Source organism: Misgurnus anguillicaudatus, chromosome 4, assembly GCF_027580225.2.
Source record: "Misgurnus anguillicaudatus chromosome 4, ASM2758022v2, whole genome shotgun sequence".
Classification (NCBI taxonomy): domain Eukaryota; kingdom Metazoa; phylum Chordata; class Actinopteri; order Cypriniformes; family Cobitidae; genus Misgurnus; species Misgurnus anguillicaudatus.
The window spans coordinates 20,518,953-20,763,344 of NC_073340.2; the positions used below are offsets into that span (position 1 = coordinate 20,518,953).

At 37.6% G+C, this 244,392-nt stretch overlaps 7 protein-coding genes and 2 long non-coding RNA genes across 44 annotated transcripts; 4 read left to right on the top strand and 5 right to left on the bottom strand.

The window, feature by feature from the left end:
• Positions 1–5,989: 5,989 nt before the first annotated feature.
• Positions 5,990–10,840, top strand: LOC129421433 (uncharacterized). Its single transcript, XR_008637098.2, has 3 exons — positions 5,990–6,152; positions 6,246–6,370; positions 6,965–10,840. It is a non-coding gene; the product is annotated as an uncharacterized lncRNA (long non-coding RNA).
• Positions 10,841–10,877: 37 nt separating this feature from the next.
• Positions 10,878–23,119, bottom strand: LOC129421143 (uncharacterized). Of its 2 annotated transcripts, XM_073866921.1 has the most exons (14): positions 22,767–23,119; positions 21,092–21,277; positions 20,298–20,483; positions 19,935–20,117; positions 18,773–18,925; positions 18,315–18,452; positions 15,564–16,151; positions 13,330–13,734; positions 12,796–12,890; positions 12,626–12,676; positions 12,072–12,456; positions 11,817–11,987; positions 11,504–11,644; positions 10,878–11,361 (listed from the first exon to the last, which is right to left on the bottom strand). In XM_073866921.1, the coding sequence occupies exons 1-13, from the start codon at positions 22,804–22,806 to the stop codon at positions 11,547–11,549; spliced, it is 2,679 nt and encodes an 892-aa protein (XP_073723022.1). In that variant the 5' UTR covers positions 22,807–23,119; the 3' UTR covers positions 10,878–11,361; positions 11,504–11,546. The 2 variants fall into 2 exon arrangements, with proteins under 2 accessions (XP_073723022.1, XP_073723023.1); XM_073866922.1 differs by lacking the exon at positions 11,504–11,644.
• A 12,323-nt stretch (positions 23,120–35,442) lies between these two features.
• On the bottom strand, positions 35,443–47,354 carry LOC129420642 (uncharacterized). Of its 2 annotated transcripts, XM_073866923.1 has the most exons (15): positions 46,711–47,354; positions 45,061–45,246; positions 44,262–44,447; positions 43,899–44,081; positions 42,738–42,890; positions 42,280–42,417; positions 40,415–40,996; positions 40,112–40,282; positions 38,383–38,775; positions 37,849–37,943; positions 37,680–37,730; positions 37,126–37,510; positions 36,871–37,041; positions 36,558–36,698; positions 35,443–36,416 (listed from the first exon to the last, which is right to left on the bottom strand). In XM_073866923.1, the coding sequence occupies exons 1-14, from the start codon at positions 46,748–46,750 to the stop codon at positions 36,601–36,603; spliced, it is 2,832 nt and encodes a 943-aa protein (XP_073723024.1). In that variant the 5' UTR covers positions 46,751–47,354; the 3' UTR covers positions 35,443–36,416; positions 36,558–36,600. The 2 variants fall into 2 exon arrangements, with proteins under 2 accessions (XP_073723024.1, XP_073723025.1); XM_073866924.1 differs by lacking the exon at positions 36,558–36,698.
• A 14,429-nt stretch (positions 47,355–61,783) lies between these two features.
• On the bottom strand, positions 61,784–70,883 carry LOC129420997 (uncharacterized). The gene is made up of 12 exons (XM_073866925.1): positions 70,750–70,883; positions 70,387–70,569; positions 69,231–69,383; positions 68,774–68,911; positions 66,756–67,337; positions 66,453–66,623; positions 64,727–65,116; positions 64,193–64,287; positions 64,023–64,073; positions 63,469–63,853; positions 63,214–63,384; positions 61,784–62,757 (listed from the first exon to the last, which is right to left on the bottom strand). The coding sequence occupies exons 1-12, from the start codon at positions 70,790–70,792 to the stop codon at positions 62,747–62,749; spliced, it is 2,373 nt and encodes a 790-aa protein (XP_073723026.1). The 5' UTR covers positions 70,793–70,883; the 3' UTR covers positions 61,784–62,746.
• A 6,201-nt stretch (positions 70,884–77,084) lies between these two features.
• Positions 77,085–80,253, bottom strand: LOC141363641 (uncharacterized). The gene is made up of 3 exons (XR_012369121.1): positions 80,160–80,253; positions 79,731–79,772; positions 77,085–77,144 (listed from the first exon to the last, which is right to left on the bottom strand). It is a non-coding gene; the product is annotated as an uncharacterized lncRNA (long non-coding RNA).
• A 7,521-nt stretch (positions 80,254–87,774) lies between these two features.
• Positions 87,775–178,361, top strand: svila (supervillin a). 27 transcript variants are annotated; one of them, XM_073866946.1, is made up of 44 exons: positions 87,775–87,963; positions 120,406–120,457; positions 120,962–121,053; positions 125,647–125,707; positions 125,795–125,943; positions 126,058–126,733; positions 127,476–127,559; positions 138,100–138,909; positions 139,377–139,544; positions 140,005–140,039; positions 144,244–144,303; positions 144,655–144,796; positions 145,899–145,994; positions 147,291–147,576; positions 148,006–148,068; positions 150,124–150,523; positions 152,540–152,774; positions 153,731–153,863; positions 156,005–156,052; positions 156,874–156,942; positions 158,814–158,864; positions 159,351–159,507; positions 160,404–160,499; positions 161,457–161,543; positions 162,287–162,464; positions 162,580–162,752; positions 164,193–164,348; positions 164,975–165,111; positions 165,848–165,995; positions 168,332–168,477; positions 169,665–169,840; positions 170,142–170,289; positions 170,379–170,572; positions 170,710–170,792; positions 171,384–171,532; positions 173,046–173,151; positions 173,295–173,502; positions 173,668–173,795; positions 173,873–174,034; positions 174,246–174,389; positions 176,174–176,295; positions 176,642–176,797; positions 177,126–177,146; positions 177,518–178,361. In XM_073866946.1, exons 4-44 carry the CDS (start codon positions 125,700–125,702, stop codon positions 177,602–177,604), a joined length of 6,675 nt encoding a protein of 2,224 aa, XP_073723047.1. In that variant the 5' UTR covers positions 87,775–87,963; positions 120,406–120,457; positions 120,962–121,053; positions 125,647–125,699; the 3' UTR covers positions 177,605–178,361. The 27 variants fall into 27 exon arrangements, 26 of the variants coding, with proteins under 26 accessions (XP_073723047.1, XP_073723049.1, XP_073723031.1 ...); XM_073866948.1 differs by lacking the exon at positions 87,775–87,963 and adding an exon at positions 95,527–95,635; XM_073866930.1 differs by lacking the exon at positions 87,775–87,963 and adding an exon at positions 102,013–102,083.
• Positions 178,362–183,684: 5,323 nt separating this feature from the next.
• Positions 183,685–217,272, top strand: psme4b (proteasome activator subunit 4b). Of its 4 annotated transcripts, XM_055175291.2 has the most exons (47): positions 183,686–184,182; positions 185,445–185,585; positions 185,717–185,833; positions 187,900–187,953; positions 191,027–191,071; positions 191,412–191,561; positions 191,682–191,745; positions 191,875–191,949; positions 192,039–192,161; positions 192,252–192,344; positions 192,617–192,882; positions 193,404–193,590; positions 193,703–193,792; positions 193,871–193,935; positions 194,034–194,184; positions 195,182–195,280; positions 196,568–196,637; positions 196,730–196,797; positions 197,158–197,373; positions 197,455–197,612; positions 203,744–203,839; positions 203,927–203,982; positions 204,126–204,182; positions 204,279–204,334; positions 204,633–204,731; positions 204,807–204,869; positions 204,957–205,052; positions 205,509–205,640; positions 205,721–205,930; positions 206,077–206,213; positions 206,378–206,431; positions 206,515–206,644; positions 207,991–208,072; positions 208,196–208,349; positions 208,523–208,589; positions 208,691–208,816; positions 210,466–210,618; positions 210,777–210,881; positions 211,030–211,121; positions 211,205–211,336; positions 211,425–211,719; positions 211,801–211,929; positions 212,144–212,299; positions 212,381–212,543; positions 215,190–215,323; positions 215,421–215,559; positions 215,698–217,272. In XM_055175291.2, the coding sequence occupies exons 1-46, from the start codon at positions 183,986–183,988 to the stop codon at positions 215,553–215,555; spliced, it is 5,538 nt and encodes a 1,845-aa protein (XP_055031266.2). In that variant the 5' UTR covers positions 183,686–183,985; the 3' UTR covers positions 215,556–215,559; positions 215,698–217,272. The 4 variants fall into 4 exon arrangements, with proteins under 4 accessions (XP_055031264.2, XP_055031265.2, XP_055031266.2 ...); XM_055175289.2 differs by having other exon boundaries at positions 183,685–184,182; positions 192,039–192,344; XM_055175292.2 differs by lacking the exon at positions 187,900–187,953.
• A 2,548-nt stretch (positions 217,273–219,820) lies between these two features.
• chac2 (ChaC, cation transport regulator homolog 2 (E. coli)) lies at positions 219,821–223,000 on the bottom strand. 5 transcript variants are annotated; one of them, XM_055175298.2, is made up of 4 exons: positions 222,862–223,000; positions 221,384–221,581; positions 221,212–221,247; positions 219,821–220,570 (listed from the first exon to the last, which is right to left on the bottom strand). In XM_055175298.2, the coding sequence occupies exons 2-4, from the start codon at positions 221,516–221,518 to the stop codon at positions 220,196–220,198; spliced, it is 546 nt and encodes a 181-aa protein (XP_055031273.1). In that variant the 5' UTR covers positions 221,519–221,581; positions 222,862–223,000; the 3' UTR covers positions 219,821–220,195. The 5 variants fall into 5 exon arrangements, with proteins under 5 accessions (XP_055031273.1, XP_055031272.1, XP_055031271.1 ...); XM_055175297.2 differs by lacking the exon at positions 222,862–223,000 and adding an exon at positions 221,728–222,095; XM_055175296.2 differs by lacking the exon at positions 222,862–223,000 and adding an exon at positions 221,728–222,095 and having other exon boundaries at positions 221,384–221,590.
• asb3 (ankyrin repeat and SOCS box containing 3) lies at positions 222,303–228,488 on the top strand. Its single transcript, XM_055175293.2, has 9 exons — positions 222,303–223,031; positions 223,190–223,348; positions 223,433–223,545; positions 223,725–223,857; positions 223,954–224,131; positions 224,266–224,457; positions 224,550–224,819; positions 224,977–225,110; positions 228,249–228,488. The coding sequence occupies exons 1-9, from the start codon at positions 222,833–222,835 to the stop codon at positions 228,419–228,421; spliced, it is 1,551 nt and encodes a 516-aa protein (XP_055031268.2). The 5' UTR covers positions 222,303–222,832; the 3' UTR covers positions 228,422–228,488.
• Positions 228,489–244,392: the final 15,904 nt, after the last annotated feature.

Sequence of the window (244,392 nt, forward strand, 5' to 3'; positions counted from 1 at the left end):
GCAATAGGACAATAAACTGAAAGGATGTTGTGAGATATAAATAAACAAACATTAGCTTAGCATTTTTGCTGTTTTCTCTAAATAAATTTACATGACATGGGTCTAAAAAACATTTAATAAAATACAGAGTTTTAGAGGTATCATCTTCAGATTTAAAACAGAACATGGTCAGACCTGTGGCTTTATCTGCAGAGCATTTCTAGATTGCTCCAAGGCCATTTTCATTTAGTTTTTCATAACAATATTTCATATATGTTTGGTGGAGTTAATAAACAAGTATAATTTAAGCTCTCTATAACAACTTTTTTCATTATGACAGTAACTAATGTTCACCTCTTAATAAACTTCCAAGTGTCTGCTTTCAAATGAGACCAAACTTATGCTTTTAGTGCAAAGACTTCATAAACTGTATCTATTTTAGTTTGGCTATGACAGTTTTTGTGGGGGGGTTCGGAAAATGGAATGAGGGCTAACAGGTTAACCTTATATTCACAAATTGTTCTTAAAAATTAAATCTGTTTAATAAATATATCAAATAAATAAACAAACAAATGTGCCCTCATTTCTAAAACTCTCTTCACTTGTTTGTCTTTCATTACCTTAGATTGTGATGTTTGTTTTTGTCCCGAGTATTCATAATATAATTTAAATCTAATTTACATTTTGCATTTAAGATTATTGCAAAACATGGAATGCAGGGGTCAGGGTGTTTTTGTTTAGACTGAGCAATCCCCTTATTTGTTAGGGGACATGTGATGTTACAGTATACGTTTTTTAATCATAACTGTATGAAAGTACATAGGCAGAATGAAGTTAAAACAGCTTGGATTTGCAATTCAATTCAACCTACTTATTTTAAATTTTCCATTGTGATAAGTTGACATACCTTATAAAAACAAGTCAAAATTGATTTGTGTTGGGACAACATTGAGCTGAAACTATGAAGAAGACTGAGTTCCCAGCATGCTTTGCTCTCATGACAAATGAAGACAGTAAATGTTAAAATGAAGTTCTAAACTGTGTGTTTTTAAACAAGATTAAAGTTATGAGGACATGTTATTGTTTGTTGTTCTTCAGTGTTGAAATCCAGAAGTTTTTTGTTATATAAGTTTTTGAGGTTACCATAGTGGTGAAGTGTGAGTGTTTCACTTACTGTAGGTTCAGGATGAGCATGTTAATACCATGTATTCAGTGGTGTAGTGGTGTCTGGAGAAGTGGGTATACTCTTAGTTTATGCCCCCAGTAGTAGAAGTGGGTATACTCTTAATGTATGCCCCCAGTAGAAGTGGGTATACCCCATGCCATCAAATAAAGAGGTGGGTATACTCCGTATACCTGCGTATACCCTGCACTACACCACTGCATGTATCATGTGCAAATAATCATGCAGTAAACTTATTTGTGCTTCCTGTTAGCACCATTCATTACATATTGTAAAAAAAGAAATGTTCATTTTTTGCTAAACTCACATAAACACATACTCATTCTCAAAACACATTGTGCACTCTATGCACATGTCATCCTTACTGGTAAACACAAGCGGCAACAATCAAACACAAATAGAGCACACATGTCATTGATTAAACACAACCACTCAAAATAAATTTAACCTGTTTCAAATGATGTGACACAACCAACATAAGCCAGTTCACTGTTGTAAACTGTACAGTGCACTGCAGGCTCTATATTGTACAGTGAATAATTTGTATTGCCGCATTGTGCTTTGCTTTTGTTAAAAGTACTGACTGCTAAATAGATTTTGTCTGGTTGCAGGTTCATATCAAAAAAAGAACAAGAATTACAGTATCAGAGACAAAGGACAAGTTTGTGAGATGCAGGGTACATTACTGTAAAAAAGGCGTACAAGGAGGAGGAAGAGCAAAAAGTTGCAAAAGCAAAGCAGAGTAATTTCTGATAAATGTTGAGCTACTATGATCGAACATGTTTTTATTCATCAAAAAACAATGACGGAAAAAAAATGACATTTGTTTTGAGATCACAATTTTTCTCAGCATTTCTCAAAACGTTCTTAAAATTTGCTAAATGTGTGCATTTCTCAGAACAATTCGTACAAACTGCACCACATCGTGGATGTCCTGCAAAAACGTGTAACTTCAAAATCCTTAGTTCATCTTTCAAAAGTAAATTTTTACGTCAGTAAACACGTCAGTACCATCAAAATGACAAACCCGTGTGTCATTGTTCATGAACAAGACAGTCAAAATGTTTAGCCATGTTGTCAGTATAAAAGACCTTAGAAAGACCCACATTTACAAAAAAAAACCATAGAAAACATGCTTCATGCTTACGGTAACAGATTATGACACAAAGGTCAACCATTTTGCATGACATGCCTTGCATGATGAACTAATTCTTAAATGTTTTGAGGTGTAAGACTATTCAACAGAAACCTGTATAATGTATTTTGATGAAAATTAAATTGAAAATGAAAATGTAGGAAACAGCAGACAATTGTAGATAATAATTTGCTTGATTGGATCAAAGCATGTGCAATTTAGTCCAAAACAATGAGAATTTGCTTTTATGTCGTGCACAACTGATTTGATGATGTGGATGTTGAAGAAGGGTTTTGAAACATTTATTTCTGATCTAATAAATGCTGCAGGGCATCTGAGAAAAATGTACTTCTCCCTGAAAACTATGTTTTGAACAATGTGTTTTCTTTGGTGTATTGTTTACTCACTGTTTTTGAGTGTATCATATTGATCACTTTGTTTATGTTTTGAGACCAGTGTTTGATTTCGATTTTGTGTTCAATGTTTTCAGAAAATAGAAAGTTGCAATCCATATCATGTCTCTGTTTAAATCTAATCTTAGCACGTTTCTGTATAGGAGTTTTCACACTGCGCTTAACCCTGGGTTATCTTCATTCTAAACCCCGCTTTTAACCCTGGGTTAAGGAGCGTTTCACACCTGTAATTTGAAAGCGGTGTTAGCACCGCTTTTTACCCAGGGTTATGAAACCCTGCTCTGGAGCAGGGTTAGCACCGCATTTGTGGTGTTAACCCTGCATTGTGGTGCCAAACGCATGCAGTGTGAAACGAAGCAGGGTTAGAATGTTATGATTCGAATTAAACACAGTTGAAGTAGCTAATCAAGGCTTGATAATTACAGACAGGTGTGTTGAAACTGGGTTGGAGACTCCTGACCCAGGGTTTAGGAATGCACAGTGTGAAACGTCAAATTATGAATACCCAGGGTTATCTCTTAACCCCTGGTTAAGTTTGAACAGTGTGAAACATGAAAAAAATAACCCAGGATTCCGTTAACCCTAGGTTTAGAATAACCCAGGGTTAACAATTTCAGGTGTGAAAAGCCCTTTTGAGTGTTATGTTTTAGGCAATATCAAATCTGAATCAGAAACGTGATATATAAACTGGATGTTTACAAGATGTCCTTACCGTAGTGAATTAAATGTGTGTTTCAATTAGGCAAATTATATAAAACACATAAAATAGATCTATTGTATATTTGCTTTTTTTGTTTAACCTTAAATGTATAGTGGAAGATAATCGTGGATATCAAGACTATTGGTCATCCCAGTTGTCAATCATTCTGTTAACGTTTTGCAGACGTCGTATGTGCTCATCCCTATACTTTTAATACAAATGTGTACAAAAATTACACAAATTAGGCTATGTGTAGCACTTAACTATACACATTTGTGTCAATATTATTTAAAATTGTGTTGAAAGGATATGTTTTACACAGCAGTTATGTGTAGGTTACAATTTACACATCTTATTAATTTGTCAAAGCATTCAACACAATTTGTGTAGACTGATCTGCTTACACATTCAGTGTAGCTTTTTCTTTCCTGAACAGCAGCACTCTCATACTGTATATTCATATCATATTCAAACTGTAATAAATCAAAGGATTTTTTTGTGAATCGTTAACTAAATGCGTAGACGCGTCCCCTTTAAATCGCTGGTGCTCGTGCTCGTCAAAAACCGCCTTTTGCCAGCGAGAACACGGTCACTTCCCGCTGGTGACAAGAAATTCTCAGGTAAATTAAACTTGAAACGTTTTTGAACTTATATTTACATAGAAAAGACAACGTTCTGTGCAGGGGCGCGGGAAGTGGGGGTGCTGGGGGTGCTGCAGCACCCCCTGGTGGCAGAGATTTAAAACTGCGATGACAATAAAATTGTATCTTATAAATATCTCTTGATTTTGGTGTGTTTCTGTACAAAGACATTTTTGTTTTGGGTGTGTGATGAAGAGAGGGATAATTTTAGTAATTTTAAAATGATTAAATTTATTTAAGTGTGTATTAGCCATATTCTATCAGATTCTGTCTTGACGACGTGATTGAATTCAGCCGATGCTGTAATAGGCATTAGCATAACACACAAGCACGCACACTCACAGCCACATACTGAACGCCGAATGAGTTTATCTATCAGCTTTGCAATGTCCCAAAAGAGAAATTTGGATTTTTTTCAATCACAGAACGCAAAATTCCCGAGGACTAGTTATTAAGGCATGTATTGCTAATACATTTTTGCAATGATTCGCATTGATTTACAATGGTCGCACTATATAAATAACATTTTAGTTTGCATGCGTAAAAAGTGCATGCAACAATGAAACACATATTAAACGAACAAGAATGAACTGTGGAGTGTGGTTGGCCTATATGAGAAGGTCTACTACTCTTAAAATAATTTAGCATGGTTTTAGAATATATTTTAATCAAAATATGCTGGCCCATTTTGATATTTTAAACATATTCCAATGGAAGAATGCGTCCAAGCTAAGCTAGATTCAGTAAACGATTTTCTAGTTCTTCATCTTTTCAAAAATATTTAAAAATATAGCCAAATTGTTTTGCGGTGTTTAACGCACTTGTAAATGTTACAGAACATCTGCTTTATTGAATGAAAGTATAAAAGGTTGAATTAAATTATTAAAACGACGTAAAATGAACTAAATCATATATGTAGCCTACAATAAGGAACATGCATGCGACATTTAAAAGGTATTTCATAAAAATTATATAAATTATTCCCATGCATCGATTTTAATGTTAAACGTCTATAAATTCAAATGAATCCATTTGGAATATATTCCGACAATTTAGGACATGATTTTGGAATTTTAAAGTCGAAAATATCTTATTTTTACACCGCAGGAGGCATGGCATAGTGAAACAAAACTTAAAGACACAAATATTACATTTACGTGTAAAAATAGAATTAAATGAAACCCGTGAATTGAAAGGTCCACTATAATCGCGTATATTAACTCGAGTAATGTCAATAAAGTTATTATGTTAGAGTTTAGAAATATTAAAAACTTAACCAAAGGACAACAAAAAGGCGTAGGCTACTACTGGGACCAGTGAGAATGCATATGTGTAGATAAACTGGTTCCATACCTCCGACTTTCCTCCAAACTTAATTCTCCTGTTTTTCTTTTTTTCTGTACATCTTCAAACTCCGTGTTGCACTTAAGCTCCACCATACCGCACAGCATGCCCGGTGCGTGATGCGTGCCAGAGGAGACTCCGCACCTGACTCGCGTTGCATTTTGTAACTTATACAAATCATTTTGTAATTTGTAATGTGTAACTTTTTGGAGACATTTGTTACTTTGGCCTAAATATAGTCTATATATAATATTTCTGATTATAGCTTTATCCCCAATTGGGCTAATAATGATTAAAAATATGCTTATATCGGCCCGGCCCGAGGATAGTAGCGGAAAATAACGTCCTGGGCAGAGAATCTCTATGTTGCAATAGGCTATATAGTTTGTATGCCCCGTCAGCTCAGCTGTAGGCTACTTCATGGATGGGAGGGGCGAGTTATTTTTTTAAAACAAAACTTTGGTTGAGTGGTCTGCAGAATACAGAGCTTGTGAACAAAATTAGAATTCTATAACTCTATTATATAACCCCCCCCCCCCCCGCCGCCGCCGCCGCACCCCCTACCGAAAATATCTTCCCGCGCCTCTGGTTCTGTGAGAGAAATTTATTGTCTTCATTAAATTTAGACGCTTTCTGAACGATAAAATGATGTAACTTAGTACAACGGAATGCATGTCGTCTTCAAATCGCTCACGCTCGTCAAATAACCGCAATTTGCCTGAGAGAAGACGGTTACTTCCCGCTGGTGACAAGTAACGTTAGTAATTCTAAGGTTGAAACGTTTTTAAACTTATATTTACACCAGACATGCAACGTTTTGTGACAAATGTATTTTACTCATTAACTTTAGACGCTTTCTGAACGATGAAGTGATGTAGGACAACGGAAATGCATGTTGCCTTCAAATCGTTTGTGCTCGTCAAATTTTGCATGGAAAAAGACGGTCACTTCTCGCCAGTGACAAATAATTCTGAGGTAAGTTACACTTGAAACATTTCTAAACTTATATTTAAACAAGAGAGGCAACATTTCGTTACTGTTTGATATTTTACTCAATATTAACTTCAGACGCTTAATTTAGCTCATTGTTGCAGGCTATATAATGTCATCCTAATGTTTTTAACGGCATAAACGTCTAATTTATGCGAGGCTCTTCCCGCGATTGCTAACGATGAAAGGCACCGACTATATAACGTGGGCTGCTTTCACCGTACAGATGCAACCGGTTCCCCTGCAGATAAATTACGTTAATTTGCCTGGAGTGATTTCTTGCCACCACACAGCGTGCCATAATCCTATTTTCCATGCTCCCAAATTTTTAACACCTACTTAATTTGCTAGTAGACATGCAAGGCATTAATGTAATAAAATGTTGAAATCTGTAAGAAAGTGAATGCTGGTGTATGTGTACTGTAGTTGCATGTTACCATACATGTGCATGCATTTATATTATAAAAAGAAAATGAGTTGTGATATCTGATGTGTTGTGTAATGATGTTTTGTGTAATGTTGTGTTATGTCTAAATGTTAATATTTATTTATTTATTCATTCATTTATTTATTACACAGGTAATGAAACCATTTGATAATAATCTTGGACCTGTGACTTCTGGGTCATTGGCCACTGGACTGACTAAAGCTGTACTCTACAAAGACAAGAAAAAAAATACAAGAAGATTTTCCACATCAGTGATGCCTCACAGCTTTTGCACTGCAGCTTCTTCCGGTGGAACACGGTTTATAAAGTGGGAGTAGTTGGATCTGGGTCCATCCTCGCCCCCTGGATGTTGTGTTCTGCAGTGAGGACCTTCTCGAGTGTTGCGCATGAGAATTTTTTTTAAAAAGTGGAGGGGAGGTTCTTTTCTAAAATTCGGGAAAATCTTCCGCTATACCTTTTAAAGTCGGCATGAAACGGAAGTAGCGATAGCCTTATTTTCCCCGTGGTGACGTATATCCGAACGAAACGGCTTCTGAAATGAAATAAGGCAGGGCTGGATTTGAATTTGTCCATAGAGATCTAATTGGATTGTTGAAGTTGGGTCGTGTTGCTAATTGCTAATCGCTGCGATCTTCTCCCGGACCCCGCCCCCCTGCCATACCATATGACCGGAAGTGAAGAGAGATAATTTTGAGGAGGGGAGGAGATTTGCATTTTTGATTAAAGAATATGGGCACACACTAATTTTTAAAAAAATAATGAAGCTCACAGATAAGTCATTTGTTAATAATACCACAATATATAAAATATATATTAGTTTCTCTCTCTCTCTCTGCTGCAGTATCTTCTTCTGTTTCTCTCTTATCTTTCTTTTTGAGGCTAGAAAAAGGGACATTGTGTAGCAGCTTTTGCCATTAACGGCCATCAAGGTCTCAATCTTCTCCAGAAAGTTTGCTCACCTGCTCAGAGTTTTCCACATCGTTGTTATTGAAGACCACAAGTCCACCACTGCATTTACGAACAAAGTCCCTGAGGTCTTTGTCTGAGCTGGCGATGACATCATTTGGAGATTTCCCCTCCAGAGGATCCCCATGTGTGAACAAAATAACTGTGTACTTCCAAACGTCTTTCCCAAACATGTTCTCAATCAACTTATGCATGTTCTTCTCCGCACTGGTTAAGTTCCCTACAGTTAGGACATGCAGAAACACATGGGGTCCTGGATTATAGAGCGAGACAGATTTTATTTTATTGAAGACCACAAATCCACCACTGCAATTACGAACAAAGTCCCTGAGGTCTTTGTCTGAGCTGGCGATGACATCATTTGGAGATTTGTTTGTTTGTTTATTTATCAGGTCAATGTGCAGATACAGATTTTAAGATCTCCCTGATCACAGCCTTTTCCATTCGGTTGATCTTAACCATTCCTGGAGTGTCGATTATTGCCACAGATCGGCCACTGATGTTTCCAGAAGCCCTTTCACAGATCGGTGTGACTCTGCTCAGCAGCATGTCTGTGTTGAAAGCGTTACACTTGAGGATGGTGTTTCTAGAAGAGCTTTTACCCGATTCTCTCAAACCTAGTAACAGGACGCGCAATTCTTCTCTCTCACCTCAGATTAGTTCAGTTCAAGTTTATTGTCATATGCATATTAGCACAGTGTACCACAGCAATGAAATACAATGTGCCTTAGCACCCTCTCAACATCAATCAATAAATAGATTAATTAATGTAAATAAATAAATAACATTAAAAAACATTCAAACAAACAAACAGGATAGCTATGCTCAAACCTCAGCCCTCCCTCCTCTATCATTAAGTAACCTTATAACCTGTGGGTAGAAACTTTCCCTAAAACGTGATGTGCGCGTAGGGATGCTCTGCAAACGTCTCCCTGATAAAAGTCGGGAGAAGAGATTATGTGCCGGGTGACTAACGTCCTGTAATGTGGGCCGTTCAGCTGGATCAAGGGCTACACACTGTCTAATAATGCTACGACACGCTGAAGAATTTTCAAGGTGAAAGCTGGTTAGTCGTGACACAATACTTATACATGACAAATAATATTGCTACTATAAGATTAAACCTCCGATGTCTTATATTCGGCTTCTGTTACTCCATGTGACACTCTCAGAGATTTATGTGTGCGTTTCTCTCACTAATTCCTTACTCACCTTCCGATAAGCTGGTATTCCAAAAATGGACTTCCTCTGATTGGACATATGGCATCCATATACACCCATTGACCATTTTATACAGAACCAAACCTAAACACCAGACGTTTGTAGGGAGGGCGTGATATCTGGAGTTGCATAAGACCTCGGGTGGGCAGTAACTTTGTACTCCTGTAAGCAAGACATGTTCAGAGTTGAATCAACCTGTACAAACGTCATGTGGTCAAAAGGTTTCAACAAAAAGTCAGCTCACCTCGATACTTTTTGGTCTTGTAGCCAGCAGGAGAGAACAACTGACCACAACCGAAGTCAATCAACTTGAGCTCTAATGTGCTCGTGTTGACCAGCATGTTGCCTAGATGGATGTCATTGTGAAAGACGCCGTGGTCAATGCAGTCGATTACCCCCTGTACTGCTTGACGCATTAAAACACGTGCTGTGTCTTCACTCAGTGGACATGAGTGTTCTATGACAAAATCCAACAAGCTTTTGCAGGGCTTAGGGTACTCCATAATCACGATCACATCCTTGGGATCATCGAACCACTCGTACATTCTGATCGCATTTGGGCTTAAGGGGCCTTCGCATAAAACGTGATGTGCGCGTAGGGATGCTCTGCAAACGTCTCCCTGATAAAAGTCGGGAGAAGAGATTATGTGCCGGGTGACTAACGTCCTGTATCATACTTCTTAGTACTGCGTAAATTTTTTGGAGCGATTCTAGTGGAACCCCAATAATCTTAGATGCAGTTTTAACCACCTTTGTCAAACGATTCAGATCATATTAAGTTGCCCTGCAAAACCACACTGTAATGTTGCCTGTCAATATACTCTCAATTGTACAGCGATAAAAAGTTTGTAAAATATTAAATGACATACCATATTTCTTGAGACACCTCAAAACATAAAGTCTCTGATGTGCCTTGTTAAAAGCACAATTGATATGTAAGGACCATAAAAGGGAGTCTGAAATGTGGATGCCTAAAAACTTAAAATCATTTACAATTTCAACGGCAGAGTTGTTAATGTAGACAGGTGAATGCGTGTGGTTTTTTTTCTTCTAAAGTCTATGATGACCTCCTTAGTTTTCCCCACATTAAGGGACAGATTATTTCTCTCGCACCACATGATCAAATTATTCACCTCGTCCCTATAGGCACTTTCATTATTGCTGTCAATGAGTCCTACCACAGTACTATCGTCTGCAAATTTCACAATACTTTTTGTTGGATGTTTTGCAATACAATCATAGGTGTACAGTACAGGCTAATAAAGGACTAAGACAGCAACCTTGAGATGCTCCGGTATTTAACACTATGGAGGCTGAGTATGTATTGCCAACTCCAACTGTCTGAGGATGTGCAAATATTGTATTGTTACAGTAGTATTCCTATTGCTATTTGCCACTGCTGGTATTACAATAACTGCAAGTTCATGTATATAGATAAATTCAACAAGTTGTTTAATAATATTGCATTCTTCACATTTTGTAAGTTAGCATTGCAGTATTGTAAGTATGATTGTTTCTACCACTTTGTACAATTTTCTTTTCAAAATGAATTATTATATTGATGCATAATATTTATATGGCAATTCATATCTTTTTCTATTTTCATAAACTGTACATGAATATTTTGTATGGGTTGGAGTTGATTTGCCTTCTCTGCATGAGATAGGAGATGTAAACTTGATTATTTTAAAATATACTGCTTAAATGTAATAATTGTTTGTTAAAAATAAATCTTAAAATAAATGTAATGTGGGTAATACCGGTGTTACAGCCATTTTTATTGTACTTGCACTCAAATAAACAATCTGTTTTTGAAAAAATACTCGATTTATTTAAACAATGAGACATTCAAGAAAAAACATTTCATTAATATGACTGTTTTGGATTGGGTGAATGTAATATTTAGGGGCAGTTTCCCAGACAGTGTTTACATTCATTCAGGACTAGGACATTTAAGTAGTTTATACAAACATAATTTACTAAAAAACTGGTGTGCATCTTAAGACAAAACAAAGGCACTGATGCATGATATGTCAGTTCAAGGTATTTTTAAATTAAAGCAGCTCAAACATGCATTTAAATCTGAGGCTAAGATAAACCCGGTCTGGGAAACAACACCATGGTGTATTAAGTTTGACTTAGGAAAAAAAACATTGGTTTAAATAATAAACATATGTATGATTTTAATTTTATTTACAATACATTAGTGTAATAAAGCTTTAATCAAATTATTACAATAATAAATACAATTTAACATAACTAAAAAATAAAAAAAAACGTTAACAGTAGGTTAATGAGGTCTGGTCAGTCCTGTGTGATGTCCAGTCCATTTACGTGTAGCCTTGAGGAAGAAAAAAACAAGAGAATTATTCATTCAGTCTTTGATTGATCTATTCATTATACATATATGATATGATCAGACTCTCAAACCGAATCTCTGATCCCTTCAACACCTGCTGTGACTACTCTGTCTGTAATGCTACCTCATGTCTGACAGCAGTGATGAACAGAAGACCCTGCCTGCCTTCATTCTGTATTAAACCAGCTGTGTCTCAAGATCTGCTGTAATGTGGGCCGTTCAGCTGGATCAAGGGCTACACACTGTCTAATAATGCTACGACACTCTGAAGAAATTTCAAGATGATAGCTGGTTAGTCGTGACACAATACTTATACATGACAAATAATATTGCTACTATAAGATTAAACCTCCGATGTCTTATATTCAACTTCTGTTACTCCATGTGACACTCTCAGAGATTTATGTGTGCGTTTCTCTCACTAATTCCTTACTCACCTTCCGATAAGCTGGTATTCCAAAATTGGACTTCCTCTGATTGGACATATGGCATCCATATACACCCATTGACCATTTTATACAGGACCAAACCTAAACACCAGACGTTTGTAGGGATGGCGTGATATCTGGAGTTGCATAAGACCTCGGGTGGGCAGTAACTTGGTACTCCTGTAAGCAAGACATGTTCAGAGTTGAACCAACCTGTACAAGCGTCATGTGGTCAAAAGGTTTCAACACAAAAAGTCAGCTCACCTCGATACTTTTTAGTCTTGTAGCCAGCAGGAGAGAACAACTGACCACAACCGAAGTCAATCAACTTGAGCTCTAATGTGCTCGTGTTGACCAGCATGTTGCCTAGATGGATGTCATTGTGAAAGACACCGTGATCAATGCAGTCGATTACCCCCTGTACTGCTTGACGCATTAAAACACGTGCTGTGTCTTCACTCAGTGGAGATGAGTGTTCTATGACGAAATCCAACAAGCTTTTGCAGGGCTGAGGGTACTCCATAATCACGATAACATCCTTGGGATCATCGAACCACTCGTACATTCTGATGGCATTTGGGCTTAAGGGAGCTTCGCTCATCTTAAGTAACAGAGCCACCTCGGTAAGCAGACGTTTGCGATGGCCAGGCTAGAGAAAACAGAGAAAATATACACTTGCATATCTATAAATACAATAAAAGACCTAATGCTCCAGTATATGTAGACTTTACTGTTTATTTTAGTCGAGTGGTATATTAGTTATACTGTATCCTAAGGAATTACGTAACTAAATATATTCATTAAGTTTTGACACTTACAATCGAAAGAGTACGCGTATCTTCCAACTTGGACATGAATTTGACGGCGACCTGCAAAAGATTCATAAAGTTACAAAAATGAAGTCTCCGTCCTTGTACATGATCTAAAGAAATACACGTTTTGGACATAAAGAATAAAATGTTTGTTAAATTTGGTAAGAGCACACTACCTCTTGACCATCAGAAATACGGGTTGCCCGACGGACCATCCCAAATCCTCCTTTTCCCAGGATATCACCCAATTTATAGTAAGACTGAACATCTCCTGAAACACACAAACGCAAAGGACATGACGATACCGTATATGAGTTTGCAAGATTCAATAATTGTCAGGCATGAAGCATCATTTCAATGCTGGTAGTTACAAAGACAGAATTTAGTTGTTTAGTCGTAACTCTTTTGGGCTTAGATCACAGACAAGGCTTAGCTAAAGCCAAAACCAGGCCTTAGTTAAGTTAATAAACATGCTGCAGTTACTGGTCAGTGCAAGTTATTTGAGACACCTCAAACGTGTGTCTAAGAATATTTATGAAACCAGACATTAATGTTTAATCCAATACAACACAAATCAGCTAATAGCAGACAAGAGGGTTGTCGTTGAGATGAAATCAAAATGTAGACTTCTTCATGCTATAGTAAATAGACATCAAATAAAACTTGAGAAGTGGACAGAAGTAATAATGTAATAATAACTACAGACTCACCATCAGTGGGCTTAAACAGTTTTTGATAAGATGGAGATCTTTCCATTGTATTGCTGCTTAGGCAGGAGAAGGTTTGCTTCGTAGCCAACCAGGTTCTCCTAAAGAACCCACGGATTCCTGTCGCCATTTGATCGGGCACTGAGCAAACGTCGGCTGCATTTTCCTCATCAACCGGACACGCGTCAGGTCTATCCTCGAGCGAGTGGGAACCTGAACTTTGCTCGAGACCGGACACAACTGGGACAGACAGCCCTGCATCAGATCGAGGTTTGTCCGGCTGCAGTGAGGGAACAATAGGCTCCACTTCAGTACTGCGGCTGGGGAGAAAGAGACGGTTCACAGCCTTACGAGTTCCCTTAAAGAACCCACGGAATCCTGCCTTCTTTCTCCCTTCGCCATTTTGTTCTGAAACAAGAGAACCACACAGTAAACTGTTAAAAACATCTCTGACCGCACATTAAATATCATCACAGTTTATCGAATTTATAAGAATGAAAGCTGACAACACTGTTATTATTGTGCATTTGGCTCTTAAAGGCGGGGTGAATGATTTTTGAAAAACACTTTGGAAAAGGGAGTCGGCCTGACTACCAAAACACACTTGTAGCCAATCAGCAGTGAGGGGCGTGTCTACTAACCAACATTGTTGCCTGGGTTGCGGCCGGTCTATCAAAAGTAGGCCCAGTTTCTTTTGGGGTATGGGAGTGTTTGTTTAGGTGATTTAAAATTTCAACATTGGCTTTCAGAGATCATGCACCCCACCTTTAAGACTGTGGCACAAGAAACCTTTGGCAGTGATGTCAAAGCTAAAAAACACATCTGAAAAACAGTGGAGCCTACAGACTGCATTAAAACCATTCTCCAACATAGTAAACTCTTATTTTTATCTTAAATCGATCCTTGTTATTTTTTGATGCCAAAGCTTATTTCACGAGTTTGCATTAACATGTAATCACTAGTGTAACAAGATAATAAAGCATATTTGGCGTACCGTCCGAGGGGAGGGCTTTAAGCTTTGAATTTTAGTACTCCCCCTCTTTTACTGGGATAGATGTATTAACTGAGAGTGACGTGATGCTGCAAAAAACTGTCAAGAGACGGAGGTGAGGGGTGGCTTTTTACATGACCATGCTCCTACCAACCTTAGTTAAATAAACTTCATTTAATTGTAATTTGAAACATAAAATATATTAAAAAGTGTTGATTCTTTATTATTAAACACTAAGATATTATCTTAAACTAATCCTGGGGGCTCATTTATCAACAGTGCGTAGAAAATGTTCTATGTTTTGTTCTACGAATGATACTTAGTTTGTGCGCAAGTCCAAAAAACCCTGTATTTATCAAACGTGCGCACATCAGTAAGTAATCCTTGTTGAAAAAATCCCACGCGATCTTAAGCACCATGCTCGTTCACGGTCATTTGCATTCGGAAACGCCTCCAATGAACCATATATGGTAACAACACCTCCCTTTATAAGTCACATGATTGTGCTTTATCCATCACCGTAATAATTGCAAAAAAAGCGGAAAAGGAGGAACTTTACAAACACAGAAATGCGTTACTGGTGGATGAGTTTGGATTAAAGTAACACATACTGTTTGGTTCAGTTAAGGGCTTTTCACACCTGAAATTGTTAACCCTGGGTTATTCTAAACCCAGGGTTAACGGAATCCTGGGTTATTTTTTTCATGTTTCACACTGTTCAAACTTAACCAGGGGTTAAGAGATAACCCTGGGTATTCATAATTTGACGTTTCACACTGTGCATTCCTAAACCCTGGGTCAGGAGTCTCCAACCCAGTTTCAACACACCTGTCTGTAATTATCAAGCCTTGATTAGCTACTTCAACTGTGTTTAATTCGAATCATAACATTCTAACCCTGCTTCGTTTCACACTGCATGCGTTTGGCACCACAATGCAGGGTTAACACCACAAATGCGGTGCTAACCCTGCTCCGGAGCAGGGTTTCATAACCCTGCGTAAAAAGCGGTGCTAACACCGCTTTCAAATTACAGGTGTGAAACGCTCCTTAACCCAGGGTTAAAAGCGGGGTTTAGAATGAAGATAACCCAGGGTTAAGCGCAGTGTGAAAACCCCTATAGTGTGGATGAAATCGGCCAATATATATCGTTATCTTTCTTTCTTTTAACTCCCTATCTGTATCACCACCCCTCCAAAAAAAAACTCATATCGGTGAGGCTTTAGTTTACAAATTGATTTCCTCTTACCTTCTGGGCTGTCGTCCACAGTGTGTGACACATCCATTGGCATGTTAACAGGAGTGAGTGACAAATCCCGTGAACAGATGTCAATCGGATCAGGGAAACTGTCACTACAAATGTCAACTTCCAATCCATTGACTCCAATGTCGGATGGCAGAAAAGAGTCTAGCACTGCTAGCATTTGTTCTCTCAGTGATTCAGCGCCATTCCTCTGAAGGACACCTTCATCAGCATTGTGCACAGAGGACGCAGACATTATGTCTGATGTATCCAATACATGCGCTTTTCTATGAAAATCTGAATCCGTGTTTAAAGTTTGATCGGGCATTGAGCAAACTTCGGCTGCATTTTCCTCATCAACCGGACACGCATCAGGTCTATCCTCGAGCGAGTGGGAACCTGAACTTTGCTCGAGACCGGACACAACTGGGACAGACAGCCCTCCATCAGATTGAGGTTTGTCCGGCTGCAGTGAGGGAACAATAGGCTCCACTTTAGTACTGCGGCTGGGGAGAAAGAGACGTTTCACAGCCTCACAAGTTCCCTTAAAGAACCCACGGATTCCTGCCTTCTTTCTTCCTTCGCCATTTTGTTCTGAAACCAAGAGAACCACACAGTAAACTGTTAAAAACATCTTTGACCGCACATTAAATATCATCACAGTTAATTGAATTCATAAGGAGGAAAGCTGACAACACAGTGCTGTGACGGACCACAGTTGATCCGTGATTCATACAGATCAAGACCCACGGTTCGGCTCGCATGCAATTCACAGATTAATGCGCAAATTTAAATAGGGAAAGTTTATCAGTTGCACGTGTTTCAAGGCTTGCAAATGATAACATTCAAGTGATTTTAAACAATTTAACCCCAAAAAGGCGTTAAAGTGAGCAGCTTTCTGTATGCACAGATGCACATGAGGTTGAATGCGTCCATTCCAGATCCAGTCAGACGTGATCATCACTATTTCCCTTTAAAGATCAGAAGAGAGATGCGCTACTGTGTCTCATACTATAGTCCAATAAAATAAATTTGGTGAATAGAGCAATGAAAAACAACATAATGTTTTATGCTGTGCCTCCGTCTGTCTGTGTGTGCGCAAGTTTAAGTGTACTCAGTAGTGCATACACGTAGAGACGCGTTTCAAAAAGCAAGCGAACATAAAATCTTTCTGTTCTTGACAGCGCATATACAAACAAAATGATCTAAACAGTATAAAAAAACATTTATGTCTTAAAGGAAGAGTCTACTCATTTTCAATATTAAAATATGTTATTACCTTAACTAAGAACTGTTGAATCATCCCTCTATCATCTGTGTGCGTGCACGTAAGCGCTGGAGCGCGCTGCGACACTTCGATAGCATTTAGCTTAGCCCCATTCATTCAATGCTACCATTTAGAGATAAAGTTAGAAGTGACCAAACACATCAACGTTTTTCCTATTTAAGACGAGTAGTTATACGAGCAAGTTTGGTGGTACAAAATAAAACGTAGCGCTTTTCTAAGCGGATTTAAAAGAGGAACTATATTTTATGGCGTAATAGCACTTTTGGGAGTACTTCGACTTGCCTGAAAAGTCCGCTCCCTTTCTGACTCTCATAATGGGAGAGGGAGGGTGTTACTGCGCCGAGTCGAAGTACTCCCAAAAGTGCTATTACACCATAAAATATAGTTCCTCTTTTAAATCCGCTTAGAAAAGCGCTACGTTTTATTTTGTACCACCAAACTTGCTCGTATAACTACTCGTCTTAAATAGGAAAAACGTTGATGTGTTTGGTCACTTCTAACTTTATCTCTAAATGGTACCATTGAATGAATGGGGCTAAGCTAAATGCTATCGAAGCGTCGCAGCGCGCTCCAGCGCTTACGTGCACGCACACAGATGATAGAGGGATGTATCAACAATTCTTAGTTAAGATAATAACATATTTTAATATTGAAAATGAGTAGACTATTCCTTTAAGTGTATCTATAGATTACAGGCAGAAACCAGGTTCGTTCTTCTCTTAAAGCGACAGTAACCTCAATTAACCTACTTAACTCTGTGTCATTAATGTTAATCAAACAACCCAAGACAAAGAGAAAATCACTTCTGTAGCTCTAAAAGAATTATAATTATATTTAATTTAGACAATAAATACAGTGTTATTATCAGTGGTTATTATTCATTTGATTCCATTTCTGAACCTAATGCTAATTTCAGACCTTACTTAATGTGCAACTTTGTTTTTTTTTATAAATGTTTGTAATTTCTTTATTTGTTTTTAGATTTTTCCCACCCCCCTTTCTTTGCTGATCCGAAAAGTTATCCGATCCGTGCCTCAAAAACCATAATGTGATCCGAATTGTGAGTTTTGTGATCCGTCACACCCCTACTTATTTTTATATTAAATAAATGTCTTTCAATAACGCAAGATAAGCCATTGCACTGGGTCAAGGATAGACACCAATTTGACGACAATTCACAATAAATTATTAACGTCAACACTGATTGGCTGTTATAAACACTAATAATTTTAACACCTGGGTGTGGTTAATATATAGACAAAGTGTTGTTTTAACACTGGGGACAGTCCGGAGTAGTATCGCTATTCTACCGCTAGATCCTCTACGTAAGCATCCTCAGAGTTGTGTGGATACTTACACACATTTATACGTACTTATAAGTGCAAGTTGGTAAATAAGACACTTTGCAAAAAACTGTTAAGCACGCATCTGTCTGTAAGCACGGTTGATAAATGGAGCCTTCCTCTTACCTTCTGGGCTGTCGTCCACAGTGTGTGACACATCCCGTGAACAGATCTCAATCGGATCAGGGAAACTGTCACTACAAATGTCAACTTCCAATCCATTGACTCCAATGTCAACCTCGATGTCAGTGAGGGACAAACATACTGTGGACAGGGTGTTAAAAAAAAGAGGTTAAATGAGACAACACGTGTGTTTATACACTTGTGCATTTCTGTGTTTTCACACTATCACTCTTTTTCTCTCTGATCCTTCAAATTTAAAAATTAATAAAGTTAAACTACAAGAAAACTTTAGTTGGGTGGCTTTTTTCAAATGTAAGTCATATGTACAGTAGACACCCGCACATACGACGTACTTTACGTTTTGTTACGACACTTGGCCATAAAAACAGGCATCTACTAATATTACAGATCTTCTATCTAACGTCAGCATAAATGTAGGTTACATGTTCAATTCATCTCACCTTTTGGACTCAGAGAGTACTCAGGGAGTGACGAATCCTGTGACTGATGGATAGTCAAATCAAGGAATCGGTCACTACAACCGGCGACTTCCGGTCCATCGACTCCTCTCCTCTCAAAGATGTTGCCATCGGTGAGGATGTCGGACAAACATGCTGAGGATATGATGAGAAATCAAAGGTTAACACTTGTGTTTGTACACCTGCTTTTGCACTTCTACTATTGCTCCAAAGAAATGTACTATTGCTCCGGGCCATCTTTTCAAATGTAAGTGATGTAAGTACCAGGAAACATATTCCATATGGCACCCAATCACACTACATAGAAAGTATGGCAGGGCCTATTTTTGTTCAGGACATTTATTTGGCTTAAAGGATTAGTCTATTTTCTTTAAAAAAAAATCCAGATAATTTACTCACCACCATGTCATCCAAAATGTTGATGTCTTTTTTAGTTCAGTCGAGAAGAAATTATGCTTTTTGAGGAAAACATTCCAGGATTTTTCTCATTTTAATGGACTTTAATGGACCCCAACACGTAACAGTTTTAAGGCAGTTTAAAATTGCAGTTTCAAAGGACTCTAAACGATCTCAAACGAGTCATTAGGGCTTAACTAGGGAAACGATAGTCGTTTTTGGCAAGAAAAATAAAAAATATGCACTTTTAAACCACAACTTCTCGTCTTCCTCGAGTCCTGTGGCGCGCCATCGCGACCTCACGTAAAGCATCAATACGTCAAGGGGTCACGGATGACGTATGCGAAACTACATTTATTAGTAATGGTTGGGTCACTGGTTAGTCCCTGATCAACCAATCATAATGAAGACCTGATCTCCAACTCAATTTGCACTGTAATATATTTTCCCAGACTGAAGTATTAACCCCCGATTTATTTACAGTGAAACTTGCTCTCCTTACTTGTTGTACTTTAACATTGCAGTAAACTGGACCATCTACTGTTATAATTGCAAATTACTACTATTATTCTTATGAAAATAACATTAATAAAATTATTTAAGTGGTCAACACTGACATTTAATGTACCCAATAAAAATATACTATTGTCCAATAACCATCTTAAGTTGGGTTATATAACAGATGTCTTTGTGTGCTATTCTACTAAGAGTAAAGATTTAGTTTGCACATTCGTTAATTTCATCTTACCTTTTGGACGGCTGTCCTCAGCATGTGTAGTTAAAGGCTCCATGGACATTTGGTCAGCGGAGAACAACAAATCCCATCCCTGAATGTTTTTCAGATCAGAGAAAAGTTCACTTGAAACGCTGGCGTCTTGTCCATGGGCTCCTCTACACTTGCCACCCTCGGTGTTGGTGAGGGGCAAACACACTGTAGTTAAAGAAGAAGTTTAATGAGAAATGCACATATACGTCATATACTGATACGTCATATTGCCTGATAACCGCGTTCAGTTAGGCCATAAAACAAACGTTGTCTGCTAATCTACTCATATTATAGAATCCAATAAGCGCATAAATGTAGTTTGCACTTAAATTCACTTGATCTCACCTTTTGGACTGTCGTCCTCAGTGCGTAAAAGTGACGTCTCCATGAACTTTCCGTCTGCGATGTGCGACGAATCCCGTGACTGATAGATGATCAGATCAGAGAAACTGTCACTACAAACGCTGACTTCAAGCCTGTCAACGCCTCTCTTAGTAATGCCACCCTCGGTGTTAGTGAGGGGCAAACACACTGTAGTTAAAGAAAAAGTTCAATGAGAAAACGCTTGTTTCTACGTCTGTTTCTGTACTTTTAAACTATTGCTCTGTTATCTTTAAAACATGAACATACATATATATAAACTGGCATCATTTACTAATTTTCTCATCAATATAACAAACAAAGTATTGTGTGACCCTTACAAAAATGTACCATATTTTATTTGTGGTAAAAGTGTAGTGACTGCTGGAAAAACCAGCATACCAGCATATGTTGTGTTTTGGTGCTGGTGACCACCAGCTAAACCAGTAACAAACCAGCATGAAAATGATGCTGGTCTATGCTGTTTTTTTAGCAGGGAATGTTTTTTGTTTTGGTGTATTGATTACTATTAGCAAAACCGTTGTTTAACTACAGTAAGCATGTTTTTTGTTTTTTTGGTGTAAACTTTAGTAAAACCATGGTTCATTTTTGTAAGGGGATATTTACTCAATACTTTCGACATTTTTATTAATATACTCATTGCCTGATAAGCGTGTTCAGTTAGGCCATAAAACAAACAGTGTCTGCTAATCTACTCATATTAAAGAATCCAATGCGCATAAATGTAGTTTGCACTTAAACTATTGACTTGAACTTACCTTTTGGACTGTCGTCCTCAGTGCGTAAAAGTGGCGTCTCCATGAACTTTCCGTCTGCGAAGTGCGACGAATCCCGTGACTGATAGATGATCAGATCAGGGAAACTGTCACTCCAAACGCTGACTTCAAGCCTGTCAACGCCTCTCTTAGTAATGCCACCCTCGGTGTTAGTGAGGGGCAAACACACTGTAGTTAAAGAAGAAGTTCAATGAGAAAACGCTTGTGTTTCTACGCCTGTTTCTGTACTTTTAAACTATTGCTCTGTTATCTTTAAAACATGAACATACATATATATATATATATATATATATATATATATATATATATATATATATATACTGGCATCATTTACTAATTTTCTCATCAATATAACACACATAGTAATGTGTGACCCTTACAAAAATTAAGTTTTTTGTGGTAAAAGTGTAGTGTCTGCTGAAAAAACAGCATACCAGCAACCAGCAAGACCAGCATATGTTTTGTTTTGGTGCTGGTATGCTGGTGACTAGGGATGCCCCGATCCGATATGCTGGATCGGTATCTCGGTATCGGGCCGATCCGGGGTTTTGGGCTGGATCGGATATTGGATCGAGGACCGACCCAATTCAGATATGTGTGCGTTCGCCGTGGTTGTTACTGACAAGCTATTAAAACGACAAAGTATTATAAAAGCATTCAGAATCGATTTCAGACAGGTCTTTTTAATGGGAACGCGATGCACCGATGCACATCCCTTGAAGCGGACGGATGAAACATCATTCACACACGCACACACAAGATAACTGTTGGCTATTTTAAACATCTGATTTTATAAAGTCTCAGGAAGCCATTGGATGGATGCAATTCACTATATGCTGAGAACATGACACATCTCTCTGTGTTTTAACAGTTATGAACTTTTCATTGCAGTACGAGGATTCTCATGAGACGATGATCCAGGCGAATCAATTCTGCGCCCAGAAAGCCCATAAACGTAACATACAGGATGATTTAAGCGCATCAATTCGCACCCGGAATGTGCAGAAAAAGTCCGGTCAAGCGCATAATTCCCAAAATGACCATCTGCACACTAAAGCTTTACTACAGTTTTACGCAATTAAGATTTTTTTAGCATACTTAATTGATCAAACTTTTCTTTTTTTATTATTAATCAAACGTACCTATTATATGTTCTCCTAAACACTCATGACTAATAATTACTAATGTTTCCTTAAACTTGTAAATCATTTTCAATTATTGATTTTTACATTTAAAATTATACTAGATGTAGCAGAAAGCACTATACACATTTAATTACAGTAGGATTAATATCGGTTGATATTCGGAATTCTGGTATCATAATCGGAAATGGAAAAAGTGGTATCAGGACATCCCTATGGGTGACCACCAGCTAAACCAGCAACAAACCACCATGGGAATGATGGTGGTCTATAATGTTTTTAGCAGGGCATGGTCTATTTGTGTGTATTGATTACAATTATTAGCAAAACCGTGGTTAATTTTTGTAAACGGATATTTAAGTGCTCAATACTTTAGACATGTTCATTAATATACTCATTGCCTGATAACCGTGTTCAGTTAGGCCATAAAACAAACAGTGTGTGCTAATCTACTCATATTAAAGAATCCAATACGCGCACAAATGTAGTTTGCACTTAAATTCACGTGAACTTACCTTTTGGACTGTCGTCCTCAGTGCGTAAAATCGTCTCCATGAACTTTCCGTCTGCGAAGTGCGACGAATCCCGTGACTGATAGATGATCAGATCAGAGAAACTGTCACTCCAAACGCTGACTTCCAGTCTGTCGACGCCTCTCAACGGTGATGCCCTCGGTGTTAGTGAGGGACAAACAAACCGGAGAAGTGATGAGCGATCAAGTGGTCGAAAACACTCGTGAACACACACCAATACTATACGTATAAGTGGTAGTAAACTTGAGTATTTCTGCACTCTCACACTCGATGTAGCTTTTTATCGCTTTGTAAAGTTTAGGTCTCTTTCTATGATTTTCTTCGCTTTCGCTCAGAACGATCACTGAATGAGTGTGGTGACGCGGTCCCGTCAGCGGCCTTTTATACCCGTCTGTGGAACGCGCGAGCATTATGATGTCACTTACCATTATTATGATGTAGAACGCTTGTCACGCATCAGTGCACTCATTTTTTTTAAAGAGTGTGTACGTAATGCAATCTCTCTTTTTTTCTTAGAAACTTTATTTAGGAAAAATAACTGTGGTTGTTTGATTAATTTACTTTTAATTACAACTAGATATTTTTGTAATGTACACAACACAATATAAAGTATATTAAATTGTGATTCAAAATCTGTGTATCTGTCTTAATATTTAATGATTTTGCATATTTTAATATAACGTTTTTAACATAAAAAGCTTTATAATAAAATAGTAGTGTAATATATTTCTATTAATGTAATGCTAATAAATTTCTCTTAGTGTAATGCTAGCATATTTCTAATATGCTAAAGTACTATTGAAGTGTACTTGAAGCACAGTTAAAATAAGCTTTAATTATATTCTTACTGTATTTCAAGTGTATGAGAAGTGCATTTCAAATGAATTTTAAAGTAGTACACTTAAATTGCACTAAATGTATTTAAAGTTGTTCCAATTTAACACAATTTTCACAGTATTCTTTTTCTAATAAAAACATTTGTTTATGTTGTTTGCCAATAAACGACATTGTCCTTGTCTTAATTCATGCATAATGCTGAAACAAATGTAGGCATGTCAGAATTACAGTTATGCCGCTAATGTAGCCTTTTTTAATGTTTGATGAAATTATGTAGACTAATAATTTAGGTTTAATGTCCTAATGATCAGCCTACTTATTTGTATGTCCCACAGCTGACATGGAACGTTATTAACCGGTTCAGGTAATTTTTATTTTTTGTCTAACCGGTTCAGGAACAACAATTTTAGGGTTAAACGAACACCGGAAACGTTAAAATACTGCTTCTGTTCGGAAAGAACCAATTGGGAAAAAATCTGGTTCAAAGCCCTGCAATTAAGCCTCAGGTTGATAATGAAATGAAAACAATGTAAATACTATATCAATATCAGGGAAAATAACTGACAATTATGATTTTTTGTCTTAACTCTTCCCGCCATTGACGAGTTATCTTGAAAGAAAACCGTTTCCCTGCCAATGTTGCTTCCCCCTTCCCTTGAGTTTTTACAGTAATCTATAATTCCGCTACTATCCACCAGGTGGCGCTCTTACCCAACTTATAAAAAACTGATAACTAATTTAAAAACAGTTAAAACTCTGTGTATGTTTTGATCGTCGTTCTGAATTTGATCTCTAACAAGTTTTTTTTAAAAAAAATGCAATTATTTCAGCCCTTTGTTAAAAAATATTTTTGAAGAAACCTACCCATATTTGAGAGGAGACAAAAGAGAACAAATGAAGATAGGATGTCCTTTCATTTTAGATATTGTATGTTTATATATTTATAGAAGAGAACTCTGTGTGAAATATTTATGTAAATCACAAAAAATTGTGGACAGGCAACTTTTTTAATAAAATGCTGGCGGGGAATGTGTTAATTGTGCAGCCCTTTCAAAAAAATCTATTTATATGCATTGATGCATAATACAAGGATGGTTAGATGAAGGATCATAGATGGGTGAATCTACAATATTATAGGCAGAAATATTAACAATATCCACCTTTCTGAATTGTATTGAATTATTTGTGTTTAAACAGCATTTTCCAGCAGGTGTTACATCGAACCTTCTGTTTATTACAATTAAGCCCACCTATGGGGTAAGTTGTAACATTTGCACTCCTGTTACTGTTTATGTAAATGTGTAATAATGGTATAGGTCCAACAAACAAACTTTAAGTGTTCATTTGTAGTAGAGATGTGCATGTTGCTTGTTTAAAAAATATGAATCTAACTTAATTTTTTTTTGAATGAAAGAGCCAAAGCCAAAAAGCGTTATTTTGTGCCCCACTTTCCACTGCTGTTTTCTATACATAACATAATGTAAAGAACATTCTGTGAAAATATAACCTTGATATTTTTAATACTGCCTTAATAAGGCCAAGTCAAATTTTGAAATCAATGTAAATTCAATGATAATCAAAAACTTCTCATAGGATTTCACAAACAAGGTCACAAAAATGTCTTAGCTGTTTTGACATTATTGTTTCCTTACACTTAACTCTTTCCCCGCCAGCGTTTAAAAAAAAGTTGCCAGCCTTTTTCATGATTTTCACAAAAGTTTAATACCTTCCAGAAAATGGTTTTCTTTAAATATATAAACAAACAATATATCAAATGAAAGCTTTCAATCACAATATCTTCTTTCAAACAAAAAAAGTTTCATCCTACCTTCAGTAGTTCTCTTTTTATCACCTCTCAAATATGGGTAGGTTTCTTAAAAAACACCCAATTTTGAGCAAAAAGCTGAGATGATTCCATTTTTGTGAAGGACCTTTGATAGAGTTTAGATGCAGAGCGATCTTTAAAACATACATGAAGTTCTTTCTACTTCCGGGTTGTATAAGTTGCAGAAGTGTGCCACCTTGTGGATAATAGCGGTATTGCGGAAAGCAATTCTCGTCATTGGCAGGGAAGTGTTTTCTCTTAATTAACGAGTTAAGGGGGGGGGGGGGGGGAGTCGGGCTGACTACCAAAACACAGATGTAGCCAATTAGCAGTGTAAGGGGCGTGTCTACTAACCAACATTGTTGCCTGGGTTGTGTATGTGTGGGGCGGGTCTATCAAAAGAAAGTTCAGATTCTATTGGGGTAGTGGCGTATTTGTTTAGGTAATTTCAAATGTCAACATTGGCTTTCAGAAATCATGCACCCCGCCTTTAACAGGTTTGATAGTTTAATGTCTGTATACAGCAGACTACAACTGGATGCCTTTCTCTCTTATCAACATTAAGAGCTCAATGGTTCATTATAAATCTTTACTTTTCTCTGTTTCAGTCCATCTGCCCCATCACCTGCCTTTCTTTGTTGTTTCAAAAGGTCTTAACATAAATTGCCAGCCAATTGTCCTTGAAATCCTTGATAGGTTGTGAATCTGGGGGAAAAGTTAAAGGCCCTGAGAAGTTTTTGAAAATATACATACATAGATACAGGTCATTGAAAGTGCTTGAATCTTTTTCATGCAAGAAGTTTTCTGGGGGGGAAAATCCATTCCCTGTGTAGTGTAGGATAATATCATAAAAATTCTAGACTTTTTAAGCACACATGCTAAACTGTTCACTTTAAATGCTTATATATTCTGTATGTGAATGATGATTAATTTACATTTATTCATTTAGCTGACACTTTTATCCAAAGCGACTTAAAATTGCTGTATATGTCAGAGGTCGCACGCCTCTGGAGCAACTAGGGGTTAAGTGTCTTGCTCAGGGACACAATGGTCAGGGCCGCATTAACAATAGGGCTAGGCGGGGCTAAAGCCCCGGGGCCCGAACAAGTAGGGGGCCCGTGATTGGCTGTGAAGCAGATTGACTCCTACTAGCTATCTGATAGAGACAGAGCGCAGCGCGTCACAACCTGAAAACCACGCCCACCGGGGGGAAAGCAATCCAACAGTCTCCATTGACTTTGTGTTGCGAGGGGCCGCCTCCTTGTCATTTCTGGCTTGTAACAGGGAGCTGAGTGATGCCTGGGGGCTGCTTTGGGACAATGTGTGCAGCTAGCAAGCCAGGGAACACAGAAGTGGGTTTTTGTGGGCTGTCGAGCCGTGGAACCCAGTCTTTGGGGAGAATGAAGTGGATCGCCGATTACGTTTCCCCCTGTTGGACGCAGTTTTACTAATAGGAGTACCGGTACTATGAAAAGTTGCCTGTTTCCATTTCTGTGTCTAAACGCTCGTTTTTTGAAGTCGACAGCTTATAAAAATTTTTTTTTTTTTTTTTTTTTGGCGTGTTAGATGTACACCTTGTCACACAGCAGCTTTTAGGTATTATTCTGTTTTTAAGTTTAATCTGTAAATAAGTTTTTATAAGCTGTCGACCCACAAAAATGGATACAGGCAACTTTTCATAGTACTTCTATTAGTAGAACTGCGTCCACTAGGGGGAAACGTAGTCGGCGATCCACTTTATTCTCCTTAAAGACTGGGTTTTACGGCTCGACAGCTTATAAAAACTTATTTCTGGGTTCTTTGGCTTGTTAGCTGTACATATTGTCACACAGCAGCTTTTAGGCATTATTCAGTTTTTTGTTATAAGCCAGAAATGACAAGGAGGCGGCTTCTCGCAATACAAAGTCAATGGAGACGGTTGGATTGATTTCCCCCCGGTGGGCGTGGTTTTCAAATTTGCATAACGGCGCTCTGTCTCTATTGCCAAAGCCTTACCACGCCCCCTACAAATTAGGTTTTTGCCGCCAGCCGCAGCACGCGCCTTTGAAGAATTTTTTTTTTTTTTTTTCCAAAAATTTTATTTCAGAAATTCAAAAAGTATACAAGGAGTTATAACAAAAAATATACAACTCGCAACAATTGAAGATCAAGTAAACATAAATTATAAAGTAGTTAAAAAATAAATAATAAGTAAAAAAAAAGATAAAAATAAAATGCCAGTGGTAAGTTACAACAATTTAAAATAACAAAGAATTTCATGGGTTTTTCTTGCCTTTTTGTTTTTGATCTTGTCCAGTGTAATTCCATATTGTTTAATTTCTCTTAAAAATTGTTCAAAGTTTGGCTTAGCTTTTGTCCATCTTTTAACATGAATATGATATTTTCCAAGTAAAATAATAAGTTGAATAAGGAAAAACATCTTACTTTTGGAATCAACAATGTCCTGTACAAAGAAAAAAACTACATCATATAGATCAATTTGTATACATATTTCACACATCCTAGAAATGAAGTTAGATACATCTACCCAAAACATTTTTGAGTATACACAATCAAAAAACAGATGAGTGATAGACTCTTTGGCAACACCACAAAATTCACACAAGTTTTCAATGTTCAAATGGAAACGTTCAATCACCTTTTTGACAGGGTAAATTCTATGTAAAATTTTATAAGAAACTTCTTTAATTTTATTACTAATAAAAAATTTATTTGTTATTGACCATACTTTTTTCCAATTAATATCTTTAAATTTTGTGGACCAAAACACTGTTGAGGATGGTAAATAATTTGTTTTTAAAATATTTCTTATATATTTATTATTACATTTATCTTTCAGTATATCAATATCCCCAATAAACATTGTATCACTACAAAAACTGGTTTGAAAATCAACATTTACAGGATAGAATCCAGGACTTCGTAATAGTAGTACAATTTTATCAGAGATTGCATCAAAGATAATAGCATATTCTTTTGGTCTCACAGGAATCATAAATTTGTTGAGAAATTCAGAATATGTTAAGAGTAAACCTTGTTCATTAAGCAATTGATTAACAGTAAGAATTCCATTGTCGTACCAAGTCTGATTAAATATAGATTTTTTTTTTGTACAAGATATCTTTGTTATTCCATATAAAGTATCGATGCGGAGAAAAGTTATGTTTATAAATTAATTGCCAAGCCAGCAATGCCTGCTTATGAAAGTTTGCCAATTTAACTGGGATTTTGTCAACCGAAAAGTTACATTTTAAAAGAAAATTAATGCCACCCAAAGAATTAAATATGTAATTAGGGAAAATATTCCAAATACTGTCTTTATTTTTAATAAATTCAATTATCCATTTTATCTTAAACACGTTATTAAGATCTGTAAAACTTAAGACTTCAAGGCCACCAAAAGCTCTATTATTATTTAAAAAATCTTTCCGTAAATAGTGTATTTTCTTCCTCCAAATAAAATCATAAAGAATCTTATCCAAATCTTTGACAACAATGTTTGGAACATCTGCTGACATTGATATATAAACAGACCTTGAAATCCCTTCTGCTTTTGAAAGCAGAACACGTCCATTTAGGGACAGATCTCGCATAAGCCACATATTAAATCGATTCTTAATTTTCTCTATAATAGGCTCAAAGTTTAACTTGCTTCTTTGATTCAAGTCTTTACATACCATTATCCCAAGGTATTTGAGATTATCTTTAATTGGTATTCCACAAATTTCCTTCAAGACACATTCTTTAAGAGAAAATAAAATGGACTTATTCTTATTCATCACTAATCCAGAGATACCAGAAAATGTTTCAATACAATTAATAACTTCACCCACATCATCACTGTTTTTGATAAAAATTGTGGTATCATCTGCTAATTGACTAAGTTTAATCTCTTTCCCAAACACTGATATTCCTTGAAAACTTGCTTTTTTGATATGTGCAGCCATGACCTGAGTAACCAAAATAAAGAGAAAAGGTGATATAGGACATCCTTGTCTTATCCCACGGCCTATATCAAATCTCTGACAAGTACCGTGGGACAGCTGGACTGAACTATTACATCCATTATAAAGTGTACGAATTGCTTTTTGAAAAAAAAATCCAAAACCAAAAAAATCGATAACTTTGAACATAAACGAATGTTCAATAGTATCGAACGCTTTATAGAAATCAATGAATAATATAAAGGAATCATCTGGAATAAGGAATCTATAATCAATTAAATCTAAAATTAATCTAATATTATTTCCAATAAAACGTCCTTTCAGAAAACCCGACTGCTCTTCGTCAATTATTGTATTCAAATATTTCTTGAGACGTTTTGCAAAGATTAAAGAAAAAATTTTTGTATCATTGTTTAACACACTAATAGGTCTCCAATTGTCTAAGACTAATTTATCTTTGTTAGGCTTTGGTATAAGTGTAATTACCCCTTGTTTTAATGATGCAGGCATTTCTCCCAAATCAATTGCTTCTTTAAAAACAGCAAGTAAAAAAGGTGCAAGGTCATCACAAAACTTTTTAAAAAATTCCCCTGTCAATCCATCATATCCAGGAGCCTTGTTGTCTTTAAGATTATTTATACAATTGGTAATTTCTTATATATTTAATTCTTTATCACATAACAGTTTGTAATCTGAGGAAATTTTATTAATGCTGTTGGACACATTATCAAGAAAAAAATCTGCATCATTTAGTTGATTATTTGAACTATACAATTTACTATAAAATTGATGAACAAAACAAGAAATATCCCTGGGATTATCATTAGTAAATCCATTAATTGTTAATTTATTTACAGATGTTATTTCTCCATTTCTTTTTTCTAAACCAAAAAAGTATTTTGTGTTTTTTTCTCCTGCTTCCATCCATTTTCTTCTAGACCTAACAAATGCACCCCTCGCTTTCTCTTCATAAATCTTATCCAGATCATTCTGCAATGTAGCAAGTTTTAATAATTCAGTGCTTGTCATATTTTGGTTCTTTTTACAAGTGATGGATATTATTTCATTAATTATTTTATTTTCATTTTCTTTTTTCTTTTTCTTAATTGATTTTCCATATGATATTGCAAATCTCCTTATTTCAAATTTAGTTTGTTCCCATAATTCCCCATAAGTTTGAATCAAAGAAGCCTGTTGCCAATATTTAACTATTAACTTCTTAATTTGGTCACAAAAATCATTGTAATCCAGTAAACTATTATTTAACTTCCAATATCCTCGCTTAATTCTGCTTGACTGACATACTAACACATTTATTTTAATTGATAAGCCTTTGTGATCACGCGCCTTTGAAGAAGCGCTGAGGGCGGAGAAGCGCCCGACGTCATTCGCTTCGGGCGCATTGTCCAATCGAATGAGGGGAGAGGCGGGCCTTACGTTGTGGTAAGGGAAGTTTACAGGGGCTTTGAAGAACCGGACTCCACTCGCTCACTTTCTCCTGCGTGTTTGTGCACCTCTCACCCTCAAACAAGGTCAGAGCAAGCGTCCTCTTTTTAAAGTTTCTGCTAATATGACAGTTAACAGCAAAAGAGCGCTCACGCGTCAATATTTGATTGACAAGACAGCTGACTCGGTGGTTGCTTAGCAATATAAAAAGCTGTGCCGCACTGTATAGTCGCAAAACGTAGAACAACATTTGGTCAGACATCACTTTTAGTATAAGAGGCATAAAATGGTGGAATGCTTTACCATCAGAAATTAAAACACTGAAAGGACTCAAGGTTTTTAATACACATTTAAAGCAATGGCTAAAACTGAAACAACTTTGTGAACGCTGATTATACAGGCTACAACTCAATGTATAAATTTGTTTAGATTCTGTTTTATAGTGACTACTACATCTATTTAAGCCCACATCTTATTTTATGTATTTGATGTATTTATTATGTATATTTTAATAGCTATACATTTGTGCTTTAATACTCTGTAATCTCTGTTTTAACCTTACAAGCCTAACCAGGGACAGGGGTTGCAAATTAGTCTTGGCTATAAACCTGTATGCATGGAATCTACTTTGTATTTTTTATAAAGCAATGTTTTATGCATTTGTCCCTGTCAAATAAACATTAAATAAATATAAATAAATAAATCAAACATCAGAAATAAAGTAATTTACTGCCCTTGACTGAATCACTTCTGTAAAAAAAATAAGAATGTTGAATTTATAGTGAAAGATATGTACTGTATATTTGATTACTCTACACAATATAATATTATTCAGTGCTTTAAGTTTTTCAAGCAGGTCGATTTCTTGTGTGCCTTTGTTCTATTGTTATTTGTAAGTCTTGTCATCAGTAAGCTTGAGATTCTTTTCTTAAGTGACTATTATTTTTTTGTGATATGGAAATTGGTCAAAAGAATTCTGAAATTTTAGTGGCATTAAATTTCCATATGATAAAATTCTTATTAAAAGTAATATAACTTGACTGTGAAGTATATCATTATTGTTATATATGGTTCCCAGATGGCTGTATGTTGCAGTATTCGCAGCAGCTACAGTTTGCTGCACAGGCAAACTGGTAATACCTCGTTTGATTGACCGGGCATGACGGTTTCATTAACCCTTCGATAAATGTAAGTTCCGTTTCGGATGAGACTACATTGCTGCTTTGCCTGGAGTTCGTTTCTTTCGTTTGTGTGTGTGGATTCGTCTGGTGGCACAACCTCACCATTTATTGGACTGCATCCATTCAGGGGTTTGGGCTTGGAGGTGTATAACCTGAATTCAGCTGTGCCCATAACGTTTATTGGCATGCAGGAGTGGTTGTCGGTGTGACGTATCGACCAGTGTTTATTTTTTTGTTAATGTTTTGATTTGTTTAATTTAGTGTTGTATTTATTCACTTCTATAAAGTGGGAGCTTGCGCCGGAATGTGTGTAGTTTACACTATTTGCTGTGAGAATTTTTGTGGTGTTTTCACGAGTGTATTTTTATATAGTGTGGGGTGACCTCTTGACTTCCTGAAGGCGAGCTCCCCTTATTGATGTGATTTTGTTTCTTTTGTTTATTGTCATACATGTTTTCTATTTATTATTATAATAAAGAAATTATATTTTTCATAATTCATTGTTTGTATCTTTCTCACCCCACCCACGACTATTGGACCTGTGTGTCTTAGTTAAAGATTTCCCGGGTTTCCCGGGTGGCGTAGTCGGAACATTGGTATCTCAAAATTAGCAATTTACCGCTCTGCTACATATAGTTGTGTTTGACAAATGTAAACGTCTCGGGTTACGTATTTAACTGTTGTTCCCTGTGAAGGGAACGAGGCACTGCGTCTCCCTTGCCATACTTCCTGCGTCCCCGTAGCGCCGTCTTTGGCAATATTTCAGATAGCGATATAATTCCTGGCTCCCACGCCACCCTGTCTTTGTCGTCATGCCTCACCATTGGTTGAATTTGATATAAACATTCAGACTTACCCTTGGAGGCATCCCCAAAGTCTCACCGCAGTGACGCAGTGCGAGTTCCCTCGAAAGGGTACTGTAACAATGTTTCTTTAAAGGAAAGGAAACACAATGTAACCTTGCTCTCACTGGGAATGTGTCCCCACATTTAGTCCTTGAATTTGAGGGTATTGGACCTGGAAAGTCCTTGAATGGTCCTTGAATTTGATGTTAACTAAAGTGTGGGAACCCTTTTTTTATGTGTGCTTCACGCAGCACTCTGTTCTGATGATGCAAGAGTTGCAACCATGGTATCTAAGAAGGACTTTCTATGTGTTCTTTTTGAAATGTTTTCAGATAGTTATAAATACATTTAATACATACACTTGATGTTACAGTCACTGAGCTTGCAATCCAGAAAGAAAGCGAACATCTTCAGTTCTGAAACACCCACCAAACAAGAAAAAAATCGGTACCATTCCAGGAAACATGTCATTCAACCTGGAAACCATAGCAAAATTTTGCGCACCCGCTTGAACGTGCCCCATGTAATCTGGAATATACGGGAATTGGTTACTTCTGGTTAAGTTAGTAACCTAGGAAATGCACTCCTAAATTAGTTTTTTAGCAGAAAATTAGTCGCCTGTGTGTGTGCAGAAACATCCTGTAATAGTAAATCCATCTCTTCTTCTTTGTGTAATCTCCTTTAAACCACAACAGTCCCATAAAACAGGCTGTTGGGGATCACATTGATTACGCCCCTTATGAGCGCGTGGTTCAACCTTCTGCCAGAGACACGTTTTGATGTATGTTCAAATGCACATGTGTGAGCGCTCTACTGAACAGAAACAGGGGAACAGAAGCTTTTTTGGGAAATTTTGCATTTAAAGAAACACACAAAAAAAGCATGTTTTTCATTGCAGCCACACATGGCCATGTTCAACACCGCATAATGAAAGATCTGTGGTGTATTTTGAGCTGAAACTTTATACCATATTTTTATATTGCTGAAAACACCTATAGTTAGGGGAATTTACCCAAATTCGTTTTAAATTATTGATTTAGTCAAAAACTCTCCAGCAGCTTTGCAACCAGAAGTTTTAGCCAGAGGCTTTGTGAAATGAATGAAAGGAGTATGTATTACATTATTATTATTGCCCTATCAAGGCATCAAATGTTCTGCAATACTGTATGTGTACAATATATCCAGGTGAATAAATTACACTTTAATAATGTACTTAATATAGACCACTAAAAAGTATTCCTAAGTACTTATCTTAAGAATATCAAAGTTTACTTATCTCTGCTATTTTGAGATTTTATGATCATGAATATGAACTAAAATGTGCTAAAAATGTATGTATTTAAGTACCACTTGTAGTAAATTTGAATCTTTGTATGAACAATGGGTTCAAGTTGACTACAAGTGGTAACTAAATAGGTTTAATACAGAGATAGTATATGCTTAAAGCACATTTAATTCATATTCATGGTGTCTTAAAATAGCACAGATAGGCTAAGTACACTTAGATGTTTTAAGATCATCTTAAGAAGTACTAAAGAAAACTTCTAAGAATAATATGTACAAAATTAGTCAGCGAAAATGGAGCACTTCGTTTATTTTTTACCTGGGTGTACATTGAGCACCACCAGGGCTGTTTGGGGCCAGATTTTAATACATGTATGTCTTTTATCAAACTTACCAATTGTGATTATTTCTATGTGTGCTAGTAAATTATAAACGATAAGTCAAATTTGTGAGGGATTGCAGGACAGATGAACCCAAACGCAAACGATGTCGGGGAGAACAAAACCACTTTATTGTACTGACAAGAAACAAAAACCCACGAGGGGGTACACAACATGAAACACCAAACAGATATACTAAACTTGACGAGACATATGACTAGACTTTCACACGAAACACGGGAACAGAACAAAATTAACCTGCACAGAACTAAAGATACACTGACATTAAATAGGAGAAACCAAACAAGATAACGAGCGGGAACAGGTGATGGGAGAAAACCAATGATTACTAATAAGCAGGAGAACGAGGGGGCGGGGTCACAAGACAAGACACCGGAGGCACATGCCACACAAAAACAAGGCATGAGCCTCCACACAAGGCTTGGGACTGCCAGAACTCTGCCACCATGACAAAAGACAAATCTAACAAGACTTCAAGGCAGAGTCCTGACAAAATTAAACTGCTAGCAAAAACTTGAGAGAAATGTTTGGGGTCAAGTGTCTGCTGCACCTGCCCCTCCCCTAACAGACGAAATCTTACTCCAAACTTTTGGAAAAACTTTTGGAGAGCCCTGTCGTGTTTGGTCAGAAGTAACAGAAGTTTAGAGTATTTGTGCTATGTACGATATGAAGTTGCCTCCACTAAAAGCATCCATCATTGCACATGAAAACTTTTTATTATAAATTATTATTTTTTTTTTCTTCTGTTTTTATCAGGTTGGAAGTTTGGGACGAACATGTTTGAACTGCAGACTGAGGTCACTAAACAAATGTTTGTACTGTCAGCCTTTGTTATTGTGTCTCTTTATGTTGGAGCAAGAACTGTAGGTATCCAAACATGAGTTGAGGCAGGATCTGAGTGCAGAAAAGACTTTAATAAAAGAAAACATGAAGTGTAATCTGTGGCATGAAACAAGGAGCAAGATCCATAACATAAACATGAAACAAATCTTACAACAAATAATAACCAACAAAGAACAATGGTAACAAGATGACTTATATACGGACAAAGAATCAGAACATGCCACAAAAGGGAACAGGGAAACAAGAGACAAACATGGCAGTGAACACTTTCAAAATAAAAGACATGAACAAGACAAAACCCTGACAGTTTGCCTTTTTTTGTAATATTTTGAAACACATCTATTGTTGTAATTTGAAAAAATGCTGTTTTATTGGTTATTTTAAAATATACTGCTTAAATGTAATAATTGTTTGTTAAAAATAAATCTTAAAATAAACTTAATGTGGGTAATACCGGTGTTACAGCCATTTTTATTGTACTTGCACTCAAATAAACAATCTGTTTTTGAAAAAATACTCAATTTATTTAAACAATGAGACATTCAAGAAAATACATTTCAGTTTTTTCAGTAATATTTAGGGTCAGTTTCCTAGACAGTGTTTACATTCATTCAGGACTAGGACATTCAAGTAATTTATACAAACAAAATTTACAAAAAAAAAAAAAAAAAAAAACTGGTGTGCATCTTAAGACAAAACAAATGCACTGATGCAAGATATGTCAGTTCAAGGTATTTTTAAATTAAAGCAGCTCAAACATGCATTTAAGTCTGAGGCTAATATAAACCCGGTCTGGGAAACAACACCATGGTGTATTAAGTTTGACTTAGGAAAAAAACATTGGTTTAAATAATAAACATATGTATGATTTTAATTTTATTTACAATACATCAGTGTAATAAAGCTTAAATCAAATTATTACAATAATAAATACAATTTAACATAACTAAAAAATAAAAAAACGTTAACAGTAGGTTAATGAGGTCTGGTCAGTCCTGTGTGATGTCCAGTCCATTTACGTGTAGCCTTGAGGAAGAAAAAACAAGAGAATTATTCATTCAGTCTTTGATTGATCTATTCATTATACATATATGATATGATCAGACTCTCAAACCGAATCTCTGATCCCTTCAACACCTGCTGTGACTACTCTGTCTGTAATGCTACCTCATGTCTGACAGCAGTGATGAACAGAAGACCCTGCCTGCCTTCATTCTGTATTAAACCAGCTGTGTCTCAAGATCTGCTGTAATGTGGGCCGTTCAGCTGGATCAAGGGCTACACACTGTCTAATAATGCTACGACACTCTGAAGAAATTTCAAGATGATAGCTGGTTAGTCGTGACACAATACTTATACATGACAAATAATATTGCTACTATAAGATTAAACCTCCGATGTCTTATATTCAACTTCTGTTACTCCATGTGACACTCTCAGAGATTTATGTGTGCGTTTCTCTCACTAATTCCTTACTCACCTTCCGATAAGCTGGTATTCCAAAATTGGACTTCCTCTGATTGGACATATGGCATCCATATACACCCATTGACCATTTTATACAGGACCAAACCTAAACACCAGACGTTTGTAGGGATGGCGTGATATCTGGAGTTGCATAAGACCTCGGGTGGGCAGTAACTTGGTACTCCTGTAAGCAAGACATGTTCAGAGTTGAACCAACCTGTACAAGCGTCATGTGGTCAAAAGGTTTCAACACAAAAAGTCAGCTCACCTCGATACTTTTTAGTCTTGTAGCCAGCAGGAGAGAACAACTGACCACAACCGAAGTCAATCAACTTGAGCTCTAATGTGCTCGTGTTGACCAGCATGTTGCCTAGATGGATGTCATTGTGAAAGACGCCGTGATCAATGCAGTCGATTACCCCCTGTACTGCTTGACGCATTAAAACACGTGCTGTGTCTTCACTCAGTGGACATGAGTGTTCTATGACGAAATCCAACAAGCTTTTGCAGGGCTTAGGGTACTCCATAATCACGATCACATCCTTGGGATCATCAAACCACTCGTACATTCTGATGGCATTTGGGCTTAGGGGTGCTTCGCTCATCTTAAGTAACAGAGCCACCTCGGTAAGCAGACGTTTGCGATGGCCAGGCTAGAGAAAACAGAGAAAATATACACTTGCATATCTATAAATACAATAAAAGACCTAATGCTCCAGTATATGTAGACTTTACTGTTTATTTTAGTCGAGTGGTATATTAGTTATACTGTATCCTAAGGAATTACGTAACTAAATATATTCATTAAGTTTAGACACTTACAATCGAAAGAGTACGCGTATCTTCCAACTTGGACATGAATTTGACGGCGACCTGCAAAAGATTCATAAAGTTACAAAAATGAAGTCTCCGTCCTTGTACATGATCTAAAGAAATACACGTTTTGGACATAAAGAATAAAATTTTGTTAAATTTGGTAAGAGCACACTACCTCTTGACCATCAGAAATACGGGTTGCCCGACGGACCATCCCAAATCCTCCTTTTCCCAGGATATCACCCAATTTATAGTAAGACTGAACATCTCCTGAAACACACAAACGCAAAGGACATGACGATACCGTATATGAGTTTGCAAGATTCAATAATTGTCAGGCATGAAGCATCATTTCAATGCTGGTAGTTACAAAGACAGAATTTAGTTGTTTAGTCGTAACTCTTTTGGGCTTAGATCACAGACAAGGCTTAGCTAAAGCCAAAACCAGGCCTTAGTTAAGTTAATAAACATGCTGCAGTTACTGGTCAGTGCAAGTTATTTGAGACACCTCAAACGTGTGTCTAAGAATATTTATGAAACCAGACATTAATGTTTAATCCAATACAACACAAATCAGCTAATAGCAGACAAGAGGGTTGTCGTTGAGATGAAATCAAAATGTAGACTTCTTCATGCTATAGTAAATAGACATCAAATAAAACTTGAGAAGTGGACAGAAGTAATAATGTAATAATAACTACAGACTCACCATCAGTGGGCTTAAACAGTTTTTGATAAGATGGAGATCTTTCCATTGTATTGCTGCTTAGGCAGGAGAAGGTTTGCTTCGTAGCCAACCAGGTTCTCCTAAAGAACCCACGGATTCCTGTCGCCGTTTGATCGGGCACTGAGCAAACGTCGGCTGCATTTTCCTCATCAACCGGACACGCGTCAGGTCTATCCTCGAGCGAGTGGGGACCTGAACTTTGCACGAGACCGGACACAACTGGGACAGACAGCCCTGCATCAGATCGAGGTTTGTCCGGCTGCAGTGAGGGAACAATAGGCTCCACTTCAGTACTGCGGCTGGGGAGAAAGAGACGGTTCACAGCCTTACAGAACCCACGGAATCCTGCCTTCTTTCTCCCTTCGCCATTTTGTTCTGAAACAAGAGAACCACACAGTAAACTGTTAAAAACATCTCTGACCGCACATTAAATATCATCACAGTTTATCGAATTTATAAGGATGAAAGCTGACAACACTGTTATTATTGTGCATTTGGCTCTTAAAGGCGGGGTGAATGATTTTTGAAAAACACTTTGGAAAAGGGAGTCGGCCTGACTACCAAAACACACTTGTAGCCAATCAGCAGTGAGGGGCGTGTCTACTAACCAACATTGTTGCCTGGGTTGCGGCCGGTCTATCAAAAGAAGGCCCAGTTTCTTTTGGGGTATGGGAGTGTTTGTTTAGGTGATTTAAAATTTCAACATTGGCTTTCAGAGATCATGCACCCCACCTTTAAGACTGTGGCACAAGAAACCTTTGGCAGTGATGTCAAAGCTAAAAAACACATCTGAAAAACAGTGGAGCCTACAGACTGCATTAAAACCATTCTCCAACATAGTAAACTCTTATTTTTATCTTAAATCGATCCTTGTTAGTTTTTGATGCCAAAGCTTATTTCACGAGTTTGCATTAACATGTAATCGCTAGTGTAACAAGATAATAAAGCATATTTGGCGTACCGTCCGAGGGGAGGGCTTTAAGCTTTGAATTTTAGTACTCCCCCTCTTTTACTGGGATAGATGTATTAACTGAGAGTGACGTGATGCTGCAAAAAACTGTCAAGAGACGGAGGTGAGGGGTGGCTTTTTACATGACCATGCTCCTACCAACCTTAGTTAAATAAACTTCATTTAATTGTAATTTGAAACATAAAATATATTAAAAAGTGTTGATTCTTTATTATTAAACACTAAGATATTATCTTAAACTAATCCTGGGGGCTCATTTATCAACAGTGCGTAGAAAATGTTCTATGTTTTGTTCTACGAATGATACTTAGTTTGTGCGCAAGTCCAAAAAAAAACTGTATTTATCAAACGTGCGCACATCAGTAAGTAATCCTTGTTGATAAATCCCACGCGATCTTAAGCACCATGCTCGTTCACGTTTATTTGCATTCGGAAACGCCTCCAATGAACCATATATGGTAACAACACCTCCCTTTATAAGTCACATGATTGTGCTTTATCCATCACCGTAATAATTGCAAAAAAAGCGGAAAAGGAGGAACTTTACAGACACAGAAATGCGTTACTGGTGGATGAGTTTGGATTCAAGTAACACATACTGTTTGGTTCAGTTAGTGTGGATGAAATCGGCCAATATATATCATTATCTTTCTTTCTTTTAACTCCCTATCTGTATCACCACCCCTCCAAAAAAAACCTCATATCGGTGAGGCTTTAGTTTACACATTGATTTCCTCTTACCTTCTGGGCTGTCGTCCACAGTGTGTGACACATCCATTGGCATGTTAACAGGAGTGAGTGACAAATCCCGTGAACAGATGCCAATCGGATCAGGGAAACTGTCACTACAAATGTCAACTTCCAATCCATTGACTCCAATGTCAACCTCTGTGTCAGTGAGGGACAAACATACTGTGGAGAGGGAGTTAAAAAAAAGAGGTTCAATGAGACAACGCTTGCGTTTGTGCACTTGTGCATGCAAATCAAAACTATCATCACTGTATGATGCTCTTAGCTTTGTATATTTGTCTTATTTCCTCTTACCATTTGGGTTGATCCCATTAAAGGTTCCATTAGTTTCATTTGACAACACAGTGTCAGATACCAGGTGTCCCTTTACCACAGTGTTCATGTCTATATCATCTGATGAAGTATCCTCCATCTTTATAGACTGTATATCAGATTTCAGAAAAGAGTCTAGCACTGCTAGCATTTGTTCTGTCAGTGATTCAGCGCCATTCCTCTGAAGGACACCTTCATCAGCATTGTGCACAGAGGACGCAGACATTATGTCCGATGTATCCAATACATGCGCTTTTCTATGAAAATCTGAATCCGTGTTTAAAGTTTGATCGGGCACTGAGCAAACTTCGGCTGCATTTTCCTCATCAACCGGACATGCATCAGGTCTATCCTCGAGCGAGTGGGAACCTGAACTTTGCTCGAGACCAGACACAACTGGGACAGACAGCCCTCCATCAGATTGAGGTTTGTCCGGCTGCAGTGAGGGAACAATAGGCTCCACTTTAGTACTGCGGCTGGGGAGAAAGAGACGTTTCACAGCCTCACAAGTTCCCTTAAAGAACCCACGGATTCCTGCCTTCTTTCTCCCTGCGCCATTTTGATCTGAAACCAAGAGAACCACACAGTAAACTGTTAAAAACATCTTTGACCGCACATTAAATTATCAGTTGCACGTGTTTCAAGGCTTGCAAATGATAACATTCAAGTGATTTTAAACAATTTAACCCCAAAAAGGCGTTAAAGTGAGCAGCTTTCTGTATGCACAGATGCACATGAGGTTGAATGCGTCCATTCCAGATCCAGTCAGACGTGATCATCACTATTTCCCTTTAAAGATCAGAAGAGAGATGCGCTACTGTGTCTCATACTATAGTCCAATAAAATAAATTTGGTGAATAGAGCAATGAAAAACAACATAATGTTTTATGCTGTGCCTCCGTCTGTCTGTGTGTGCGCAAGTTTAAGTGTACTCAGTAGTGCATACACGTAGAGACGCGTTTCAAAAAGCAAGCGAACATAAAATCTTTCTGTTCTTGACAGCGCATATACAAACAAAATGATCTAAACAGTATAAAAAAACATTTATCTCTTAAGTGTATCTATAGATTACAGGCAGAAACCAGGTTCGTTCTTCTCTTAAAGCGACAGTAACCTCAATTAACCTACTTAACTCTGTGTCATTAATGTTAATCAAACAACCCAAGACAAAGAGAAAATCACTTCTGTAGCTCTAAAAGAATTATAATTATATTTAATTTAGACAATAAATACAGTGTTATTATCAGTGGTTATTATTCATTTGATTCCATTTCTGAACCTAATGCTAATTTCAGACCTTACTTAATGTGCAACTTTGTTTTTTTTTATAAATGTTTGTAATTTCTTTATTTGTTTTTAGATTTTCCCACCCCCCTTTATTTGCTGATCCGAAAAGTTATCCGATCCGTGCCTCAAAAACCACAATGTGATCCGAATTGTGAGTTTTGTGATCCGTCACACCCCTACTTATTTTTATATTAAATAAATGTCTTTCAATAACGCAAGATAAGCCATTGCACTGGGTCAAGGATAGACACCAATTTGACGACAATTCACAATAAATTATTAACGTCAACACTGATTGGCTGTTATAAACACTAATAATTTTAACACCTGGGTGTGGTTAATATATAGACAAAGTGTTGTTTTAACACTGGGGACAGTCCGGAGTAGTATCGCTATTCTACCGCTAGATCCTCTACGTAAGCATCCTCAGAGTTGTGTGGATACTTACACACATTTATACGTACTTATAAGTGCAAGTTGGTAAATAAGACACTTTGCAAAAAACTGTTAAGCACGCATCTGTCTGTAAGCACGGTTGATAAATGGAGCCCTCCTCTTACCTTCTGGGCTGTCGTCCACAGTGTGTGACACATCCCGTGAACAGATCTCAATCGGATCAGGGAAACTGTCACTACAAATGTCAACTTCCAATCCATTGACTCCAATGTCAACCTCGATGTCAGTGAGGGACAAACATACTGTGGACAGGGTGTTAAAAAAAAGAGGTTAAATGAGACAACACGTGTGTTTATACACTTGTGCATTTCTGTGTTTTCACACTATCACTCTTTTTCTCTCTGATCCTTCAAATTTAAAAATTAATAAAGTTAAACTACAAGAAAACTTTAGTTGGGTGGCTTTTTTCAAATGTAAGTCATATGTACAGTAGACACCCGCACATACGACGTACTTTACGTTTTGTTACGACACTTGGCCATAAAAACAGGCATCTACTAATATTACAGATCTTCTATCTAACGTCAGCATAAATGTAGGTTACATGTTCAATTCATCTCACCTTTTGGACTCAGAGAGTACTCAGGGAGTGACGAATCCTGTGACTGATGGATAGTCAAATCAAGGAATCGGTCACTACAACCGGCGACTTCCGGTCCATCGACTCCTCTCCTCTCAAAGATGTTGCCATCGGTGAGGATGTCGGACAAACATGCTGAGGATATGATGAGAAATCAAAGGTTAACACTTGTGTTTGTACACCTGCTTTTGCACTTCTACTATTGCTCCAAAGAAATGTACTATTGCTCCGGGCCATCTTTTCAAATGTAAGTGATGTAAGTACCAGGAAACATATTCCATATGGCACCCAATCACACTACATAGAAAGTATGGCAGGGCCTATTTTTGTTCAGGACATTTATTTGGCTTAAAGGAGTCTATTTTCTTTAAAAAAAAAATCCAGATAATTTACTCACCACCATGTCATCCAAAATGTTGATGTCTTTTTTAGTTCAGTCGAGAAGAAATTATGCTTTTTGAGGAAAACATTCCAGGATTTTTCTCATTTTAATGGACTTTAATGGACCCCAACACGTAACAGTTTTAAGGCAGTTTAAAATTGCAGTTTCAAAGGACTCTAAACGATCTCAAACGAGTCATTAGGGCCTCAACTAGCGAAACGATAGTCGTTTTTGGCAAGAAAAATAAAAAATATGCACTTTTAAACCACAACTTCTCGTCTTCCTCGGGTCCTGTGGCGCGCCATCGCGACCTCACGTAATGCATCAATACGTCAAGGGGTCACGGATGACGTATGCGAAACTACATTTATTAGTAATGGTTGGGTCACTGGTTAGTCCCTGATCAACCAATCATAATGAAGACCTGATCTCCAACTCAATTTGCACTGTAATATATTTTCCCAGACTGAAGTATTAACCCCCGATTTATTTACAGTGAAATTTGCTCTCCTTACTTGTTGTACTTTAACATTGCAGTAAACTGGACCATCTACTGTTATAACTGCAAATTACTACTATTATTCTTATGAAAATAACATTAATAAAATTATTTAAGTGGTCAACACTGACATTTAATGTACCCAATAAAAATATACTATTGTCCAATAACCATCTTAAGTTGGGTTATATAACAGATGTCTTTGTGTGCTATTCTACTAAGAGTAAAGATTTAGTTTGCACATTCGTTAATTTCATCTTACCTTTTGGACGGCTGTCCTCAGCATGTGTAGTTAAAGGCTCCATGGACATTTGGTCAGCGGAGAACAACAAATCCCATCCCTGAATGTTTTTCAGATCAGAGAAAAGTTCACTTGAAACGCTGGCGTCCTGTCCATGGGCTCCTCTACACTTGCCACCCTCGGTGTTGGTGAGGGGCAAACACACTGTAGTTAAAGAAGTTGTTTAATGAGAAATGCACATATACGTCATATACTGATACGTCATATTGCCTGATAACCGCGTTCAGTTAGGCCATAAAACAAACGTTGTCTGCTTATCTACTCATATTAAAGAATCCAATAAGCGCATAAATGTAGTTTGCACTTAAATTCACTTGATCTCACCTTTTGGACTGTCGTCCTCAGTGCGAAAAAGTGACGTCTCCATGAACTTTCCGTCTGCGAAGTGCGACGAATCCCGTGACTGATAGATGATCAGATCAGAGAAACTGTCACTACAAACGCTGACTTCAAGCCTGTCAACGCCTCTCTTAGTAATGCCACCCTCGGTGTTAGTGAGGGGCAAACACACTGTAGTTAAAGAAGAAGTTCAATGAGAAAACGCTTGTGTTTCTACGCCTGTTTCTGTACTTTTAAACTATTGCTCTGTTATCTTTAAAACATGAACATACATATATATAAACTGGCATCATTTACTAATTTTCTCATCAATATAACAAACAAAGTAATGTGTGACCCTTACAAAAATGAACCATATTTTATTTGTTGTAAAAGTGTAGTGACTGCTGGAAAAACCAGCATACCAGCATATGTTGTGTTTTGGTGCTGGTGACCACCAGCTAAACCAGTAACAAACCAGCATGAAAATGATGCTGGTCTATGCTGTTTTTTTTTAGCAGGGAATGTTTTTTGTTTTGGTGTATTGATTACTATTAGCAAAACCGTTGTTTAACTACAGTAAGCATGTTTTTTGTTTTTTTTGGTGTAAACTTTAGTAAAACCATGGTTCATTTTTGTAAGGGGATATTTACTCAATACTTTCGACATTTTTATTAATATACTCATTGCCTGATAAGCGTGTTCAGTTAGGCCATAAAACAAACAGTGTCTGCTAATCTACTCATATTAAAGAATCCAATGCGCATAAATGTAGTTTGCACTTAAACTATTGACTTGAACTTACCTTTTGGACTGTCGTCCTCAGTGCGTAAAAGTGGCGTCTCCATGAACTTTCCGTCTGCGAAGTGCGACGAATCCCGTGACTGATAGATGATCAGATCAGGGAAACTGTCACTCCAAACGCTGACTTCAAGCCTGTCAACGCCTCTCTTAGTAATGCCACCCTCGGTGTTAGTGAGGGGCAAACACACTGTAGTTAAAGAAGAAGTTCAATGAGAAAACGCTTGTGTTTCTACGCCTGTTTCTGTACTTTTAAACTATTGCTCTGTTATCTTTAAAACATGAACATACATATATATATATATATATATATATATACTGGCATCATTTACTAATTTTCTCATCAATATAACACACATAGTAATGTGTGACCCTTACAAAAATTAAGTTTTTTGTGGTAAAAGTGTAGTGTCTGCTGAAAAAACAGCATACCAGCAACCAGCAAGACCAGCATATGTTTTGTTTTGGTGCTGGTATGCTGGTGACTAGGGATGCCCCGATCCGATATGCTGGATCGGTATCTCGGTATCGGGCCGATCCGGGGTTTTGGGCTGGATCGGATATTGGATCGAGGACCGACCCAATTCAGATATGTGTGCGTTCGCCGTGGTTGTTACTGACAAGCTATTAAAACGACAAAGTATTATAAAAGCATTCAGAATCGATTTCAGACAGGTCTTTTTAATGGGAACGCGATGCACCGATGCACATCCCTTGAAGCGGACGGATGAAACATCATTCACACACGCACACACAAGATAACTGTTGGCTATTTTAAAGATCTGATTTTATAAAGTCTCAGGAAGCCGTTGGATGGATGCAATTCACTATATGCTGAGAACATGACACATCTCTCTGTGTTTTAACAGTTATGAACTTTTCATTGCAGTACGAGGATTCTCATGAGACGATGATCCAGGCGAATCAATTCTGCGCCCAGGAAGCCGAAACGTAGCATACAGGATGATTTAAGCGCATCAATTCGCACCCGGAATGTGCATAAAAAGTCCGGTCAAGCGCATAATTCCCAAAATGACCATCTGCACACTAAAGCTTTACTACAGTTTTACGCAATTAAGAATTTTTTTAAGCATACTTAATTGATCAAACTTTTCTTTTTTTATTATTAATCAAACGTACCTATTATATGTTCTCCTAAACACTCATGACTAATAATTACTAATGTTTCCTTAAACTTGTAAATCATTTTCAATTATTGATTTTTACATTTAAAATTATACTAGATGTAGCAGAAAGCACTATACACATTTAATTACAGTAGGATTAATATCGGTTGATATTCGGAATTCTGGTATCATAATCGGAAATGGAAAAAGTGGTATCAGGACATCCCTATGGGTGACCACCAGCTAAACCAGCAACAAACCACCATGGGAATGATGGTGGTCTATAATGTTTTTAGCAGGGCATGGTCTTTTTGTGTGTATTGATTACAATTATTAGCAAAACCGTGGTTAATTTTTGTAAACGGATATTTAAGTGCTCAATACTTTAGACATGTTCATTAATATACTCATTGCCTGATAACCGTGTTCAGTTAGGCCATAAAACAAACAGTGTGTGCTAATCTACTCATATTAAAGAATCCAATATGCGCACAAATGTAGTTTGCACTTAATTCACGTGAACTTACCTTTTGGACTGTCGTCCTCAGTGCGTAAAATCGTCTCCATGAACTTTCCGTCTGCGAAGTGCGACGAATCCCGTGACTGATAGATGATCAGATCAGAGAAACTGTCACTCCAAACGCTGACTTCCAGTCTGTCGACGCCTCTCAACGGTGATGCCCTCGGTGTTAGTGAGGGACAAACAAACCGGAGAAGTGATGAGCGATCAAGTGGTCGAAAACACTCGTGAACACACACCAATACTCTACGTATAAGTGGTTGTAAACTTGAGTATTTCTGCACTCTCACACTCGATGCAGCTTTTTATCGCTTTGTAAAGTTTAGGTCTCTTTCTATGATTTTCTTCGCTTTCGCTCAGAACGATCACTGAATGAGTGTGGTGACGCGGTCCCGTCAGCGGCCTTTTATACCCGTCTGTGGAACGCGCGAGCATTATGATGTCACTTACCATTATTATGATGTAGAACGCTTGTCACGCATCAGTGCACTCATTTTTTTTAAAGAGTGTGTACGTAATGCAATCTCTCTTTTTTTCTTAGAAACTTTATTTAGGAAAAATAACTGTGGTTGTTTGATTAATTTACTTTTAATTACAACTAGATATTTTTGTAATGTACACAACACAATATAAAGTATATTAAATTGTGATTCAAAATCTGTGTATCTGTCTTAATATTTAATGATTTTGCATATTTTAATATAACGTTTTTAACATAAAAAGCTTTATAATAAAATAGTAGTGTAATATATTTCTATTAATGTAATGCTAATAAATTTCTCTTAGTGTAATGCTAGCATATTTCTAATATGCTAAAGTACTATTGAAGTGTACTTGAAGCACAGTTAAAATAAGCTTTAATTATATTCTTACTGTATTTCAAGTGTATGAGAAGTGCATTTCAAATGAATTTTAAAGTAGTACACTTAAATTGCACTAAATGTATTTAAAGTTGTTCCAATTTAACACAATTTTCACAGTATTCTTTTTCTAATAAAAACATTTGTTTATGTTGTTTGCCAATAAACGACATTGTCCTTGTCTTAATTCATGTATAATGCTGAAACAAATGTAGGCATGTCAGAATTACAGTTATGCCGCTAATGTAGCCTTTTTTAATGTTTGATGAAATTATGTAGACTAATAATTTAGGTTTAATGTCCTAATGATCAGCCTACTTATTTGTATGTCCCACAGCTGACATGGAACGTTATTAACCGGTTCAGGTAATTTTTATTTTTTGTCTAACCGGTTCAGGAACAACAATTTTAGGGTTAAACGAACACCGGAAACGTTAAAATACTGTTTCTGTTCGGAAAGAACCAATTGGGAAAAAATCTGGTTAAAAAAATTAAGCCTCAGGTTGATAATGAAATGAAAACAATGTAAATACTATATCAATATCAGGGAAAATAAATGACAATTATGATTTTTTTGTCTTAACTCTTTCCCCGCCATTGACGAGTTATCTTGAAAGAAAAACGTTTCCCTGCCAATGATGCTTCCCTTTCCCTTACAGTAATCTATAATTCCGCTACTATCCACCAGGTGGCGCTCTTACCCAACTTATAAAAAACTGATAACTAATTTAAAAACAGTTAAAACTCTGTGTATGTTTTGATCGTCGTTCTGAATTTGATCTCTAACAAAAGTTGTTTTTTTTTTTTTAAAAAAAATGCAATTATTTCAGCCCTTTGTTAAAAAATATTTTTGAAGAAACCTACCCATATTTGAGAGGAGACAAAAGAGAACAAATGAAGATAGGATGTCCTTTCATTTTAGATATTGTATGTTTATATATTTATAGAAGAGAACTCTGTGTGAAATATTTATGTAAATCACAAAAAATTGTGGACAGGCAACTTTTTTAATAAAATGCTGGCGGGGAATGTGTTAATTGTGCAGCCCTTTCAAAAAAATCTATTTATATGCATTGATGCATAATACAAGGATGGTTAGATGAAGGATCATAGATGGGTGAATATGTGGATATCTATCTACAATATTATAGGCAGAAATATTAACAATATCCACCTTTAGTATATAGATTGAATTGTATTGAATTATTTGTGTTTAAACAGCATTTTCCAGCAGGTGTTACATCGAACCTTCTGTTTATTACAATTAAGCCCACCTATGGGGTAAGTTGTAACATTTGCACTCCTGTTACTGTTTATGTAAATGTGTAATAATGGTATAGGTCCCACAAACAAACTTTAAGTGTTCATTTGTAGTAGAGATGTGCATGTTGCTTGTTTAAAAAATATGAATCTAACTTAAATATTTTTTGAATGAAAGAGCCAAAGCCAAAAAGCATTATTTTGTGCCCCACTTTCCACTGCATGATTTTTGAAAAACACTTTGGTAAAGGGAGTCGGGCTGACTACCAAAACACAGATGTAGCCAATTAGCAGTGTAAGGGGCGTGTCTACTAACCAACATTGTTGCCTGGGTTGTGTATGTGTGGGGCGGGTCTATCAAAAGAAAGTTCAGATTCTATTGGGGTAGTGGCGTATTTGTTTAGGTAATTTCAAATGTCAACATTGGCTTTCAGAAATCATGCACCCCGCCTTTAACAGGTTTGATAGTTTAATGTCTGTATACAGCAGACTACAACTGGATGCCTTTCTCTCTTATCAACATTAAGAGCTCAATGGTTCATTATAAATCTTTACTTTTCTCTGTTTCAGTCCATCTGCCCCATCACCTGCCTTTCTTTGTTGTTTCAAAAGGTCTTAACATAAATTGCCAGCCAATTGTCCTTGAAATCCTTGATAGGTTGTGAATCTGGGGGAAAAGTTAAAGGCCCTGAGAAGTTTTTGAAAATATACATACATAGATACAGGTCATTGAAAGTGCTTGAATCTTTTTCATGCAAGAAGTTTTCTGGGGGGGAAAATCCATTCCCTGTGTAGTGTAGGATAATATCATAAAAATTCTAGACTTTTTAAGCACACATGCTAAACTGTTCACTTTAAATGCTTATATATTCTGTATGTGAATGATGATTAATTTACATTTATTCATTTAGCTGACACTTTTATCCAAAGCGACTTAAAATTGCTGTATATGTCAGAGGTCGCACGCCTCTGGAGCAACTAGGGGTTAAGTGTCTTGCTCAGGGACACAATGGTCAGGGCCGCATTAACAATAGGGCTAGGCGGGGCTAAAGCCCCGGGGCCCGAACAAGTAGGGGGCCCGTGATTGGCTGTGAAGCAGATTGACTCCTACTAGCTATCTGATAGAGACAGAGCGCAGCGCGTCACAACCTGAAAACCACGCCCACCGGGGGGAAAGCAATCCTTCTCCATTGACTTTGTATTGCGAAAGGCCGCCTCCTTGTCATTTCTGGCTTATAACAAAAAACTGAATAATGCCTAAAAGCTGCTTTGGGACAATGTGTACAGCTGGCAAGCCAAGGAACACAGAGGTAAGTTTTTGTGGGCTGTCGAGCCGTGGGGCCCAGTCTTTGAGGAGAGTGGAGTGGGTCGCCGATTGCGTTTCCCCCTATTGGACGCAGTTTTGCTGGTGGGAGTGCTGTGGGGGGTTGCCTGTTTCCATTTCTGTGTCTAAACGCTCGTTTCTTGAAGTCGACAGCTTATAAAAAATGATTTTTTTTTTTTTTTTTGGTGTGTTAGATGTACACCTTGTCACACAGCAGCTTTTAGGTATTATTCTGTTTTTAAGTTTAATCTGTAAATAAGTTTTTATAAGCTGTCGACCCACAAAAATGGATACAGGCAACTTTTCATAGTACTTCTATTAGTAGAACTGCGTCCACTAGGGGGAAACGTAGTCGGCGATCCACTTTATTCTCCTTAAAGGCTGGGTTTTACGGCTCGACAGCTTATAAAAACTTATTTCTGGGTTCTTTGGCTTGTTAGCTGTACATATTGTCACACAGCAGCTTTTAGGCATTATTCAGTTTTTTGTTATAAGCCAGAAATGACAAGGAGGCGGCTTCTCGCAATACAAAGTCTATAGGTGTGTTCGACATCGGCTGTGGCTGGATGTAACCGATCTGCGAGATTAGCCGCATGCAGGCGGAGAGGAGCTGAAAACGGAGACGTGAAGTCGGACGCGCTGTGGTTCCCGTAGTTTGCTGCATTTACGTCAGGCATGGCTGATCACGTGCCGTTTGCTTGCTTAATCGCATTTAACATGATTTGTAAGACGTAAACTACATAAAAAGTGAATTATACTGTTTTGAATGTCCGTGTACGAGCATGAGTGGAACTGAAGAGGCTTACAGCATCTGTTTTTACAAGAATAAAGTTCAACATAAGCATATATTATTTAAATATCAATGTAGTGGGGTCTACGTTTTTAATCAATTTTATTTTGATGAAGATGACACAATATAACATCGCGACTACATGAAAATAGCTTTAACTGTTATAAAAATACAGAGCATTTGTGAGCATTTGTGAAACTGAGGGCGTGAAAATAAACACGAAATACACGTGATGGTTGTCATGTGGTGAATCCGACCAATCGTGAAAGAGCTGTGTCGTCATTACAGCCCGTGCAGCTCCTCTTCGCGAACTGCGCTGGCTAACTCAGGCGGCTGATCTCGAACCGCTCTCGCGGTACTTAAAAACCATATGACACAGTCACGTGCCTGCAGCGCCAGCTGAAGTCGGACAAAAGTACTAACCGGAATGCAATGCTTCAAGTCAGCCGCCGATCGGTCTGCGCAGCGCTGCATGAAGTCGAACACACCTAATAGGTGTGTTCGAGATCATCCGGCGCTGCGCAGACCGATCGGCGAGGTTTGCCGCTTGCAGTCGAGGGAGGAACTGAAGACGGAGCCGTCAAGCCGGACACCTGCTGCTTGCCGTAGTGACGTGTGCGCCGTGTTTCCTTGTTTTTAATCGCAAATGAAGTGAATTGGATGCTGAATTTGATAAAAACAAACCTTTTAACAAAAAGTTACCAGAAACATTTTATATCTAATATTTTAATTGCTGCTTTTACTGTATACCCGAAAATAACGGGAAACAAGTCTATATTATTAAAATACCAATATAGTTTGGAATTTTCCTTTTTATTTTATTACACGACACAATATAACATATTTAAGCATATTAAAGTGTTTTTTCCTGTTTTAAAACATGAATTTAGAATGTTTATTAGTGGAACTAAAGGTTGGATTAAACTTGAAACGCACGTGATCGTTGTCATCAGTGAGGCAGCCAATCACGTAAAGCTGTTACGTCATCACAACTCCGTGCAGCCGCTCTGGAGAAGCTGCACCGGCTGAGCTAGCCGGCTACTCTCGAAACCCTCTCACGGTACTTAAAAACCATATGAGACAGTCACGTGCCCGCAGCGCCCGCTGAAGTCGGACAAACTTACTAACCAAAATGCACTGCTTCAAGTCAGCCGCCGATCGGTCTGCGCAGCGCCGCATGAAGTCGAACACACCTCATGGAGACGGTTGGATTGATTTCCCCCGGTGGGCGTGGTTTTCAAATTTGCATAACGGCTACCACGCCCCCTACAAATTAGGTTTTTGCCGCCAGCCGCAGCACGTGCCTTTGAAGAAGCGCTGAGGGCGGAGAAGCGCCCGACGTCATTCGCTTCGGGCGCATTGTCCAATCGAATGAGGGGAGAGGCGGGCCTTACGTTGTGGTAAGGGAAGTTTACAGGGGCTTTGAAGAACCGGACTCCACTCGCTCACTTTCTCCTGCGTGTTTGTGCACCTCTCACCCTCAAACAAGGTCAGAGCAAGCGTCCTCTTTTTAAAGTTTCTGCTAATATGACAGTTAACAGCAAAAGAGCGCTCACGCGTCAATATTTGATTGACAAGACAGCTGACTCGGTGGTTGCTTAGCAATATAAAAAGCTGTGCCGCACTGTATAGTCGCAAAACGTAGAACAACATTTGGTCAGACATCACTTTTAGTATAAGAGGCATAAAATGGTGGAATGCTTTACCATCAGAAATTAAAACACTGAAAGGACTCAAGGTTTTTAATACACATTTAAAGCAATGGCTAAAACTGAAACAACTTTGTGAACGCTGATTATACAGGCTACAACTCAATGTATAAATTTGTTTAGATTCTGTTTTATAGTGACTACTACATCTATTTAAGCCCACATCTTATTTTATGTATTTGATGTATTTATTATGTATATTTTAATAGCTATACATTTGTGCTTTAATACTCTGTAATCTCTGTTTTAACCTTACAAGCCTAACCAGGGACAGGGGTTGCAAATTAGTCTTGGCTATAAACCTGTATGCATGGAATCTACTTTGTATTTTTTATAAAGCAATGTTTTATGCATTTGTCCCTGTCAAATAAACATTAAATAAATATAAATAAATAAATCAAACATCAGAAATAAAGTAATTTACTGCCCTTGACTGAATCACTTCTGTAAAAAAAATAAGAATGTTGAATTTATAGTGAAAGATATGTACTGTATATTTGATTACTCTACACAATATAATATTATTCAGTGCTTTAAGTTTTTCAAGCAGGTCGATTTCTTGTGTGCCTTTGTTCTATTGTTATTTGTAAGTCTTGTCATCAGTAAGCTTGAGATTCTTTTCTTAAGTGACTATTATTTTTTTGTGATATGGAAATTGGTCAAAAGAATTCTGAAATTTTAGTGGCATTAAATTTCCATATGATAAAATTCTTATTAAAAGTAATATAACTTGACTGTGAAGTATATCATTATTGTTAGATAAAATGACTTGTATAATGATATAACATTTAGCTCATCGCCCACCCTTATATTCGCTATTAGCAAGGTTAGTGTTAATCTAACAGCTTTTTTCGTGCAACTGTCATTCTGAATTATTCTAAATTATATTTATGTAAAACAACTTCAGCAGTGTTTTAGAAAAATGTTTTCTCTCTGTAGTTGGTGACCTAAAGTGGTGGTGGTGGGGGGGCTGCAGTAACTCATAGCCCCGGGGCCCAGGGAGCTCTTAATGCGGCCCTGACAATGGTGTGTCACAGTGGATTTGAACCCGGGTCTCTCACACCAAAGGCATGTGTCATATCCACTGCGCAATCACCATTATACCAAATGTTATTTTGTATAGTTGTGTTTGACAAATGTAAACGTCTTGGGTTACGTATTTAACTGTTGTTCCCTGTGAAGGGAACGAGGCACTGCGTCTCCCTTGCCATACTTCCTGCGTCCCCGTAGCGCCGTCTTTGGCAATATTTCAGATAGCGATATAATTCCTGGCTCCCACGCCACCCTGTCTTTGTCGTCATGCCTCACCATTGGTTGAATTTGATATAAACATTCAGACGCACTTACCCTTGGAGGCATCCCCAAAGTCTCACCGCAGTGACGCAGTGCGAGTTCCCTCGAAAGGGTACTGTAACAATGTTTCTTTAAAGGAAACACAATGTAACCTTGCTCTCACTGGGAATGTGTCCCCACATTTAGTCCTTGAATTTGAGGGTATTGGACCTGGAAAGTCCTTGAATGGTCCTTGAATTTGATGTTAACTAAAGTGTGGGAACCCTTTTTTTATGTGTGCTTCACGCAGCACTCTGTTCTGATGATGCAAGAGTTGCAACCATGGTATCTAAGAAGGACTTTCTATGTGTTCTTTTTGAAATGTTTTCAGATAGTTATAAATACATTTAATACATACACTTGATGTTACAGTCACTGAGCTTGCAATCCAGAAAGAAAGCGAACATCTTCAGTTCTGAAACACCCACCAAACAAGAAAAAAATCGGTACCATTCCAGGAAACATGTCATTCAACCTGGAAACCATAGCAAAATTTTGCGCACCCGCTTGAACGTGCCCCATGTAATCTGGAATATACGGGAATTGGTTACTTCTGGTTAAGTTAGTAACCTAGGAAATGCACTCCTAAATTAGTTTTTTAGCAGAAAATTAGTCGCCTGTGTGTGTGCAGAAACATCCTGTAATAGTAAATCCATCTCTTCTTCTTTGTGTAATCTCCTTTAAACCACAACAGTCCCATAAAACAGGCTGTTGGGGATCACATTGATTACGCCCCTTATGAGCGCGTGGTTCAACCTTCTGCCAGAGACACGTTTTGATGTATGTTCAAATGCACATGTGTGAGCGCTCTACTGAACAGAAACAGGGGAACAGAAGCTTTTTTGGGAAATTTTGCATTTAAAGAAACACACAAAAAAAGCATGTTTTTCATTGCAGCCACACATGGCCATGTTCAACACCGCATAATGAAAGATCTGTGGTGTATTTTGAGCTGAAACTTTATACCATATTTTTATATTGCTGAAAACACCTATAGTTAGGGGAATTTACCCAAATTCGTTTTAAATTATTGATTTAGTCAAAAACTCTCCAGCAGCTTTGCAACCAGAAGTTTTAGCCAGAGGCTTTGTGAAATGAATGAAAGGAGTATGTATTACATTATTATTATTGCCCTATCAAGGCATCAAATGTTCTGCAATACTGTATGTGTACAATATATCCAGGTGAATAAATTACACTTTAATAATGTACTTAATATAGACCACTAAAAAGTATTCCTAAGTACTTATCTTAAGAATATCAAAGTTTACTTATCTCTGCTATTTTGAGATTTTATGATCATGAATATGAACTAAAATGTGCTAAAAATGTATGTATTTAAGTACCACTTGTAGTAAATTTGAATCTTTGTATGAACAATGGGTTCAAGTTGACTACAAGTGGTAACTAAATAGGTTTAATACAGAGATAGTATATGCTTAAAGCACATTTAATTCATATTCATGGTGTCTTAAAATAGCACAGATAGGCTAAGTACACTTAGATGTTTTAAGATCATCTTAAGAAGTACTAAAGAAAACTTCTAAGAATAATATGTACAAAATTAGTCAGCGAAAATGGAGCACTTCGTTTATTTTTTACCTGGGTGTACATTGAGCACCACCAGGGCTGTTTGGGGCCAGATTTTAATACATGTATGTCTTTTATCAAACTTACCAATTGTGATTATTTCTATGTGTGCTAGTAAATTATAAACGATAAGTCAAATTTGTGAGGGATTGCAGGACAGATGAACCCAAACGCAAACGATGTCGGGGAGAACAAAACCACTTTATTGTACTGACAAGAAACAAAAACCCACGAGGGGGTACACAACATGAAACACCAAACAGATATACTAAACTTGACGAGACATATGACTAGACTTTCACACGAAACACGGGAACAGAACAAAATTAACCTGCACAGAACTTCTTCTTCTTCTTCCCTTTGTATGGCGGATGGCAAACAACTTTTGGAAGCATTACCGCCACCTACCGAAATGGAGTGTGAGTCTGGATATGTTTAACACTAGCTATGTTAAAAAAAAAAAAAAAAAAAAAAAAAAAACTATTATATACATATGACCTACTCTATATTCTCCTAATCAGACCCGTTTCTTCCAAAAAATTAAACAAATACCTAAAACAAACTTCACTTGATCTTTTCTGAAGAATTACTTTTGTTTTTAAATGTTCACTTTCTATCTCCATTTCTTGAATTAATTGCTGTCTCTCCTGATTAAACTTAATACAATGTTCTATAACATGTTCTACAGTCTCATCAGCATCACAAACACTACACTTTCCATCAGCATGCTTTTTTAAAAGAAATAAAGTACTAGCCAAACCAGTGTGTCCAAACCTCATCCTAGAGATAATGTTTTCTTCATGAGTAGATCTATTAGTTGGTCTTGCTTCGCCCACAAACTTTTGAATACTGTAATATTTTCTACCAGAAATATCATTATCCCATTCACTTTGCCATTTTCCCTTATACTTTGATTTGATTATGGTTTTAATTTCAGACTTACTATGACTTATATTCATTGTAATTTCAAGAGATTCACATGCCTCCTTTGCATTCTTATCAGCTAATTCATTCCCCCGCACTCCTAAATGAGCTGGAACCCATAGAAAACTGACAATTATTTCAGAATTTAATAGTCTACTTATTAACTGTACAATTTCTAAAACAATATCTTGTCTGGATTGAGACATGGCACCTTGAATGCTCATCAATGCAGATACTGAATCTGAAGCAACCACAACCCCATTCCTAGGTCTATTACTCTCAACCCAGGACAAAGCATTAAAAATTGCTAGTAACTCTGCTGTATAAACTGAAAGATCATTACTCAGTCTTTCTTTTTTACAAATATTGAGACTAGGAATCACAAACGCAACACCAACTTTACCTTCTATTGACTTTGATGCATCAGTAAATATCAACATTTTGTCTCTATAAACATCTCTAACATAATGTTCTACTATTCCACTGTTGATTTCCTCACTCAATTTTAACTCTAAAAGATCTAAATCAATTTCAGGGTTTCTCAATATCCACAATGGAACTGTTGGATAAGACACTGTTGGACACACATTAATCAACTGAAGACCAATTTCACTTATCTTTTGAGATATAATCCACCCAAAACTTCCACTTTTGGACTTCTCTCTCTCTTGACAATAACTGAAAGATGTTTTACTTATATGATCTTCATTTTGCCCTCTAAGATTAGCCCAATAAACCAGCGTTAACTGATCCCTCCTGATATACAGAGGCATTTCACCCATCTCGACCTGAATTGCATTAACTGGGGTAGTCTTCATAGCACCACAGCATAGCCTCAATGCTTTATGTTGAATTACATCCAATCTCATTAAAAGAGACTTAGCTGCAGATCTATAAGCTACACACCCATAGTCAAATACAGACCTAATGAGGCCAATGTAAATAGCTCTTAAGGCTGGTCTATTTGCCCCCCAATCCACCCCACGCAAGCATCGCATCACATTTAACACTTTTTTACATTTTTCTATCATTTTCTGTATATGTACAGACCAGGTAAGCCTTTTATCAAACCATAAACCTAAATATTTAAAACAATCAACTCTTTCTAAATCTGCACCATATATCTTCAGTTTTAAATCTTGAGGAATATTTCTCCTGGTAAAAAATACTGTTTTAGTCTTATCTATGGATATTCTAAATCCCCATTCAAGGGCCCACTTTTGGACCACATCCACTGATTGTTGCATCTTCTTCACAATAAAGTTAACATTTTTACCCCTCTTCCACATAGCCCCATCATCTGCAAACAATGCCACATTAATTGATCTCTCTACGCTTTTAAAAACATCATTAATCATAATCAAGAATAATATTGGACTGATAATACTACCCTGAGGTGTACCATTTTCAACTACATATTCAGTACTATATTCCTCATTAATTTTAACTATAATTCGTCTACCAGATAAAAAGTTACTAACCCATTGGAACATTCTTCCCTTAATTCCCATCTGTCTTAGTTTAATAAGAAGACCTTCCCTCCATACCATATCATAGGCCTTTTCAACATCAAAAAATATGGCCAAAACTGTTTCCCTATTAGCCTGCGCTTTCCTTATTGAATCTTCCAAAGCAATTATTGGATCCATAGTCCCCCTCCCTTTCCTAAAACCACTCTGATAACTATGTAAAAGGTTTCTTGTTTCTAACCAGTAAACCAGTCTGTCATTGACCATTCTTTCCATTATTTTACCCATTTGCGAAGTTAATGCTATAGGTCTATAATTACTTGGGCTCTTTGCATCTTTTCCAGGTTTTCGAATAGGGATAATAACAGATAGTTTCCATTCTGCTGGGATGACTCCCTCTGACCATACTTTATTGAATAAACTCATCACCACTTCCTTCCCTTTATCAGACAATTTTTCTAACATAACATAACAGATCTTATCCCTCCCTGGGGAAGACTTTCCAACCTTCTTTAGAGCCCTATTAAATTCTTGTAAATTGAAAGGAGTATTTAAAGTTTCCCCATCTCCAGTTTCCTCATATAAGACATATCTGTATTTTTTTATTGTCATTTCTCTTCCTCTCTTTTCTTCCTGAGTAAGGTTCTCTGAGCTATGCACCTTTACCAGTGATTTCGCTATGACCTCTGCTTTGTCTTTACTCTTTGTGATAACTCTTTCCTCATCTATCATAACCGGATACTCAAACTCCTTCCCATTCCCTCTCATCTTCTTAATCATGTTCCATACATTTTGAATTGGAGTTGTTCTCTCTATTGAGTCACAAAACTTTTTCCAATATTCCCTTTTTGCACTTTTGACAGTGCGCCTCACCACAGCTTGACACTGCTTATATTTAATCAAGTTTCCAAAATTTAGCGTTTGCTTTACAATTTTAAAAGCCTTATTTCGATCCTTAACAGCCCTACCACATTCCTCAGACCACCAGGGTACAATCTTTCCTTTACTACCCGTCTTTGACTTGGGAATGGATAGCTCAGCAGCTCTAATTATGCTGCTTGTAACTGAATAACACATAGAGTCAACATTGCCACTATCTCCAATCTCCACTAAACTACTCTCACTGCTACTAGAAAATGTTTCCCAATCTGCTTCTCTTAAAATCCATCTTCCACTTCTTACTATTTGCTCTCTTAATAGCTCAATTTCAAACTGAACCAATACCGGATAATGGTCGCTGCCCAAAGTACTTTCATTCAGTACCTCCCAGCTACATCTGCCTGCTAAGTTTTGAGATACTATTGTGAGGTCTATAGCAGATTCATTGCCTCTTGCAACATTTATTCTCGTATAAGAACCGTCATTCAAACATACAAGTTCTTTTTCATCTAAAAACTCTTCAATTACATTACCATTTAGGTCATTCTTATCTCCCCACAGTGAACTGTGGGCATTAAAATCCCCACACCAAATGACCTTACCACACAAACCTTCCCAAACCTCTTCCAAATGCTTAAACTCAATCTGTTTACAAGGATTATAAAAATTAACCACGCTAACATTACCTTCTTTAGTCCATATCTCAATACTTATATATTCCAAATCATCACCTTTCTTTAGCTCTCTATATTGTAATCCCCTCCTAATAAAAGTAACACACCCTCCACCATTACCCCCCACTCTATCTAATACTAGTGTAACCCTTAATTACAAAATCAAGTGAATCCTTAAACCAGGATTCCTGAACACAAATCACATCAGGCTTATCATTTAAAATCTGTATGAAACCTTTAAATTCTTGTCCGTTAGCTATGAGGCTTCTAGCATTCCATTGTAAGATCACTAAGTTTGACTTATCAATGGTGATGCTGTTACTAACTCTGAGGATTCACCCACTCTATTCAAGTCAGCATAGATCTTTTCCCAAGATAAATTAGCAAGATTTAAGAATTTTGCTGCAGCCTTCACTACAATTCTTATTTTCTCTGTCCTGTTTTTAGCCTGTTCAGTACAATTTATTACATATGCTATAAATAGCACTAAACTCTCTGAGTTAATCATAGTTTCCCTCTGTCTTTTCTCCTTATCCACTTCTTTAACAGCTTCAGCATACGAGAGGTTTTTATTTGTTTTTACTTGCTGCACAACTACAGCCTTTTTCCTCGCTGGACAACCACCATATGCGGCTGTATGATCTCCACCACAGTTACAACATTTCCTCACCGCTCCATCGCCGCACTGACCATACTCATGGTTACCTCCACACTTACCACATCTCTGACTACCTTTACAAATTGCAGCTACATGACCATACCGCTGACACTTAAAGCACCTGATTGGAGGAGGTATGTACTCACGCACATAGAAACTCATAAACCCGACCATAATCCTTTCCGGTAGCCGCTGCTCCCTAAATTCCAAAAGCACTGATGTACTCTCAACTTTTTCCCCATCCCGATTTGCCAACAATCTTTTAATTCCCAAAATTGTCCCTCCTCTAATGTTCTTTTTAATATCCTCCAAATTTTCACCAAGTGCCACTCCTGAAATGACTCCTCTGGCTCCACGTTCACCAAATCTTCTTACTTCAGCTATTTCTTTCTTACAGATAGACTGAACTTTCATTATTTTTTCCCTTTGTCCGCTGTCTTTACACTTAACCAGCAAGCTTCCATCCCTCAATACCTTAGCCATTTCAATCTCCCCACAAGCCTTCTTCAACCCCGTAGTCAAAGCAATTAAACCAACATCCCTAACATCATTACCTTCCTTAAATTTAATGATCAATTTTAAATCTGATACAGGATCTTTGACAACTTTCCTTCTTATATCTCTCTCCCTCTCCCCCAATTCATCCTCACGATCTTTCCTCTTGTTTTCCTCTTTTGAACTACCCACATTATCAAACCGCAAAGTACTACCTCCGCTCCCTCTTCCTCTTCCTCTCCCCCCATTTCGCTGATTCGTCCACACTTTCCAAACTTCAGAGGACAAACTATCCTCTTCCATATCCTCGTCACTCATGCCCTAAATCTAATCCAGACTCAGTCACAAATCGGTTTATGCCAATAATCCACCAAACTCCAAACCTTTTTTGTTTTCCTTCTCCTCCGAGCAGCGTCTTCCACCCAGCCGCCGACTTCACCCAGTTCAGGCACACATCCATGCACAGAACTAAAGATACACTGACATTAAATAGGAGAAACCAAACAAGATTACGAGCGGGAACAGGTGATGGGAGAAAACCAATGATTACTAATAAGCAGGAGAACGAGGGGGCGGGGTCACAAGACAAGACACCGGAGGCACATGCCACACAAAAACAAGGCATGAGCCTCCACACAAGGCTTGGGACTGCCAGAACTCTGCCACCATGACAAAAGACAAATATAACAAGACTTCAAGGCAGAGTCCTGACAAAATTAAACTGCTAGCAAAAACTTGAGAGAAATGTTTGGGGTCAAGTGTCTGCTGCACCTGCCCCTCCCCTAACAGACGAAATCTTACTCCAAACTTTTGGAAAAACTTTTGGAGAGCCCTGTCGTGTTTGGTCAGAAGTAACAGAAGTTTAGAGTATTTGTGCTATGTACGATATGAAGTTGCCTCCACTAAAAGCATCCATCATTGCACATGAAAACTTTTTATTATAAATTATTATTTTTTTTTTCTTCTGTTTTTATCAGGTTGGAAGTTTGGGACGAACATGTTTGAACTGCAGACTGAGGTCACTAAACAAATGTTTGTACTGTCAGCCTTTGTTATTGTGTCTCTTTATGTTGGAGCAAGAACTGTAGGTATCCAAACATGAGTTGAGGCAGGATCTGAGTGCAGAAAAGACTTTAATAAAAGAAAACATGAAGTGTAATCTGTGGCATGAAACAAGGAGCAAGATCCATAACATAAACATGAAACAAATCTTACAACAAATAATAACCAACAAAGAACAATGGTAACAAGATGACTTATATACGGACAAAGAATCAGAACATGCCACAAAAGGGAACAGGGAAACAAGAGACAAACATGGCAGTGAACACTTTCAAAATAAAAGACATGAACAAGACAAAACCCTGACAGTTTGCCTTTTTTTGTAATATTTTGAAACACATCTATTGTTGTAATTTGAAAAAATGCTGTTTTATTGGTTATTTTAAAATATACTGCTTAAATGTAATAATTGTTTGTTAAAAATAAATCTTAAAATAAACTTAATGTGGGTAATACGGGTGTTACACCCATTTTTATTGTACTTGCACTCAAATAAACAATCTGTTTTTGAAAAAATACTCAATTTATTTAAACAATGAGACATTCAAGAAAATACATTTCAGTTTTTTCAGTAATATTTAGGGTCAGTTTCCTAGACAGTGTTTACATTCATTCAGGACTAGGACATTCAAGTAATTTATACAAACAAAATTTACAAAAAAAAAAAAAAAAAAAACTGGTGTGCATCTTAAGACAAAACAAATGCACTGATGCAAGATATGTCAGTTCAAGGTATTTTTAAATTAAAGCAGCTCAAACATGCATTTAAGTCTGAGGCTAATATAAACCCGGTCTGGGAAACAACACCATGGTGTATTAAGTTTGACTTAGGAAAAAAACATTGGTTTAAATAATAAACATATGTATGATTTTAATTTTATTTACAATACATCAGTGTAATAAAGCTTAAATCAAATTATTACAATAATAAATACAATTTAACATAACTAAAAAATAAAAAAAACGTTAACAGTAGGTTAATGAGGTCTGGTCAGTCCTGTGTGATGTCCAGTACATTTACGTGTAGCCTTGAGGAAGAAAAAAAACAAGAGAATTATTCATTCAGTCTTTGATTGATCTATTCATTATACATATATGATATGATCAGACTCTCAAACTGAATCTCTGATCCCTTCAACACCTGCTGTGACTACTCTGTCTGTAATGCTACCTCATGTCTGACAGCAGTGATGAACAGAAGACCCTGCCTGCCTTCATTCTGGATTAAACCAGCTGTGGCTCAAGATCTGCTGTAATGTGGGCCGTTCAGCTGGATCAAGGGCTACACACTGTCTAATAATGCTACGACACGCTGAAGAATTTTCAAGATGAAAGCTGGTTAGTCATGACACAATACTTATACATGACAAATAATATTGCTACTATAAGATTAAACCTCCGATGTCTTATATTCAGCTTCTGTTACTCCATGTGACACTCTCAGAGATTTATGTGTGCGTTTCTCTCACTAATTCCTTACTCACCTTCCGATAAGCTGGTATTCCAAAATTGGACTTCCTCTGATTGGACATATGGCATCCATATACACCCATTGACCATTTTATACAGAACCAAACCTAAACACCAGACATTTGTAGGGATGGCGTGATATCTGGAGTTGCATAAGACCTCGGGTGGGCAGTAACTTGGTACTCCTGTAAGCAAGACATGTTCAGAGTTGAACCAACCTGTACAAGCGTCATGTGGTCAAAAGGTTTCAACACAAAAAGTCAGCTCACCTCGATACTTTTTAGTCTTGTAGCCAGCAGGAGAAAACAACTGACCACAACCGAAGTCAATCAACTTGAGCTCTAATGTGCTCGTGTTGACCAGCATGTTGCCTAGATGGATGTCATTGTGAAAGACACCGTGATCAATGCAGTCGATTACCCCCTGTACTGCTTGACGCATTAAAACACGTGCTGTGTCTTCACTCAGTGGACATGAGTGTTCTATGACAAAATCCAACAAGCTTTTGCAGGGCTTAGGGTACTCCATAATCACGATCACATCCTTGGGATCATCGAACCACTCGTACATTCGGATCGCATTTGGGCTTAAGGGAGCTTCGCTCATCTTAAGTAACAGAGCCACCTCGGTAAGCAGACGTTTGCGATGGCCAGGCTAGAGATAACAGAGAAAATATACACTTGCATATATATAAATACAATAAAAGATCTAATGCTCCAGTATATTTAGACTTTACTGTTTATTTTAGTCGAGTGGTATATTAATTATACTGTATCCTAAGGAATTAAGTAACTAAATATATTCATTAAGTTTTGACACTTACAATCGAAATAGTACGCGTATCTTCCAACTTGGACATGAATTTGACGGCGACCTGCAAAAGATTCATAAAGTTACAAAAATGAAGTCTCCGTCCTTGTACATGATCTAAAGAAATACACGTTTTGGACATAAAGAATAAAATGTTTGTTAAATTTGGTAAGAGCACACTACCTCTTGACCATCAGAAATACGGGTTGCCCGACGGACCATCCCAAATCCTCCTTTTCCCAGGATATCACCCAATTTATAGTAAGACTGAACATCTCCTGAAACACACGAACGCAAAGGACATGACAATACCGTATATGAGTTTGCAAGATTCAATAATTGTCAGGCATGAAGCATCATTTCAATGCTGATAGTGACAAAGACAGAATTTAGTCGTTTAGTCGTAACTCTTTTGGGCTTAGATCACAGACAAGGCTTAGCTAAAGCCAAAACCAGGCCTTAGTTAAGTTAATAAACATGCTGCAGTTACTGGTCAGTGCAAGTTATTTGAGACACCTCAAACGTGTGTCTAAGAATATTTATGAAACCAGACATTAATGTTCAATACAATACAACACAAATCAGCTAATAGCAGACAAGAGGGTTGTCGTTGAGATGAAATCAAAATGTAGACTTCTTCATGCTATAGTAAATAGACATTAAATAAAACTTGAGAACTGGACAGAAGTAATAATGTAATAATAACTACAGACTCACCATCAGTGGGCTTAAACAGTTTTTGATAAGATGGAGATCTTTCTATTGTATTGCTATGGCAGGAGAAGGTTTGCTTTGTAGCCTTCCAGGTTCTCCTTAAGAACCCACAGATTCCTGTCGCCGTTTGATCGGGCACTGAGCAAACGTCGGCTGCATTTTCCTCATCAACCGGACACGCGTCAGGTCTATCCTCGAGCGAGTGGGGACCTGAACTTTGCACGAGACCGGACACAACTGGGACAGACAGCCCTGCATCAGATCGAGGTTTGTCCGGCTGCAGTGAGGGAACAATACGCTCCACTTCAGTACTGCGGCTGGGGAGAAAGAAACGTTTCACAGCCTTACAGAACCCACGGAATCCTGCCTTCTTTCTCCCTGCGCCATTTTGTTCTGAAACAAGAGAACCACACAGTAAACTGTTAAAAACATCTCTGACCGCACATTAAATATCATCACAGTTTATCGAATTTATAAGGATGAAAGCTGACAACACTGTTATTATTGTGCATTTGGCTCTTAAAGGCGGGGTGAATGATTTTTGAAAAACACTTTGGAAAAGGGAGTCGGCCTGACTACCAAAACACACTTGTAGCCAATCAGCAGTGAGGGGCGTGTCTACTAACCAACATTGTTGCGTGGGTTGCGGCCGGTCTATCAAAAGAAGGCCCAGTTTCTTTTGGGGTATGGGAGTGTTTGTTTAGGTGATTTAAAATATCAAAATTGGCTTTCAGAGATAATGCACCCCACCTTTAAGACTGTGGCACAGGAAACCTTTGGCAGTGATGTCAAAGCTAAAAAACACATCTGAAAAACAGTGGAGCCTAAAGACTGCATTAAAACCATTCTCCAACATAGTAAACTCTTATTTTTATCTTAAATCGATCCTTGTTAGTTTTTGATGCCAAAGCTTATTTCACGAGTTTGCATTAACATGTAATCGCTAGTGTAACAAGATAATAAAGCATATTTGGCGTGCCGTCAGAGGGGAGGGCTTTAAGCTTTGAATTTTAGTACTCCCCCTCTTTAACTGGGATAGATGTATTAACTGAGCGTGACGTGATGCTGCAAAAAACTGTCAAGGGACGGAGGTGAGGGGTGGCTTTTTACATGACCATGCTCCTACCAACCTTAGGTAAATAAACTTCATTTAATTGTAATTTGAAACATAAAATATATTAAAAAGTGTTGATTCTTTATTATTAAACACTAAGATATTATCTTAAACAAATCCTGGGGGCTCATTTATCAACAGTGCGTAGAAAATGTTCTATGTTTTGTTCTACGAATGATATTTAGTTTGTGCGCAAGTCCAAAAAAAACTGTATTTATCAAACGTGCGCACATCAGTAAGTAATCCTTGTTGAAAAAATCCCACGCGATCTTAAGCACCATGCTCGTTCACGGTCATTTGCATTCGGAAACGCCTCCAATGAACCATATATGGTAACAACACCTCCCTTTATAAGTCACATGATTGTGCTTTATCCATCACCGTAATAATTGCAAAAAAAGCAGAAAAGGAGGAACTTTACAGACACAGAAATGAGTTACTGGTGGATGAGTTTGGATTAAAGTAACACATACTGTTTGGTTCAGTTAGTGTGGATGAAATCGGCCAATATATATCATTATCTTTCTTTCTTTTAACTCCCTATCTGTATCACCACCCCTCCAAAAAAAACCTCATATCGGTGAGGCTTTAGTTTACACATTGATTTCCTCTTACCTTCTGGGCTGTCGTCCACAGTGTGTGACACATCCATTGGCATGTTAACAGGAGTGAGTGACAAATCCCGTGAACAGATGCCAATCGGATCAGGGAAACTGTCACTACAAATGTCAACTTCCAATCCATTGACTCCAATGTCAACCTCTGTGTCAGTGAGGGACAAACATACTGTGGAGAGGGAGTTAAAAAAAAGAGGTTCAATGAGACAACGCTTGCGTTTGTACACTTGTGCATGCAAATCAAAACTATCATCACTGTATGATGCTCTTAGCTTTGTATATTTGTCTTATTTCCTCTTACCATTTGGGTTGATCCCATTAAAGGTTCCATTAGTTTCATTTGACAACACAGTGTCAGATACCAGGTGTCTCTTTACCACAGTGTTCATGTCTATATCATCTGATGAAGTATCCTCCATCTTTATAGACTGTATATCAGATTTCAGAAAAGAGTCTAGCACTGCTAGCATTTGTTCTGTCAGTGATTCAGCGCCATTCCTCTGAAGGACACCTTCATCAGCATTGTGCACAGAGGACGCAGACATTATGTCTGATGTATCCAATACATGCGCTTTTCTATGAAAATCTGAATCCGTGTTTAAAGTTTGATCGGGCACTGAACAAACTTCGGCTGCATTTTCCTCATCAACCGGACATGCATCAGGTCTATCCTCGAGCGAGTGGGAACCTGAACTTTGCTCGAGACCGGACACAACTGGGACAGACAGCCCTCCATTAGATCGAGGTTTGTCCGGCTGCAGTGAGGGAACAATAGGCTCCACTTTAGTACTGCGGCTGGGGAGAAAGAGACGTTTCACAGCCTTACAAGTTCCCTTAAAGAACCCACGGATTCCTGCCTTCTTTCTCCCTGCGCCATTTTGATCTGAAACCAAGAGAACCACACAGTAAACTGTTAAAAACATCTCTGACCGCACATTAAATAGCATCACAGTAATTGAATTCATAAGGAGGAAAGCTGACAACACAGTGCTGTGACGGACCACAGTTGATCCGTGATTCATACAGATCAAGACCCACGGTTCGGCTCGCATGCAATTCGCAGATTAATGCGCAAATTTAAATAGGGAAAGTTTATCAGTTGCACGTGTTTCAAGGCTTGCAAATGATAACATTCAAGTGATTTTAAACAATTTAACCCCAAAAAGGCGTTAAAGTGAGCAGCTTTCTGTATGCACAGATGCACATGAGGTTGAATGCGTCCATTCCAGATCCAGTCAGACGTGATCATCACTATTTCCCTTTAAAGATCAGAAGAGAGATGCGCTACTGTGTCTCATACTATAGTCCAATAAAATACATTTGGTGAATAGAGCAATGAAAAACAACATAATGTTTTATGCTGTGCCTCCGTCTGTCTGTGTGTGCGCACGTTTAAGTGCACTCAGTAGTGCATACACGTAGAGACGCATTTCAAAAAGCAAGCGAACATAAAATCTTTCTGTTCTTGACAGCGCATATACAAACAAAATGATCTAAACAGTATAAAAAAACATTTATGTCTTAAGTGTATCTATAGATTACAGGCAGAAACCAGGTTCGTTCTTCTCTTAAAGCGACAGTAACCTCAATTAACCTACTTAACTCTGTGTCATTAATGTTAATCAAACAACCCAAGACAAAGAGAAAATCACTTCTGTAGCTCTAAAAGAATTATAATTATATTTAATTTAGACAATAAATACAGTGTTATTATCAGTGGTTATTATTCATTTGATTCCATTTCTGTACCTAATGCTTATTTCAGACCTTACTTAATGTGCAACTTTGTTTTTTTTTTATAAATGTTTGTAATTTCTTTATTTGTTTTTAGATTTTTCCCACCCCCCTTTCTTTGCTGATCCGAAAAGTTATCCGATCCGTGCCTCAAAAACCACAATGTGATCCGAATTGTGAGTTTTGTGATCCGTCACACCCCTACTTATTTTTATATTAAATAAATGTCTTCCAATAACGCAAGATAAGCCATTGCACTGGATCAAGGATAGACACCAATTTGACGACAATTCACAATAAATTATTAACGTCAACACTGATTGGCTGTTATAAACACTAATAATTTTAACACCTGGGTGTGGTTAATAAATAGACAAAGTGTTGTTTTAACACTGGGGACAGTCCGGAGTAGTATCGCTATTCTACCGCTAGATCCTCTACGTAAGCATCCTCAGAGTTGTGTGGATACTTACACACTTTTATATGTACTTATAAGTGCAAGTTGGTAAATAAGACACTTTGCAAAAAACTGTTAAGCACGCATCTGTCTGTAAGCACGGTTGATAAATGGAGCCCTCCTCTTACCTTCTGGGCTGTCGTCCACAGTGTGTGACACATCCCGTGAACAGATGTCAATCGGATCAGGGAAACTGTCACTACAAATGTCAACTTCCAATCCATTGACTCCAATGTCAACCTCGATGTCAGTGAGGGACAAACATACTGTGGACAGGGTGTTAAAAAAAGAGGTTCAATGAGACAACACGTGTGTTTATACACTTGTGCATTTCTGTGTTTTCACACTATCACTCTTTTTCTCTCTGATCCTTCAAATTTAAAAATTAATAAAGTTAAACTACAAGAAAACTTTAGTTGGGTGGCTTTTTTCAAATGTAAGTCATATGTACAGTAGAAACCCGCACATACGACGTACTTTACGTTTTGTTACGACACTTGGCCATAAAAACAGGCATCTACTAATATTACAGATCTTCTATCTAACGTCAGCATAAATGTAGGTTACATGTTCAATTCATCTTACCTTTTGGACTCAGAGAGTACTCAGAGAGTGACGAATCCTGTGACTGATGGATAGTCAAATCAAGGAATCGGTCACTACAACCGGCGACTTCCGGTCCATCGACTCCTCTCCTCTCAAAGATGTTGCCATCGGTGAGGATGTCGGACAAACATGCTGAGGATATGATGAGAAATCAAAGGTTAACACTTGTGTTTGTACACCTGCTTTTGCACTTCTACTACTGCTCCAAAGCAATGTACTATTGCGCCATCTTTTCAAATGTAAGTGATTTAAGTACCAGGAAACATATTCCATATGGCACCCAATCACACTACATAGAATGTATGGCAGGGCCTATTTTTGTTCAGGACATTTATTTGGCTTAAAGGATTAGTCTATTTTCTTTTAAAAAAATCCAGATAATTTACTCACCACCATGTCATCCAAAATGTTGATGTCTTTTTTAGTTCAGTCGAGAAGAAATTATGCTTTTTGAGGAAAACATTCCAGGATTTTTCTCATTTTAATGGACTTTAATGGACCCCAACACGTAACAGTTGTAAGGCAGTTTAAAATTGCAGTTTCAAAGGACTCTAAACGATCTCAAACGAGTCATTAGGGCCTTAACTAGCGAAACGATAGTCGTTTTTGGCAAGGAAAATAAAAAATATGCACTTTTAAACCACAACTTCTCGTCTTCCTCGGACCTGTGGCGCGCCATCGCGACCTCACCTAATGCATCAATACGTCATGAGGTCACGGATGACGTATGCGAAACTACATTTATTAGTAATGGTTGGGTCACTGGTTAGTCCCTGATCAACCAATCATAATGAAGACCTGATCTCCAACTCAATTTGCACTGTAATATATTTTCCCAGACTGAAGTATTAACCCCCGATTTATTTACAGTGAAACTTGCTCTCCTTACTTGTTGTACTTTAACATTGCAGTAAACTGGACCATCTACTGTTATAACTGCAAATTACTACTATTATTCTTATGAAAATAACATTAATAAAATTATTTAAGTGGTCAACACTGACATTTAATGTACCCAATAAAAATATACTATTGTCCAATAACCATCTTAAGTTGGGTTATATAACAGATGTCTTTGTGTGCTATTCTACTAAGAGTAAAGATTTAGTTTGCACATTCGTTAATTTCATCTTACCTTTTGGACGGCTGTCCTCAGCATGTGTAGTTAAAGGCTCCATGGACATTTGGTCAGCGGAGAACAACAAATCCCATCCCTGAATGTTTTTCAGATCAGAGAAAAGTTCACTCGAAACGCTGGTGTCCTGTCCATGGGCTCCTCTACACTTGCCACCCTCGGTGTTGGTGAGGGGCAAACACACTGTAGTTAAAGAAGAAGTTTAATGAGAAATGCACATATACGTCATATACTGATACGTCATATTGCCTGATAACCGCGTTCAGTTAGGCCATAAAATAAACGTTGTCTGCTTATCTACTCATATTAAAGAATCCAATAAGCGCATAAATGTAGTTTGCACTTAAATTCACTTGATCTCACCTTTTGGACTGTCGTCCTCAGTGCGTAAAAGTGACGTCTCCATGAACTTTCCGTCTGCGAAGTGCGACGAATCCCGTGACTGATAGATGATCAGATCAGAGAAACTGTCACTACAAACGCTGACGTCAAGCCTGTCAACGCCTCACTTAGTATTGCCACCCTCGGTGTTAGTGAGGGGCAAACACACTGTAGTTAAAGAAGAAGTTCAATGAGAAAATGCTTGTGTTTCTACGCCTGTTTCTGTACTTTTAAACTATTGCTCTGTTATCTTTAAAACATGAACATACATATATATAAACTGGCATCATTTACTAATTTTCTTATCAATATAACAAACAAAGTAATGTGTGACCCTTACAAAAATGAACCATATTTTATTTGTGGTATAAGTGTAGTTACTGCTGGAAAAACCAGCATACCAGCATATGTTGTGTTTTGGTGCTGGTGACCACCAGCTAAACCAGTAACAAACCAGCATGAAAATGATGCTGGTCTATGCTGTTTTTTTTTAGCAGGGAATGTTTTTTGTTTTGGTGTATTGATTATTATTAGCAAAACCGCGGTTTAACTACAGTAAGCATGTTTTTTGTTTTTTTGGTGTAAACTTTAGTAAAACCATGGTTCATTTTTGTAAGGGGATATTTACTCAATACTTTCGACATTTTTATTAATATACTCATTGCCTGATAAGCGTGTTCAGTTAGGCCATAAAACAAACAGTGTCTGCTAATCTACTCATATTAAAGAATCCAATGCGCATAAATGTAGTTTGCACTTAAACTATTGACTTGAACTTACCTTTTGGACTGTCGTCCTCAGTGCGTAAAAGTGGCGTCTCCATGAACTTTCCGTCTGCGAAGTGCGACGAATCCCGTGACTGATAGATGATCAGATCAGGGAAACTGTCACTCCAAACGCTGACTTCAAGCAGGTCAACGCCTCTCTTAGTAATGCCACCCTCGGTGTTAGTGAGGGGCAAACACACTGTAGTTAAAGAAGAAGTTCAATGAGAAAACGCTTGTGTTTCTACACCTGTTTCTGGACTTTTTAACTATTGCTCTGTTATCTTTAAAACATGAACATACATATATAAAAACTGGCATCATTTACTAATTTTCTCATCAATATAACACACATGTTTTTTGTGGAAAAAGTGTAGTGTCTGCTGAAAAACAGCATACCAGCAAGACCAGCATATGTTTTGTTTTGGTGCTGGTATGCTGGTGACTAGGGATGTCCTGATCCGATATGCTGGATCGGTATCTCGGTATCGAGCCGATCCGGGGTTTTGGGCTGGATCGGATATTGAATCGAGGACCGACCCAATTCAGATAATGTGCGTTCGCCATGGTTGTTACTGACAAGCTATTAAAAGTACAAAGTATTATAAAAGCACCAAACGTTTTATGCACTATATTTAAAGTCTTTTAATACACACAATAGCTTCATGTGAAAGAACAAACGCACATTTAAAGATATTTAAGTAACACTGTAACGTTAACTTACTCGCAAACTGAGTTAATCCACTGTGACAATTAATCGGGCAAATGCGCGTTTTCCCAGTGAATGAATTTGAATGAATTACGGTGAAATGCCGCCACATCCAAACAATACTAACCAACTGCAGAAGCGCAGAACCCTACGTCATGACAGTCTGAGGCCGGAAGTGGGCCTATAAGGCATTCCGCTACTTCTGTGTCGTTGTAAATAATACGGTGATATGATTGTGCAGGCATGCAGGTTTTCTGTCTTTTATGCTCCGTACGGACGCTAACTTTGTTAGAAAACCATACCCATTATATCAAGAGATATCATTATATCTCCATCCAAAAGCCAGAGGGCGCTCTCGTGCAGAAATGCATTTGTGCCACAGAAGAAGTATCATTACAAAACGCTGTTCCAAAAAATATCTAGATTCGAGAAGCCTATTTATATCGCTATTCTTTAGATTGTTTCAGGTATTTTCATGATAATAAAGAATATTTTGAATGATTGTGTTTGAACGAGTGTTGCTTTTTAAATGCATGTTATAAATGGCTCAGACTTATGACTTTAGATTGATAAGACTTCCTACTGATCACAGAGCCATAAGTTAGTACATGCACAAGCTGTGCATGAAACACAGAATCGGATTCAGAATCGATTTCAGACAGGTCTTTTTAATGGGAACGCGATGCATCGATGCACATCTCTTGAAGCGGACGGATGAAACGTCATTCACACACGCACACACAAGATAACTGTTGGCTATTTTAAACATCTGATTTTATAAAGTCTCAGGAAGCCATTGGATGGATGCAATTCACTATATGCTGAGAACATGACACATCTCTCTGTGTTTTAACAGTTATTAACTTTTCATTGCAGTACGAGGATTCTCATGAGACGATGATCCAGGCGAATCAATGTTTCCTTAAACTTGTAAATCATTTTCAATTATTGATTTTTACATTTAAAATTATACTAGATGTAGCAGAAAGCACTATACACATTTAATTACAGTAGGATTAGTATCGGTTGATATTCGGAATTCTGGTATCATAATCAGAAATGAAAAAGTGGTATCGGGACATCCCTATTGGTGACCACCAGCTAAACCAGCAACAAACCCCCATGGGAATGATGGTGGTCTATGCTGTTTTTAGCAGGGCATGGTCTTTTTCTGTGTATTGATTATAATTATTAGCAAAACAGTGGTTAATTTTTGTAAGTGGATATTTAAGTGCTCAATACTTTAGACATGTTTATTAATATACTCATTGCCTGATAACCGTGTTCAGTTAGACCATAAAACAAACAGTGTCTGCTAATCTACTCATATTAAAGAATCCAATACGCGCACAAATGTAGTTTGCACTTAAATTCACGTGAACTTACCTTTTGGACTGTCGTCCTCAGTGCGTAAAATCGTCTCCATGAACTTTCCGTCTGCGAAGTGCGACGAATCTCGTGACTGATAGATGATCAGATCAGAGAAACTGTCACTCCAAACGCTGACTTCCAGTCTGTCGACGCCTCTCAACGGTGATGCCCTCGGTGTTAGTGAGGGACAAACCGGAGAAGTGATGAGCGATCAAGTGGTCGAAAACACTCGTGAACACACACAAATACTCGACGTATAAGTGGTTGTAAACTTGAGTATTTCTGCACTCTCACACTCGATGTAGCTTTTTATCGCTTTGTAAAGTTTAGGTCTCTTTCTATGATTTTCTTCGCTTGCGCTCAGAACGATCACTGAATGAGTGTGGTGACAGCGGTCCGTCAGCGGCCTTTTATACCCGTCTGTGGAACGCGCGAGCATTATGATGTCACTTACCATTATTATGATGTAGAACGCTTGTCACGCATCAGTGCACTCATTTTTTTTAAAGAGTGTGTACGTAATGCAATATCTCTTTTTTCCTTAGAAACTTTATTTAGGAAAAACAACTGTGGTTGTTTGATTAATTTACTTTTAATTACAACTAGATGTTTTTGTAATGTACACAACACAATATAAAGTATATTAAATTGTTCTGGATTCAAAATCTGTGTATGTGTCTTAATATTTAATGATTTTGCATATTTTAATATAACTTTTTAAATATAAAAAGCTTTATAATAAAATAATAGTGTAATATATTTCTATTAATGTAATGCTAATATATTTCTCTTAGTGTAATGCTAGAATATTTCTAATATGCTAAAGTACTATTGAAGTGTACTTGAAGCACAGTAAAATTAAGCTTTAAATATATTCTAAATGTATTTCAAGTATATGAGAAGTGCATTTCAAATAAATTTTAAAGTACACTCTAAAAATGGTTGGGTTAAAAACAACCCAATTGGCAACCCAGCGCTGGGTAAATATTGGACATATTGTAACACATTTTAACCCAGCAGGTTGGGTTGTTGAGAAAACCCAACATGTAGTCATTTTAACCATTTATGGGATTAATATTCTGGGTTTTGGGTTATTCTTGCTGGGTTATTTTTATCATGTGCTTTATTGTAAATCAAGACCATTGTTAACAGCAAATAAATGTTTATTTGACTGCAAAATAACTACAAACTCTTACATTTTTACAGTTGTAAGTTGCAAAATCATTTAAAGGACTGCTTACTGACCCAAGTATAAATATATTTATAAAATATCATAAATTATGCACATTGAAGTAACAATGTAACAGGTGGAATCAATTTGTTTGAATTTAAGACAGAATTTGTAATTTTACAGTATATAAATGAAATACTGTAATGTACATAAACAAAACTACAGCAGTGTAAGAAAAGAAACAATGTAATTGTTAAATTAAAAGTAAAATCATTCATAGATGTGTAAAGTTTTTTACAGAACAAATGTTTTAAGTTTCACAGAATGGAATGTATTTCACTAAAAATTCTTCATTTATTAAAGTTACTCGTCTCGAACAAACATGTACAAGGACTCATCCATTTGAAAAATGACAGACTACAGGAATTCCCATAGAAGCACATTGCCTGGGGTATTTATTTTCAAGCACTTAAAATGCCTTTAAACCAGAGACTGTAAAAAATATGCAAGTAGTGTCTGTGACGTCACCCATTGGTTTGTGAAGAGCACTTTTGAAGCTTAAAGTAGGCGGTGCGTGCCATCGCCATCTTGGCCGAATTGCAGTTTAAGTCACTTCCGTATTGAGAGAGACTGATTGAGAAAAAAGATTGAGAGATCTGCTGCATGTTTCCCATGGCCAGGACGAAAGGAAAGGGTTTCGAGGATTCTGTCCAGAGAAGAAATTCCACCACATTTGTTGCAATCTACAAAAGAGGAAAAAACTTTTAGTGGTCTGAACTGAATTATCAGATTTAAGTATTCAGAAAACCATGTGGGCCAAGTGAATTATACATTTTATAAAAATTATAAGGCTTTCTTTTACATCCCTGGCCGCATTACCACCACGTGTGAGATTTTTTTTCCAAAAATGCAATGGCCTGTCATCGGTTTGCATAAGACTTTGGTGTTACACTCCTTTAACTGTTGTGCCAACAACAAAGGCTGCAAACCACACAGACTGACAAATAGGATGATATGACTATAAACAATAAAGTGCTGCAGAACTAAAATGTAGCAGATAATTAAGACATTCCCAATACATTTTAAATAGGAATTATTAAATGTTATACTTACTGGCTGAAGTTGTATGAACGTCTTGCTAGCCTCATCAATGGATGGACGTTAAAACTCTGCACACTCTAAAAAAAGAATTGGAAAACAACATCACATCTGATCTCTGCTAAAAACATAACATCTCTGTTACAGTATCAGCCACAGGTCAGAGGGTTGGTCAATATAAATTTGAAATCACAGGAGACAACCCAAAAATATTATGAAATGAATATAAAATAGTAACTAAATATGACTCAATAACACATCTAATTTCATATAACACATATACATGTTTGTTAACCGATAGTCACTTCCACGTAGCCTCCGTCTTGGTGACAAATACGTTTATATTTTCAAGTTCATGTCCAAACACTTAAATTATTGTTTCATTTTAAAAGAGAGGAACAAGCAATATACATACAAGACACCATTTCTTGGAAACGCTGTTTCGTTTTCATTTATCGACGCGTTACCTGCCATACTGTGAAGTGAATGTGCTGCTTCCCAGCAAACATGTCCCATTGGGCCCCAGGTGGGGCCACTGCGTGCAAAAAATTGGGGCCCACAGCAGGCTGCCCCTGTGGGCGCCACTACCGACGTGAAATGTGGGGCACGTGTGGGCCCCACACTATGGGGCCCCAGTGGGACAGCCCAAAGTGTGGGCTGGGTGTGGGCTGTCCCACCAAACGTGCCCCACATTTCACGCCGGTAGCGGGCCCACAGTGGGACAGCCCAAAGCACATTGGGCAAAGCGTGGGCTAACTGTGGCAAAGTGTGGGCTTACTGTGGGCACATTGGGTAAAGTGTGGGCACATTGGGCAAAGTGTGGGTTTAATGTGGGCACATTGGGTAAAGTGTGGGCTAACTGTGGGCAAAGTGTGGGCTTACTGTGGGCACATTGGGCAAAGTGTGGGCAAAGTGTTGGTTTACTGTGGGCACATTGAGCAAAGTGTGGGCTTTCTGTGGGCATATTGGGCAAAGTGTGGAATAACTGTGGGAAAAGTGTGGGCTTACTGTGGGCACATTGGGTAAAGTGTGGGATAACTGTGGGCAAAGTGTGGGCTTACTGTGGGCACAATGGGCAAAGTGTGGGATAACTGTGGGAAAAGTGTGGGCTTACTGTGGGCACATTGGGCAAAGTGTGGGCTTGCTGTGGGCACATTGGGCAAATTATGACAGTTGATATTATCTTCTGGTCCTTCTGATTCCTCCCCATCCTGCTCTCTGTCACTGCAGATGTGGTGTCCTGGTTGCTTTTTTGTCACAGCATCTAAGTGAAAACATAAAAAAACAATATAAACATCAACATTAAAACAAGTTTTTTTTTTACAAAAAGTTAATCATGATTAATCCAAGTAGGTTACTAATTATAAAAGGGGTTTTCTACATTTTAACATTGTTTTTAGCCCCAATTATTAAAATACTTCAAATGCTTGATTTGAGACCTAGTTATTATGTGCTTAAAGTCTAAGCTATATATATATAAGAAATCGTTCAGTGCAAGATAACATTGGTGTAGCATATATAAGTAAATGTATACTTGTAAATGTAAGCAAAGGGACTTACATTTGCTCCCGCCCGGATTTATGCCTAAAGAATCCGTACAGCTGATCTGTCTTTTATAAGTCTGATAAAACTAAAAGGTCTTTATATATTTGAAGGGCGCAATACTACTCTATAGGTATATAAGATTACAGGAGTAGTCCATTCTTAAAATGGGGCCCATTGAATTTTCATAGTTGGAAAAATTACTATGGTCAAGTCAATGGGGACCATTTTTGAGTGAACTACTCCTTTAACATTAGCAGAAACAGTTTGTGGTGTTTTATGTGAGCTTTAAGGTAGCAATAATAAGATAAGTGCTAAGATACTATAACTTATACAATACTGCACTAGTTTTTCTTACCAAGTATTTCAAGTAGGTTTTATTGCTTTAACTGGATCCAAACGGATGATCTTATAATTGTCTTTGTTTAAGAGTACATCTTTAGGATTTTATTGCAGAAAGCTGATGGATATTAATCAGCGAGTCACTATTTGATTTGGGTGAATGAGCTGTGTTCTGACCTTGAGCACAATAAAATATAAAATGATGAAAGAAATTTTTTTTTTATTAAAACGATAGTCATCATCTAATACATGATATGGGACTGAGGTGTAACTTACATCAAGTCAAATTGAGCTCTGACTATTTAGTTGTAGTTAATATTTTGTAGTTATATTTTTATGTATCCATTGCTAAGTTAAGCCAACTTTGGCTTAACTTAGCACTTTACTGTATACGTTACATTATTAATATGCTCGCCTGTAAGGTTTAACCTTAGTCGCTATCTCTACTTCTTATATTATCTATTGATTTTCTGTGTTCTCCTCTACATCTTCTCATGTAAAGCTGCTTTGCAACAATTAACACTTGTGAAAAGCGCTATATAAATAAAATTATACAACAGTTCTTTCTGGTTCTCGAATCTGATTGGCTAAGAGCTATGCGATATTGTGCTGATAACGGGACTGTAACCACTTCACCTTTCGTATCATTCCGCCACCTAGTGAATGGAGGTCCTAAACAGGCTCATCTCTGAATGGAAAATCACAGACGCCCTGTTTTTAAACACTCTCCGTTCACTCATTAGTTCACTAGCTCATAAATCAGTCTGTGAATCCCCAATCGGAAGTTATTATTCCGTCAAAGATCATCGCTCTTGGATGTTACGTTAAAGTTAATGGTAGTAATGTCTTGTCACATCGTGTGAACGATTAACACTTGGAAAGAGGAATATAAACACTCGTTTTTTTCTGGAGCTATATCTCTTATCAGAACGCGAAAACACTGTGGAACTGCAGGTAAGCACAGCACCTCTTAAATGTGGACATTGATCATTTAACTTTATCGTGACGTGACTATTAAAACATGTTATGAGATATCGCCACTGATATATTTATAAGCAGCATGCAAAAACATCTCTCTGATACTTATAAAAAACGGTTTTATATAGTACTGACAATAACAAAGTTTAATAATAATAATCGAGTGCTCGTATCGCGTTAAGAATAAATGAGAAAGCAATAGTAACGTTATACAAGTATAGTTTTATTAACTTTTACCTCGCGCCAAAACAATAACAACACAAAAGACACTAAATATGAATAAAAAAACAAGTAATAGTTTGATCATGACACCTAATACTGCTGATTTGATCTCATTTTGACGATCATAAACAAACAAGGCCAACATGAGAGCCAGGGAATCCCTATCAGAGATGTAGCCCAGAGAGGGCGGTGGTCAGCGGGGCGAGTGAACACTGACGTCCGCTCATGCTTTGGTTCTCATTCGTACCGAATCTAACTAAGCAAACGTTCAAACAGGCGCTATCTTTACTAATCGACTGCAGATTTAAATATAATACATATACATTCTCGACTGAACTAATCTTAAAACTACACTTTGTGACCAAGAAACGGTAATATAAAGTAACGGCTTTTCCGTCCATTGAGTTGTTATGAGATTCAAAGCAGCCGAAAGTATTACCTGTCATTCTGGCCGCCCTCAAATCCGTGGCGGAAGAAGTAGTTCTCAAACAAAGAGGCTTTTAAAATAACTCCGTTGTTGTTTTCTAGTTTTCGTTTTTCAAACGTGTGCCGTTGAACTGTTGTATAAAAGCAATATCGCTCTCGGAGTCGTGTGATATAGCTCTATATCATCACGGCTGTGATGATATAGAGCTATATCACACTCCTACTCGAGCGATATTGCTTAATTGAATTGAATTGAATTGAATTGTATTGAGGAGAGCGTTTTGAGCACTTATTTTGACCCATTTATTTTGGGTGCAAATACAAACAAAGTAATACTTACTCTTCAGCCAATGGAAAACATCAAACACAACAAGAAAATTACCTGAAAGAAAAGTGAACATAAAAGTACAATAGTTATTAATGCAGAATTGATGGCTTCTGTTTAAATTCTTCTAGTGTAAACTGTGTGCCCGTACTGTAAGTTAAGTTATAACATTATTATTTACGCGTAAAAACCCTACATTGAATAATAACCTGCGTAATAATTAACTAAACAATGTAAAACACATTTTATAGAAACTAAAGACACATAAAAGATCTGCTCTACATTAGCTCATAGCTACATCACGAGGTCAGTCAAATTAACAGCTTGAATCAACAGTAAACATTAAAGTTAATAATATTTTAGTCATATCGAATTACTAACAACAAAATTAACATTACTGTGAACTTATTTTAATGAAGTAACCAGGATTTAATGAAAACTTACCTCAGAATTCATCACAGAAACGAAAACTGTCGTCTGAGGTAAACATCGGTTAAATTCAGTTTTTTGAACTCACGAAGACAGAGGCGCGTGCCCGCAAATAATAGGTGTGTTCGACTTCATGCGGCGCTGACAGGATGATGACGTCAATGTACCGCGAGAGCGATTCGAAATTAGACCTCTACGTGTAATTTCTCGACTCAGTCTCGCGATACGTTGACGTCATCAACGTATGATGTGGGTTCTCGCAGCGCTTCATGAAGTCGACATGCCTAATAACACATAACAAAAGACAACATGTTAAAAAACAATAAAGATGGTAAAGAAAGTGCTTCTCATAGCGAAGCATTGCGTTCAGACAGACTGAAAATTAAAACTTGTTTAACATTAAATATTTATTATATTAAAATAAACAGAAATGTTGTGCTTTAAAGCATAGCTTTTAAGATCCTTATCCGGGGGTGTGTTCAATTATTTCTACATAAACATGCATGCACATTTTGTTCTAAATGGACAGACCTTCATAAAAATTTATAAAAATGGTTTTATTATAGCAAAAGTGTAGTAACTATGGTTTTTGATTTAACAACAACAATTAACATCAAAAGGAAATGATCTGCTAAGATAATAACAACCAATGATAATTATTGTAATAATTTAATAATAATTATACTTATTTTAATAATTCAAATATTTAAAAAAATATTATTACTATGACAAATGAATCAGAAATCAGAATCAGAAAGAGCTTTATTGCCAAGAATGCTTGCACATACAAGGAATTTGAACACACAGACAAAAATTGTAGGCAAATAAATAGGTGTGTAAACAATTGTGCTATAAATGACAATTGAATAGGGTTAAATAAGATGCAGGGATGTACTAGAATGGAGGGGTAAGAAATAAATATAAGGATATTGCACTTTTTTTGCATAAGCACGAGTGGGGAACATTTAACTGTTCATGAGGCAGATTGCCTGGGGGAAGAAACTGTTTTTGTGCCTTACTGTTCTGGTATTCGCGGCTCTGAAGCGCCAGCCAGATGGCAAAAGTTCAAAAATGGGGTGACTTGGATGTGAGGGATCCAAGAATAAATGGCAAAATAATGGGGGCTAGCTAGAAAATATGGGGCTTGTGTGGGGTTTTGTGTGGCCCACAAAAAACCTCATGGGGCGCAAAAGGGCAAAGTAATAGGGGGCCCGCATGGGCTGGCCCATATGGGCCCTGTTTGGGTTTTTCTGTGGGCAAGCCCACAGTGGGTTGGCCCACAAAAAAACCCTCATGGGGCCCAAAAGGGCAAAGTCATGGGGGCTAGCCCATATGGGGCCTGTGTGGGTTTACTTAGTCTGTATAAATTAACACGTTGCTGTCTCGCAAAATGTTATAATCTTGTTTATATTCATGAAATGTTCACAAAAACATATAAACTTACCTTCACTCTAAAAAATGCTGGGTTGTTTTTAACCCAGGGCTGGGTCACTATTGAACAGAACACACTGCTGGGTTCAAATGACCCAACTGCTGGGTTGATTTAACCCCATTGCTGGGTTAATGTCAATCAACCATGTTGAAATAACCCAGCAGTTGGGTCATTTGAACCCAGCAGTGTGTTCTGTCCAATAGTGACCCAGCCCTGGGTTAAAAACAACCCAGCATTTTTTAGAGTGTTGAAACAACTGCTTCCAGTGACTCTGTCCTTTCACGACGACCGTTTCTGAGCACATTCAAACATCAAGAGCGCGAAGCACATGAGCCTCTTCAAACAACCCAGCAGTTTTAACCCAACACCTAGAAAACTGAAACTACCCAAAAAGTGTTTAAAATGTAAAAAAATAACCCAGCAAAACAACCCAACAGACTCAAACCAGCATTTTGGGTTAATAAATAACCCAGCCATTTTAAGAGTGCAGTTGTAGCCAATCAAGTTGCCTGGGTTGTGTAGGTGTGGGGCGGGTCTATCAAAAGAAAGTTCAGATTCTACTGGGGTAGGGGCGTGTTTGTTTAGGTAATTTCAAATGTCTTTAACAGGTTTGATAGTTTAATGTCTGTATACAGCAGACTACAGTCAACTAAATATAAATATATCTGGATGCCTTTCTCTCTTATCAACATTAAGAGCTCAATGGTTCATTATAAATCTTTACTTTTCTCTGTTTCAGTCCATCTGCCACCATCACCTGCCTTTCTTTGTTGTTTCAAAAGGTCATAACATAAATTGCCAGCCAAGTTTAATTACGATAACTTGCAAAATTGTCAGTTGATGAGTGTTCGTGGGTCTGTTTGCCTCTCTGGTTACAGAAAGAAAAGGTTAGGCTAAAGTATTACCCTTCGGCGGACTGAACCAGAGCCAGTGGCCTTTTCTACAACCGACTCTCGGTTGAGCAATCAGCCAGAGATGAATGGATGGCCATGCGTTCATTTCAATTAGACTGACAGAGAAAGCCATCTCATTGTTCGTGCTCTCTCAGGCCGCATATGACTAATGCGTTCGATCTAACCACCTAAACGACCTTTCAAAACTCAAAGCACTCACCACCGGCAACTGAGGAAGCACTAACTGTATGCGTTTCAGTCCCGATCTAGATAGTGATGCAACTAAATCTCTGTTTTCCTGTCTCGCACCATGTCCAGCGTGATTCAATAATGTTTACTTCCAAACTGCATATTATATTGTATAGTAAAACAGAGAAATGCACTCAAAGACCCTAATATGGATTCGTTCTGCCTTATGGAAGAAGTTTAAGGAGATCGTAGAAGGTTACCCCTGCCAGACATTTAGCTGGTAGCTGTCGCACCAAACTAAAAAAATCTTCTTTTGTTCATGAAATGTACTGTTGACTGCAGTCCTCATTTTATCAAAAGCATATTTGGACACAAGGTCAGAATTCTGGGCCCCCTTACATCAATTATTCTCGGGCCCCATGCACATCATTCTTACCTTTCACCCCAATACGGTACTGTAGCATGACGGAGTTTGGAATATGAAGACATAATGGAGGCATGTCTAGCATATACATGTCATCTTATATTTTCAGTTTTCATTGTTTCTACTCCCTACTTTTAATCCCAAAAACATAGGGTGTCAATACACATGATCTTCACTTAGATACAATAAACACCACACTATAAACAAAGCATTGCGCAGCATTCAGCAAACAGCTAGTCTGTCCCTAGGGATCTTGGGTGTATGTTTGCATGTGCCAAATATCTGAACCTTCCAAAATACATCCATATGAGACATTGTAACATACACCAACTTTTTTGCATTTAAACCAAACAATCTGCTTCTTTTTCTTTTGTCTCTCAACTGTATGTGTTTTTTTTATTTTGTATTGTAATGGCATACAGGACAGTTTCAATATGAAACTGTGCTCACATGTATGGTTTAAATTTAGTTTCTCTTATGGTTAAAAGCCTTTTGTTAGTCTTTTTCCCAATCTCTATTTTTTGTATCAGTTTCTCTATATTTTCGTATGTTTACATGTGAGCGGTTGGATGCTTTTTAATTATTTAGTGAGAGTAACTGGAGAGCACATAGAGACTGAGATCTTTTTGTTTTGAGTCTTTCAATAGGCTTGACTGAATAATGCATATGTGAGAGTCGAGGGAGAGTAGATACTGTATGAAACCGTTTGACATACACACAATAAAGCCACAGGGATGTTATAGTTAAGCAATAATGTTATTATGATGTCTAATTCAATGGGTGGGGGGAGCATTTTCAGGCCTTTGTATAATTTCCCTTTACTTTCCGTAAGGTTTTGGCTCAGCAGGGGCACATGTTTGATTCTGCTCAGCATTTACTGATACAAGTTTTCTCAATTTGTTTTATTATGAATACCATGTGACACATGGTTCCATTACAGATTCAAACATCGGAGACATGGGATGATTTTTCCATGTGGAATACATTGCTTTTGATGTTGCTACAGAAAAATATGTGAACTACAGTGTATGTGTTATAATCAGTGTCTCAACTTGTTATGTGAGATTATTGTGCATGCAAACTGGCAAGAAACAAGTTTTTTATTTCTCCACCATTATTTGTTGCATTTGCCCTGAAAGAACATATATTTTCCTATTATGTGAATTAATACATCCACTGGGGTTTTTATTGGGCTTTTGATCTTTTTGTGTATGCCTGATCTAATAGCATCTAACTTATTATCCACACTGCATGAGGATTTATTGTTGTCATGCAAAATCGAACTCCTATCTTTCCCAAAGCACAGTTATTCCCCTCCCTCATAACCTCAGACTCATCAGCAGAAACCCATGTAATAGGTTCTGTTGTTGTCACTCTCCATCTGTGCTTCTCATTCCTTCCTGTTTAGATCTGTTCCTCATTTCCTCATGCACTATTCATCCATAAAACATTATCCTTAGAGATTGGGTTAAACAGCGTATTTCGTTCAATTGGACATAACTATGAGGAATGCTTGCCATTAGCTTTTAGTTTTTATATTTTGCTCCTCATTGACAGCCTTAGCTCGCAATTAATTTGTTTGGTTTGCTGGTTGATTTAATATACTTCACGAGTTAGAATTAGTATGTAATCAGTTATGAAATAAAGCATATTTGGCAAGCTGTCTGAGGGCAAGGCTCCGAGTTCGGCATATTAGAGTACTCCTTCCTCCTTAACTGAGATAGAGCAGAGAGTGAGGCGATGGGGTGGAGGAGTGATGCTGCAAAAACTGTCATGGGACAGAGGTACAGGATGGCTATATTTAGTGGCGGTTTCCCGGATAGGGATTAGACTAGTCCTAGAATAAAATAAATGTAAGAGCTGACCAAACTGAAAACAACTTGCACTGACATATCTTAAAATACATCTTTTCTTGCCTCATGCCAGTAATGTTTTAAGGCATGTTTGTTAAAACTAGTTATATTTCCTAATTAAACTAAGGCCTAGTCCTGGTTTAAGCTAATACCTGTCTGGGAGACCACCCCATAGAGACCTATTTCTGCTGAATGGTTGGATCACATGATGCTTTTCCAGAACTTATATTTTCTTTAATAGAATTCGCCTTTCAAAGCCTACAGCGAACGGCCGGTTTGGACTACAGCCCTCTACTTCCTGCTTTAATGACGTCAGTACACTCTAAAAACAAACAGTGCTATATAGCACCAAAAGTGGTTCTTTGCTCGTAATCATAGAAGAACCGTTTTTAGTGCCATATAGCACCGGTGAAGCACCAGTGAAGCACCTGTGTAGAAACGTATAGGGGCCATATAGAACCACTATAGCACCAAAATATGGTTCTACATGGCACTATGTGGTTCTACACACAGGTGCTTCACTGGTGCTATATGGCACCAAAAACGGTTCTTCCATGATTACGAGCAAAGAACCACTTTTGGTGCTATATAGCACCTTTTTTTAGAGTGTAGAACAGTTTTTTTACTAAACTCCGCCCACAGGAATACATCAGTCGCCGGCTAAGCTAACGGCAAGCTAAGCTGCTATCGAATCACAACACACACTAAACAAACTACACAATCAGAACTCGATACGTATTTCTAAAGGAGGGACTTCACAGAACAAGGAAGACATCAGCCCGTTTTTAGGAGAGTGAAAACAGCGATATACAGATAAGTAAATTGTGTGAAAAATAGCAAATTTTTTTACACGTGAAACATGAACACACTTTATTTTGCGCACTTTAAACACAATCAAAGCTTCAAAAACACAGAAAGAACGGGAGCTTTAAGCCCTGTCTTGGAAACCGCCCATTAGAGGTTTAAATTTAAATTTAAATAGTTATTCTTACACACTCAGAAATAAAGGTACAAAAGTTGTCACTGGGACAGTACCCTTTCAAAAAGGTACACCTTTGTACCCAAAGAGTGCATATTAGTACTTTGAACTGCCAAAATGCACCTTTAAAGGAACATATTTGTACCTAAATGGTACATATTAGGACCTTTTTTAAAGGGTACTGCCCCAGTGACAGCTTCGTACCTATATTTTTGACAGTGTAAAACACGAAAGCGGCTGAATGATACCTTGAATTTGACACCCATACCCTTTTAAAGCCTTAAAAGTTGCAAAGAGACATTATGTGAAATTTGTACTTTACGTGTAAGCTTAAAAATATTTAAAAGAGTAAATATTATAAAACTAAGAGATTTAGAGATAGACAAATAGTTAGGTTTATTCCCAGATTTATGCAAAGATTTTAAGACACTAGACACACATTGGTGCATTTTGTTTTCACTGGGTGGTCTTTAGAAATCACAGGGTGTGCATGTGCCAGTGTGTGTGTGTGTACGTGTGGTTAGCAGTAAATCTATTTGATGTTGATTCTCGGTGTGTGTCTGAACGGCTTTGTCCTTGTCTGCCCATTTATTTCCATCATATGTCACTTGCACAGAGCCTAGGCCCTAAGTTTTGAGATGCTGTCCAGAAATAACTAATGAACACGACCGCTTTGACCACTGGTGACATTACAACAGTCGAAGTCAAAAGAGCTTTGGCTGAAAAATGGTTTCTTACTGTATGTCACAGTGCATTTTCATTTTGTCTTTTAACTTCTTTGTTTCACAAGAACCAAAACTATGCAACAAACAAATGTAATGAATGATACAGTATTTTTTGTATGTATATTCTCCTTTGTGCTTTACAGAAACTTCATTCGAACAACGTACATAAGACTAAAATCTGTGACCTAGGTCACATCTGTTTATATGCAACAAAATGCAGGATGGATTTGTAATCAAAATTCTCTGCTTTATGTGAAATGACAAAACAATTTTCTTTGCAGTTTTCAACAGCTGAATTTTGTTTTCCACAAAAAATGAGTGACAGTAAATTCAAGGACATGGCTGGTTTCCATGTTTCCATCCATGTTTGATCTCCAAAGTTGGATGGACAGACAACATTACTCTTGAGGGGGTCATATACACTCATCTCTGCCCCAGCGAGACTAACTTGGAAATCAATGAGATTTAAAGGAGAGGAAAAGGAAACTTTCGCTTAGGAGATCACTACAGTACAAGTGTCACAATCTGAGTTTAAATTTGCCAAAGCTGCAATCAAAAGTCAATATTATCGAATATTTCAATATAAACTAAACATTTTTATCAAGTTTACCCAAATCCAATTATTTTAGCTTAGATTATTCATTGTTTTCCACAATTGTTTCATTTGTTTGTCTTTTTATTTTTCCTAACCAACTTAATACTTAAATGAAGCACAACTGAGAGCTCAATCTAATCTTCTAAACAATAACATCAAAATAATAAAATTTTCTTTGGGGTTGTTTGCAAACTAACAAACATTGTCTTTTCAAACATCATCTCTCTGAATACAAAGATGTCTTTATCTATTTAAATTTGCGTAGGGAATTGAAAACCACAATAATTTCACTGACAGTCAGTTTATTCATTCAACATAGGCTAATGAATAATGGAAATAAGGGAGCAATTGTTATGTAGATGAGAATTTGTGAGAAAAGTTACTCAGTGTTTTAAGTGTACACTTTTTATTTGAATTTTTTTATTAATTCGGTCACATCTCCAGCATCCTAAATCAACATTGATGTTACCACGGCAGGAGGTGTCCACTCATGGCTTGGCCCTTTAAGAGTAGACTCACGTCGCCCGGAAGCCGCTGCTCAGGACAAAATGTAAGCAAGCTAGAGACGCGCGCGCGAGCGAGCGAGCTTCAATGACAGACGGACGCGCGCTTTCAGTGCACGCACGCATTCTCATTCGTTTGTCATATGTTAGTTGAGATATTGTACTTGCCCGATCACAAACAGTCGCTTGGAATAACTCCGAAACAACTTTTAAAAGTACACCTCGGGTAAGTTGTTAAAATAATTAACTTCTTTATTGTTGAATGTTTCGCTTTTTAAATGAGTATTTAATTCCTGCGTAATTTCCCAAGTGGCTTTTTGTCTTGTTTTTAGCAATTAGCAGCAATATAAACAAACATTAACAGGTCTGTAGTGACGCGCGTTTGAGCCATGAATGGGCTGTTAATTAGCCAAAGCTGTTACTTCACAAACCTGTTGGTTTGTTTTGTCACATTGTCAGTTTAGTGTCGTATTACAGCTCCCGTTGAACACTACAAACATCATTTTATGTGACTGGAGTCTGGACTTAGGGCCAGTTTATACTTTAATGTAATAGTGGACAGGGGCGCACGCTCTAGTAATTTACCAAAATCAAACATGGTTAAGTTTTCAAGTGTGACGTTGGAAAAACATGGGTTCATTTGTTAAGCTGTCGACGCTACATCTGCAAGAAATGAAATAATTAAAAAAGTTTAAAGAGCACTTACAGTTTTAATTTATTTATGTGACTAAAGGATAAGGGTGACTCCGTTACTTGATATACAGTACTTTCATCTTTCACTGCGGCGACGCGCATTCATGAGGCGCGCCCATGAAGGGATGCATCAGGTAGAAACGCCCGAGGTCGCGTATGTGTGTGTTTACGCTTTTAAAAATAGATTAAGTTGGGCAAGGCCGATGTAATGTCAAACATAATTTAAAACGCTCTAAACATGTATATTAAGCAACTCGTTTCATCTGTTTATCATGCACCCGCATAAGGTTGAGACATCCCGTTTAGGATATCGATCCATTCTGCAAGCTATTAACTGTAATCCAAACAGCAATAAATCAGATTTTCCTTTTTGAAACATAGTTTTGCACTTGAATACAGTAAGAAACAAATTGACATTAACAAAAATGATCAATTTAATCTTTGATCTACCTTTTAGAGTATTTTGTAGGCCAGTGTTTGTAGAAATGGCCTGATGTTCAGGTTAAACACACCTAACATGTGTTAAGGGTTTGCCTTTATTTGGAAGCCCTCCTGAGTTTTAATGATTTCCTTCTTGGCCTTTAAAACCTGTGTTCACAGATTTGTAATGCTTGCTGTATTTAAAGGACAAGTTTGGTATTTTACACTTAAAGCCCTGTTTTCAGATTGTTTATGATGAAATAGAACGGTTTTGACTGAAATTTGGACATATGATGCTGTCCCAAGAATTTTCGGGTGTTTGTTCTATCACCTCCCACCCTACAATGGGTGTATAGGTGCACTGGAACAATCCTTCCTAAAATGCATTAAACTTTCGTTTAAAAAGACGTGAAACTCACCGAGTGGTCAGGGGTGTTCACCTTTTGGAAAGCATCTTTTGCAGCGATTTTTGTGTGAGCATATTAGTGAACACCCCTGACCACTTGGTGAGTTTCACGTTTTTGTAAACGAAAGTTTAATGCATTTTAGGAAGGATTGTTCCAGTGCACCTATACACCCATTGTAGAGGTGGGAGGTGATGGAACAAACACCAGAAAATTCTCGGGCCAGCATCATATGTCCAAATTTCAATCAAAACGGTTCTATTTCATCATAAAGAATCTGAAAACAGGGCTTTAAGTGTAAAATACTGAACTTGTCCTTTAACATTAACCTGAGAAAAAGAAATTTAAGGACTGAAAGATTTGTTTGTAGAGCTGTAGTAGATCTGAAATGCAGATCATAAGACTACTAATGTTGATCGGTTTTATGATCCAAAGAGACTGTTGGATATTCAGTATGCTTACAGAAACACTATTGTCAGTAATGGTTATCGATCTATTGTCAGTACATTTATGTATGTGTCCTGGGGCTTTTATCTACTTGAATAAGCTCATTAAAATTGATAGCGTTGTCTTAATGTGTATTTTGTTAAGTCGAGTGCTGACACCATAAAAACGGATACCACTCCCTATATTCACTTTTACAACTTTTAAAGAGTTCAAAGAGAAGTGCTGTCTACATCTCTTTTTTGTTCACTGGGATCTTGCCTCGTGATTCAGCTCTTATGGTTCATAAGAAGAGCTGTTTAAGCTATCCATAAGCTCGTCAATATTTCTGCAACATGAGCACAGGCAGTGAAAGAAGCATGCTGTGAATTAGTAAGCAGGATGTCTTGTAAGTTTACGGTTAACCTCACTTTCTGTTGGCTCCAATTAATGCTTGTGGTCTACATAGTCAGATGACTGATGTAATGCCATATTATTTCTGCTCAAAGCTAATTTCTGATGTGCTTTAAATCTTGTTCAAAATATGATACGTATTAATTTGTTCCCTTTCTGATATATGAATTACCCCCTTAGCATTCCTGAAAAGGCGCAAAAAATGCCTAAAAAGGACACGAATTCTACCTGCTGTGTTAATTGTGTCTTAAAAAGTTTCACATCATTCGAATCACAAGAATTTCAGCTGTCCAAAGAAATGTGACATGGCTTTTTGTTTTTAAGTTGTTGTATTTGATGAAGTTGTCTGTCAAATAATGCAGTGGCCCTCCACGCTACACTGGAATTTAAAATTTTAGGGAGGAAGAAGACCAGGCCATCATGATGTAGGAGTCTTCTTTTGTATGTTAATAAGAGGTCGTCAATACTTATGAAATTTTTCACAAAAATATTTTATGAATAATTTTTTTGAATACTATGAATTTGGACATACTACTCGACTCGCTTACTATTGGTTCAACTTAAATAAAGTTACTTGGTTGTCTTAAAAATTTGTAGTTCAATTCAACAATTAGTTGACACAACGTTTAATGCCACCAGGTAACTTACTTTTTAACAATAAACCAACAAATATTTTTTTTTACATATAGTATGGAAGTATGCGGTTTCGGCCTTAGTGCAAGTGCCAGAAGCGCTGCGGGTACCATCTTGTTTTCGAGACAGGGATTTTACATCAATTGTACATTCATTATTGCGGTGCATTATGGGATTTGATGATAATTTTGGAACCCACTACAAAATGGCTGTCCCTGGTGTCTCCTCAAATAGTGCACTATTTAAAGGCGAGGTGCATGATCTCTGAAAGCCAGTGTTGATATTTAAAATCACCTAAACAAACACGGCCCTACCCCAATAGAATCTGGACCTTCTTTTGATAGACCCGCCCCACGCATACGCCACCAGGCAACGATGTCGGATATGTCGCTTTTCCATAACATAGTACCCCACGGTTTGGTTTGGGTCGGGTCAGCTTACTTTTGGGAGTTTTCCACTGGGTGCAGTATGTAGTACCCAATACTTTTTTTTTAGTACCACCTGGGGCGGGGGTTCCAAGCGACCTGAGATGATACCAAACTGTGACACGAAAAAAGTGTAGATCACTAATTGGTCTAAAAGAATTGTCACTACCAGCGTCATCGCTATAATGTAAAAAAATTAGCTTTACCCTCATGCTAGCTTGCGCTGTCTCGAGTAAACCTGTTGTCATCTGTGCTTTGATGTAAGTTCCCAAACTCCTTTTTAGCAATGAAAAACACAGACAGGTTTTGAATCAGAAACACCGTAACAGTTTGTGGCGGCACATTCGCGATGCGCTCGTCTGCATATATGCATAAATGCAATTTAAATGAGGCTCAGCGGAGCGCGTCGACCGACGCCACGGGTGTTTGTACAGAAACATGTCATGTGGGACAGAGGTAGTGATAAACACGATGTGCAAACATCTGTTTGTGGTGGTCAGTTTTAATTTTGTGGCGGACTGAAAAATAAATAAATGTATGGGAATGTACAATGACGCTCTCACTTGTATGATGTCACAGCAGTAGGCAGCGCAAATATAACGACACTCCTATAATCCCTCCCATTCCGAAGTGTTACTAAACTCAATGGAAAAGCTAACCAAGCCAAAGTGAGGTGAGCCGACCCGACCTGACCCAAACCAAACCGTGGGGTACTATGCAATGGAAAAGCACCATTAGTAGATATGCCCCTTACTGCTGATTGGCTACAAGTGTGTTTTGGTACTTGGCCTGACTCCCTTTTCCCAAGTGTTTTTAAAATATAATGCTCCACACCTTTAAGGGTATGTGGAGAGCTTTTCCATACGCAGCCTTTCACTTTAAAACCCGTTTTCAAATGCATTGTTGGTTGATTAACTGCCAAAATTCATGAAAGGTTTTCTGTTTTTAGTTGTCTAAATACTCCCTAAGTGAATTAAGATATTTTTGAGAAATCAGAAGTTGCTGTTAGCCAGTAAGTAGTGAGATCTGAATTATTGCTATTGTTTTGGGCTTGTGAAAGTGTGTTTAAAATGAGTCACCATGTTGACAGTTTCTGAATGTGAAAATGCTAAATCAGCCAGGTTCATTAACGTGTGTTGCTTGGTACTTTTGGTGACATTTTTATTTACAAACACATACACAGACACACTTGTTGTGTATAGGTCTGTTCAAAAGGGATTTTAACCATGTGCTGAGGTTGGCACGGATACACCCGTACCCATTATTTACCCATTATTTATCCTAGTCCCAGACAAAAATGCATGTTTGAGCTGCCTTATTTTAAAAACATCTTGCACTAACACATCTTAACGACTATCAGTGCTATTGTTTTCTCAAGATGCACACCAGTAATGTTTTATGTAAGGTATGTTTGTAAAAACTACTTAAATGTCCTAATATAACTAAGGCATAGTCGCGGACTAATCTAAACCCTGTTCTGGCAAACTGCCCCATAATGTTACAGATAAAAATTATTAATGTAGTTGCTGTCCCATCTTGCGTAGAGAAAGTGGGTTATGGGAAACTTTAATTAAAAAAATGGTTATAGTTTCCCTTTCTAGTGCCCCAAAAGTTTGTCTTACATTGTTATCCCGAAGCAGAACATCTCTACAGACCCTCCTGTTTTCTCTCTGAGTCACAGCTGACCTTGTTGCATAAGCTCAGGGGCTGACATCATTGTTACAGACCCAGCACTGGAGTTGAAAAGGGCGGTAAAAACCGGTGTGGGGCCTCAATCTACCCCCCTGCCCTGGGATGAGAAGCAGCTGGGGCTCCTGAGACATGGTTGTTGAGAAAATATTGCAAAAACAGCCCCTCTGTGTGTGCTGTAGCACACGCACCTGGCTTTCCATTTTGCTTATAGACAATACCGGCCATAGCTTTAGGCTATATGTGCCTGTGTCTTTCATTTCTCCATTGTCTTTAGTGTTTGGTTGGACAAAATTATTGAGTTCATAATTAAACAGCAGAATGCATACGCTTAACGTACAGTATTGCAGAATTATACACTGGGGCAGTAACTTTTAAAAAGGTCCTAATATGTACTACTTTTTGAAAGGATACCATTATCATCCCAGTGACAGCCAGGGACCATTTTTTTGACCATTTCTTCTGACAGTGTACCAACACTAAGGGGCCGTTTCCCGGAGAGGGTTTAGATAAGGGGTCTTCGACGTGGTGCACATCCAGGGCACAAAGCTTCCGTTCCACCACATCCCAAAGATGCTCTATTGGGTTGAGATCTGGTGACCGTGGGGGCCATTTTAAGACAGTAAACTCATTGCTATGTTCAAGAAACCAATTTGAAATGATTCGATCTTTGTGACATGGTGCATTATCCTGCTGGAAGTAGCCATCAGAGGATGGATACATGGTGGTCATAAAGAGCTGGGGATGGTCAGAAACAATGCTCAGGTAGGCTGTGGCATTTAAACGATGCCCAATTGGCACTAAGGGGCCTAAAGTGTGCCAAGAAAACATCCCCCACACCATTACACCACCGACACCAGCCTGAACAGTGATAATAAGGCATGATGGATCCATGTTCTCATTCTGTTTACACCAAATTCTGACTCTACCATCTGAATGTCTCAACAGAAATCAAGACTCATCAGACCAGGCAAGATTTTTCCTGTCTTCAACTGTCCAATTTTGGTGAGCTCGTGCAAATTGTAGCCTCTTTTTCCTATTTGTAGTGGAGATGAGTGGTACCCGGTGCGGTCTTTTGCTGTTGTAGCCCATCCGCCTCAAGGTTGTGCGTGTTGTGGCTTCACAAATGCTTTGCTGCATACCTCGGTTATTTCAGTCAATGTTCAGATAATGTCGTTGAAATATCAGTAGCATTCAATACCTAATAGTCTTTGTTATCGACTTGTACACAACCACCAATGTTTACATGTGTCCAAATTCATTCAAACATGTGTATGACTGCAGTTTTAGTTTCAGTAAATGGTATTTTAGGGAGGAAGAATTTGGGTTGCGAGTGTACACAAACACGCATCCCTCTTTGCAATGCACAAAGTATGAGCTCTGATCTCTCAAAGACATGTGCAGACCTACTGTAGCACCAAATTTACACACTGCCATACCCAAACAAACGCACTCACCATACTTGCATGAGAATCACAGATGTGTTGATCACTCAATGTTTTCTGGCTGTGATCCAGAACATCCTGGCATACGTTGGAAGACGTACAGCCTGTTTCGGAGCCAAATGAAGACATTATCAGCTAATGGGCCTGCAGCTGTTATTGTCGAGCTTTTTCATTGTTTGTGTGTATGCCTACAGTATGCCATTGTGTAAGGGGATCATAGTAGAAAAAGGCACATCTCCATTACTACTTCTTTCCGTTTTCTGACGTAATCATTTGTATAGGGCAATCTTTTAAGATTTATTCTTTTAAGTGCACCATCAGCTGTTTAACTGCTTGCTTATTGGCCCTGAAAGGAGGTTTAAATCTATGTTGCGGTCATTGCATTTGTTTAAATTATCAGAGCTTGCTTAAGGAAAGTTACAAACTCCAGACAGCTGTTAAACTATGTGTGGTTCGCAAATTGCATTTGGTCAGTCCATAATGTGGAATTTATACTGTGACATGGTTTTCTTCCCTTACTGCTTTTTCTTGGACTTTCAACATGAGTAGTTTTTAATTTGCAGATGTTTGATTTAGACTTTAGGTTGGACACATCTTTGCATGTTAGAAGGATACACACATGCATGCACCCTCCAAAAAATAGTAATACACTTTGGAAAACATGGATCCTTCTCTAGTTGTGGCTCAGATGCTTGGTTGTGTGCGCTCTCCAGAGTGCCAGTCTTCCTTCCCATTTCATTCTGTCAGATGGATCTTTAGTTAAATGTGATTGATACTACCTCATCTAAAGCAAACTATTGCCTGGGCAACGGCACTAAACTTCTCCAAGCACTCTTGTTACAGTGGGATGTCACAGAGGGAAAATGACAGGACGTTGTTTTTTGCAGGGGTGATTGATTCAGCCTGTGCTAGAAAGGAAGAGAAGAGAGAGAAAACATGATTTTCCAATTAAGCCTTCCCTCAGAATTTTCGTCGTAACAGTACAAAAAGCCAGATCTGGAGGGAGATCAAACCTCCACCCAAGTTAGTCCACACTATTCACATGCACACACAAACACTCACACATATAAACAAAGAACCACCCCATCATGTTTGAAATCTTTCTTTTCACAATTCATTTCTTATATAGCATGTGATGCCAGTAGTGGCAAGTTCATGTTAAAAATTTGCCAACTACAATATGTTTCTGGTTAAGCTCCTTGTATCCGGTGCTGTTTCTGCAGTATTTGGGCAGTGTATGTAAAGCCTTTCGGTTCTACACAGTAATCCAGTAGCACTCATATAGAAGTGTGGATCGTGGTGAAGGATGTGTAGTAAACTGTAGGAATGGAGCTGGCTGGTGCCGTGTGCTGGTAAGGTGATTTACAGTCTTTTTATAACTTTGCTAAATGTTGTAGTGATTCATTTCACACATTTAAACTTTTGTTGGGGCAAACATAAAAAAACTTAAGTATTGCTTTTTATTCAAAAGTAAATTAAAGATACAATGTCCTTGTTTTGTTAGGTAAATCTCTTTAACTAAAAAAACATGATGCATCTTCAGGGGCTTATGCATAATTTCCATATTAATGTTACCAGCAAATGGCAGAATTAATTCTCCACCACTTCCAGAGCTAACACAAAAAAAGCTAAACTGTGTAGCTGTAGTTTTGATAAAACTTTCCAATCACGATTTCTTCAATATCCTACACTTTGCCACAAGAGTCGCAACACTGTTAATAGTTTGTGTATAGGAAATGTGCCACCTTGTTGTGGTGTATATGGGTGATTCTCACGAAAACTTGGTTTTAAAAATGTCAAGCATGAAAATGTAAAAATTGCTTAAATTTACTTTTTTCCCACCAGACATTGAAAAACAAAGTCTGGAGTAAATGGGAACATTAATTTAAAAACGTTTACTTATCATTTAACACTTTTTGTAACATAATTTTAAAAATAAGTCCTAAAAAAAATCTCATTACCGCAACAGTCAGAAAACATTACATGACAAACCTGAAAGAACATAATTTGGAGATTCTGCACATGCATTTAAAATCAAAGTATTATGCTTCTATTAATTAAATTAACATTTAATAAGCATCTGTTGCGGTAATGATAATCAAAATCAGTGGCGGTTCTACACGGAGGCCAAGGGTGGCCCGTGCCTCTGTAGACATGTTCCTGGCCACCCCTGTGGCCACCCCGTGCTGACCAAATAAAAAAGTATGCATTTATTTTGATTTTACACGCGAGCGCCAAAAGCGGAACTAATGCGACGCAACGTTCTTTACAGGCAAATTAAAGCGGCGCACCCAACCACTGTAGCAGCTGGCTGCGGGTGCTGTTTGGCGAGTGTCTCAATTCGTTCACAATCTCCCGATGTTGAGAATGTGTATGCAGGTTTGGGCACTGGTAAGGACTCTAGCTCACTTGACATTGGGACACTGTTCACTTGTTCTCCTGTGACGTGGCTGCTGAGGCGCGTTGTGATCATTCACAGCTGTTACTCATCGACAACCGGCAAAACCAACATCTCGCTTACTTTTTAAAGTTTACACATTGTAAAAAGCGCTGTAATTATGCTCTTACATATACGTGCATAAAATTGGAGGAATATAATTAAATGTTACATATAAAAATGTTTACAGTTTAAAATAAATATTATTTTAAATATTGATTAGATTGTGGTCCCTAACTGTCTACCAATGTGTATTTATATGTAAACTAAAACAAACGTTTGTTTTTATAAAAGTTTGCATTTCATAAAGTTTATTGAGTAGGCTCGCATGCTTTTTTGGTTGGGGGGCTTTAGAAAAGAGCCCAGCTCCCCTTTTGCACCTGCACTCACTCTTGTATTAAATAAATGAAGAGTTTCGTTGCAAAACGAGATAACCACCGTTTTTTTAATTGTTCAGAAATCTCGTTTTTAGGTTGTGCATTCCAATTGATTTCAATGCAACTGCAGTTGGTTTGTTTTGATTTAAACCTTCATAACTTAAAAAATACAGCCAAGTAGCACTATAAAACGAAATGATAACATGATAACATTATAATAAACATGTTTTCACAAAAATGTTTAAAAATGGATTTATCTCGTTTTGCAACGAAACTCTTCAAATATTTATATGATTGTAAAGTAAAATAACGTTTACGGGGCAGTTTCCCGGAAAGGGATTAGACTAGTCCTAGTCTAAAATAAATGTAAGAGCTGTCCAAACTGAAAACAACTTTCAATGCCATATCTTAAATTATAAAACGGTTAGTTCCAATCCTTGATTCTGATTGGTCAATAGGTGTGCTTTATTCACAATAAAGCACTGCTATGACCGCTTCACCCAACGGTTCTATTTAATATCACTGCGCCCTTAGCAACACCCCTAGCAACACATAAACATATAATGAGACAAAGTCTGAGAGCAGTTTGTTGTTTTTATTTGAGCTTCCATGTTGTTGTTTGCATTCAGGGACTATTTTTTCTAGCGGAAGGAATGCTTTTATTGATTTAACTTCATGAAAGTTGCACTAATATTTTTTTACTTTAATATTGTGTGGTAACCATTTTATAAAAGCAATAAGGTACTCGAGGCAAGTGCTGCATCGTGAATAAGTAACGGCTGAAGGGGTTGCAGGCACTCCGCTTCGCGTCGTGCCTAACAACGCCCTTCAGCCGTTACTTATTCACGATACAGCACAGCCTCTCGTACCTTATTGCTTAAATATACCAGTGCCCTTTGTTTTGCTTCAAAATGCACACAAGTAATGTATTTAGTAAGGCATGTTTGTTAAAACTAGTTATGTTTCCTAATTAAACTAAGGCCTAGTCCTATCTTAAAATAATTCCTGTAACCACCCCTATAATCTTTAAATATAAGTTCTTGCCTTTTTTATGTGTCCCTCTGTTAAAACACTGGCCCCTCCTTGGCCCCCCTGGTGAAATTTGTCTAGAACCGCCACTGATCAAAATGTCGTGTAAGCATTCTGACAAGACAATATTTCAAATTAACTGTAAAAAAAAATGATCTTACCTGGTAGCCATCTTGAAGTAACTGGTCCATGTGCTTGGTCACTCAAAATCAAACTTTATTAAAATTCTATGTGTGCTTAAACTGTTCTCAAAAAGTGTTGCGGAGGATGAGAACATCAGGCATGGACACATCATTTTCCTAATTTTTCTTCATTATTATTATACATGAATATTCAGTAAATATTTTTTCTGTCATCTAAAGTAGTCTAGCAAAAAATCACTTTATTTTTTTTCTAAATATTTTTGTTTTAATTTGTTTAAATTACAACATAACACATGTTCAAACACAGCCTGACGCATTGCGGTAATGAGAATTTCAGCAGAAAATGAGATAAAATTGACAAATTATAAATTCTTATGTTAAAATCACACATTGTGCAAGGTAGAACACAGTATTGTGTTAATTCTGATGCTTTTTAATATTGCTATATTACACATTTTATAGCTAAAATCATTAGTGCCGTGGTGTTTCAATGGTTTCGTGAGAATCACCCATATGCAACCGTTACATTATATGTGGCAGAAAGTTTTACTCTTATTCTGTAATGCTTATCAAAAGATTAAAGATTATTTTAGAACAACGTGTCTGTTAGACATAAAGCAGTAACGGAGAGATTAAAAACAGCATGTTGTAGATCGCAGTAAATGATGGATGATGTGATAAAGGCGAGATGTGAAAAGAGGAGGGGTGTCCTCTCTTTTCTCCCACTGTCTTCTCATCCACGTCTGTTTTGTTATGCTGTTGCTAATGGTTGGTCTTTTGAAATGCATTCACAAGGACTACCCAGGGTTACTGTACACAGCTGAGACACCCCTTGCTACAATGTCAGGCTCCATATTTTTACCTCTCTGTTAACGTTGCAGTGTTTTTTTAATTAGTGATACAATGTTGTTGACATTTGAAGCTTGAATTGTTAAAGGTCCCGTTCTTTCCGTGTTTTTGAAGCTTAGATTGTTTTTACAGTGCGCAATATAACATGTTCATGTTTTATGTGTAAAAAAACTGCATTATTTTTCACACAATTTACTTAACTGTATAGCGCTGTTTTCACTGTCCTCAAAACTGGCTGATGTCTTCCTTGTTCTATGAAGTCCCTCCTTCAGAAATGCGTATTGAGTTCTGATTGTGTAGTTTGTTTAGTGTGTTGTAATTCGATAGCAACTTAGCTTGCCATTAGCTAAGCTGGTGACTGTCATATTCCTGTGGGCGGAGTTTAGTCAAAAACTGTTCTAGTGATGTCATTAAAGCAGGAAGTAGAGGGCTGCCAAACCGGCCGTTCTCTTTAGGCTTTGAAAGGTGAATTTTGTTAAAGAAAATAATATACCGCCTGGCAGTGAACTTCGAGCTTTATCATTTTACAGGTATTATTTATGCTATTATAGCAACATTACACACTAACTAGGGTTTAAAAAATGGGATCAGAAAGTACGTGACCTTTAAAGGGAAGAAAATTGTTATATGCTGTAGATATTAATATAATTTCCAATGATGTATACAGTTTTTGTTTGTTTATTTGTATTTAAAACCATAGTATTCTCTCTCTTGCAAGGCTAAACCTGGAAACTCTATTACCATACAGTATGTTTGTAGATTACTGTTTGCTTTAAAGGTGCAGTGTGTAACTTTTAGAGGGATCTAATGACAGAAATGCAATATAATCTACAAAACTATATTATCAGTGGTGTATAAAGACCTTACATAATGAACTGATATGTGTTTATTATCTTAGAATGAGCCATTTTATCTTACACTGCAGGTCCCCTTACATGGACGTCGCCATTTTGTGCTGGCATTTTTCTACAGTAGCCCTAAATGAACACACTGCTCTACAGAGCACATTTGGTCACTACTCTATTTTGTCTTAAACAACAACATGTTTGTCCTGTGGCAACTACTGTAGCTTCAGCGTTTCGGTGAACGGTGGACTCACAATCTCACTGCTAGATGCCGCTAAAAAAAACACACTGCACCTTTAAAGGGCTCCTATTATGATTTTTCACATTTTAACTTTATTTCATGTATAATTTTGCTGTTTAAGCATATAAAGCTCAGTTACAGAACAATCAGAAAAGACCGGGCCAGCTTTTAGGAAGGGAGGGCTTCAAAGAGATAGGAGTTACAATTAAGCGTTTAAGAAAGACCGGAAAGAAAGGTGCTGCAAAAATGCAAAATATATGAAAAAATTATTTATGAATAATCCAGCATTCAAATTCTAGCATACCCTTAAAACTAAATCAAGAGTTTGTGAAAGGAATAGGGATGCATATCAATTAATCGCGATTAATCTATAGCAGAATAAAAGTTTTTGTTTACATCATATATGTGTGTGTACTGTATATAATAAGTTTGTATAGTTAAATGCACACACATGCATGTATATATTTAAGCAATGTTTACATGTGTATATACATTTGTATATTTATGTATAATTTATATTATATATAAATATAAATACTTAATATATAAATATATTTTTTTCTTAAAATTATACATGCATGTGTGCATATTTATATATACATGGTTATTGTACGCGGTTCACACACATGTATGATGTAAACAAAAACTTTTATTCTGCTATAGATTAATTGCGATTAATTGATATGCATCCCTAGAAAGGAATAGTAAGATCTATTTAATGGCTCTTGTCAAGGATACTTATCTTTCTACAAGGATCAGATACAACAGATGTTGAGAACAGCTGTGATGTAATTGGTCATTTCCAGTGGTGCTTTTAATCCATCTGTTACTGTTCCTGTAATGTTTTGGTAAAGTATTGCATTAGCAGTGCAAAAGGATGTAGGTTCAATCCCAGGGAACACACATACTGATAATAAGAGAGTACCTTGAATTAGGGATGCATAACGATTAATCATGGTTAATCTATAGCAGAATAAAAGTTTTTGTTTACATCATATATGTGTGTGAACTGTGTATAATAACTTTGTAGATTAATGCACACACATGCATGTATATATTTAAGAAATGTTTATATACATTTGTATATTTATGGATAATTTATATTATATATAAATATAAATACTTTTAAAAAAAATTATACATGCATGTGTGCATATTTATATATACATAATTATTACACACGGTTCACACACACATATGATGTTCAGAGATCTGATCTGGTTAACTTGGGGTAGTAATTTTCAGTTCATTGTTGACAGAGGACGATGCAGATGTCCAAACGAATAAAGAGTCTCCATTGATTGTGTGTGTGTGTGTTCAGATGGGCCAACTGGCATTAGTCCACATTATTTATACAAAACGGTTTTCTACATTGAACCACTTGTTATCCTCATTAAAAGTTTTTTCATCATGATTTTGAAGGCACTCTAATGAACAGTTGTCTCCGTTCATTTTACATCATGATGAAATGGCCAGCTTTGTGCCCCTATCTTGGGGTAGTCACTGTATTTTTACATGGTCCGATAGTCCTTTTCTTTTTAATGCCACAACCTCTCTTGCAATTTGTGTTTTTCACCATGCAAGTCAGCCAGCTAGCCAGATTAAGGGTTAACCTTTTACAAAACACCACGTGGTGGCATAGACATGCTGGTATGAAACCATATAACAGTTTTGGACTCATTGTCTTGTCACGTGTTACTCAGTTCTCTGGAGTCCTGGTCAATCCCAGACCATCCCCTTTGGCTTTCCTATTTCTCCACTGACTCCTGCCTCAGTGTTTGTGGGATGCCTGTCTCTGTCACTTGCTGGGTCTAAAGCCTCGTAGATATTTTGTGGTGCCCATAAAGAGAAATCCTGAAGAATAAGAGCATGACGAGAGGTAAAGTCAATGACACAATTTTGTTTTCGTTCTGCAATCTTTTTCTTGTGCTGTTGTTTCTTCACTTTTGTGCTTGTTTGGCTCTTCTTTGCACATAAGCCTGTATGTCTCCGAGTAATGTATATTGTCTTTGTATGCCTTTAGTACACAAGGCTTTGCCTGTCTTATAGATCACTAATGAAATTGATGTGTATAATGTTCGCTGTGTACGTTCACATTAAAATGTAAAAATATTGTAAGCTTATGTGTAAATATCAATATTTCTGTGTGTGTGTGTGTGTGTGTGTGTGCATATTTGCCTGAACTATTAGAGTGAGTGTGAATATAGGGGTTTGGAGAGTAGTGTTGTTGTGCAATTCTGTGAGATTTGTAAACCCTTGCAAATGTTTAATTTCTTCCATAAATATGCATTGACATGTCAGCCAGACCTCCATTACCTATTTTTATATCTATTTTTTGTAAGACTCAACGGTCTGTAAGACTGATTATCTGCAAACCTTTTTACATGTTCATCCAGGTTTTAAACAAGTTTGCCGCAACTTTGATTACAACTCAAAATTTAGAAAATCATACTGTACAATGTATTTTGATAAGCATGTGTGTAAGAAACAACACAGACTGATGTCATCCATCATGTCGAGCAGAATAGCTTCTAGATTGCATAGTGCTGCTGATAACTCACCAGCTGAAGTTTTAAACAAATGGTTTGACTATTAGTTCATGCATTTATTTATTGCTCATGATCTGTACAGCACACCGTATAGAGTAGTGCTGTAGTCAAGACCACCTAAACCGAGACCAAGTCATGACCAAGACAGGCCGAGACCGTGACAAGACCGAGACTTTAAAGGGTCGAGACCAAGTCAAGACCAAGACAGGCCGAGACCAAGTCAAGACCAAGACCAGTGCAAGTCACTGCATTAAAAAGCTTATGATAAAATGTGGAACATATGATTAGGCACTTCTTGTCTGTGTGTGTGTGTGTGTGTGTGTGTGTGTGTGTGTGCGTGTGTGTGTGTGTGTGTGTGTGTGTGTGTGTGTGTGTGTGCCATCAGTGAAGTTGATAAAATAATCAAAGGCATTGCAGATATGTGGGAATTTATCTTTGTCTATAAGCAAATAAATGTGAACAAACACTAAAGAGCTGAAATCAACTTAACCATTTATTCTTACATGTCTGAGTCAGCTAAAGACAAACTCAGAGCTTTATTGTCATTTTAACCATACAGCTTGTAAACAGTGAAACAAAACCCTTCTCTAGAGCAAATGTGCTACACAAGACACACACTTAAAAGGGACATATCATGAAAATCTGACTTTTTCCATGTTTAAGTGCTATAGTTGGGTCCCCAGTGCTTCTATCAACCTAGAAAATTTAAAAAAAGATTAACAAGGTAACTTAGTTTTGATAAACTATTCTCTGCAAGCATGTGAGAAATAGGTAATTGAAATTTGGCTCCCCTTGTGATGTCAGAAGGGGATAATACAGCTTCACTACACTTCACTAGGTGTACTATCCAACCAGGGCACTGCCATTTAGTGCAGAGATCAACTCATTTGCATTTTAAAGGACACACCCAAAAACGCCACATTGTGGCAATTTTAACATGCTATAATAAATTATCTGTGGGGTATTTTGAGCTAAAACTTCACATACGCACTCTCGGGACACTACTAAGATTTATTTTACATCTTAAAAAATTATTGTATTTATTATATTAATTATATTATTATATTCTTTTAATTTGTATATTTGTATTTTATAACTTTACACTTTTATTTACACACAAATGTAGTTCAAATACATCAGTCAACATTTTCATCAACTTTTATGAAAGGTTTTGATCCACTTCACTTCAAATGATGACTCGTCTACTACTTTACTGGTATTTAAGTATATTTTTAATTTATTGAAGTATGTTTTTTTACTTGGTTACATTTAGTGCATGTTTGCTAGCCTGTGTAACAGCATTTACAACAATAACAGTTAGGGGGGAAAAAACAAGCAAGATTTTTGTGTGATTCAGGCTTATTGTGAAATGACGTCATTATCACATTTATGCCGCGCAATAATTTCTTTCAAATGGGACATGTTTACTGGGCTATGTACTGTAAATTAGAAAAAGTATGTGCATGTGTGTTTGTGGGAAGCTAGGAAAGGGACACTAGGTGGAGCTATGGTCTCAAAGGCTAAAAACAGGTGAGGGTGTTCGCTATATTCACCAGCTATTTCTCTCTTTTCTATGTGATCTATTTCTCACTCTCTCTTTATCTGGCTCCCCTCCTCACTTTTACAGATTGAAATGATCTTGAACAGAGCCCTAATCTGTTTTATCTCATTCTGACACTTAAGTGGTGTCCTGCTCACTGTCATCACTTTAAGTAAAGCTTCTTCTCTTGGTTTAGTGTGCACAGAGCACATTGATTATGCTTGGAGAGGAAACAGCTCATCATCTTTTTTATCAAGTGGTACGGATAGAAGCTTGGATATAAAAGGCAACAGAATACAATTATCGAGTTTGACATACTTTGTAAAAGCTATTACCAGTAAAATGAACCATTTTATGCACTGGACTGGAGACAGCAATCCACTGGTTCACTATACCAGAATGCAAAGTTGGAGAAGACCAGGTAAGCTTAGCTTTGTGTTATGTAGAGTGGGGTTTAAAAGTTTGACTAAACTGAACATTTTTATTTAATTTAAAGTTTTAAGTTAAATGTGTGCTATTTTTAGTATACAAATGAAATTGCAGTAAACGTGTGGCATTGTCACAATTTCATAAAATGGAAACTGGAATAATTAAGTAATGTTGATCATACAGTATGGCTGCAATGAAGAATGTTGTATTATATTAGACAAGAATTAAAAGCAACATTTGGCACAAGTGCATTTAGAGTCTGTGTGTACAAAAGCTTAGTTTCGTTAGTATTTATACATAATAACAAATAGATAATACATTTGTATTAGGGCTGGGTGGTACCTTTGAGTTTTGGGAATATATTAGTATTTTTTCCTGTGGGGTACGGGATAAGACAATACTGTACGTCAATAATACATTTGGCCGTGTGGTGCGCGTGGCCCCGTCCTTGCTATTCTCCGATATGCACTTGACGGCCTTTTGTGCAGCATTTTTAGGGGTCAAGCCACGAAGAGGCGTAGACACCTATTGTTTTACGTTAGTTTTCTTCTTCTTATTATTATTATTCTACTTCTTGTTTTTTTGGACGACCTAGTTAAGGCGGTAGGGTTTCCCAGCTTGGGCGGGCCGTCCGAACTGCAAAGTGCTGCTGCTTCAGTGTGTCGCATAGACGTCGTATTGCTGCACCCTCCTCGTTCTGTGATTGGTTCCCTATTTCAAGGGAAAAATTGGTCCATGTTTTTCATGCTAGACTTGCAGCGTGAATAAAGTTGCGCGCAAGGCAGCATGGGGAAATCCAGGCTAATTACACTGTACAAAATACCAAGATATTTTTTGTTTGTTTTTTTGGACGACCTAGTTAAGGCGGTAGGGTTTCCCAGCTTGCCGCCCGAACTGCAAAGTGCTGCTGCTTCAGTGTGTCGCATAGACGCCGTCATCGTCTTGCTGCACCCTCCCCGTTCTGTGATTGGTTCCCTATTTCAGGGGAAAAATTGGTCCATGGTTTTCATGCTAGACTCGCAGCGAGAATAAAGTTGCGCGCAAGGCTAATTACACTGTACAAAATACCAAGATATTTATTGCATTTCACCAATCATCTCATGTATTTGGGTGATTCTCACGAAAACTTGGTTTAAAAATGTCAAGCATGAAAATGTAGAAATTGCTTAAATTTACTTTTTTGGTGAATAAATGGGAACATTAATTTAAAAACTTTTACTTATCATTTAACACTTTTTGTAACATAATTTAAAAAATTAGTCCTAAAAAATCTCATTACCGCAACAGTCAGAAAACATCAACAATGACATATTTTAAAAATGACATGACAAACCTGAAAGAACATAATTTGGAGATTCTGCACATGCATTTAAAATCAAAGTATTATGCTTCTATTAATTACATTAACATTTAATAAGCATCTGTTGCGGTAATAATCAAAATGTCGTGTAAGCATTCTGACAAGACAATATTTCAAATTAACTGTAAAAAAATTATCTTACCTGGTAGCCATCTTGAAGTAACTGGTCCATGTGCTTGGTCACTCAAAATCAAACTTTATTAAAATTCTGTATGTGTGCTTAAACTGTTCTCAAAAAGTGTTGAGGAGGATGAGAACATCAGGCAAGGACACATCATTTTCCTAATTTTCCTTAATTATTAATATACATGAATATTCAGTAAATATTATTAATCACATCTAAAGTAGTCTAGCAAAACATCCATATATTTTTTTTAACTTAATATTTTTGTGTTTATTTGAATAAATTACAACATAATGCATGTTCATACAGTGCCGGTCACATTGTGGTAATGAGAATTTCAGCAGAAAATGAGATAAAATGTCCAATTATAACTTCTTATGTTGAAATCACACCTTGTGCAAGGTAGAACACAGTATTGTGTTAATTCTGATGCTTTTTAATGTTACTATATTACACATTTTAAAGCTAAAATCATTAGTGCTGTGGTGTTTCAATGGTTTCGTGAGAATCACCCATTTAGCAGGTGCTTTTATTCAAAGTAAGTTGCAGGGCAATCTATACATTTATCGGTATGTGTGTTCCCTGGGATTGAAACCCATGGCCTTAACCGTAAGAAAACCTTACTGTATCTCTTCAGGATCTGCACTCAGTCTTGCCTGCACTCACTTGCACTATCACTGTGTCAAACTCCACTTTGTTCTCCCTCTCTCTCTCTCTCTCTCTCTCTCTCTCTCTCTCTCTCTCTCCCTCTCTAAGGCCTGCTATGGCATTGCAGTGGTGGGAAAGCACCGTGCTATATTTAAATACCTGTGATGTCTGTCTTCATGTGAAGCTTTAGCTTCTTTGCGGTACTTCTGTTGAAGGGAGTATGATTGACAGTGAAGGGGTGCTTTGTGTGTATATGTGCCAGTATCGCATGATCCACCGCTATCCTCCCCTGTTCCTGTTGCTTGTTGGTTTTATGACCTTCACCAGAGCTGATACATCTCCTCAGAAGAGCAGTGAACATATCTCAGTATTGTTTAACCCTTTCATGATTAAAACGCAGAACAATTGAGACTGTTGGGTTGAAACCACATTTGAAACAAGAATTGCTGCATTTACAGTAAGTAGTTTGGACATGTTTATTCCCCTTTAAGCTATTTTTGTAACTGTTTAAGACTGTGTGATTGTATTTTTTCTTTAAAGTGGGATTGTAAATTATTTTAACGGTATAGTTTGACATGATTTTGAGTGTGTCTGTTTCCCAGGATATCTGGTTTCTGTTCACTGTAAGCAAAGTGGGTCAAAATCTGTGACCTAGAAGGCACATAGTCTGTGTAGTAGACACTTAGCCTGAGTGATTTTTGATATGAGACAGACACAGAAAGACAGCGGCTAATACAAGACAGTGACATTGAAACTGCTTGTGTAGACTGCTGTGTGGTTTTTGAATCCTGGAAAGCTCCCACTTCTGAGCAGTTTTGGTTTTGTAATGTAGGCTTGACATTATTTTATTTATAGATCTAAATATCTTTAGATGGCATAGTTTGTAGCAGTTTAATATTTGTTATATTGTATTTGAGCTGTTCCAGTAGGTGACTTTTTTGGTGAATGTGTATGATGTGATTGAAAAAGTATAATTTTTACAACGTACGTACTGTTGCTAAGGTGTGTGCATGACAGTTAGCCTAAATAGCAAAGCCTTATGCTCCACAGCTGTCCAGTGACCCCACCTGCTCTCTCTCCATCAGACTTTTCTGACCAAAATAGACACATACACATGGCAGATACAAATGTGTAAAAACAAAATACAACAAAAAACTATAGGGTCTAAATCTTTTACCCATAAAGTCAGATATGATTATACAGTGAAAACACTTTCTTTACCCCTGGATAAGCTTGTAAGCATAGTAACTATTTTAGCTTCCTTTAACTCCATCTACACACTGCAATATTAATTGGTGGTGTATTTGTGTCTGCACTCCTTAATAGTATGACCGGCTTACTGTTTGTGCTAGCTGTAAATTAGCTAGTCCTATGCTAAATATACTCACTTGAGCTTTAGTTAAGCCTGACTGGCTAACAATGACCTATTATCTGGCTTAAGGATGATAACTGGAGCATTTTCTGTGCGCTTACTGTCACTGTACAACTCACAAAATTCAACCCGACTTTTTTATGCCTCAAAACTGTGTTTCGCTCAGAGCCCTTGAAATTTCTGAATCTTCTAGATGTTGACACAGGACACATTCTTCTGTTCAAAATAAGTTAGATTCATTGCAATGAATGCAAGGCTCTTGAAATGTTTTTGAAAAGTTTTATTCCCTCTTGAAGAAGCAGCATGTTGTGCCCAAAGATGTGTATGTTGACTTGACATTGTACAATGACAATTTAAAAACATTGTGTCATAGTCATAACTAGGGATGCACGGATATATCGGCCTATAATTGGTATCGGCACATATAAGCATTGTTTGGACATTGACTAAGACCTTGTTCACACTGTCAGTCCAAATCCGATTTTGGTGCATATCCAATTGGAATCCAATCACATTTAGAACGTGTGAACGGCCAAAAAACGCATGAAATCCGTTTTTAATCCATTTCAGGCTACTTCCAGAGGTGGTTTGAAATCCATATCCGCATTTCCGGCAATCCATTTCAGTCTGAACGATCTGATAGCATTTGTGTAGCTTTTTGGTTAAGTCATGCTGTCACGTAAACGCAACCCCAGCGCGAACTTTGAAACAGTCTATTTTTGACGAAATGATAGGGGTGTTTTTCGAAACGTTTTGGGGAATATAGTTTCTACAATGTCAGACGTCGAGGCAGATTGTCGTGCCAGCACAACGTCATTGCCATAGAAACTGTGCAGATAATCCGGAACACGGCAGAATGCTACAGGACGCACAGATTGGTTCTGAACAATTTTGATACACAATATGGACAGTTAGTCTGTCAAATCGTATAATACTTTGAAACGGGAAGTAAAAAGCAAAACTATCGCTATTTATCATTTCAGTTTGTGTCATTCTAAGTAATAAAATAACAGTATTTGAAATTGTGTATCTCTAGTCAACCCAAAGATCTGTTTCGGTTTGGGTTTTAGCTAATGGCAGTAATATCTTTAGGACCTTGTGACTTTATGTTTGTGTATTTCTGAGAGACAAAGATTACCTAAATGGCAGACCCATTTATATTCCAAGTTTTATCTTTTACATGTAAATTGTCTTGTATTTCAAGGGCAGTGAAAAGTGTAATGCGTGGGAAATTATTTGTTTTCTTTGGAAGGTTTTTATTGGCTATATTGTCCGAATGTATTATTGTGGTGGATGTGTGTAAAGTGATTCATGCATTTTCATCTGTGTTTACTACCTGTTTTGATTTTATGTATACACTGTATATACTATACAGCGTATGCGCTTCGAAATGTAGTTTGCTAGTAATTTACTGAAGAAACACAAACAAACAAACACACGTTCAACAAGCTTTCCACAAAGGTGCCGCCATACCACTGACACAGCCCAGCCATCCAAGCAAGGGAAACAAAGAAACTGTAACCCAGACTCAGCCACTCAGAATACACGTTCCCTTTTTAGGATAGAGGTGTGTGTGATAATTTTAGTTAAACGTGATGTGAATTGAGTGAACAGTTTACTGGCCTTGTATTGCTGCATATTACTGACCTTGATCAGGTGACCAATGTTTGAAACAAGACTCTTTACGTTTACTAGTCACCTCCCAATCTCAGGACTTTGATCTGTCCTATGTTATATTTTAAGCACTGTAGAAGTCATACTGGTTAAATAAAGCAGAATGTTTTCATGGGTCATCATCGGTTCTTTCTTCTGTGTCATTATGCTTAGCATGAGATTGAACTCATGTTGGGAAAAACATTGATTTACAATGAATCACAATTCTTTTGAAAATGCATATTATGCAGTCTAGGCTTATGCTATTGCAGATGACAAGGGATGTATATGTGCATTGTGCAGGTCTGCTGTTTACACTTTTTCAAGAAACAAAGCAAACACACATAAAAACCTCGCATAACTTTAATAGCTAAGAACCAAAAGGCTGAACAAGCTTATTTTTTATAACATCTTAAAGAAAACAGCCTGCACTTTGTGTCCATTGCTCTTATATACTCTTACATACTCTCATTCTGGCATAATAATCAATAACTTTGCTGCCGTAACATAACTGCAGGAGGCGCAATGATATTACACAGCAGACAAAAATAGTAACTTTCAATAGCAGGGCACTAATGTCAGGCACTGCGTAATATCATTGTGCCTCCTGCAGCCATGTTACGGCAACAAAGTCCTTAATTATTACGCCAGAATGAGAGTATAGTTCCTAGCCATATCTGCCTAGAAAATCGCAACTTATAATTTTCCGTCGGTCTTAGTACACGATGTAACTACAGAAAAGACAACTTTTAAATGGGAAAAATAGGCGCAATGCTAATGGTCTAATCAGATTCAATGGATTGTGCTAAGCTATGCCAAAAGTGCTAGCGTCAGACCCAGAGATCAGCTGAATGGACTCCAAAACTGTAAAAAAAAATTAAACTATGGGAGCTGGAAAAGAGGTTTACATGTGTAATATGTAGACTTTCCTTTATGTATCTGACTAAAGTAGTTATTTACATAACCTTTGTATCAGAAAGACCCCAGTTACCCAAGTTTTGTCTTCCAGGACATTGACATTACTGTATGAAGATGATCATTTTCAAAAGCAGGTCTGCACAACTGCACCAACATTTTCAAGTCCAAGGCTGTGTCTGAAATAGCGCCCTACCCTGAAATAGTACACTATTTGAGGGAACATCCATTTTTAGTGGTGTCTGAAATCATAGTGGACATTGAGTGCACTCATTCAATCCCACAATGTACCACAATAATAAGTGAAGAGTTTTGTTGCAAAACTACATAAATCTGTTTTTTTTAATTTTTCAGAAATCTCGTTTTTTGGTTGTGCATTCCAATTAATATCAATTCAACTGCAGTTGGTTTGTTTTGATTCAAACCTTCATAACTTAAAAAATACAGCTAAGTAGCACCATAAAACAAAATAATAACATGATAACATAATAATAAACATGTTTTGACAAAAATGTTAAAAAATGGATTTAGCTGGTTTTGCAAGAAAAGCCTTCAAGTGTACAACCGATGAACTAAGACTCGTGCCAAATCTTGGGGGAAGATGGCGCCCACACTGCAGAGCTTCCGGTGAGCTCAAGTGTCCGGTTTTCATTTACTCATTCGAGTGAACTACTGTATATTAGTGAAGTAATGTAGGGAATAACGAATGAGGGTATAGGGGCTATTTCAGACACAGCCCAAGTCTCTAAATATTGATTTATGATTTCATCTTGTACACTGGAACCAGTTCTTAGACTAACATTTTCTTAAACTCTTAAGCTGATATTGAGGTATTGGCACTTCATGAGCCTTGGCTTAATTTGCCTCATAATTCCTCTTTATTTCTGTTTGTGTGAGAGTTTATTGTCACCATTCACCACTTTATTTACTACTGTAGCATGCAGAGGGTAAAACCGAGCCCTGCAGTTTGAGCTCTAAATACGAAGCACATGTACATGTGTGTGTGAGAGCGTATCATTAGATGGTGAGCTTTGGATTGCGGGATGATGTCACATTTGGACTATTTGTCATATGAGAAAGTCTCTAAAGAATTAGTGTAATGACAGGACAGAACAGATGTCATCCTTGAAGTGACGTCGTCTCTTCATCATCAGTTAGATCATGATAGAGGGACGGATTAATTTAGTTATTAGCTTAGTCTTTGGAATGCCCCTGATTTCTTGATCATGATCTGTTTATAGGGTCTGATCTGGAGCTTTATCAGATGCTGATGTTCTGGATCATAAAGGTCTCTAATTGTGTCCAGAACAGCAGCGGCAGCTGACTTCTCAGGCTGCTTGAGACACTCACTGACACATTCTTGATTTTGATGGGTCTCAGTTCTTTGGTCTACAAGCTGTCCTTAAGGGTGTTCGTGTGCATGGCATTGATAAGTATTGCAGTGGAAACACTGCACTCAGGATAATAGGCCAGAAATAGTGCAGGGTAAATGCCATTCTGCATGTACAGCAGTGTCTAAATGCTCCAGTTGCTTGAACGCTACTGTTTGGTTAGACGGTCAGCCAGAGTCCATTTTCTCTCTCCATTCCATAATGGCCTGTTTGTCCCTTCCTCTTTTGCTCATACTGCCTCCATGTGTCCTTTCCTTGTTCAAGTTCAAGTTCACTTTATTTATATAGTATGTTTAAAATAGCCTAAGGACTGACTTACAATAAAAAAGCAAAAAATGAGAAATAATCATAATACAAGAAATCAATAAGAGTAATTTAAATTACCATATTTTCCGGACTATAAGTCACACTTTTTTCATAGTTTGGCTGGTCCTGCGACTTATAGTTAGGTGCGACTTTTATGTCAAAATTTATTCATACTGCCTAACATGCACCAAAAGAAAACATTACCATCTACAGCTATGTTAGGGCGCTATGTGTTGCTCCTGTAGCCTACCCCTGAAAAAAACTGTTAACTGAAACATTAACTTAAAGGTGCAGTGTGTAATTTTTAGAAGGATATCTTGAAAGAAATGCAAAATAATATACAAAACTATATTATCAATGGTGTATAAAGACCTTTTAAAATGAACCATTATGTTTTTAGTCAATGGTTTTTAACTACATACACCGAGGGTCCCCTTACATGGAAGTCACCATTTTGTGCCGCCATGTTTGTACAGAAGCCCTTAACGGACAAACTTTTTTACTAAGTTGTCTCTGACGATGAAATGTTTGTCCGGTGGTGGCTATCGTAGCTTCTTTATGCATTTCAAAAGCGAGGGTTTGGCAGCGGACTGAGTCGTTGGTTGCAATTTGCAACCTCACCACTAGATGCCGCTAAAATTTACACACTGCACCTTTAAAGACAATGGGAAGACTTGACAAACAAAATGCCCCTAAAAAGAATAATCATTTTTTAAATAAATGCGACTTATAGTCCAGTGCGACTTGTATATGTTGTTTTTCCTCTTCATGACGCATTTTTTGACTGTTGCGACTTATACTCCGGAGCGACTTATAGTCTGGAAAATACGGTAAACAATTACTGAAAATTACTGAGGTGCTAATCTAATCTCTATAGGCAGATTGTCCACAGCTGTGGCCCAATCACTGGCAACAACATTTTGGACTTGTTGAAGATGGGCAATTTCAGTTTTGGCAACATAGCATGAATCGTCACCCTAAAGTTTTGTCAGTTAAAAAGTGCCTAATTTTTGATAGAAGGCATAGATTAAAAGCTCAATCCAATTACTGCGGAAATTTGTTTATCAAGTTTTAAGGACTCGTCTCCTCAATATATATACTCAATATATATAAATTTTATTCTGCAAACGATTCAGCCCTATCTCAGTTTTATCTTCATAGAAACTTAGCTGTGTCCGAAACCGCTCCCTATCCACTATATAGTGCACTATATCGGGTGTCGGTCATTTTGTTCATTCCCTACATTCATTGACTACTTTTTAACCCACAATGCACTATAAATGGGGAATTGTGAATGAGTGAACAGGAAGTGGTTTCAGACACAGCACTTGCCTAGACACAATAAAAGACATGTAAAAGATGTTCCTTGCACATTTTATTTAGTTTTCTCTCAAAATGAATAATAGATGTGTTTTTTTGTACCACACTTTAAAAATGGCTGGGTTATTTTTGACCCATTATGGGTAAATATTGGACAGAACGCATGCTGGGTTAAAAAATGACCCAATGCTGGGCTAAAAATGACCCAATGTTGGGTTATTGTTATGCAACCATGGGTATAATAATCCAGCAGTTGGGTTAAAACAACCCAGCATTGGGTCAATTTTAACCCAGCAGTGTGTTCTGTTCAATATTTACTTATTATGGGCCAAAAATAACGCAGCCATTTTTAGAGTGCAGTAACAAATAGGACATTGGACAAATATGAGCTGTTTTTGCTACTGTAACTTTTAAAATTCTGTATGCTAATTGCCTTTTTTAATTGGCCAACCACCAAAAAATGTGTACGGTAGCGCAGTGGTTCTCAAACTTTTTCAGCGTGTGGCCCCCCTTGTGTACGGCGCATTCTTTCACGGCCCCCCAAAGAAAATTTATGACAAGAAACTGTTTTAAAAGTCAACTTTTAATTAAACAAAACATATTAAATGATACGAAGTAGTGCTGTTGATTAGTAGTCTTATTTTTTTTAGGTTTAATTGCACAGAATTCATGATAAATTAATTTATTTTATAAAATGTCGTAAAACTAGGGCCCCCCTGGCACCATCTTGCGGCCCCCAGTTTGAGAACCACTGAGGTAGCGTACCATCGAATGTTTAAAATTGTTAGAATTTTAGTCTGTTTTAAGCTAAAACTGAGAGGTGACTTACTGCCCTTTTAAATATTCTTATGATATTTTAATAATGTAATGTTTTAAAAATATTTATAAAACCCTCCCAGCTTTTTCTCACTTTTAAAGGTGCAATGTGGCATTTTTAGAAGGATCTTTTGACAGAAATAATATACAAAACTATATTATCAGGGGTGTATAAAGACCTTTTTATAATGAACCGTTATGTTTTAATTATCTTAGAATGAGACATTTTATCTACATACACAGAGGGTCCCCTTACGTGGAAGTCGCCATTTTGTGCCGCCATGTTTCTACAGAAGCCCTTTAACGAACAAACTTTTTTTACTAAGTTGTCTCCGTCAATAACATGTTTTTCTAGTGGCGGCTACCATAGCTTCTCAATGCTTTTCAAAAGCGAGGGGTGAGCAGTGGACTGAGCCGTTGGTTGTAATTCACAACCTCACCACTGGATGCCGCTAAAATGTACACACTGCCCCTTTAATATCCATTTTAATATTTCCCCAGTATTGTTCTCTCTCCCTCCTATAATCTCATCTTTCTTTCTGAGTCTCTTTCCCAGATGGGTGACTATTTCATGTGCGCAAGTCTTTTTTCGAAACTCATCAATCGAACTGCATAGAAAATCAAGCTGTTAAAACTTTTTTTAAGCCACAGCGGGCAGGAAAATGTTGTGGATATTGGGAATTAATGGAAAAGCAGGCGAAAGATGGAATGATGATTTGTTTATTATTTTGCCCATCTCTGAAAGACAGTATGTCTTGGCAAATGTTCCCCAATTTCATCATAAGCTTGTCATTGCTCAGAGATGAGTGGAATTTCTTGTTTCTTTGACACGCTCATCTTCTCTTACTTTCTCACCCTTTCAGCTGCTCATCACAGACACACAGCAGCAAGACTGCATACTTGTATGCAGCTGCTTGTGCAATGCACATAAGCATACTTCCCTACTTATACTTTCCGACTTTTTCTCTCTATCTGTCTCTCTTGTCCCCCAGCCCCTGTATTTTGACTTTAATCTGATAAGTGATCTTTAAATAGGTTTAGCACTGTTGTTTCCTTGCTAGCATTTAGTGCATAGAAATACTGCTTTCCTCTCTCTCTCTCTTTCTGCTGGTCTTTTCCTGCTGGCTCTCTCTCTCTCTCTCTTTCCCTCCTGCTCTCCCTCTCTCCACCTCCCTTCTCTGAGTGTCCCAGGACCGCTGCAGCTAACTCTGCATCACCTTGCAGTTTAAGCACTGCTGCTATTCTGCAGTCCCCTCCCTTTACTCTCTCGCTCTCTTTCTTTCTCTCTCTCTCTCATTTTTGTCTCTCTTTCTCTTTTACTTCTTCACACCATATTTCTCGTTCTCTTTGGCCCTTCACAATCTCTCTCACCTTTTCTCTTTCCTTTACTGTCTGGCATCCACCACTGTGTTTTATTTTGTCAACATGTACCGGAACGCTTGGATCTCCAACTATATCAACCATGTCAAGTTGTGTCAGGGTAAGTAAATGGGGAGTAGTGAGCGGACAGGCCCACCACCACACTGTTAACACTGCTGGAGTTTGAATAGTGATAGTCTCCAAGGACAGAACTATTCAGGACAAGCACTTGCTGACTCAAATACAGCAGTAAGAGGAAAGTAATGGACTGATGGGATATTTTAAATACAGCAGTAAGAGGAAAGTAATGGACTGATGGGATATTTTAAATGTTTTAGAGGTTGAAATGATGCTTTTGTCTGTTAGTCAGTTTAAGAGAGTTTTGTGGGACCTGCAGTTCTTTTCTGGTATATTGCTTTTTAATGGCTTTGTTTTGGTCTGTGCACTTGCGCAACAGAACATGCTTTTCCATTTATCCAGTGGGTTTAATTCTGTTTTTCTCGGTTTTATGGTGTATTTGTGCATTTATAGCAGGTGCGTATACATGTTTGTCCATCAAGTGCTTTTAGACATTCATTGTTGTAATTAGATTCATTGTATTTTAAGGTTTTCATTTAAATTTAATTAGATTTTTCATATTGTACCAGTACTGTGTGATATCAAAGTCGTTTTTTTGTTTGTTTGTTTATTTGTGCATTTATAGCAGGTGCGTATACATGGTTGTCCATCAAGTGTTTTAAGACATTTTATTGTTGCAATTACATTCATTGTAGTTTATGGTTTTCATTCAAACTTAATTAGATTTTTCATATTGGACCAATACTGTGTGATATCCAAGTAGTTTTTTGTCATCTAAGTTTTCAAATAGGCTTAAATAGTTGAATGGACATGCGCTCACCTGATTTACTCTGTGTATAGACATCAGATGTGTAGATTAAGACTCTTAGGATCTCCCTTACTTTGTGACGAAATTGTTTTACACAGTAGTGAATTTTGCATATGCGCTTTTCCAAAATTGACAGTTTTCAGTCTGTGTATTCCCTGGAATATAACCCATGATTTTGGCATTGCTAAAGTCATCTACTACTTGCGCTTTAGGAACACAATATATTGTGAGTGATAGCGTAGGTATGCATGATGGCACACTTCCTGAGTTCATTCGGGCTAATCCTATTACTCTCAAAGACTAATCCTTTATTAGCTGAGACAATAACACATGGTTGCTAATTTAGCTCCATTATTTCCTACATTAGTTAACAAGTTGTATTTCTATATGTGTGCGAGTAGCCAATAAACTAGATGTTATTTCTTGCTGACTGTAATAAAGCTCTCACTGCAGTTAGCCATTCATTGCCTTTATCCAGTCCGTTCTATATTTGTAAATGTGCCTTCACAAGCAAAACAAGTGCCTTGTGAAGCAAAAAAAACATGTACAAAACAAATCGTATCAGTTGTATGATCTCATTGTATGGCAAGACAAGCCATAGCTTGCCTTGAATATTGTCCCTAGCAACTTTTAAGTGCTTGTACCCTTACTAATGGCAGATATCAACAACTGAACCCTACAGGCATGCAAGTTTATCTCACCTGCGTTATTTGTTAGAAAACAGGTGTGTGTAATGGGGAATAAACCCGAGCTGTGTGATCAGCTTCAATATTATGAGGTATGTTGGTGTGTCATAGGCTGTGGAATAACACATTTGCCCTTTGACGTGCTGCAAATGTCACACTTGACTGCATCTGATTAGCATCTGTGCATTAAAGGGCACAGAGCCAACTAGCACAACAGAGATATCCTGGATTTGTATGCATGTCTGTTAACAAGTGCTGTAAACAAAACCATGCAATACACATAATGATGGAGCTTATTATACCACAGGGTAATTTTAGCGATCGATCTAGTTTATCTGCATTGCTAACTTTGTTTGCGTAATGGTTCTGTGGTGTTGTTACAGCCTGTAGGAAACATTGTCATTAACACTACAAAGAAAGTTTTTACTACTAGGTGTCTATTTAGCAAACCTTTGACGTTAAATGTTAGGGTCACTTGACTTAAAATGTTTTAATTGTAAGGTTTAAAGGCGGAGTGCACAATGTTTGAAAGCCAATGTTGATATTTGAAATCACCTAAATAAACACGCCCCTACCCCAATAGAATCTGGACCTTCTTTTAAAAGACCCGCCCCACACATACGCAACCCGGCAAGGATGTCGGTTAGTAGACACGCTCCTTACTGCTGATTGGCTATAAGTGTGTTTTGGTAGTCGGCCCGTCTCCTTTTCCAAAGCGTTTTTCAAACATTGTGCACTCCGCCTTTAATTGTATTATTTATAATTATGTTGTTTTTTGAAATGCATGACTTGGACTGAATAATGTAGAAAAGCATCCAATAAGATGTCCAGAATACGGGAATTTCTACAAAACAGTTTCTTAAAAACCATCTCAGGGTGAAACCTCAGAAATCTGGTTTGGTGACTTCAAAGTTGTTGAAATATAATATAGTTTGATTTATTTTAGTTAATTAAAATTAATTGAAACTTTCTTAAGTCATACCATAATTCCCAAAGTTACTTTGTGCTATTCTATAGTTTCGATGAGTTTAATATTATTCTTAAGGTACCAGAATTAAAGGGACACTCCATTTTGGGGGGAAAATGGGCTAATTTTTCAGCTCCCCTAGAGTTAAACATCTGAGTTTTACCGTTTTGGAATCCATTCAGCCGATCTCCAGGTCTGGAGGTACCACTTTTAGCATAGCTTAGCACAATCCAGTGAACCTGATTAGACCATTAGCATCGCACTCAAAAATGACCAAAACGTTTCGATATTTTACCTATTTAAAACTTTGAAAACTCTTCCGTAGTTACGTTGTGTACTAAGACCGACGGAAAATTAAAAGTTGTTGTGATTTTCTATGCCAATATGGCTAGGAACTATACTCTCATTCCGGCGTAATAATCAAGGAACTTTGCAGCAGGCGCAATGATTATGCAGTGCCTAAAAATAGTCCCGTCTGCAACTACACAAAACTTAGTGCCGGCCACATTGAAAGTTACCTAATATCATTGTGCCTGCTGCACCCATGGTACGGCACCAAAGTTTTTTGATTATTACGCCGGAATGAGAGTATAGTTCCTAGCCATATCGCCCTAGAAAATCCCAACTTTTAATTTTTCGTCAGTCTTGGTACACAATGCAACTATAGAAGAGTCAAGTTTTAAATGGGGAAAAATGTTGAAACTCTTTGGTTATTTTTAGCGCGATGCTAATGGTCTTATCACATTTAATGAATTATGCTAAGCTATCCTAAAAGTGGTACCGCCAAACCCGGTGATGGGCTGAATGGATTCCAAAACGGTAAAACTCCATTGTTTAACTCTAGGGAAGCTGGAAAATGAGCATATTTAAGTCTTCCTTCAAGGAACTGCTGTCTATGGGAATATGCTGTAAATTCACTTCACATTTAAACGGCAAGGATGAGTTTAAAAAAATATATTTTTGGCATTTCAGCAAAATTAATTTATTCCACCACTTAGTTTTCATAAGTGTTTCCAAAAATTCCAGTCTCCCGCCAACTGATGTCGCCTTGTCCACTGGCGTTGTGATTTTTATGCAGTGAGGAATGTTTTTAACAGATACTCGTTCCAGCTGTGAAAACTTTCCCAGTAACAAAACAAAGTCTCTCAATTGGTTCACTCACTCTCTCTTCTCACATTATGTTTGTGTAAAGAGATGACGGTTATGACATCTAAACCCAATCCTGTAGATTATTAAGACTCAGAATGTTAAAAAAAAATGTGTGTGTGTGTTTGCATGTAGGTGTGGTAAGGCTATTGATCTGTGGGTAAAGTGAAAACACATGGTCTCCTTCGTTCCCACTGTGGGGCTCATATGTCAAATCTCCATGTGCTTATGCAGAGAATTGATTCCATACAGAATAACAATACCAGCATTAGTCGTGTCATTAACATTACTCACATCGGTGAAGTTGAAGTTGAAATAGCATGACCTATGTTTATCCAAACACCAAACAAATGAACTTTCTTCTTTCTATGATCTTTCTCCCTCTTTTTTACGTGGTTATTTATCCATCTGTGTTTTTGATAATGCTGGAATTTGGGTGGTTTGTCTTAATGTAACCATGTGTGACATGCAAAATTTACTGGATGTAGATAAGAAACAGGTACAGAGATTGTCTATTACATGGTGTTCACTTTGACTAAAAACACATAAGCCCAGACAGACGGCTTTGTGCATTCAGATGTACCTGTATGTACATAATTCTTTTCATCTATAGACTCAGCCGTATGTTGAAATGGATTCTATTATTTACGGCCTTTCACACATGCAACTGATCTGTACAGTCACCAGCAGGAGTTTTTGTAATCTGAAATCTGTGCTGTCTTCTGTGTCCACAGGAGAAACAGCCACTAAAGTCAGCAAGACCAAACTACAACGGAGAGCTCTTAGGTAAGATTTTATGTATTAAGTAATTCATTACAATGTATTTATTCAATAAGAACAACCTAGGATTTTAAGTTATGCTACAAGTCTTTTTATGATGTTAAATGTTGATCATAAGGCGTAATTTTATTCAAACGTCATTGTAATCGACTCACTAAATCATCCTTGTTGATTTTTTTGAATTATAGTGGCTTAACCTCTTGCATTACTTTCAAATATAGTCTTACTTTTCATATTTGTTTATTAACTTGAGAACCGGGATTGGCCTCTACTTGACAAAATGTGTGATATTTGTCTCCCAGCATGCTTTTTCCTCTTTTTCGATTTTTGTACTATGATGTGACCATTTTGCTGTCAAGAAAATATTTCAAAACATAGTTATTTTTTCCAGTAAAGTAACATTTATCAGTGCTTCTTAAATTTTTTTTTAATTTTTAACCCGGTTCCCAGCATAAGACTTGTTAAAACACAAAGTGTATAAAAAATTAAAGGCAGTTACTGTTTGTCCAGCTTCCACAAAGAGTTTTCGTTTGAGGAAAAGGGTGAGGGAACCAACAGCAACAAAGAATTAGATGTCAGTCTATTGACGAATACACCCAAAGGTAAGTGTAATACAATATGTACATCATTTCAACAACCTTGTAGCTGTGGCGGCCGGTGACTTTTTTGTTTGAGGGCGCTCGATGCGAAGTTCGTCACAACATGTATGTAGCCCGTCATGTGTGTAGTTCCTTTTTTCAAAATATGTGTTCTACGCTTTGAGAGATCTTGTGTGCATCACGTGTCTGGTCAAAATAAGTGCCTGCTGCAGACGCGTCTAAAGGGTTTATGATATAAGAGACGCTCGCATTTGCCAGATACTCGCATAATCTAATGCGTAATCAGAGTTTACTCTTAAGGGAGTGTTTTGCGTGTATTTTGTGAACGTAAGCGTCTCTTTTATCATAAACGGTTTTGACGCGTGTGCAGCAGGCACTTATTTTGACGAAACACGTGATACACATGGTTCACATGACGCAACAAAGACATATTTTGAAAACACAAGCAACACACATGACACTCTGAACACTTATTTTGAATTGGCGCCCCTCGGATGAACAGTCACAAGCCGCCACTGTCTTGTAGTAAATAATGACACAGATTAGATTGTTTGATTGTCACTATACCAGAAGTCAGGACATCAATGTATCAATGAACTGACATCTGCAGATTTCTTATTAAGTAGTATTAGATGGTTAAGTATCTTAATACATAGGCTATACAGGTTGTACTCTATGCTTAGTACAGTGGAGGACACTAAATTGTCACTTTGATGACAATCCTGTTATTCTCTTAAACAAGGCTGTTATCCTCAGAGGTGCGCTTTCTCAGGTTATTGACATTATAACTGCTAAAAGAGAGATAACGCTGTATATATGGTGTCCTTCAGAGGTGTGTTATTTCTGGTATTGACGACCTGACTGCTATAAGGAATGTAACACAGTATAATGGTATCCATCATTCCCAGCCCAGTCTCACGGAGTTGCGTATAAATAGCACGAAGTGTAAAAATCGTCCAATACATACGCCAAATTCCACTTTAGCGTGCATATGATTCGCAAGTCCCATTCACTTAAACGGTGCATCTTTTTTTGTCGTTTTATTTATTGGTTTCTCAATTTTTTTGCTTTTTTTTACCATTTTCGCTTGGGTTTAGGGTTAGAACAACTATTTGTTATATAAAAATGACATCCAAACCCCAACTCTAACCCAAACTCCAAGCGACCATGGCTTAAATATGGACAAAAACATGGAGAAACCTGTATATTAAATAACCTCATTAAGCAAATCTCAAATCTAACCCTAAACCCAAGCGAAAATTTTTTTAAAAACAGAAAAAAATTGAGAAACCAATAAATATAATGACAAAAAAGATGCACCGTTTAAGTGAATGGGAAGGATTTGCGTATCATATGCACCCCAAAGTGGAATTTGGCGTATGTATTACACGATTTTTACCCTTCGTGCTATTTATACGCATCTACGTGAGACTGGGTAGTCATTCCTTGATCTGCATTTTCACTTTACCTATAACGTTGTTGTTAAAGCCAGTTTGTTGTCTCACTTACATTGTTTTGATGGGTCTTAGACACATGGGGTAATGGGGGTTGGTCTGCTGATGACCACCTGTTTTTGAGCAAGTAGTCTTGTTTATTGGCTCTCAAAATAGAATAGTTGTGTGTAAGAAAGAGCAAAGAATCTGTTTAGAGTTCAGAAAATGAGTAAATGTGATTATATGAAGCTCTCACAAGACCATCTTAATTCTGGTAAGCTACAAAATAATATTTTTTGCTCTTGTATGATTATAAATTGTTCTTTAAATTAATACTGACATTAATACATATTATAATTTTTTTAAATGGATTTCTTTTAAAAATGTAAAATGCTTTCACTTAACTAACATAAATCTGTGTGTTTATTATTAACAGTAGATCATTTGTACATATGCGGCTAACTGTAATTGTGCTTTCTTTGCCGTGTTTTCTTTCATAATATCTTTTAGCTTTACTTCTCTTTCACTTGCATCATTCTCCTATAGTTGTGTTATCCTTGTTTATTAATTTGTTTATTAAGTGTTGTTTTTGAATGTGTTTTTACTCCGCTTAGATTAAAATTATTTGAGAAATGTTATTATGCTTTTATTTAAAACCGCCATTCACTTTTTTGTTTATAGGGCGGTCTTAACCTCAGTAATATGGTGGTGCCGTTAGCATATGATTCAGCAGCCAATGTGGCATCTATACAAATTTTCATGGTTACCTTATGACATCAGTTAGTGAGATATTAATTTTGATTAGGTAAAACACCATAGACTGTAAAAATATATGGGCCTAATGTCCATGACATTAGTTACATTTTCCAAGCATCTGTGCTTTATAACGGTGTTTGAGGGAAAATTTTTACTTCACTACATTCTAAAGCATAGAATCATACTGTGTATTCTTCTATATTGCATATTAAAATGTATTTAATACCTAATTACATTAAAATTGTGTAATTTTACTTGAGTTAAAGTATGTTAATGTACTTAAATCTTAAATGTAAAACAAAAACTTGTATTTATGAAATGTAATAGTCAAAATTATGATAATATGCTTTGGAATGTATGTTTTCCAAAGAAAAACATGAATAAAATACAAATGAAAAAATACTTTTAAGTAGAAAGTAAAACCTTTGCTTGATAGTGACCCTAGCAACTTGTCAACCCACCTGTGGTCTGTGGACGTTGGCATGAACTATCTATTTACTTCTTCTTTATGTGTTTTTTGGCAGTCTGTAAAACGATTGCTCTGAATTCTTGTTAATCTGTTAGTACATTCTATCGCACAACAGCTGTTTCCCATTTAGATGCCTTTTCACCGTTTTTTCGCTGATTTCACACTGTACACAAATGCTGCCCTCTATCTTTTGCCACTCAGTGGGCGTAACCGCAGTCACTTTCGCCGAAGGTGACATCACGTGCATACCCACTATAGTTGTCGGGGCCTTCCATCACCATCTTGGCATTGCGTCACCGCGCATCACTCACGGATAACCTAAATGGGTAAAGAGGTGGGACATAGGTTGAGCTGAGGTGGCTGGTTGCTGAAACTACACGGCCTAGCTCGACGGTAGTGACAGCAGTTCTCAAGTGGCCACGCCCTTAATTATGCAGAAATTTAAGGGGGATTGCATACCTGACAAGAAGCGCCCCATTGCGTCTAGGACAACTCTGAGGTATCGTACGGCGGACGTGCAAATTAAATAGCGCGAGCTTAGTCAAATAGCGTCTACTTTAAAATGCAAAATATACGTGAGCAGCCAATATTAATCGCTAATGATTAGGGACAAATATGATGCTAATTAATTTTAATCTATGTGAGTGGCGCTTTGTGGTGCGACAGGGATTTGAGCAGCGTCCAGAGTCACAGCGGACATCCGCCGCCAGTGTGCCACCAGTGTGCGTACATTCATAGAAAATAATGTGTTCTGTCTATAGATTCATGGCGTGGCGCTTCTTGTCCAGTGTGCGACCACCTTGAGGCTTAATATTATTTAAATGGATGAGTTACAAAAAAATCCACCGCCCTCACAGTTGTCATGAAGGTCCAAATTAGCTTTATAGACCAAAAAAACTTTTTGTACCAGGCTGTAAACATATTTATTTCTTCTGTAAAGTTGGGCATTTTAACATGGGGGTCTATGGGGATTGACTTCCTTTTGGAGACAGCCTCTAGCGGCCAGTCGATGAATTGCAGTTTAAGTCACTTCCGTCTTGGCTTCATGATAGAGATTGTAAGGTTGCCCCTTTGGGAAACACAGTTGGTCACCAAGCTAATGTCATACTTGAGGATTTAGTGTAAGCAGCTTTAGTTTCAAGGAACATGCTGGGCTTCTGTCACCCAGACAGTAATAGGAATTGTATCGACAGTGACACAATTACCAAAAATAATTCTGAACATTAGGTCATGATTTCAAAGAAACAAAAAGAGAATCTTTCACCATGTTATTCCTATAGTATTTTGGGATAATGCTTTATAACTCATTCCAGTTCTTTTGTCTTATTGAATTGTATTTTTAAATGGTGCCCCTATGGATCACTGTTAAAAATAGAGGTGATTCAATTGTTCTTCACAGCAAATGTATTGAAGCATTTTTGGTTCCTTGAAGAACCATTCAGTCAAAGGATCTTAGACGAAAAAAAAAATTCTTACTATTTTATAAACAAACAAAAAGGTTCTTTAGATGTTAAAGGTTTTTCATGGAACCATTTGGTTCTTCTATGGCAGTGTTTCCCAATCCTGGTCTTTGAGGACCCCCTCCCAGAATGTTTTAGATGTTTTCTTATTTAACACACCTGATTTAACTCATCAGCTTGTTAGGGAAACATGTTTACCATTTTGGAAGGAGGCTGATAAGTTGAATCAGGTGTTTTATATATAAATAAGGAGACATCTAAAACTTTCTGGGAGGGGGTCCTCAAGGACCTGGATTGGGAAGCACTGTTCTATGGTATCATAAAGCACCTTTATTTTTAAGAGTGTTGTATTGGTGCAATACATTTAACGCTTTATTTGCTTCTTTGCATACTTAAAATGTAGAAGTGCATGATGTATGTTTTTGGTTTCATAGTATATTTGAAACATCCCACCCTTTTTTTTCTCCGTTTTCTTTAGTCTCAGAATTAAGGAAACGTTTTGAGGGTATAAGCACAAGTCAGAGTTGGGACATGAACAGGTGAGAAAAAAATAACTTGTGTGCTTAATTTTTTCTTATATATTAAGATCTTGAAGTAATGTTCACTTGCACTACTTTTATTTCTAGAAAAGAGCGTATTGCAAGGCGCCTGGAGGGTATTGATAGTGAAGTTCTCCAAAATCTCCCAAGTTGTGCTGGTCTGGTGACCAATCGGCTGCTAGAGGAGGACACTCCAAGATACACCCGTGCAGCAGACACCTGTGACCCCTGTTCAGGTCAGAAATGCTGTTTGGCTAGATTATCGTCCTTGAAAATATTAATAAACATAGTAAAAATGTAATAAAGTTAGTCAGTGCAAAATGAATCTTGAGCAAAGTATCTTCTTACAGTTTCTCTTCAGCACTATGGCAAAAACGATCCAAACTTCTCAAAAACGCACAACACAGACGTTCAGTCCAGAACCCACACCATCCACTCCGAGTCTGCCTACAGCACTGACACCACTCATGCGCCGGATCTGGAATCTAAAGCCGAACGCATCGCCCGCTACAAGGCGGAGCGGCGACGTCAGCTAGCCGAGCGTTACGGTATCTCTCTGGATCAAGAAACGGACACCAGCTACACACCTCGCTTCTCCAGAACCTCCAAAGAGCCTGACGGTTCAGATCGACAACGCAGGACAAAGGCAGAAGGAGAAGAGGTGGCGGAGCATAATGCTTACACACCTAGTCCTCATGAAGATAAGACCAGCTCACACATCCGAACAGATCCAGAGTACACATGGGAACGTAAAGACTCTCTCTCTGAGCGTGAGAGGTTGATGAATCTGGAGAACCAAAGGAGGGCACAAGAAAGGGATAGATTGCATAGAGGTGGAGGGGTTGCACCTGACCCATCTGCAACATATATGGATGTGTCTGGGTCCGCCAGAGTCCCAGGGGGCATGGGAGTTCCCGGCTCACCCGTTGCAGGTAGAAGGGTCACAATGCCATCTCCCAAACAGGGAGCATCTCCCGGTGACCTGTTTATTGAGCAACAGTCTCAAAATATCCTGCACAAACAAGGGTGAGTCTGTTCAGATATACATAATTTTATATATATATATATATATACATATATATACATATATTGACTCTTGTATATATGCAAGAGGTACAAAAGACCATATTGTTTGAATGTGTGGCACATAATGTGTGAAGTGGTCATAGTTGCTCTTTATTGCTCGGTGTCTTTTCTCTCCCTTCCTTTTTGGAAAGAATGTTGGCCTGGTTTTCCCTGAATTTGTCTTTCACAGGTATTTTTCCCTAAAGAAAATGGTTTTGGCCCATATACTGTTAGGAGTATTTCTACAACTCCCTTAAGATGGGTGGGATTTGTACAATATGACACAATGTCCATTAGCCTTGACCTTCACTGTCCTTTTTGGAAGCTAATTCCTAAAGGCATGGGTCATAGCTCTATTGAGATGTGTTGCTTAATTTGGCAAGCGCTTTAATTCCAAAGGATTCAAGTGAAATAAAATTCCTAACACGAAGATTCATCGCACGCCAAGCCAGAAATAATACAAGCGAATATGATAAAAAATAATATTCAGGAAATACCCAGTGCATATTCATAACGTCAGTATAAATCTTGATTGATTTGTTAATGTGAGCACTTGAGGACATGGCTTTCATAATTCCAATTCCCAGCAAGATCAGCTCAGTTTGTGTGGTTTGGCCCAGATGTCCTACTTATTTTTTATCTGGGTTAAAAAAGCTCAACAATTGAGTGGTTCACTCTCTTGGGTGTTTCCAAATGCATTTAGCTCCCATAGCCAGTCAGCCAGCCAATGGTCACTCCAGACTGATTCGGAAGGAGACACCCTCACTCCGATCAACTGGCCTTCCAGGTACCTTACTTTTGGAATGTTTGGGTGTGTTTGGCACCCTTCCCTTAACGGTGGTCCCACCTAACCTCATGGCCCGATCTCAAACCATCTCTAGTCCCATTTTGGAGTTTTAAGAAATACAATTTTTGTCGCTTGAAAAGATAATTGTACATTTGTAAGGTTTCCAGCACGCAGAAATTCCCAGGCTGTCGTGATGATTTCAAGCCTGGCTTGCCGTTTCCATGATCAGTATGCATTAAGCAGTCCACAGGTGACACTAAAACTAATTGGATTGGGATTTTTCTCTTCTTGGTGTAGGCCAAGGTTTCCTAACCAGGGATTCTGATAGAAATGTCAATGAAACTGAAAATGCTTTTTACAATGGAAGAAAAATGGGTAATATGCAAAGATGTTCATGATTATTGTTAAATGCAGTTTTATTATTTATTATTTATTCATAAAATGTTAACAGCGATTAAACAATCTTTTGGTACATGTATAGTAGGGGAGAACCGGGGCAAAAGTAATGTGGGACGAAAGTAACAAATCGATTTTCTCCGAGCCCTGATAACATTTACATCCCAAACTATGACAGCATCTTAAGCACCGAAATCCTTGACAGACCTGACAAATATCGCGTTATTTACACACCATTTTCAGAGTGTAGATCCAGAAAGGTGTATTTAACAATGAAATGTAAATTCCTAAAGCAATTTATTTTCTTATAACGCAATGTGTTACAAAACTGATCAATCTACAGGTTATAAAGAGACCTAACACATCCAGAAGTTTGACTTCTCAGAGTTTTTCAAAATAAAAGTAAATCGGGTTTAAATGTAAAGAGGTCCTGTCGGGATGAAAGTAATACGTGTTACTTGTGTCCCGCTGCTAATACTGTTGTATATGTTAAAAATTGAATGTCATTCCAATTTGATTTAATTTCTTTTTCATAGTGTTCAAAACTGTTAAAAAATATTCTATTCTCAACAATTTAAGATTGTACTGTTAACATTTGATAAAACTGAAATTTAAATACAAAATATGTTTGCAGTTACATATTAACGAGGTCATAGTCATGTATATTTAATAAAAACATGTGTAACACATAAATCTATCTTGTTTTGTTGTTCAATTTTATTTATATATCACTTTTCAAAATTGTTAATTGTTTCAAAGCAGCTTTACATGAATAGATGTAGGGAAAAACACAGAACAATCTATAGATAATATAAGAAGAAGACAACAGCGGCTAAGAATAAACCGTACAAGCGAGCGTAGTAAGAATGTAACGTATACAGCAGTGGTCTCAAACTCCCGGCCCGCGGGCCATTTGCGGCCCGCCCTCCCCCTCTCTGCGGCCCGCGTCACCTTTCAAAAATATAACATAATCTGGCCCGCAGAAACATTTTCATTCACTTTGTTTTATATTCATTTGATTTTTGATTTAAACGTTCTAGTGTTCGTTCACATGTCGCGTCTAACAACGCGTTAAAACGAGTCAAAGCATTTACTTTCCAAAGTGCTCGGGAGCGGAAGTTGCACTCCGTGGCGTGGGTCACGTCACCCGTTGCTACGCAGCCATGAACCGCGCACGCTCCGTGATGTCGAGGATAACGGAATGCGTGATCGGATTTTAATTCCTCAACTGAACCTCGCGTCAATCATATCATTGTCACCATGCGATCAGTTAATCTGGTCGGGACTTTGTAGTGTTTGTCCAGAGAAGATTTGTTACTTCCGGGTGGATACTCAGCTGTTACTCAGAGAAGATCGAGCTGCGGTGGGCTTAGTTCACATCATTAAGTCAGTCACATATGAAGGTATATTTGGTGCAAAACAACTGCACACCTGTGACAGTAGAATTTGTATTTGTAGAGATTATCCACACATGTGTATCAGTAAATTTGAAGTCACAGATGAAGATTTGCAAACTTGTAGATTTTTTTTCTTTTCCTCAAATACAACACAACAGTTACACATCCACAAATCCTTCAGTGCAGCTGCACAAATCCCACTCTACAAATCACAGACTAAGATACCCACAAGCTCACGCTCTCTGCCACAAACGCTGCAGCAAATATGGTGCAAAACCCACTTGAACACCTGCATCAAAGAATGTGAAGTCACGCACAAATTTTGTACATTCGCAAATCAGTTTGTGCATCTGTGCGGTGAGAGTTGCATGTGTGTAAAAAAAAAATTCACAAATATTTGTTTATTTTTGAAATATTTTCTAGCACAAACACAAGTACATAAATACAACTGCTTGAATCTGCTGCTACGAGTTTCAAAAGATTGTCTTTTTCGTGTGCTCTCTGTTTTGCACCAAATATCTCGAGATAAATGGTGCGAAAGTGATTTGTATACCTGTAGGCTTTGTTCAGCACTGCCCACTAGGTGGCGCCCGACACTCACTGAAGCAGAGTTTATTAATTTTCCAGCAATGTTTCAGCAAGGTAAATCGCCTTTGTCAAGGTGTTGTTTTCACCGGGTGGAGAACAATATAAATGGGAGTAATTAATGGGCTAATTATACACAGATGAAGGTAATTACATACAATATTCCAATGATTCATTAGTAAACAAAATATAAGTTCCATAAATCTCAAACCATCAATATAAGTAGATTAAAAAATACAAGCAGCAAATACACACATAGGCCTACATTTAAATAAGATATATGCTTTTCTTCTAATATACTAATTTGGATGATTATTTATTACTATTTGAATAAGGTCAATGAACAACTAAATTGAAATTATTATTATCTAAACAGTTGTTCTGATTTCTTAGCATTTACACTGGATGCTAAACAAAAACAAATCATCTTTTTAGACTTATGGGTAGCTTGTAATTTTTTATATATGGATCCGTTTAAAAAACCTTCAGCTCGTAATACACTATTGAGCGTGGATTCTTCTTGCCATGAGCAGGGCCTTATAGACTATTTTATAAATACCAAGGTCCATATGTATTTTTCTAGGGCATGCACCCCAGAAAAAAATGTCTTATTTCTCTGCTCTACATATATGACTTCAAAGCAATCAAATAACTATAGATGTCAAACCATGTCAGTATGCACAAGACTTGTGTTGTTTATTAGTAATACATTGAAATAATTATTTTACCATCCAGGGCACATTGCTGTGTCAGTAAAGTAAACATAGGCTAACTGAATATAGGTGAATGTAATCTAGGAGATAAATTAGTTAGATCGGACCTCTCTTCTCCATCTATACCAACAGAAACCACTTTAACACTGTCATTGTTGAAAATCATATGTAGGAGAACAAATAGAGAGTATAAAACACGCATCGTGAAACATCAGAGTGCAATAATATGCAGAAATATGAACCTTCCATTAGCACTGCATTTTGTTGAACTTAATCATCCTATAACTTCATTATTGTATATAGGAATTGAAAGGGTATTTTCATCTAGAAGGTGAGGTGAGTTGGACCAATTTTTACTTAGACAGGAGGCCTTTTAGGTATATTAAATGCGAACATTGTCCACACATGGTTTAAAAGTAGATTTTGATTTGGGTTGTTTTTATAGGTATTATGATATTAAAAATGAATGGGACTTACATCATTTGGTATCTTATTTAAATGTAGGCCTATGTGTGTATTTGCTGCTTGTATTTTTTTATCTACTTATATTGATGGTTTGAGATTTATGAAACTTATATTTTGTTTACTAATGAATCATTGGAATATTGTATGTAATTACCTTCATCTGTGTATAATTAGCACTCCCATTTATATTGTTCTCCACTTGGTGAAAATAATATCTTGATAAAGGCGATTTACCTTGCTGAAACATTGCTGGAAAATTAATAAACTCTGCTTCAGTGAGTGTCGGGCGCCACCTAGTGGGAAGTGCTGAACATAGCCTACAGGTATACAAATCACTTTCGCACCATTTATCTCGAGATATTTGGTGCAAAACAGAGAGCACACGAAAAAGAGTGTTTGAAACTCGTAGCAGCAGATTCAAGCAGTTGTATTTATGTACTTGTGTTTGTGCTAGAAAATATTTCAAAAATAAACAAATATTTGTGAAATTTTTTTTTTACACACATGCAACTCTCATCGCACAGATGCACAAACTGATTTGCGAATGTACAAAATTTGTGCGTGACTTCACATACTTTGATGCAGGTGTTCAAGTAGGTTTTGCACCATATTTACTGCAGCAATTGTAGCAAAAAACGTGAGCTTGTGAGTTTCTTAATCTGTGATTTGTAAAATGGGATTTGTGCAGCTGCACTGAAGGATTTGTGAATGTGTAACTGTTGTGTTGTATTTGAGGAAAAGAAAAAAAATCTACAAGTTTGCAAATCTTCATCTGTGACTTCAAATTTACTGATACACATGTGTGGATAATCTCTACAAATACAAATTCCACTGTCACAGGTGTGCAGTTGTTTTGCACCAAATATACCTTCATAGTCACAGCATCTAATGGAGACACCGCATAGAGAGGCAGAGCGGTAGATGTAATGCAACACATTTTAAACTACAGATAAGAAAAGAGCCATCAAAGTGCCCAGGTTAAGAAAAGAGAAAAGATGTTGAGAAATGTACAGAAGATAAAAGTATGTATACTGCTATATATAATGAAGTATAATATATTATCATGTAGCTAAGCTTACTATTCAATTACACATAGAGCAGTATTATTATTTTTTTCTGTCCAACTAGCTTATATAACATGAACTACCCATTCAAAAGTTATGGGATCACTTTCACTTATTAATATTTTCCCACATATAATAGAAAATTAATTAAAACTGAAATAACAAAGAACATAATGAAGTCTATACTATGACCGAAAACAATCCAAAATAAATCAAAACAGAAACACTTACTGGTGGTAATTTTTTATAATAGTTTATAAATGTATACAGAAATTTAATTTGTTAGTTTACTGCAAGGTTATAATAGGTCTTAGTTAAGATAAGGTCAAGAAAAAATGTACTTACTTTTATAAAGTAATGTATATTAAAAAGATAAAACCACTGCTTATATATTTTCAAGTATTATTATACATTAAATAATAGAAATAAAACATGACATTTACAGAAATATTGTACTGAACGTTAAAATAGCACTGCGGCCCCCCCGATGAAATTTCTGTCTTAGAAATGGCCCCAAGCCAGTTTGAGTTTGAGACCCCTGGTATACAGTAAAGTGCTAAGTTAAGCCAAAGTTGGCTGACTCTCCCGGGGATGAAAAAACCCCTAGGAGAAAAATCCTAGGAGGACAAAAACCCTTGAGAGAGATTAATATATAGTTATATATTTAAACACGATAGGGATAGGAAACAGGTAAGCGGATTAAACTGGTTCAGCCGGTGGTCGTTGGTCGCGTATCGGCGGGCATCACGTTGAAGGACAGCCAGTAGATCTGGGTGTGATGACCTTCACAGCAGCAGGAACTGGGTCTGTTTGTCTTATTGTCCTCGGGGTCGAGACAGGGAGAGAAAAATAAAATCCTATTAGCGTAGGGGCCGTTCGCATGTAATGCAAGTGTCATACAGTATGGTGGTTTAAAATCTGCTCGGTTCCAGACAGGCTACCTATTGCGGCATAAGTATATTACCCAGATGAGTTTTGTGAATGCTTTGTGTTACTTTCGTCCCTGCAGGTAGTCACTACTTATGTTTAAAGTAAATTTATACTGAAGTGGTTTTACATTTGTATTGATAGACCACAGTTGTGAGTTATTGACCACAGCGAAAATATATCTGTGTCTAAAACATTATCTTTTAAAATGAGTTTTTTTCTGAAAAATGGTACTTTCGCCTCCCGCTCTCCCCTACATTTGTACTGTACAAATTTACTGTAGGTCATAGGTGTTTGTCTAACAAAAAATAGTATTAAATCTAATATTCCATGATGTTTGATACTATTAAGTTGGAGGGCTAAGGGTGTGGTTTTGAGTTGGGCCCATCATCTCAGTAACAAAATAGCCATACACATATTTCTACCACCCATCCTATTCCACGCTGTTAACAAATACTATTGGTTTGAATTTGAACTTTTTGAGCCATTTGTGACCCTGTCTGTGAAATCCAGATCTCATGATCTATAATGAGATCAGGAGCATGCAAGTTTGATTTCACTTAAATTCTTTGATGTGGCCTTACTCAGTCAATATTAAAAATATCAAGGTTATATTTTTACAGAATTTTCTTTAAATTATGTGGGAAAACCGTAAATCACACAAAAAATGACTTCAGCTGGGTTTTCACAGGCAGGGTCACGTTTTTTTCTAATATGCAAGTAGTCACAGTCTGGTGAGATCGTGTGTGTCTGTGAGCGATTTTACCCTCGGTTAATATCCTCATATTGTTTATGCATTTAAGTATTTGGCTCTGTAAAAACAAGGATTGCTCATTAGAGTTTGTATACTGTGCTGGAAGAGAAAAATGTTGAGCTATGAGTCATCAAACTTGACATGAATGTAAACCCAAATCATCGGGCCTGCATTTTCTCAGTATGTCAAATGAAGAGTGTGATAACTTCATTAGTCATGCAGTGCATCAGAGCCAGGTTTTCTGGAAATCATTTCACATGCAAATTGTGTTGCCATTTTGCATTGCTTTTTTTTCTTTTTCTTCTCTCATAACCCCTTCAGACTCTAGTAGTGTGTAGTGGTTTGATTTTAGATTCTTGCCAGTTTCTGCTGACTGCGATATACCAGTAGACAGAAGTGTAGTATAGAGAGTGATGAAATAAGGATTTTTTTTTTGCACTATCCTGTGTTTACATAAGCGTAATATATCAAATATATAGGTAACTTGTAGGTATTGTGTCCTTTTTTAGTGTTTGTTTTATTCTCATAATGCTTCTTTGAGTTAACGGCTCAAAAGAACACCATCATTTGCTTGAACAACTTGATGGAAACGCACCTAATTCGCATTGTTTTTTTCTTTTTCTTTTTTTGCAAATTTTAAAAAGATTAGTTTCACGTTTTGATGGACACCCAACTATTGTAGATGCTCTAACTGTGTTTCACTATCCTGTTATCAACTTTTTATTCATTTACAATGAAAGTTTTAAAATGTACCCTATTTACTTAATTGGTATTTATACGGTCTACTCATGAAATATTTGGTGCATTATTCCAAAGAGAAATCTTGCTCTTTGTAAAATCTTTCCTCTTTGTCAGAGGACACAGCCTTTAGCAGCTGTCAGGGAAGTGGATGAAAATTGAAAACGGACATGGTTGGGTGCAGTGTGGTTGGGTTGTCGAACCTTTTTGTATCACTTTTGTTAGGGGTGGCTTAAACCCAGCTTAGCTGCTGGATATCACGCTTTGACATTGGAGAGCAGGTGCAAAAAAAAAGGTTGCAAAGTGACTTTTTTGACAGTGGACAACAGGAGGGAGAAATTGCCAAGAAGAAGTTAAAAAGATGAGATTTTCTGTGTTATTTATATATGTAAGCTCTGCAAAAAGTTTCAAAATCTCTCATGTCTTGTCTATTGGTCAAAGGTCTGTACAAAGACAAAATCCTTTTTCACACAGGGATTACGGAAAATACCTGGAAAATGCGTCCGTGATTTGTCCGGGATCGTTTGTTTTTTGGTTCTTTCACACTGCCAATAATTTGCCGTACAGATTCCATAAAGACATGTGATGTGTTTACAGTCCTAAACTTAAGTAGATTTTTTCTTTGCAGCGTCTGAAGTTTGCTTATCCGTGATTTCGCTCTCTCGAAAAACCATGTGTGTGCATTTGTTTATTATAAGCTTATATGTGAAGTGTGATTCTTTTATAATGCTGAATGTTTTCAGCTTCAGCAAAGATAGTGACGAGCTCCCTGATCTCTGCTTCAGTCTAGTATCAGACATTTGTCATTATGAATGTAAATCTACATGTAAATCCCTCGTTTTAAAGAGCTGATCAATAACTTCTTCTACGCACATCCTCACTACGGCATGCCCCTTAAAGCATTGTTTCTGTCTTTGTTCATACACAGCACTTTCTGTAAATGTTGTTGGGCTGTGCAAAAAATTGCCTGAGATTCTCATGTGCGTTTCATCAGTAAAGTCGGTTCCTTGATTAGTAGTAAATTGCCATCACCTGCTTTCAGATTGAGCGGCATTTACTACACAGAGCTGTATTTCACAAAGAAGCTAGGCAAAATCGTCTTCATGATAGAGGAAAATTAACTCAGATAATCTATACGATTTTGCCTAGCTTCTCTGTGAAATATGGCTCTGTGTAGTAAATGCCGCTCCATCTGAAAGAAGGTGATGTCGATTTACTACTAATCAAGGAACTGGCTTTACTGATGAAACACGCATAGAATCGCAGGCAATTTTTTGCACAGCCCTAAAATGTTACGCCAGTGTTGCAAGGTCCCCTTTATGGTAGCTATCCCAAAACATTTACAGAAAGTGTTTTGTGTTCACACAGAAGAAGGCTCTCTACCAATTTGACGGAAATTTTCTGGGATCAAAGTGCTGTGTGAATGGAGTTAAAGATGGACAGTTCTGCCCCTCACTTTGTTTTTGCTATATTAGGCTGCTCGGACAGGTAGGGCAGTGTTTTGTCAGGACTAGGTAGTTGACAAATATGTAGCTAGGATCGGTAAAATATTTTAATACAAAATGTTCACACGTTTCTTTTTACTGCATCGGCAGTGCACTTATTGCAAATGATTCTGATAAGAGAATCTGCCCATCCCTGTGAGAGCTTAGACTTTTCTGCTGACTCTGACCTGAATGTAAAGATGGAGTCATCACAAAGTAAGCTAGTTTGGCAGCAAACCACATTCAACTCAGCCACTTTCACCTGTATGTAAAAAAATTGTTTAGCTTTGTGAAATCTGATGGTTAACACACTGTAGTAGGATGCCCATAGCTACACATTATATGAAAAAAATGCTTTTTTGCTTTCGTCATTATGGTTTGGGGGGACACTCCACTTTTTTGGGGATGTGCTCATTTTCCAGCTCCCCAAACTTAAACATTTGATTTTTACCATTTTGGAATCCATTTAGCTGGTCTTCGGGTCTGGCGCTACCACTTTTAGCATAGTTTACCATAATCCATTGAATCGGATTAGAGCATTAGCATCACGCTAAAAATAATCAGTGTTTCGATATTTTTCATATTTAAAACTTGGCTTTTTTCTAGTTACATCGTGTACTAAGACCGACAGAAAATTAAAAGTTGTGATTTTCTAGGCAGATATGGCGAGGAACTATACTCTCATTCTGACGTGTTAAAGGACAAGTTCGGTATTTTACACTTGGAAAGCATCTTTTGCAGCGATTTTTGTGTGGGCATATCGGTGGGCGCCCCTGGCCACTCGGTGAGTTTCTTTGTAAACGAAAGTTTAAAGCATTTTAGGAAGGATTGTTCCAGTGCACCTATCAACCCATTGTAGAGGTGGGAGGTGAAACACAAACACTCGAAAATTCTTGAGGCATATGTCGAAATTTCAGTCAAAACCGTTCTATTTCGCCATAAACAATCTGAAAACGGGGCTTTAAAGGAACAGTGTGTAAGAAATTTATATCAATTAATCATAAAATGGCCCTGATATGTCACTAGACATTAAGAAATCATTTTCATTTCAAATACTTATATCACTCACAACAATGGTCCGGCCAGCATATTGTCATTTAAAAAGTGGAGTTGCAGCCCTCAACTGATGTTTATGTTGTCATGTTGTGTATTGGCCACCAGTTGTGTGATTGCAGTACCAGTTTTAGACACAAGTTTTGTGATTGAAATGCCAGTTTTGGCCACAATCCTACATACTGTTCCTTTAAGTGTGGAATGCCGAACTTGTCCTTTAATCAAGGACTTTGCAGAAGGAGCAATGATATTACGCAGCAGGTGAAAATAGTCCCCTACTATTGAAAGTTACCAAGGGGACTATTTCAGGCGCTGCATAATATTATTGCGCCTGCTGCACTCATGGTATAGCAGCAAAGTCCTTGATTATTACACGGGGTAACTACAGAAGAGTCGGGTTTTGAATGGGAAAAATGTCGAAACTCTTTGGTTGTTTTTTGGCGCTATGCTAATGGTCTAATCAGATTGAATGGATTATGCTAAGCTATGCTAAAAGTGGTAGTGCCAGACCCAGAGATCAGCTGAATGGATTCCAAAACTGTAAAAATCAAATGTTTAACTGTAGGGGAGCTGGAAAGTGAGCGTGTTTTCTGAAAAGTGGAGTGTCCCTTTAAGGCTGCTTTTCACACAATACATTTATTTATCCCCCAGAAGCTGAGTCTTTTCTAATCTAAACGACTGACCATTATTCTTGAGTTAAACTATTCTGAGATTGTTTCGGTATGGTTCAGTTGTTTTCAATATCATGGTTGATTTGTGTTGCTGCTTGATTTGTTACAGTGAATGCCAGAATTTGTCATATGGTTCTCATTATGTCGACCACTGAAAAAATGAGCAGATTTTTTTATATCTTCGAAATTGCTCATTTTCATAGCCAGGGCCGTTAATTCGTCTTTTCTTGCAGGGTCGATAACTATGAAATGATTTTTCCTCTAAGTGAGACTTCTTTTCTCTTCTCCTGAAGAATCCGAGTTAGGGAGCGACTTGCCCGCGAGGAGCCTTTTCACAAGAGTCCAAAGTTGGGCTCCAAAACAGAGGGTCGTGCTTACAACCAGGTTCCCCAGTCATTCCCTCGATATCATTCAACTGATACTCCAGCCACACAAATGACCCATCAAGATCTAGAGGATCGACATCTTTACTTCTCTATGGCCTGCGAACCTGGTTTCAAACATGCACATGAGAACCAGGAGGTGGTTCAAAAAGCAGAATACAAAATGGAGGAACAACAAGACGGGAGGGCGGTTGGTCTCCTGCGCAGCAAGAAAGCTGTGTTACCCTCCGAGATTCGACGGAAGGAAAAAAGCATTGAGGAGCCATGCCGTGCATATGCCGACAACATGGAGGCAAAACCAGGGATCAGTGGGCGTGAAAGGGAGGGTGTTGCGGAAGACCCTAGAGGGAGGCGTGGAGCGCGAGTTTACACCGAGCACGTATCCCGACTTCAGGCTGCAGAGTCTATGCATCTAAAAACTAAAGAAGCCCAAAGGAGGGCTGATGCTAACCTCTTTCATCAGCAAGGATCAAGTTATGCACCACTTCAAACACAAGCCTCCAGTGGAGGATGGGGGCCAAGTTCATCCAAACCCCTCCCTCACTCCATGTCAGATGCTGGAAGTGTCCAAAAGGCTGCTCCTCATCAAATCCCTAGAGAGGCTGCCTATCAGGAAAAAGTGCCCAATGGAGATCATCTGTCCAATGATGTCAGAGTTTCAGTGGCCAAGCTCCGGCACTCCTACCTGGAAAGTGTTGCAAGCACCCGGAAAACCGAACTGTAGGTTGTGGTACATTACCCTAATGGCTTACAGTACTAACCCATCTAACAAGTTTGTTTTAAGGAAAAATGAGTTAATCGATCATAACAATCTAATCCGAATGCTTGGAGAATGAAAAGACTAATCTTAGAAAAATCATTCGGATTATGGTCTTTTCCTTGGATATGTGCTGCTCGGCTTATACTGTAAATAACCATGGCTTTTGTCTATGTTTGTCTTACCTTGGCTAAGCTTTGTAACTTTGTCTTTCTGGATTGAGAGAAGCTGGTTACACCTGTGTGCAAATTTGAAATAATTGCTTTTGTGGTGTTTTTAGGATTTTCAGCAGTTTACTTAACACACCTTGAGGATGCCAAAAAGACGATTCTGTACATTTTGACTTTAACAATATACAGCATTATCCATTATTATCGTATCTTTGTGTGTTAAACGCTGCTTCGTTCAATTATATTTGGTGATGAAACAGGGCAAAGGGACTGCCTGCAGTTCCAGATGTACCCTGGAGAAGTGAAAGAGGCAGAGATCGGTCGTCTCGTCAGCCTATGAGATATATATGTCCCACTGAGAGTAGAAAGACATCTGAGAGGTTTAAAACTCAGCCAATCACAACAACTGAACGCAAACAAACAGACCGGTAGGCCTTATGGGTAGATATATGCACGGTATTGATTTTTAGTTTGGAGTGCAACTTACACGTGACTTAAAATGGTTTTATTTAACCTGATCACATTAAAACATTTGACACCTCTGAGAACTAGTATTTCGTTTTTTCTAACTGTAGTGTAATTTCCCAAGCATTAATATTGTATTACAGTGAGCATTTCCCTTAATGATATTTTGTTTTTATGTGTAGTGATCTCTAATTCAAAGGTTTATTTCTATGAAAGGCTCTTTGTTTTCTTTAATTCTTTGCTTTCCAACCAAATAATCCTGTTGCTTTGTGTATTTTTTCCACTTTCCTTTTTTCTCAGTCTTTTGTGGCTTTTTTTCGTGCACTTGCACTATCACATACCTGTCGGATGGTTGATGTCAATTTCTCAGTCTGAACTTCAATTGTAACTTTTTTCTAAGTTTTGTATTTTTGCTTCCTATAGGTCTTGTCTAAGCCCTGAACCACTGAGCCCTGAGGGTAAGTCACAAATCTTTTGTGTACATGAAAATGCTATTTTTGATCTATGAAGGATGGTCTCTGTTATATTTTAATATAGAAAGTCACTGTTTCATAGAAAGTGTAATAGGGGATCAGCTTGTTGTAGGGTTTTCGTGAATTGTGAGCGAGAACTTAATAGTTGAATAACGTACTGTCAGCTAAATTTAAAGGGTTGGTTAAATGGTATTTTAAGCATTCTGACTTATTAACACAGTTATAGAGTTGTTTCCTCATGCTAAACGTAGGCAAAGTGTCAAAAAAGCAGTTGGGCGTGTTACAGAGTATTTCTATGCCGAATCCACTTCACCAGGGTTCGTGAAAGTTTCGGAAAGTTTTTTTCGATTACCAGCTGATGTTTCAGGGTTTTTTATACGTATCGCTTCTTTTTATGGGGCACTTCCCCAGAAAACCCCGCCCACTCGTCAATCAGCGGGAGACGCTAGAACTTACAAACATCACATCACGCGACAGCTTTGTTTAATTTCAAAACTCAACAATGGCACGAAAGAAGAAGTGTGTTTTTGGATGTAAGGAGAAGAAATCCAGCCTTATGAAAACAATGGATATAGTTTATTATCTGGGGTAGCAGCGGAGTTTTACGTGTGTGTTTGTTTAACGCTGGATTTAATTGAAAAGTCCCAACCGGGTCATGAGTTGCATGCGGTAAGTAAGACTTCTGTCTTATGTTGGAAATAAGCATGTGCATATTATATAAATGACACAAACATGTGGTGAATCATAAGTTAAACAGTGTTGTATAGTGTTGCGTGACTCGTACTCGCTCCTCCCGCGGCAGTAACTCCTCCTTCTTCATTTTTTCGTACATTATCGGAAAGATTCTGTAAAGCTAATCTTTCTTTTATAAATCTGATTAAACTAAAGACTTTTCGGAGATATAAAGAATGTAATGCTACTCTATACTCCAGATTAACATCAGAAATGCAGAAACGGCATGTGCTATGTGAGCTTTAAAACCTACAGATGTGTGTTTGTATACCATCTCATTCTATATAAATTGCCTTTTTGGGGCTGTTTGTTGTAAATAAATACAATAAAATGCATGATTTAATACATTGAATACACTGCTGATTTGGCTTGGAAATGTTTATGGAGGCATGTCCTCTGCTCTTAGACTTTAAAAAACTTTACTGATTGTAAGTAAAAAGTTCATACAGATTTTTTTTGCAAAATAATATTCGTTAGTTCACCCTTAAAACATCTGCTCATATTTTATTTGTCCACAAACCATGCTACGTGTATATGACTTGTTTTTTTAATAGGGCTGCACAAATAATCGCATGCGATTGTCATGCGCATCTCGTCAGTAAAGCCGGTTTCTTAGTAATAAATCGCCATCAGCTGCTTTCAGATGGAGCAGCATTTATTACACAGAGCTGTAGTTCACAAAAAAAACTAGACAATCTTGCATTCATAATTGCAGGCGATTCATCCGCATTATGAATGCAATATTTCCCTGCTTGTCAGTGAACTACGGCTCTTTGTAGTAAATGCCGCTTCATCTGAAAGCAGCTGATGGCGATTTATTACTAGTAATCAAGGAACCGGCTTTCCTGACGAGTTGTGCATGACAATCGCGTGCGATTTATCGTGCAGCCCTATTTTTTACCCAAACACAGTCAGAGTTACATTAAATAATATCCTTGCTCTTTTCAGCTTTATAATTGCATTGGATAGTGCCATAGCGGAGGAGAGTTTTTAAAGCTCCAAAACAGCGCATTCATCCATTTAAAACTTACATATACTGTTATTAAATGTCTTCTTTTCAGGAAAAGCATATGGATGTTCACAAGAGAGTTAAGGTCAGGAGAAAGGCTGACCTCTTAACCAACTTAAAAAAAAAACATCGCTTCACCTCAGAAGACATTTAGTAACTGTATGGATTAGTTTTTGATGGTTGGATGCACTTTATTGGAGCTTTAAAAATGGGGCACTATTCAATGCCATTTGTAAAGCTGAAAAGAGCCAGGGTATTATTTGCTATAACTCTGACTGTGTTTGGCTGAAAGAAAAAAGTTATATACACCTAGAATTGCTTGAGGGTAAGTGAAATATAGGCTAATTTTCATTTTGGTTGAACTATTCCTTTAAAATCACAATGAAACCGAAATAGCGATTGTCTTATTTTTCCGCCGAGACGTATATCCAAGTGAAACGGCTTCTGAAATGAAAAAGGTAGGGCTGGACTTGAATTCGTCCATCGAGATTTGATTGAATCGCTTGGTCATGTTGCTATTTACTAATCCCTGCAATCTTTTCCCCATCCCCGCCCACCTGCCATACCCCGTGACCGGAAGTAAAGAGCATAGATGAATAATAAGTAGGGATGCTCATATCAGTTAATTTTCCCGACCGACAACCGTAGCTTCTAAACCGAACATTAACCGTTAACTTATACGATTTTAATATGAAATTGTCATTGAGTAAAAATACAGTTGACGGTTGTCTGTAAACTAGTAAAAACAAAATATTTAATTTGAACGTGCAAAAAAGTGATAAAAAAAGTGGCGAAATGTCTGTCGGCTCATGACGACACGCACCATGTATTAACAAATATTTTTTTTATTTTAATGTTAATCGGTCATAAATTCTTACCTTCGGTTAACGGTTAAACGGTCAATGTGAGCATCCCTAATAATAAGAGATCTGTACATGGTAATGACATATCGTGAGCCTCAAACACTATTGTTTCCTCCTTTTATATGTAAACCCCATGCATGCAAAAGACTGCTGGAAAACAGGCCAATCTCAACATAATACTGACTGTGACATTACGGTCGACATAAACACATTAAATTAATTACAATGATGTTACAATGCCAAATTAAAGTTGTGATTGCTAAGTTAGCGCTATATGCTAGTTAATGCTATATGCTAGAATTTAGGCTGAAGTTCTACTATTGACATTACAGAGATACGTTTTGGCGGTCTATACTAAAAACACAACTTACCACTCAGAAATGTCCATTTTCAGTCTCTGAATAATAAATTATTCTTCAAAATTTGTATCTTTATCTTATACAGGCTCAAACATAAGGTCTGTTTGCACACACACGGAGCTACTAAAATAAGCTCTGATAACACAGCAAATCAGGGTAGAGCTCAACATAATAATTCATGACCCTTTCAAATGAGGTAATTTTTTGGATAATTTTTGCTTAATAAAGCCACATACACTCTAAAAAACAAACGGTGCTATATAGCACCAAAACAGTTGCTTTGGATCGTAACGATAGAAGAACCATTTTTAGTGCCATATAGCACCGGTGAAGAACCAGTGAAGCACCAGTGAAGCACCTGTGTAGAACCATATAGTGCTATGTAGAACCATATGTGGTGCTATATGGCCCCTATATGGTTCTACACTGGTGCTTCACTGGTGCTTCACTGGTGCTTCACTGGTTCTTCACCGGTGCTATATGGCACTAAAATGGTTCTTCTATCGTTACGATCCAAAGCAATTGTTTTGGTGCTATATAGCACCGTTTGTTTTTTTTAGAGTGTACCTTCTATGTAGATATCAGAGAACAATTTAACATTGTATCAATGCATTCTTTGGCACCTTTAACAATTCTCATGCCATTTGTGAAAAATACCACAATATTTTTAAAAAATGAATTAATAATAATAATAATAATAATAAAGTTTTTAATTTCAGTTTCATGATGACTTTGTCAAGCTGATAAGGTTGATGTACCCCACATTGTATCAATGCATTCTTTGGCACCTTTAATAAAATGCTCACAGATGTCATTTGTAAAAAATACCACAAAAAAAAAAAATGATAATAATAAAGTTTTTAATTTCAGTTTTTATGATGACTTTATGGCAAGCTGATAGGGTTTATGTACCCCACCCCCGTTTTTCTAAAGCCCAATGCAGAATGCATTACTTAAGCTGTGCTTCATCTAAGCTACTGTTTTGCTTTTCCAGTTGTATGTGTAATTTTAGATTTATATTTTAAACATTTTAATGCCTGTTGACAAGAATCAGAAACAAAATTTTTATTTCTGTAGCACCTTATAAAAGAGTGTTTACAAAGTAAAATAGCCTGTGAAATGTTTTACCATGTGTTCAGCATTTCACATGTTGTCCTCTGAAAGTCATTGGGTTTATTCTCATGAAAACACTTCTGAGTCATTTCTTTTCCTTTGTGTTTTTCCAGTGGACGAGGAGAAGCTGGATGAGAGAGCAAAGCTGAGCGTGGCTGCCAAGCGCTCTCTCTTTAGGGTATGACGAGCCTGAATGTGTCTGTGTCTGTTCCAAACCCTCTTAGTGAGCCGTCGACAGACAGCATCCTAACCCAAATCAAAAAACCACACAAGCAAATGGTTTAAAACACTTGTGTGTGTGTGACGTCACACTCACACATGCCACACAGATGCCACAGAAAAATCCACTAAAGTTGATTTTATTATAACTGGCATTGCCAGCATGCAAACTTATCTCATTTAAGTAAATTATGAAGTTAAGAATAAAGTATTGGCAAATTCCTTGGTGTAAATTACTACAAAGTCAAATTCAGTATAGTGCTATTTAGTTTATTTATGTTTAATTTGATCAATGTAAATGTTTCTTAGGGAGCTAGAGAAAACATCTGATGGTTCAGTTCTGAAGTCGTGGAGTCGTAATCCCGGCGTGGAGCGGAGGCTGAGGAGAGGTCATGATCGCTCCCGTACTCAACCTGTGACCTCTGAGGAGGTGGTCATTGCTGCTAGGTAAGTTTTAATTGTTTGATACGTGCCTCCTCCAGAAAGCATATGTATGTGGGAAAATTTTGTGGGAGAGATAAACATCTTATTTATTGGGTAAAGCCCCCAAGAGCCACCTTATAATTTAATACCATTTAAAGGGGACATTTCACAAGACTTTTTTTAAAAAGTCGAATAAATCTTTGGTGTCCCCAGAGTACATATTTGAAGTTCTAGCTCAAAATACCGCAAGGGCTGCATTTTTCATGATTTTGACAAAAGTTTAATGCCTTTCAGAAAATGTTCTTTAAATATATAAAAATACAATATATCAAATGATAGAACAGACCCTCAGCTTAAAAAAAAAGGTTTCATCCTACCTTCATTAATTCTCTTTTTATCACCTCTCAAATATGGGTAGGTTTCTTTAAAAAAAAAAAAAAAAAAATTTGAGCAAAAAGCAGAGATAATTCCATTTTTGTGAAGGGCTTTTGATAGAGATCAGATTCAGAGCAATCTTTAAAACATACACAGAGTTCTTTCTCTTTCACGTGAGGCAACACTTCCGGGTTGTAAAAGTTGCGGAAGCGTTTTCTCTTAATTGACGAGAAAACTCGTCGATGGCGGGGAAAGAGTTAAAATGCAAATGAGCTGATCTCTGCACTAAATAGCAATGCCGTGGTTGGATAGTGCAGATTAAGGGGCTGTATTATCCCCTTCTGACATCACAAGGGGTGCTAAATTTCAATGACCTAATTTTTCACATGCTTGCAGGGAATGGTTTACCAAAACTAAGTTACTGGTTTGATCTTTTTCACACTTTTTAGGTTGATAGAAGCACTGGGGACCCAATTATAGCACTTAAACATGGAAAAAGTCAGATTTTCATAATATGTCGCCTTGAAAAAAAAGAAAATTTTAGGTTTAGGCAACATAAAATGGTATAAGGTATTTAAGGTTTGCGAGAAACATAAAGATATATTGCCACGTAACATGGTATTATCAACTTTCTTGTCATTTTCTTTCATTTGGTGTATGTAGTGTTGTTTTTCAGTTCTCTCATGCATTTTCTTTCCATGCTTTTTTCCTTGTCTCCCCTCTTTTCCTTCATCCTCTGTGTGAATTAAAGTGTCCCTGGCAATTTGTCGCAGTCCGAGACTGTACAAACATCTGTAGCACGTGTCCCTAGTCCCACTATAATCCACAGCTCTGTAACCAAAAGCAGGTACACAGGAACAAACATATTAACACTCACATGAGCCTGTGTGTGTGTGTAATCCGGGCATGGTCACTTCCATCAATACTAATATTTGTCAGTCTCTGCACTAAGAAAAGTTGTCACTGGGACGCAGTGGTGGCCGGTGACTTCTTTTTTCGAAGGCGCTCGATGCGAAGTTCGTCACAACATGTATGTAGCCCGTCATGTGTGTGGTTCGTGCTTTCGGGGTGTGTGTTCTGCGAGTCGGGCGGTCCTGTGTGCGTCATGTGTCTTGTCAGGGTGGGTGCCTGCTGCAGATGCGTCTAGGGGGTTTGTGATGGAGGAGACGCTCGCGTTTGCCAGATACTTGCATAATGTCATGCGTAATCAGAGTTTACTATTAAGGGATTGTCTTGCGTGTATTTTGTGAACGTGAGCGTCTCTTTTATCATAAACGTATTTTTGACGCGTGTGCAGCAGGCACTTATGTTGACAAAACACGTGATGCACATAGGATCACTTGACACGCAGAACACATATTTTGAAATTACAAACCACACACGACACTCCGAACACTTATTTTGAATTTGCGCCCCTCGGGCACTGCCACTGCTGGGACAGTACCTTTTGAAAAGGTCCATTTTGGTACAGATGTATACCTCTAAGATACCCATGTGTTCCTCTGAGGTAACAATACCCTCCCCAGTGACAAATTTTGTAACACCTTGTAACATTTTTAGGAGAGTGTCATTTAAAAAATGTGTCTTTGCTTTTTGAAATCTAGAAAAGCACTAAAAAAGAAAGATCGTTTGGATAAAAGGGGTTGCTGTAGCTTAACTGATGGCAAATTATTTTAGCAGGGCAAAGGTCATGGATTTGATCTCAGGGGACAAACATACTGATAAAATGTGTAAACTGAAAATTGCTTTTGGATTAAAGTGTCTTCCAAATGCATAGATGCACAGATGTGTACATGTAGAAAAGTAAAAAATACAAAGTTGACTGTTTTTGTAAGACAGATGCATGTTTAATTCTTCAAATAAGGAAATACTACCCCCTTGTGGCACTATACGTAAATATACAAAAATTCATAGCATGACATGTTTGTCTGCACGCATGTATATTATATTAATATGAATATATGTTTAAATGACCTTTAAAAATGTCTAACACTTTCATTTGTTACATAATTCATGATCACTTATTTTATACCAAGCATGCATGCCATATATACAGTAAATGTATATAGGATCCAGTTGATGATATAATGAAATTGAAACACATTAAGTATTCTATATCAAACAGTTTGGGTGTGTCCCTCAGCTTGCAGGCATCATCTCAGCAGAGCTCTATGGTGAGGGAGCAGGCCAGAGAGGTTCGGCTGGCTCAGGAGGCTGCGGAGATGAATCGAGCTCACCACACATCTCCTGGACAGGATATACAGGAGGAGCCAGATCTTTCCACGCTTACACTGGCAGAAAAGATGGCACTCTTTAATCGCCTGGCGCAGTCATCCGGCCATGGTCCTCGGGTTAGAAGTGACACTCGGGCACGCAGGAGTAACGCCCGCTACCAGACCCAGCCAATCACATTAGGAGAGGTCGAACAGGTATTTAACATGTCACTTTCATTGTATAGCCATTAGATACAGTGTCATAAATGATTTGTGTTAGGTAATTACGACTTTTTGTGCTAGTTATGTAAACATGTTTTTAACTTTGCAGCTCTTTTCATGAGCACATTTAAGAGAAAGTCATATCCTGTCAGAGATTAGAGATTTCAGAAGTTGGAAAATGTTTCCCGGAAAAAGGATAAAACCACTGAAACCACATTACTAACATTTTAAATTGCAAATGCGCACATCTTGGTATTTTTGGGGTGTAGACAACATCTGCTTAATGCCTAAATGCAAGCACAACCTCCAGTATCATTGACACGGACACAAACGTGTACCCTGACTATTAGGTGGACATGAGGTGCAGGGCATGTATTTAAATTTCACACAGTTTTGCAAAACAAGGGTTTGTCTCTAATGCAGGGCGGTTCTGAGATGTTTGACGAGGCGTCGGAGTTCTCAGTGGGTCTGAGTGATCTGGAACATGTGAGGGTGCCTGACTCCTTGCATTTAAACCATTGGCCCGTGTTTTAGCCGCAGTGTCCTAATGTTTGAGCATATATTTTCCTCTGCTGTCTGAATTCAGGACTTGTTTGCATCTTGCAAAACCACAATGAAGTCATTTGGCATGGGCTTTATAGCCATTATATTGAATTGTTCTTCAGATTGCCGGCATTTCAAGTACAGACATTGCGGTTGATTTATGATTTATGATTTTGTTTTGCAGTGGTGCTAAGAAATGCCAACAGATATGATGCTTTTTTGTTATTAAGCATTATTAAATGGATAGTTCACCCAGAAATAATGTTTTTTTTTCATAATTTGCTCTTCTTCATGTTGTTTTGAACTTGTGTCAGTTTCTTTATTCTGTTGAACACAATAGTGTATATTTTGATAAAGGATTGTAAACACACAGTTGACAATTGACAGGATAAACATACTAAGTGAATGGGCATCGAAAGGTGTGTGGTTGCTATTATTTATCGAAGTATCTTAGTCTGTGTTTAGCAGAGTGGAGGAGCTTATTCATGTTTGAAACAACATGACGGTGAGTAATTAATAACAAGATTTTCATTTTTGGGACGCTCCACTTTTTTTGAAAGTGTGCTCATTTTCCAGCTCCCCTAAAGTTAAACATTTGATTTTTACCGTTTTGGAATCCATTCAGCTGATCTCCGGGTCCGCTAGCACTTTTAGCATAGCTTAGCATAATCCATTGAATCTGATTAGACCATTAGCATCGCGTTAAAAATAACCAAAGAGATTCAATATTTATCCTATTCAAAACTGGACTCTTCTGTAGTAATATTGTGTGGCTAGACCGATGAAAAATTAATAGTTGTGATTTTTTTTACACAATGTAACTACAGAAGAGTCAACTTTTAAATGGGAAAAAAACTCTTTGATTATTTTTTTAGTGTGATGCTAATAATCTAATCAGATTCAATGAATTGTGCTAAACTATGCTAAAAGTGGCAGCGCCAGACCCGGAGACCAGCCGAACGGACTCCAAAAAGGCACAAATCAAATGCTCAACTCTAGGGGAGCTGGAAAATGAGCATATTTTCAAAAAAAGTGGAGTGTCCCTTTAAGGCTGGGGGGTATGATGTGCCGACCAATGGAGTTTTTACTATACTGTTATATCAATTGTTGGGCGAAAAGGTCGGAAACACAAAACAAACATTTTTGGTACATTTCCAGCAATCTTACTGTGACACATCGTCATTTTTTACTGGGAATTATATGAATGCTAAGGTCACACATATGCTGTGTGCCAGCTTCCCAAGCAGCTACTTTGGGAACATCCATTTGGGGTTTTGATGGAATTGTGTCATGTTATTGAAGACATCCTGTGTTTTTGCTTGTGAAGTGTATAAGAGTGTTTTTATGAGAAGAGAGGAAATGAATCATAATTGATTGATTTCCTCATTTCACAGCCAATGATCTTGTTCTGAATGAGCACCACAGTTCTGGCTGAAGCCCCAATGAACCACAGACACGTTCATTTATTGTGCTTGTCTGTGCCTGTTGCAAGTGATTCAGTGTGTCGGTTTTTGAGGGCATGATGGTAAAGGATGGTTTAGTTTTTAATGGGCATGGCTTTGAGAACCGTCTTGTCATTGGCTGATTCGATGCAGCAGGAAATGCGTCAGGGTGATTGATACATCTGTACTGATGAACTGTTGATCAATCATGCCTGTGCTGACCCACTTTATTCTCATCCCTTCTCTCCTTTATTCCCCTCTCACCCTCCATCTCTAATCTACTGTCCCATTTTTATCTCCACCTTCTCTATCCTGCTCCACATTACTCCTTTTTCTCCATCCTAAATCTTCATCATCCTTTTCTCTTATTTACTTCTTCATTTTTTTTACATTTACCCATACCCTTGCACTCAACAAATTCTTTTTTTCCATATTTTTTTCTCTCTCTGCCCTAATTCTTTAACTTTCCTCCACTACCTCCAATGCTGTCCTTATCTACCATCATCCTTTCTCTTTTCTGCTCCATTCCTCCACCCCTCCTCTTGTTCTCCTATAGCTGCAGCCTCAGGGTGGAAGTCGTTTTGCATCCACCTCTTCCTCGGTCCTTAAATCATCAACAGTTTCCACTGAACACGCCGGTGACATCCAGCTGGCCACACCCAATGTATCTGGCCCAGCCTACTATGAGCAGGTTCTGTCCCCACCGCACCACTCTCAATCTGCCCAAGAGCTCCAGAAACATCAGGGACCAGATGTGTCACCTGTAGCCCAAAGAGAAAGTCTGGTGATGGGCATGGGGAAGAGGAAGCTTCCCTCTCCAGAGAGCCCGAAACGGATGCCGCACGCTCAGCCGACCAGTGAGTGGGAGGAGTATAAAGGGCACCATAAGGAGTGGGTCACCTATCGTGACTTTTCAGAAATAGATGGAGAGCACAAGTCAAAGGCAGCCATCTCAGGTAGAGAAATGTTTTATATCTTTATTCCTATATTTCTTTTTGTTTCCCTGTCCTTAGTCTGTTTTATTGATTTACACTTTTGTCTACTTTTGAAAAAGAAATACAACATTTAGTGACATAAATTATTAATACCATTTATGCTTGTCATTAGTGTTACCTGTACTAGTCAGTGATATGCACTGTGTGTTTTGGGATATCAAATGTCTTTTGCATCATTTATATATAAAAAGGGACAAACCTCAACCAATGAGTTATTTAACCCATTGTTGGGTCAAATTTGAACATTCTCCGGGTTAACTTAAAATGAAAAAAAATTAAAAAATAACCCACGTTTTCCTACAATGTCTAAAAAGTGTCAGGTTATTGTCATCCCAGTATTTACTAGGGTCAAAATAGTACAAACCCAACCCACTGGGTTACATTAACCCAGAATTTTGTTTATATTTGACCAAATAATGGGTTAAAACAACTCAGCATTTTGGGTCGAAACAACCCAGCATTAGTGCTGCCTCACGATTAGTCGCGAATAATCATTTGCAGAATAAAAGTTTTTGTTTACATAATATATGTGGGTGTACTGTGTATAATAATTATGTATATAATTAAGAAACATTTGCATGTGTATATACATGTTTAATTGTTTATATTTATATATAATCTATATTATATAAATATAAATATTTATTATATAAATATATTTTTTCTTAAAATTATACATTTATGTGTGTGTATTTATATAAACATAATTATTTTACACAGTACACACACATATATTATGTAAACAAAACGTTTTATTCTGCAAACGATTAGTCGCGACTAATCGTGAGGCAGCACTACCCAATTGCACCCCAACGGGCTGAGTTTGTCCCTTTTTGACCACACGCTGGGTTGAAAATAACTTAGCATTTCTTACTTGAATAATTATGTGAGCAATATTTACTACATTGATACTAAGAAAAACAATCTTTAAACAGTGACAGCCCCAAATATTTGTAACTCTCTTTAAAATGTGTTTAACTTATTCCCCGCCAGCCATTTTTTGAAAAGATGCCCGCCAGCATTTTTTGTGATTTTCACAAAAGATTTGCAAAATGCCTTTCAGAAAAATGTTCTTCTACAAATATATAAACAGACCCCCTGTTTTCAAACAAATAATAAACAAACAAACAAAACGGGAAAAAACGTTCATCCTATCTATATATTTTTCTCTGCGTAGTGCTTATAAACTCTTAAATATTGGTATTTTTCTTAAAAAATATTTTTTTAGCCGAAAGCTAAAATAATTGCATTTTTGTGAAGGAATTTTGTTAGAGATCAGATCTAGAACGATTATCAAAACATACACGGAGTTTAAAATGAGTAAATAACGTTTTGGCGTTATTTAGTAAAAATTGATCAGAAACACGTTTTTTATGCAAATGTTTTCTCTTAATTGACGACGAGATAACTCATCTATGGCAGGGAAAGAGTTAATAGCATTTTGGTACTGGCTACTGATATTTTGGTACAGTTGCAACCCAAGTACTGTATACACAGTGAGCCGGATACATTTCGACAGGGATAAGAGATAGCTTGTTATGATGGCTTCCTGCTGTGTAGGGTGGTGATGTTTTTTCATTTTGTTATGCAGTTTAATGTCCTATTTAAATGAATCTAAAAGGGCAGAGCATCACGGAGCAACATGATGTGATGTCTTTGTGTGCTTTCTGAGAAATTAGTGAAGTGTCTTCCAGCTTTTTAACTCAGTAAGCCAGACAGAAAGATGTCTTTGTGACCCACATGGCCACATCGTGAAAACAAAGCTTCTCTTTATACTTAAAAAACGCTCACACTCGTTTCCTGTGTGTAGACTTGTTTGCATATTCATCACAATTTTACCCCATATATACAGTATTTAAATGCTTAAGTGAGCAAAAACTCAATGCAGTGTGAATATGTCTGCCTATCACTTAGTTGGTTTTGATAGCATCACTGTGAGTGCCGTAACCCTGTGTTTCCTGTATCTGTGTAAAACAGATCTTCCTGTCCACACAGCCACAGTACGTGCAGTGACGGCTGCGTCGCAGGACTCGTCCTCTTTACGGGCTTTGTCTCTCACTCAGCACACGCACGCACAGACGCACACAGAGTCTGGCACACACCTCCTCGAGGAGGACGCGAGAGAGCAGGAGTACGACACTGAGTTTAAAACAGAGGAGGGAGACGATATTGCAGACATCATGTCTGCCAGACAGATGTCCATTAAAGAGAGGTAAGTGATGTGTTTGTATTTATTAAGTACTTAAGGATGAGAAATCTTAAAAGTAGTTGCATTTAGAAAGTCATTTTATCTTTGGCATACAAAATCTTTCATGGTAAGGTATGGAGTGTAGATGTAGATTAATACTGATTCTGTCCAAATGTTAAATTGGAGGATTGCTTTCTTAGTTACAGCATTTGAAAGCAGTAAAATTTAAATTGTATAAAACAAGACCTGTTTTGAGTCTGCACCTATTGTGTGTAAATTGTTGAGTTGTTTTAATCTTAAATATAGACATTTTCTATGTTAATTTGACCCAACCATGTGTTCAAAACAACCCAGCATTTTTAGTGTATGCAGAAAGTAGGATGCGGTACAGTAAATAAGTCTTTCTTAAATGTATATCTGTTGAATATTGTCAATTGTAGTTCTTTTCGGAATACAGAATATAGTTAGGAATAAAATGACAAAGAAATTAAATAAAATCAGATGAGATATTCAAAGTCAAACCTTTCACTCGCTGTCAACCAGATCATTGTTGATGTTGCAGTAATGCTTTGATGTCAGCTTTAGCATCCTCCTGGTGATGAGGGCAAGATATTAAGGAAAACATCTCTTTAAAGCAGTTCCTTGATACTTAAAAAAACACATAGTCTAGTTCAGTACGACTTTCTGTTATGATTGTGATAATTTCCATTGATTTTATTTTATTTGTTTAGTCAGAGCTGTATAGCAGTGCTCAGTCAGGGATCGATGCATTATATAACTGACAGAAGTTTGCTATCATGAGATGCATGCTGAGTTTGACACAAACAGGATGGCAACATTGATTCGTGGTATACATCTTAAAAACTGCTGATCTCGGCGTACACACACTTGATATAAATGTGCGTGCGTGTTTGTGTGTGTGTGTATGGGATAGGAACTGAATTATGTAGTGACCAAAAGAGTTTCTGTGTCCCTCTCAGGCTGGCTCTGTTGAAGAAGAGTGGAGAGGAAGACTGGAGGAACAGGATCAATAAAAAACAGGATGTGGTGAAGGTTGCCCTGTCTGAAAAACACGCCCAGCTGTGGGAAGTGGAGCAGAGCTTCAAGAAGAAGGTAACCTCTAAACTTTGAACTTTGTTCTCACCTGACCATAAAGGTCATACTGTACCTGTACAACTGTTTTTTATTTGTGTGTGTAATATGAGATCTTGAAGATGCAGAGCAATATTATGTCGTCTTCTATTAACTGAGAATTGGCTTTAGTAGTGTTATGAATAACCCTAAACAGAGAATACTATGTGCTGTCTGTATTTTTATTCTTTCTTTTCTTTATTTCTGTTTGCATGTTTATTTGAATGTTTACAATGTTCTCAAGCACAATTACCAACTTATCGAACAATCTCAGTGCCGACAGTTCAGTTCACTGTATGTTTGCTCAGTACAAGCTGTTACTTTAACACCTATTTGCACTTTAAATAGTGTTGACCTTGTGACAGTATGTTTACATTGTGTTTTTGATGAAATCTTAATTAAAAGGTATCAAATTAGTAATTGTGTAGTAGCTGGTATGACCTCATTGGTCACAAGTACAGTACAGTACAGCATACATGATGTTTGTCCCAGAGGAATATGGGTGTTTGCTACATTGTAGTGTTTTTGTTAAAGGGACACTCCACTTTTTTTAAAACCTATGCTCGTTTTCCAGCTCCCCTAGAGTTAAACATTTGATTCTTACCGTTTTGGAATCCATTCAGCTGATCTCCGGGTCTGGCGCTACCACTTTTAGCATAGCTTAGCATAATACATTGATTCTGATTAGACCATTAGCATCGCGCTACAAAATAAACAAATAGTTTCGATATTTTTCCTATTTAAAACTTGACTCTTCTGTAGTTACATCGTGTACTAAGACTGACGGAAAATGGAAAGTTGTGATTTTCTAGGCAGATATGGGTAGGAACTATACTCTCATTCTGGCATAATAATCAGTGACTTTGCTGATGTAACTTGACTGCAGCAGGGGTAGCGATATTGCGTACTGCCCGAAAATGGTCCCCTGCCATTGAAACTAACCAACGGGACTATTTTCGGCTGCTGCGTAATATCACTACACCTGGTGCAGCCATATTACATCAGCAAAGTCACTGATTAATACGCCAGTTTAAGAGTATAATTCCTTGCCATATCGGCCTAGAAAATTATATTTTTTTAGCGCAATGCTAATGGTCTAATCAGATTCAATGGATTATGCTAAGCTATGCTAAAAGTGGTAGCGCCAGACCAGGAGATCAGCTGAATGGATTCCAAAACGGTAAAAAACAATTGTTTAACTCTAGGGGTGCTGGAAAATTAGCATATTTTCAAAAAAGTGGAATGTCCCTTTAACTCTTTCCCCGCCAGCGTTTTTTAAAAAAAGTTGCCAGTCAGCGGCAGCATTTTTCATGATTTTCACAAAAGTTTAGTGCCTTCTAGAAAATGTTCTTCTTAAACTATATAGTGCTTATATATATATAAACATACAATATATCAAATGAAAGAACAGACCCTCGGCTTTCAAACAAAAAATACAGACACACAGCTGTTTTCCCTATAGGGCGGTGTTCTTCATATCCAGCCCTGGAGAGCCGCTGCCCTGCGGAGTTTGGCTCCAGCCTTAATCAAACACACCTGAGCAAGCTAATCAATGTCTTTATGATCACAAAAAAATCACAGATAGGTGTGTTTGATTGGGGTTGGATCTGTGCTCTGCGGGGCACCGGCTTTCCGGGGTTGGATGTGAAGAACACTGCCCTAGGGCAATACTTCCGGGTTGTATAAGTTGCAGAAGCGTTTTCTCTTAATTGACGAGTTAACTTGTGGTGGGGAATGAGTTAATTATTGGGTTATGACATCATTATACATGTTTATTGTTATTTTTGTATGTTTTATGTATGTGTTTTTAATCTGCATACCTCTGTGCTATCTCTTTCCTTGCTGACATTTTACTTCTTTCATGTTTTCGTGTTATTATAATTCAGAAAAATTATATTAAAAATAATAAAAGTTATTGTAAATCTTTGCATGTTTGATAGTAATTCTGCAGTGCTGTGATGAGATGTAACTTACTTTTTAAGTTGAACCAACTTTATTTAAAGTGAATCTTTACAGTGATTATATCAAGCTTATGTTTAAGCTTTAAGTGCGGGTCACACTAAAGACAGAAAATACAGACAGATGTGTCATGTTTCCCTTGTCCATTTTACCCCTTCTTTTAGGATGATGAGATGATGATAGATGACTTTGCAGTTTCTGATCAACTTTGGGTAAGGCTGTTAACTGCAGAGCTGATAGGTTTAACACAGGTTGTTGTGGTTGTACAAGGGTTATGGTGTCATTTGAATTCCATCTTAACATTTTGTAATCATGGTGATGTTAGTTTGCTGTCCTGGTGGGGTTTTTTGTGGTGGTGTTTTATTTATTTATTACTTATTCCTCTCTCGTTGCTCTCATGGTAATAACTTTTGCAGTGCTGTAGAATGTATTGTGAATTTAATTTAAATGCAGTAATTGGTGTCTTTGGCATTGTGGTGATGGGTTGCGTAACAGTTATGGTGTGTTGTTCATTGCTTTGTTCAACCAGCCAGATACAGATGCAGACTTTCAGTCTGCTTTAGTCCTTTAGTTTCATTCCCGTGGGAAGACATTTTTAAAAATAAAAGGTTGCGACTGTGAATTTGTCACTTTTATGCAACTGTAGCTACCCGTTTAGCTGCTGTAAACTTATTGTGGTCAACTCTCTCAGTTTCAGAATCAGCAAATTCAGGTTGGTTGTACAAGGCCTAGTGGTTGTGCCGAGTAATGCGATCATTGGCTCTGTGAAGATCATATGATGTTTATAGTGTGCTACTGTATGTTGTCTAAAACTAGACCTGTGTCACCTGCATGCTATTTGGGTCAATGACAAAAAAAATTCTTGGATATAATGCATATTTTAGAGTCAAGAACAATTTATTTTTCTAGTACTGTACATGTTGCATGCATGTCATGTCATTGACCCACTTGTTCTTTGGCCATCATCCTCATTGCCTCATTCTTTGTCATACGTCACCTTTTGTCTTGCTTCCCTTCTCCATCCTGTGTGTAGGACCCTGTCTTTTCCTCCTCCTTTTCGTGTGCCTCTGAACCACTGGATCATATACCCATTTTCCCCCAGGTGAGCAAAACCTTTCCCTTTCCTGCCTGTAATACTGATACTCTGCGTCTCCTATTTACCACTCTTTCACATTTTTTTCATTTCAGTGTTTCCTTTCTATTATTTTAACTAAGGTCAATAAAGCTGAATCATCTCTGCTTTGTTTTGGAACTGTACCAGATTTGAACCATTATGTTAACTCATGTTAATCATTTCTTTCATTGATCTTCGATACGTTTAAGTGTTCATGACAAAGAAGTTCTGTTGTTGTATTTTATTCAACGTGAAGTGTATTAAGTGCATGCTCAACATGAATTGTTTTAATAAGCAATCTTGCATATCGTCTTGCATAAATATTAATAAGAAGTATTGCATAAATATAAGAAGTTTTAATTTAACAGATCATGTAGTTCTCGCTCACAAGACTCGTACTCAATGTTTGTATTCTTTGGTATTTAGGATGTGTACATTGCTCGGGGTTCCCATAGTCACCGAAAACCTGGAATTTTAAAATGCTTTTCAGGCCTAGAAATACATGATATACATCATTCTAATTTAATCAATTCACAGATTTTTTGTTCTATTTATAAAAAATTTATCCAGCAATCACAAACAAATGAAAACGTATAAAAGTCATAAAAAAAATTTGTTGGTCAAAAGGCATGGGAACCCTGAATCTTTTGGATCTAAAATTTTATTTAGTTTTACCTCTACAGTATGTAACATACAACTTATGTTTAAATATGACCAGTCGGTAATGTGCATAGAAGCTTTCTAAATCATTCCACCTTTCAGTTTCAGTCCCATATACATGTAGTACTGGTATACGCATGGTATAAAGCGCACGCGTCTAAAGGGTGTGTCCGAATCTACTTTTGAATTTAATGACGGGAAAAGTGGCTTGTGCGCCTAGCACACAGTCTAATAGGTCGTTTCTATTCTCGTAATGGGTGTGCTTTGGCGTAATGTGCAATTAACCAATGAGAGTCTCATCTCGCATTCCATTTAAAAGCCAGTTGCACTCACAGCATCCACGTCGATTTCCTATTTAGATGGCAGAATTTGTAAAGGGAAATACTAAGCTAATACAATCTAATACTAAGATTGATGTTAAAAAATTGCATTGTTTTTATTTGTATTGAAAAGGTTCTCATCTCACCATATCCACAGGTACAAAGTCATCATATACAATGAATCAGTGGGTAATATATTAAAAAATAAACATTTTAAATGCAATATTTAAATTTGTTAAAGCAAAACATTCAATTACTTACCAGGCTACAGGTGAAGCAGCTCTTAACGCCTTCTAACATCTCGTAATTGGTCCTCATTTAGAGACTGAATAATAATCTTTTCATTTGAATCCTTTAATTTGTCATTTTTAAAAAACGTTTGTATGCTGCTCGCGCATCCATGTGTGTGATAACCAAACGCGCGTTGTCGTTCCGTTTATAGGCGCATATTACTAATGCGCTCTTGAAATAACAAAAACAATATTGCGCCATTGACTTTAGACTAGGTTTAAGTTGCCTTAAAATATCAACGCGCCAACAATGCCCCTGCATGCACCTAGTTTTCAAGCCAGCACGCCCATGGGTGCACAAATGGGCACAAATGCATTTGCTGTTTAAACAACGTGACACTGGACGTGAAAATGATAACTGCACCGGGCTGAAACTAGCAAAAAAACATTGCGTTGGATTGCTCTGGGTGAATGATAGGGCCCATTGAATTTTTACTAGACCACTGTTGAATTCAAGTGAATATCATCTTCCTGTCTCTATTAATAGGAGCCTCTTTAGTCTAAGCTGCATCCTCTCATCTTCCATCTTTTCTTTTTCTATTCTTTTCTCATGTCTTTTCTTTCCATCTGCTCTTCCCTCCACGTGAAGGCTTCCCCCCTGCCAATGCAGGTGGATGAGCGTCACCCCTGGAGACGGAAGGTGCCTCCCACCCCCTACATTTACACACATCCAAAACACAGTACTCCATTAAGACTGTTGCTGGTATAGAGTCTGGTAAATGCTGGTATAATTAGTTTTATTGGTGGTCATTTGGTATCTTTGTCTCCTGTAGGTTGTTTATTATTAATTTGCAACTTGACTTGATCACTGCTAGTTATTTCGAATTGTATCAGAGGATGTAATATATTTAGAATCTCTCTGATTGGTTTGTTCGGTCTTCAGGCTAACAATAGGATACAGAGTAGCAGAGTATGTAAGCTACTTCAGACTCATATGTGTAGTTTTTTTTTCTTACTACTTTAATAACTAAAATATTAGTTTGAAAAACTTGAGAATTGAGCATGAAACCAGCGCCTTACAGTAATCAACATAACATCACACTGTTTTATTATAATGGACATTTGCATATACATTATTTGTAAGTGTGGGATGTTTTGTAACATGATTTTTCTTTTGCCATTTCAGAGGATTGGAGATGAGGTGGAGAGCCAGCGCATCGAGATGTCCATTCAGGAGCGCAAACAGCTTATCACCGCACAAGAAGAGGCCTGGAAGGTCAAAGGTTACGGAGCAGCAAATGACTCTACCCAGTTTACTGTGGCTGGTCGTATGGTCAGGAAGGGTCAGTAAAAATGCACACATTTAACACTCAGGGGTCAACTGTGTCGTGGGCGCCACAACCTCTTGTTTATTAATCACTGCGCAAAGAGACTTCAATTACTCTGCTGAATTTGGACATACAGATATGATTTAAACATAATTCAAAACTTTAAAATGTTGTGTTTTTTGCAGAACTAAGAAAAAAAACATGATGCCCATTCTATTCTCTCAGTCTCAGTGAAGTCCTTTTGTAAAACGCATCACAAATGTAACTATAACTTAGCAAATACTTGTCAGACAAAAGAGTTAGATCTACATAACGCTTGAAATGTCTACTTTTTAAATTAAGTAAGTGAAAACGAAAAATAAATTTTCTCACTTTGTGTAAACTGTTTGAGAAGGAGAGGTACAGTATTTATCTTTGTTACTTCATTACCTTAAATGAGCTGAGATCGCCACATCCTCACGCCAATTTTTTGCTTTTCAAAAACCATGCATTTTCTCTCAAAATATACAAACATGTACATACATGTTGCTCACATATGATTGTAGCCCAGTTTGTGCTAAACACAGTGTTATGATACTTTTGTCATTATTATGTTTTTAAGCAACTGCAAAAGGCACAAATGTCAGTGCAGGTGAAAACTTTTCCCATAAACCCATTAGACCGCAGAGGGTTAAATGTCTATAGTGGCTCAAAACAGAATAAGACATCTGAAGATATTAGGACATATCCTATTAAAAACATAGTGCTTATGTTTTAACTTACCCTTGCTGTGTTCTCTCAACCCTCCCTCCTCCACTCCACAGCTTTATGCAATTATTTTATTAGCATTTTTTTTACTGTGATGACAAACCGTCTTGGATAAGGTGTTCAATGACAAATTAACCATTTTCTGACCTGTTCTTGGTTCCCAGGTCTGGCAGCACCCTCTGTGCTTTCAAATCCAGTGTTGTCCCCTCTTCCCTCTAAGAACAAGAACGCCTCCCACGCCATTTCAAAGCCATATGAAGGTGAGAAGATGTCTGTATGTTAAAGTAATATTATCAGTTATTTAAAGGTGACATAGAATGATTGAACGAAGTATTCATCCTTGTTTTGTGATGTGACATGTAGACAAAAAATTTTTTGTTTGGGTCTATAATGCCTTAGAAGCATCCTAAAAACCTCTCTCAGGTAGCTCTATTAGGGTGGGGGATTTTAAACAAGTGGTTTTGCACCTATTTGGCTCCCCCTACTGGCTTAACTTGCAATCTCATTACTGACTGGCTGACTTTACTGCTACTCAAAAAATGTAGCCAATTATTTTAAAGTGGAGGGGCAGTTAGATGCCTGTGATGTCATAAGCATCAGTTTTTCAGATTGGGACGTTTTCTGGCTGACATTTCTAAAAGAGGAATTTCTATAAGACTGAGATGTTTACATGTCTAGCACTTTTTGTATGTTCGTGAATGCGGGTAGACTACCATTATTCAACAAAGACAAGGTAAAAATGGTTTTTCATTCTCTGTCCCCTTTAAACGATAAACCATAGCATACAGAACTGGTTGAATAGGCATGAAGTTCACATACTTGTCATTCCACATTACTGAATCCATTGAATAACATAAATACATGAGCAGCATAAGCGGACACTTGCGGCTGTAGACGGTAATGATGTCTCTTGCCTCATAAATGTCAAAAAATTAATTCATACTGACTTACAAGGCGCACCTGACTATAAGACGCAGCACCAGCCAAGTTATGGAAAAAAAACGCGGCTTTTAGTCCGAAAAATACTGTATACACTTCCATAACCATCATATCTGAGTCTTACAGTAATTAATTTATCAGTGCTGCTCATGTGGGTGATGCTTGTTTTATCTTCCCTTTCCTTTCTGGAAATGTCTATCCTGTTTCTACCTCTAACAGTGCAAGTGGCCAAACAGAGATTGAAGTTTACTATAACTTCTATATATTTGCTCATACAGAGATTGAAGTCAGACAGGACATGAAGCTGGAATCAGACAAGAAGCTGGAAAAGTTGGAGTCATTCCTTGGTCGACTAAATAGTAAAGGTGAGTGTTAGGGCCCTGAATGTTATGTTTAATGTTAAAATACTTTCTATCAAAACATTGCTCTGTTTGTGTGAGCATATTCATCCTGTGGCACGAGCTGGGAGTGGGATTGTCTTTCTTTGCTCATCTATCATTGGTTACACTGTTAAACTATTGTCATTGTGGCATTAAAAGACCTCATGTGCAAAAGCTGCTAAGCACCACCCCCTTCAAAAATGAGATGATGATATTGACAGAATGCTCTTGGCACGTATTATACAATCATTAAATAGTTTTGCATCAGATCCGCTTAATGTCGGACTCAGGCCATGCCGACATATAGTATCGGTTTGTTGGCAGAATCTGTTTTTCTGCAAAGTGCAGGACAAATAATTGGATGAACGAGGGTGCATGTAGATCAAGGTGCAAGACTTTTTTTACCCGGTTAAAGAAGGTGTATTGAAAATATTGGGAAATTTGGGCCTTTTACCTTTATTCACAGTAAAGAGACTTTTTAGAAGTGGAAATTTTTGCATGTACTTAGAGGGATTTGCAGCAAAAGACAGAATTTTTTTTTTTAAATACCAATGACTATGTGAAAAATAACTCTACTGACGAATAACCTTTTCATTGCCATTAAAGTGAAATGACTGAAACTAAACATAAAAAAGCCTGATGATAAAAATTGCTCATTTACAAGAAAACATTTCAGATGCACTTAGAGGGTTGAACTCTTCATATATTTCCACCTTTCTTTCTCCTAGTTTTGGGACTTCAGGAGAGCACAATTGCAGTCACAGAGAAGTCCGTTAAAGAGGTCATGACCCTTGAGGATGAAACCTTTGATAAGTTTTATCGACAGGCAGAGGATATTGCCAAGATCAGCAGCAGAGTGGAAATCAATGACGATTTCGATACCATCTTTGGAAAGCAGCAGCCCAGGTAATATCTGCTACCGTATGTGCCGTATTGGCAAAGTCCAAAAAGCATTTGCCTTTTTAAAATTTCAATGTCCAGAACATTATTATTTCACCTTCTGGCTCCGGTGCTTTGTTAGGTTGACCTCAGAGATGGAGCAGCACAAGCGAGCAGTTCGGCCAACCAGGAACGTCCAGTCTTCCAAGAACCCCCTGAAAACGTTGGCTGTTCGGGAGGACATCAGACACGAGTACACGGAGCAGAGACTGAACATCGGCCTTCTGGAAAGCAAGAGGATGAGACAGGAAAAGAGTAAGTCATACAAGAACATGAAAGTGGGGTAGTCAGGTTGCTGAATCTTCATAGAAACCCTACTTGATGTAAATATACAGTACTGTGAGTCTTAGGCCACATTGCCACAATTAGATTTGTTGTTTTTGCAATGTTATAGTGATCATATATCATTGTTTCTCAGTCTCTTTATTAGAATACATCCAGAAAATACAGGAAACTTGTATAAAAATGTAAACTGATGTGTCAAGTTTTTAGGGTAAACCCCCTTCCACTTGAGCAATGCAGGAAACTGCAGGATCTCTTAAACCTAAATAAAATTAAATCCTAATTTCTAATTTTAAAGAAATTAGTCTTTTTACTTAATTCTGCCCAAAACGCTCAAGATGTGTTTAGTGCCAAGAGAGGTCACACTAAACACCGACGATGCCTAAAGAAGACATTTAGTCCTGAAATTTTATTTTGTACTTATTTTCTGTATTTTCTGTTTGTATCTTAATAAAAACAGATTTAAAATAAATATCAATAGACATTAAAACTTCTAAAACAACAAGTCTGGTGGTGGTGGCCTAAGACCTTTGCACAGTACTGTAAATTTTGTTAATTTGTGTCTTCAATATTTACCTATTTTTTGGAAGTTGTAGAGTTCTGTAATATTGTAAACCCCCTTTCAGTAAAAATGTAGCTGACTTACATCAGTGGTCTCCAACATGGCGCCCGCGGGCACCAGGTTGCTCGCACAGTCTGTGAGGTGCCCGCCAAAGCACATTCTATTAATAGTCTCAATTGTATTGTTTATTTATTGGATATTTTAATATTAGCTTGGCTTCTTTTATGTATGTTATCATTTTAAACAATGATAAAAAAATCAACAAGTAAAATAAAATCAAATCAAAAAGTAAATCAAAAATGTTTTGAGTAGATAAATATTAAAAAGTAGCCTTTCAGATTGTTTTAACCATTGTGGTAACCCTTGCTCACAAAAAGGTTGGAGAACCCTGACTTACATACCAGTTTCTTACTGGTCAAACACCAGACAAAAAGTATCACACATCAATTGCCTCATTTACCTTACATCTGTGTAAACGTTCGTATAAACACATATTTAAACACACATCTGGGAACATCTACGTTAAAGGAATACCCCCCTCCCCCCAAAAAAATTCTGTCATTTACTCACTCTCATTTTGTTACAAACCTGTATAAATTTCTTTGTTCTGATGAACACATGGGAAGATATTGTGAGGAACTGATCAAAAGCCCATTGACATCAATGGGGCTTCTGATAAGTTTGGATACAAACAATCCTCAAAATATCTTTCTTTGTGTTCATCAGAACAAATAAATTAATGCAGGTTTGCAACAAAATGTTGAAATGATGTAAATGATGACAGAATTGTCATTTTTGAGTGAACTATACCTTTAACCTTCACTTTTTAAATTATGTTTTTCCTCTTGTAGTGAATAAAAACAGTGGATTCTCAGAAGTTGCTCTCGCTGGATTGGCCAGTAAGGAAAACTTTAGCAATGTGAATCTGCGGAGTGTGAACGTCTCCGAGCAGAGCTCCAACAACAGTGCCATGCCTTATAAAAAACTCATGCTCATTCAGGTCAAAGGTGAGTGACCTCACACTGCCATTATTGTGACCTCTAGCATTTCTTTTATATTTGTCTCAGGACAGCAAGAAAGCAATCGATTTTTACTTTAGGAAACTTAGATACCATGTTTAAAGCATAGCTCCCCTTGTTGATCTCAAATTGAATTTACCCTGCTGCAGTATTTAAGTATAAAAACGGTGTGGACCGCCCAGCATACTCCGATACAGGGGCTCATATATGGGGTCAGCAACATTCTAACCTTGTTTGGGCAAAGCTCTGTTCATCATGACTGTGCTCGATGAGTAAAATAACCTCACAGCCATGAAAGGTTGGGTGATGGTGTGTTTACTTAAAAGAGGAGCTGATGTTGTTATCTGGGATGGCTGTGGATACCAATTCCTCATAAGGTGTCCAGTCTCACAATCTGACCCACATCCACTTCCCGTTAACCAAAATAGAGGAGGAACCAAATACGCTTAATGAAAGCGCAACAAGGGAGAAGTCGGAAAACGTGTACCACCTTGCATTGCTTTACACTGTCTTTGTTGAATTGGTTTAACTTCCTGTGCTTTTTGGCTCAAGACAGCAGGAGCTTAACGCTGTGACTGATTGATATTGACCTAATTTCTCCATGCATTAATAAGGTCGTCGGCACGTCCAGACAAGATTGGTGGAGCCCAGAGTTTCTTCTTTAAACAGTGGTGATTGCTTCCTCTTGATCACGCCTCATCACTGCTTCATCTGGATTGGAGAATTTGCAAATGTTATTGAGAAGGCCAAAGTGAGTGCATACATGCGTCATCACATCATGTCTCCCTATTAGTGTATATAGCAACATTTTACCCTTCTCCGTAGTTGGTATGCAATCAAAGTTTTTCAGTACTGTTAATACCACCAGATCCCCCACGTGCAGGAAGTAAACAAAGTAAACCACAAAGGAAATCTCACATTGTGGTACAGGAAGCAGGAAGTGGATTGTATAAGTTTCCGTGTTTCTTTTACACACGTACAAGCTTTTACAAGAGCTGTTGTTGTTTGAAGCTAAACAGGAGGTCATTGAACTCTTAAGTTTTATCAATCAAAATCGTAAAGAGCATTATGTAGGTTAGTAATAGTTTATTTAATAGGTTTAATATGATGTAGTCGCATATAAAGAGTTCAGATGCAAAAAGTGCATCAGACATATTTTTTGTAAGTGAGCATTTTTTAAAATCCGACTCTATCAGTAATTTCACTGTCTTTTTCTGCAAAACCCTCTAAGTGCATGTCACTTTTCACTGTAAACCACCTTTAACCAGGTGGCGTAGAGTGGCTTTTGGATCTGCGCTCTTCATGTTCTAACATTATATTCATATTCAAACATACAATCAGACTGTTTCGTAGTACACTGACTAGAAAAACATCTTTACTAAATACAAATAAATAATAACAAAAGTGGTATGTGACTGTTTGTTTATGTGTCTTGCAATTGAATGTTTTTTTTCTTCTTTTCTTCTTTTTCATCTTCAATTCGGCAGGCCTCAGAGTTGGCCACGTTCATTCAGACAAAGCACGACCTGGGCTGCAGGGCTTCATATGTGCAGACCATTGAAGAAGGTGCCAACACTCATACTCATGCAGCCAAAGAGTTCTGGAAGATTCTCGGTGGCCAAGCAAGTTATCAATGTAAGTTGTGCAGTTTTCACTCCTAAGCTGCGTCCCAAAATGCACACTTATGCACTATTATATGTAGTATACTTGGATGATGCACTCGTTCAACCGAATAATTGGAGTGTGCAAGGCTGGACACTCAATGCGGTCAACGTTTGCACTTTTGGGTAACACTTTACTTGAAGGGAGTGTTCATAAGAATGGCATGACACATTCATAATCATGACATGACACGTACAATGAACATGGAGGAGATTTAATGCACGTTTATGACAACTGTCATTAAGTTTCATTTATTCAATGATGTCATTTTTAATGCAAAGATGACATTGTTTGAGATGTCTTTGTTATGACAACTTGACATTAACCAATACATCATAACTTGTCATGACAACTTGACATTACCAAGATAACATAACTGACCACTTTTTACCAGTGATACAAATAGATTTTGTCATGAAAATGTCAGTAGGTGTTAATACTCTGCACTGTAAAAAATACTTTGCTGCCTTAAATTTTTTTGTTGAATCAACTCGGATTTACAAGTCATTTCAACTCAGCTGTAGTTTTAACAACTCATCTCTAGTCAAGATAAATAATAGTAATAGTTGACTTTTCTCAACTATATTTTATAAATTGTGACAACTCATCTCTGTTGACATGACTTGTAAATCTGAGTTGATTTAACAAAAAATTTAAGGCAGCAAAGTGTTTTTTACAGTGTCATATTGTGTTTTATAAGAGTGTCATTAATATTTTTCTTGACCTCAACTACAGTTGTACAAATATAATTTGTCATTAAAATGCCATTAAGTGTTAATACTCTGTCAAATAGTTTTATAACAACATCATGAATATTCTTCAGGTCATAATGTTTTTTTAAGTTTCTTCCATGTGTTTAAGAAATAAAATAAATCATCCAATAATAATAATAATAATAATTAAAATTGATCAAAATGTATATTATTGCATTAAGAGACAGATTCACCTAAAATTAAATACAAACAGTACAATAATGGGTAAAGCCATGCAGCGTTGGGTCCATATCACTGCAAAGTTAATTACATTAAATTAAATTGATTAAATATTTTGTTAGTTTTTCTTCTATTTCAGAATCCTCTGTGTGAGGAAGAAGTTGTTCTGTTATTTGTTAGTTTTTTTATTAATGTGCACATACATAAAGTTAAGTATATTCTTTTGACGTGTCTGTTGCAGGTATTTAAAATTATTTGACAGTATTAACACTTAATGACATTTAAATTACAGTTTAATGTAATGTTAACCTATAAAGTGTCATGTTTATGACAGATTTATGACAAGTTATGATGTATTTGTTAATGTCAAGTTGTAATAACAAAGACATCTGAAACAATGTCATCTTTGCATTAAAAATTACATAATTGAACAGATGACACTTAATGGCAGTTGTCATAAATGTGCATAAAATCTCCTTCATGTTCATGATTATGAGGCTGTCATGTCAGTCTTATGAAGACCCCTTCAAGTAAAGTGTTACCCAATTTTGTCTTATGTGATGGAAGAGAGGTGGGGCCATCAGATGCCTTGAAAGAAAAGTTAACTTTTGGAGAGGATTACACTTCAGTCTGATGATGACTGAGGTTATGTGTCGGGTAAAACGGTTAAACCCTGACATTGAATGAACAATGTACAAATTGGTTTTCATTGACTTGCATTGTACTATACTTATTGTGTCATTTGCAGTCGTCTGGGAAACCGTGTATACCGTTATATCAGATAATTGTTTCTAAAAGAAAAATTTGTTAGAAATGTATTGCTGAAACGCATTACAAAGACTGTGTAGTCCTGAATCGTGGAGTCCACATGTCTGTGTTCAGGATTATTTTGCCGGGGCTGAAATGGTGGCTCGATGACGCGCTGGAGCCATCGAGCTTAGCCCCGCCCCTAACACAATCGAGAGTATCCATTTAGGTTGTAGCGATATTTAATAGTTGACAGAGATGGCAGCTTTCCCTCAAAAATTTGTAGTTTCAGCATCAACAGAGGACAGGCTCCCAGCATTTGAGATCAGAGAATCCTGCCTGCTTTTCCAAGATTTTGATAACTTACTTGGCAGTTTTATAAATCCAAATTTTGAAAATTCAAAATTTTGCTAGGTGTTTCATTGGGACAATATTGCCCTTTTAAATTCATACACTAGTCAGTTGAGTACATAGTGCATAGTGTATAGTATGTTATTTGGTGGTTCTTATCATGAATTCAGGAGCATTTGGAGGGCATCATGACCAGGATGCAAAAACACAATATCATGGCAATAATAAATAAAGCAGGCTGATCTCAGAGCAGTACTTATCTGATCTGTCAATCAACAGCCGCAGGCACTCCAGAAGAGGATGAGTTTTATGAGAATGCTGTGGTGGAGACCAACTGTATCTACAGACTGTTGGAGGATAAACTTGTTCCTGATGATGACTACTGGGGTCGAGTGCCACGCTGCTCTATGCTCAACTGTAAAGAGGTACTAAAACACTACATACTACATACAGTACTAGAGATAGACAAACATTGTGGCAAATACTGATAATTAGTATTTTTATGTTATGGCTGGTAAATGATATTGTGAATCTGCTATAGATTATTTTCACTTTAAGCTATTATATAATTTTTATTAAAGGGACACTCCACTTTTTTTAAAAAATCTGCTAATTTTCCAGCTTCCCTGGAGTTAAACATTTGATTTTTACTGTTTTGGAATCCATTCAGCTGATCTCCGGATCTGGCGGTACCACTTTTAGCATAGCTTAGCATAATCCATTGAATCTGATAAGATCATTAGCATCGCCCTAAAAAAACCCAAAGAGTTTTGATATTTTTCCTATTTAAAACTTGACTCTTCTGTAGTTAAATCGTGTGCTAAGACCGACAGAAAATTAAAAGTTGCGATTGTCTAGTCAGATATGGTTAGGAACTATACTCTCATTCCGGCGTAATAAGCAAGGACTTTGCTGCTGTAACATGACTGCAGCAGGCGTAGTGATATTATGCAGCAGCCGAAAATAGTCCCCTGCTATTGAAAACTACTAAGGGGGCTATTTTTGGCTACTGCATAATATCATTGCGCCTCCTGTAGCCATGTTACAGCAGCAAAGTCCTTGATTATTACGTCAGAATGAGAGCATAGTCCATAGCCATATCCGCCCAGAAAAATCGCAACTTTTAATTTTCTGTCGGCCTTAGTACACGATGTAACTACAGAAGAGTCAAGTTTTAAATATGAAATTATCGAAACTCTGGTTATTTTTTTGCGCGATGCTAATAGTCTAATTAGATTCAATGGATTATGCTAAGCTATGCTAAAAATGCTACCGCCAGACCCAGAGATAAGCTGAATGGATTCCAAAACGGTAAAAATCAAATGTTTAACTCTAGGGGAGCTGGAAAAAGTGAGCATATTTGCAAAAAAATTGAAGTGTCCCTTTAACGTTATATTAAATAAAAATTTTGTTACAAGCTCCAGAAGACATTTTACAAGTTAAATCACATTAGATAGAAAACTGTGTGGTACTTTTCATAGACCTGCTGTAGTTATAGAATTTTTATGTTCTGATGTGGTCTACTTCAAATATCAGCCTTATTGCTTACTTCTCATATTGCATGTAAACAGATGGATTTTGCACTTAAGTATTTGTGTTATGTGACGTCTAGGTGCTGGTGTTTGATTTTGGTAGCGAGGTATATGTGTGGCATGGTAAGGAAGTGATGCTGACCCAAAGAAAAGTGGCTTTTCAGCTGGCTAAGCACCTGTGGAACGGCACTTTCGATTATAGCAACTGTGATATAAATCCTCTGGATCCTGGAGAATGCAACTCACTCATACCCAGGTACAAAACAAACACAGAGCTGGGTATGGCTCTGTTTACGTGTACTCCTCCATTATAGATCACATTTGTCACTTGTGACCTTTTAAAGCGTGTGCGCAGAGGCCTCTCGGGTCAACAGTGTACTAATAGTGTTCTTAACCTGTAAATACCTGTCACAACAGCAGCCAAATATTTTGGTGTTCGTGAACAGGATTGCCGCATTAGAATGCCTGAGTGACGCATTAGACCTTATTAGTGCCATCGTTATATGAAGTGTACTTTAATATGTCTGTTTTCCCTTTTCTGTTTTTGTGTTTCATAGAAAGGGGCAGGGACGACCAGACTGGGCTGTTTTTGGCAGGTTAACTCAGCACAATGAAACTACTCTGTTTAAAGAGAAGTTCTTGGACTGGACTGACGCTAAGAAACTATCAAGAAAAAATGACTGCGCGCTTGGTGTTGAAAACAAGGTAGACACGCAGTTGTATCTCTTTATCAGTATCAGCTGTATCAGTTAAATAGTATTATAAAAGCTACAAATTGGAAATTATTTCCTTAGGAGCTTCGGAGTGGGGAATGTAGGCCCTATGATGCATCTCTTATGTTGCCGATGGTACGGGCACCAGTTAAGACCGTTTTGGACGGGGTGGATATCGGACGAGGTTATGGATTGGTGGAGGGCGACGAGGGGCGGAACTTTGAGATTAGCACGTTGTCCGTTGATGTCTGGCACATTTTAGAGTTTGACTACAGGTGGGAAGCGAGTTTACTGTTCATAGTAATTGTTTGCCATGATTTATATGTTCATAATTTTGTGCTTATTAAAACAGTACAATAGCAGGAAAATGAATAAAATCAATAAAACTCTCTCTCTCTCTTATTTATTCTAGTCGTCTACCCAAACAGAGCATTGGGCAGTTCCATGAAGGGGACACGTATGTTGTCAAATGGAAGTACATGATCAGCACAGCAGGTGAATATTTCATTGTGTATGTATTAATATTCAGAGTGTCTCTGGTGTTAAAGGGGACATATCTTTAAAATCTGACTTTTTCTATGTTTAAGTGCTATAATTGGGTCCCCAGTGCTTCTATCAACCTAGAAAATGTGAAAAAGATCAACTCAGTAACTAAGTTTTGGTAAACCATTCTCTGCAAGCATGTGAAAAAATAGGTCATTGTTGCCCCTTTGTGATGTCAGAAGGGGATAATACGGCCCCTTAATCTGCACTATCCAACCACAGCACTGCCATTTAGTGCAGAGATCAGCTCATTTGCATTTAAAAGGACACACCCAAAAGCGGCACATTTTTGCTCACACCTACAAAGTGGCAATTTTAACATGCTATAATAAATGATCTATAGGGTATTTTGAGTTAAATTTCACATACGTACTCTGGGGACACCAAAGATTTATTTGACATCATAAAAAAGTCTTGTGCCCTTTAAGGCACTCATTTGTGCTGATATTAAAGTCTGTCAAACATTCATAATTCAAATGCTGTGCTATAAACACATCTATATCATAAAATTCAGATAATCTGAATCTCTTTACTTTTGTGCAGTTGGAAAAAGGCTGAATTCAGAAAGGATCATTGGTCCAGGGAAGGAGAAGTGTTGTTATTTCTTCTGGCAGGGTCGTAACTCCACGGTGAGCGAGAAGGGAACGTCAGCGCTGATGACTGTGGAGCTAGATGAGGAAAGAGGAGCTCAGGTATATTATGTTATATACTTTATATTATGGTACATTACATGTATTCATGTAGTATTCATAGCTTATATAATATACACCACTATTGAAATGTTTAGGACATTTTCACAACCGGGGCCTTAGCAGATTTCCAAGCATTAAAAGAAGCTAAAACAGTTTTAGGCAGTTTTAGTAGTGAATATACATCTACATAGTCATTCCAAGCTCTAGCTCATTTTATTTGGGAAAAAAATGGATGTGGCAGGGGCCTTCAAATATTGTTGTGGGCAACAAGGGGCCCTTGAAGTGAAAAAGGTTGAGAACCACTGGTTTAGGGTCATCTATTCATTCTTTATATAGACGGTTTCAGCAGTAACAACATAAACAAGCGGCTTTCGTGGTCAACATAAACTCCAGTAAGAATAAATAACAACAAAGTGCTTTAAACGTAGTTTATTTATTTAACAAGCAAAATAAATAACATGTAGATTACATAGGAAACCAAAACGTTTGTTATTTTCAACAAGGTATTTGTTCAAGAGTTCAGTTTAGTAACTAGTCAGAGTGTTTAAAAAAACTGAAACCGGAAGTAAAGTTCGGACCAGACGCGTATCGCGTCACCGCACGTGCGTCCGATCAAACCGTCTATAAGCCCAACTTTTTTCTAAAATTTTTAGAAATGTACACTTGGAATTTTATCAACCAGCTTTTTGATGTCTCACCCTGGGATGCTTTTTAAATAGTATTAATGGAGTTTTCATATATTTTTTAGAAAGGATGACTGAAAATGAAAAAAAATTCTAGGGCTGTCAAAAGATTAATCTCGAGTAATCACATAAAAAATAAAAGTTTATGTTTGCATAATATATTTGTGTATGTATTGCGTGTAATTATTATGCATGTTTAAATTTTTTTATTTATGTACATTATTTATTGATTGATTTTTATAATAGAAAATATGAAGAGATTCGTTGCAAAACGAAATAACTCAGTTTTTAACATTTTTGTCAAAACATGTTTATTATTATGTTATCATGTTATTGTTTTGTTTTATGGTGCTATTTAGCTGTATTTTTTAAGTTATGAAGGTTTAAATCAAAAAAATAGAATTATCTTGTTTTGCAACGAAACTCTTCATATATTAAAATAATAATAATAATGCGTACATCCATGTGTGTGCATTTACATATACAAAATAATTACACACATTGCACACACATATATTATGCCAAAACAAACTTTTATTTTGTATGCGATCAATCGTGATTAATCTTTTGACAGCTCTAATATTTTCTAAATACATTTTTATTGTGTACTTAAATATGTAAGCCTACACAATTATACTTTTCTGCATGTTTGTTTTGTTTTGTTCAGATATACTCTATGCCTTTTGATCAAAAGGATTTTAAGATCATAATACATTTTAGTCATAATACATTTTATATAATATATAAAAGTCTGTGTTGTAATGTAGTATTTAGGCACAGTTTAAACAAGATGCGGCTTATATAACTGTGTGTGTGTGTTTGTTATGCAGATGCAGGTCCAGCAAGGGAAAGAACCTCCTTGTTTCCTACAGTGCTTCAACGGAGGAATGATTGTTCATGCTGGAAAGCGAGAGGAAGAGGAGGAAAATGCACAAAGTAATTTCTTTGACTACCTGTTTCTTATATTTTAACCATCTTTTTTCTTGCTCACTTGATTAAGCATAAAGCCAGTTGACATGAACAGGGGTTTGTGGAAATGGTTGTGATTATAATCTTGTGTTTATCTTCTCCATGTGCAGATGAATGGCAATTGTACTGTGTAAGAGGAGAGAAACCGATAGAAGGCCATCTGCTGGAGGTGGTGTGCCACTGCAGCAGCCTGCGGTCTCGTACCTCCCTCATTCTCCTGAACATCCCTAGAGCCAGCATGTACCTGTGGCACGGCTGCAAGGCTCAGACACACACGCGGGATGTGGGCCGTACTGCTGCCAACAAGATCAAGGAGCAGTGAGTGAACCGATGCACATCAAACACAAAGCACATTTACATGCGCTTTAAAAGTTTGAACCGGTGGATAGTATCTCAACCAATGAAAAACTTACTGTTGCTTGCTTATAACTGAGCATGTAAATATACTTACCTGCAATAATTGCCCAAGTTTCTGGTCACCAGGTGTCCACTGGAGGCGGGGCTTCACAGCAGCAGTAAGGTATCTATCCAGGAGTGTGATGAAGGAGCAGAACCGCTGGGCTTCTGGGAGGCCTTGGGAAGGAGAGATCGAAAGGCTTATGATTGCATGCTGCAGGGTGAGTAGAAAATGGTCCCGGTGTGTTGTGCACCATGCTGTCATATGAACCTAATTTCAAATTTTGTATCTTGCAGGATCCTGGGAAGTTTAACTTCACTCCTCGTCTGTTCCAGCTAAGCAGCACTTCAGGAGAGTTTGTGGCGGTGGAGTTCTTGTATCCATCCAGAGAGCCGAATCTAGTCAACTCGATGCCTTTCCTGCAGGAGGATTTGTATACAGCCACTCAGCCAGGTGATTGACACATTAATGTTCATTAAACATTGTTAGAAGTGCTGTTGTCAAATACACTTGTTTAACATGTGCTAACAGGTATTCATGGTAGCTATCAGTTACATTCTGTAACCATTGCATGCATAATGTATGAAGGAAAATTGATTAAAGAATAATGAGGTTGTCTGTGGCGGTATCATGATGTTGCTTTCTGTGTTACATTTTCTTTTAGCCCTATTTCTGGTGGATAATCACCATGAAGTTTACCTGTGGCAGGGCTGGTGGCCTGTTGACAGTGAGAGCACGGGCTCAGCTCGCATACGATGGGACTCGGACAGGAAGTGTGCAATGGAAACTGTGCTACAGTATTGCAGAGGTGACTAGAAAAACTTTTTAGCTTTTGTGCTCATGGAGACCAAGTTAAACTCCTACCATAGGCACAGATCGGAGCACCCACGGAAAAACGCAGGATATGCTTAATTTCAATAAAAACGCTTTTGAAATTTGAGTGCCTCTCTGATTGGTGGATCTAGCCAGCTGTAATATGCAATGCTTTGATGAATAAGCTGAATAAGGGGCATTGTGCATCTAAAACCGCATGGAAAATGCAACCGTGACACTTTCCTTCTCCTTTCCAAAGTGCTTGGGCACTGCAGTAGCGTCTGCCGTTGCTAAGCAACCTAAGCGTTGGGCTGAGCACCCACCGACGGAAAAATAAATCAACCGATATGACTCCTGCAATAAGGCCATGTCCACCAAAGTGTTTGAACCAGGTGTGCCTCATACATCTTAAAAATTGAAGCTGCTGGCTCTTTGATCGCCCCCTGGTGGCTGGCTGCAGTACAAGTCATAAACCCCGCCCTCACCATGCAAGTGAACAGGACTCGGCTCTAAATAAATAAATATTTACACCTTCCAATAAAATTTTCCAAAAGATGGTTTTGGTCCTTTAAGTTAGTTGTTATCACGCTGATATATGTTCAGTTGTTTACTTTTGTAATAAGTTTCATTTTAGCTAGTAATTTGATGCTATAGAAATGGGGCGTGTCGTTATGATTGGTGTGGTTGAATTGGTTGAATACAATTCATTACAATGGAAGGAGGCAACGTCGCGTCGTCCATCTTTTTTTACAGACTACGGTTTGAACACGGCTGAAAACGCCAGGCACTCTTTTAAAAATGCTGACTGTGGGCGCTTGGCAACGTTTCTTCAGCTGATTGCTTTGGTTGCTATGCTCTTTCTGTTTTTTATCAGCTTGTGTATGAAGCGCAGGTTGGTTGGTGCTGTATTTGCCCCGCCCCTGCTCTACTGTGATTGGACGGCTGAGTAAAAATTGACATTGATAAGCCCGATTAACATTTCTCGAACGTTTTGAACGTTCTCAGTAAGGAACGCTCTGCGCTCAAAGCAGAATAAATTCTCAGGACCTCACTTTTTTAAACCCAAAAAGACCCAATGGTCTTTGGCAATATTTCAGTATATATAGTTCCTGGCTCCCGCGTCACCCTGTCTTTCTCGTTAAGCCTCACCATTGGTTGAATTTGATATAGACATTCAGACGCACTTACCCCTGGAGGCGTCCCCAAAGTGTCACCACAGTGACGCAGCGCAAGTTCCCTCGAAAGGGAACTGTAATAATGTATCTTTAAAGGCAACACAATGTAACCTTGCTCTCACTGGGAATGTGTCCCCACATTTAGTCCTTGAATTTTAGGGTATTGGACCTGGAAAGTCCTTGAAAGGTCTTTGAATTTAAAGTTAATTAAGGTGTGGGAACCCTAGGGTGACCATACGTGCCATTCTTCCCAGACGCGTCCTGTCCATGATTTCGGTGCGTCTTCCAGAAGTCGTATTTGTCGGCCGCATACGTCATAGAGGATTATTATTATTATTATTACAGAAAAGCAACTGTTACATATTAATGTAAGAATGAAACTATGATTGTATGTCTTATGTTTTTAACTGAATGGCGTACGCGGTCAACAAACACGACTTCCGGAAAAGGTCAGGACGCGTCCGGGAAGAATGCCATGTATCGTCACCCTAGGGAACCCTGTGTTTAAATCCTGGTTTAATGTACATTGTATATCCTTAAACAATTTATTGTAATGCAAATATTGCCTGTTGATATTGTTTAACAATGTCTTTTGTCTCTCTAGAAAAAAATGAGAAAAAACCTCCGAAATCATACCTGATCCATGCAGGGCTGGAACCTCTTACCTTCACTAACATGTTTCCCAGCTGGGAACACCGAGAAGACATTGCTGAGATCACAGAGAAGGTGAGAAATATTTAATTGCATATGATAAAGGGGTAGGGGATAGTTTATCCAAAATGAAAATTCTCAACACATAAATTCCACAACACTTAGGAAGCAGGAGCACCACTATTTTCCATAGTAGGAAAAATAATACTATGGGAGTCAATGGTGCTTCAATCAAAACTGTTTGGTTACAAACATTGTTTAAAATATTGTTCCTCTGTGTTCAGCAGAACAAAGAAATTCATACAGGTTTGTAACAGCCTTGGGGATGAGTAAATGATGACAGAATTTTCATTTTTGGGTGAACTATGCCTTCAAATACGACTGTGGTAATAATATTTTCTTTATTTGTTTTCATTAATAGGAAGCCGAAGTGTGTAATCAGATTATCCTTGTTGAGGACGTCTTAACTAGACTCTGCAAGACCACTTACCCATTAACTGATCTACAAGCCCGTCCTCTACCAGAAGGCGTTGACCCTCTACGTCTCGAGATCTACCTATCAGATGAAGACTTTGAGGTGAGACAAAGTAGAGTTTATGCTGAATCTTCCCCTCTTGTACAAAGTCAGCTTCCAGAATAATAAGATTGTCCATGTCTGATTATAAATATTATCAAAGTTTATTGTGTATATGTTCTGCAATGTCTCTGTCTGTCTGTGCATATATGTTCTGTCCACTTTTCTTTTGCCTTTGTTTTCGTACTTCTCGTTCTCCATCCACCATGTTCAAGTAGTCCCTCTTAACCAATCTCTTGCTCTGTTTTTTCCCCTGCATCTTTCTGCTTTTCCCCTTTTGCTGGTGTAGTCTTGCATCTGACAGAGGTTAATTTTTCCCTTCACATGGCAGGGTGTAGGGGCTTCTGGGAAGGTGAGTTATGTTTCATGAGGACCACCGGTGTTTATCCACTAATGCAGCATATCCTCACTGTTTGAAATGCTTCACCGTTTGCTTTTGTAACAGAAACAAACCGTCTAGTGATGTGTGGGTCACTGTGCACCATGCATGGGGTTGAATTAATCCATTTTTGGTTATGATTTGCGTTATTGTGTAATTCTACAGTCTATAACAGTACTATAGGTATGTGAAGGATTTTTCTTGTGCGTGTGTTGTGTATGTCATTCATCAACTTTTTTCAGCATTGAATTTGATAGCATCCTGTTTGTCATCTGTGATTTTATTAAATAATGAAGTTATATATCAAGTGTATATATATATATATATGTGTGTGTTCTTTACAGAAAGCATTGGATATGACAAGAAGTGAATATGAGGCATTGCCAGGATGGAAGCAAGTGAATGTGAAGAAAGCCAAAGGATTGTTTTAGTGTTCGTAACTACACTGGAACTGCTGGGTGAATCTGCAAGTGGAAAACTTTCTCGTTCCTTTTGTTCCAGGAGGTAAAACACAAGTGAAGCTCTACCTGTGTCAAACCACACAGGGAGGAAGACATTAAAGAGAAGACAGAGATTACCAGGGGTTTACCAGCCTCTTGTACCACATGTTTCCTATTTTGTTTCGTTTTATTTCAGGTTTTATTATTTTTGTTTTGCTCTGTTTTCGTGTTTGATGTTTTGGGAGCTCCCAAGCTCGTTGTTGTTTTTCTTCCTGTGCACATGATAGAAGCCATTCAGCTGTCCAGCATGCACAGTTCAGCCCTCATGCACTGCCTAGCTTTATGTAAAGACCCAATTAAAGCAGCCTTTTAGTATTATCTGAATGTAAGAAAGCTCAGATGTGTCATTGTTATAATATCATGTATGCACTGGTGTCACATTATGTAATTACGTTTTTATCATTCATACCTGCTTACTTATCATCCAGATAGGTGCTTGATCGTTTTGTGTGTGTTTCTTTGAGTGTTTGAGACTCTGTACAGTGTGTGAAAGTGTCTCTTCGAACAGACTGGATCGAAATGAAAATTGTGGAATAAGAGAATATGTCTTTCTATTCTGCATTGTATAGTGCCTTGCCTACATGTACAGTTTATATAAAGACGGATGCTAGTCTGCATTTTTGAAGACTTATTTGTGATATAAATAAATATTAGAGTAAAATAAACACTGAAATATGTAGATATTGAATATATTTTGTCTTGTGCTTTCTTCTCAGTGCATTCATGTATGTGTGCTCAGAAAAACAATGGTAGCAATTTATTTTACAGTACGTGTACTTACCTTGTACATATATGGTAAATGTGTGGTACTTACTTTTAGGTATCTATTCTACATGGTAATTAATTGGTATCATTATTGTACTTACCAATGGTACATGCTTGGTAGTTATTATGTAACTCTAGATAAATACTGGGTAATAACAGATACATACTTATAGTGTAGGTATACTGTAACTAATGAGAAACATTACTGTACTTACAAATAAATATACAATAGTAGTATTTAGTATTTACAGGCAAGTTAGGCTAAATGACAGGTATTTATAGTGTACATATGATAACTAATATCAAGCACTACTGTACTTACAAATTGTATATACACGATAAGTGTGTGGTACCTGCAGTACCCAATTATTGACTATCATACACTTTAACTACTGGGTACATTCACTAGTATGTCCATAGTAACTACATAGTAACAGGACTGTAAAATAAAGTGTTGCTTTTTACACAGTTATTACATAGGACCTACCACCTAAGAAATAGCATCATATACATGTCACTGTGTGAGGCAAACCCAACCATTGACTATCACATGCATTAACTACTGGGTACATTCACTAGTACACAGTTATTGTGTATATACAATTTGTAAGTACAGTAGTGTTTGATATTAGTTATAATATATGTACACTATAAATACCTGTCATTTACCCTAACTTGCCTGTAAATACTATTGTACATGTATTTGTAAGTACAGTAATGTTTCTCTTTAGATACAGTATACCTACACTATAAGTATGTATCTGTTATTACCCAGTACTTATCTAGAGTTACATAATAACTACCAAGTATGTACCACTGGTAAGTACAATAATGATACCAGTTAATTACCATGTATATACCTAAAAGTAAGTACCACACATTTGTCGGTAAGTACAACTTATTTACCATATATGTACAAGGTAAGTACATGTACTGTAAAATAAAGTGCTACCAAAACGATTTATGAAATAAATTTTTGCTTCCAAATTAATATGTACATTCAAATGCTTTGCAAAATATTTTAGCACTACGTTTCACATTGATTGAATTTAAAATTAATTGTAGTTTAATTGTGGTAGTTTTGTTTTCCAACTAGTGAATAAGAATTTTCAATGTATTCTGATTGTAAACGTTAAAGTCTTAAGCCTAAATAAAAGAGGAAAATTTTTGTTAGGAAAAGTACAGTTTTATAAGCTTAATAATCTCTGACCAGCAGAGGGCGCTGTTGTTATACATGTAAGAAAGCATTTAAAGGGCACCTATTTCATTGCTTAAAAACGTTATTTTGTGTATTTGGTATCCACACTATTCCTGACGTAAATGCGGGCGACGCCATCTTGAGCTCAGATGGGTAAAACTTCCGGTGAACCACTACAGCTAATAGTAGTCCTATTGCGAGGGATATGAGTCTGCCGTTTTGACTGGCATTTTAATGCTTATTATAAAAATCCAGGAAGACCGGCATAATTTGTGCAGTTAGGGGTTGTCATAATATATGATACAACACAGTAAATCTCTACAAAACAGTTGTTTAACTATAATACACGCACAAGAACTGAATGTTTATGTGGCACACATCCATTCATTAAAACCTTAACTGACAGTGAACAATAAATACAATAATTATTCAAAAACAACCAATATTATGCTAATAAAAATATGCAGATTTATTTATTCTTCTGCTACTATATATTATTACAAAAATGAGATTACAGTACAGAATATAGCCTACGACATTAACTGCTTATTAGTTAATCTTTATAATAGTTCGTAATGTGTTTTACGCATACCGTTACTTTTGTTAAATGTTTTTTTAAGCAAATAATTTCATAAGCTCATGTCTTATTTACTGTGTATAATAATATTTTCATAAAACGAAAACAATATTGAAAACATATAATAGGAGTTTAATGTTTATTATGGTTTGTTTAAATAACTTACATTGTGTGCTGCTGTTGGATCGCGTGACGCTTGATGTGTAGCCATAAAAAGTTGATAAGTCGATTAAAAATTGCTGTTTAAAAATAACCTCACACCAGGGACAGTTGTGAGATTTTAAACCATCACCTGAAAAGGTTAAAAACAAGAAGCCTCTGTATATTCCATGTATTAAACACTCGACTGACTGTCCCACTGTAGAGATACGGCATGTCTCTGTGCTTTTATATTTGATATGAAGACACGTCACCCCAGAGGAACAACATGAAACGATTGAATATATCTTGATGTATCAGGACACTTCTTAATTTCATCCTCACACTGGTTCATACATGAAATTATGACCGTAATCATCATGGAAATCGCCGGCTCTGGTTCAGTGACAGTACGCGCCGGAAGTCGCACCCATAATTCGTGCAAAGCGTCATGGGGCGTAGGAATAGTGTGGATAATACAATGTGTTAGCATGGTTTATGGTTAAAGGTGCAGTGTGTAATTTTTTAGGATCTTTTGACAGAAATGCTAAATAATATACAAAACTATATTATCAGAGGTGTATAAAACCTTTTTCATAATGAACTGTTATGTGTTTATTACCTTTAAAAAGGTCTTGTTCTTTTACATACACCAAGGGTCCCCTTACATGGTAGTCGCCATTTTGTGCTGCCATTTTTCTACAGAAGCCCTTAAAGGAGGGGGTGAGCCGTGGACTAAGCCGTTGGTTGCAATTCGCAACCTCACCACTAGATGCCGCTAAAATTTACACACTGCACCTTTAAAAACACATTATTTTTCCACATACTGTACATTTTTGTAGCTGCAGATTTTACTCTCTTCCTGAAACGCTTTTATTTTGTACAAAACTCATTGATTTGAAAAGCGCTGTCTGCCTGATTGGCCAGCTAATCTCTACGTTAACATGTACTTATACACACTTACACACACCAAAGGAAATGTAAAATTGTGAATTGGGTCGGAGCCGATGGTGTAGTGGACGGTGCTCCGACATATGGTGTAGACGCACTTCTGGCGACCCAAGTTCGAATCCCGGCTCGAGGTCCTTTGCCAATCCCATACCCCTCTCTCCACCCTATACTTTCCTGTCGTTTCCTTAATCACTGTCTATCTAATAAAGGCAAAAATGGCCCAAAAATATAACTTTAAAAAAAAAAAAAAATTGTGAATTGGACAATAGGTGCTCTTTAAATACCATTGCAAGTGGGTATTAAAAACATCTTAAAGTTTTTAAAACATGTTTTTCAAGTTAAGTAAGTGTAAATTTCAGAACTGTAACAAAAAAATCTGTTTCTTCCTCAAAATGTGCCTACAAAAATATAAAAAATGGAAATGTATTATATATATTATTTGTATATTAAATACTTTAAATGTTCTTTAAAAAGCTGGACAGAATTCCTACAAAGTATGTTGTTGTCTCCCAAAAAACATTTTTTTTGTCACATCCGTAACGCATGCATGTTTACATAATCTAAAATAGAAAACATGAGTATAGACTGATATTTTTCTGATGTCTGGACTCTAACATCTCGGGTTTATAAAAAATATAAACATATGGTTCAATATATTGGTAATAAATGCATTCTCTGAGAAATTATATTAGAAGTTTTAATTGCAAATGTCACATCCGTAACTTTAGAAGTACATTTTTAAGCAATCTAAAGAATAATAATATTGTAGTTTTCATTTCAGCACAGTTAAATTTTTCAATCTAAGTTACATAAAACAAAGTAGTCCACACGAGGGCGATTGTGAGACACAAGCAGTGCAGACTTTGAACTGACTGGGTTAAATGGGATTTACAAATCACATGTCCCGATCAAAGTCAGGGCTAAAAATGTCACATCAAGTGATTGGTGATGACAGTTCAGGTCTCCCAGTCAACAACCTACTTCCTGTCAGACAGAAGAGAAGACACAGCTCCATTTTATACATCATCTGTGCAGGAGTTATAGCTGCTGTGGTGTATGATTTTTATGCTTTATTAACTTGCTTGTTGCTGTCATGATCATGTATTTCATACACTTGTTGTCAAAGAATTGGTAGAGCTTGAAAAGACTTGAAAATATGAAATATTTTTGTATTCTGTTTGCTCTGTTATAATTGACACATACACATATTTCATAGGCTGGCAAGAGAGTCTGGTTGATCTCATTAACAATACCCATGATCAGGACAAACAAATCTGCTTTACCTGTACCTACAGAACCCCTTTGTCAAAAAAGCTGATTGGCTGAATGGTAAGAGGACCGCTGCATTTCATTGGCTGGAATTTTTTCACTGAAAATGTCTCATTGGTTGGAAAGTATGAAGGGTGTGTCTTTGACAAGCAATAAATGACCTTGATCAATATGAATAATTTTTGCGTCTGTGTCTTAAAGAGATAGTTCACCCAAAAAATTAAAAAATTATTTTGTCATTTACTCATCATCATGTTGTTACAAACCTGTATAAATTTATTTGTTCTGATGAACACAAAGCAAGATATTTTGGAAGATATTACAAAGGAAGATATTTTGAGAAATGTTTGTAACCAAACCGTTTGTGGACCCCATTTACTTCCATAGTATTCTTTTTTTCTACTTTAGAAGTCAATGGGGTCCATTTACGGTTTGGTTATAAACATTCCTCAAAATATCTTCCTTCATGTTCATCAGAACAAAGACATTCATACAGATTTGTGACAACATGAGAGTGAGTAAATTATGACAGAATTTTCATTTTTGGGTGAACTATCCCTTTAATCCTCACCTGTTTAGAAAAGCCATATTTTTACCAGGCCAATTGACAAAAGACCACGACAATTTCCAAAAAGGGAAGAAGGCTGAATGAGGAAGCACACTTGTTTATTCTGGTCTGTATGAAAACTGCCAAAGAATAAGAAGATCTCATTGAAACTGAACAGTACATTCCTCCAATCTGCGGTGGCACTAACACAGTACAGGAAGTAAGAAGCAAGATTTAAGTTATCCAGTTAGTATCATTGTCACTGATAAACCGTTTAAACAAAGCCAAGGGCCCAATATGAAAACAAAGTATCTATCATGTTCCTAGCATTACTTTCAATAGCACTAAATGTAACCTAACCTAGTGCATAAAGTTAGATTTCGTTTTAAAGTTAAGCTTTAAGTGTTAAAGTAGTATTAGGTAAATCATAAACTTACTCCTCGGTCACTTGTGTCGGTGATAAAAGTGATTTGAGAATGAACTATGTTGTGAATATGCCGGTAAACACCAGCAGGGGGCGCGCCCCTCACGGCTCATTGTTGCGTTCACCGGCGCGTATGCGTGTTTGTGTGTATGTGTGTGTGTCCGTCCGTGTGACTCGTAATATGTGTCAAGAGTGTGAGGGGAGATTTCTCTGTGTAACAGACTCAAGCTAATGTGTTTAACACCAGAGCTCAGAAAAACAGAGGTTTGTCGAAGTAACAAGATTTTCTCAATTGAATCCATCAGTGCAAAAACGGGACTTATGCGAGAACAGTGCACTTGTCAATAAAACAAAGATTTACCAAGGAAACTTCTTGTCAGGAGGTGGTGAAGGAAATAAGCCGGACAAGTCAGAAGAGGATATTTATTTTGGGAAATCGTAATATGAAAAAGGACCAGGTCGAGACATTAGGTTTTGTCCCTCAGAAAGAGATCGTCTATAACAAACTTCTCCCGTACGCAGAGAGACTAGACCGCGAATCAAATGACATTTTGGCCCAGATTAAAGGGAACTTGGGTCGGGCTGTCCAGCTTCGAGAATTATGGCCCGGGGTTTTGTTTTGGACCAGGAAACTGTCCACGTAAGTAATTTTGTGACCCCAAAATGTATTACTCTATAGATTTAACCAGTTTTTATTGTTGTGAATAATACAATCAAGCGTAGCTTAGCGACACCGGTAACGTTAGCTTTTAGCCGCTAACTCGACAGCTAATAGCTAAAGCTACCTGAGTCACTCATCTGCCCTTGCTCTTATATAAACGCCACCATGTCATTTTCTGGTGATATCTTATGGTCTTTTATTATTTTTAGCGTAAAATTAGTCTTTAGTCTAGCTTGTCAGTGTAGTTTCGGAAAGCAAATGAACGAAAATGAGGGTTTGCTGTAAGCTCATTTCTAAGCTAATCGCTAACAGGCTAACTTCAGTGTTGGATAAGCAGCAGCCACATGCATCTCTGCAACTAGTGGTTATGATTTTCCTAAAAATACAATTGAGTCAGATAAAACTGTGTTAGTATTGTTGAAGATCACAAGTTAGATCGTTATATTGAATGTTTTATACTTTAATGATTTGCTTTATTTAACGTTAGTTTGGTTCATTGTTGACATTTCAAAGTATTAGACAGTCAAGTTTATCTAGGAACATTAACACGTACAAACAGTTGAATAACTTTTAATAGATTTTTTGGTCATGTTGTATTGTACACGTGCGTTATGATGCAGTATGAAGTGCATTATTATTGTTTGTATATATGGCTGCTGCACTGACTTTTACTATATAAAGAGGTTTCTATTATACCAAGCACTTGACAGCAACTTTGCTTATTTAAATGGGCAAGATGTTTACTTTGGCAGCTAACCCCATCCTCAGGCCAAAAATGGAAATGAATGAGGTCTGTTAACATGTAGTTGAATGTGTTAAAAGTCTCTCTTACATAATCCACTTTAAGGAGCCACGTTAGCCTGACTCAGCGTTTGTCAGACTCATAGCTCTGTGTTATTACATGATCACATGGTGGCCTTCATGTTTACTTGTTTAGCGATAAGATCAGCCACCCATATGTGTCCCCATCCTAACAAAACCAACTTTTCAACAAGACTGTTTTTTTTTCAATGTCAATGTTGTAAGTGCGGTTTTGGGTGGTGGGTGTCTACTTTCACATGTCCTTTATGTGATAGTTTATATTGCTTTGTGTATTGACACAGTGTTTATTGATAAATTATATGGTCATCATGAAAACAAAACAAAAAAGGAGTAAGACTGCACACCCACTGACACGTTTTACCCCACCATCATTTGCTGTCCATATCTCACCACTATGACATGGTCTTGACCCCTTACAGGTACCTTCGTCTCTATGGGAGAAAGTTCAACAAGGAGGACCATGTGTTCTTCATCAAGCTTCTGTACGAGCTGGTCACCATCCCCAAGCTGGAGATCAGCATGATGCAAAGCTTTGCACGACTTCTCGTCAGCTTACTGAAGTATGCAGATCTGTCCCAACCAAACACCTCATCACTTCCACCTTATTGAGAACATCATAGAGGTGTTATAGTTAAAATAACTAATGATGTCATTTAATTGGTGTTTCTTACCACTGCGTTCTTACATACAGGAAGAAAGAACTGCTTTCCCAGGATGACTTGGAATTACCTTGGAGGCCTTTGTACGATCTCTATGAGAGTATCCTGTACTCCAAAACCGAGCATCTTGGTCTTAACTGGTTCCCAAAGTAGGTCTCTCTCATTTTTCTGCTTATCTGTCATCATCCGACTCACTTTCATCTGTTGTGAGCTGTGGCTAATCGTGTTAAATGTCCTTAAATCAGTATTTTATGTTTAGACTGGAGACCTTGTGACCGGAATCTTTCCTCACACTTATTAATCACAAAATTCCACTCCACTTTAAATGTTTATTAAAAAGTTTGGCTAATTTGGTTTATGGTTTCGAATAACAGTACTTTCCGGACTATAAGCCGCACCGGAATGCGTCATTAAGACGAAATAACATATATAAGTCGCAGTGGACTATACGTCGCATAGTCCACTATACTAAACGTCGCAAGCCGAAGGACAGACATTTAATCTGGTAAGGCAAGTTATTCAACTAAACAATAGCAGACAGAACAGCAGGCTGAATAGATGTCTGTACGTTAAAGTAATATTATCAGTTATTTAAACGATAAACCATAGCATTCAGAACTTACCTGGAAGGTTGAATAGGCTAAATTAACTGAAACAAGCAAACTAGCATGAAGTTCGCATACTCGTCATTACACATTACAGAATCCATTGAATTACATAAATACAGAAGCAGCATATAGCGGACTCTTGCGGCTGTAGACCATAATGTTGTCTCTTGCCTCATAAATGTCAAAATTAAGTCATACTGACTTACAAGGCGCACCTGACTATAAGACGCAGCACCAGCCAAGTTATGGAAAAAACGCGGCTTATAGACCGAAAAATACGGTAGCAAAAAAAAAATGTAAGGGTGGACCAACAGTACTTTTATATCATGTATCATATCATATATGTTGCAAGACATTTGAACAAAAAAAATTTTGGACACGTTTGCTGAATAAATTATGTTGCTTTTTGTTTAATGTTTTAATTGTTACAATTAAACCATTCTGTAAGATCTGCCCCCCAAAGTATGTGTGGAAAAAGCTCCCAGATTCTGTGCAGGTGTGCTCAGTGAGCAGAAAAAAAGTGTATCTGTGTCTTAAAGCCACACGTGTGTCTATTTAAAGTAGGTCAGTGTAGTCTGCAAGGTAAAGTCATGGAAAAAAGCTTGTGCTGTATTTGGTTCTTGGAAATCAAGCACATTAATATATTGCCTGTGGTTAAGCGGTTTGCCTTATCTTGATTTTCCTTTGACGTTTCCAAAGTTTTCACTGGCCCCAATAAAAAATGTCAGTGTCACATATTTAAAAATAATATTAAAAAAATCAAATATAATTGTATACATATACAACAGACATGTTCTAACGAAAAAGGGCTCCCGACTTTTCTGCTTTACCTGTAAACTGACAGCAAATTGTGCAAAATATTGCATTGTTTCTTTCGTCGTGTTTTACCAATGTTAAATAATATACATTGATGAAAATATTTTTTAGTGACTAAGGGTGAAGCACTGGCCCAATCGGGCAAGTGACAATACTTTTTACTGGCCCGAACGTCTCTCACGCTTGCCCCGGGCCACCGGGCAGTGTTTTATGTTGAGCCCCCTGTCAATAAATGCTGTAAAATATATTGTTTATTGTAAATTCATGCTAGCTAGGTTTATATGCTTTCTGTCACCATTTTTATACTCATTTCTTTTTCACCTCATCCTCCTCACATGTCTGTATTCACATTCAAGCTAGTCTCTGTAATTTATTGTCATTGAAACGTTGAGCACCGTCAGTAGTTGTTTTGTTTGCCCATCAAGTTTCAGTTTTGGTGGAGTTTGACTTCTCGCGGTGCTGTGCAGGCTAGATTATGACGTGCTCCCTATACCTTAATGTTATAATCACTGATTGGTCTGTGCAGCGCTGCATGAAGTCAACGACAAACATTTGCGCTACACCTAGATTTTATAAAAAATGTCACCGGCCAACTGGCGATTGACACCATTTCATATACTCACCAATGCCTGCATTTGGTGAGTTTTAAGTTTAGTTCCCTGCTTGTAACACAACCATATTCATTAAGCCTAGCAACTACAGTTTTTTTTATCGGTCGATTACATCTGTGACATTGATGATGTTGGTATGTTTAGCACTGGCTTACGCATCTTTCCTTTTCTCACATTCAGTTATCTAGCAGAAGCCTCAACTAAACAAAAAATGCTTAATTTTGTGCGCAAGCGGTAAGCACAGCCCGTGTTTTACATGTTGTACTGTACTTTTTAAGGGCAGCCGCTTATGTTTAATTGCATGTGTCCGAAATTAAAGGCAAACCAACTATCTACATTACAAATGGCACCACAGCTTACACCTGCGTCTGTATGTACAATACTTGTTTTTGGAGTCTAGTAACATGCATTACAAGGCATATCAGAAAGTGTTTTTTCTTCAAAGTTCCTAACTTTTGATTTGTCCAGTACAATTCCTGGTGAATCAGAGTTAATCCAGTTTTCCCCTTGCAAACGATAGCACCCATTGACTGAAAACTTTTTTGTTTTGTTTAAAGGTAACCAATATGTTACCCACTATTGAGATGCACCTCCTCCAGGAATGAGACTATTTTAATCTTGCTATTTTAATCTTGCCTGCAATTGAGAGGGAAGGTGGAGTTTGTTTTCTGTAGCACCGAGTGAAAGATCAACAGCTGCTGTGTCTAGAATGCACAGATGACTGTTAGGAGGTGAATTTGCTGTTTAGTAACTTTAATGTGTGGGTTTTTAGGTTTTTAATATATGATTTTTTTTACTGTTTCAGCAATAACATGCACTGTTTATTGGTCCACAAAAAGTAAACATATGGAAACTTTATACATTGGATAGAATAACAATGTATGTATAATTATGACAATACTTTACAATAAGGTTGTATTTGTTAAAGGTGTCATATGATGTTGCTAAAAAGAACATTATTTTGTGTATTCGGTGTAATGCAATGCGTTTACGCAGTTTAAGGTTAAAAAAACTTATTTTCCACATACCGTACATTATTGTTACTCCTCTATGCCCCACCTTTCTGAAACGTGCCGATTTTAACAAAACTAATCTTTCTAAAAAGAGCGTGTGCTCTTGATTGGCCAGCTATCCAGTGCACTGCGATTGGCCAAATACCTCAAGTTTGTGCCGAAAATGTTAATGGCCTGACCATTTAGAATATCAGCTCCCAAAGCACAGCGTCTCTATGACATGGCTGCGGTAGCAACAATAATACCGTGAGAATAAAAGTTACGCCACTTTTGTTTGCATATACATTTGGATGGTGTTGTTATGCAAATCTTACCATACAGAGATGTAGATACCGTATTTTCCGGACTATAAGTCGCACGGTTTTTTTTATAGTTTGGTTGGTCCTGCGACTTATAGTTAGGTGCGACTAATATGTCAAAATTAATTCATACTGACTAACATGAACCAAAGGAAAACATTACTGTCTACAGCCATGAGAGGGCACTACATGTTGCTCCTGTAGTCTACCCCTGAATAAAACTAAATGTTAACTGATACATTAACTTAAAGACAACGGAAAAAGACTAAACAAGCATAATGTCCCTCAAAAGAATAATAGTTTTTAAATAAATGCGACTTATAGTAATAAACTTGGGTAAGAATAAATAACACCAAAGAATTTAAACGTAGTTTATTTATATAATAAGCTAAAAAACACATAGATTACACAGGAAACCAAAACATTTGTTATTTTCGACGAAGTATTTGTTCAAGAGCAACTAGTCAGACCATTAGAAAAACTGATACCGGAAGTAAAGTTCAGACTAGACGCGTATTGCGTCACCGCACATGCGTCCGATGAAACGGTCTATAGACGGTTTCAGCAGTAACAACTTAAACAAACGGCTCTCGTAACTTCGCAAAAAATCAATAACAACAAAGTCCTTTTAGAGTAGTTTATTTTTGATAACAAGCAAAATAAACAAGTAGATTGCCGTAGTTCAAATCATAGCTAAAGCATATAAAAAAACTACACTTGGCTGACGTTACTGTGTAAAATGTGTACTATATAATGTATGCAATCTTTACTACAGATCCGCTGCCAAACTTCCCATCAAATTGTCTTTAGGAAACCAAAACATTTCTTATTTTCAAAGAGGTATTTGTTCCAGAGTTCAGTTTAGCAACTAGTCAGACAAATAAAAAAAAGAGACCGGAAATTAGGTTCCGCTCAGACGCGTAATTGCGTCGTCGCATGTCCGTCCGATGAAACCCCTTTAACATTAGTAAATGCATTAGCTTATGTAAACTAACAATGAGCAATATAGTTTCTCAGCATTTTTTTGTGTTGTTCACCCCAAAATGAAAATTGGCTGATTATTTACTCACCTCTATGTCATCCAAGATGTTTATGTCGTCTTTTTTCAGTCGAATGCAATCTGAGTTGTATTAAATAATATTCTCTCTTTCTTTTCTTTATAATGGCATTGATATGGGGTCAATGTTTTGAAGCTCCAAAAGTGCATCCATCTATCATTTAAAGTTATTCACATATAATAATAACATATTAATATAATAACTCATATTTTGACTTTTAGTGATGGCTATAACATGAATATGATGGCATGAAATTGTTTTCCATGTGTTTTACGTCTCTCTGTTATTGTTTGATGAAATTTGGGTGAGTAAATAATCAATAAATTTCCATTTTGGGGGTGAACTACTCTTTTAATGTTATTTAATGCCAATACATGTATTCATGGTTGTTCATGGTGCATTAACTAATGTTAACAGTAACAACTTTAGATTTTAATGTGTAAGTTAATGCTGAAATTAACATGAACTATGATTAATAAATGCTGTAGAAGTATTGTTCATTGTTAGTTCATGTTAGTTAATGCAATTGCTAATGTTAACAAATACAGCATTATTGTAAAGTGTAACCATAATTATTTACTTATAGTAAATATGACAATGAGGCCTGTTTAATATCATCAATACGCAGCCAATATGTCATACAAATCTGTGTGAAAACAAAATCAAATTAACTGTTACTTCAATGTGACCTGTATTTAATGTTTTTTGTGCCCAGTGTTATAAAAAGCACATGAGGGCAACCTGATAACCTGGCATGTTTCACCCATGCCAAGTCTGGTGTTGGAAATCCTTCGTTTTACTTTCACAAAACACACTGTAGTTGGGTTTCTGCTTTGCACGTGGTCTAATCGCATCCGGCCTTCAGCCTAGCTTTTGTGTAACCGTGAATGTATTTCACTCCATTCATGTGACTCTTTCCTCTTTCCTCTCTCTCTAGCTCAGTGGAGAACGTGTTAAAGACATTAGTCAAGAGCTGCAGGCCGTAAGTGTTTCCTCTGTTACCTCCCTTCACGCGCCATTGTGCCATCAGTTAAGGCCTATAAATGTTTGACCATTTTGACAAAGGAATTGCACATGGTGTTAATCAGATTTCCACTGTGCTTTTGAAAGAATCATGTAATCAGGCCGTTGTTAGACAAGCCCGCGGCTTTCACTCTTGAGCCGATTACAGCTCTTTTAACACACCACACTGATGACTGTTCATATAACAACCATATTTTGTCCCAAGATATTGTTTTGCATATAAAAACGAGCCACCGCGATGAGTAAATGGCATGTAATTACTGATGTCTTTCATAATGTATTTTTGTGCATTTGTGTAGTTATTTCCCTAAGACTGCCACACAAGAGATGCTGGATGAGTGGCGGCCGTTATTGTGCCCATTTGATGTCACTATGCAGAAGGCCATTAGCTACTTTGAGCTTTTCCTGCCCACCATCATGCCCCCAGAACAGCACCACAAAGGCTTCAAGTAAGACCAATACTACTAATATATATATGTATATATAATTTATTTTATTTTTTAATGCAAACATGGGTATTGGAGTGCCAGTATGACTCTGTCTAATGAAAGGTTACATACATGTTTTAGGTTATGGTTTGATGAACTCATAAATCTGTGGGTCTCAGTCCAGAACTTGCCTACTTGGGAGGGTGTAAGTACTTTTTCTGTTTTTGATGTAGCATTGTCAGTTCTGAAATTGAGAGTATGTTTTTATTGCAGAGAGACCTCACTTTCTGTCTCTTATACCCTGAGCCATCTGTTAACGGTTGTTTTTTTACAGAATCTTGTGAATCTTTTTGCTCGTCTTGCTAATGACAACATTGGTTATATAAACTGGGATCCATACATTCCCAAGGTACCGTTCTGCTAATGCCAAAGATCTAAATGCCTTCATGTATTTTATCAGTGTGTTCTTACAGTATACATTGTTGTTGTTTTCATTAGATCTTCACCAGAATACTTCGTAGCTTTAATCTGCCTGTTGGCACCAGCCAAATGATAGTTCCCAGGTACGTGACCAACTCTTACGATATTGGTCACGTTGTCCTCTGGGTTTCAGCCATGCTGGTAAGTATCATGGGTCACTCGTTCTATAAAACAAAATCGTGCCTTTATTTACAGATAACTTGCAATAATACATTTTATCATCTTTATCAGGGTGGCTCACAGAACCAGGCCCAGAAACAACTTAATGGGCTCTTCAGCAGTATAGCATCCTTTTACCACCCCTCCAACAACGGCCGCTGGCTGGTAAGATAAAGCACAGCTTTAAGCAAACAAATCAGCCATTGCTTTCTGTAAAACGCAACCTTGAAGCAGTGCATGTGCTTTTCCACAACAGATGTGTACTACTTCTGTGTAATAAATGGGCCAGTTAAAAATAGTTTTTCTCCATTCATCTGAATATATCTAGATACACTACCGCTGTTTGTTGAAACGCAATGGTTTTTGACACTGTCTAAGATGTGAGTGTCTGTCATATCTCTTTATTTCTGCTGCTAATCTCATGTCGTCTTCTCCAGATGAAGTTGATGAAGCTCCTACAGCGTCTGCCTGCCAGTGTGGTTCGGCGGCTACACCGGGAACGCTATAAGAAACCTTGCTGGATCAGCCCTGTTCCCCCCAGCCACAGGCTCACTGACCAGGATGTGACCGACTTTGTAGAAAGCATGAAGCAGCCAGTGCTAATGGCCATGTTTAGCAAGACCGGCAGCATGGATGCAGCCCAGGCCCTTCAGAATCTCGCCCTAATGAGACCGGAGCTGGTCATCCCTCCTGTGCTGGAGAAGTGAGTGTTTAAAAGTTGTTTTGGGCTTTTTCATGATACCTGGACTTATTTATAAATTGTTTGTGCACCAATAATGTTTCTAAATGCATCCTGCTTTATAAACCTTTTTAAAATCATGAATGAATTCATGCAACCTAAAGAACACCCACAGATGTAATGTGGAAAATGCCAATGAATTATTTGTATCTTCTTCACTAAATACAATCAGAAATTAAATTCAGCACGCACTATTTAGGTGAATGATCTCTCAATTTTTGTACATATTTATTCTAAATTACTTGATTTTAGTACATTTAATAATGAGGTTCCTGGGATATATTTGATATTTTGTTACATTTAAGCAGTTGTATATTGTATATGTTTTGTTTATATTCTTACAGATTTATTGTAGCCCATATTGTTGCCTTTTATCTATTGCTGTGGGTTTACAAATCCAATCTTTGTAAATAGGCTTTGTAAGCAGTCTTACAATCCCACATAAAGCTTCTGGGTGTAATGTTTGAATGTGCTGCCCCCTGCAGGACGTATCCAGCTATGGAGACGCTAACGGAGCCACACCAGCTCACCGCCACCCTCAGCTGCATGATTGGCGTGGCCCGCAGTCTACTCAGTGGGGGCCGGCATTATCCTGAAGGGCCGGCACACGTCCTGCCCCTGCTTATGAGAGCCCTGCCCGGTGTTGACCCCAATGACTTTAGCAAATGCATGGTGAGTAAAATGTGAAGGATTGAGTTTATAATTTTTTTTTTTTATAGAAATAAAGTTATTGTTCTAACTTCTATGAGTTTTGTGTATTTACCATATTGTTTTGTGTTTTTAGATCACGTTCCAGTTCATTGCTACTTTCACTACTTTAGTGCCTTTGGTGGACTGTTCGTCAGCCCTCCATGAGAAGAATGACTTGACAGAGGTTGGGCTTGACTGCAAAGATGTCACATTATTGTTCTTTAGTCTAATTTAACTATAATGGATTATTCATTTGTTGTAGATGGAGAGAGAGTTGTGTTCAGCCTCTGCAGAGTTCGAAGACTTTGTTCTGCAGTTTATGGACAGGTGTGTCATTTCCTCAAATGTGCATGCTTGAACGATCCATATATAGTATACAGTCCTGCATTTTTGTAACTAACACCCGGTTTTGTGCACGTCTGTAGGTGTTTTGCGTTGATTGACAGCAGCACGCTGGAGCAGACGCGCGAGGAGACGGAGACTGAAAAGATGACTCATTTGGAGAGTCTGGTGGAGCTGGGGCTCTCATCCACTTTCAGCACCATCCTCACACAGTGTTCCATGGAGATCTTCAAGGTGTTGCATATGACTAGACTCACAATGTTCTCTTTTATTTCCTTATAAGGTTTTATATTTATATAGCACTTTCACACAACTGTAAAGTTAGAACAAAGTGCTGTACATTACAAAAAAGAAAACAACATTCAATAAAACACAGTCACAAAGACTATTACAAAAAATAGCATATTATAATATAAAGAAGAGGCATATAACAGTTACAAGAGTCTAAAGATCTGACAACAAAAGTTTTTTTTTTTAAGGTTCTCTACATCACCGTCTTTTCGGGCTGTGACGGTGGCAGTATTTTGGTAAACTTAGAAAAGAAGGATGAAAGCATCATGGTCACATTTTCTGTGTGGTTTTATACGCGAAATGTGAAGCATTACATCAAAGTGCCATCAAAGTGGATAAAATATTTAATATTTCTCATTCTTTTGACACAATTGGCGGTTACACCATTTGCCATTTTCAGGTCCATTCAGTCTTAACTTTCATAAAAATGGTGCAAATGTTATTTTTTATTGCATAAAATTAACATAAATACACTGTGCATTGAAATAAACCTGATGCATGCTTTTAAAACAAGTTAAAAAAAAAAAATCTCATCTTGCCAAACCGATTTTGTTACTGACTGTGCGTGTTTATTGTAGCACTTTAATTCATGAAACAACACACGGTTCAATTGAGGAACCTTATTGGGGGTTATAATGTTTCTAGCCGCACTGAAAACGCATTCTGATGTTGTACTGGTAGTGCAGATTGATACTTTTTCGCAACCTTGACCAAGAGAGAATATCTTTGCTTCATTGTTCTGCCCCAAACCAGCTGATATCAGTTGCCTCTCCTTGCAAATAGCGTGAAACTGAGTTTGCTTTGCCATTTGCGTTCACACGAACTTGAATTTGATTATTCTATTATGACTATGTGATTTTAATCATGCCGGTGTAACACTGATTCATAAAGAAGTTAACACTCTTTTAACAGTTGTTCTTTGCTCTGGTTCTGTCTATAGGTTGCTCTTGAGAAAGTCTTTAACTTTGCCACCACCAACATCTTTGAGACACGTGTTGCAGGCAGGATGGTGGCTGATATGTGCAGAGCCGCTGCTAAGGTAATCAATCATTCCCCATCACCAGGGCATGAAATTAACACCCGACCACGCGCCAAATGCGGGTGGATTTTGCAATTGGCGGGTAACGCTGTCAATCTACCGGCCACATTGGCGGGTAGCCAATGCGAATCAGTGATGCGCGGGTCATTGTATGAACAACACACTCCCGAACGACATTTTCAACTAACCCGCAAGTGATGGGCAGTCCGGCTCTTTCCATAGATTCGGCTCTTTCGGCTCCAGCTCCGGCTCTACATTTTAGTGATGGCAGTCCGGCTCTTTTCATAGATTCGGCTCTTCTGGCCTCTTACGTTCCCACCCAAGCCTGCGTTTGAAGATTCGGCTCTGCTGGTTCGCTACAAAGAATCAGCTCTTAGAGCCGCCTCGTTCGCGAACGACCCGTCACTATAACCCGCCCGCAATTGTTCAAAATAGTTTTTAAACTCGATCGACTGACCGCGGCATGAATATCATTAAAATATTTTTGGATGACTCGTAACCGGCACCCGCTCATTTCTTATCAACCTGCGCATATCACCGATGCAAATTGAGTGATTCATTGATAGGATGCGACTTCTGTTTCGCAACGTTCATGCGATTGGAAAGAAGATGAGGCACTTCTCTGACTACGTTTGGATGTGTGAGTAAGCATTAAACTGTTGTTGAGATGGGAAGAGAATGCAATGCTGACATAGGCTACAGTACAATCACAGTTGCACAGATGTGTAGTGCTGCTGTGACGGATCAGAACTCTTGATGTGTAAACTTTAGAGAGAGTTGCGCTACTATGCCTTATACTGTAGTACATTAACATACATTTTGCGAATATAGTAATGAAAAACAACGTATTCTGCTCTTGACGGGGCACATATAAACAAAATGATCTCAACAGTATTAATTTTCTAATAAAACATTTCTTTATGTCTTAAGTGTATAGAGAGTCAAAAACCATTCTGTGCTGGTCTTAAAGAGACAGTAACCTCAATTAACCTACTTAAGTCTGTGTCATTAATGTTAATCAAACAACCTGAGACAAAGAGAAATTCACTTTTGTAGCTCTGAAAAAAAATCATTTTTAATTCATACAATAAAGACAGCGTTATAATTCACTATTCAGGCAAAAAAAAAACTGGCTGGTAAAAAGTCTCTGTGGCAGGTGGATTTCTAAATCCACCTGCCACAGTGGCTGGTGGACAAAAAAGTTAACTTCAGGCCCTGCCCATCACATTCACACGCGCACACAGATGTGTGGCCGCATTTACTCAACTCTCCTCTTGTTTCCTTCAGTGTCACCCTGCTGAGTCTCTCAGGCTGTTTGTACCACACTGCTGCAACTCCATTACTCACCTTACTGCCAGTATGTACATGAAAATACATGACCTGATGTTTGTGTTATCTTGAACACATTTACCTGTCTGGATTCTCACAGTGAGATTGTGTCCGTTTCAGATGAGGACGTTTCAAATGAGGAAGAACTGGACAAAGAACTGCTCTGGAACCTTCAGCTGCTGTCTGAGGTCTGAACACCATAATTGCTTTTTGTCATACTCCACATAAAAGATACTGAAGCTCTTGTTAAAAAAACATTATCTATCTAGGCATCCAAAGACCTGGCTGCAATGCCTTATTAAAAGAGACCTTGTTTGAATTGTAGTCAGATTGTTTACTTTTTGGATGAGGTAATCACGAAATGTCCATGATAAAGTTTGATGGTGGTGTTGATTATTAATATTACATATGCATAGTTTTTGTTAAGTATTTTTTGTAACTTTATAAAATACTACCATGTAATTAAAAATGCACAAGTTAGATGTTCAACACTCCAAAATGAACGGTGGGCATGTTTTACATCATCAACCCCTCTCGTTGATCTTTAGGTTACTCGCGTGGATGGAGAAAAGCTCCTGCCGTACCGTACGCAACTGGTACAGATTCTGCAGCTAACCTTGCGGCTGCGCTGTAAGCAGGGCTACACTCTGGCCTGTAATCTGCTGCACCACATCTTACGCTCCACAGTGCTCACTTACCCCACAGATTACTGCAGTGTGCCTGGCGGGTTTAACAGGCCCCTGCAAGAGCACCTACCTATTAAGGTACTATCAATGAATATAGATACTACAGTATGTATAATAGATAAAGGACCTTTGTTGATCTCGCTTCTGCTTTTTCCACAGGACTGGGGTCGCCCAGGAGACCTGTGGAACCTAGAGATTAAGTGGCATGTGCCGAGCGTGGAGGAGACGGCATTCGTCTTCTACATCCTGGACTTGCTGCTACAGCCAGAGCTCCAGCGCCTGCAGAGATACGCACAGGGAGAGCAAGACATGAGCAGGTCAGTGGTCAAGCACATGGGCAGTGGCTTCAATAGGATATGGGGTGGGAGTCTTTAAGCTATGTTTATACTCGCCACGCCCGCGGCAAAAATGACGTCAACGCGGAGTGGGCCATGACCGAACTTGAGGCGATTCTGTCCGAGCAGGCAAGCCTGTGACGCATCTCTTCGATCAATCCAAGAAAAACAATGTATATATTTATCTGACACTCTGGAAGTAAAGTATGGAAACTTTGCAGTTTAAAACACAAATTCTTTTTACATGATTCAGAATGTTTGGCTTATATTTGGATGAGGAATAAAATACAAACCTTAAGATGCCGGTACTGTTTGTTTAGTAACAACGTTAATGAAATAATAATGTTTAATAAAAACATTTTGTTGTTTTTTTCATGTTCTCATATTTATAAATCAAGCTCTGATGTTACAAGCATCAGGGTTGTTCCAGCGGATGACTTCTTCTATTCTCTTCTTTGTGTTTGTTTTTGACTTGATTGCTTATGTCGCCCCCTGGCCGTTCAAAAAATAGTGCAACAGCAAGCGCTTTAACTATAAACGTCTTGTCCGTTTGGTGAGACGCGCGCGATCCGCGGAGGCTTGCGTTGCAGACCAAAGCGCAGGAATAAACAAAGCTTTAGGCACCTCTTATTTGAGTTTGATTTAGATTCTTAAAACATTTTACACTGCATTTATGAAGCGTGCGCACCTCTCACTCTGCGTTGGTTGCTATTTGATTGCATCTTTGAAGGCCTTTATTGTTCTGTAAAAAATTTTGAGCAGAATGACCTCTAAAACTGATGTCACTGCAAAAATGACTTGTTTTCTGTTCAAATATCTAAAAATTCTTAAATTAAAATGCATTTTCTTGATGAGCAAAATGACCTAAGACAATAAGTCTAGTTTTTAGACAAAAACAACATAACATTTAAGTGAATTTGTGCTTAAAGGGACAGTCAGCTTTTTTTGAAAATAGGCTAATTTTCCAGCTCCTCTAGAGTTAAACATTTGATTTTTACATTTTTGGAATCCATTCAGCTGATCTCCAGGTCTGGCGCTAGCACTTTTAGCATAGCTAAGCATAATTCATTGAATCTGATTAGAGCATTAGCATTAAGAACTATACTCTCATTCCAGCAATAATTATCAAGGACTCTTGCAAAAAATGGCAAAAAAAAATCTGCCAATGGTGTAGGAAAAAAATCTTGAACACTTTGAATCTCTGAATTCAAGAAAAAAAAATCAAGAAATATTTGGCAGTTTATTTGCTTGTTTTAAGCACCAATTCACATAAATTGTATATTTTTGTCTTAAAACTAGACTTATATTTTTAGACTATTTTGCTCATCAAGAAAATACATTTTGATTTAAGAAGACAAAAATACTAAGTAAGAGTCATTTTTTGCATTGTGGATATTTTAAGGATGTCTGCTGTGATCCACTATCTACAATATATAATTTTTTTTTTTTAAAGGGATAGTTCACCCAGAAATGAAAATAATGTCATTAATGACTCACCCTCATGTTGTTCCAAACTCGTAAGACCTCCGTTCATCTTCGGAACACAGTTTAAGATGTTTTATATTAAGTCCGAGAGCTTGTTGACGCTTCATTGAAAATGTATGTACGGTATACTGTCCATGTCCAGAAAGGTAATAAAAACATTAAAGTAGTCCATGTGACATCAGTGGGTCAGATAGAATGTGTTGAAGCATCAAAAATACATTTTGGTCCAAAAATAACAAAAATTACGACTTTATTCAGCATTGTCTTCTCTTTCGCATCTGTTGTGAAGCACATGCGCGAGATTAAAGTCACGTGACTGCAGTGACACGGATGATGTACGAAACGGCTAACTTGTTATCTGGTGTGTTTTTAGGGGTCAAGCACCGAAGGTGCTGAGACACCTATTGGAATTGTTAGTATTATTATTATTATTTTTCCCCAATGGGAGTCTATGGCAGCCCTATGAACCGTACATAGGAAAATGATGAAATTTGGCACAGTTGTAGAGGTGGTCATAAATAGTCATGTGACCAAAAATGGGGTCTTTAGCAGTAACTCTATAGCGCCACCAGTAGTCCAAAGATTCAATGTTCAAACTGTTATAATTGGTGAACCATTTGATCTATGAAAATTCTACTTAATACACGTGATTGCTCTCATCCCGCTTATTGAATTTGATACTTTACAGTAAGACTCCACCCATTACAGTAGCGGCCATTTTGAAATGTACAGTATTTCGTTTTTTCGCTACTCCTCCTTCAAATGTGGTTCAATTCTTATGAGATTTGGCACAGATGATCTTTGGAGTGAGCCGCATAGAAATGACCGAACAGAATTTCGATATTTATCTTTGTTCAAAAGTAATAAATGCGCAAACTTAACGAGGTTGACGCAAAAATGGTTCTGAAGCTGTAGCTCAGTCATTCTTTGATCAATTGAAATGAAATTTGGTACACTTCATGTGGACCATGAACTTGGGGTCCATGCCAAATTTGGTGACAGCGCCACCTATGGGTCATGAGATAGAAAAATAGGCCATTATTGCCCATAACTTCTTAACTGTTTGTCAGAAAATTATGATCTTGATGTCTATGGATTGCTTACCTCATGCCGCATCTGTCGATGTGAATTATGCCGGGATTGACCAAACCGTCTGTCTGCCATTTTGAAATTACACATAAATTGTTATATTTTTTGAACTATTAGACATATCCGCGCAAAAAATGGTAAGGAGCTTCGACATGATGTCCTGAAGGTACCTGGGAAGTCAGAGTACAGCGCCACCTAGGGGTTATAAACTATAACAGTTCTTATGGAACTGCTTATAACTTCTGAATACTTTGTCTGATATTAATTTCTTTGTGAAATTGTATTCACTGGTTTATGCCGATTGCAACGATACCTCGTTTGTCATTTTCCAACATTCTGTTCATGTGTTATTGTAAAGCATTTGGTACATGATTTTTTCGCTACTCCTTTTACAAATTTTGTTTATTTTATGCCAGGTGCTGCTTGTATAATGTTTGGAGCAATCCGCACAGAAATGACAGAACAGATTTTTGATATTCTGTTCTCTTTCTTAGAAATACCACTCCAAAGTTGACTGTGCCTGTGCCGTTGTCTATTTGTCATAGTAAATTAATGTGACTGTATGTTACATTGTATAGCATTACTATACAGAATGATCTTCTTGTCTTCAATCTCACTTGAGCTTTTTGATTCTCATATACATTGTATTTCTGTTAGTTCTGCTCTGCACTGTCAGTTCTGCATCTGTGTTGATTGGCATATGTCAATCCTTGCAGCACCTAAGCTGTTTTTTGCTGCCCTTTGGGCTGTGTTAACTGAGTTGCGCATCTGGTTAACCAGATGCCATGAGATCCTGAGGTCATGGGTTCGAATCACATGTACAGTGATATTTTGTCTTAACTTTTTTCTCACTTAAGTTTTGTGATTTTCATACAATACATAAGGGATGGGCGATATGGCCTAAAATTCATATTGCGTTATACATTGCAGCCTCTTGCGATAGCGATATGTATTGCGATATAATAATTTCAATAGACTCATTTCAGAACAGGTTATATAGACCCTTACAAAAGCCAAACTGCTAAAAAAGTAAGTAAAAGTAAACCGTTATGGCCAGATTAGTCTTGTTACCTCTCTAAGCTGGAAATTTTGCCTGACACACTCTACAGCAGGGGTGTCCAGACCTTTTTGTGTGGTGATCTACTTTTAAAATGATAAAGCTGACAAGATCTATCTGCTAAAAAACACAGTTAATTATTTTTATAACACTAAACACTTTAAATGCTTGTGGGGACTATAATCCATATATATACTGCATGTTTCACAATTACTAGACCATAATGTCAATTTCGCGCGTGGAGCAGCAGTTAACTTATGTAACTTATGGCTTAAATCCAAAAAATAGATGTTGCATCGGTCTTTTTCATGAGTTCCTCTGTTTCGCTGACGCTTTCATCCATGTTTATTCGGCTGCAGCTCATGGCTCTAAAGTTCGCGGGTAGATTGTGTCATCAACATGCATTATCGCGATAGTGCAATAGATTTAAAATCTCTATCGTATGCCAATTTTCTATCGTTTATATTGCATATCGTTTATATTGCCCATCCCTACAATACATTGTATTTCAGTTATTTGTGCTCTCTCTTGTCATTTCTGCACTTTTGGTAATTGCTGGATATCAATGTTTACAGCTCTAAATCTCTATTCTTTAGGTTGGACACACCAACTCAGTGGTTTAATCGTTTACTCAGTGGCGCATGCGGTAACTGCTGTGCTTTGGTAACCTGAGTTCATGGGTTCGAATCCCATGTGTAGTGGTTTTTGTCTTAACTTTTTTTTCTCACTTAAGTTTTGTGATTTTCTTACAATACATTGTATTTCAGTTATTTGTGCGCTCTGTTGTCATTTCTGCACGTTTGGTAATTGCTGGATATCAATGTTTATAGCTGTAAAGCTGTATTCTATAGTTTGGACACACCAACTCAGTGGTTTAAATGTTTACTCAGTGGCGCATGCGGTTAGTGCTGTGCTCTGGGAACATGAGGTCATGGGTTTCGAATCCCAGCTCTTACTTTCACTTATTGAGATTTCCTTTTGTGTTCCCTTTAACACGTTCTTCTCGACCTGTCTGGTTTTCCACACGTGTTATATTTTTGCCATCTTTTCTGTTGTTGCTCTGCACTGCAGTGGTTCTGCTCTGCATTTGCTTTGCTTCGGGTTCGGGCTCTGTATTGCGCGCTTTCTGCGCTTTGCGCATTTGCTGCGTCGTGTGGTTTTTGCTGTGCTTTGGGTCCTCATTGCGCTGAAGGTGCTTGACCCCGCAATTGCTGCTTGCAGCTATATTTTTTTGTTTGTTTTTGTGCTCCCGGGCTTCGTTTGCAGTCTGAGGGAGACGCACGACAAGTTTAAAGCAACACTATGTAGTTTCCATGTAAAAATGACTTACAGCTCCCCCATGTGGTTGAAAAGCACAACAGTTCCTGGTATCAGACACTCTTCTGCAGGCAGGGGGAGGGGCGGGGCTGTGTGCTCTACCCTCCACCGTCACTTTCTGAGTGTGCTTGTAGCAGCTAGGAGGCTGCTCAGGTTGCAGCAACAGTACAATTTGTCCAGTTAGAAGTTGTTCTATCACTGAAATAATTTTAGAGACATTATTTAATGGTAAAAAAACTACATAGTGTTGCTTTAAAAAAAAATCTTTGCAAACATGTCTGAGGATAAAACGTCATCTGCGTCACTGCAGTCATGTGACTTTAGTCTCGCTCATGCGCTTCACAACAGAAGACAATGCTGAATAAAGTCATAATTTTTTGTTATTTTTGGACCAAAATGTATTTTTGATGCTTCAACACATTCTAACTGATCCACTGATGCCACATGGACTACTTTGATGATGTTTTTATAAACTTTTTGGTCAGCAAGCTCTCGGACTAAATATAAAACATTTTAAACTGTATTCCAAAGATCAACGAAGGTCTTACGAGTTTGGAACGACATGAGGGTGAGTCATTAATGACAATATTTAAATTTTTGGGTGAACTATCCCTTAAACCAGGGCTGTTCGGATCTTGCCCTGGAGGGCCGGAGCACTGCAGGGTTTAGCTCCAACCCTAATCAAACTTAACCACCTGTGATTGTCTACTGATCATAATGACCTTGATTAGCTCGCTCAGGTGTGTTTGGTCAGGGTTGGAGCTAAACTATGCAGTGATCTGGCCCTCCAGGGTGGGATTTGAATGGCCCTGCCTTAAACTATTGATATATAGGTGAAACATTTTTTTCCATACTAATAGAGATCGAGTCAATGATATTTAATAATAATTTGTATCATAAGTAAAATAAAGACAAAATGTCATACAGGGTAGTATCTCGAATATCCAAATGAAAAAGGTAATTTCATTGCTATTATTTAATGTTACATTTTTTTACATGGGAAAATAGTTAAAATTTTGAAATTTTTTCTTTTTGACGACATTTTTTGTTTCATAGTCTTTTTTAAAACTGAAGTACAGTTTGGGATAGTATTGATTCTAATTGATAAATAGTGTTACTACTAAATAAAAAAAAAAAACATTTCACTCACATCTCCTTCCTGCAGGGATGATGTTCTTCAGAGTCTGAATATAATCCAGCACTGTTTGCTGGGAGCTGGCAGCATGCTCCCCCCTTTAGGCGGACCACCAGTCACTGGCCTGTAAGTGCTAAAACCCACATAGATAACAAGTGTACGTTATACATTATAGAAAATATTTTTTTTTATTCTCTATTTTTGCTTCTGTAGTGTACCCAGCATGATTAGTCTGGAGGAAACAAAGCTGTACATTGGTGTTGACTATGGTAAGCCACAAAGTGCGCTAATGACACCTGTTGTATTTAATGCCGCTGTAATGAATGTGCTCTAAGAGAGATTTATCATATTTTAGAGTTATAGGTTATAAAATTGGATGTTGGTCTCTGTAAAACTGCTCTTTATGTCATAGACATGTCCAGAGAGAATTACCGGGAAGCTATCTGCAAAGTAATGAGACAGTTGCTTCGTGAGTGCTTTTTGTTTATAACCTCTAAAGCGAATATAAACTACATTAGCCATAATTCCCGATACACTCACTCACCAGCATCTTCTTTTTCTGTAGATTACATTTTGGAACACTCTGAGGATGACACCAAATCACTTTTTGCCATTATAAAGGTAAGTGTGTGCAGGAGATAAACAATTAATTGACCAGAAATAATTAACCAGTCAGTCAGTGCTTTATCAGTGTGATGTCACATTAACAAGAGAATCAAAACCAATTAGTCTAATGAGACAGCTTTGGTTTAATGGGGATTAAAAAAGGAGAGGATGGATTTTTTTCATTGTATGGTTGTTGTGTTTACACACTGCCAACACACATTTATGGCTAAACGTAGATTTTGCATAATATGTGCTCTTTAAGGTGTTGATTATGTTCTGGATCATGACTGACAGTTGTTCGCTTTCCCTTTAGATCATCAGCGACCTAATGCACTTCAAAGGTTCCCACAAACACGAGTTTGACTCCCGTTGGAAGAGTTTCACCCTGGTGAAGAAGTCCATGGAGAACAGGGTAAGAAGCTGAGCCTGGGAATCTAAAGCCACTGTGGCACTCGGTATTTGAAAGGGTTAATTTTTTTCTTTTCAGCTTCATGGAAAAAAACAACACATTCGAGCGCTTCTAATCGACAGGGTTCTTCTTCAGCATGAGGTATAAGCTAACACTAATCATTTTAATTATTTTGGCTCAGATACATTTTTTAAGTGGTATATTTGTTTTTCTGTTCTTCACTTTTAGATGCGCAAGTTGTTGGTAGAAGGTTGTGAATACAAAACTGTTCATCAAGACCTCCTAAGGGACCTTCTGCGTCTCTCCACCAGCACCTACAGCCAGGTTTGAATCCACATTAGCCATCATACCATGTTTAAAGGTGCAGTGTGTAAATTTAGCGGCATCTAGTGGTGAGGTTGCGAATTGCAACCAACGGCATAGTCCACTGCTCACCCCTTGCTTTTGAAACACATAGAGAAGCTACGGTAGGTGCCACCGGACAAACATGTCATCGTCGGAGACAACTTAGTAAAAGAAGGGTCCGTTAAGGGCTTCTGTATAAAAATGGCGGCACAATATGGCGACTTTCATGTAAGGGGACCCTCTTTGTATGTAGATAAAAAGGTCTTGTTCTAAGGTAATAAACACATAACGGTTCATCATGAAAGGTCTTTGTACACCCCTGATAATATAGTTTTGTATATTATTTTGCATTTCTGTCAAGAGATCCTTTACACACTGCACCTTTAAATCTTTCTTTTTATTTTAGTTTTTTTTTAACAATTTTTTGCCCTTCAGGTCCGCAGCAAGGCCCAGAACGTGTTATTCTCAGCACTAGGCACATATAACTTCTGCTGTAGAGACATTACTCCACTTGTCCTGGAGCTACTGAAGCCCACACGGACTGATGTCACCCAGCAACAGTTCAAGGTAAACGTCACGTCCACCTTTTTTACTTTTATTGTCTGTACATGCAATTTTTGAATATTTTGAATTGTATTTACCTCTAGGGGGCACTGTACTGCTTGCTTGGGAACCATGGTGGAGTGTGCCTTGCTAACCTACATGACTGGGACTGCATTGCTCAGACGTGGCCGGCCATAGTGCGCTCTGGCCTCAGCTCAGCTATGTCCCTGGAGAAACCATCCATCGTCAGGCTTTTCGATGACCTCGCGGACAAGGTCCATCGCCAATACGAGACCATCGGCATTGATTTCACCGTGAGACATTTATCCTATTTATACATTTTAGGTGTGAATGTAATGCCTGTAATATGTCATTCAGTTTTTTCAGGGAATAGTATGCAGTATGTATGGTAACAATCCAAGCATTCTTTCTTACACTCTTATCCTCATGCATTTTTCAGGTACCTGAGAGCGCAGTGTTTCTGGGCCAAAGCATCACAAACTCAAGCCAACCCACTCCACACATGGGCACCCCTACAGACCAGGAGCTGAAGCAGGGCCTGGCACTTCAAAAGGCCAAAAACCAGGAGGCAGAGCGGTGAGTGATGGACACAAATAGACTAAAAGTGTAAGATTAATATAAAGTCAACATTAGTCTGATTGCTGCAATCAAAAAGATTTTTAGAAGAGTTGCATGACACATAAATATAACATTTACAGACACTGATGTCATCAACACATTTTGTGTGTTTTGTCTTTCAGGAAATATGAACATCTTGTGAGAGCTTTGTTGGAATGTCTAGACAACCGGGACTTGTAAGTGCTAAACAGTTTCAACAAAATTGTACTTGTACAACAGCGTCACACATTTGTTAATAAAATGTTATGCATCTCATCAGGCCTTGGAAGTTTGAGCACATTGCTATTGGCTTCCTGTCTCTACTCATAAGAGATGACTATCCCTTACCCGCCTCTGCAGTGCGCTTCTTTGTACAGAGCCTTAACCATGATGCTCTTGTTGTTCGCAAGGTATGTGGTACATACAGGAGAGCTGGGGGTTTATATTTGAGTTCATAAAAATGTTTTTTCCTAATAGTAGGACCCATCATTTGAACAACACAAAGCTACTCTTGCACATATTTCATGAAATTTAATAAAAAAAATCGCTATATTAACTGCCAGCCTTTTTTTTTTTTTTTTTTTTTTGAAAAGTTGCACGCCAGCATTTTTTGTGATTTTCACAAAAGTTTCACAAAATGCCTTCCTGGATAATTTTCTTCTAAAAATATATAAACATACAATATATCAAATGAAAGAACAGAACCACTGCTTTCAAACAAACAAAACGGGAAAAAACAGTTTCATCCTATCTATATTTTTCCTCTGCTTATAAACTCTTAAATATGGGTATTTTTCCTCAAAAATATTTTTTTTATCAAAAAGCTGAAATAATTGCATTTTTGTGAAAGACTTTTGTTAGAGATCAGATTCAGAACGATTATCAAAACATACACAGAGTGTAAAATTTAATTTTTAAATAGATTTTTTGCTTCAATTTTTTTAAAAATTGATAAATCGAGGTATTACAGATAACCATAAAAACACATCAGAACATGTTTTTTTCATGCAAATGTTTACTCACCTTGAAGCCTTCCGAGATGCATGTGTCCATCATTTTTCAGACAAACACATTTTCACTTATTTTATAACATTTTTTTAGATCTTTCAGTTAATCAAATGTGAAGTTATGGGGTCCACATCCTTCAGGTCCAAAAAATGTGCATCTATCCTTCACAAATTAAATCCAAACGGCTCCACGATGATAAAGGCCTTCTGAGGGTAATCCATGCTGTTTTGTTGTAGAAATATCCACATTTAAAACTTTATAAACGAAAATATAAAGTTTAAATATGGATATTTCTACAACAACACCGCGCGGATTACCCTCAGAAGACCTTTGTTTATCATCCTGGAGCCGTTTGGATTTCTTTGGGGAAGGATATATGCAAATTTTTTGGACTTGAAGGACGTGGACCCCGTAACTCCACTGTTTAGCAGCCGAAAGATAAAAGGCACTTTCTAAAATAACTGAAAATGCGTTTGTCTGAAAAATGATGGACATATGCATCTCGGACGGCTTCGTTGTGAGTAAATAATGGGTTTAATATCATTTTTGGCCGTACTATCCGTGTAATTGACAAGATAACTCGTCAATGGCGAGGAAAGAGTTAACAGCGTCATGTAATTTCATATGGTCAGCAAGTTGCAGTGTAAATATTCACTGTGTCACTCAACATATCAGCGTTGTGTTTTATTTCTGCGTGCTGCGTCCTTGCTTTGCCTGTTGAGTATATTAATGAGTTTTGCTTTTGTAGATGGCGATCGCTGCAGTGGCCGGAATACTGAAACAGCTCAAAAGACCCCGGAAGAAAGTACCCATCAGTCCCTATGATAAAAGTAAGTAAACTTTGTTGGCCATATCACTAGTGAAGTAAGGAAACGGTTACATTACTCGTCCATCTGTTGTTTAAGGTTTCGCTGTCTGATGAAAGAGCTCATTACATGTGTCCTGTGTTGCAGGTGGCGTAACGGAGCCGGAGGGGCTGGTGGCAGGTGACAGGCCAGGAAATGACTGGCTGCAGTATCACAGCGACAGCCTGCCACAAACCCAGCAGGCCTGGGACAGTTTCTGCTTTGTGGAAAAGACACACTGGGGCTACTACTGCTGGCCAAAGTAAACACACTGTCAGCCATTAACCTAGTTTAAAGAACTTTCAAGTAGTTTGGCTTTAAAATACATATGATTGTGCTTATGTTATGTATAACATTAACCTACTGCTTTTGATAAGACATATTTGGCAATGCTATGGTTAAGAGCCTCCGTCTTGTTTTTTTGTTTTTTTAAAGGAAGTTGATGGTTTATGCCCCACCCGATGAACAGCCCCAGCATCTCTGTCCTGACAACATGAGTGAGGTATACTTGTGTACATCTTAAATGTGCTTCATCTTCTGTAAATCTACTGCCAAACCTGATGGCACTTTTGCTCACATTTGCTTAATTTAATTTTCCTACAGAGAGAGCGCATTATCTATGACAAGTTCACAGAACCCACGTTCATTAAACAGCTCATAGAGTTCTTGTCCCTGGAGGACCGAAAGGGCAAAGACAAGTTCAATCCTCGACGCTTCTGTCTGTTTAAGGTACTGTCATCGCACATTTATCATGGTTGTGGAGATACAAATGTAGTTTCTCTTAAAGAGCACCAATGGTCCGATTCACGATTTTACATTTCCTTTGGTGTGTAAGTGTGTATTAGTACATGTTAACAATATGCAAAAGATACATACCCTTAAAGTAAACAGTAGTCCCTTTCACACATACAGTCTTCACTGGTAATTTACTGGTAAATTGCAGTTAACAGATCATGTGTGAACAGAACCTTTCCGGTAAATCAGTGCTCCCAATTTACCAGTAAGACAGGTTGTAAGATTACCAGTAATTTACCGGTAAGCGCTATGTGTGAACGAAAATTATAGGATTACCGGCATTTAGAACGGACGACGTCAGACCGTGCTGACAGCTTCGGGCCAATCATAGCGTTTTAATACAGATGACGCGTTTACCCCCGCACTGTTTACAGACGTTTCCACACACATGCTGCTTGAAAGTTGAGCACACCTGAAGTTTACGTCCACATTTCTTCACCAAAATGGTTAAAACAGCTTACCGCCGAATTGCAGACGTCCTTAGCACGCCCTCTGTGAAGCCTAAAGTGCAAACAGTACTGTTGTTAGAAACGCATTTTTGGTTTGACGTCGTCTCATTCAATGTTGTTTGGTCATGAGCAACTTCGCGACTGTTTACCACAGACGTGAAAACGGCAAAATACGGACCGTGGATATGAACGATGTGGATTGTTTACAAATACAACACTGAGCTCGCCGCGTGCTACAGGTACTTCCGCTTTCTCAACGAATTTACCGGTATTTTTATACTGATGTGTGAATGATGTCTTACTGGTAAAATAACGTAATGCCACTGCGTGTGTGAACAGCACATTTTTGTATTTACTGGTAAATTCATTCTGGTAAATTCATGGTAATTTACCAGAATTACTGTGTGAAAGAGGCTAGTGACAGAAGTTATCGCCTCCAACGTACATCTCTTTTCTTGTACTACAACAAACATACAAAGTGTAGGGAACAGTTTACTTCCTGTGATTGGTGATGTATCCAAGACCGACATTATCATAATTCCTCCCGCTTGGACTCACAGCCTGTAAGTTAACTCCTGTCAGCATTGCATTGTACGCAAATCTTTAAACATGGTATTAATGCCAATCACAACATACAGATTAGCTGGCCAATCAGGGACAGTTTTGTTCAAAATCCGTATTTTTTAGGATGACAGGAACATCTGGAGCATATATTGCTATATGTTGAACTACCTTGATGACATAACGTCTACAAACCACCAGATTTTTCTGCAATGTCCTCTGCACTTTTAAGTGCATGATTAACTCTCATAAGGTAAAGCATATTCAGAGTTCAAAGGATATATTAAATCCCCTATAATTCCTCTGGCCTCCTTTTGGGGTTCCCTCCTGAATTAAAACATTTAAATTTATTGGCCCATTATCATCTTATTTCAGCAGTTTTGTCCAGCATCATTCTGTATTATTACTATTACCAAACGGACAGCTCATGCAGTATGCGCCCATTACTTGTGAAGGACGCTCAAAATGGGTCATATGTACCCTTCTCCAAGTCCTTGCATTTAACTTGTTCACCTGCCTTGTTCACCTGTGGTTTATGACAGATTACAGATGGCCTGCTTTTTCATTCCACAGGGACTTTTCCGGAACTACGGCGACGCCTTTGTGCCCGTTCTCAAGCCTCATATGGAGAAGCTGGCAGGCGACTCTCATGAGAGCACCCAGCGCTGTGTTGCAGAGATCATTGCAGGCCTGGTTAGAGGCAGCAAGCATTGGAGCTTTGACAAGGTGGGTACCACATCATTTGCCATCCTTTACCACATTCTTGTAGCTTTTTACATTTATTGATACTTTTATCCAAATTGAATTACAAATGAGAGAGCTATCATTGAAAATGACTTGCAAATGAGAGAGCATAACCATAAAACCTCTTCTTCTCTCAATAGGTGGAGGCATTATGGGAGTTCCTGATTCCCTTGATGCGAACGGCATTATCCAACATTACTGTTGAGACCTATGCTGACTGGGGCACATGCGTGGCTACAGCTTGTGTATGTTTGTCACAATCTTTTGTGTGATCATTCTATAAAGGGGTGTTTCTTAAAGGCACACTAGTTTCAAATTTATCAAAATAGATTTTGGCAAAAAATGTTTTTCTAAAGCTGTAAGAACTGACTATTGTGATGTTTGATGTTACAGGAAAGCCGAGATCCACGAAAGCTCCACCGGCTTCTTGAGATGCTTATGGAGTGTCCTCTCAGTGGTGAAGGAGGATCCTTTGTAGATGCGTGGTATGTTGTGTATAGACATTTTTAAGTGTAATAAACATAAGTAATGTTTACCCTGAGGGTGACTCTCTTTTGTTTCCTTGTAGTCGCCTATATGTGCTTCAGGGTGGTCTGGCACAGCAGGAGTGGAGGGTCCCAGAGCTTCTGCACAGACTACTGAGTTACCTGGAGCCCAAACTCACTCAGGTTTATAAGAACGTGAGAGAGCGCATCGGCAGGTATGTTAGGAATTTTGGTCAAAATAATCTTAATTCTCAGTATGTTTTCTCCTAAACGCACGTTTTTGTCAAATTTGCTTTTTAACAGCGTGCTGACGTACATTTTCATGATTGATGTCGCCCTGCCGTACACCCAACCTACAAAATCCCCACGCATCGCCGAATTCACAGAGAGGGTCCTGTCTAAACTAAAGCCTCTGATCGAGGGTGACGAGGAGATCCAAAACCATGTGGTGGAGGAGAACGGAGTGGGTGAGCAGGATGAGAGGACCCAGGCCATCAAACTCCTCAAAACGGTTCTGAAGTGGCAGATGGCCAGCGCCGGGCGCTCGTTCTCGACCCCAGTGCCACAGCAACTACAGCTGCTACCCTTGCTCTTTAAGGTCCTGCTTTCTCTCTGTCAGTGTGTGCTTTTTGTTTTATTTGTGCTCCGTCTGTCGCTGACTTCCAATGTTCATCTACAGATCGCTCCTGTTGAAAATGATGACAGCTATGATGAGCTAAAGAGAGATGCAAAGACCTGCCTCTCCCTCATGTCTCAGGGGCTTTTGTATCCTGAGCAAATTCCTCTGGTTTTGGAGGTGCTACAAGAGGTAAGGCCTTAGACACACTACACACAACCCATAATAGCTGTTTAAAAGACTGAATTTGACCGCGGGTGTCTTAGCTGATCCTGAATTACCAGACTGTTATTTTATTTTGTCAGATTATTTGCTTGCTTTTACAATTTGCATTGAATCGTTTTGCATTTGAAATGGTTACCTGGGGTGACACATATATGATGATTTATTACCTTAAATTTTTAAGATCGCCGGCAGCAGCTCTTGGCACGCACGGTTCTCGGTGCTGACGTACCTACAGATAATGGTGTTCTATAATCTGTTCACCATACTGAGCACAGAGCAGACCGTTCAGGATGTGAGGGCACTGGTCATCAGGCTGCTGGAGGACGAGCAACTGGAGGTACCTTCAACAGCGTCATTATTTGCTCAGTTTAAAGCACATGTTCGAAAAAAAAATTCACGCCTCTCTTTATGTATCTAGGTGAGAGAGATGGCTGCCACCACTCTCAGTGGATTCCTGCAATGCAACTTCCTAACCATGGACGCCTCCATGCAGACCCATTTTGAGGCTTTATGTAAAACCAGACTCCCAAAAAAGAGGAAAAGAGACTTGGGATCTGTAATGGACACCATCCCTTCAGTCGGTATGATGCACACATTTATCAGTGCTGTAATTATGTGACATAGCACATAGGGTTGTGTCGATAGACGATTTTATTGTCTTTCAAACATGATAGTCAGTCATATGGCGTGCGCAGTACGGACTCCTCAAACCTGAACTTGTCATGCGCAAGAATCCGATTCTTCCTTGCACCTGCTCTTGTAATACACGCGGCTATGAAAGTTTCCTTGTACTACTAGAGAGGTTGTTAGGCACGCAGGGGTTTCAAACCAGTAAGTAAGTTGTTTTTGCTCTTTGGCTCGCAGGGATTTTCAGAGCGCCTGGGCATCAATGACACGCTCAGATTAATGGCATTTGGTTTAAGAAGGTTGCAGTCCTGACAGTGTTGCCAGCAGCCCTTAGTGTAAATCAGCTTATTTTTGTTTTTTATTCAGTGGCTTGTCATAAATAAGTAAAAATTAAGAAATAAATTAGTAAACATTGCCCCGCCCCCCGATACAATTGTGTATTGGCGATCTCACAGGCTGACGATAGGACGATTTTACTATGGGGCATATCGCGCAACACTAATGGCACAGTATTCATACACGCCTGTTGATGTCCGGCCTACGACTGTCTTGTCACAAACAAAAAAGTTAACAACAACAATATTTTTAGACATCCCTTAAAGGGACTCTCCACATCAAAAAAGCTTATTTTCCAGCTCCCCTAGAGTTAAAACATTTGATTTTGGCCGTTTTGGAATCCATTCAGTAAATCTCCGGGTCTGGCTAGCATAGCTTGGCATAATCCATTGAATCTGATTCGACCATTAGCATTGCGGTAAAAAAATCATTGCAAGGCGCAATGATATTACGCATAGGGATGGACCGATCCGATATTCTGGATCGGTATCGGGGCCGATCCGGCCTTTTTTGCTGGATCGTATATCGGAATAACAGGACCGATCCAGTTCCTATACTGCGAGTTACGCATGGTTGTCACTGACAAGCGATTAAAACGACAAAGTATTATAAAAGCACAATAAACGTTTAATGTACTATAATCAAAGTCATCTTACACTCAATAGCTTCATGTGAAGGAACAAACGCACATTTAAAGATATTAATGTTCACAGAAACACTGTAACTTACATGCAAACTGAGTTAATCCACTGATGAGAAGCGGGTGGATGAAAACGCGTCATTCAACACACGCACACACACAAGATAACTGTAACGTTAGGCTTTATTAAAGATCTGATTTTATAAAGTCTCAGTAAGCTGTTGGATGGATGCAATTCACTATGTGCTGAGTTAATTCACAGGTGAAGCGGACGGATGAGACGCGTCATTCAACACACGAACACTCAATAACTGTAGTCTGTTTTAAAGATCTGATTTTATAAAGTCTCAGTAAGTTGTTGGATGGATGCAATTCAGTATGTGCTGAGCATAAAAGGTCCGGTTAAGTGCATGATTCCCAAAATAACCATCTGCACACTAAAGCTTTTTTACTGTGACTTTTTGCGCAATTTAAGGAAAATATATTTAGCATACTTATTTGATCAAACGTGCCTATTTTATTTTCTCCTAAACACTGCCATGGTTAATATAATTACTAATGTTCTTGTAACTTGTAAATCATTTTAAATTATTGGTTTTTACTTTAAAATTATAATTATATATTATATAATTATATTATGCTAGATTTAGCAGAAAGCACTATACACATTTATATAGTGTGTGTGTCTGTGTGTAATTTAAATTGCTCAAGAAAAATACAGTAGTATCGGATCGGCAGGTATTGGAATCGGCCGATATTCAGAATTCGGGTATCGGAATCGGATCGGAGATGGAAAAAGTGGTATCGGTGCATCCCTAATTACGCAGTGCCCGAAAATAGTCCCCTGCTATTGAAAGTTATTAAGGGGACTATTTTCGGCTGCTGCGTAATCATTGCACCTCCTGCAGCCATGTTAAGGCAGCAAAGTCCTTGATTATTATGGCAGAATGAGTGTATAGTTTCTAGCCTTATCTGCATAAAAAATCGCAACTTTTAATTTTCTGTCAGTCTTAGGACACGATGTAACTACAGAAGAGTCAAGTTTTAAATAGGAAAAATATCGAAACTCTTTGGTTATTTTTTAGCGCGATGCTAATGGTCTAATTAGATTCAATGGATTATGCTAAGCTATGCTAAAAGTGGTACCGTCAGACCCGGAGATCAAAACGGTAAAAATCAAATGTTAAACTCTAGGGGAGCTGGAAAATGAGCATATTTTAAAAAAAAAGTTTAGTGTCCCTTTTTTATGTGATGTCACACTGATAAAGCTCCGCCTACCGCTACTTGACTGACTAGTTAATTTCACCCAAAAGTTTTTCTAGATGTGTTTGTTAGCACGTTGTAGCGCTTATGTGGTTGAAGATACTAATGTCTCAGACTGTATTCACAGGAATCAGATCTATTTTTAACCAAAAGTGCACAAATTAGGGGCATGGTATAAATTATTTGTGCCATATTTTCAGCTAAAACTTCAGATACATTTAAGGCACACCTGAGACTTGTATAACATCTTGTAAAAATAGACATAACATGTGACCTTTAAGGATGTTTTGACTGAATCATTCACATAACTTCCTATTCATGTTTCCATTGACATGAACGCTGTGTGTTCATCCGTCCACAGATCTGGTACGACGTCATGCAGGAGTGCTAGGACTCAGTGCTTGCATCTTATCCAGCCCGTACGATGTCCCAACCTGGATGCCTCAGCTCCTCATGGATCTCAGCGCACACCTCAATGACACACAGCCTATCGAGGTACACTAGTTGTCGTGAAACAAACGCATTTGGTTTCTCTCTCTCTTTCACTTGTAGGAATTGTTATATTAATTACAAGTCTCTCTATCTGGTTTAGATGACCGTGAAAAAGACTCTGTCTAATTTCCGCCGTACTCATCACGACAACTGGCTGGAACACAAGCAGCAGTTCACGGATGACCAGCTTGTGGTGCTCACGGACCTTCTCGTGTCACCCTGCTACTATGCATAGACTGGTATGGAACGCAGACACTTGTATCATCTACAATTGGTGTACTTTGCAAGCACTTAAGACGACATAGGCAGTGCGTTTAATGTAATGAAATTTCCTTTTGATTATAATCTGATCAAAACCTATCTCTGTTTCTTTTCAGGATGTGACCTTGTTGCTGCAGGTTTTAGTTATTTCTTTTAAAATTTATATTCTAAGAAATTCAATATATGGGGTGATGAGAGAGGAACACAGATGATTTGTTCATCTGAGGCGGCAGAATTTCTCAAACCCAAGAGTGCATGGGAGGAGGAGGCGGCATGTATAGGCATGAAGGAGTCATATGGTGTACTGAGATTAATGACCTACAAATTCACTCTGTACGTACTGTTTGTATGTATATATATATATCTACCCCGTATTTTTGCATTTCAACTATACTTAATATTTAAGGTTCACCAGCGCAGGGATGTACGGCCTGCAGTCTATAATATTGTACAGATAGTGTTATTTTTTTCTCATCCTCTGTGTGTACGTAAACTTTGTGATGAAGGACAGAACGCCCTCCATATTACAATACTCAACCTTCTCTTTCCCATGATCCTCATCATCATCCTCTACGAGTTAAGGTTTGTGATATCTGATCTTAAGATAGGGACGTCTTAAACCCGGTAATCGAAATCATTACATACAGAATTAATAATGTTAAGTTTTTTTTCAACACACAAATTGCTGATGATGCCTCCAAATTTGAATCAATCAATCAAAATGTGTCCTTGTCATTTTATCTGTGCTTTTTTGGCATTTTGTTCTCTGTAAGCATGTTCGTGACCATAATGAGAAATCACAGACCAGCATCTTTAAACCACAAGACCTACATCAGTACGGTATATTAAAATATATGTGGCGTTCTCAAGTAGCAATTCTTTGGAAAATAAGGAAAACCTCAAACAAAGAGTATGTTTGTGCTGAGCCCGTGTTATGAATCATCGCTTAAGGATGCACGTCTAAGTACTGTGTTGTTATTATCGTGGTATGTGTGAAGTCAGCTGTTTGTGGTCAGGTGTGGTGCAGCACTCTGCTCACATGCCATTATCACAGGGTTTTGTTTTGTGTCCTGTGTGTTTTCTGTATTTATTTGTGTATGTATTTATGTACCGTACATATGCATTTGTCTATGCATAAGACTGAGACTTCTGCTAATAAGAACAGCCTGATCGGATTAAATTTGTGTCCAGTTGGTGCGAGATACATATGCATGTCAGTGTGAGTGTGCATGTTTGTGGTTTTGCCAAGGTTATGGTTGAATCTATCAATAGGGTGTCTCGGAGGTCTCCATCCTCTCACACTGGAAGATTTTTATTTTTTTGTCATTAATTTTTCCAGCCTCAGTACAGTGAACTACATTAGATCGTCCTCTGAATCTCTCTCAGACACATACATGGCGCCAGAAAGGGCTTCAGGTTATAGCCTGGTTAGTTCTGTTTTACATTATGGAGTGTGCATTAAAGAATTATTATTTAGCTTAGTGCCAAAACTGCAGTGATCTTTCTCTATTTTTTTAGATGTTTGCTTTGTTTTACTGAAGAGGCCAATAAATGTATTGTTTTTAACAAATGGACATGGCCTTTTTCTTCGTTTGGCTAACTTGTTTGGACACTAATATATACTAACATTATTAGTGCTTAGGAAAAAATAAAGAGCCAGTACATAATATGTAATGTTGGTAATAACTGTACCTATTTTGTCATGTGATTTTTAAAGCTCTGCTCCGTCTTTCTCTGCCAATTCAAGAGAAACCAGAACAGTTATTTTTTTGCACTGTGACATCAATTAGTTATCAATTAGCTAACAATCTAAAATCGAAATTATTGTAGCAGCATTTTGTAAATGGATAAGGTAAAATGTCTGTATGCATTTTGGTTGTGAGAATTTAGAGAGATAACGTGGTTAAAGTTACAATGAAATCAAAACTGACAATACTTATTTTTTTATTTTTTTCTTGCAGTGTTTTTTATTAACAGTTCATTGTCATTAACTAAGTCATCGTTATATTTTTTAATTCATAAACTTCAATCAAAATCTGAAAATGTACTTCTTGCCCTCTTGTGGCGATCATTCTCTGATTACATACGTTAAAGGTGCTCTAAGCGAATTCACGCGTTTTAGACCATAACACTTTTTGTTACATACAGCAAACATCTCCTCACAATCTGCTTGCTGTCTGTCCGCTGATCAAACTGTAAAAAAAACGCGATCTCTGTAGACAGCATAGGCTCCACAAACTGCAATAAAAACAAAGTGGCCAAACCTACCACCAGAAACGATAACAAAGTGTTCCAGCCAATAAACAAGACGAAGGATTTAGGGGTGGGGGTTAGGCGCACTCATGAAAGCACGGAAGGGAGGGGGAGGAGTCCATTTGTTTGAAAACAGTTCAAACATCAACAAAAAGTGATGTCACACAGATTCGCTTAGAGCACCTTTAACTTCGCCCCTCCAACTATCAGGCCGCACTCACATTACACATACCTTTGTTGCTGGTCTCTTTCAAAAAGGTCGTTAGGAGGCGTTTCTGAGGCTACATTTACACGAAAATGATCTGAAGAGAAAACGCAAAAGTGCCGTTGCATTATAACTTTTTATTCCGCGTTTATACGAGTGTTTTGGGGGGGAAATCTGAATGCATATGTTGACGCAAAAGTGTGTGATATTCGATGTAGTATGCACTCCAGGCGACTAGGTGGCAATGTGAAGCACTGACACAACAACACCAAGTCCACGCGCCTGCATACAACCTTCTTCCTTGTTCTCCCAGACGTCTGGTTTGCCTCTGATGAATTGGCGCATCAACAATTTTATAGAGGTAATTAATGCACCTTCTCTGATCAGTAATACTAGCTGTAAATATTTCATACAACTGCTGGAAAGACTCTCTCTATATTTATCAGAGCTGCTATGGCAACGTGAAGGTCCGACGTATGGAAATAATCCGACGTGTTTGTTGTTATTTTCCTGAACTGGCGCATGCCTGTGACGTAAACACGTACGCGACGAGCCATCGTGAGCAGACTTTTGCGTGGTTACCCTTTAGACGGGAATGCGACGGTAGAGCGTTTTTAAGATTTCCACTCTGGAGGGTGGTTTCACTTTTTTGCGTTTTTAAGCCCCAAAAACGCCGTCGCCGTGTAAAAGAAAGGCACATCCGATAAAATATTTTATAATAAGTTTTTCACCCTTGAGCGTTCTTGTGTAAACAGGGCCTGAAACTGGTTGGCATAAACACACAAGTACTGTCCACTCCATTAACTAATGAGAGACGAATGACGTGAACTCCACTGCTTTGCTCTCATTGGTAGTCGCTCTAGAAAGTCGCTCATAATTTGCATAAAGTTAAACTTTTCTCAACTTTGTCGTACAACTGGACACGCCCCATCCACTTCCCAACGGTCACTGTCGCCAGAAGTCATCAAGCTTCCGTTGAAATCATTAAGGTCACGTCGCTCTGCTACTGCTAGTCGCTGCTAATGTGAATGATGCTGCATTCAGACTAGCAGAAGCAAATCAGCCAAATCAAACAAAGAGGTGGAAAACACCTATTTCAGTTTAAAGACATCCCAAACATAGGAAGCGCCACTTTTTTGTTCCGCAGAGCCTTTATTCTCAAACAATGCATTTGGGAATCGCCCACTCAATTTGAGCCAATCAGACAAAGAGTTGGAAAAACACCTTTTTCAGTTTAAAGACGCCCCAACATTGGGAATGCCTCTTTTTTGTTCTGCAGAGACCTCCTTCTCAAACAATGCATTTGAGAATTGCCCACTTAATTTAAGCAAATCAGACAAGGTGGTGGAAAAACACCTATTTCACTTGGAAGACACCCCAAAAGTGGGAAACGCCCCTTTTTGTTCCGCAGAGACCTCCTTCTTGACAGTTCCATTTCTGAATAAAACACCTTTTTTTATTTCTAATCAAAGCACAGTGGAAAATACAAGCCACACCCACTATTTTACATGCGCGATATAGAGTGCCGCAGGATGACGTATTTTTGTAGGGTCCCTTGCAAAAAAAAAACACTAAATTTTTCCTGTAGACACTTAGATTATCGCAAAATAAGCTCTGTGTTTAACAAAAGTTTATGACACTTATACGTCATCCATGCAGCACTTGGTTTCACTTATTCAACTATTGTGTTTCACTCAGAAGTACGCCACAACACGGAAGTAAAGAGGATCGCAACTTCCAATTCACTGGGACTTTAACTGTGATATAAACAATGCCAAAAATGAGAGTTAAAAGTTTTTATTAGATTCTGAATGCTGCGGTTTAGTTAGGTGGTAAAGTTGGTACGGAATTAAATTAAGAGATGGCTTTGCTACATAACATTCAATTATCTTAAGTAAAATATTATGATTCATTTCTCAATTTTGTCACAAGTGTCAACGTGCCAAACATGTGATATATGTCACAAACATTTGGCCTAGATTACAGAATACATTAAATACTCCTATTTCAACAGAACAACAAGATTTCAAGTGCATCTTATCTGAGTTCATCAAGTAATCCCTTAAAGTCATAGTGCATTAAAGAAACCCTTAAAAACAAATGTACTAAATTCCTGAGTTCTTCAGAGGATTAGGGATAAAGTAGATTATAACAGATCACTCCTTGTCCTGTTTCTGCAGTTCTTTCACAAGACGCTCCAAAGAGAACAGGTGTTCATCCGAGTCCTCGGGTGATAGTTGCCTAAGGGCATCGGCAAGCTCAAACAGGTAATCTGTATTTTTGCCACTGGGGCCTACAGACTTGACAATCTGCTGAGCAATTGTCTCCAAAGGAGCAGGGCCAAGGTAATTAGGGTTGTTGCAGGATCCTATGTAGAGCAATGTGTCCGGCATGGGCTGGTGTTCTTTCTCTTTGGGATAAAATGTAATGGTCATCACTCCGTACCCACCCTTCTCTCTGTAGTCTAGATATTCTTTCACTTCCTTTTCCTGGCCCGATGGCAACTTATAAGCAACACCCCAGACACAACCCTGCAAAGGCAAATTTATAGAAAATTATGGAGTTCTTCAATAAAATGCATTTAAATACAGTGTAAATGTAAAACTGTTTTTAAAATGTTTTTATTGGTTAACAGGAAGTTGTTTTCAAAAGCCTGTCAAATTATTGGAATGTAATATAGATTTTTTTACACAAAAATACACATGGTAAAAAATATAAAAGTATATAATATTATATCTATATAAACAAGCATTAAAGTATTGTTTTTTTTTTCTAAATACAAACGTTTTATAAAAAGATTCATTTTATCAACATTTAATAATATTAATTAAATTATATCTTAAATTTACATGTTTAAAAAAATGATGTGACAATGTGTGAAAATGATTAACTTTACTAAAACATCACTAATATACACTTTTACATATAGCCTATATATTTTATATACCTTTTATCTTCTTCTGTATTTCTCTTACCTATATTTAGGGTAAAGCTGCTTTGATACAGTGCAATGTTGTGAAAATTAAATTGAAAATGAATTGATCTACATTATTTTAGCTATTAGCTGCTTAGATATCGGCTGCCAATTGGTCGATTATCTACATAAAGGTAATTACCAAAGGCACAATATTTTGAAACAATATTAAAAACTGGTAAACTAAACAGTATTTACCTCCGGGTCCTCTATTAATGTCACCACTCGCCCAGGCTGAAAAAAATATATTAAAAAACAATAGTTATAGATATGTTGTAGTATATTAAAAGCGTTCATTGTGTGTTCACTATGACTGTAAACTAGTAACGTTACGTTGTTTGTTATGGATGGGGAGAACTTGAGTCCATACCTTTCCAGGCACCCCTCGATGATCCGTACTTCCCTGCCAAAATCTGCGACTGAACCCTTTTACGTAACCAACACGTTTGTCTTCGTACGGAAAGTCCACTTTCCAAATCAGAGATCCGTATCCGAACACCCACATCTTTGTGCTGACAGTTTACAGCATGTGTGTCACTGACGTGTCGCTCCTTGTGTTTATATACGACTGCCGTATCTGACATAGTAGTTTTACATGTTTGGTATAGGTGTGGACATATTGGTACTTCTAGAGATTACAAACAAATGTTGAATATTCGACCTACGGTGTGATGAATGACAGATCTATACGCGAATATCCAAATGTTGACTCACCTTGGTGATCCAGGAAAGTCGATTGTTTGTTTTTATTTATGTAACAACACTGACATGCTTTCGTGGCATGTAAATCTTAAAATATTAGTAATAAAACGACAGCTGTACCTGAGGATAACCTGAGACTAGACACTGGACGGAAATGGCATTTTTCAAAATAAAAGCCAGCGTTGCATTCTTCAAACAAACATTCATGACCACATGTTTTACAGTGTAAAATACAGTATTTACCAGAGTTACTGTTAGCAATCATTCATGGTTTACCAAAAATACATAGACACTGTAATCATTGTAGCTGCCCTGTTTTTAAGAGTATATGGAGAACAATTAAATTATAGACCGGTTATAATTTTAATTACATAACAAAAACTGATCATATGTAAAGAAGTGAAACTGGTTTAGAATTAATGGGTGGAACAAAAGAAAAAATGCATGCATACGCTAACTGTTTTTTTTTTACTAACTATAGTATGAGGGGGCTGAGGGCACAGGCCGCTATTATGTTGTGTCAAGGGGATAAAATATTTTTTTTTTATATGAGCAAACGTTATAATCAGCGCAGTCTGTGCATAACAACATAAAGGGACTTTAAAAGTAGCAAATGACCGAGTCGAGAGTCAAGAACGTAAATACACGGAACGCAAAATATCATGCTTGTTACTCAGCCGGAACCATGAACCACCCAATCAGAAAATGGTATCACCGGAACTGACCGTCGGGAAACATATCCGGTCCATAACAAATCGCATATAAATTAATTTCCTCATTCATTCGTGTTTAAATTTGCGGTTACTTTTGGAATATACAATGGTTTCGCGGCATCGGTTTTTTGTAATGTTCATGAAGACTTGAGGTATTAAAGTGATTAGTAATTATAACGTAAACGTGTCACAGCTGTCATCAACAGCCTCACTTTAATCAATGCACTGCTACTTGCCCAGGTTGTTATTAATATAACCCAGTTAAACTAAAGTGCCAACTTGCGTGTTTCACTATTATACAATTAAACCTGTGTACTTGGCACTCCAAAATAAGATGTAATTAAAATATATACAGTACAGCAATATGCAGCTTTTCAGTATTAGGGCAAAAGAAAAACAATCAGATGGACTTCACTGAATGTTATAAAGACACCTGCTCAGCCGTGGCTCTGGCTGCCCGGGAGGGAAAGGTGCGACAGTTGCAGAGGCTTATCCAGCGAGGCTTTGCTGTGGATGTGAAAGACAACCGGGGCTGGAACCCCCTGCATGAGGCTGCTGCAGCCGGATCCGCGGAATGTGTACGCCTTCTCCTGTCTGTTGCAGGTAATGAGCTTCTGCTAGTGTGATATAAATGTATAACTTAAGTAGTACTGGTCAATTTGACTCGTCTCGCAGTAGCCGGATGAGCGGTTGTTTTCAGGAATGTTGCGACTGACCAATTAGAATCAAGTACTGCATATAACACATCATCTTCTCTTTAGTCAGCTGTGAAGACTATGTGAATACCTTAACGCATAACTCAGAGACCCCGCTTTACTTTGCTGCGAGGGAAGGGCACCTGCGGGCAGTCAGATGTCTTATTAAGGGTGGTGCGGACCTCAACAGGACAACCAATGACCTCTCCTGTCCCCTCTTTGCAGGTAAACCAAAAGTATCTGAGACCATCATGTGTGCTCATGTAATAGATCCTATTTTTTTAATATGATGGGATTTCTTGTTTCAAGCTGTAGATGGTAGGCACAAAAAGGTGGTGGAGCTGCTGGTGAGAAATGGAGCTGAAGTGAACAGGACTCACTCTGTATCAGGCTGGTCTTGTCTTCATCAAGCTGTTTACAAGGTACTCTGTGATTTATGAAGCATTTTGTTTTTGACATTTACGTACTGTATGCATGCACAAATGCTGCATTCCTGCCTTAGTGACAGAGCACTTCTTTCCCAGTCAAGCATTTAGTTAATGCTTAATGCATTTAACTGTCTACATAAAAAAAATACGAAATCTCTGTTAACGTTTCTTAGGACCATACTGAGATTGTTAGGTACCTGGTGGGCAAGTGCCATCTTGAGCCAGTGGATGACTATGGGATAACACCTTTATTTCTCGCTGCACAGTATGGACATCCCAAGTGCTTAGAGATTCTTGCATATGCTGGTAAGGTTACTTTAATGATTATCTTAAATAAGCCAAGCCAAAGGTACACAGCAGTCATGAATAAAGTTTGGTAAGCACAGGTTTTTATCCCCGCAGGGGCAAATGTGAACTGCCAGGCAAACGATCTGGCCACCCCAATGCTCATCGCTGCTCAAGAGGGACATATAAGTTGTGTGGAGTGTTTACTGAACTACGGCGCTGATCCGAACCTGTACTGCAATGAGGGCCGCTGGCAGCTACCCATCCATGCTGCAGCACAGTTTGGTCGGCTTAGGTATGGCAGCTTGCTTAGCGACATAATTTATTCAATGCCCTACTTTAGCTAAAACTGTCTGTCAAATACGTACACAGTAGCCTTTTTGTTATACTGCATTATTCTTGATGTCTGTCTCTTGTCATTCTGTATAGTATTTTAGGAAAACTGATTTCTGTAACAAACCGAGAATGTGACCAGGGTGAAGGAAAGGTTAGTCCTGTTTACTTGGCAGTACTTGGTGGACAAGTGGGCAGCCTTCGTATCCTTCTAAATGAGGGCTACAGCCCGGACGCACAAAGCTGTCGACAGTTTGGCCACAGCTGCCCTTTAGACTTGGCTACAAGGTGCAAGTTTGACATAAATATACAATTATTCCCCGCTTTCCATTTTATACACAAACACCATGACTCTCTTTGTTCTTTCTCCTGTGTTTCAGCTTGGACACCGAATGGCACCAGACTCGGAAGATCACTTTGATGCTTTTAGCTGCAGGTGCCTATATAAGCATGGACACTTATGCCTTTACATTACAGGGCCATGTACCCAAGCACCTGCCTTTGATCCTGAAGCACGCTGGACTTCCTCAGCATGACCAACTTGGGGAGCTGGTCAAAAGAGCGCTTGATGTGGTGCAGAGCGCATCCTTCTGGCTCCCCCTGCTGCTGAAAGCAGGAATGGACCCCACACTCTTCCTGCAGGTTAAAATGTAAGCAACACATTTGGACAATTATTTTAATCATCAGCTGACTTACCATCCATGCATGGTTTTTAATAAATGATTGTGCTTTATTAATGTCAAAGTTAAAAACCACAGTGTTAAGCTCTTCATTTCCCTCTGGCTGTTGTGTTCTAATTGGGTGTAGGCTTGAAGAAGCTGAGAGCAGTGTGCTTAATTTCTTTCTGGAGTTCATTAATTGGAAGACTTTGCCCTCTACGATGCTTCAGATTCTGTCTCGCCGCCGAGCAGATGGCACGTGGATGCCAAGGAAGCATTTCGGTAAAGAATGGAATTGATGCGTTTTCTGTCATTTATTTGTTTGTATATAGACCAGTTCAAATGATGTAAACAACACTGGTCCAGAAACATTTCCTGTTACAGTTTGTGACAGTTATTTTTTTATTTTACATATATTATTATCTTTAAGATGTTTGTTTAACTTCAGTTAATTCAGGTTTATATGTTCTGTTGGTTTATTTTATCCCAACGTTTATCTAGTGTTAAAAAACGGAAACAGGAAGTGCTTCTGGACCAGTGTTGTTTACATCTTTTGAACTGGTCTATACGTTTTTTTCATGGGAATCAGTTACTTTAGTAGAACAACGAATCCATTCTCAAAACTGTTTTGTGACCCTGCCTTAGAAGTCCCGGCTAGTTTTTTTTGTACATAAAATCACGTAAAGAACATTCTGTGAAAATATATTAGGTCAATAATTGAAATCAAACTTTAATGCTCCTAATTTATAAAAATATTAGATTATAGCCTGGATGCCACACAAACCGTTTTAGAAATGTTTATAAAACAATATGCGTTACATATTTTTCTATAAAAATTTGTCTGATTTATACTGCAGTCCAAAGATGTAAATAGTGTGATTTGGAGACACTCATTTGACCTTACTTAATACTGTAGACATTACTAATATCCTGATTCTCAACATGAATATAGCCATAAAAGCTGGAATGGCTTTAAAGAGGGGTGCATGATCTCTGAAGGTCAATATTGATATTTGAATCACCTAAACATACACGCCCCTACCCCAACTTAATCTGGACCTTCTTTTGATAGACCAGCCCCACACATACGCAACCCAGGCAACGATGTCGGTTAGTAGACATGCCCCCTTACTGCTCATTGGCTACAAGTGTGTTTTGGTACTCGACCCCACTCCCTTTTCCAAAGCATTTTTGAAAAATCATGCACCCCGCCTTTAAATAGAAAAGAATTGTTGCGAATATTGCTGTTTATTATTTATTGTTACGTTAGCCCATAAGAATGAATGAATGAATCAACTCTTTTTTTTTTTTTTTTTAGGTTAATTTAGGGAAAAATTGTGCAGAAAGCAGACTTTGAATATGCTTAACAAGATATTGAATCTAAATGGCTACAGTGGCTGAGTGCAATAATTTGTGGTTCCCTCAAAAAAAAAAAAAAAATTTTTCATAAAAACAAATGTCAAGATATAAATCGGATATAAAGTGCTCAGATGCAAAAGCCGCTAACTGCCACCACCATCTAAATTGAGATAATATTTGGCCAAATGCTCTCCACATATTAAACGTTTATCGAATACTTTTTTTCAAATCTGTTTAATCCCGCTTAAAGGAATATTCCACTTTCATAAAAAAAATTAGATAATTTACTTCTCACACCCATGTCATCCAAGATGTTAATGTCTTTCTTTGTTCAGTCAAGAAGAAATTAAGATTTTAAGGAAAACATTCCAGGATTTTTCTTAATTTAATACATGCAGTTTAAAATTGCAGCTTCAAAGGGTTCTAAACAATCCCAACCGAGGCATAAGGGCAGTGCCGATCCTAGATGATGGGGGGCCCTAAGCAAACCTTTGTGAGGGGCCCTCTGTCAGTGCATTCATAAAACCCAATCAATGTTACTGTTAGTTATTTGTTTACTAACAATGTGTTATCTTACAGCTGTATATTATTTCCATATGCACATTACTTTGAAACCCTGACTGATAAACTTGCTGATTATAACATGAAACATGTATTTGCTGTAAAGCTGTTTTGATTTAAAATGTGTTGTGAGAAGCACTAAAATAAGCTTGATTTTAATTTAAATTAATTTAATAAATCAAATATAAATATAAATACATAATGTTAATACAGTAAAAAAAAATTACCATTTAAAACGTTACCCATTTACCAAACCTAAACAAACTGAAAGACAAACAAACACATTAAAGTGCATAAATGTGGTTAACTTTATTTACTGACATAAATGATTAATTACTGAAAATTACCTATAAGGGCAGACCAAACAATTTTGAAATTTGAATTTGAAAATCTGTACTGGAGTATTATTTTGAAAAGATTACATATTACAAAGATTAAAATATTACAAACACATACCTTCCTCTTGTTCCCTTGCTTCACGTTATGACTTTATTCTGCACCAGACGGATAGCTTCGTTTTAAAGCAATGGTAATATGCGCATCGTTGGCACATCACTCTCCTGCAACATGCACGCGGCCGTTTCTAAATGCGAAGATGCAACTAAGAATAATAGTCAACTTAATAATTGTTAATATTCTGAAATACGTCTTTATGACGCATGCGGCCTACAAATGTGACCTCTAAAGGCTGCAGCCTTCGGATTTAGAAACGGCCTGCATGTTGTCCAAGTACATATCAGTGATTAAAGAAATCATTTAAGTATTTTTAAAAACCCACATAAATCCACATGTTTGCAAATTATTTAAATTATAGCATCTTGTTTTCATTAAACATAATAATAATTTTGATTTGGTATAATGGTTTCAAATTATTTTGAAATCAAGGGGGTTCCCTAGTGGTGCGGGGCCCTATGCAAATTGCGTAATTAAAGGGAAACGATCATAATTTTAACCCCCAAAAAACACAACTTCTCATATAGCACTAGCCGTGTGATGCGCCAGCGTGACCTTTAGGTATTACGTAATCACATCGAAAAAAATACTGGATTGTTTTCCTAAAAAAAGTAGTTTCTTCTCGACTAAACAAAGAAAGACATCTTTGATGATGGTGGGGTTGAGTAAATTATCTGGATTTTTTTATGAAAGAAGTTTTATGGAATGTATTAGATTATTGATTGAATATTTGAGCTTTTTACCTTTGTCTGAAGAGGACAGTAATTTTTGCATGTACTTAGAGGGTTTTTCAGCGAAAGAGTCAAATTTGTTAAATACCAACCAAATGACTAATGTAACTTTTTCATTTCTATTAAAGTAAAATTACTGAGCCATAAACATTATAAATGCATTTAAAAAATTTTTTTTTCAAGAAAATACGTTTTTGTATATTTACGATTGGTTGAGATATATTTTTAATTATTACCCAGTACTGCTGCATTTTATATGTATCATCCGATGTGGTAAAAACCCACAGCTCAGTAATCCTTTGCCATTTACTTACAGATTCAATCACTGCTTTAACACATCTGTGTAGACTGGAAGTGCGGGCATCGGTGGGCAGTGATGCTCTGTCTAAGACCTCCTTCATACAACAGCTGCCTGTTCCCACACTTCTCCAGGACTACCTTCAGTTCAGTGAAGTTCACGGCTGCATGACAGTCAGTCCTCCTGTCTAATTAAGTTTCCTCAATTTGTTCCACTGCAGTATTTTGTACATAATGTTAATAAAATGTAATGACTATTCATTAGATTTGTCCTTTCATTACTTTGATATTTACAAAATGTGGGAGGAAAATGTTGAATTTCACCAATTTATCCCATACCGTTACATTCTCTTCTTCCACAGCTGGCCTTCAGACTGAGTTGCTGTTGAAATTCACCTCTGCTCCGTGTCTTTGGTCTGCTTCGTTATCTTATTTCTCTCAGCAGCTCTCTTCTCTGTCTGTCTCCAAGGTCACGCTGCCTGAAAGAAGCATACTCTCTGCGAATGTTAATTGCCAACGCGGGCACACTCGTTTAGAGACGCTATATGCTTTTGGTCGTGCTATTTATTTTGTACGGGTTTATTTTACCTTTTAGGCATGTGTATACAGCACATCGTGAATAGCTTGACGTTACATTTGAAGTTGTGTGTAGCGGTCGTGACGCTGTAAGTCTCCTCTTGTTTTGTGAATAGAAGCTCGCCTTAACAAATCCACAGAGGGAAGTTGATTGTAAAACGCTGAGATTGAAAATTCACACCTTTGACCGTGCACTTTATATTAATGCGTTAAGTTGCTTGGCAACAACAAACAGCTTACTGTTATTTATTTGACTATTATTAAAGCTATTTTTTAAAAAATAGCATAATTTTTTTAATTTATATAATAGAATTTTATACAAAATAAATATACAATATAATTTGTATTATATACGATTCTGTAACTTTACTAGTGCAATTATGTAATCAACCAATCACATGGCAGTTGCTTCAATGCATTTAGGGGTGTGGTCCTGTTCAAGACAATCTCCTGAACTACAAACTGAATGTCAGAATGGGAAAGAAAGGTGATTTAAGCAGTTTTGAGCGTGGTATGGCTGTTGGTGCCAGACGGGCCAGTCTGAGTATTTCGCAATCTGCTCAGTTACTGGGATTTTCACGCACAACCATTTCTAGAATTTACAAAGAATGGTCTGAAAAGGGAAAAACATCCAGTATGCAGCAGTCCTGTGGGAAAATGCCTTGTTGATGCTAGAGGTCAGAGGAGAATGGGCCGACTGATTCAAGGTGATAGAAGAGCAACTTTGACTGAAATAACCACTCGTTACAACCGAGGTATGCAGCAAAGCATTTGTGAATCCACAACACGCACAACCTTGAGGCGGATGGGCTACAACATCAGAAGACCCCACCGGGTACCACTCATCTCCACTACAAATAGGAAAGAGAGGCTACAATTTGCACGAGCTCACCAAAATTGGAAAAATGTTGCCTGGTCTGATGAGTCTCGATTTCTGTTAAGACATTCAGCTGGTAGAGTCAGAATTTGGCGTAAACAGAATGAGAACATGGATTCATCATGCCTTGTTACCACTGTGCAGGCTGGTGGTGGTGTAATGATGTGGGGGATGTTTTTTTGGCACACTTTAGGCCCCTTAGTGCCGATTGGGCATTGTTTAAATGCCACGGCCTACCTGAGCGTTGGAATTTTATTGGAAAAAACTATTGATCTCTCTCTGGATCTCTACTGCTATGTGTTGGGGTCTTATAAGAGGTGCACATTTGAAGATATCGGCCAATAATCGGTATTTGACAATAAAAACATTTTTAACACTATGGTTTAGATGAATTTGAGTTCTGTGTATGGAAAATGTTAAGAAACATCACTAGTTTAATGTTCAACATTAATGGTCATTATATGAATAAATAACATTCAGAAAATGTAATCTTCCGAATTAAGTTAATATAACCATCAAACTATCGGCATCTGCCGACATCAGTCTGAATAATAGTATCGGTGGAATTTTTTTATTTGCATCTCTAGTTCTAATGGTGGGATGTTATGTGGCAAATGGGACCCAAAACATATACATAAAGAAATGTTCTAATTGTTATAATGGTAAACAATCGACGTGTCATGATTATATTTGTAATAGAAAGACAATGTATTGTTTCATAAGACAGGGAGCGTAAATATGTGGTATAAAATTCATATGGGTATATTGTAGGACTATACCATCTGCAAACAGCAGGGGGAGAACACGTACAACTGTGCATTGCTCGGCACCTTGCAGCTTTACAACATGAAAAGGGAGGGGGGCATTTCTGTTCCTTCTCCGGTGTTTCAAATTCAGAGCAAACCGGAGCCGGTGTCTCAGCAACTCTGTGCCTTGTTCGAGACAATCAGGCCAGCTCTCTGTGGGAGACTGTGGAAAGGCAAGGCATCAGTAATCATGTGCATTAAGCTTTTTTTTGTGCTGCAGGTAAGCTCAGGTCCAACAGTCAGGCTTTGATTTGCAATCAGGCTTTTGAAATACAGCCAAAGGACTGAGTCTGACTTTCCTTTATTCATTCTTTCACACAAGCGGCATCTAACAAGAATAGAGATTAAGCTTGTTGTTAATGGTATATACCTTATCAAATAAAATAAAAGTTTTTTTACTATCTGTTGGCCCCAAGTAACCCCTATTATGCAGCTTCCCTTGATAAGAGACGTGTCCAGAAAACTACGTACATAATTGATGCAACACAATTTAAAACGTATCTACCATTGGTGAAACGTGATGCACACGGTCTATAAAAAGCCACTCTGACGTACCTCCCTAAGCCACTTCATTCACATGGAGCCTGAATTGTTAAGCATCCTCCATTTTTCACACTCTAAATTTTGTTGATTCCAGAATAGCCCATTATTTCGAGTCAGAAGAAGCTTCTAGGAAAAAACATCATTACGCTGTGAAGCACATTGCCTGTCTCTTCATTTAGTCACATGGCACGTCTCGCATTGAAGTGCGCAGGCTTTTCAGAAATGTGATAAGTGATTCTTTAAGCTTCAAGGATTGGAGAACTGTAGCTGACCATGACTCTGTTTTGAAGTAACATTATAGCTTTTTTGATGAATTAATATTATTTTTTACAGATATAAAAATTTAGTTTGAGTCATTGCAAGATCTAGTTTGGAAACGCAGTGCCCTTGTCGTTAGTTCATTGTGCTATATTCTCACATAGACCTAAATTGCGAGGACACGGTTGCCTGGCGACCTGCTGATGGAAAGTATCTGCGAAAATATTTCCAGGGAAGCTGTTTTCTCCAGACCTTCTTGAACGAAGCGTTAATAAAAAGTTAATGAGACTTACAGTATGGATTCCAGCCATTAAAGAAGGAATACATTAAAGATGCTTTGCTTAGATAACATCACCTGTTGGGAATCATCCAACTTCGCTGCCGTACGAATGATTTATTTTCTGCCGTATGATTAGATAATTCTTGCCTTTTTGATGGAAGAGTACTGCATCTTATTGCATTTGTGCATAGTCTGTTACCCACTGCTAACCCACTCCAAGGAAATAAACAAGGGTGATGGGCTTCTGTTTGCTCTCACTGAACATGAGATTAATGTGTTTTTCTAAGTCAATTTGTTGTTTTATCTTCCAGGTCCTACATGTCTCATCTCATTGATTTTACTCTTTGCCACCCCACAAACAGGTCATTATGTATTCGTTTGCTTGTGTTTGTGTCGGTATGTTTTTTTTTATCTGTAATCTGGCCGAAGGAAATGGGCCGTTTCATTTGGACATTTGTTTCAGGAAGCCGAGGAAGAGTAGGGTAATGTTGATGTATAAAACTTGCCGTTGCTCGTCGTAACCGGGTGGAGATGTTTCGTAAATGTGACTGTTAAAGGGATAGTTCAACCAAATGTAAAAACAATGTGATCATTTACTCCCGCTCATGTCGTTACAAACCTGTATAACTGTTTTTATTTTTCGAAACACAAAAGTAAACAATATAATGATTTTTCAGTTGGGTGGATTCAGCACAGTGACAATAGTTTATGACTCGCTTAAACGCTTAATAAAACACCCAGGAGCGTCAGCAGGAAAGTATGAGCGACTCGCACAAACAACTTTTATGATACTTTATAGATCTTTTTGGATCTGCTTTAACATTCAATAAATTATCTTTTGTTTTCTCATATATACGCAATATGTGGGGGTGGGAGATGGTGACAAGGGGCCCCAGTTTTATGACATTTTATAAGATACGTTAATTTATAATAAATTCTGTGTAATTAAACCTAAGAAAAATAAGACTACTAACCAACAGCACTACATTGTATCATATGTTTAGTTTTAAAGGTGCAAAGGGATGCACCCATCACAGAGGGTCCTTCCTGGGGATCAATGAGGTGTTCTTTACATAATAATAAAGGATTTAAAGTAGGGGTGCGCGGGGCAAAAACTAACGCGGGGTTAGTCGTAACACGGACCGTTTACATTGTTGCACAGGATTGAGCGATTCGTTTTTTCCATATTTTCCATACTATTCCGTATAAATTTATGGAAAGGTATAATGTTTTTCCATAGAGTTATTGATGAGTGTTGTGGTGGCATGTAAGTAAATTTTTTCATCATATGTTTTTGGGTGTGTAAGATACCAAAACCAATGCTATGTCATATTAATCAGTGTCTTGTTGACTAAAACATAGCATCGTTTTAAAATATGTCTGCAGCTCTTAGCAACTTTTTTGGTAGGCTTGAAAATATTTTGACCCAGCGGAGTTAATTGTAACGCTGTGTTACAACTAACCCATAAGGATATGAAAACCGCTAGCGTTAGCCTAATTCTTGCCGTTGTTTTAAATAGGCTACACCAGTGGTTCTCAAACTTTTTCAGCGTGTGGCCCCCCTTGTGTACGGCGCATTCCTCCGCGGCCCCCCAAAGAAAATTTATGACAAAAAAACTGTTTTTAACTTTTAATTAAACAAAACAAATTGAATGATACAAAGTAGTGCTGTTGGTTAGTAGCCATATTTTTTTAGGTTTAATTCCACAGAATTTATGATAAATTAATTTATTTTATAAAATGTCATAAAACTGGGGGCCCCCTGGCACCATCTCGCGGCCCCCCTGGGGGCCCCGGCCCCCAGTTTGAGAACCGCTGGGCTACACACTAATGATTGCTGGCTGCCAACAAAATAAATGTGCCTGTCTTATCAAAAATTGTCAATATTTCTTTAATATTTATTGAATAAGGTCACGTCAAATATTAAAATCATAATGAAATTATTGGCTAAAATCAGACTTTAATTTTCATTATCTCAGAATTGGATTTTGAGGCTTTATTATGTTTTTTACTGGGTCACATATAAAAAATTTTATTCATCATAATTGTGCTGTTTTTTCCTCACATATTTAGACATTTGTATCAATTTAATTGAACTATGGTTAGATGAAGGATGAGTAGTGTAGATGTCTATTATAGACAGATATAAACAATATCCACTTCAAGTATATAGACAAAATTGTATTGAAATATTTGCCTGTGAACCTAATTTTTAGCAAGTGTTACAACTAACCCCCTGCCTATTACAATTAACCCCACCTATGGGGTAAGTTGTAACGTTTGCGCTTCTGTCATGTTTGGTGTAATTGTCCAAGAATGATAAGTAATAGAAACAAACTTCAAATGGTCATTTGTAGCAGAGATGTGTGTTGCTTGTGTAAAAATATAATTAATCAAACTCAAATATTTTTTGAATGATTGAGCCAAAACCAAAACACCAAAAAAATGGATTAGGGCACTACCCCCCAATACAGTACCATTTAGGTACAGATATGGAGGCACTTATATGCACTTCTTGGTACCAGTAAGTACCGCTGAGGTCAGGGACGTGCACAGACATTTTGAGGGGCAGGGGCTCAAGGGAAAAAAAGGGCACTTCTCTTAATTATGTTTTTTTTTCTTTTTTTAACAAAAAAGTATATATATTAACACAACTCTGACTTACTTTTTTAAAAAATTATTAAAAAAGTTAATTCATTTTATCTTCCTCAAACTCACGCAATTGTTTCATTTTCAAAAGATGTCTACAAATAATGACTTCACACAGAAACCATGGTCTCCTTAGTAGTCTAGGTTTATAGAGGAGCAAAGGAAACCATTACACGACAATGTGCATGTTTTGAAAACATTTTCTATGCTACTTGTTTCAAGTAAATATTTCGAATAACCTAAATAACTGCATCAAGCAGAGGGGCTTGTTTTACTAATATTTTTTTTATTTTGCACAAGGCACTACATCATTTTAATTATTTTGGTGTTATCAGAATACACAACACTTTAAAATCAACATAAATATGCACTCTAAACTGAAGAGGGCTGTTGCTACTATGTTGTTAACTTTACTGCAAAAAATTCACTGCAAAAATGATTAACAAAATACAGCAAATTAAAAATAATTTTGAATGTTTCATGTTAACTTATTTCTACTCAGTTGTATTTATTAATGTACCAGATGCAGTTACTCAGATTTACAAAATTTTTAGAGTGTATCCTCCATCTGTTTGCATCTGTAGATTTCTTCTAAATTCACCAATTTAGATTTCTAAATTTCAGGGGGACAGACTCTTGATGTAAGTCGAGGTGTACGCCCCAACATTAAATTACACATTAATTTACAAATTTGTTTAAATGCTAAAAACAAAGTTGTGACTTCTGAGTTAGCGCTACATGCAAATAAATGCTATATGCTAACGTTTAGCTGAAGTTCTATTAGTTAACAATTAGTTGTTACTCAAAATCTGTATTTTCGTCTGATAAGGGCTCAACATATAAGGTCTGTTTACTAATGTGAGCTTCTGGCATGAGCCTCAGAGCAGAGCCAATCAGAGCAGAGCTCAACATTATTATTCATGACCCTTTCAAATAGGCCAAAAATAGACCATTTCATTCAAATTACAAATTCTAGGATTGTAAATGGACATGTAAAAACGTTTTGGATAATTTTTGCACTAAAGCCACATACCTTCTATGAACAATTTAACATATTATGGCAACACCTCCTATAGCACCTTTAATCTTAGGTTTCGTATTTATTAGGGTTACACATGTCAGAAACAACAAATATAGATTAGGCCTATTTTATTTGTATTTTATATTTTACTTTTTTGTGACATCAGTGAAAATTCTGACTGGGCAAGTAAAATACTGAACCATCAGATTTCTTCACAATCTACTCCACTCCAGCACTCCAGTATAACACATTATATTTAACAGCCATTACAAAAAAACGCAAACTAAAAAAGCTTACTACTGTAGTTAGCAATTATATTATTGTTTGTGCTTTATTACTTTATGAGCAGTCTGTTTAAACTACATACACTATACGGTTACAAGTTTGCAACTCTTCAGGTTAATATGGGATTGCCGTGGAAAACAATGTCCCTGAATCGTTATGTGTAACAGCGTGTCCCATTTTTGTGCCTAAAACTGTTAATATAACAATATTTTCTTCCTCAGTCACTTACCGGTAACCTGCCTGCATTTCGCGTCTCATTCGGACTGTCAGAGCTTTGGCGCTTCTTACAAGCACGAATGCAGCCTACAATACACGAGTAAAGACCAGCCAATAATAAAGCGAAGTAGGTTAGAAAGGCGGGACTTAAGAAAGATAAAGCCAATCATATTAGCGATGTGAGTTTTGGAGGCGGGACTCATCTGTTAACTGTTTGTGTACCACAAAAAGCGCTATTTTTCTTTTTATGAGTTTAAATCTCATTTAAATGTTTCCTGAATGAATTCATATTAAATTAAATAAGTAATAAGTTAAAAACACAAGAAACAGACAGACAGTTGTTATATGAATAAAGATCATATTATTTAAAAAAAAAAAGCACTCGAAAAAAAAGGGCACTTTCTCTCCAGGAATTAAAAGGGCAGGTGCTCAAGCCCCCTTTGATGTCTATGTGTGCACGTGCCTGGCTGAGGTACTAATATGAACTCTTTAGGTGCAAATGTATACTTTATGAAATATTGTCTGCGAGTGATAGCTGAGGATCTTTTTTATTTTGACCCTGACAGTGTGTCCAGAAGAGACATTATGGCAAATAAGTAAACTTCAGGGAAAAGTCTATGTTAGTGCGTATCTGCTCTTTTGGACTTAAAGGAACAGATTAGCAGAAATAATTGGTGTGGATCAGTACTTACATCACACGGGTGTTCCAGGTGTGCAACACTCGCCGGTTATGTGGAGAAGTTGCTGATTGAGAGAAATGTGAACATCCCTGGTGAGGTAAGCGTCCGTTTAAATAATGACTGTAGTCAATCACTTAGACATTGTGTTAATCAGCCAGGTACAGAGCCCGGCAGAAGAGAAGATGGAAGAGATTACTGCAGTAATGCACACTCTTAAAAATAAAGGTGCCAGAAAATACTATAAAGGCTTTTTTGTGCCACAGATAAGTATCTTGGCCGCATCAGCGTAATTTAAATTTTTAAAAATTTGGATATTTAATAGTTTTTTAGTATCTTGACATTTCTTATCAGTTAAGATAAATGATGCTTTATATTCCATTGAATATTAGATCTCACATCACTCGTCTCGCTTCAAAATTGATAAAACAATTCTGGAATGGACACTCAGGGCCCTATTTTAAAGGTCCCGTTCTTTCTGTGTTTTTAAGCTTTGATTGTGTTTACAGTGCGCAATATATGTTTCAGTATTGCAGTATTTTTCACACAATTTACTTATTTGTATAGCGCTGTTTTCACTGTCCTAAATACGGGCTGATGTCTTCCTTGTTCTATGAAGTCCCTTCTTCAGAAATGCGTAGCGAGTTCTGATTGTGTAGTTTGTTTAGTGTGTTGTGATTCGACAGCAGCTTAGCTTAGCAGAGCCGTTTGAGCCATAGCTGGTGACTGACATATTCCTGTGGGCGGAGTTTAGTCAAAAACTCTTATATTGACGTCATTCAACGTGTTGTTATCCTCTTGTTTTTAGTCGCATATTACTAATGTACTCTTTAAATAACAAAAACAATATTGCGCCATTAACTTTAGCCTTTAGACCATGTTTTAGTTGGTCAATGGCGTAGTCTATTTTAGTTGCCTCAAAATAGCAACGTGCCCACAATGCGCCTAAACATACCTTGTTTTCAGACCAGTTATAGTTTGCCTGTTATAGTTTAGATCTAGATTTTCTAACTTTGGGTTAGGACCCACTTGTGCATCACACAGTGGAATAAGGTGGTTTTTAGTCCAATTAATGACAATTAATGTCTTATCATAAAGTACTTTGGTATTGCTATTGAACTTTTTTCATTCATACAATGCACTAAGCACTTTTCCACGTCAAAGAGCATTTTTTAAAGTATGAATGCTGTTGTGGATTTTTATGTGTGCAAACTCTATGATCAAATTTGAGCTTTATAACCAACATCGACCTGACATCCAGATGTAACGTTGAGTTGACGTCAAAAAATTAACGTTGGCCTGATGTCAAACTTTAATGTCGGGCAGATGTTCCTTTTTGGTTGGAAATAAAAATTATATAATACATTTTTTATAATAAAAATTAGCCTGGCATCAAGCTGTAACATTGTGCAGATGTTTACGTTATGTTTCAAAATGAAAATCGGTCAACCTCCGACAAACAAAGTCAACCAAAAGAACTGAAACTAAAACCCACTAAAACTTAAAAGGGACATTTCACAAGACTTTTTAAAGATGTAAAATAAATATTTGGTGTCCCCCAAGAGTACGTATTTGAAGTTTTAGCTCAAAATACCATATAATAATTTATTACAGCATGTTGAAATCTCCACTTTGTAGGTGTGAGCAAAAATGTGCCATTTTTGGGTGTGTCCTTTGAAATGCAAATGAGCTGATCTCTGTACTAAATGGCAGTGCCGTGGATTGATTGTGTAGATTAAGGGGCGGTATTATCCCCTTCTGACATCACAAGGGGAGCCAAATTTCAATTAGCTAATTTTTCAAATGCTTGCAGAGAATGGTTTACCAAAACTAAGTTACTGGGTTGATCTTTTTCCCATTTTCTAGGTTGATAGAAGCACGGGGGACCCAAATATAGCACTTAAACATGGAAATATTCAGATTTTCATGATATGTCCCCTTTAAAATACTCATTCAGCCATGAACTCAGGTCTCAGCCAAATATTTTCTTTTCTGGCGGACTAAACTCATGCAAGGACACAGCCAAAAGGTACATTTTGCTTTTGGATGGCTAGACTCAAGCCACAACTCGGTTGAATGCTGTTTCCCACAAGGCTGTGAACAAAAGAGTGCCAGAATTAAGCCAGAAATTCCCAATGTTAGCAAGATTCAACATTTTGCTGTCTAGGAATGCCCCTGGATTAAATAACCTTTTCCATTACAAAGAACCTGTTGTCCAATGAAAAGGGTTTTCATGCGACCATACACTTTGACAAGCTACCTTTTTAAGCAGCTTTGTTTTTTAAGAGTGTAAGGGAAAATAAAAAAGACTCTGGCAGCACACTAATCTTTTATGGTCCTGTACCCTCCATCCAAGCATTCATGTTTATCTATTGTGTGTGTGTGTGTGTGTGGCTGTTATTGTCTTTGCATGACTACATTAGCCTTATCAAAGCCTGAAATAAAAATTTTAATTAACCTATATTAAAAGCGGGCCACTCTTCTTAATGAGTTTCTTGAATAATTAAATAGGCAAACTGGCACGTTTTCACACTTCATGTGCTCTGCCGGAGAGGTCCGTGGTCAATCCACGCCTGTGGTGACCCTGCTAAAATAATACGCCTGTGCTCTTATTCCCCGGGGGAAGAATTAGTTATAACCTTGTATGCGATCTTAGTGTTTGAACAGTTTATTCTCAACAACTGCACCACCACTCGCAAGTCCATAAGAAATGACCTCTTGACAACCTCCACACCAAAAGACTTCACTCATTCACAGACCCACAGGCCAGACTATCAGAAGTGCCATCTGACGAAAGCACACCAAAAGAGGTTACGGTGACAGCCATGGCAGAGGGAAAAAAGACAAGTGTTAGATCATTTAAATGCTAATTATCCATTTTCAATCCCTCATAAACTTTAACTGCAAGCCTTTGAGATTTGAGCAAAAATAACATCTTGAGAAAGAACGTTCCCTTGGGAGCCAATGTTTTCCATTTTCATTTTTTTTTCAGCTGCATGAGAAGTATTACTCACAAGAGGAAATTAACACATTCACCATTTTAATCCATATAATGCACATCAAAGTATGAGCTTTTCCCATTTGCAATCTGTAAAGGTATTATTTATGCCACAGGCATCCTTGTCTTTGGTATTATATAGTTTGTCAATTTATTGTGCCATTTGAGTTCATCAAAAGCATCAAGGCTACAATATCCAAGAATTAGAAAGTCTTTTATTATTCACAATATCATGTGAAGCATGCGAAACTAAACATCCCACCCTAAACTGATTCATTGTTCGGTTTATTTTCGTTATTAACTGACGTAAGCTGAGTCATTGGCTTAAAATGCTCCTCAGTGACACAAAAGTTTTCGTTTTTTTGCCGTATTCTCATTCTCTTGTGCTTTTCATATGTGTCACTTGGTAGGAGGAACTGTGAAAAAACAGGATTTGAAATGTGTCCCCAAAGGGAATATTCTGACTCACTTCCTCTAGAGAGTTTGCATTCTTGGGCTACGTCCGAAATCGCATACTGTGACAGTAGTTACTGAATTAGATGAAGTATCTACTCATCGACCGTGAAACTAGGTACTGTATGTATATAGATAGCATGAATTCGGACGTACTACATCTTCTTCAATCACGGGACATTACACTCACCTAAGGGATTATTAGGAACACCATACTAATAATGTGTTGACCCTCTTTCGCCTTCAGAACTGCCTTAATTCTACATGGCATTGATTCAGCAAGGTGCTGAAAGCATTCTTTAGAAATGTTGGCCCATATTGAAAGGATAGCATCTTGCAGTTGATGGAGATTTGTGGGATGCACATTCAGGGCACGAAGCTTCCGTTCCATCACATCCCAAAGATGCTCTATTGGGTTGAGATCTAGTGACTGTGGGGGCCATTTAAGTACAGTGAACTCATTGTCATGTTCAAGAATCCAATTTGAAATGATTCAAGCTTTGTGACATGGTGCATTATCCTGCTGGAAGTAGCCATCAGAGGATGGGTACGTGGTGGTCATAAAGGGATGGACATGGTCAGAAACAATGCTCAAGTAGGCCGTGGCATCTAAACGATGCCCAATTGGCACTAAGTGGCCTAAAGTGTGCCAAGAAAACATCCCCCAAACCATTACACCACCAGCCTGCACAGTGGTAACAAGGCATACATGTTCTCATTCGGTTTATGCCAAATTCTGTCTCTACCATCTGAATGTCTAAACAGAAATCGAGACTCATCAGACCAGGCAACATTTTTTCAGTCTTCAACTGTTCAATTTTGGTGAGCTCGTGCAAATTATATCCACTTTTTCCTATTTGTAGTGGAGATGAGTGGTACTCGGTGGGGTCTTCTGCTGTTGTAGCCCATCTGCCTCAAGGTCGTGCGTGTTGTGGCTTCATAAATGCTTTGCTGCATACCTCGGTTGTAACGAGTGGTTATTTCAGTCAAAGTTGCTCTTCTATAAGCTTGAATCATTCGGCCCATTCTCCTCTGACCTCTAGCATCAACAAGGCATTTTCCCCACAGAACTGCCGCATACTGGATGTTTTTCCCTTTTCACACCATTCTTTGTAAACCCTAGAAATGGTTGTAGGTGAAAATCCCAGTAACTTAGCAATTTTGGAAATACTCAGACCAGCCCGTCTGGCACCAATAACCATGCCACGCTCAAAATTGCTTAAAACACCTTTCTTTCCCATTCTGATATTCAGTTTGAAGTTCAGGAGATTGTCTTGACCAGGACCACACCTCTAAATGCATTGAAGCAACTGCTTTGCGATTGGTTGATTAGATAATGGCATTAATGAGAAATTGAACAGGTGCTCCTAATAATCCTTTAGGTGAGTATACGTAGTCATGTTAGTTGTTAACTGGAATGACGTTAAACAAGTGCAATTTAAACACAAAGAACAGCTGTTTAATATGTTTTTGCATTTGAATAGAGCCGCTTTTGGGCATTTTTGAATAAAACAATGCTCCTCCATTATCTTGTTTGTTGGATAACTCCTCTTCTGGGGGATTATGGGATAGCAAAGTGTCCATGAATGAGCAATTCAATTATAGTAGGTCATCCGGGTACTTTTCACTTACTGGTTTTTAAAAATACTATGAATTCGTACATACTACTCTGCTTTTTACCTACTACATAGTATGGAACTAGCAGGGCAGGCGGTTTCGGATGTAGCCTTGGACTTGAGTGTAGTATAGCATGCTTCAAGTCTAATAATCAACTATTATGGATGTTGATCAGAATAATGGCTGTCCATTATTTATTGACTGATCAGCACTACACAGCTTCATCAACTATTACAATTTATACCACTCTGGTCCTTTGAATTAGCTTATTTGAAAATCATGCACACCTGCGGTGTAACGACATTACCACCTTGGGTGTGCATTATTATTGTCAATTATTCCTTACATAAATTTTACCTATTAATTAAATACTGTCACATGTAAAATGGGATTTTTTATGTGAGGTAAGATTTAATTGTTTTGTATCCAGTGTCACCAGTGCTGATCAATAATGCCAATAAAGACTGATGTCTGACATACATGAACAGTGTTTTCGAAATCTACACTTTGACAGTTCATCAATCAACCGGCTGCCACTAGATGTCATAGTATAATCATCCATTCGTCTTCACTGTTGTTGCTGCCTCTTGACAACGCTGTTCATTAAGACATAATAGATAGCATTGATGTCAGCCTCACTGCATTCTTTCCAGCCCTAAATTCCTTGGTGTGCTAATGGCTGCATTGTTGCCTCAATGTTTAACTAGAAACTAATAAATGCATTTAATACCCAAAAGATGTTTTTCATGGCACTTAATTCGCCCCGTGTTATTTTTCATCCTCTGTGAAGCATGTGAACCCGCTGGGGTTGTCTCATATTTTGTGTAGTAGTCGTCCTTTTGTCTTGGGTTTCTGTCATTTTCTTAGTAGCTACCGGTTCTTCTGGGTGAGCAGCAATTCACACAGCTCTTCCTAGGGACTGCACAGAGCTTTGCCTGATTGAGAATCGCCTCCGGAGGGAACCCAGTGCTAAAGTGTGACTGCAGTCTTCTCAAGGTCCTCTAAAAGTCGAATGCAGAAAATCAACTTGGCTCGCAGCAAGCGTTTCATAGACACAGAGTAAAGCTCTGATGAAAGCAGGATGCTTTGAAAGGCCGTTAAACATAAATGCGCATCATGACTGCATCTTCCGTCCTTTTAACTGTGAAAAGATACAAATCCTGCCTTTGGCCTCCAATGTAACAAATGTTATCTTGGTAATTGTATTTGCTGTATTCCTTGCTTAATGTTTTATCACTGATTCGAAATGTCATCGTCTTGGGCTTGTTGCCATGGTGACATTGCCTCCAGAAGTCAGCTCAGCCCCTCCATACACGCACCTTTGAAGCAATTACTTTCATCCTGCAGGAGAAGATTGGGCCATTTAGAACTATGTCACATTTTACCATTCTTTGATGCTTTGCACTGTGGGAAATGTGGTTTATTATGTCCTCACTTATGGTTTTGCCAAGAACCTCCATAGAGCTGCATCTTCAAAATCAGTCAACAGACTCCTTCAGGAGAACAAAACGACCCATGTTTCAAATGTAGCTCTTGGAATATTATTATATTTGATGTTGATATTTCAAAGGTGATAAATGTACTACTGTGTGCCAGGAGCCAAGGGTTTTTTTTTAGGCAGCGATGCTCAAAAGATGGAGCACAGAACCCTGTAATCACGGCTCATTAAAATATCCTCAACTTGTCGTTCAGTAAAGCCTTGCACATCGGTTGTCATCATCTATTAAATTACGGCCTTCGTCCGTGCCAGATTTGAATACTTCTGCCCAGTTGCACTCTCAGCTTTGTCCTCACTTGTCAGTGAGAAGGCCAGGACTATAATTATATTAAAGCACATTAAGGTGAATGGTTAAAAAAAAGTAAGCCTGAATATGTATTTAATATGCTTTAATGCAGTTCATGACATGATGTGACAGGTATGTCATTGGTTACATTGTGTATATTATGTATATACTTACTCTGGGGAAATGTGTAAAAAGACCATGTGCATAAGAGTACCATATGCAATTTCTGACTGACAGAAACACTGTGCAATAGCAGGCTATTTTGCTTCAATTATATGCTTAAAGGATTGGAGCCGAATCATATGAATTAATTATTTGTATTCTCCTTTAAAATAAAAACATGTTTTATCCACCATAATGAAAATATTTCATTGACTTGTACCCTATTATTTCCATAACAAGCTCATGGTATTTTAACTATAGCGAGTGCTGTTAAAGCAATTTAACTCTTTTCCCGCCATTGACCAGTTGATCTCGTCAATTAAGAAAAAAACATTTGCATAAAAACGTGTTTCTGAAGAATTTTTATGTTAATCTGTAATACCGCGATTTATGTTAATCTGAAATACCACTAGATGGCACACTTAACCAATTTATTTAAAAAAAACTAAAGCAAAAACGCTATTTACTTATTTTAAACTCTGTGTATGTTTTGATAATCGTTCTGAATCTGATCTCTAACAAAATTCCTTCACAAAAATGCATTTTATCAAATTTTTGCAAAATAATTTTATTTTTAAAGAGAAATACCCATATTTAAGAGTTTATAAGCAGAGAAAAATATATAGATAGGATATAAATGTTTTTTTCCCATGCTTTGTTTGTTTGTTTGAAAGCAGAGGGTCTGTTCTTTCATTTGTTATTTGTTTGTTTATATATTTTTAGAAGAAAATTTTCCTGGAAGGCATTTTGTGAAACGTTTGTGAAAATCACAAAAAAAGGCTGGCAACAAGCCTATGTGGAACTCGTCAATTCAAAGAAAGCGCTTCCCTGCCAATGACGAGCATTTCCGGCTTTCCGCAATACCGCTATTATCCACCAGGTGGGGCACTCCTGCAACTTATACAACCCGGAAGTAACGTCTCACGTGAAAGAGAAAGAACTCCGTGTATGTTTCAATGAT

Bases quoted from the DNA above. Each gene is read 5' to 3' on its own strand.
- LOC129421143 (XM_073866921.1), bottom strand. From the start codon at position 22,806: ATGGAGACGATTTTACGCACTGAGGACGACAGTCCAAAAG. The intron at 20,118-20,297 runs GTGAGATCAAGT...CTTTAACTACAG, and splicing joins TGAGGACGACAGTCCAAAAG to TGTGTTTGCCCCTCACCAAC. The intron at 11,988-12,071 runs GTGAGCTGACTT...TCTTGCTTACAG, and splicing joins CAAGACTAAAAAGTATCGAG to GAGTACCAAGTTACTGCCCA.
- LOC129420642 (XM_073866923.1), bottom strand. From the start codon at position 46,750: ATGGAGACGATTTTACGCACTGAGGACGACAGTCCAAAAG. The intron at 44,448-45,060 runs GTAAGTTCAAGT...CTTTAACTACAG, and splicing joins TGAGGACGACAGTCCAAAAG to TGTGTTTGCCCCTCACTAAC. The intron at 36,699-36,870 runs GTGAGTAAGGAA...AAATTTCTTCAG, and splicing joins GAATACCAGCTTATCGGAAG to AGTGTCGTAGCATTATTAGA.
- LOC129420997 (XM_073866925.1), bottom strand. From the start codon at position 70,792: ATGGAGACGTCACTTTTACGCACTGAGGACGACAGTCCAAAAG. The intron at 70,570-70,749 runs GTGAGATCAAGT...CTTTAACTACAG, and splicing joins TGAGGACGACAGTCCAAAAG to TGTGTTTGCCCCTCACCAAC. The intron at 63,854-64,022 runs GTAAGTGTCAAA...TGTTATCTCTAG, and splicing joins ATACGCGTACTATTTCGATT to CCTGGCCATCGCAAACGTCT.
- svila (XM_073866926.1), top strand. From the start codon at position 116,053: ATGTACCGGAACGCTTGGATCTCCAACTATATCAACCATGTCAAGTTG. The intron at 125,708-125,794 runs GTGAGAAAAAAA...TTTTATTTCTAG, and splicing joins CAGAGTTGGGACATGAACAG to AAAAGAGCGTATTGCAAGGC. The intron at 140,040-144,243 runs GTAAGTCACAAA...GTGTTTTTCCAG, and splicing joins TGAACCACTGAGCCCTGAGG to TGGACGAGGAGAAGCTGGAT.
- psme4b (XM_055175289.2), top strand. From the start codon at position 183,986: ATGAAAAAGGACCAGGTCGAGACATTAGGTTTTGTCCCTCAGAAAGAG. The intron at 187,954-191,026 runs GTAAGCACAGCC...CTCTCTCTCTAG, and splicing joins CTTAATTTTGTGCGCAAGCG to CTCAGTGGAGAACGTGTTAA. The intron at 210,619-210,776 runs GTGGGTACCACA...TTCTCTCAATAG, and splicing joins AGCATTGGAGCTTTGACAAG to GTGGAGGCATTATGGGAGTT.
- chac2 (XM_055175298.2), bottom strand. From the start codon at position 221,518: ATGTGGGTGTTCGGATACGGATCTCTGATTTGGAAAGTGGACTTTCCG. The intron at 221,248-221,383 runs GTATGGACTCAA...TATTTTTTTCAG, and splicing joins ATCGAGGGGTGCCTGGAAAG to CCTGGGCGAGTGGTGACATT. The intron at 220,571-221,211 runs GTAAATACTGTT...TTGCCTTTGCAG, and splicing joins CATTAATAGAGGACCCGGAG to GGTTGTGTCTGGGGTGTTGC.
- asb3 (XM_055175293.2), top strand. From the start codon at position 222,833: ATGGACTTCACTGAATGTTATAAAGACACCTGCTCAGCCGTGGCTCTG. The intron at 223,032-223,189 runs GTAATGAGCTTC...TCTTCTCTTTAG, and splicing joins CCTTCTCCTGTCTGTTGCAG to TCAGCTGTGAAGACTATGTG. The intron at 223,546-223,724 runs GTACTCTGTGAT...AACGTTTCTTAG, and splicing joins TTCATCAAGCTGTTTACAAG to GACCATACTGAGATTGTTAG.